Genomic DNA, 288,358 nt, shown 5'->3' on the forward strand with positions numbered 1-288,358 from the left:
ACTCAGACTCTTTGGTTTTACATCTTTTTCTGGACATTTAACAAGGACACAATTCAACCTCTGCAACATCATTTTTTCCCTGGCCAGGCACACCATCTACACTTCAAGAAATCATCAACTGTACGAAAATAAGAAGGTGGATCGTTGGAAGCTTTTCTCAGGACTATTACACAATCATTTCAAAACAATCAATAGCATCAATAAGGGACTTTGTGAAGACATGTTAGGACCTCTTCTAAAATGTGCGCTTTTTCAAGAATGGACTTTTTGAACTTTTGTTACTTAGCATATTGTGATTTGGAATTACCGATTGTATTCTTTTATTTTATTTGCGCATAAATTTGAGTATATTTTGTTTGTAAAGGAACTTTTTTTTATTTTGCATTTTAATTAAGCTTATTGTGTTAATTTGAATGAATTAAGTTCTCTTTAATGTGTGTGATTTATCTTTTTTCACATTATTATTTATAATCTGTTTTGATTTTAGTAATTTAGTCATCATTGGATGCTCCTCAGTAAGCATCCCAGGCTGCTCCTGACCTATGTTCTCTGTCTGTTCAAAGATCAGGTTCTCAGCTCTTTACTTCTCTTCATCTGGCTTGCAACAGCAATAAATAACATAGACAGGAGGAAAGAAATTTGCCTCTACTGATGCAAGTTCGTTTTTAATTAAAGTAAATGACCTAGCTGCAATCAGTGTATTCAGACAGGGTTCATAAACAAAACTTTAAAGATCATCACAGTCTATGGGCACTGATGTTTTTAGGAACCCTCCAATTGTACAAAGTGGCAACAACAAGCATGACTATAAATACTATTATGTGACTTTATCACGGCTAATTAAACATATTAAGCACAGGTACAATTAGCCTCCAAGAGGCTAATTTAGCTAGCTTCCACCGTATATTCTCCGGCAAAGAAAATGTTACAAACGTGTCTTCAACCATTCGCATCACAGTCCTACTGCCATTAAGTCCTAAAACTACAATCAGTAACTTTATAACGTGACACTTTGGAGTTATTTTTGGTTTTAGAGTACAAAAACATTTTGACAGGTGCAGGTTTCTACTCACCGGAGTGTAAGGCTGTGTCCGAATTCAGGGTCTGAATCCTTCGAAGGACTGGTCTACGTTGGACGGAAGAAAAATATCTGTGGATTCGGACAGGTCTAGCCTTCACCAACTGTCCCCGCCCCCACCTCAGCGTAACTCATGTTGCCAAGCAACCGTGACAGCGTGAAGCAGATAGCGGAGAAGAAAAAAAAACAACTGAGCCGAAGTTTGTTTTTCAGTCATGTATTACTGATTTCTATATTATTCTTCACCTTTTATAGTAAAGGATGTTCCATAGTAAAAGGGAAATCTCTTAGTTTGATTCTAAAATGTTCAAATGTGTATTGCACTTTTCTACAAGGAATACAAATTATTCATTTACAAATATAATACTCTCCACATCACAGATAGGACATTACGGTTAAATAAACCTATTATGTTTGAAGGCTTAACTTTAATTAATCAATCAAACCGATGTGCTCTGCTTTGAAATACTTTATAAGCCAAACATTTTTCAACCAGACCTGTCTGAATAATATCGGTGTTTAACTCCCACTCATTTGGGAAAGCAAGCGGGAGTTTTTATAACAGTGTGCCAGGAGTTAGGCATTTTCTCTCGGTGTACGGAACCTGGAGCGCCCGGCCAGCTGACAGCTGGAGGGGAGCTGGCTGTTAACGCAGCGGTAGCAGACGGGTCCGAAAATGTCAGAGCAATATTGCAATTAGATGATGTATTGATGAACCGAGCAGATATTTGAGATTTACACACTTACATTCTCGCCTAAAAACGTTGTACCAAATCACGTTGTGTCATTTAAAGTGTTATAAAGCTAAATAATTTGTTGCTATTCACCGCCATTGACGCTCTGCCTGAACGCCCAGTTGGAACCCGCAATGAATTATGGGATATCGTGGGCCGTGAAGGATACACCGGACCCATCCTTCAAATCTGGGGAAAAGAAGGACGCATTTGAAGGAGTCTTTGAATTCGGACAGGCCTTGTCATAGATATAAGGATAGACGCCTCATGGACCGCTCTCGCCTATTGTCGCTGACGAGATTTAGGGCGGCCATCTTGGAGCGGTACACCCCTCCACTCAGCGTTATGTGTTTAGCAGGCACAATGACGTATCAGCGCATTTAATCGATCATAACACACTTTTTGTTACTGGAAACCATATTCAAACATCTATCAAAGCAACATTTATAAACAATTGTATTTTTTAAGTATGTTTTTACTTAAAAAACATACTTAAAAAAGTGTACTTTATTATACTTAAAAAAAGTATAGCCACTAACTATTCTATTGTTAGTGGCTATAACAATAGAATAGGAATGGAATATTCTGATATCATGTATGAAGAGCATATTACAAAACACAGCCGTTCATCATTTATTTAATAAATTATTTAGTAATATCAATATATATTTATATAACTATACAAACACTAATAAATAAAGATTAATAATGGCACAAATAAATAATGATTAATAGTGAATTATATATATATATATATATATATATATATATTTTTTTTTTTTTTTTTTTTTTTTTCAAGAGGCGTGAAAACGTTTGGAAGGTATTGTTGATTTTATTGAAGATACAGGATGAAGTGGTTTTGTGTCGCTTTAAACTCGTTTCCAGCCTGTAAAGAAGCATGGTATTTGTGCAGATTTCGTGCTGCCTTGCCAGAGGTCGAATGTTGAGCTGCTGCCGCTGTCCAGCAGGGGTGGTGCTGCAAAGCCGAGGCCTGATCACACATCCCCTCTGACGGCCTCCAGCATCCCTCCTCGGTAAAACTTAACACTGAATCAAACCAACGCCGAGTTCTTTGTTTTAGAAGCAGACAAGCGAGGGGACAAAGATTCAAAGGAAACTCGCCACTGTTAGGAAAATAAAATTAAAATATGCTAGTTTTTAAACTTAACCATATGTAAAATATTATATAAAATCATCAGTGTTTTAAAATTAGAACATTGGGTTCCAAATTGCCTATGTTACTTTAGGTTTAATGCAGGAATCTGTTTTTCAATAAATCGCTCAGAAAAGGAAACAGATGCTTGGCAGCCCAGATAAAAAACAGGATGGAAAAGACAAGTTCTGTTTGTTCGCAGTCAAATTCTTTGGTGATTTTCGACACTTAAAACCTGGAGAAAAACAAAACGAGGTCTAGGTAAAAAATAAATCTCTTTCTGACAACTAGGGTCTTTGTTCAAATGTTTAGAAAGGGAGAAACAGGAGAGATTCCAGATGTAACCAACATGAGAAAATCCTGTTTGAGAATGACCTTTGCTCTCTCTGACTTTTACTCACTCTGGACCTTTGCTCTTTCTCTCTCTTCATCTTTGGTTTTGAATAGATCTCAAAGAAGTTGACAAAATCATTTAGACCATCCCATCTAGGTAATTTGAAACTGCTTAGAGGTTTAGAAGGAGAGGACATACCTTCAATGCATACATTAAAATTAGGACTACACCTCTTAATAAAAACCTCCACTTCACAGAAACAAGTTGAATTGCTTTGTTCCCAAAGGCCCCTTTGCTTTTTCTCTTATTTTTGTATTTTGTTCATTTTTCTACTTTTCTCAGGTAATTAATCTCTGTTTTATGGTTTGGACTTCTTGATGGTTTGAGTGTGATGCTGATCTGTTTTTCTATGCATTTAATTGTCTGAATAAAACTCTATGTCTGAAGTTGAATGGCGACTGGTTGTTCTCTGTGTGATTTCCACTTTGTACATGAGGAACCCTGAATTCGGGACACAAGAGGAAAACAAATATTTTATTCCTCTAATTTTACACCACCAAAACCGTCCGAACGGCTCAAATCACCGTCACATTCAGCGGCAGGAGCCGCAGAAGCCGCTCGCTCCTACACGGGCCTCTGGGTTACAAAACTTCCGCCTGCTATTTCTTTTTCCCTCCTTTTTTTTTACTTTAAAGCTCATGTTCTCAAACTACACATGTACTTTCTGTCTGTGCACCCCCCGTGGCTTAAGCTGAAAGCCCGACAGCCGCTCCGGTAACCCGCCTCAAGCCGAGGAGGTCCGAGGAGAAGATCCCACCACTCGCCGGATCGTGGCCATATTCGTTGGAGGAGCCCCCCTTCTCTTCGTTGAACGCCGAGCTGGATGACATCTCCGTGGCTTTTCTGCTGATAATGTCCCGGTCAGCCTCACGGAGCGGCGATGGAGAATCAGAGCGCAGAGGGGAAGCAGGATATGCGGCTCTTAAAGGCGCACAGACACCGCTGCTGTCTCCATGCTGTAGAAGAGGATGATGGGAGGCGGAGGAGGGAGCGGAGGGGAGGGGGTGATGAGACAATGGTCACGTGGTTTTCACAGATCGTTCCTCTGGATGTAAACATCGTGTGCCCTCTGCCGTCATGGCCACTCGGTGGAGCAAATAGGCGCCATGATGATGCGCGGTCCTCGATACAGTTCAAGAAATAATATTATAAATTTGTACAAGACAGCGTGTCAGGGCCATTGAAGAAAAGAAGGAAGGATAAATTTCTGCCAAAAACCTCAGAAATTTTTAGATTAATTTTCAGAAAAAGCAAGGTCATTTCTGAGTTTGGACAGTTCGAAATGTTTTAGAAGAAACTCAGCAATTTTGAGATCTCAGAAATGTTCAAGAAAAAAACAAGTTTGAAAAGGGGAAGGTTTTCTGGAAAAACCTTAAAAAATTTTTAGATTAATTTTTGGATATTTTGTCCTAATGTTCTAGAAGAAAACAACTCAGAAATGTTGAGGTTAATCTCAGAAGTTTTCCATTTGAAAAAATGACATTCCTGAGCTTGAACAGTCAACAATTGGCTTGAAAAAGTTCAGACATTTTGAGATTAAGTTGAGGAGTTGGAGGAAAAAACAATTTTTGAAATTTATTTTTTTTAATTTCCAAGTTTTTTCTAGCAAATTTGAGCTGGATGATTTTGTGCCTTGAGATTACGTTTGTTGTGAATTGATGTGACATAAATCCACTGAATTAAGCTGATTTAAAGGTTTGCCTGGTGTTCACAAATAAACCATTTTAGGCTAAAACTAATCCAACAAATTATTAAATTCTCTCGAGTTGCAAGTTTTCCCACTAGTTTGCTGGTTTGCAAATGAAGACATGAAACACTTTGTGAAACTGTTAAATGATCTGTTTATTTTGTGCCTTTTTATCTTCAATTTAACATTTGACAACACAAACCTCTGTAAGTTTTAATAAGAAAAGCCTGTCTTTCAATGACAACAAACTCCACATATTTGAAGTAATAACTAGATTCCGTTTGTACTTGGCGGTTCTTCAGTCAACGTACCCGCCGACAGATGCCATGACCTCATACAGATCGCTCACCTGAAAGAGAGACATCATCTGTTCCCTGTCTTATCTTAAATGTCTTTTTGGGGGGGGGCAGTCTAAACAAAGAGAACGTTTGGCAATGAAAGCACTTTACCTTTTTTGGTTTCCCGACTCTGAAGTTTTTGAGTTTGTACACAGTCACCTCACCCCGACTGTCCCCAACCAAAATGCTGTCTGAGCCTTTGGCAAACAGCAAGGACGACAGCGTCACGCCGGGCTCGGCGTGGTGTACCAAAGTGGGCCGCATGCTAGACGAAAAGGGTTTGCTTTGTCACTGTCTGGCTGCAAATCGGCTTGAAACAGAACCGAACACGCAGCCCAGGGGAACGCCGGAGTGACTCACATGCTTTGGCAGAGGTCCCAGACCTCCACACGGTGCCTGTAGATGGCTGCAAACACCGTGCCGCAGTTTGGGGACCACTTGACGCTGTCCACTATGCTCTGCACCGACGTGAAGCTCATTTTGGGGTTCAGCGTGTCCACCTTCCACAGCTGAATCGTCCCGTCTGAAGAGCTGCTCAGGAACACGTCTGAATAAATAGGCGACCACTCGATATGCGTCACTGGGGACTGCAGGAGAGGAATAAGTAAGTAACACTGTTTTTATATATATATATATATATATATATATATATATATATATATATATATACACACATACACATTTACACATCCACAAGCCTGGAATTTTTTTTTTTTTTGCTGTTTAGCTACACAGACTCAAAATGGAGCTAAATCTTTTTAAAAGAGAAAAAGTCACATATTTATGGAAAAGGATTCGGGCAGCTGAAAAAAAGAAGAAAATGAATTCTTACGCTGAACTAAAAATTTTGGATTTAAAGGCTGAATTTTGAGACCAAAGTCAAAAATTTTGAAATTAAAGTCAGAATTTCTGAGATTAAAAACATAATTTTGAGACTGAAGTTAGAAATTTTGAAACAAAAGTCAACATTTTGAGGTTAAATCTGAATTTTCGAGATTAAAGTCAGAATATTTTACATTAAACTAGTGAAAATTCTAAGATTAAAGTAAGAATTTTTGAGATTAAATCAGAATGTTTTTAGATTAAACTCAGAAACTTTTCGATTAAAGTCAGAATTCTGAGTTTAGTCTCAAAATTCTGATTGTAATCTGAGAATTCTGACTCATTGCTATACAGCAAAACTACTAACACAAGCAGCCACTGTAGCTAGTTTTCTGCTTGTAAATAAATGGAATAAAAAACAAACAAACATAAACCCTCAAGAGGAAATCCTGGACTAACCGCATGTACAAAAGTCACAGAACAGAAAATGAAGATATTACGACGTTTACCTTTGAAATAGAGGTCAGTATAAACTTACAGGGTGTTTACAATATGTGTCCAGAAAATGATCGCTGTTGGACAGAGAGCACTTGTGCATGCTGCCGTCCCACGTTCCGATCACATAGATCCCAGTGTCCTGCAGCGCCATGTGGAAAAGAGTTTAAGATTTTTATTAACATAAAAGTAGGAGACAGATAAATGAACACTGAGTTTAAGCTGTAATATTAGTTCTGATGATTAAAGAGAGATGGAGTTTGATAAAGAAAGGAAAGTCTGTATTGTTTGCACAAAAAAACAGGTGTGGATGAATTGTGACAGTTCAATAAATGAATTTATTTATTATTTGTAAAATGTGTGATAAAAGCTTTAAATAAATATACACTACTTAGTATAATGTGCTAAGCATGTAATCAACATGCATTAAATGAAAAGATTTATTTATTTAAGCAAATTCTGTTGTTTAGTGCAGCAGTGGTCCTGTTTTAATGAAGTAAGTAACGTGTACTGATGCTAATTTCAGACAAATGGATTAGCTTATTTTCTGAATTAAATAAAACTTTCTCTCGCTTATTCATCAGATTGTAGCACTTTGGCCCCTCGATAATACTACAGCAGCACAGTAAATAAATGATTTTTGCTCATTTTCTTGAGTCAACTTACGTCTGGATGGAAGTCAATGCAAAGAACAGTGGTCAGTGGAAGCAGCACATTTTCAGTCTTCGACTGGCCTCCTCCGATGCTCTGTTTACGACCTCCTCCGATGCTCTGTTTACGACCTCCTCCGATGCTCTGTTTACGACCTTGACCTGATGATCTTTTCAAGATCATCAAGTCTGGGAAAACATGCATTTTTTTATTTTTTTAAAGAAAACAAAAATATCGATGTTATGATCATTAAAACAGAGCTGGGCTTTATCAGTAAATCTGCATTCCATGAGGTTTTGGTGTTTTTTTTAATATATTTTCTCAGGTATTCATGTAAAAGTAGATGATTGTGTCTTACACAGTTTGCATTTTTACTGTATTTAGCCTCTTTTAAAAAACATACCCATCAAAAATCTGCAAAGATGAGGCGCTTCTGAGCTCGTTCATAACCAATAGCTGAGTTTCCATCGGAAATGTTCGCAAAACGTTTTCTACATTCCGCTAACGTTGGAAGAAACACAATTTCAAAATTGCTGGGTTTCAATTAAATGGAAAACACAGTTAAAGTCTCATGTGAGTACGTTTGCTCATGTCATTAACAAACATGCCGTGCCATCATCCTCCTACCACTTCCTGTTGTCCTCCTCTTCTTCTTTTCTCCCAGTATTAACATCCGGTTGTTAATCACGTGATGCAAAAAAACTGCTTTCATCGCAGGTTTGTGCTACATGAACATTTCAATACTGCCAACGGAAAAATGTATCAAAAAATTGGAATGTTTCCGTTCTGATGTGCGCGATGCTGTGGTCAATGGAAACGCGGTCAGGCACAGCAGGGGCAGTTCCTCTCCATAACACTTAGGGGCAGCGGTGATATTCTCACACAGCAGAAACAAGACACTTCCTGCTTGATAGACTTGATTTCCATTCAATGCACTGATTTTTCATAGAAATGAAAGTGTAAATTTGGATAATAGAACATTGTCAATGCTGTATTATGTGGCTACTTTACATAACAAAAAGATTGCACTGACAAAACAAAGCTTAGATAGTAAAGATTACACTCCCGTGCTTTGAGCCTGTAGTCTGTGTGGGGTTTATTACCTACGCAGTTGAAATCATTGTGCAGGATGAGCCACTTGGTAATCCTGCCATCTCCGGATACCGACACTAGGACTTCTTCTCGTTCTTCCCCCGATAGCTGCAGCTGTTGTTTGGTCCAGGTGACCTGCCATACCGGTTGTGTGTGCCTCTTAGCACAGTCACTACGAAAGAAAACAAACAGTCAAAAAAAATTAAGTCATAAATAAGCAGTTCTTGACTTTTCACAGCTGATAGTCTGTTAGATTTGGTGCCAAATGATCCAAGCGAATTGAAAAACATCTTCACCTCTTTGCCTGTGGTGGCGCTGCACCAAGAGCCACTGAAGAAAATGACACGAAGAAGACACTGAGCACAACTTCCTTCTATTTCTCCCACTAGCGATAGACTCTTGCGTTTGTTTTGATTGTATTTACCCAGAATGCCCAGTGTCACTCCCTTTGGAGGGGTCTTTAATCCGTTTGGCACCAAAGTTCACATCAACCAAACTGAGACCGAGGTTTTAAGGTGGACCAGAGTTTGATTTTTTTGGTCAGCATGAGAGTTATTAACACCTCACTAGACGAACCGGACTTCCTAGGCAAACAAACTCTTGTATTTGCGCCGCTCACATACAGGGGCTCTCTGCTACGCTACAGCTGCTTCACCACAGCACAGTCTGCTGCGAACGCTAAGGCTAGTTAGCGTTTCCACCAATGTCGGCGGATCAATAGTTTTCCTGTAACGGTAAGTTGTTTCTCTGACATTAACACATTTTCCAGTGCATACATAAGCGTGATTGACAGCAATGAGACACTCCCCCCAGCTCTGATTGGTTGTTTTTGATGGATATCTATGCATTTTTGCAGACCCCAGAAGTAGCACTGTGAGGTTAATCTTTTCTCAGACTATCTGTTTCACGTCACACTGTCACGACATGGTGACAGTTTGAACAAATCTGGAAAAAAGCATATGTTTGTAAAAGCTGCATACCGCAGCTTTAACGTTCTCATGTTTTAACACCTGTTGCAGCGTTGCTCTCACCGGCTGTTGGCGATGCACGCCGTGTCGTCTCCGACCTGAACGTTGTAGATTGCGACGGAGCCATCGTACATCCCTATGGCCAGATGACTGGGGTTGCTGGAAGAGAACTCCAGGCACGTCACACTGCTATGGCAGGAAAACACTCGCTCCGACCACTGTGGGTGAAACACAAATTTAAGTAATGAGAGTTTTTCTTTTTTCCTATTACAGAAAAAAAAATGAATTTATTGCTACACAAACAGAACAACATACCACAAGGTTTTTTAGAGACCAGCAGCAAATGAGGCCTGGTTGTGGGTTGCCTGAAGACCCGCCTACATAGCCTACGGCCAGGATGTCCTTACAGAGAAGTCAGGGCACATAAGAGTTGTCAACAATGTGTGGTTTTATCTCTTTAAACCATTTTCTTCTTCACTTATTTGGGAATTGGTGGAATAAAGACAAGAATCTACACCATGAAATTAAGACAATAACTGTTGGCGATCAGATTTTCTGTTTTCAAAGTGTGGCTGTGTTACTGGGTTCTTCTTGTTCCATGTCATGCAGGTGATGTTGTGTCCTCTGGTCAGGGGGCTGACGAAGGTCCAGAGAGGCTCCAAGGTTGGCGTTAAATAGTGGCCTTTCTCCTCTGTAATCCGTCCCTCTGAGCCAGGCCTGACCTCGCTGTCCGGGTCTTAAACAGCCAACATAATTACTCTGCATACGGCTTCATGCAACACTACACCACACTAATTACATGCTTAGATGTTCTGTGCAACGCGAGTCAAGACAAACCAATTGTCGAACATTTGACAAACAAGCAAAGTTTTAATTTTAACCGTATTCCTAACAGGGAAGTCGCTAACAGGTCACACAACATGCTCTAAGGAAGACCAAGGAGAGCACCAATTGAGTTTCCATTACAAAATGTGCGTAAAACTTTGTTGATGTTCCGCTATCGTCGAAACAACAAAATTTCCCAACTGGGGTGTCTCTACTAAACAAGAAGTACAGTTAAAATCACGTGAATAAGTTTGCTCACGTGATAAGTCATTCAAAAACATGTGGCGCCATCATTCGCCTAACACTTCCTGCCGTCTTCTGTGGTGCAAAAAAAGTATTTCTAATGAAACACACAACTTTCGATACGGCCGAAAAGCCACTTCATCCTAAAACCTTTTGTCGAAAAAGGGGAGTTTTTTTCCCCCCAAAATTGCTGTGTTTCCATTAAATAAATTTATCTTGGAAATTCCAATTTGCGCAGTTTTAAGGTCAATTGAAACACATCTGCATACAGGCTGACTGAGCTTACCTTTCAGGACATGCAGCCCTCTGAAGGCAGCCAGCTTAGGCTGAAAAATGTTCAGCACTATCACTCTCTCCATTATCGACACGCTTTTCATGAAAGCTTCCGACGACAGGATCTTTTCCAAGTTTGACTCAGTTTTTAGCATGAACAGATCAGCGTCCGTCTCTGCTGCCGAGCTGATGCCACTGCCTGTGGAAATGACACATAAAAAGAAAATTAAAAATCATTTTTATACATAAGGCAAAAACGTGACTCAAACCGGAACCCAAAGAAATGTCAAATGAACAAGTGGCATGAATGTTCTTTATTAATATTGTTATAACAGAACAGACTTTCATCTAATTTATTTGGATTTTATGTGGTAGATCAACACGGTTCATTTCTTGTGAAGGTGGAATAAAAGGAAACATTCATGTTTTTGTTTTCAAAAGTACAAGTCTGAAAGATATGGTTTATGTTTGCATAGACACAAAGAAAAAAAAGAGAACAATTTTTGACTTTTGAAACTCTGAAATATCCTTGTTTTTTCTTGAAAATTTCTGAGAATAATCCCAAAACTTCTGCGTTTTTGTCTTACAAATGTTTGACTTTTGGAGCTCAATAATTTCCCTGTTTATTCTAGAATAATTTGAAGTTTAATCTGAAATGTTTTGGAAGTTTGTTGTTGTACAACTACACATTTTTTTCTTTCTTTCTGTAATGACAAAAATCTGCTTCATATGAGACCTATAAACTGTGGAATGGCCACCAGGGGGTGCTAGAAGGACTTCAGAAAGTTAGAAGAATGATGAGGAAAAACATGCAAAAAAAATGTATAAATATATTTTTAATTATGAGTTTTTAATTATACAACTTTATCATAATGTTGAATCTGTTTTCAATCCAATCAGAATAAGTTAAAATTGTAAAATAATAATAAAAAACCTAACATGCAACACAGTACTATCTTTCTATATCTGATAACTGCACAGTATTTTCATGCTATAATCTTGTACAGGGTATTATTATCAGTATGATTAATCTTGTTTTTTATAGAGAAGAGATGATTTTGTTCCTTTTGCTGAAATACATAATCGTCGAAATGAAGAGAAATATTAGCTCGAGCTACATCCCTGTTTTGGTGCTGAGTGTATTCTCAAGTTTGACCTTTTGCATTGAAACAAGTGAATTTCTTCATTACATTTGGCATATTTCAGAAAAGCAAATGCCTAGGATTGGGAGCAGAGCAAGAAGTAAGCCTGATTTTCACTGAAACTGTTACCTGTTTCCCTGCTCATAGTTACTTCTGAAATGTCTTGCTTATTCCTGGTGCTCGTGAGGTAATCCACCCGCTCAGATTCCCGGGTTTCCCTATTTTCATTCGACATAGAGAACGAATCATATATGTCCCAGGTAGTAGCGATTGTGCCTGTAAGCATGAACACAACGCATCTTTTTTTTTTTTGTTGACCTTCCAAGTCAAACAAATCCGAAATCAGACATAAACAACACAAAACACTTTTGCGGTGTTTTGTGTCAACTCTCACCCTTGTTGACACTCTTGTTCGTGTCGGTCTGGGTGTATTTGCATTTATGCTCCCCGACAAGTGTCTGAGATGATCGCTCGAAAAAATTATCACTGCCCATTTTACTACTGCAAAACTCGGTGTAGTCGCGGTTTCTCTGTCTGCAACAGAAGAGCAAAAAGGAAAAAAAAAGGAAATTTTAGCCTCATAAGTTCCACTTCAAGTTCAAGATCTCGCTTCAGATGCACTCACTTCACCGCGTCTGCGTCCTCAACATCTTCTGAGACGAGGGTGGGGGGCAGGTCCAGCAGCGAGATGGTGTCCGTCTCGCTGAGGATGATGTCGAATCCCTTATCCACAGGCTTCCGTGGGAATTCTGAAAGCAACAGGAGCACAAAACGGATTATTTCCAGAAAACTGCACGACTGCAGAAACACCAAGTTCCGTCAAATCGAGGCTAAAAACCCCACCTGTTTAGAGCTGCCTTTAATTAGTAACTAAGTGAAACACTGATTTGCATATTTCATGTTCATTTGTTTGATTATTTTGATGTTGGCGTTTGACAAAATGGCATGTCTGTCTGTTTGTTTGGACGAGCGACAGTAATACATTGTTACTGATGCATCGCTATAGACACACGATCAATATCAATAGATGATACGTCTGATACAATTTTCAGTAATTCCACTGATATCCAAATTTAAAACAGAAACACCAAATCCGACCTCATCTACTTGTCTTGAGGGGAACAACTCAAGTCAAAGAATTTACACTGGGCATTCGTTCAATATGTACAGCAAAAAAATAAAAATAAAATAAAAATTATAGCCACCACCATAAGCAGCATCAGTGCAGGGTAGAGAAAAACTATCGTCGGTTATGCTGCTTCTTGAGAGAGCACCAGATTCCGTGGGCTTGCTGGTAAATGAGCTGCCAAACCTGCAATTCACACAAACAGAAAGAGTTTAAGTATTGGAATATTTACTCTGTTAAAAAAATTAAGACCCACACTACTGGAAAGCATGGCGTACTGAACTCAATATGCCATACATCATTTTACATAGAAACATTAGGGCATATTCAAAACCTGGGACCAAATTTGCAAAGTTAAAGTTGATCGGTCAAAAAGTCAAAAATCAATCTTTTTCAAAAGCCTCTCAGCGACCACAGCTTGATTCGAAAGAAAACCTGTGGGGTGGGATGAATAGGACACAAGACTTTCAGTTTTTGGAGAAATGCAGAGAAAGTATCCAAAAAAATGAATGTCCATAAATTTCTCTCCATGCACTCTTTGGCCGTGTGGAATGCTCTAGTAGACTTACTGGCAAAAGATGGTTGTGAAAAGTGTCAAATTATTTCATTTCACTATGGTGGACTGTTTCCCTACTGAATATTTGTATATTCCAATAAAAGACAGTGACATTGATACGATTAAACATTTTTTTTGAAGGCTTTTAAAACATTTTTATCAGGTGTCCCAATAAACATGGAGGGACACAACACGTACGGCTTGTGTGTTTGAATGTCGCCGTACCTGGACGAAACCACATCAGTGGGTGTAGAGGACTTGAAAATCGATGATCCTTTTTTGAAGAGGACTTCCTCCAGAGATGATTTTTCATGTGTTTTGGAGTCCGGGTCGTCAGCGACGGCAACCAGGGGCAGAGGAGTGACATCTCTCCCTTGAGAATCAAACACCTGGAGCGACAGAATGCAAAGCCACACACATTTGTAAATATGTAGTTGAGTTTTGGAGCAAGATTTTTGGGTTAATTTCAGGGGGGCTTTTTTGTAATAATTTGAGATTTTTTTTAAAGGTCATGAAAACTTTTATTCAAATAATTTGTTTTTTGTTTTCAAGGTTTTTTGGTCTCCAATAGCCTTTATAACTACTTCTGTTTTTCAACAAGGTGCAAAAACAACCCTTAAAAAAATCTGGACCAGATTGAAATGATAGTTTCACAAAAGCGGCAATTCCTTTAGCATATAACTGCGCAATTTTCTAAGTTGAAATCATCACTCATTGGAATATGCGCCAGTTTTTCTGGCTGTTATTATTATCATCCAATTTTGGTGGCGTTTTGGGAAAAGTAGTATGCTGTTCTCCTGTAACTGGAGCCCATCTGTTTATTTTAACATCCAACATGTCAACCAATTTAGCAGTGACGTGCGGTGAGGTTCATTGCTGGTGAGGCACTGACTTACCACTTTTATAGACACCATGCATGTTATTGGACGTACGGAAATTTCGCGCAGGTATACAACGCAAAAAGACTAATCATTTACATGTCATCCATAGCCGCGTTAACTCGGTGAAACATTGAAATGTAGGCAATTTCGTCCTATGATCCACAGCAAAGGGAAAGAAGTATTCTCCACGCTGAGTCGTTGCCATAGCAACTGACAACAATCCCACTTCATGTTTTAGGATTTAACACCAAAAAAAACATTCAAGAATTTTGCACACAGAACAGAACATTTAGTATGTTGTTGTAGTATGTTTTAGGCTTAATGTTTAATTAATAAATAATTGCTGTGGTAGATTAGCTACCGCTTCTACTTTACTGAATTATTTAGACATACAAACTGTAGCTCAAAAAAACGCACATTTCATTAAAAAACGAAACAAAAACATCTTATTGCTGTCTTACCTTTACTTATCAATGAAATCCATGCACCGCTAATTCTGCACAAAAATATCCGTTCATCCAAAGCCAAGTCTATCCTCGGCATGTCTTTTCTACTCCGTTTAAGAATCATCAAACTGTCTCGAAGCAAAACTTTCAGCTCCGGTGTTGGTCTTCCTTTAGTTATTATCTCCTGCTTCAATTGAAAATCCACTTTAGAAAACTGTTTGACTGCAGAAATGTAGTCTTTCATGTTGACGTTGGAAGAGAGGAGAAAACAAATCGCTGTACTTTACTTATTTACTGTATGGCTAGCTCCATGGCTAGCTCACTGTGGAGTCACAATATCTGGGATCATGAGCGCCCCCTGCCATGAGGCAAGAGAACTGCCTGCCTCTCCTCGAGTCTGCTCTCTGTCGTTTCTGATCGCTCCTCCGCACACAAAACACGATACACACACAGTTGTTGACAAAAAAAACTGTACATTATATACATAAGCTAAATTATGGAAAATCAGTCCATATATTAAATGTTTTTTAGCCATTTCATTGCCGGCGTACAAACAGGACGAACTTGCTCCCATAGAATCAAGGGCGTAGGTTCGGTCTAAGTTTTGGTGGGGACCTTGACACCCCCCCCCCCCCCGGCAGCACAGTGAAATGCCCAAGAGCACCGAACATTTTTGAGAAGGAGGGGGAAACCACATTGGCTTAATATCCCCCTCCCCCCAACCATAACCATATCATACATCTTGTGTATACAACCAGATACAGTCATACTCAGCAGATCAGTTCAAGAACACTTTACTTTTTCCTTTACAAAATTCAGCAAACGTTACAAGTAAGATCAAAAGAAATATCCTCTGGATACAGCAAACACAATTGCAGATAAGAAGAAATCAATAATAAAATAAAAAAGAAAAAATATTACATAATTAACAGACCTATTCTACCTCACATTCAGTGCTGACCTTACTAAACACCGGACTTTACAACAAATGCGTTGCGTGATAGATATCTAACTTATGGGTCCACTCACTGTACTTATAGCCGACGTAGCGAAATAACTTCTAATGTCTGTCCTTTTCTTTTTTGGTGGCGACATGGTCTCGGAGACTCAGAAGGAGACGCGTGTGCCCAGCTAGCCGCCGCCTTTTGCAGCTAATCAAAGAACGTCCGACGATTCAACTGACTCCCCCTCCCCCCACCCCCCCGACAGCACCGTTCCGACACGGTCTCGGAGGCTCATAATAAATGTCAAACTAAGAAGCTTCCGTTCCGCGCACCGCCTGTTGCTGCTAATCAAAGATCGTAGATCCACGTTCTTTGAGCCAATATGGCAAAAATTGGTCGGGACTTTTTCATATCCCGTGAATATTGGTCGGGACATGTCCCTACCGTCCCTACCCAAACCTACGCCCATGCATAGAATGGCAGCCAGAGGTTGCTCAATCCCAGGTGAGGCTCAGCTCGCTGCTGCTTCACCGGCTTCGCTTCTGAGCATTTGAATGGGAAATCCAGCGATTTTGAAGAAAAAATAATTATAATTGGTTAAGCTAAGTAAAAAAATATGTACTTTATAGTACAAATCACAGGGTGAAAATATTATTACTATTCTCTGCCTCACCTGCCTACCCTGACCGCACGTCACTGCAATTTAGAAATGCTATTTATCATCATTCATCATCTCAAACCAGTTACTATTCTCCTTCAACCTCTGACACCGACAACACATTTTGCACACAACTCTTTGGATATTCTCTTTCTTGAATCAGTCTCTGATGTAGCATGACTGAACAGCCACGAGAGAAAACATTTGTATTGGCATAACTGTCTTGACAGAAAACAGTGACATTTACTAGATTGAATAATAAAAATGTAAAGAGAAAAGTTAGGTTTGTGTACCCGAATTCCTTTGGTGCTAGTTTGAGGACTGGGATATTTCTGCTGGAATAGAAAACCTGAAGATCTCCTTCGTCGCCTTAGCTGCTCTTTGGATCTATTTATTCCAGATGAGCTAAAGAAAGCCAAAGGAACACAATTTACTTTAAGACAGGACTTGGTTAGCCAATCTAATTAGCTCATGGCTCTTTCATTAGCTAACCTAATTAGCAACCCTTAGTTTTGGGTATCTTCAGCGAGAACAATACTACTTACAGTTATGCAAAAAAAGCAGTATAGTAATGTGTTTTTCAAACTTACGAACTAGGCAGTAGAGATTGCCTTCTCTCTCCTTCCTTCATTGTTGGTTTATTACTGCCAGCAACATCTTTCCCAAACGTTGAAGCCCTCCTCATATTCCAGCTTTTTCTCTGGACTACGTTTGGCCGACTTTCGTTCAAAGTTTTAAACACTTCTAAAAATGTTTAAATGTGGGGTGAATCAGTTTGAACTGAATCAAATCTTGTATAATCTTCAGACTCCATAGCAACTGCAGAATTCTCGTTAATGACAGTTAATGTCAGTTAATGACAATTAGCTGTCATTAACTGAAAATTAATTGTCTTTTACTTGTTAATTAAAAGGAAAAGGAAAAGAAAAAAACTATGAATACTAGACCAACCACAAATAACAACAATAACGTGCTCTAACATTCATTTGTATTTCTAAAAGCCCACTTTCCAGACGCAGTCTGGTCCCATCACACAGCCTGTATTCATGTTTACGGTGTCCATGACTGACTAAATCTTCTCTCTTCTCACCCTTTACTGGGCAAGACGATAGAGCTGCTGTTTACAGTCTTCATGGTATTTCTTTTGATGGTAAATTCCCGCACGTTTTGGACTGGTTTTGACTCAAACATAATATGTGGTGTAGCTGTCCTGTTTTGGGTGCTCAAATTTCCCACAGAAGCAAATGCACCTCTTTGAAGAGGTCTACAACTGCGTTAGGGTGATGAGTTTCACCTGAGGACGTGATGTTCAAAAGAAGGACACCGTGGAAACTGGAGAGCACTTGGGCAAATGATAAAGGACATAAGGAAAATTATTCTCTAAATGTTATGTTACAACCTTGTCAAGAAAAAGTTAAAAAAAAGAAAATTGATAGTTTTGGATGGATTATTAATATTGAGATAAGTGAAATAGGAATAAATCATTATTTAATTAGTCCTGTGGTGAGTATTCCTGATACTCCACCTTGGTTAAGTGGAAAAGCTGATGTTGATTTAAGCTTATTGGAAAAAGGCAGACAAATAGAAAAAAAGAGGTGGAAAGGTATATAAAGAAAGAATATGCTGAGTATTTACAAGTATATACAGAAGCTTCTGAATTGTTAAATGATAAAATTGGAATAGCATTTATAATTCTGGACTTAAATATTATGAAAAATAAAAGAGTAACAGATAAATTGACAGTTTACATGGGTGAGCTAATGGCTATATTAATGGCTCTAGAATGGCGTGAGGAAATGAGAAAGAAGGAAATATTGATTTGTTCAGATTCAAAACAGAATTCAGAAACAAGACAAGATATCATATTGGATATTAATCAATCAATTTTTAGAATCAAAAAATATGGATCCCGGGTTAAGTTAATGTGGATTTCTGCTCATATTGGAATACTAGGAAATGAGTTAGCAGATAAATTTGCTAAGAGTGCAGCAAATTTGAGGTTAATATCAAAATAAGCAAAAATGAGGTCAAAAGTAGTAAAATATATATTAAAAAGAAATGGAAGGAACTATGGGACAGAGAAGAAAAGGCACGATTTTATTATAGCACTCAAAAAAAGTAGGGGAATGTAGGGAAAGTAATAGGAATAAAAAAGAAGAGGTTGTTATATCCAGATTAAGGTTTGGGCATACAGGGCTAAATAGTACTTTGAAAATAATTAATAAACATAGTACAGGTTTGTGTAGTTATTGTCGAGAGTCAGAAACAGTACAGCATATTTTTCTAGAGTGTAATAAGTATAGTCGGGAAATAGAGGTGTTAATCAGAGAGTTAAATAGAAATAAAAATAAATTAGATATTAAAAATTCTTTCTGCACAACTCACACACACTCTTCTTAAGACTCTGAAGCTGTGTGTGCCGAGTCAGGTTTGATTGCAGAGAAACTGCTATTCTTCTTTTCTAACTTCAAATCGATACTAAACTCTAGAGGAGGTGCAAAACATCTACACCGAATAATACTTTGAAAATTATTTTGGTGGACGCATCAAGACTGCGAAAAATTGACGTATTTTAAGGTCGATGCAAAAATCGCAAAAGAAACGGCTCAACGGCGCCACCTAGCGACATTCAAAAGACCCTTTCCTATTACCTTACTTCATCATAGAGACATGAAATTTGGTACACTTGTAGAGCTCCCCAAGACGCTCAGATTTTACAATTAATGTCAGTGCAAATATGACAGGAAGTTGGCCATTTTGGATTGAAAGTCCGATTTTTGCCTTTTTTTTTTTTTGCCATTTACAGCCTCCTAGGGATTTACATTGATTGGCTTCAAACTTGGTCAGTTGGTTCATAAGGCATGCCCGATTAAAAGTTATCAAAACGGTGAGTTTTCGTGTATGCTGAAGGGGTGAGATCAGGGCTCAAAGTTCACATAGTTGCCATGAAATTCAAAACTGTTTGACTTTTGGTGCCTCTCTGACACAAAAAGACAGAGAGGCACCAAACTTTCAGTGATTGATCATCTTTGGGTCCTCTACAAGACTTAATGGTCAGATTTTGACATCACTTAAGCCACGCCCCCTCAGAACAGGAAGTGTCATGTTTTACAGAGAATGGTCGCTATCTGAACCTGTTGACCTAATCAACATGAAACTGTGTCCACAGACAGAAGAAATGTTGGTGTGTAGTGGATTCCAACCCCATTTGGTTTGGTTGCAGCAGGTGGGCGTGGCGGCGTGACAAAGTGACCTGTAATGCCTATGCCATTCGTTTGGCTCTGAATTCCACAATTTTGAGTCCAACTGCACCAAACTCACTAGGATGGATCCTTATCCAACCCCGAACAGGAATCCAGTGCAATAGTTGGTGGGCATGGCCTGGTGTCTCAACAGCACCCCCTAGCATATTTTAAATGATCAGCCCCAAGTCATGTTTTAACCTTTAATTATGAAACTTGGTACACATGTGTATCTTGTCAGGATGTACAAAAAAGTCTATTGGAGCCATGGTTCTAACCCAACAGGAAGTCGGCCATTTTGGATCAAAGCCGCCATTTCCTCCGTTTTATAGACGTCGCATCTGATCGAACTCCTCCTACAGCTTTTGAGATACAGACTTCAAACTCAGTCAGCAGAGAGTTGAGACATTAAAGGTCAAAATTTATCACAGGAATTTTTGTATGTCAAAGCATGTGGGCGTGGCTAAGTGCCAAACTTCGACTATTCGCCATGAAACAAAGATGCGATAACTTCCACATAGAAGGTCAGAGCTGAATAAGACTTCTTATGTCTAACTACTGACCAACCCTCATCACATTGTCATGGTCAGATGATGACATCACATTAGCCCCGCCCACTTCCGACAGGAACTCACCTGTTTTTTCTACTGTATGTCTTTTACTGTGTTATTCATATGGAATTAATACTCTCCCAACTGACATAAAATGACCTGATGATGAACTCTGTCAATGCTGGCTGAGCTGTGGGAGCGTGGCCAAATGGCAGTACCATATGCACATGATTGTCTCTAAATAAAACACGCACCTTCCGATTGGTAAAAAACTGGATACCTTTGTTACAGCATTGAATTGTAATTTGACTCCCCTGTGCCCCCTAGGTCATTCTATCAGCTATATCTCCTCGTGACATTGGCCGATCTGCACCAGATTTTTGGTGAGGCGTCAGGGAGCGATGCCAAACTCATCAGTGCATATGGCCTGGCGGACGCATGCTTCAACTGCGCAAGAGCGTATGCGGTGGCGGGCGGGCGGCGGTGCTGGTTCCTCCGCAGTGGCCATAGGCCGGAGCGGCACTTGGCTGCGAGGGCCACTCGAGGCTGCTTGCAGCTTTAATTCATATTATTATGAGTTGGGCCAGGTGTCAGAAGATGTAAGTAAGTCTCTGTGAGAGGGGGTACTTGAGAAAAAAAGCAAAGACTCACTGATTGAATTGTTGGTTGATAGCGAGCATATATTTGAATTTGTGCAACAAACATTGAAAGAAAAAAACTATATAAAACCTGAATGATCATTCAGTTAGAGTATCATTCAATAAATCGATAGAAATCCAAGTGCTCACATCAAAACATCAAATCTAAATAAATTGTACTAAATATTTTAATACAGACTGATGGTTGACATTGATCATTTATAAGTTTTAGTAATGGAACCTTCAACAACTACAGGTGTACTCTATTTTGTTAGTGAACACACTTCAGCATGTAAGATAATGGATGGAGTAAAATAATCATTAGGGCCAAGAAACATACAGCGTATAAGTCAGAGACAAAAGCTGTAGATAATTTTAAAGGTAACAAAACAATTTGCCACGTTGGAGTGTGGTTGTGCAGTGTAAAAAAAACTTCCAACTTTGGGGAAAACTGAAAGATAAATATGAGCAGTATGCTCACCTAGGCCTGTTTAGTCCCTGTCACATATTCTTAAGAAATAAATGTACAGATGAGGAACTTTTACTGAAATGTATCACATTAGCAAGTGTTACAGAAAAAAAATCTACAAGTTTCAAATGTACTTAAACCAGTACATTTTAAACTGTACTGGTTTCATGCTTTTTGGAGAAAGCATGAAAGCATGAAGCACTGTGTTGATTCAACAACAGGAAAAAGACTGAACCAAAGTTGCATTCACAATGATGCGAGGACAAATTCTAGAAAGGCAGTGATGTTAGAGTTTGTCTCTCACTTTAACTACAGAAAGCTAAAAGTTAAATTAGCTAAACAGACCTAGTAGCCTCACCTAGGTCTGTTTACTACCTGTCACATATTCTTAAGAAATACATGTACAAATGAGGAACATTTACTGAAATGTATCACACCAGCAAGTGTTCCAGAAAAGTATCTATAAGTTTAAAATTTAAGTGACTGTTAGCCAATAGAAACAAAATCATTCACTTACAAGTAAATGATTTTGTTTCTATTGGCTAATTCAAAGAGTGATAGGGGGGTGGGAGGTCATCCGGTCACGAGATGGGGAGAATTTCCGGTTGCCAGATGCAGGGAATTTCCGGTTGCCGGATGTGGGGTGGGGGGGAATTTAATTTCCTTTAATCCATCAAACTCCGATTAAAATTTGACAGAAGGGTATATAAGGGATGAGATATGAATACGAATACGTCAAGGCTTTGTCCTTGACGTATTCATGGATCTTGGATGTTTCATCCTGGACAGTGGCTCTCACACTCACTAGTCCTCTGCCTCCTTCCTTACGGCTCGTGTACAGTCTCAGGGTGCTGGATTTGGGGTGGAACCCTCCATGCATGGTTAGTAGCTTCCGAGTCTTAACATCCGTGGTTTTCATGTCCTCCATTGGCCAGCTAATTATTCCGGCAGGGTATCTGATTACTGGTAAGGCATAGCTGTTTATTGCACGGATCTTGTTCTTGCCATTGAGCTGGCTTCTCAGGACTTGCCTTATTCGTTGGAGGTATTTGGCTGTGGCTCCTTTCCTTGTGACCTCATCGAGGTTGCCATTTGCTTGTGGTATTCCCAGGTACTTCTAACTGTGCTCTATGTCTGCTATTGTTCCTTCTGTGAGTGAGACCCCTTCTGTGTGGACGACCTTCCCTCTCCTTGTAACCATCCGACCACACTTCTCTAGTCCGAATGATATCCCAATGTCAGTGCTGTAGATCCTGGTGGTGTGGATCAGTGAATCGATGTCTCGCTCGCTCTTGGTGTACAGCTTGATGTCATCCATGTAGAGGAGGTCACTGATGGTGGCCCCATTCTTGAGTCGGTATCTGTAGCCAGTCTTGTTGATGATTTGGCTGAGGGGGTTCAGGCCTATGCAGAACAGCAGTGGGGACAGAGCATCTCCTTGGTATATGCCATATTTGATGGACACTTGTGCAAGTGGTTTGCAGTTGGCTTCAAGGGTGGTTTTCCACAGCCCCATCGAGTTTGCAATAAAGGCTCTTAGAGTCCTATTGATGTTGTATATCTCTCAGCATTAAATGATCCAGGTATGTGGCATTGAGTCATAGGCTTTCTTGTAATCAATCCAAACCGTGCACAGGTTGGCGTGTTGGGTTTTGCAGTCTCGGGCGACTGTGTGGTCTACAAGGAGTTGGTGTTTGGCTCCTCTGCTATTTATGCCGATGCCCTTCTGTGGCGTGCTCATGTATTTATCCATGTGCCCACTTATCTTAGCCACTATGATGCCTGACATGAGCTTCCCTATTGTAGAGAGACAGGTTATTGGCCGATAGTTGGATGGGACTGAACCCTTTGATGGATCCTTCTGGATCAGGATTGTGCGCCCTTCAGTTAACCATTCAGGGTGAGTCCCATTCTGTAGCAGCTGGTTCAGTTGAGTTGCCAGTCGCTCATGGAGGGCAGTGAGTTTCTTCAGCCCATATGCCTTTCCAGTATTGTTCAGTCTCCAGCCTTGGTGGGTCTGCTCTGTTGTTAGTAAACTGCCATTGAGAGTACACTTTAGCTGGTTGGGTGGAGAAGAGCCGGTTAATCCCCCTGGCTTCATTCTCTCTTGTGTATCTCTTTAGGTGGCTGGCCAAGGCTTGGAGCCTTTGTTAGGCAGTTTCGAGTGCTTCAGGTATGGTACTGATCTTAAGTACTGATCTTTTCATTGCATCCCTTTGGACCTCTGACAGTTGGCTCACTTCCCTCCTTGTTACCTTGATTTTAGCCTCTAGCCATCTCTTCCATGGTGGGTATTGGGTCTCATGGTTGCTCTTAAAGCCAAGCATCTCAAGGATCACTGATGCTGAGCTGTATATCAGCTCATTGGTTTCTGTTATGGTGTTGGTAGGGATAGATCTTAATGCTGCATTCACATCTTCAATGAGACTTTCTGATGGTACTTCACTCAACCGTTGTAATTGAGTGTAATTGCTTGGTGTTCATTCGGGCCACGATTCTATCTTTCAGGTCAGTTGCTGCCTTGTTCAGCTTTGGTGGTTCATTCATTACTGTGGCTACATACGCAGTTTCTGGGCGGGTAGTTGTAGTTAACTCCCCTCTGAATCCCCTCTCTAAATCGGATCAACCTTGAGCTGAACGTCCCTTACTCCGTGGAGGGCGAATATTCAGTATTCAATTTGCAAAACAACTTTGCTGTGGTCAGTAATACAATGAAAACACTGGTGTTCTGACTAGTTTGTTTTGGTCTGTGGGCTGCAAGCATGGCGCCGAGCGACGTAAACGTCATATGCTGTGACATCAGCTCCAAAGCTCTATTAAGAAGTCCAAAACAGGGATCGAATTGATGAGAGACTTATCCAGATCATGAGGGTGTTGAAATGAAGTGTACAACAATTGCCTAAAATTTTGCCCACTGTTCAGTTTTTATTTCATTTATTTATTTATTTTTAAAGGAATCTTAAGTCACTAGAAGTAACTTTTATGTCTCAGTTTATTTTTTGTAGTTTCCCCACATGTGACTACAGAGATTACCTGGTCGAAGCTGTAGAGCTCAATCTGGATTGTAAAATTTTGACAGAATGAAATGGATATGATTTTATAAACCATTCAGTAAAAGTGCAGGTTTTTCCACTCACTACATTTGTATTGTTTTGTTTTCAACTGTCATGCACATTATTTAACATGGTTGAACATGACAAAATGATCAGATTCGTGGATTAGTGATGTCTTGTTGAGCTTCTTTTGACTTGTTTTTATGTCTCAACCCTTGTGCATGCGAGGACTGAGGCAAACGTAGAGGTCCATGGAAAATGATACAGGTTTTACGTGTGTGGGGTCGGTTGGACCCCATTTCGACATACAAGGGTTAATAGGACAAACAGAGGACAGACATAACATTTTTCCCCTATTTGTGCAGGCTAAGCAGATGTAATTATAATAGCGGCAAGGCCAATGCTAACGTCAAACGTGCTAGCAAGTTTAGCTTCTTAACTTTGAAATAACAAACGGTTTACACACCACCTTGTTGTAATCTTAAATCATTTCTTGTTTTCTTTTACTATTTCAGATATTTGTGATGCTTTAATCATAAACAAATTATTAGTTTAGCTTCTTTTTAACATGGGTTGACGAATTAGGTAAGCTAAATGAGCTCAGCACTTGAAATTTCACAAATTCACTTTAGTGCGTTCATTTGAGCTGTCAAGCTTAATAAGTACATTTTCTGCCGCATGTATACTGATTAAAATCAGTATATCGCATGCAAAGTAACTGTTGAAGATGTGATGTTTTATCCCTGCACGACTAAAACCTGGCGAAAGGTGGCGCCAGAGTAAATCTAATAGATAAGGAGCAGCTGGCGCTCGTGCCGCTGACAGGACGCTCAAACTTCATTTCAGCAGCTCGAGAAGTTAATCTGAGCTTTGTTCCAGCGCTTAAAACGTATTTCTGGTCGATTTTCATGTCACCAACCTATCTTCAATATATGCTTCTTCTTTTTTTGAGACAGACTGAAAAACAACAAGTGTCCAAACATAATCGGGATGATGAGTTTTTATTACTTATGTTATTTTTTGTGGACTAAACTGAATCCCGATTTGGATTTTTAAAACTGTTCTGTTCTTATTGTAAGTGATCACTGATGAGCCAGTTTACGACATCAATTACTCCGTAAATTTCACAGGCGGAATATAATGGCGTATTTTTAAAAAAAATATTTTTTATTCTTGAGAAAATAATAATGATAATAATAATAAAATATATTATTTTGTGAGCTTTAAGGCAAAATGATGGACATACATAGGGCTTGTTACACGGAGCCACACGCTGAATCTCTAAAAGAAGAAGAAATGTAAAGAAATAATAATAGAGCGGTCTAGGCGGGAGAAAACCACCGACTCCCACTGTTGTCTGCAGTTGCAGGTAAATGTCTTGGAAGACCGTGAAACTAACGGGCAGGTCTGGATGAAGTGAGAGAAAGGGTGTGAGAAAGGGAGCGAGAAAGTGGGAGGGAGAGGAGGGGTTATCCTGCCGCTGCCTCTTTGCCCGACAGTGCCCTGCACTCTCACTGAAGCCGCCACATAGTGCCGGACGGGAAATAACCCGATGAATACTCTTCTTTATTTTTTATTATTTTTTAAAATTACTATTATTATTATTATTATTATTATTATTGACACTGTGTAATTTAAAAACCTGGCAGCTCCCGGGGCGGGGCGTCACTCCTGACAGCGACGCAGAAACTCTCCTTGACACCGCACTCTTCTTCTCTTCTCTCCTCCTCGGCGCAGCGCAAACGGAGGGAGTTTACACCAAAAGTCCAGAGATGGTGACTTTACTCCCGGGATCAGAAGGCAGCCCGAACTGAACTCCCCGCTACTTGCTTCTTCTCCTGCCCGCCGGTTCGTCATCATCATCATCATCTTCAACCCAAGCTGACGAGTCCTCCGAAGTTTTGTTTTGTTTCTTCTCTCTCTTTCGCGAGAGTGTCCGCGGCGCATGTGGAAGAAGAAGTGAGTCCAGGTAAGAGAGGCGTCCTGTCCGGTCCTGTCCCTTTGCTCAGAACCGCCGCTGCTCGGTTTTGTTTTCGAAAAGAAAAGAATAATAAGAAAAAATAAATAAATACAGCGATGACAGCTGCAAATTCAGGGCGCATCGCGCTGCTTAAAATCCGCAGAGGTTGTTTTCAACAATTCCCTGCACAAAAATAAGAAAAAAAAATGTGGGGGAGAAAAAAAGCAAAGCGACTCAGAAGTTTCACTTTAGACACGAGACCGCAGTTTTTATCAGCTTACTTCAACTCCTAAAACTTTTCTGCCAGGAATTCGTCGTAAAAGAAAAGGTCTCATGATTAACAGTTTTAAAACGCGTTCTCCTTCTTTAAATAATAACATTAGTATTAAAAACAGAAGGCTGTTCATTTGCGTGACTTTTCATTCCAGTCTGCGAACTGTTAAACAGAAACAATCGTATAATAAAAGCAGGATCCAAACCGCACAGATATGAGCAGAAACCAACCGAACAGCAGCCCGAATTAAAGGTTGGCAGCTGGAGAGTTCATTTTCAACCTTAACTACGACTGCAAACACCAACAAACCCTTTAGTTTTCTTTTATTTTATTGTATGTATTTTAATTTTTTATTTTTGCTTGTTATTTATTAGGAGCAGAAATAAATGCGCTGCAGTGCTGTCTAAATTCCATCACATTTGTTGCAGGGGGGGGAAAAGATTTCATCTGCTGTGACTTATTGTCATTATTATTATTATTATTATTATTATTATTATTACAAAAATAACTAAAGATCAGATTGCATTAATTTAGTTTTTAGGACTTCTTCTGTAGGCACAAGCTCAGACTGATTCTAGTGACTTTGGGCACAAACCTCTCAAGATACATTAAAAATCAGACGTCACACCCTATATAACAGCGGCTTATTTGAATATTTTAGAAACTAATTAAATTTCTAAAAAAATGTTTATAGCTTGTTTGGGGAAAAAGCACACAAAAAGAACGGTTTATGAAGAAATAAAATCTGACATCTGTGAAACTGACAGTGAAATTCAGCTTGTATGAATTTAAGCAAGAGTGTGTGTTTGTACTTATTTATTGCAGTATGTCATGTATACGTATTCTTATCCTTGCTTTATAAAAACTTTCTAAATCATCTGGAATACACAGAGAAACAAAACGAAGGCTTCCATCTTGCGGGAGGTCACGCAGGTTTGACCCTTCGCGGTTTTATCGTCTCGGTTAAATTTTTTTTTCAGTTTTAACTCTTGAGGTGATAAGAAAGAAAAACAAACAAAAACAAAACACACACACACACACACACACACACAAAAAAAAAACCCACAATGGGTGTTCACGGCTGAAATCCGACAGTTTGAACTTGAGCTTCTAATCCCATGATCGTCCGGCTTTCAGCCCGGTTCCCGTGAGGAGGACAAAGAGGAGGAGGAGGAGGAAGAGGCTTTGGCCCCTGGAGTTCACTGTAAGGATGACGGGACAGGACGGTGTGGGGGTGAGGGGGGTGCGGGAGGACAAGGCGCACGGCGTGGTGGTGGAAAATGCTCGATAAAGGCACTTGGAGGGTGTTCCCCGTGTTCGGAGGCGCTACACCTCCGAGATAAGCCTCTGGCCGCCCGCAGATAAGAAGCTTTCAGAGTAACAGAGCGAAAGAGAGAGAAGGAGCAAGAGAGAGGGAGCTCACGCATGAAAGACAACAATGAGTTTTTAAAAAAACAAAAAACCCAAAACGCAGGTCTGGACAGCCGTGTCACTGACTCCTCATCCCGGCGGTTTTAATCACTTGTGGAAGTTGGGTGAGAATGCTCCATTTCCCAGGATTTACCCGCTGAATGCTTCAAGCTCATCCTTTCTTTTCTTTTCATTTCGTGCGCATCAAACCGCCCTCTACCCCCCCCTTTTTTTTCTCTTCTTCTTTTCAGACTTGTAATTGCCCCCCCCACTCCTCACCACCTCCTCCTCCCTACTGCTGCCCTGTTCAGGCCTGCCCCCCTCGCTGTCGCAGTAAATCACCATTCCCAACAAGTTGTTTAATTGTTTGGACTCTGGTAGAACAATTTATAGACACCCACCCTCCTCCACCCTCCCACTGAGTCCACCCTCCTGCCCCCTCCACCCTCCAGCATGCACACCTCTGTTGTAAGTGAGAGTGTCTGTGAAAAACAATCTGGCCCGCTCTCCTATGGCATTTTGTTTGCAGCAGGTGCTGCAGGCTGAACTTCCCTCATAAGGTAAAGTGGCATTAGAGCGTCCAAATGGCAGACTTATATATAGGCTGCCGATTCAGCACATTGTTCCGAGGGGGGAGACCTGCTGTCCCCCCCCCCCCCCCATCTGCCCCTTTACTGCCTCCAGTGCCACCGTCACTCTTCTTCCTCTTCTGTGGGAAGCAACAAGTGATCAGGCCTGTGTGGTCCATTGAAAGGCTGTTGAACATACGTCAGGGGCCTCCAGCTGGGGGGCCTCTGCAGCTCCTCCAGAGCGCCTTTGCAGGAGTTCAACACGAAACGATCCAGAACTGAGTCGTGAGCTGAGCCTGACTTTAGAAAAGGATTATGAGGGGCGGTTGTCCAGGGCAGCCAGTATTTGGGGGGCAACCCAAAATAATTTGTGTGTGTGTTTACAAACATTGAACCTCATGTTAAAGTCATGGGATCTTTTTTTAATTTCTTTCAATAATTTTTTAAAATTAATTTAAAATGCCATTTTATTAATAAGCTATACTCAAATATTTGAAAATTATCTTTTTTTAACTAATATATAGGCATTTTAAACTAACCGTCCACTAATTTGTACCTACAGTTGTCTAAGGCCGACCTAATCATCTGTACTCTGCATGAGTAAAAGATTTTTTTTTTTCTGAGATAGGGCAGAAAAACTGGCTCCTGCCGGAGGCCCTTATTTTCCTGAATCCAGTGCTGTTTGGGACCTTGTACATAACTGCGTATTAAGATATTTTGTGGTATTCTTGTGATGGCGATAATGATAACTATTTTTTTACTTCTTCTTAAGGAGAACAGCAATCATAGACACTCAAATACTAATAATATGTTTCTTTAGGATAGGGGTGTCACCCAAAGAAGTGATTTGTGTCACTATTAAACTGCACACAGTCACTGAATTTAATCATATTTTTTAAATTTAATGATATGTATTGATGCTTTCACTGAGCAAACAGTTGAGAAAATTGTAAAAATAACAATGCAGACAGTTTTGGGGGGATTTGAAGATTATTCATTTGAATTTATTGCGAAAGCAGTCCATGAAAATTATCTTCTAAGAAATTTATCATGATAAATAATGACCGATATGATAAACGTGATGATAAAAGGTGATGACCAGATCCGTCCTCCAAGCAGGATTTCTTTATCTATAAATAGATTTTTAAATATGATTTACACAAAAGTTCACTGATGTACAAATTTATTTATTTATTATGACATAATAATAAGAATCTCGTTCAATTGTGTCAATTGATAAATAACAACTGATTGTATCAATCAAATATTACTCAAAAGTTCATTTATTCCAGAAACGTTTATCACTAATTGAAGCACATTATATAGATTAACTCAAGATAGATGGATGTCTGAAAGATTCTATCATTATTAATTATGACGATTTTCTATTTACAGTCAATGAAAACATGACTTTTAAAATCAGAATATTACATCAACCAATTAAAAGAAACAATTTTTATACACAGAAGTATGATCTTAATAAAAAGTATGTTTAATACCTGCTGAAGGGCCGGTTTTAAAGGGAACGTCTAACTAATTGAATGTGACTGCAGATATATTTCATATTGAAGAACCAAAATCAACTTTATTTCTTTTTTTAAGGTTTCAGGGTTAAAACTTTTGAGTTTATACAACTCAATATGAGTCTAAATAACTTATTTTCTATATTTGCAAATGATATCTCATTTTCAAAGATACGTCACTTTCAGTCTAAACATAAATGAATTATAAAAAAATGTCTTCCTGCGTCACCAGAGGGATGCATCCAGAAAGTTTCCACAAGGGGATTTGAATGGGACTTGTGAAGCTCAATAAGTTATCAAATGCCCAAATGCGGATTAAAAAAACAAAACAAAACATTTTGAAGAGATTTTAAATGACTGATTTGTTATTTTCAAATGTTTCTAAGATCTTAAAGATTTACTTAGTGTCCGTTTGGTATTAAAATCCTTTCAAACTGTGCGTCTCAGTTGAAGATAACATCTCAGTCTGTGGGCCTTCATTTCACCACCAAGTCATTTCAAAAAACAACTGTCTGATTTCACACTGCATTTTCAGATTCATGATCTCCCTTTGTGACAGCCTTGAGCCATCTTTAAATCGGCCAGAAATGTTCAGGAACGGGATTCATTTGCTCTGGCGTGAAAAAACAAAACCTACAAAAAAGTGTTGTTTTTTTTTCTGAACGGATTTCATCTGGCCGGAATGATTCGTTGGAACGCAGAGCGGCTCTCAGGTTGCGGTCAGGGAGAAAGAGCAAGAGACCGCCCTCCATCCCTCCTCCGCCCCCCGTATCAACCCGATGGAGACGGTACCTGACTCGATGAGTCGTTTTTGTCGTTTTATTTCTCCTCCCTCCATCCAGACGCACCGTGTTGCAGGTTTAAGCGTTTCCAGATGTTTTTTTCTTCCTTTTTTTTTTTTTTTTTTTTTTTTTTGCCGAAGATGTCATTCAGCTTCATCGCTTTAAGCCTGTGGCCCCGATCCGGAGAGCCTTAATTATTTGTTGTCGGGGCTCTTTGAGAGAGACACCGGGTTCCTCACTCCCCGTGACAAACACCCCACCCCTCTCTGAAATTGGACATGTGTTGTACAAACACAAATTAAACATTTAGCCCTAAGTATTTCTTCCCCGGGATCCTAAGTGCATATTAGTCAGCCTATACTTATCTCCGGCCCCAACGGCACACCCAAATTGCAGTGCTGCTGCTGAAGAAGAAGAAGAGAAAGAAGAAGAAGAAGGCTTGGGGGGCCCCCGGAGAACGAGCGCTCGGAGCGCGCTGGCGGATACCCCATCAGTTTTTTTTTTTTTTTTTTCCAACCACAAAAGCCGTTGTAGGTGTGTGTGAGGACTTTCACGTCTTTTGTGTTTTCTTCGTTGACGGAGGAACGCGTGACATCCCTCTGCGCGGACACACTGCGCCGTGTCCCGCAGCTGCACTCACAGCTCTGAGAAAGGGTTCCTTATTTTCCTTCCAGGGTGGAGGGAAAAAAAGAGACACATTTAGGCCCCAAAACCCCTCTCTTCCTCCACACTTCTTCTCTTATTTTAGTGTGTTTATTTCTGCAGCACCTGCCTCCTTCCCAAAGAATGAAATGCTTTGGAGTTCCTCGCTCGTCTCACACTTGTTCGTTCGTCTTTCACCTTTGACCTTCCTCACTCTCTTCCTTAGGTAAAGGAGTGTTTGTGTGTGTGCAGTAAATGCATTGTTGACATCGGCTAACAGCAAAATTTGAGAACCGCGAGTAAAATCGGCAGGCTTTCACGCCATCCATGCAAAATTTAAAGCGAACAGGATTTCCTGAAACATTTTGATTAATCTTATAAAAAACAACAAAAAAAACAAACAACCAAAACAGAGATATATTATATATCTGATATTAATATCTATATTGGTCCAGATATTGAAAAAAAAAATTCTATATCAGACATCGTTGATGACGATGTGGTCGATCTAGTCAGTTCTAATTCTATGCTTTGTGCTCTGAGTGACGTCATGCTTTATTATTTATGACTTTTATGTTTAGAATTCCTAATTGCACTTTCTGAACCATTTGAAAGAAGCTTTGTTGCAGTTTATTTTTGACATGTTTGACCAAACTTTTTTTTAAGTTTCAGTTTCTTTTAATATTTATTTTTCATTGGCTGTTCTACTCCTAACTGCACTGACTGAACAAATGAAAGTTGTTTCTACATGTTTGACTGAGCTTGTGAAGCTCTTAGTGTACTTAAGTCTGTTGAACTTAAATACAGCACACAGTGCAGAGTTATCAAATAAATGTGCCGTTCAGTGCATTTATGTCCATGTTTTAAAAAAAAAAAAAAATGTTTTGTCAGTTCAGCTGTTTTTCTGTATCAGATCAATATCGGCCGATACTGAACCTCAAATATCTGTATCAATATAGGAATTTAAAAAAAAATTGATCAGTGCATTCCTACTGTATATAGAATTTACTATTATTTTGCTGTCGCGACATTTGCAGAAATGTAGAATTAACAATTTAGTTGGACTTTTTAAGAGGAGAATATTGAGTAAGACAAAAATAACAGGCAGGGGCGTACACAGACATTTTGGGGGCCAGGTGCTCATGTGGAATGAAAGGGCACCTTGTTTGGCACATGGCTGATGTAGTTGTGTGAAATATAACAATGTAACAGCACAGAATTTAAATAATTGTCTAGACTTCTGCTTGTAGATGATGTAATATGACGGACATTATTCTTTGAGAGTTAAGATTATTGAGATTAACTACAAACCCTTGAGAAATGAGAAAAACAATGTTGAGGAAAATTACAACTTGTAAAAAAAATGTTTCCATTGCAGTTTTGCTAAATAAACCAATTTTGATACAACTAAAACAAACACCTCATCCAATTTCAAAATTGCTTTGTTCCCGTTAATCAAATATATTTTTGAAATGTTAAATTGTGCCATCATTTGGTCAATGGAAACACAGCTACTGTGGAAAAAAAAAATAAAAAAAGATTTCAGAAGGGCACAGCTTTTGTCCACAGGAAAAAGGAGCGGGTGATCTAGTAGCTCCTCGTGTCTGTGTCCATCCCTGCTAACAGGCTAATATTAGCAGCTTGATTAGTCAGGCTATCATGCTGTTCTCTGCTTGCTATCTGCAGTTTCAAAACACAGTTGCCGTCACAGAAACGATAACAGGAGCCCTTTTACTTTTCACACCATGATCGGTCGCGTTTTTCAGAAGCTGGAATGTTTCTAAACTGCCAAATTTGTTTTTCTTCTAACGAAGGGGAAGATGAGTGAAATAGAAGAGGCTGACCACCTGTGGAATCAAAGATAATATAGGTGTCTGCAGTGTTACCATTTGGCTGAAGGTGGAAAAAAGATAACACAACATTCTCTAGTATTCCATGAAATTGGGCTTGATTTTGTTTCCAGATTCAGCTTCAGAAGTAAAATAATCTCCACATAAATAGTCGGTTTGTTTCATATCTGCTAAATTTTCTGCTGAAAATGGCTAAAGGTGTTTAAGAACCAGAGCGCCACAGCATTGGACTGTTCATACGGACTCCATCTGTGCATTTTAAGATAAGAGGAAAATGAAAAGTAGTTCAAATCTGCATTTATCACAAACCCATTCGTTTTATTTTCTAATTTTGAAATAATCTGGAATCATTTGTTTGCAATGCCAGTTTTGTGCTCCATTAGATTTTCACTTGGCACAAAAAAGATCCTGCAGCTCGGAGCGGAAAAACTCCTCTTGCTCTGCACCGACGCAACCAGAGATCCAGGTTGGTTTCTTCTGTTTGGTGCCGGAGAAACTAACCCAATAACTGAAGTAGCAGGACAAAAAAGTTACGTAAGCTTAAGGCAGTTCTGAGAGATAAATTTCTCTAATTTGCTTTAAGCGTCTTTAGACAAAGATACAATTTTTTGCAAAAAACAAAGAAGGGATCTATGTTTGTGCTAAATATTTTAAATAATTTCTTTCTGTAATGGAAGTGAAAATGCAATGGAGAAACAATGGATGACATTTCTAAACGTTGATAAGTTTCTCATATAGCACTTAAAACAGTGGAAATATATTTTAGCTCATTTTCTCTATTATTTTGTTATTTTTGAAGAAAAAAAGCCATTTATGGCAGACATAAATGTATTAAAAATATATTTACTCAACAGATTTTAAAAATGGAATCAGTTTCTCTCAATGATAACGAATAATGAGATTTATATCTGTGTGAATAGTTAATTTTATCATAATTTCACCTCTTTTTTTTTTTCACCAAACGCTCATGAAATGGTTTGGAAAAAAAGAATCAGATTCTTCTTTAATTCCCAAATGTTGTATTCAGAAGCGATTACCTTGATAAGTTCCTACTCATCACTGCTTATACATGCAAATCTGATTTATTACTTCTTTGCTTTATTTAATCTAAAAGAGCAGAATTCTGGCTCTGGTGTGTGTCCTTTACTCCCATGCAGGGCCGGATCTGGAAGAATAAGGGCCCCTGGGCTGAAGCCAGTTTTGGTGCCCTATCACAGAGGACATTTCTTTTTTTATTATTTTTTCCAAATTATCACATTAGCAGGTATGAACTGATGGATGGTTGGTGTAAGGTTTATTCCACTTTAGTAAAATTCCACTTTGATTGCCTAGCAGGTCTGGTTCGTTTGGGGAGGTGTGAACTCGTAATCAAACGCTGGTCCACCTACAAACCTAACTCTTGATTCTGTTGTAGTGAACTCTGGCACGATTCAAATGCATATTTCAGTGCCAAGCAAACCGGAGACCGCTCCAAAAGCAGAAAGCTAACTATAGTGCAGTGAATTCTGGGTAAATACAACCAAAACAAACACGCATGTTTACTGCTAGCGGGAGAAATTGCTTTTGGCCTTTTGCCAAAGAAAAAAAATCAACAATATTTAAAATTGATTCCATGACTTCAATATAAAGTGCAGTGTTTGTAAAACATGCACAAATATTAAAACAGTTTTTTAGGGTCCCCCAAAACTTGGCGCCCTAAGTTACAGCCCATTTTTTGGTTATTTTTGTTACATAAAATCCTAGAACTGATGAAGTGTTTGATTCTATCATTGAAAAAGATTGTATCTAATGTATACAAGAATTATAATCTTCAGCAGAGGCAAATACCAGGACTAAACATGAACAATGGAGTCCTGGAAAAAAAAAAAAAAAAGTCTGTCACTTCCCGAATATTAACGTAATAAATTGCAGGCCTAAAGTGCTGTGGTCAGCCTGTTTGACTCGAGTCAATCACGGGGCTGACTCTTTAATTTATTTCTTTATTTTAATTTCTACCAAGAGTAGAAAGTGACCAGGTGACTGACACAACTGGTCCAGGGAACCTTTCGTTGTCAATCAGCAGTCGTGGACTGCAAACGCAGCAGCGGCGGTGACGAATTCTTAAGCGACTGCGCTCCTCCTGGTGATTTTAAAGAAATACAAGGACATTTTTAAAAAGAAAAATCCACTTTCTTCTTGTACTTGCAGAATCACCTTAAAATCATTCAGACGGTTGTAATTTAAGCTCTAAACTCAATTAGGTATTGCTGTTTCACGACCAATCAGCAGCTAAACAGACATTAGCATGAAAGCTAACAGCATTAGCGTTAAAGATGGACAAAACCACTGCTTGTTTTTGTCTGAAATATCATGTGACTCGTGTGTGTATTGTCTAATTCACTCAGTGAACGTAACTTTGTGCTTACAAGGAACATTGTTTGGGATGGGAAAAAAAACAAGATTATCCCCAATTACCCGGAGAAAAATTATGATTTTTGTTGATATTTTTCAAAATGTATCGGAAATAATTTCAACTGTTAGAAATGACTCCACAGCCACAACAACAGCTCTTAAATTACATAATGTGTCTTGTCAATATTGAAAAGTGGGCGTCGTTAGCAAACATCTCGCGGATAATGTGGCGTTGTTAAAAAAACAAACGGGTGGGGTTCGATAGAGAAGAGAATATGGATACCTGAAAGTTTTCACAATTGACAAAGTGTTGAAGATACACCAGCTCTCTTTTCTTAGTCTGCCAGGCTGCTTTCATCTGTATTGTCACGACATATCAGCCCCACCCTTGTGGCACGCCCTGAAGGTTAAAACAAACAATAGAAATTATTTGCTCTAGCTCTCAATGAGCACTTTATAAGTTGATCTGAAGTGATGATATCTGTGATACTGCAGCAGTTGTTGAGTTTAAAGTCTGAAGGGAAACTTGATGCTTAAGGTCATTTGTCCAAAGATGGAAATCTCAAGATGTAGTGAAACCATTCTTTTGAACAGAAAGAATTTCTGTCCTGCTGAGCTTTTCTGGAATCATTTGGATGGAGCAAACGCTGTGCTTTAGCTGGGTCAATACAGGAAAACATTGTGGATTGGGAAAAAGCCCCACTCCTTGAGGCAATCTTCCACTTATTTAGTTTACTTAAAAATTTTAAGCATAAAGCCTCAGTCAATTTAAACTTTAAGATTTCAACATTTAATGTTTAAGTTTTAGTAACGTTTTTTTTAATCAGTTTTCATTTTTATTTAAAACAAAATTAGGGCTATCAGAGTCAACGGGGCTAAGTAGAAATATATATACCATATTTCAGATTTGCATTTGTAAAAAAAAACAAAAACCTGATAATTTTTACTTAAAATTGCAATAAAATAAATTTTTTGGTTGTAATATGAAAAAATGTAAAAAAATAAATAAATTAATAAAAATCCAAGAACACCTTTTAAAAGCATCCAGAGACATTTGGTATAAAATCACATAGTAGGATGATAGAAAGCAGAAATTACGAAAACTTTAAAGTGTCCTGAGCTAGAACAAAGCCTCAATATAAGTTTTTATTTATTTATTTTTTGCAAAGCCACATTGCTCCAAAACTCAATATGTCATTTCCTGTTGTCTAAAAAACTCTGCATGCTGAAAACCTTCAACCTTCTGCTCACCCTCACTGCATCAGAACAGGGATTTCTTTCTTTCTTTTTTTTTTTTTTTTCCATTGAAGCAGTTCCATAGCGAGATCAGAACTGGCTCCATGATGCTGTTTACTGATTGCTGGAATGAACTTAAAAAAACATACTTATTTAAAGAAGATAAAATTTATTGTAAATAGTTTTTATAAACAATATTTACTTTCTCCTCCCAGAAATCAACAATAATACAGCAAGTATTTAGCTCTGCACAAAAGTCTTAGGTCATCCCTCATTTATTTTTTCTGTTTAGTTTCCCGGAAGCTAATTGTTCTTATATCCTTGTAAACGTCTGATCTGACTAAAAGGATGAGCCGGTGTCATGTCTTTCTATTAAACCACTTAGCAAAAAGCATTTCAAAATGTAATCTATAGATGTTTTGGTACGAGCAGTTTACCACACGTCAACAAACTGCTTCCTCTTCTTCTTTAGGCTGTTTGATTAATTAAATAGTACTCTATCAACAGCAAGGCAATTTGTAATTGTTCTGTAACTTTGCTTGAAACGCATCTTGCAGGTTTAAAGTTTAAATGCAAACCAGCCGTAAATGACCCAGATGGGTCACAGGGGTGTCAGAAGAAGTCTGGCTAAGTAAGTCTTGACAGTGGTTCGGCGTAGTAGGGCGTGGTCGCTCCGAAACGATCCTGTGGTGAAGTGGAGACGGCCAGGGATGATACGGCCCCGGCCTGCCGAGCAGAAGCCCGGATACAATTGGTCGACGGCCAGCTTGTCCTGCGCGGGGCGTCGCCATGGCTTCTTGGCTGTAAAGCGGCATCTAATCGATGTCATCGTCGTGATCGGTGGTGAGGGAGAAGAGACAGATGTGGAGGAAATAAAAGCAAAGTGGGCCCAGAATAGAAACGTAGCATTAGTGTGATGCTAGGAGAGCCGCACATCCGATTTGTGCCGTGTGTCCTGAGATGCTGCTAACAGAACACACACCTCACACCCCCCACCATCCCGGTCTCTGCTTACTTTGCATGTGGCAGAGCGGCCATGTTTGTCAATCCGTGATGAGAGGCGGGCCACTGGCTCAAGTGTCCATCTGACTGGATTCGGACCTTAGGTTTCGGCCTTCTGACATTTACCCTGCAGCGTCTCGCTGACAAGAATACACTTGGGTGGGAGCGTTTCACATAGTCTCACGTGAGTCGTGAACTGTAGTTATTGTGATTTTTGCTGCTTTGGTCTAAAACTTTATTGATCCCAAAGGGAAATTAAATGTAATTCATATTATTCAAGAATCCCCTGCAGTGGTCTCTGTTTCAGCCTCTGACTGAAGACTCTGTTGTATGAAAGTCTCATGAAGACGATGTTCAAAACTTCTTAAAATAAATAGCGCATCATTGTGAAATAAGAGAAAATATTCATCACAGGTAAATACATTTGAATTCAGCTTGCCGTTACTCTGACGCCCCTAAATTAAATCCTGGACAACCTAATTAATAAACAGTGTCCACCTGTGTGCAGTTTAGGCATTGTCCACACATAACTGGATACCTGGGACAAAGGAAACATTTTTGGTTTTATATACATTTTGGCTAAAAACGATTATGAAAACTCCAACCAAAGATGTTTGCGTGTACATGGGAAAAGGGAGATTTATGACCCTATCCATTACAGTCTGTGACAAATAATGAGCCAATGTATCCATCGTCTTACTCGAGATTTTATCAACTTTATTTTCGAACGCTGTATTTTAAAGGATCTCAGTTAAACAGGAAGTTAAACGGTTGTTTTGAAGCAATCAGATTGGCTGGCAGAGGTTTTAGCTTTGCGCAACACTGCCCCCTACGTGTTTGGAATGTTTAAAACAACGCTCAGGGGCGTATTTGTTCTGGTTCATGTGAATGAAAACTTTTCTGAAACTGATCTTGTGTGTATTATATCTATCTATCTATCTATCTATCTATCTATATATATATATATATATATATATATATATATATATATATATATATATATATATATACTTTTTTTTTTCTTCAAAACAGCATTGGGGAACTTAATAGTTTTTGTAAAGTTCTGGCTATGTGAAATCCAGCTGTTTTGAGAAAATCCCAGAGGAAACAAGAACAGTGTGGAAAAAATACTCTATTACTGTCCTCACCTTAAAACATAACGGTGGCAACATATGATGAGGGGATGTTTGTCTTCAGCAGGTCAGAGTTGACGGAAGATGAAAGGAGATAAAAGCAGAACAATCCTGGAGGAAAATCTGCTGCAGCCGTAGGTGTGATGGAACCATTTAGAAGCTTTTACTGTATGTTTTAAAATGACCTAGTCAAAGTCAAGAACCATATATTCAGTTAACTAGGAGCTAGACTGCAGAGTTAATCCTGCTTATCTGAGGATGCTAAATATAAAAGCACGACATACCTTCTCAGCTTTTTATTTGTAAAAATATAATTTTGGAGTTTACAGTCACCTGGTGTTGGTCTGTGACACAGAACCTCGATAAAATCCCTCCGGGTCTGCGGCCATGACGCGACAAAAAGTGTGAGTGCTTTTGCGAGGCTCCGAATTAAGCAGAAAAACAGTTACGTTGTTGAGTCTACAATGGTTTAACGTTGGAAACGAGCAGTCGGGTCGGTCCCTCGACGGTTCTTTAAGAGGTAATTCATCCGTCTCAGCTTACAGCTGGTGCGTAGCCAAATAAAATGGCCCTCTGCCACCGTGTTCGAAGTCGGTTCCTGCCGATGCAGGAAAGGGGGAAGAAAAAAAAACTGCCGCCTCAGCACACCGCTCGGTCTCGATCTCAAGAAGCTCATACCGGGTCTCCCCTGTTCAGTAAGGGGAACATATTTAGACCGGTCTGTGATGTCAATTGTTATTCCTGGAGGCCCGCTATAGGAAAAAAAATCTCACTTACCTTTGTAAAGCACTTTGGTGAAAAGGAGCTTATTCCATAAAGACGCTATTGTGATTGCTGCTAAGTGTGTGTGTGTGTATGCATACATGTGTGTACGTGTACCTGTGTGTTTAGGTGTCGCTGCTCCAACCTCCCTCCCTTGAGGACTTCGCATGTGCTTTCTTTACATCTCAAGTCACAATGGTTTCCGTACTGTTTGTTCTCTCGGCGTTTTGAAGAGGTGGCTTTTTGTGGCTGGAATTCATGAATGACGGCCGCGATTGTAGTCGCAATGAACGATTACACATTTTTGTGGCGTGCCACTCTGTTTTTTTTAAATTTTTTTTTTTTTACATATTTTCTTTGGAGCAGTGAAACTCCACAACTTGCTGGAGGACAAGGCGAGACGTTAACCGGCGAAGAGAGAGGGATTCGTGTTTTCTTAATGTTTTTTTTATTTGTAGCGAGGGAAAGGGAAAAATCATGTCAATTTTAATCATTTGAAAATTCTAGAAACATATTAAAGACTTTTCTCACATGCCTACCTGCAGTTTGTTGTCTTCTAACCAGCATAATTTTAAAGGGAATGTCTTATTTGCTTAGTGAATGAATTCTTCTTTGAATATCTATTAAAATCTCTGGAAACATAGTCACAAAATAATAATAGAAAAAGGTCACTGCCAGCCAAACATGCTGAGGGACTCAATTTTGATTTCAAATCGGTACATTTTTCTCGGATTTTCATTTTATTTAGTTGTGAATTTTCTGGCTTCACTATAAAGGATTGCATCAAACTCAACGTCGCAGCGTACTGAAATATGAACGTCAAAAAATACATCACTGTGGACGCAGAGTGACGAGGAGGAATTAGAAATGGCAGCAGAAATATCTGTTGGATTTAACATAGAAAAAGTCATGTTTAGACATTGGGGCTGAAAGACAAGTAAAAAAAAATCTTAAATAAAACAAGTGATATATATCAGCGGTGTACATGTTTTTTTTTCTTTTCCAGTTGTCCTTTTTAAATCATTCGTGCTGACCACCTTCTTCATCTCAACAAGTCTCCCCTCGTGTTCGGCCTCTCCGTGTTTCACCGAGCAGCAGATTTGTGCCCCGTCCTCTAAATCATTTCCCTCTCTCGCAAATTGCTCCCCGCTGGAATATTGGCCTGACAGCCGTTTTTTTTTTTTCCTCCTTCCCTCGGCTTCCCCCAGTGGACTCATTTACATTTATGCACGCAGCAATTAATTACAGGCTGGTGCTGGCCTTGTAAATTAAAGAATGGGACGTGGAGGGGAGCGAGGTCGCCCCTTATTAATTTCCCCCCCGACAGTTCAAGCCTTGTTGGGGTTGCGACCAGGTTGACTTTAGACCCCGGAAAAGCCAAGCAAGAGAGTTTGTGCTTCTTCCTTGCATCTGATTTCAATTTGCCGTAACTGAGCGAAGACATTCGTTTGTACCTGTTGTCTTATTTTTCTTTGCACTCTTTTTATTTATTTATTTGTTTTATCGCAGACTGGCCCCAACGCCGTTTTGCAACCTTTTACGTTCTTGGCAGCTGTAGGTCATCGTTCCGTCGTTCCTCGTGTTTGTCTGGAACGAAATACCCCGTCCCCCCCCATGTTCCTGGAGGTCTTTCATTTAAATACTTATGGAGGGGTTTTTTTCTTCTTCTTTTTTTCTATAGACCCAAGAGTCAGGCAGGCAACTTCTCACGGTATTGGCCTTTTCATCGCAAAGACGCTCCAACTTTTTTCCAGCGCCTTCCTTCACAAGGCCTTCCTTTCTTCTCTGTCACGCAGTGATGTGTTTGTGCATACCTCACTCGTTCGACAAAAGAAGGGAGAGATCCTATTCACTTTTTTTGCCTTTGACATTCACCTCTTGTTTTTACAATCTTTTCCAAGGCGTGCTGTTTGCACAGTAGAACAGGCTTTGTCTTGAAGGAGTCGGACAATGGCGAGCAGCAGAATGTAATCTCTTGAGGGTAGCGAGCGGAGCCGTGAGGTTTAGATGTATGTGCCGCCACTTGCCCCTTTCGTCCCTCTCACCCCCCACCCCGTTTCTACCCTTCGCTTTAGCAATATTTTATGTTCACAGCAACTTGGGAGAGAATACATATTGTCACTTAAGCTTCCGCAGTGTTTCCCCCCCCCCCCTTGCGCCCTGGTTGTTTGCGAAGGGAACGTAAAAGTGCTTCATTCATTCAAACTCCCTCTTGTCTGATCCGTCTGTTTAAAAGCCCACTATAGCAGTTTGAACAAGCCTCTTTCATACCTTCAACAAGGTCCTTTTTTTATTTTATATAATCAGGAGACATTATTGTCTGAGTCATTTCTTGACCATTAAACAATTGGCAAGCTTAAAGTCAATTTAAATGAAAACTTACGGTGGTAAGCTTTTTTTTTTTACTATTGTATTTTGAAGATCCCTCTGATTGGACGTTAAACACACTTTCTGTTAACGCATATGTCAACTGATGTAGCTTGCTTTATCCTTTATCTGACCAGAAAGGAACTCACTGAAATCAAAAACTTTAAGTTGTCAGTAGTGCCATGGAGCTGGAGTGACGTTCAGATTGTTTGCCAAACCAAGATTTAGATGCGGAGCAATTTCAAAGTTTTCATTTTTAACTTATGCTAAGACAAGTTGGCAGCAGAGCCACTATTTCACCGTCTATGTGATCGGACGTTATGATGAGTTCTTTGTTCTGGTAAAGCTGGAATTATGACGTGGAAAGTTGGAGAGCAGCGAGTTGGGTCACTAATATGGCTGCTGTGCTCATACAACATAGTGACAGTTGTAGGTTTAAATTTGTTTTTTTTTTGTGTTTTATAATTAGCACATCTCGTCATGTAATGTCTTGGACAAAAAAAGTTTTATAAACGCAGAAGCTGACATTTGTTGTAGGCCTGTCTTTCTTGCTGCAATATGTTTAGCATTGAGGTGCTATTTTAGGCTTCTCCTTTTCACAGCAACAGTCTTTTCCAGTCTGCCATGAGATTGTGTTTTGAAGCAAGATCGAAACTCTAGTTCCATCGCTGTTTCTGGACGTTTCTTGTGTGTCAGATTTGAGTGTGCCAGAAATATGCAAACACAAAAATTTCAGCCCAAGACTTTTGTATGCAAAAAAAAGGAAAGGGGACCGGTAATGTTATAATTGGCACTTTAAAATACGTTCAGCAGTGACACCACTAGCTTTTAGCTACACTAGTTAGCATGTCCAGCTAGTTAACAGAACTGACCAAGAGGAAGTAAACAAAACAAAAAAAAACACAGCTTTGTGTGGCTCCTATTTGTACTTGCTCCTGTAATTAATCCATCTCTTTGTCCAATGAGCTAGCATAAGCAAGAAAAGGACAGCAGTGACGTAGCTTCTAACATAGCCAAGCTAGGTACGGCTTTCGTTTTCAGGCTTCATTCTTGTCTAACCTTCGTTGTCACACGACGTTATGAGTGTCCCTTCTCAGTTAGATGACTGCCACATCAGCAGTTGACATATATAATCTTCCAGGTTTGAAAGTGAGTGTGTATTTTATGGTACATAAGCATGTGTCTTTAAAAATATAGTAACCAACTACTAAAGTGGCCAGTGCGAATTTGTGACGTTTATAAAAAAAAAAAGAAACTTACTTTAAAAGCATTTATTTTACCGCTTATTAAATTTCTGAAAAAAATGACGTGGAAAGTTGGAGAGCAGCGAGTTGGGTCACCAGTATGGCTGCTGTGCTCATACAACATAGTGACAGTTGTAGGTTTAAATTAGTTTTTTTTTTTTTTTGGTGTTTTATAATAACACCAAAAAAAAACTTAGTGACTTACTTTTATATGTAAGTCACTAAAACTGCAAAAAACAAGATGCAATATATGAGTCTCAGTTGGCATCTGGATGGCCTCTCTGCAGTTATTGGCATATCAGCAGGTGGGTCATCTTCCCGTTTCCGTGACTCTCACGTGAATGGCTGCACAGCCTCTCGTGTCCTGAGAACTGTATTAACATTTACTCATTCATACTTGTTAAATCTGCATATAACTCCTTGATAGCTTTCCCAGGAAGCAATTTTGCTGTTACATTTCTGCGCTCTTTGGTTTGTGTTCAGATTTTTTTAATCAGCAACAGTAAACAAAGTCTTCAACAGGTGTCAGAATCACATTTTATGCCCTAATGTGTCCTATAATGGTGTGTAGTTATTGTATCTGGGCTTTTAGCCCCCTAGCAGCAGCAAAAGTTGACCAACAGTACCAACACCCAATCAAAAAAAAAAAAAAAGCCTCTGATAGCGTTAAAAATCCTTGCGGTCGCCACTCCCAGTTTGAATTTCTGGTGAATTGACAGAAGTATAAAGTTTATTGGCGGAAAGATTGGGTTTGATTTGTTGGTACAGAACTGCAGTAAATGTTTTTTTTTTTTTCCTCCAGGCTCTCTTAAAACAAGTTTATGAGCTATTTCTTTACCAATATGTCCTTGGCATTTTACTCTTCAAGAACTGAAACAAACAAGAAATCAAATAAGCAACTGATGGATGTCCAGCGCAAATTGTCTCCGAAATGTCTCTGTTGGAAAATAATACATTTTAGAAACTCATTTTTGCGAAACGCTAATGTCTTGAAAGTTGGCGGGGCATGAGGTTTGGTTAAAAAAAAAGAGAAAAAAAAATCAGAAGCCTGTGCAATAAAAGACAGTTTCATGGTGTGAAATGTGTAACCGTTTATTGGAAGTGTGTTGCTTGCTTACGGGCCCCCTCAGAGAGAGAGAGAAAGAAAGAGAAAAAGAAAAAAACTGAGCTAAATAATAATATTCGATGTTCGACGTTACCAGAGGCCATCTGAGAGATGGCACGTGCTATAAGCTCATCATTTATGGGTCAAGTGAAGCTCATTTTGGTTTAATTGGCCATATGATTATTTGGAAACGTTGAACGTGGGAGCACCGAGCCGCATGCTGCGCCGCGCTTATTGAGATAGCCTCTGTCTGATAGAGTTCCATTGTTCTTACCCCAGAGTGTCTCCATCTGCACAAGTGGCACTGACAGCTGCAGCAGGATGACATTTGGGGCCATGCATATTTGGTTGTTTCAGTGTGTGCATTCATTGTTCGGGTGCAGACCCCGCTGTGAACAAAAAACAGTTTATCATCACCTCACCTGTACCATCTGTAATCCCACCACGTCACATCGAGGTCTTTCTAAAAGATGATTCTCTGTTCTGCATTGTTACCAGTTTTTACCCACCCTTAGCAAAAAGCAGTTCGTTCTAGTGTTACTACAAGTGTACTTATTTGATGCTTAAAATGAGGCAGTTTACTTGAAGTTAAATGTTTATAAACTATACTTGATAAGTTTAGGAATAGTATATCTTGATCCAAGTACAGACTGAGGTTAAGTCATCGACTCATGCTACATTTAATATGGCAGAGTAAGTTTTTCACTTCACGCGTTTGTCTTGATAACTGTTATAAACTTTCACGCTCTACAGTTTAAAAGTATACAGTAAATAGCGTGTGCTGAGTTTCATTACCTCTACACACCTTAAAAAACAGAAACAGGTAAACATTTGACTTGACTTTATTAATCGAGTTCTAATCCATTTCATAAGCATACTTTAAATTAGGGCTGTGTAATAATATTGATTTTACAATAGATATCGATATTTTCTTTCCTAGAAAAAAATTGATATTCATCCACAAGTATCGTAACATCCAACTGTCACCTTGCTCACTCACTGCTTGCTTCACCGGGAGAGTGATTAGGTCATCAGGCTTAGAGTGATTCTTTCAGATGTTAAGTGTCAAGGTTAAAAAGGTATCAAACTATTCAGAGCAGGGTACTTGGTGCACTTTATTTACTTTACAAATGCATGTAAGCTACAGTTTTACTGTTTCAATTAAAAGAAACATGTTTTCTCACCACTTCTTTGATTCATTTTGTCCAGCTGTCAACCAGAGCCAAGTATTGTGTAGTTGGTGCTTTTAATCAGTTTTCAGTTAAATTAATTCAATCCAACTCTATAACAGTCACAAAATGTCACCAAAATCACTCTGTCCCTCTAAAATCTTTCAGAAAATCGCAAAAGTGTATTGAATTGTATCATTTGCTGAATATTGCAATATATATCGTATTGTGAGATTAGTGTGTCACTACAGCCCTACTTTAAATATACTTCAATAAACTAAAATGTAAACCACAAGTGTATACCTAGTACACTATTATTGTACATAGATGAATGTACTTGTTGTATCCTTGAATGCATAATTTGGTAAACTTAAAATGACCTCACAATAGGATGCTTAAAGTAAACTTTTTATAGTCTGGTTTGGGGAGGTGTACATGCACAAATAAACTCTGAGGCGGACCAAAAAAGCGAACTCTGGTCCGCCTATAAACCTATGTCTCTGTTAGGTCGAAGTGAACTCTCAAATGCACATGTGAAAGCCAAGCTCCAAAACCAGGAAGTGGACTATAGCACAGGGAATTCTGAGTAAACACAACCAAAACAAACCCGGGAGTGTAGTGTTTAGCTTTTGTGAAGAAGGAAGTTGCGTTCAGTGTTTTCTGCTGAGGTTTTTTGTGTCGTTTCCTTCAGCGGTTCTTGGTGCAGCGCCACCACAGGTGTGGAGAGGAACAGGTTCCTCAAAGGTTTTGGGTTCGATTGAAACAATGCAGTGTGAAAGCGAACCGCACCAATAGAAAATATAACAAATGTTGCAACTTTGGTTTTCATGCTAACCAAATCTACCAGACTATCGGGTGTGAAAACACCATTCGTCCATTTTTCATGCACATCCCAAAAATTGACAAAGAACCATAACTCACAAACCCTCCAACTGGAACCCCCTCTGATTCTTCTCCTTACCTGCAGCTCATATCCAAGTACTGACAGTTTTTATGGATCCAAGTTTATACTGAAAATTCTCATAAAGTTTTGCTCTTACACAAGAATTCCATTGAATTTGCATATTAAACAGGTATGTATGTTTTGAGGCACCTCTTCACAATAAGGCAGCCAGTTGTCTCTCTGATTACCCAGCATTCCCCAGGTGTTGGACCTGCTATCTGCAGACGAGCGGGTGCGAAATGGAGGGGAAAGAGAAGAACTGGTTCAGCAGTCGTGTGAAACGTGTTCAGACGGGTCAGCGGGAGCTGCAGAGTGTGAACTGGGATCTGGCAAATCCGTCCCAAAATCAGCCGACTGCAAGAGACTTTCGAATCCTTGAATTCAGTCGGACATAAACGAAAAGGAGCTCCGTCTTAAACTTGTGTGTTGTAGATTCGTATATATTAAAGTGCGTGGGTTTTTTTTTTGCAGATGATTTATCATTATTATCTGCACTTCTTTGTGCACATTTAATAGTGCCCTGAGAGAAAAAAAATGCAAGAGAAAATCATTTGGTTGACTATGGACATGAATAAAAGATCATACATGCCCAGAGTTTGCTTTTTCCTTCATTGTTCTCAATTAGCCTCAAATTTTGGAATCAAAGGCATGTTTGTATTGCCCTTTTTGCACAACTTAGATGCCGCATTTAGGAGCTGTCATGATGCCAAGTTCTGTTGGAGCAAGTATTGCGTTCTCTTTTCCACTCCATGAAGTTCCTCTTTATCTTGTTCACCTCTGTATTTCTTAAATTACTGACCTCCCACTATCAATTAAGGCCATCTTCCATCCTTCCTCAATTTGGGGCCACTCTGCTCTGCCGCAACCGCCCGTTACGTGTCGCGGTGCTTTCAAAGAACCTTGTTGGCTGTTTTGACCTCTTTGATGTTATTTGTTTTCTGTGACCTCCTGCTTAAGCTTGCGACGTGAGCGCGCGGGGCGTGCGAGACCAAATTGAGGCCGACCCCAGGTCAGCCCTCGTAATCAAAGTGGTTTGTTCAGGCCGGGCCGCTGAAGAACAGAGAGCTGTCCGAACGACCAGAAACCTTTTCTAACTTGCTTTCACTGGAATTGGTTCTTAAAGGTAAACATTAGGCATCGCTTACTACGTTAAGGATTGGGGCCAATTTTTTCCAACTTCAAAGTGGCGTACAAAAATCACGTTGTTTGTTAGACCTTGCGTGGTATGAGAGTATGTGATGCTGTTTGTTCAGTGAAAGCACTGTGAAGGAAACACACTGATCCTCTGTTTGCTCCACTGTGAACTTCACACTGGTCCTCTGTTCGGTCTCGATCATCGGCCGCAAAGGCCTCTCAGGTGGGCTGAAAGTTTTTCCCCTTTGAGTTTGTAGACTTTATCGGAGCTCAGTTCGTAGGTCTCCGGTGTGAAATAATGGCTAGTGTGTAGAATCTCATGGCTTTCCTTCATCATCATTTGGGTGAATGCATACCCTTCGAGGGAACTCTGTGATGACAAAGAACAAGCATTTTGATGTGTGATGCTTGAGTCACTTTGGTAAAATGCAGTTTTCTCTGTTTTTCAGGCAACGTTCATGCGTTTTAAAGTCGACCACAAGTGAGACGAGGGTGTTGGAGCTGAAAGTCTCTTATCTCTGTAAGTTCCCTTTATCCTCCCCGAACTGTTTCCTCTGTCCATCTTCCTTCCCAGCTTTTCCATGCCACTGTTGGGACTTTGGATAAGCTGTTAATTTACAAATGATTATTTGAAGTCAGATTTTTTAGTGCAGCTTTTGTGTCTCTGTGTGCATGTTTATGATATTTTCTGGCATAGTCACTAACTTTCTCACGACTTATGTTCCTTGTGAAGAGCACAGCCTAGTCTTAATGTAATGGAAGATATATTTTATGAATGGAGTAGCGGAAATTAATGATAATCGATACAATGTCTACTGTCTTGACTCTTGACTTCTTTTGGACCTTTTCTCACTTATTGTCTTAAAGGGGATGCATTTGTTTTTGTGCTAGATAAGTGTTTTTTTTGTTATCTTTCAGAAACCACTTACTGTATTTTTGTTTGTTGTTCATGAGGCTCCACTTCTGCTTTTCGAAGATGTACAGATGTACAGTTTTGACGTGCGAGTGTAAACGTCAAGAAGTTGAAGCCCTGAATGAAACCTGAAACTTCATTCGGAAAAGAGCTCAAAGTAGAACTGAGCAGACTAAAACTTCATTATCCAAGAATCATTTTGTGCAAAAAATGTAATGAACATGTTTTGTTTAGCCCTTGGGCCTATCCTAACACAAACAGAGAAACTACACTAAATGGAAGTCAATAAAGTCTCCTGCTACAGTGAACAATTTGTAGTCCATTTAACAAAACTTTATCACACCCTGTGTATCTCCTCTGCAGTTTTTTCCCCTCCCACCACTACCACCACCACTGTCTCATACTAAACGCTTTTGATTTGTCTCACAGCGAATGTAGAGCGCCACTTTGAGCAGTGTTCTCCTCTGAGCGCCCTCAATAGCTGCTTTCACTTTAGCGAAGAAAGGGATCCTTTTTTTTTTTTTTTTTTAAGGCTCTCGCAGGCATCACTCCAGGAACCTTTCAGCACTGGGACCCTACAGTTTGCCTTTTAATGGACTTTCTCTCTGTAAGCAATAAAGATTATATCTGGAGTCAAATAGTGCTGTCGGTAACACTAGCCTAAATGAAGCCAATCCCGATGGTTTCAGCAGGGTCGGGAAACACTGGAAATCTAGTGATGGGGAGAGGTTGGAGAAAAGAGTGATCTGGCCATCTGGCTAATCCCCCTCCGTGTTTAAGAATACTTATTAAGGCACTCTCTGGTGGCCCTGGAGTCGTGTCACAGCTAGGTCAACAAGTGTTCTGTTTGATTCTTCCTGGCATCTCAGAATCTGAGGTCAGGAAAAATCCGGGTGACAATACTTTGAATTCTGCTGCTTTAGTGCGAGGCTCGTCTTCAAAGAGAATTTGCCATCTATCTAGTCTCATAATCTGGAGTTGTGAGATCTGGAGATTGGATCAGACTATTGAGGCGTAAAATCTTTTACACCCTAAAACTACAACTAACTGACTGACTAGATGAACAGTTCATGCCTGTGCAAAAGGACGTGACTTATTTGGTGTGTCACATTTGTTCTTGTTTGTTTCTATGAGCTGAACGTCAAAAATGAGAAGATGTTGTCTATGAAATGCTGGTATAGCTTTCATCTACAGTCATTAGGCAGTGTTCAGTGTCTTCAGTGGAGTATTTGAGCGCTCCTTTAGAGATGGGGTGAGGAGTTGCAGCTCTGAAAAGGAGTCAGTTTGGTTGGGTTGGGTGTTTGAGTAGGATACCTTGCCCTGAAGGTTTCTCTCCCAGGAGGAGACTCAGAAATGTTTTAGGGAAAAGTGTATTTCTTCTGGTTTAGGACATCGTGGGATGAATCAGAGTAACTGGGTAGAGAGATGTCTTAGTTTCCCTTCTAAATCTCACCCCCAACACCCAATCTCTGTTCAAAACATGGGCGTTAATGTAAAAGCTTCAAGAGATTAGAACTTAAAGCTGCAGTATGTAACTTTTATAAAAAAAATTATGTTTTTCCGTATTTGTTCAAACTGTCACCATGTTGTGACAGTATGTTTTGAGATATATTAACCTCCTCTCTGAGCTACTGTTGCCATCTGAAAAAATGCACCACTCCTGGCGGGTCTTAGCGCTGTCAATCACCCTCATGAACTTGCTGCTAAATGTGCTAATGGTGGAGCATCAACTCTGCTAGCTGCAGCAGAGCAGAGAGCAAGGGAGGAGAGGTGGATGAACAGCAACACACAGAGAGGGATTCACAGCGTTAATCCCTCTCCGCCCCCTGACTCTGATTGGTTGTTTCTAGTTAGTGCCAGGCAAAGGCAGAGAAGCTCAATTTTTTTCACAGATTATCTGTCTCATACCATACTGTCACAACATAGTGACAGTTTCAACAAATATGTCAAAAAAAATATTTGCAATGTGTAGTGTCGCTACAGCTACACACTGTGGCTTTAAGAACTTGAACTTGAAGAAAACCTGTGCTTAAAATTCTGGGAAAACCTGAAAAACTGTGGAACAAAGTAACTTAATTCTATCAATTTCACTTAACTGCATCAATTCTTCTAGCAAACTTGAAATTGTACTAACATGCCTTTTTAAAAAAAATGTGATTACTGTTCAAACAGTAATCACATTTTCATACCATGAAAAAAGAGGTTAGAGGAGGGAGTGGATTCTCCTAACAAAATTACAGTCTTGATGTTGACACAATTTATGGTGTCTTTGTTTTGGGGGCATTTGAATTGGAAAAAGCGGTGCCACGCGGTGGAGAATTAGCACAATTAGAGACCGCACTTACTGCGGTTTTCGTCACTTCATAAAATCTGAAGCAAGTTCACAATGTGCTTATCTTCAGACGGTGGAGAGCCAGAACTTAATTTGTGTCTCAAAAGGAGGTCTAATGATGAAACAGAAAAATAAGATCAAATCCTGATCTAAGGCTAAATGCTTCTAAAATGGATCAGTAGCTTTGTATTTACTGACCTGGATTTCAATACGAGAACCATCCTAATTCCGAAAATCTTCAGAAACCAGCTGATGCTTGTAAAATCAAAGCCCTTCTTCTTTAACCAACTGAACTAATGGCACATGTGTGAGGAGTTAAGAACATAAACGCGGTTGTTGATAGCTTGAAAGCTAATTAGTTAATAAGCTAATGAACTCACTGAGGTTGCCTGTTTGACTTCCCCAAAACAATTTCCTTTTTTTTTTCCTTTCTGCTTCATCTTTGTATGTGAACTTCACTTTGCTCCAATTAGTAATGTAACACAATTTAGTGTTGTTTCTCTACAGTTAGCTGTGTTTCCTCTCATTTTCAGGCTAGCTAGGTTTCACATGGCTTGTCAGTTTACATACACTCATCATGAATGATGAATGTTATCATTTTAGTAATTTTGTTAAATAATCTTCCAGTTTATAATAATTAAATTCAAAAATACTTTGTTAATCCCAGAACAAAATTAAATGTTGTAACTCATATCGCATAATTTTCTTCAAAGGAGTTAGTGTTGATTCTAATGGCTGTGTACAGAAATGATCTCCTATAGCAGGCTGTATTACAGGTGTTTTGATGAAGCCTCTGACTGAGGACACTCTGTTGTTGTATGACAGTCTCATGAAGAGGATGCTAGTGGTTATCCGTAATGTTCTTCATTTTTACATAAAATCCTTTGCTTCGTCATCTCCAGAGGTTCCACAGTCGTCCCTGGAACGGAACCAAAACAGAACCAGCCTTCTTTATCAGGTTGTTGAGTTAAGTCTCTGGCTCTGATGCTGCTGCCCAAACAGATGATGGCAAAAGCGATGACACTCACCAACACACTTATAGAAGATATCCTGCATCTTGCTGCAAACACTGAAGGACCTAAGCTTCCTTAAGAAGTACAGCCTGTTCTGTTACTTCTTTTAGATGACGTCACTGTTGAGTCTCCAGTCCAGTCTGTTGTCCCTATGAACACCAAGGTATTTATATTATTCATCCACCTCCTCTTCTTCTCCCATGATGGAAATGGTGTTTGATTTAACTATTTCTTCTGAAATCTACAGTCTTTGTGTTTACATTCACGATGAGGTGATAGTTCCCACACCATGACACAAAGCAGTCCACCAGCTTTCTGTACTCAGCCTCTTGTCCATCTCTGATACAGCCGACAACTGCAGAGTCATCTGAGTATTTCTGTAGATGACAGAGGTCAGACATGTGCTGGAAGTCTGAAGTGTAGAGAGAGAAAATGAATGGTGAGAGTACAGAGCCCTGTGGTGCTCCTTTGTTGCTGACCACCTGGTTAGACACTCAGTCCTTCAGTCTCACAAACTGTGGTCTGTTTGTGAGGCAGTCATAGATCCAGGTGATTGGTGAGGCCTCCACCTGTGTCTCCTGGAGTTTTCTCATAAAGCAGATCAGGCTGAATTGTGTAGAATGCACTGGAGAAATCAAAGAACATGATCCTCGCAGTGCTGCCAGATGACAGTGAGTTTGTTGAAGCAGGAGTATAATGGCATCTTCATCTCTAACTTCAGGACCTTCATAATGTGGGATGTCAGGGCAACAGGTCTGCAGTCATTAATCAGTGATGGGTGAGTTTCCTTTGGTAACGGAACCAGGCAGGAAGTCTTCCATAATAAAAACCTTCTTTTGGGTCAAACTAAGGTTGAAGAGATGTTGCATAGGACTTTGGCGCTGACATGCTGCCTTGTTCCGGTTCAGTCTCTCCAACGACCTCTTCATCTGATCTCTAGATACAGAAAGATGTCAGGCGGAGGCAAAGGGAGCAGCAGCAGTATCTCCTGATTTGGTGGAAGACAAACTTGTAGAAGCAGAAGAGTCCATGACTGAAGTGGAAAATAAAACATCTGAGGTTTGACAGGAAAGTTGTGAGTCAGAGGAGGGCAGGATGTCTGTTTGGCTGGGTACAGGAGAGGAGGATGTTGAGCTTGTTCCTGAACTAAATCTGTTGAAGAATGACAGAGAAGAATTTGCTCTGTCCAGAGTTTCATCTGTCCAAATGTTCTTGTGCTTGAAGCTTGTGATCTTCTTCATCCCTTGTGTAATTCCTCCTTATTTTGATCTTTCTGTAGGCCTCCTTGCTGTCTCAATTTTTGACTTTGAAGTACTTCTTAAAATGTCCTGACTTTAGTCTTCATGGTCCCTGGGTGAATTTCATGGTTCCTGGGTGAACATCCTAATAAATTTATTTTTGTCATAAGTGATAGTTTGGGTCAGATGAGTAAAATCTTTGTAGAAATGGGTGAACCAAACATGAACCAGAACCATGTTTATGTGTCTTTGAAAGTTCAGGCCTGAGTCCATCACTATACCCAGATTCAAGCCTGATAAGTAGTTGTAGCTGTAATAAAGATAATAACTTCAGTGTGTAGTTTTTTTGCAACTTGCTGAGGAACATTTGTCCAAACCTTCTTGAGGTTGGATTTATACATTTGAGCTGCTAAGTGTCATTTTAAACCTGTGTGGATTATACAAAATCCACAATTAACTCAAATTTGTGAATCCAACTCTTGCTTTTAAAAGCCATTAAAGTTGTAAGTTGTGTAATTGTTCCACCCTAAGAAAGTTGAAGAGTTAAAATTATTTAAAACCCCAAACCCACACAGATATTGAGTGTGTATAAATGGTACAAATCTAAAAAAATAAACCATGTTTGAGAGTTATATTTTTAGGTCTACAGCAGATACCATTATGTTTTCTTTTTTTTTTTATTTAGTAAGTTTGGGGATGCGGGGAGCTGGGGGGTGGTTCTGAAGTTCGGTGACGTGCTGTGGCGAAGCAGCAGATTATATGTTTTGTGTTATGGATTTGGTGGTTTGTCAGGCTGTGTCGGTACCAGCTTATTTGTGTGTATCCTTACATGCATGCTGGTGTTTTGCTCACTCATGCCACATCAGTATCTCATCTGAGACCCATCTGGTTCACTTAAGAGGCCAGCGGAGCTGCAGCGGCGGAGGAGGCCGGGTCCAATCGGGGCTGGGCCGGGCCGGGCCGGGCCCGGCGGCAGTTCCTCTTCGCTCACACAGGAGCCCGTGGTGTGAGGCCCTCTGCCAGTAATAGTATAGATCAACCCTCACGGCTTCCAAACCACCCAAGCTCATACCCACTTTCTCTCTCTATTGCCCTTGAAACGAGGTCTGCTCTAAATATTATCTCCCCCTGCGCTCTCTTACCTCCATTTATCCCGGAGTCGGCAGAGACGAGAAAAGAAGCCGTGGGGCTGAGTCACTTTTTCCCCCCTTCTTTGCTTCTCTCCCTCTGCTCTCTTCGCCAAAACCGCAGGCGGCGGCAGCAGCTTCCTGGAGATGAGCGCCTTTTGTCTGTTCTGAGGCTGCTGTGGCTTTAGGCAGATCCTCCTCTGGTGAGGTAATGCGAGGTTCGGGTGAGCGGGACAAGTCAGAAAATAAAAGGTGCAAGGCGAGTGGAGCTTCAGATCGATTTTTTAACCTTTTGAGCGTTTTCTCTCAAAAGGATACTTGCTTTCCATCTTTCCGTCTAATGTTTGCGCACATTCACAGTTCTGTCTAGGTGGTCCGATCTGCTGAGTAGCTCCACTTCAGGCCCTATGTGAGTCAGGTCCTTTCACACAGCAGAATCTAGTTTGTGGTCCAATTTTCCATTATCACGAGGTAATTGGAAGCATTTCTACAAATTGAGGCTGAGAATAAAACAGAGAAGTCACTTTTTCGATGATACCTGCTTCAATTGCAATTAAATCTCAAAGTGAGGATCCTGTTTTGGTCATTAAACAGTCAGTCCAGGCGGGATGTTGCAATGCTTTATTGTGATTGTTGTGGCCTGAGGTTACTGTTTTGTTTTTGTTTTTTTGGCGCTTTTTTCAAAAAGTTGCAGTCAAACTTTAAATGTTTAAAGCTTTATTCCTTTTTGATGAAAAGGGTTTAAACTGCTGTACATAATAAAGATTTCTTTTAAATACGTGGAAAGTAACAGTAGCTGCGTTTCCGTTACAAATGTGCACAAAACGTTGTCAAAATTCTGCTAACATCGGAAACACAATTTTGCAATTGCTGTGTTTCCATTGAATGAGAAATCTAAATAAAATCATATGTGCATAATTTTGTTCATGCAATAAGTCATTAAAAACATGCCACAGAATCATCCGCCTATTACTTCCTGTTGTCGTTGTCTTTGTGGTTTTTGCCAGCAGCAACATCCAGGTGTTGATCATGTGTCTCGTGTGATCTGGAAAAATGTTTCTGTTGCAATTTTGCGAATAAACCGATTTTAACGTGGCCAAGAAAAACCTTTTTTTTAATGAAAAAACGAGTTCTTTTCAAAAAATTTCAGTGTTTTCATTGAACAAATTTATTTCCAAAATGTCAAATTGCGTAATTATATTATCCATGGAAATGCAACTTCTGTATAGAAATTTAAGAGGATTGAGTTTGTTCCTGGCATCAGCTAATGAGCAAGCGATGTAAAATGGGTAACAATAACATTAGTATTCTATATTAACAAGCTTAATATGATATACTGGAGATGGAGTAACTAGTCAGCATTCAGCTGACGTTATCTGGGTTGTTTGGAAGAAAACTCTGCAGTGATTGGTCAAAAAAGAAGAAAATATGGAAAACGTTAAAGTGATCAGTCAGATTTGTGGCAAAGTCGCAGCTTCCTGGAGGGTCTGATTAACTTATTGCTTTTCATCTGCTGTTTCCTCGTAAATGCATAGCAAGTTTTAAAGGTTTTATGTGAATTTTTTTCTTTTTTCATGTCAGCGCGGGCTATAAAAACGAAAAACAGTTCGACCCAGCTTGTGAATATGTGTGTGAACATGATGAATTTATAAGCTCTTGTTTTATTTTCTGCACATCACTGATGACAACTGTTATCTGCTCAGACCTCAGGCCTCCCGTGGAGGAATGCCACCGCACTCGCTGACATTCCGGATAATTGCTTCCTGTCACGGTTCAGGGAGGTCAGAGGGCAGGGTCAGTCTCAGCTGTTCCACCAGGGGCTTCAGAGAATGCCACCTGGCCCTTGGGCCGCAGTGATCCAGCATATAATGGAGTGCAAACAATATGCCTCTTCACCTTTCCTACATTCTTCAACATGCTGTAGCTGGAAGAGGCGTCCTCACCAGCTGCTAGGCTCATCTTAACGCTTCGTTTAAGCCTCTTCTCCCCTCCTCCGCCTCTCTAATTTGTTCATTTATATGTCAGATTTTAACATGTTCATATAAGATGTATCAAGCTGAAACACGATCACCAGCATCGTTTTAATGTGTAGCCCGACCCTGAGAAAAACTGGAGCGTTCTACACGATGGTTCAGGTGGACTGCAGTCTGTTGTTGACGGCTGAAATATGTTAGCTGAAGATGATTTAGTAGATCAAAGACCCACTGAAAAGACACATTTTTAGTTTTTTTCTCCCAATAAATAAAGCTATTTATTAAAGCACTTTTAATGAATGCGATTTTGAACACCTCATATAGGTCCGAATGATGGGATGTTTGACTTGGAAAGATTTTAGTTTATTGATAATAATTTTTGTGTATTTTAAGATATGATTTTTAAAGTACATATAATTATTGTCTTTCTTTTTAGTCTTTAAACCACAGTCAGTGAAATGTTTTGATATCATTAGACGAAGCATCCAGATACTACTATGTTGTTCTTGTCATGTTGAATTTCCAGCCACTCACTTCAAATGAAGCGCGTCCTGCTAATATAAAAAAACACACAAATTCGCCATTATGTTTCCACTAAGAAACAATTAAAATCACACATGACTAAGTAAGTTCTAGTCATTCAAAAACATGCTGCACCATCAGAAGAGGACAGTCTCTTCCTTGTCGTCTTCTTGGTGATTTGACCAGTGGCAACATATGTTTGTTGTCTCATGTGACGCGAAAACAGTGTTTCCATTGCAGTTTTGCAAAATAAATCCATTTCCATACGACCAAAAGTAATAATAAACACCTCTTCCCGGTGCCAAAATGTTTTATCAAAAAAAACAAGTTTTTTCGAAATTGCATTTCCCGTAAGCAAATTTATTTTCTAAATGTCAAATTGCACATTTATATGGTCAATAGAAAGGTAACTAGTGTTTGCAGTAGTATAATGTCAATGATGTCGCTGCAGTTTGTGTTAGCGGATGTATCCACTGTTAGTCTCTGAATCACCCAGACAGCATCTGATGTCAGGAATGGTAAAGTACTGATCCAGATCTTTAAAAATCACATGAAACATCCTATTTTGTGAACAATATTTACCTGATCATGCAAGAAAAAGGTACTTGCTACCTCCTCTTCTCTCATCATTACAGCCTCCTCATTACTGTAAAAATCCTGGATCTCGTTTTAAAGCTGCCATCAGCCAGAATGAACCGGCCTTTAACGGCCGCTGATTACATTCCAACACCAACCAATCCCCCTCCTCCGTTTTTAGTGATCTGATCATTTAAGTACATGCTAGCATAATTGAGGTCTCTTCCTTGATTAGATTTGCGCCAGCTTTTAACAAAGCCTGCTCGAACTTAATCCAATGAGGCCCATTGTGGCGATTGCAGAGGGATGACATCGCTCCTGGTTAGCTTCAGAATCAAACTGAGCAATTAGACGGCGCGCCGATAAAGAAGCCGAACGCCTAAAACCAAGAGCACACTGGTTTTCTTTTCTCTGGAGGGAAAAAAAAATGACCAGCTGAGAGGGGAGTTTTTATATTCTCTTTAAACGCACAAACATCTACAGACACGCTTAGATTGTTCCTGAAAAGTAATCTTGAAACGCTGCCTTTCAAAGTTTCATAAATGCACTTTATGTCTGTGGTTTTCATCAAAGTTTTACTTATTTACTCATACTGGTCAGACTGTTGCTTACTCTCACCGAAGAGCTCTTTTTTTTCTTCTTTTTTTGCATGACCTGCCAATCTCGGCTGCTGATCGAGCTCCGTGTTGAAGTCTTTAGAGTTTTACGTAGAACCACGAACGCCGTGCCGACCTACAGGGCCTGGAATAGGCTGCTCAGCATGGCGTAGAGGAGTCGGCTCTGGTTGTGTCCCTTGGTGACTCCTGCCCGTCCATAATCACAGAGACTAAACCCGCTCCTGACCTGTGGTGGTGTGTCACAGGCTCAGTCTCCTAATCTTCTCCTTTGTTCTCTGTCACCCCCAATTAGTCATTCACCAGGAGCCGCAGGAAAGTGGATGTGGGAAAACACGTGTGCGTGAACAATTACCTGTAATTACAGTGTGCACTTTTGTTGTCTGACAAAACAAGTGCACAAACTTGTTTTTGATCTTATGACTTAGCTCTTTCATAGAAAATAATTTGTGAATCACTTTTGATAATTGTTTCTTTTTATTTTTAATTTTAGTTTCCTTAACAAATGTGCATGAATCTTTGTCTATATTCTACGAATGTTCTATGCATTGTTGGCCCAAGGGGACTGACAAGGGGAGGGCTATGTATGCGCCGTTTTGGGGAAATTGTAGTCTCCCACTTCAAGAGCTATGGATTCAATGACACACAACATTTTCTGAACTGTGTGATGCTGTGAGAACTCTGGAGGAGCCAGCTGGACATTGTCCGGAAAAAAAAACAAAAAAAAACTGTCATCTCCTTCGGCGTTTTTGCCAGTAGTAACATCTAGCTATTGATCAAGTGACTCGAAAATTGTGGAAAAAATGTTTCGATATGGCTGAAAAACCGCCTCATTGTCGTAGCTTCTATTAAGCTAATTCATTTTCATAATTTCAATTTGCGCAGTTTTACGGTTAAAGCAAACCGCGGCTACAGTAAACGGGTGTAAACATGCTAAAGCTCACCTGTTCAAAAGTTGACTAATCCTGAATTCCTCCTGTAGTCCAGTGATCCGGACCATAAGGTGCCATGGGATAAGCAGCAGGCTTTGCCAGTTTGTCAGGCAGATAGAGGCTAAGCAAAGGAGAGGAGGAAAAAGACAAACAAGTGATTTTTGGAGTCAGGCCCAGTGGTTGGGGAGGGTTTGGGGGCCAATTTGGAGTTAAAAAGCTGTTAATTGCTGTTCCAGGGTAGGCTGAACAAGAGAGAGAGAGAGAGAAAAAAAAAGAAAATACGGTGTATGTGTACCACCTTATCTCAGTTGTCTGTTTGCTGGCAGTGTCTGATATGAAGTGCGATAAATAGGCTGTGATTTATGAGGGAAAACCGTGTTATACTCTGCAGACATGGAGGGACTGAAGGAACTCTGATATGAGCGCAGGCCTAATTTATGTGCTTGTGTTGAAGAGGACAAGCACCTCCGGAGTATGTTTGCTCAAATCCCTTGGATGGGACTCCAAAATGACTGGCTCCCTTCCAAACGTTGCATCACGTGCTGATAATAGAGACAGATTTAACACGCTGTTGCCAATTTATCGTTATTAGAAGGTACACATTTAGATACACGCTCAAAATACACAAAGGGAGAAGATTTATCATCTGGATACAATTACTTTAACCTATGGAGCCTTACTCAATAATTAATATCTATTGGCTTATGACCTCTTTATGCCATACAGTAAACAACACGCCTCATAACTATGTATGAGCTCTTGTAGTCGGCTAAAATATGGCCGAAAGGCCCTGAGATAAGCTCTGGGTCTTAATAAATCAGCCATAACTAATGAAACCCTTAATTGTGATTTATAGCCGACAAGCCCGGTGTTGAGACGGAGAGAGAAACGGATAAAAGGAGTGGATGAGAGCTCGCAGATGACAGAGAATCCCCGCGAAGTGATACAAGGCAGCAGGAGAAATGGATAGAAATAGTTTCTCTGCACAGATTTCTCTGCACAGATTTTGGGTGAGGTGTTTGGTTTATTTTTTATTTATTCTGTTAAGTCCAACGTTAAGCTCGTTCTAATTAATTACTGACTCTCCACACATTGGAAAAGCATGGACATATTTTCAAATGGTTTTTTCAGGTCAAACTTTGTTCTGTTTCAGCACAGAGAAATATGTTGAAACTTTTTTTTCTTTCACCCCATTAGTACTGTTCAATTTTAATTTAAACAAAAATGCTGAATGTTAGACTGGTAATAACCATTTGATCAACTCTAACTTGCTGATCTAGTTGTTGTTGGACTTTGAAACAAAACTTTGAGGTCATTGAAAGTTGTTTTCACAAAACCTGACGTGGTAAACCAGCAAGGGAATTTTGTCTCACTTGATTCTGTGTTTTTTATTAGCCTCTCTTGTTGCTACGTGTGTACAATGCATCCAGCTCCTGACATGTTCACGTGAGAAGATGGACTTTCGGCGGTATTTTTAGAATACAAGGAATCCAAATTTTTCCATTTCACAAATAAAGTAAAGTTTTTCTCAAAAGTCACATAAATAATGTAAAATAATGTGCTGCATGTTTAACTGATATTTATATGGGATTATGCCGGTCTCGTGTTTTAAAGAATTGTTGCTCGGCTCACGTTTGCTGTCTTTCAGTATTTAAAATTTGCAATGAGAAAAGATCAAATGCAGATTAGATAAAAAAAAATAAAAATAAATCCACCAGAATAGTTCTTTAGTTTTGTCTTTTTAGCGTTAGCAGCTAATGTCACAGTATTTTCACAGTGCTTACAAATTAATTGTATGTTGTCCGTCAACCTATCATGGATTCTTTTTGCTAAGTTCCTGAAATGTATCTACAGAATTGATTTCAAGTTAGCTAGGGCTTCTTGAAGTCTTTTGTAACTGAGTGCTGTTAGCTAGCCACAAAGCAGTTTTTATTAGCCAACTCTTAACACAACAAGGCAACTGGACAACTACATTCTTGTGTGTCTAATAAAGTGTTACACATAGTTACAGAAGGATTATGCTTAAATCAGTAACTTTTATATATGGGGCACATAACAATATCACTTTGTTTACCAGAAAAACTAACATGCTAACAGCAGCTAGATGGTACAGAAACATTTACCTGTCAGAGTCAGGAAATAAATTCAGGAGCAGCACCTTGTTACAATGAGAAATTTTCTCATTGTAATGAGATATAAAACACGTCATAACGAGAAACATTGCCATTTCAACAACTCATAAAACTTGTGAAGACGAGTTTTATTTCTTGCTAAAACCAAAGTAGGTTCACATTTAAACAAGGAACCCCATGACAATAAAACGCTCATGGGACGTTTGAGTGTCATCTAGTAGAAACGGAGTGAGAATTTTGAGAAGTTGTAACTTGTCAGAAGAACGTATTTTTATGTGTCGTTATAACTATGATCTTTCTTATTATAACAAGGTATGAAACTCATCTTATAAAAACCAGAAAGTTTCTAAACAAGATACTGATCCTGAATTTATTTTCGAGCTCTAGCAGTTAAAGACGAATTTTGATGAAAATGTTGTTGCACAAGGTCTTGTTACACCCCTCCTTACTACGTTTCTTTTTTCTTTTTCCTATTTCCCCGAAATTTACTGAAAACATACACTGAGTCACTTCAAGTTCAGGATCAAGTAAACCCCATCAAGTAAATGACCTAGTAAAAAAAATTTTATTTAAGGCTCAACGTTATTCATTCACTATAGAGACACCCACAAAATTAACACTTGTGCAGCCAGAATAATTCTTTCCTACATTTTATTAACTGAAGGTTTCTTACTTCTCTAAACATTTTCCAATAAATATAATATTTTTCCTGTATGCCAAAGTCACTTTATAGGATACCAGATTAATCTTCTCTAAGCTGGCTGTAGTTTGTTGTTCCTGGCTGCATGAACTTCTGGCCGGTTGGTTGGTTTTTGGGAGGTGTCCTTAATTAACATACCTTAGCATGGTCAGAGGAAGAATTTAAGGTCTGCGTCTTTAATAAATCAAAGGTATGAATCCCAGACTTTCAGGAATTACCAATTTATTTGGGTCCCGGTTAAAATCCGAATGTGGAGAATTCGCTTTGATTTAAGTTTTTTCTGTAATACATTTAGCTATTAGCTTTAGTTATTGGCTAGCTTGTGAAAACAGGTTGAAGTTGGAGCTTGTGCATCATGAACAATACATATCATCCTCAAAAACAATGGATACCTTGTGCTGAGTGGAGAGTCTCAGCACAAGACTGGGAGAGAATTGAACTGATTTACTTACTTTATTCATCTGTTATTTTCTCAGCAAGTATGAACCAATAATAAATCTCTTCAGGATTTTACCCTTCTTCTGTCCTCATGACTTAACTCATGATAAACTATTTAGATTGTACCAAACGCTTTCTAAAGACTGAAACAGAGCCTTTGAGTGTGAGTTCCAATGATATCAGTATTTGCAATATCAATCTGAAAATGGGCTGCTAGGAATGCAATAATTATTTACTGTTGTATTCCAATTGTCACACTTTGCATCTCAATAAGATATTCAGCATGTTGGGTGTGTGTTGTTCGGAAAATTGGAAAAGAGAGGAGTGGGAATTGGGATTGATGGTAGATGACATTGCCATTATTACAGTAATAATATTGCCAGCACTTTATTTATTTTTTGTTACATACATTGAAAGCAGAAATGTATAAAGTTTTAGTTTTTAGCCATGGAAGTGACAACACTGTTGAACTGAACGGAAGTGTCGTCGCTTCTGTTCAGTTGATTGCTTGATTATATGTTGGTCTTAAAAGGAAAAGCAGAAAAGCAACAACCATTCCATCATAATCACTAGACGAATGTTAAACTGCATCAGTCTAAGGTTGCATTCACTTTGATGGGGACCAAAACAGAAAATGCTGGTACACCTAAAGGTCTTGTCCTCATTTTGGTTGGAGTAAACTCTGGTGTGGTTTGAACGCATATGTCAGGGGTCCCCAAACTACGACCCGCGGGCCGGATCCGGCCCGCCACGTCATTTGGTCCGGCCCCCTGAACAATGCCGGATCCGGCCCGCCTCCTCATACCAGAGAGCATTCAGTTTTTTTTTTCATATATTGTATTTTCCGGTTTATATGTGGATTTTTCTTCAACCACCAGGGGGGTTCTTGAGCAGATGTGAAACTAACTTTCCCTCAATGGAATATATACTCGTCAGTCCCAGTCACCGTTTCACTCACGGTTTTTTCCATTTGCATTCTGGGTAAAAATCTATCTAAAAGCGCAAATGTGTCGTCGACCCCCCCCCCCCACCGTCGACAAGAATTTTCTAAGGTTTCTTTCTCCAAAAACTAAGACCGGCCCCCGACCAGAGAAAGGAACAGCTATGTGGCCCTCGCAGGAAAAAGTTTGGGGACCCCTGGCATATGTGAACACCAAGTGGACTGGAGTCCGCTCCAAAAGTACGAAATGGACTATCGCACAGGGCATTCTGGGTAAATACAACCAAAACAAATGTGACAGTTGAGTGCTACATTTACATTTTGTGAAGAAGCAAGTTGTGCTCATGTCTTCTTCGGAGGTTTTTCTTTCCTGCAGTGGTTCTCCACAGGCAAAGGGGAGAAGAGGTTTTTCAAATTCTTTTGTTCATTTCACACACAAATGTTTGAACCTTGGTCCCCAATTGAATCGAGTCTACTGGACGATCAGGTGACGATCCAACCACCAAACAGGAAGCTGAACAGCTCACCTTAAATCTCAGGTTTTCTTTAAGTGAAGACAATGTTCTCAGTTAAATCTCAAAAATACTAGACTTGTACCATGTTGACGCTTTGCTCAGAAATCTTTTGGGTAAAAGTGTCAAAATGCTGAAGTAATCACATTTCCACCGTCTCCATTCCTCCTCCTGGCAGACGGAGATGTCCGCCGCCAACGAGACACAAACGGAAGTCTCGGCTATTCTTCCGTGGGACCGCTCGTTACGACCATCTGTACGCTTTACGCATTCACGAACGTCAATAATTGTGCGAAAACATGTTGTTTCGGTGGCTGGCCCACGAAAGTGGCCGGCCTTTGAATAATGCAGTCACTTCACGCTAACAAAGCCGAGGAAATCCTCTTTCTCAGATAGGGGAACAAAGCTCATTGTCAGAGGATAGAGAGGCAACAGGGATTACAACGAGGCCACGCAGTGAAACGCCTTGTCAGTCTTAATCTGGGATTAAGCGGGCATTCACGCCTCCTGGGTGCTCTAAAAGCCACCTGTTTGGACGCCACGGCAGACGATGATACGATCCAGAGCTTCTTGCTTGATTCTCTTTTGCTTGCATTAAACTTTAAAATGGCTTTCTCCTGCAGTCTGTCGTGGAATTTCCAAAGCCATTATTTTAAAAAATTCAGTTAAAAAGAAATGACACTGCAAATGAAAAGTTAATTATTTTGCTGTTTGAATGTGCGCAGAATCAAACTAATAAATAAAACCGCTAATTTACATGCAGCTTTACCGTCCTCAGCACCGGTCTTAATCAGAGTTTTGGCTCCTCCGTGCCAAAACGTCGTCTCAAGTGAGCATCTAGTACATTATAAATATCAGGGATGGACGAACGCGGCAAATTACCTCGTAAGAATGTCAAACACGATTGTCTGATGATTGTCCTCGGCTTTCGGGGAGACCCCTGGAGTCCTGTAATGACTTACTAAAGCTCACTTTCCCTCTGCTGCCAGCCTCGGGGCAAATGGGATCAGTCATGTGTGAGCGCAGCTGTCGCAGGGCCGCCAGCTTCTTTTGATAACTTTCTAACACTGAAGTCACCTCAAAATAGACGTCACTGTCGGCGATACGCTGGAAACCTGAACCCCCTTTAAAATCCACCTCCTGTTTGATTGTTTAATCTTCTAGATTCATTCCAACCCGAATGCAGCTGGATTTGCTGACAAGTGTACCATTCGGCCTCTTGAAGCTGTTAGTTTTGCCATGGAGATGTAGGGAAATTCATGCTTAAAACAATTAGCATCTTCCTCTCTTGAAAAGTAGGTAATGCATGAATTAAGGTGTTGTCCAAATGTTTTACCATTTGAGCCAAGACTGTCTTAGACTATTTTTATTCATTTTTAATTAGAGATTGTAAAAAAAAAAAAAAAATTATATATATATACGTATATATATATATATATATATATATATATATATATATATATATATATATATATATATATATATATATATATATATATACGTATATATATAACATTATAAAAAGCCTGGTTTCCATATAAAAGGGAGGTGTAAATCATTGTAGATTTGAAAGATAAAATCTATCAGAATTACCTGGTTTAAAAAATAAGCAAGCAAAAATCTACAAACAATATCCTAATCTTTGTCTTGTACTTTCCATATTTAGAAGACTTTATTTGGAAGACAGCAAAAATTTGTTTGTATATTTGTATATATTTTTAACCACATCGACCTCCAACTTTGTGCCATGTTTATATGTCACATAACAGGATTTTTATTTGCTTCTAACAAATATAAAGAACCCTCAGCAGAAACCGACTCCTTTCATAAAGATGTCAGGGGAAAAAACGCTGAAAAGAAATTCAGGTCTGTTTGTAGTAGATTGCTGCTTTTTCTTACATGAATAAAAGGTAAGGTATGAAAAAAGGCAATTTTCTGAAACAACACACTCAGGGTTGTAAATAAGCTAAAATTGTGCCAAAATATATACACATTTTGCATTTAAGAAAAAAAGCCCTTATCTCTAAATATGTACTCCCAAAAACTCCTCAGCTGACAGTTTTAGCTTCAGATTATATAAAAAAAACGACAAAAAACAACTCATATTAAACATCTTTTGCTATCACATTTTTAATTGTTAAATCAAAAATAATAATTGGATTATCATCCCTACACTGTATTGATAGGTCAAGCGGAAAGGGAGGAGCTGTTCACATGCTTTTTCACAGGTGCTTTTTATCTGCAGATGCGTCCTTTGGTACCAATGAGGAATCGTTCACTAAAGGAACTTCATAATCTAACGTTATTTGATTTAATGCAATAAAATGTGTATTTTTTTATTTTAAAATGGAACTGAATTATTTGTTTATTTGCATCTGAGAAATTCTTTAATCTCCCGTAGCAACAATTCAGCTGCGCAAAACACCTGAGTGAACCTAGTTCCGCCTTCAAGATGCAGCTCCTCCTCTGAGCTTCAGTTTCCAAGCTCCTGCTTCACAGAGCTCTCCTTCAGCTCCCCCACTCAGCTCCTTAAGACTAGCCAGCACCAATTAGCACTTGGTGGAACTGCGCATCTGCTGAGCTCATTATAGGAGCTACTTCTCAGGACAGCGCTGGTAAAAACGTTGTTAAAGGGTTAATAGAGGAGCTGTGTTATGATGGCTTTTTGAAGGTGTAGTTTCAGATATAGCAGGAGTTTTTAAAGAGACAGAGGCCCAATTTCAAGGTGTTGGATTATGAAGTCAATAATCTATTCCTTTAAGTCATATTTGATATATGTAGCATCTTTATAACAAATGAACATAATTACTTGATTGCACATAAAGCTGCTCCCTTAAAGCCTTTACTCACCAATAACTTTGGAAGGAGCCTGGTGTGGTTCCAGCACAGCAAGGCTTAAAAGTTGTGTAATTGGCTTATTGGTACTTCACGTCCGTCCCTATAGAGGTCAAGAGGTCCTTCAAGTTGGGTGTAAGACTCCATGAGATCCTTATGGTACACACCTCTACAAGGTGTTCAGTGTGTCTGAGAGAGGAATGGAGGTAGGAATAAAACAGATGGAAATAAAAAGATTGCAGAGAAGTGAACAGGTTACAGTCTAGTTTTCACTTCTGCTTGTTAAAATGGAGAATTTGTTGTTTTTCAGGTCTATTTCTAATGTGATGCTTCGTTCAGATGTTGACGTTCTCTCACAATAAAGCTAGCTGTTTCTGGTACACTGAGGAAGCCTATGATTCAGAAACAAAATGTTCATAATTTCTACCTAATGTGAGGTTTGAGGGGAGGAGGAAACAAACGGTCCCTTTCTGAGCCGCTGCTTGTGTTGACTTTGGTCCTCAATGGCTTCTTCAGTGGCTGGCTCTGTATGGTTGCCACGGAGCAGATAAATGTATATGTGTACTGTATTTGTGTAAGCTACGGGTGTGTTCGCGGGCCAGGAAAAATAACAAGCACAAGAGAGGGTGTCGGTCGCCACAACCACTTCTGGATTTCTGGGGGTCTGCGGGTTTTTTTTTTTTTCTTTGCTTAGCATCACGGTACGGACCCTGAACACAGAGGCCCAAATGCACAGCAGCTACGGGTCTGTGGCCGCTGTACAAACGACACATTCATCACTTTATGAGGGTCCTATCGTTGGCTTTGATTGATATTTCCATTAACAAGCCTAATGGAGACGGATTCTGTGTTTGCAGCAGTTGTCCGCCTGATGAGGGATGATGATCCGGTTTATTTTGGAACGCTAAAATATTCGGTAAACTCTTGCGAGAGAAGGAGTGTTCTTGTGAAGATTTAGATTATTAACACATCATAGGAATACAGCGTTTCGACACAAAAATGCGAAAGATATAATACATTTGTTCTTATTATTCTCGACTCAACTTGGTGCTTTGATATTTTGTTCATACTCGCTTATTTTTTAGCTTTTACTTTTATTCATGACTGCCTTCCAGTAGTACATTGGTAAAATATAAAAACTATGGTAGAAAAGTCATACTTGTTTTGAAATATATCCACTGTCATATTGTCATGACAATGGTAATTTTAACAAATTTGTTAAAAACATTTTGTCACAAAAGTTACATACTACAGCTTTAAAGAATGGGGAAGACTTGCCAAGCATCTTGCTAAAGTCCCTCAGCACTGATGCTGTTGATTAAAAACATATAATACAAAACTAGTAAAAGTCATATCATCATGTCAAGTGTTTTAAAACAACAAAGAAAAAATAACACTGAAATCTTAAAAAAATAAACAAATCAGTTGTTCTCCGCACCTTGCCTTGACCGTTACCCTTTGGTTGTAAGAATCTTCTAACAAGGTAAATCCATGAATTATTTCCAGAGTCTCACAGTGACTTGTGTTTACCTGAGAGCAGCGGAAGGATTTGACTCTGACAGCTGATTGATGTAGCTAGTTATGTGAGCCGACAATTGCGCGCAGCATCTGCCCCTCTGTTTACCTCTCCTCATTGTTTCACCTGAGTCACGGGAAGGTCAAGCGAATACCTGCGGTCATTGGCGATAAGCGGCAGAAGCTTTAAAACGGGGGAGAGGCTATTTGTAGGTACCACAGAACCGCAGATGGCAAAGTCAGAAAACTGCTTTTCTTGCGAAAACGGCAGCGACGAAAATGGGCCGGTTTCGGGGGTGACTGGCGCTGCAATTGGGTTTATCTATTTTTAGCAGAAAAGAGCAGGGACAAGGGAATCTCTTGGAGAAAACAGGGCGGCATGTGTGTGCTCACATTCCACATGTCTGACCTTTGACTGTGGTCTGTGTTTGCAGCACTATGCAACCATCTAATGAGAGTACAGAAAAAAAAAAAAAAAAAACGGGGTTTAAAAGCAGGACCAACGGCTCTTTTTTTTTTTTTAACCCCATATTTAATTAAACTACAAATATACATGTTAGCATCTTATTCACTTTTGCCTATAGTTGCACTGGTGATGACATAAGAAACTCAGTAGTTTTTCTGTTTTCAAAAAATTGGAAAGCTGACTTTAAACTCTCATGAAATTTACCAATAAATTACTGGAGTATATCCTAATTAGGTTTCCTGCTTGTTAGCCAAGTACCTTATTGTGTTAGCCTGTTGTTTTTAGTTATAATTTGAATAAAATGTTGGCAGGGAGTTGGTGATCAAACGTTTATAGAGATCTTTGAAACAACTTTCCCCAGTGTTTGTGCATGGTTTCCCCCTGTGTACTATAAGCTTTTTGGGCCACCAGACTTCACCTGCCCTCCCATCAGACTGAGTGTTGTTTATGTTATTTATGATTTTTTTATGCACCCATAACAGTGACAGTAAAGACAAATTAATCTGGGTCTATAGTTGACACATTGTGATGTGCGCACTGATTGCGCCAACCCTGCAGCTATCCGTTTGCCTCATGCACTATTATTACCAAATTATGTCATATGCATCTCGAAATTTTTATAAGTTCATCACGGTGGAGCTGCTGGTGGACTGCCCTGCCATCTCTACCACTGGGCTTAGTAGGTCTTCTTGGAAATACTTATTGTGGTTCTAAAATCGTACCTTTTAAATTTTTCCTAGAACTTGGGTTTTGCCTGTCCCTTTGTTCTCTTCCACTTTTAATTGAAACGATTTGATCTGATCTTACTTGACTTAACTTGTGGCTCTGTCACTCTGCCTATGTTGTCATGGACAGCTGAGAAAACCTCAGAGTTTCTCAAGACTCTGGAGTCTTGTAAATATGTCTTTTCTTTGAATATGGACAACTGATAAATGTTTTACTTTCTGCATTTCTTAAAGTTTTATAAGCATGCACTCATGATTTTGTCTTTCTCAGGGGGTTGAGATTGCGTTGCCATAGAGTGTCTTTGTTTCCAGTGAAACCGTCAGAATGCTCTCTTTTCCTTTATTTTCTTGCTTGGACTGTCCAAAAGACAAACAATCTCCCAAGTCCTCCTGCTTTTTTTTCCTGCCCTCCTCTTATTCTCTGTCTCTTTTTCCCACTTCCTCCGTTGTATCCAGCTGGGACGGCCGGAGATTTTACACCCAATGGGTCCGGTGGAGGCCTTTGTCGGAGCCCTTCTCTCGCTCCACAAGTGGCAGAAGGACCTGGCCTGTGAATGGTGCTTTGTGCGCTGTTTTTCTTAGAGGAGGCCCTCTCTCTCCCACTCTCATCTGTCACAGGTCCCTCTCCGTCCACACACTCCACAATGCCTGATTGTTCCTGCCCAAGTCGCCAGGTTCCAGGCCAGATCTGAACAAACGCTCTCCTGCCAAATTCCGACCCTGGTTTTCGTTTCTCTTCCACTCACAAAGGGATTCTGAGTTACTGCTAGCTGTCCGCTATCGCCACTTTGTTTAGTCAAGTTTTCCTCCAAGCTAAAGGCTGTAAAATCTTCTAAGGCAGCCGGCAAAGGGGCAGACGTTGAATCATCATACTCTAAAACAACAATGAGTGGGAGCAGTAGAAGAGTAGTCACATCAGCATCACCAAGAACTTGTTTTTTGTGACTAGTTACCCAAAGTCATTCTGCCATTAATGTCTTTGGGAGATTCTTGTTCTGCTTCTTTAACTGCTTGTTTTATTTATTTATTTTTAAAAAACACACCCTGTCCACAAAGATGACATTGATCCGTTCAACCCATTTGAGGTCAGGAAAGATGTTCAACACCTTTTTTTTTCTAAACATAAGGTTTAGTGTTAACCTTTAGTTCTTGGTTGATGATAAGACACAACTTGATGAAGACATACCACGTAGTGTTTGATACTTTTCAATTCAACAGTAGTACATATCATTGCCCTGTGTTCAGTCTGTACTTAACAGGTGCTTATGCTCACAGTGTACCTATAATGTATCTACAGGATATTTACATGGTACCTACAGTATTTATTCAGTGCTGTACCCTTGAGTGCTCTTACAAGCTTACATACAATATATGTAAGGGGGTATTTTTGGGGTACACTCAGTTCACTCTTGGGGAAACCTATGAATGTACCTACATGGTACTTGTACATAGCTCAAAGGTTATCTAAAGGGTACCAAAAGTGTGCTTACCCCTGTATTTACCCCAGTAAAGTGCTTTTAAAAGTTCACCTTCAGGTAACCTTATTGTAACATTGTAGGTAGAAGGTAGAAATCTACTTCAGAGTAAACTCATACTCCATAGGTACTCTGTAAATTCCACGTAGGAAAACTGCTTTGGGTCAAGGCACTTTTTCCTTTACTTTTTCCTGTTGAGCTTCTCAAACTTGCAATATAATTCTGAGTATCTAGGCCTGTCGCCATAACACATTTTGTTGGACTATCAATTGTCCCAGAAGTTATTGCAATAGACGACAACATTGTTGTTTAGATACTATTTTTTTCAAGTAATATAATGGTAATGGCATATTAATACAAGAGCACATTCTCAAAGATAAATAAACTTTGAATTAATTTAACAGTGGAACTGGAAGACGCTTTAAATAACCAGAATAAATAAATAAAGCAACAGAAGCAATGAATAAAATGAATTATGAAGTCTCTATAAATAAAATTGTTATTAAAAAAACATTAAATCACGCAAATTGAAATAAACAAACTTGTTTTGTTTTATTATGCGATTAATTTATTTTTTGCTTATTGGAATAGGTCTACAAATAAAATAAAGGACCTATTACATCTCATTTCATTTAACATCTTGCAAAGCCAAAAATGTCGACATTAAGTACATGTAAAAACATAAAGAGTTTAAGGTTGCTTTATGTTTCTTATTCTGTAAGAAATACTGTTATTATTGTTAGAAATATTATTATTCTGTGTTTTTTTTATCCCTGTAGTTATTTTTTAACATCAAAGCAGAGACACAGGACAAATGGCCACGCATGCCAGAGGATCCTCACGCCAAAAAAATAAATAAATTGTTTCAGATTAAATATTTTTTGAATCTTAAACTGTTTCATAAAAAATTGTTTAAGACATGAACTAGATATAAATAAAAATAGAAACATGCAGTCCAGAGTTCTTAAAAACAATAAGCATTTCAGCTTTGATTAAAAAATTAAAAAGTCATTCTGACTTGGCTTTTTCTTGTGCTGCACCCCGATAAAGGGCACCCCGTGCAGAGAGCCAGTCACACATACAGTATCAAAAACATCCACTGTGAGTTCTCCATATGTAACATTTTGTTGCAATCTATGTGAACATTTAATAAGCCATATTTAATTGAAAAAGTCTAACTAAACAGTACGAAACATCCAGACCACAAAAAAATCCATCACTGATGGTGTTGGGTAAACAAAGAAGTTAGCAGGTAATTTACTTGATGGTCAGTTAAGAAGAAGAACATCTTCCTGCTCCAGGCACTCACAACAGGACTTACGGCGTGCTTACCAACAAACTAATGGTCCCTGCCTGGTGAAACTCTATCAGTGGCAGCGGGTTGAGAGCCTGGGCATTCCTGGCCATATGAGACTCCGGTTCCAAGAAACCAAAACTGAAGCTCCCTCATAAACACAGCAGCAGCAGCAATATTGTCAGCTAAATATAGGCTGTCTTCTGTCTTCTCCTTCCTCGGTTCCCCAGTGCTCTCTCATCGCTGCAGCACCAACTCTGTGAGTTGATCAGGGATTAGTGTTAGTTGTTGCTGGTTTACTGTCTTAATAGCTCAAGTCATATCGGCATGTGGAGACTAAGATTGCTTGTGAACAAGCCTTCAAATGCCCTCTGTGTGCAAGGAAGATGACGCTTGTGGCAAGTTTGAAATAAAACTTTGCAAGTACAAAAAAAAGCAAGTACAGTACAAGTGAATTAAATTTCAATTTCTGTTCTTAAACTAGATTTTTTTTTTAACTAGCTTCATATTTGGTAGTCTGGCCATAAGGACAGCAAATTAAAAAATTCTACATTTATTTACATTTTTAGGCTGCACAATGGTGCAGTAGGTAACACTGTTGCCTTGGAGCAAGAAGGTTCTGGATTTGATTCCCGGCCGGGGGAGTTTGCATTTTCTCCCTGTGCATGGTGGGTTTTCTCCGGGTACTCCAGTTTCCTCCCACAGTCAATAAATATGACCGTCAGGTTAATTGGCCTCTCTAAATTCTCCCTAGGTGTGAGCGTGTGTGTGCATGGTTGTTTGTCCTGTCTGTCTCTGTGTTGCCCTGCGACAGACTGGCGACCTGTCCAGGGTGACCCCGCCTCTTGCCTGAAATGTTTGCTGGAGATGGGCACCAGCACCCCTCCCGACCCTACTAGGGACAAGGGTGTATAGAAAATGGATGGATGGATTTACATTTTCAGCTGGTACACACTTTAACCGTCTTAGCGTGATCCTCAGGAGGAGTTCAGCGAATGTCATGAGCAGGGAAGCAGAGGGTTGTCCCATCAGACAGTCAGTTACCGAAACTACATACACAAAAAAATCTCATAATTGCGCACGCGGGGTCAATTCACAGAGTAAAAAAACTCATGGAGTCTAATGGGACCCACCTCTTAAGACTGTGAGACGGTTAAGCAACATATTCTCCTTCTCGCCTGCGGTAGCACTGCACCAAGAACCCCTGAAGGAAACAACACAAAAAACTATGAAGAAAATATAAGTACTACCTCCTTCTTCATGAAATGTAAACAAAATGGTATGGAATTATATTTTAGTGGTTGTAGGATTTCTCTTTTACCTTTGGCAGTAGGCCAGGAGTCATTTGTCCTGCTAGCACTAGACTTATTTATTTTGGTTGCATTTACCCAGAATGCCCTGCACTATAGACTGCTTCCCACGTTTAGGGTGTTTGGTGTTCACATTTGTGTTTGACCTGCACCAAATTTCACTTCAACCGAAACAAAATCTAGGTCTGTAGGCGAACCAGAGTTGGCTTTTTTTTGGTCCACTTCAGAATGCAGTTGTGTATTCACACCTGACCAAGTGAACCGGACTTTCGCTAAAGATTTCACTAAAAACAAACTAAACCGGGAGAAGAACAATATGCGTCATATTTTCCATATTGTTGGAGCACAAGATTGGAACTTCTCTACATAATCCTTTGACTGTTTTCCTTTATAATCTTTGATACATTTTTACCAAGAGAATTTGTGGAGACAATATAAAACGCTCAGGAGAAGATGTGGCCCTGACTGAAGCATATTTACCCAAAGTCTAACACAGGGGTGTCAAAGTCAAATGGACGGAGGGCCAAATAAAAAATTTAGCTACAAGCCGAGGGCCGGACTGATCGAATGTTCATTGAAATTTTTTTAAATGACGCATATAGTCTAGTGAACCTAATTGAACCTACTGAAAACCTAACAAATATATTCCAATATGATCAGATAAATAAAGCAATATTTTCTTATGGCTCTGTCAGTAACCTTTAATTTTCAACAGACACAACTGAAATATTTTTAAAATATAATTGGATTGAAATACAATAAAATAAAGTGCAAAAATCTATTAATCCACATATGTCAGAGTCAAGGCATTTAGATGTGTCGCCGGCGAATTACGGTACTGCAAATTTAGATGTGTCGCCGGCGACACATCTAAATTTGCAGTACCGTAATTCCGCCACACGTAGCGCTAAGTGGAAAAATTCCAACGGTTTCTGAAAGAGGAGACGTTGCACTTTCCAGCAAGTATCGGGTTAATACGGTAACTTCGCAGCTGCAGCTGCAGAGAGTGTAATTAATCCGGGGGGCACTCGTTTAATAGACGGTATATTTCGGCAATAACTTGGTGGATATTGAAAGTTCCGGTTGTTATGGATACATGGGTAAGTACATCATCTCACAGAACATTTAAAGAACTACTTACAGTTCAAATAAGGAAGATATTTTTTTTTCAGACGGGGTGCCGGCTTGCTGCGGTCTGCGGGCCGGTTCTAATAATAAATCAAGATCATCCCAGGGGCCGTAAAAAACCTTCTCGCGGGCCGGATGTGGCCCGCGGGCCTTGACTCTGACATATGTGGTCTAACAGATGCATTTACAGACCCATGCTTGACTCATAACTTGCTAGACAATGTTTTTACCTGAATGTGGATTCAGGTGTTCACTCTAGAAATGAGACCTTTATAGATGCTGGCAACCAGGAAGTACCCACTGAAGAAAGTCATACGAATTCCTGTTTGCAGTTCGCCTCCACCCATGTAGCCAACTCTGCAACATGTTGGTTGAAACATAAACAAATTTTTTTCTTTTGGTACACGCAAACCTTTAACTTGAACACGATGAATTTGAAGGACAAACGACATAAAGGGTTACTGAAGCAACGGGTTAGAAGCAGTACAGTTTGTTCTTAGGCTACAACACAGATGTACATTATGTCATTGCCTTGGTACTCTGCTAAGGGTTCTCAAACTTCTTCAGGTCAGAGTTGAGCAAGTTTCACTTTCCATGGCATAACACCCATGGCCCTCCTCTAATTTAATCTGTGTTGCAGTCATTGCATGGCGCGCTCTAAAAGAGGCAGTAAAAAGCGACACGGACAGAACATTAAGGTCCAAAAAGTCCCTGAACAACGAGTCGTGCCCAGATACAGCAACCCTGTACAGTTCACCTTCACTCTCCAACCTCTCTTTGATTTGTTGCGGGAACTTTTACTCCCTCAACCATTTGTCCCTTTTCTCTCACAATCAGGTTTATTCTATTATGAAAGTCTTTAGTCACGCTGTAAATTGAATATTGTTCACTATCCCTTACACCCCCACTCACACAGAGTTCAAACCTGCTCATACCTCTTTAACACAAGGTCATACTCACGTTTAAGGGCACCCACGGGGTTCCGTATTTCAGACTCTGATTTACGGAGCACTGATGTTGACAACTAGCCTGTGCGTTTTGCCGTTTTTAGTCGGAAGAGCAAAATTGGACCCAACCAGACTGCTTTAGTGTGTGTGCATGCATTGTCAGTTGTCGTTTTGATTAATTAAAATGAGGCCTGCAACTAACGATTATTTTAGTAATTGATAAATCTATCAATTATTCTGGAAATTAATTGATTAATTGCATAAAAACGTACACATTCGGCAGCCTTTTCATTGAACAACTTATACCTTTCCTATACAATACATAAAAAATGCAAAAAAAAGAAACCTAATAAAACCTAATAACTCAGTTGCTTTTTTAAATTAGAAAAATAAACATTTTATTTCCTAAATTGCAATAACACAGCATTCCTTTAATGAATTGGAATCAGGGGAATATAAAATAGATCCCACTTGAGGAATTTTGGGTAAATATGGACAGAGAAAGGTGTTTTTATCTTAAATTCAAAATGTATATATATTTTGTACAGTTTTGGCTGAATTACTGCTCTGAATATATTGATTTTGTTTCAGTAAATGACATTTTTTTCAGTCTGTGTACTCCAGGTAACGATTTATCGATTACTAAATTAGTTGCCTATTATTTCAGTATTAATCACAATTAATCTTTACAGCCTTATTTACTGATTACTGAGCTGAATTACTGCTATGAATATGTTTTTTTTTATCACAAGGCCTTTTTTGTGTCTGTGTACTGGAGTGAATGATTTATCAATTACTAAATTAGTGGCCGATTAATTATTCGTTTCAATCCTATTTACTGCCTACTCCACTTAATTACTGCTCTGAATATTTTTTTGGGTTTTTTTCAGCAAATGCTGTCCCTGAGCAGGAAGATAAATTGTGTTTTACGTGGAGCTTTTAAGTTCTCACATTCACTGTAGGAATCAACCTCTTTCATTTCCTTCATCTGTGTTTTCAACAGAATGATGTCTTCCATGCGAGCTACGCCTCCTTTCCACCTGCCGCCATCCGAGGAGGCGGACGCCACGGATCAGGACAACAACGCGGCCTGGGCCGGAGATGAGCGGGATGGCCCGACAGAGACGGTCCCCGGCACGACCTCTCCGCGCGACCGGCCCTGCCCGGACGAGCCCCCGCCCGTCGGGAAGAAAATGGCGGCCGACATTGTCGAGTGGGAGACGGTCGCCCCGGCCGTGATGGTGAGCCGTGGATCACGCTCGGCTGCTGAGAACCGGACCATTACCTTACGCCAGAGATGCGTCGCTATAGCTCAGCTCTGTGAAATATTATGCGGTTGCCGTGTGTGTGTGTGTGTGTGTGTGTGTGTACACAGTGAACACACTCGGGGCCACGCAGCTCATAAAACACTCATGGAGTACATGCTGGAGCGCACTGGGTCTGCAAATTCTCATGCATAATGATGATTGTGCACTCTTGCGTGCGCCTTTTTAAATCCATATATATACACTGACCCGGAGTGAACACACACTTTCACACAGCAGCAGTTGTTTCTGGTCTGTTTGCTGCAGGCAGTGCTGCAGGCTGCCCTGTGAGGGTCCTCCTCTGGAGGGTTATACCCCCAGAATTTTCTCATCTCCGCAGTGTGTTCTCAGGTGGAGGATGTGTGTGTGTGTGTGTGTGTGTGTGTGTGTACGTGTTGCTCGGCTTTAGGTTCTCTCGGTTCCCAGCAGATGAAGCAGGATTCGCTTGAGCTTCTTAGTTTAGGAAAGTTCTTGGAAAGAGATTTCTTTCAGTCCGTCCTTATAGTCAAACACACTTCGCTATTCCAATGCAGAACTTTACAGCCGTAATGTAGATTGTCCTCCATTAAAACATCATCTTTAATGATGAGGATATTTAAGATTTAATTTCATATTCGGCCATTTTTAGCAATCTTATCCGAACTTTAAGCATTGCGGATTTATGCTGAAACTTTGATTTTTTTTTTTTTTTTTTTTTTTTTTTTGCTTTAGCATCAAGGTTCAAAGCTGCCTCAAGGCAAACATGTTCCTGAATACTGGGAAGTTTTAAACAAGTCAGTTCAAAAGGGGAATTTTGTCCCATAAATATAACAAAGTTGTAGCAAAAAGGAAATTTTGACTCCATAAAGTCAGTGATTCAGTTACAAAATCCAGCACCACTTTTTGCAACTTTACAGTCGCTAACTTTAAGCGTGTTTGATGATGTGACAGACCAACAAAAAGTAATGCATTGTTGTAATGGGATGAACAATAAAACATTTTGGTTTTTGTGCAAAAATACATTTCAAGAGTAGCATGTAATATTTTTGCATCTAGAGACCAATTATTTTTTCAAAACAGTTCAAACTCAGTCAGACTAGATGTAGTAGAGCAGAAGTGTTTTTTGTCACATGAGCCAAAATAAGATATGATTTTAACTTTTTTTTACTTTTTTAACCTACTCAACAATAAATGAAGCTGAAATACATTGTGTACAGTAGCCGTATTGTTTGTTGGAAAGAGAATTGTTATTTTTTGTAGATCCAAAACATAAAACTGGTTTTGCAGGTTTATTGTGTATAATTTATTTTTTGGAGTTTTTCATCATGTTATAAAAACATACCTGGAGTGTTACTTTGATTCTTCCAATCATGTTTGAGAAATCCTTTAATCCTCATGGCAACCATTCAACTCTCTCCTCCTTGGAGCTGCAGTTTCCTCCAACCTTCCCCACTCAACTCCTTCAGACTAGCTAGGAGTAATTAGCAAACACCAGTGGGAATTGCGCATCAGCTGAGCTCATTATTCGAGCTACTTCTCAGTGAAACACTGGTAAAAACATTGTTAAAGGGTTAATAGAGGAGCCATGTTGTGATGACTTCCTGAAGGTGGAGTTTCAGAAAGAGCAGGAGTTTCTTAAAGAGACAGAGGCCTAATTTCAAGTTATTAAATTATCAAAGTCAAATTTCTTTTAAGTCATATTTGATTTCTACAGCATACCATACCAACTTTATTTATAAAGCACTTTAAAACAACCACAACTGATACAAAGTGCTGTACATTAAAACACAACATAACAATAAAAAAAAAAAAAACTCTTACAGTTTAAAAAACAAACATACAATTTAAAACTGGATCCCGCTGGAGTTGAAAGCCAAGTAAAATAGATGGGTTTTAAGACGAGCTTTAAAAGTGGACAGTGAAGGGGCCTCTCTGACCTGCAAAGGCAAGTCGTTCCATTACTTAGGACCCATGACAGAGAAAGCCCTGTCCCCTCTGAGATTCCTTCTTTTTCCTACATTCCTTCCTGCATTTTTATAACAACTGAAAACTACCTTTCTTTCCCATTTAAACAGAGCACCTGTTACCTGTTATATGTTTACTGATGTGTTTCTTACATGGCCTTCAAAGGGTGACAAAGTCTTCATCCTGTAACCATTTGACTCCAAAGTTGTGGTTACATAAAAAAAAAGAAAAAGCTCAAAGGGTTGAAACCGTTTTGCAAGACCCTGTAAAACCTTCATCTTGTCATTGACTTGCGTCAGATCATTTAGATCTTCCCCACTGTTCCTTTGCACGCAGAAAATAATCGCTCTTGAACAGTCTATAAGTGACACACTACCCCTCACTCCCAAGCCCCGGCTCCCTACATTTGCCCCAATCTTCATTACAGAGGTATCTCCTGCTTAAAGACAAAGTGCACAACAGGGGCCCCTTGTTGGAGCCATTTCAAGGGCGTCTTAAGATCCTGGTGTTCAGCAAAGCCTGTTGTCTTTGAAACATAAGCCTCCAAAAGTTCTCGGAGATCCCCTCACTCTCTAAGGGGGCGGAGAAAGCATCCTGAAATAGCTCCGGTGTTGGGACACCTGTGCTCAAGTGTCTGTTGTGTGGGACAATGTGCTCATGTTGAGGGGATTATCTTCTTGATAATTATAGACGCTTTATACCGACGGAGGAAAACACTAAAAGTGCTTAATAGGCAGCGGAAAGGTAGCTTTTGCACTTTAGACAAGAATTAATCAACTTTCTGAAGAAAAAGAAAAAGTTTCACGCTGAACCGTTGAGGTCTAATAACAACCAAATCTTAAGTATCCACTTGAGGTAACCATAAAATCAGAATCACTTCAGACGTCTTTATATGACTGAACCTGTCATCTCTCTGCATGTAATAAAAGCAATCCGCCCTTTCGTTCTCAAAATAAAGGTCTTGCAAATATATTTCAAACAAGTTAACGACTAGAGAGTTCATCCTTTACAAAAATTTCAGACAGCTGGCATTGTTCTCTGAGAGTCTGACATATTCTCATGTCTTGGTGCTTTCACACTCCTCAGGCTGAAAAGGCATTATCCTTGGCTTTGACATCTTATTTTCAGTCACATTATGACTCACAGCGCGCTAAAAGCAGGTGGTATAAAATATAGAACTGGGTTGGACCACAGTGTTCCTGGTGGCAGGTAGATCAATATCAGGTTCCACCAGAAATAAAATGCAGTCCTAAACATAAATGTACCGATCCAGTAAGGCCATTCCAACGTCACATAAAGCTAAAAAAAATACTTTATGCCCATACTGCATAATGAAGTGGCTGTGGTAAAAATGAACAAGATGTATGCATAGAAAGTTTTCAGATACATAAACGTTACTCATTCATTTGTGGAAATGTAAAATGTAAAACTTTGATCTGCTGAGACCAATTTTAGCTGAAAGAACTGTTAAACAATAAACTAATTTTGTGTTCGACTAACTCTGCTAGCATGATTAGCTAATGCTACCTAACTATACTAGCATTACTAAGTTAGCCATCATTAGTTAATTAGCTAACAATGCTGGCATAATTCTGCTAGTATAGTTAGCTAGAATTAGCTAATTATTCTAGGATAGTTAGCTAGCATTTGCTAACTATGCTAGCATAGCAGTGCAGTCTATGTGTGAATTCCCTGGGAAATGTATAGACCTGCACTGTTCAAACTTTTACCACACAAACCAACATTGTCAAGTTCTGGTGAGCATTAAATTTTCAGATTGCTCTGGAGTTGGACACCCTTTGTGTGGACACTTATGTCTGAGACGGCCAAGCTTGTTTGACAAATCCGGTATGTTTCATGACAGACATGCCCAAGGGATAAAATAGGAACTGTTCTGTGGTTTGTTCAGTCTTCTTGTTTTCTACTGAAGTCTTGCCCTTTTAGTCACCAGTCAAGCTTAATTCTGCAGATCTTTGTAATTCATTTGTGGTGTTGAAATTTAAACGCTCGTTGTCTATCTCTTCTCAGGACAATGAAGGCAGCAAAGGCTGCTCTGGCTACCCTTACCGGACTAACTCTACCTCTCCTACCAAGCCGGAGGAGTGTTCCAGGGATCGAGGGGAGTCGGTGATCGGCCTGGCCTTCGGGACTCCCGAGCGACGTAAAGGAAGTCTGGCAGACGTGGTTGACACACTGAAACAGAAGAAGCTCGTGGAGCTGACCAAGTCGGAACAAGACGGTGAGAGAAAGTCCTCAGCTTGTTGAAAATGTGTGTGCATGGTTTTTCATCTCTGTCTTCAGGGAACACAGGAGACAGCTCCCTCTTTTTAGTGTTGCATTTCTTTCTGCTCAGGCCTGGATGCTACACACTGTAACAAGTCTTTCACTCGAAAACCTCACTTGTTGTCTTGCTTTGAACGATGGGTTTTTGAAGTCTGAGAAAAACACTTCTGCTCGGCTTAGGCTGTGTGTGAAAATGTATTGGCCTAAATGTTTTACAATCTATACCTATCAATAAATAGATCCAGTTAGACTAAAAGGAAGTACAATTTTAATCCCAAGATTTTCTGTACCAAGATGTTGCCAAATTTTTTTCTTTCCCAGATTGTGAAATAATTAAAAGCAGACCTAAAAAAGTGTCAAAAACACAAAGCAGATTTCACTCTTTCTCCACAAGACTTCTGGAATCTTTGGACTAAAGTAGAAATGTTTGTCCACAGTTCACTCAGAAGATCATCCTAAATATCTGCTCACATATCAGTTCTATAGTCTACAGACTCATCATGACTATTGTGAACAAACTGACGGCTATCAAAATGATCAGATTTGTTAAAATGCATAAAAATTCTAAAAGGATTATTAAAGATTTATGTTGATTCACTGATAATTACGCAATCAGCATACATGTAGATATCATTAGTAGTTGTGCTAATAGTAATACTGACAGATTTGACAACTTTTGTTCTTTATTAAAAAATGAAGTCACAGAGGAATGCACAATAAGCATCAAGTCTCACGTGTTTTAACTTGAGAGGGAAGAATATTTGCAGGAAGGTTTGTAGGAAGTTCTTTCTCAGGAAGTTCTGACAAAGTAGAAACTTGCCAAAAAGCTTCAGGCAAAATGCCTTGTGTTATTTTGACAGTCTTGTCAAGTGGAAGGCTCTGGCTCAAAATATTATACAAAAACAACTGAGAAATTAGAAAAAATAAAAAAATAAACAGATAGAGCAGGTCATTTTGAAAATCACAAATGCCTTGACAAAGTTAGCTTACTTAGCGTTAGCCGACAGGAAGCTAGAGGCAGAGTACTACTTCTGTTGTTTCCTTCTGCGTGTAGTAAAACTAAAACTTCATAAATCTATTACTTTTGCCATGGTGTGAATTTTTCAAAGAAATTAGAAAACAAACAAACAACTAGAGCAGGTCTTTTTTTTTTAAATCACAAACGTTTGAGTAAAAGTTAGCTTACTCAGCGTTAGCTTACAGGAAGCTAGAGGCAGAGAAGTACTTCTGCTGTGTCCTTCTGCGTGTAGTAAAAACTAAAACTTCTTCAAAACTCTTTACTTGTGACAACGTCATAAGTAAAACTTTGAATTTCCATGATGTGGCTGACATTCATTTTTTAAATGATTATTATTAAAACCGTTTATTGTTGTATCTGTACACATTTAGTTTTGGCTTATTTTTTATTCACCAAATAATGATTCTGTACAATAATGATTTTATTATAATTATTGCTTGATACATAAAACAGCAGCTGAATATGCGTATTTTCAGTTTATCATGACTGAGACCATCACAAAGTCAAATTGTCTTTATGGATTAAAACTCCTCTCACATAGTTGCATCGTAGTTTGAATTTATATAGGCTAAGTCCTTTTATTCAATTATCTCCATTTATGGGTTTCCTTTACAGTAAATGTCGGGTCAGTGAAAGGTCAGAGTAAGAAAATAGTCTGCACTTATCAGTCATCTTTGTTGATCATTTTTATTTGGACAATCACTAAGCAAATGGAAATACACAAATAAAGTTTAAATGTTTAATTATGACCCTAAGTCTTAAGTATTTTGCCTGCAAAATATTGTCACTTGTATATTACTGGGGGTAATTAGTGATAGTTACAGTAGGATTTTTTCCACAATAACAACAACTAAAACTGTCTGAGCAAACCCTTCGATTAAATTACTTTAATGCCTCATATTTCATAGACAAGATGTTTTCTGTCTTCTCCCCCCTGTTGCTTACAGACTGAGACCAACCATGTCGGCCATGCTTATTTTGTTTTCCCTTTCCTCTTCAGAAGATCTTTGAACATCTTAAATTACAAGTGGCTTATCCCCCGACTGTCAGATCACAGTTTCAGTCAGTGAAAACACAGGTTTCCCTTTCTCTCCGAGGCCTGCCGGCGTGCCTCGGCTCGCCCTTTCCCTCCCCAAAGCGAGCCAGATCTAAACCCGTCAAACACCCCTCTTTACTGTTATGTGCAGATAGTAATCGTGATGATATCACAGGAGCTCTTGATCTCCCTCATTTAGAGGTTTTACTGTGTTATTGATACAGTAAAGTTGGCTAGAATGGGACAGCCAGAGGCGTATTACAGTGAATGGTGTCTTGAGTTGAAAGGCAGGTAGCTGTGTTTCTTATCTACCTCACAGGAACCGGCTTTAAAGGAAATGGTGTGTGTCTGTTGGGGGGTTCAAAAGGTGTTTTGACATTTCCCTCCTCTAATCTAAAGTGAAATAAGTTAAAAGATGAGACTGCTTTGTTTCAATAAGCGCCAAGACAAACATTTCTTCACGTCTTCTCCTTAATAATTTACTTAGTAATTAACTAGCATGAGTCAGCTTTTAGCCCAACAATTAATGTAATTAAAACAGGATAGAGAATGGAAGAACGCAGTGCTGTGCCTTCCTCAGTTGTTGCTTCTCAATGCCTGCCAGCAAGCTTAAAGTAGGCCACTGCTACAGTTTTACCTCATTAGAAATAAAAATTTGAAAAATTGTTTCCAGTCATGAAGGACAAGGGTGGTCATTGTGAGGAAACTAAAAGAGCACTCTTAGAATCGTCACTAAGGTAACACTGTGTTAAAACAACAGCTGGCGAACTGTTAGCAGAAGGACTGCTAGCCAAGTACTGGCTAGCTAGCTGAACAGTTAGCCCGATTTACTGCCCCGCTAATATCAGCTTGTAATAGTTTTGTTGTTTTTATTAAAGGGATAGTTGAGTAGGTAAGTTACCTGCAGCAGATAAATCTCTTGGTGTTTTCATTTAGTAATAATTAAAATTCATTATAACTCGAGGCTGAAGCTAGCAGCTATCCGGAGGCTAAAAACAAACCGGAAAGCTTTATATGACTCCCTTTTTGACACTGGAAGTTCTTTGGTGGCACACCACCTCCACTTCCTGTGTAAATGATCATTCACTTCTTTGTTCATCAGCTATCAAATAAAGGTGATGATAGTTTAAATGTTAATAAGCTAGCACTGCCATAAATCACTCTGACCTTTTTGAGATTGAAGTTGTTTTAAGATGGAGGAAGTCCACTTTGATCTCAGCTCTGCTTTGACTATTAGTTTCAGCCTCCAGGACCAACAAATCTGGATTTACACTACATACAGACCTCAAGAGAGTTATTTACTGCTGTTCCTATCCCTTTAAGAGAAATATAGAATAAAAGCACTTGAAGCTACGACTGAATTTAGAAGATGTGCTACAGCATTTTTATCTGAACTTATGTATTAAAAAGAGTATGTTAATCTTAAGGATATCATTATACAGGCAATAATAAATATATTAGTGTTTGAGCAGTAGTAGTAATAATTTCCTTAGTATGTTTAGATTATGTACATTTTTGTTTTACTGTTTTTAACTCCAGTTTAATATTCCATGAGTTTCCTACTGGTCCATTTCACTGGAATCAGCAAATCAGATCAAGTTTGAATTTCAAGGACTCTGATTGATGATCAGCAGGTTAAATTCCAAAAAATTGTCATTTTCCCCTTCAATCCAGTATTTTCCTTAAACGAATCACAGAACTTCCAAGACTTTTACTTGACGAATAACTTGACCAACTACCAGCTCGCAATTTGATGGACATAAATTGTGTGTAAATGGGGAAAATCTTGTGATGTACAATCTTTGTCAAAGATCAATTAGCAATTTTGTTTTAATTTTTTTATGTCATTAGTCCTACTTGCACGGCAGCATTGTGTTAGTCTTTCCTTTGCTAATCAGCAAATCTGCTGTCGCAGAGTAAAAGATCTTGAACACTTTGGTGGAATCAAACAGGAGAAGCGCGTGCGATGGCGGCGCCACTTGGCCCACCTCACCGTACGGTGTCAGTGTGTGTGAATGGGGCCTCCTAAAAGTGTTCCTATAAATTGCTGAGATCCTTGAAGGCACATTGTTCAGCTGTTCGCCGTGGAAATGCTTTCCACTCTAGGTTCGCTGTGTACGGATTGACGGGCACCTCTGCTTCTTCTTTTTTTTTTTTTTCCTCACCTAATGAGCTTCGCTCAAATGAAACGAGTCGATCCATAGATGTCTGAGGCTGAATGCTTCATTAAGTGAGCTCTCCTTCTGTGGCTTTCACAACTGATGAGGATTAAAGCCTCAAACCTTTTTTTTTTAATTTTCTCAGTTTCTGATTTTTTTTCTCTCTTTTTTTTGAATGTTTGAATAGATTACTGCTTCTTCATTTAATTGCACCTTTCTCTGTCTGTCATGTTTTTTTTTCTTCCCATTTACACCTGATGAGAGACTTCCTTCTCTTGTCTTCAACCCTTCAATCTTCAGCAGCCTTTTTACTTTATGGAATTTCTCTCCCACACGCCGACCTTGCTCCCATCCTAAATCAAAGCGTTTGTTGTGCCGGCAACAAACAGGGGTGTCGCAAATTTGTGATCTGTCGGATTTATTTTTAATTTATTTAAAACGTACAGGACCGCAAGGTCACCCCGGTGAATGGGGACCATCCTGTTAAGGAAGATGATTTTTCTTAAATGATCTTCCTCTGACGCCTCAGAAGTTAGAAATGCGTTTAGCATCAGAACAGTGACGCCTCCACACTCCCAACGAAGCTGTTGTGACTCTTTCCTCGGCCCGGACTCGCTCTGATTCTGTTTACCGTACGATCAGACAGAACGGACTCTATTAGGGAGCATGGCTGATCTCAATGCGCAGCAAAAGCAGCAGAACATGTCGCTTAACCCCATGTCGGCACGTTGTTAGCAGCCCCGCTGCTCAGAGGAACCCTAAATGCCCGTGACAGTTCTAATGAATAGAAATGGCCTCACTGTAAGATATAAAAGATATTTTTTTCCCTCTCTCTCTTTTTCTTAGTACATGTGCAGCCTCAGCCTTTAAAAGCTTTATCAAGAACTCTTTAAGACAGTGTCAGGTAGTTGTGTTACCGCACAGTTGGTTGCTGAAAATGCCTCTCTTTTCACCTGGACTTTCACAACATGTGAGCCAAAAGAGGAGCTTTCTCGACAATTCTGTATTTATGTCGAGTTGCGACTGCGTTGCCCCGAAGGTTTGGACACAAAGGCGCGCCGAGCACAAAAGCCTTTCTCTGTGCTGCTAAAGCACTTAGCACATATTAGACTGTTAGGCTGTTTTTTTCTTCTTTTTTTTTTTCGAATGAAGAATGATCAAGGCCGGGATGAGGGAACGTCAGCAGAGAAAAGGGGGAAAAGTAAAACAGAAAGGCGTACGGATGGAACAGAAACGCAATTTTCCTTTAGGCATGAAATTGTGCAATAATTGAAATTCCGGAAAAAAAAAAATTGCTTCATGGAAACAATCAGATTTTGAACAAACTCACTTTTCTTGGTGAGAAGTTTTTGCACTAGGATGAGGTGTTTTTTTCGGCCGTATTGAGATTGATGTCATTTTGCCAAACTGCAGTGCAAACACGTTTTTTCACAGCACACGAGTCACTAGATCAACAGACAGATGTTGCTACTGGGAAAAATGATGAAGAAAACGACAGGAAGCAGTAGGAGGATGATGGTTTGTTTTGGACAAAGTTCAGCTGGTTCCACCAGAGCTCCCACAGCTTCACACAGGTCATAAAAAGATGTGTGAATCCATAACTCTTCTTAAAATCTCCAGTTTCAGTTACCGTACAATCAGACAGAACAAACATCATATCTGCTCTCAAGTAGGCGGAGCTTGTTGATCCAATGCACGTCTCCTCTGATTGGCTGATAGATGATGAACGGTAGCACAGAACAGACTGTGGTGAAATATCCCTGTCTATCACTGCCATTTATTTTTATGACTTATCGTGTGAACAAGTTTATTCATGTGTGATTTCAATTTAATTTCTTATTTAATGGAAATACCACAATTGTATTTTTTTTTACTTTATTAGAACACTGGCAAACATTTGTAATGGAAACGCAGCTACTAATATAAGAGAGTGGGAAACACAATGAAGAAAAAGAAGCAAAACAATAACCTGTCGTCATAAGTTTTCTGTTAGTTCTGTTTCCTGTAAAAGCAGAACGCCGAGTCGAAGCACTCTGGGATTCCAGCCGACTAACTTCAAACCCGCTGAAGTGTGCAATCAGGCTCCCCTTCTCGCGTTTGATGAGCGGATTCTGATTATCTGCATTGTTGCTCCTCAATAGAGCCGACCTGCTGCTAACGGGGGCCTGGCACGGGTAGCGTGCCCCTATGCCAACTTAGTCAGCCATCTAATGGGCCTAACGCGGCTCCGGCGCCTGGCAGACACTTAAAATCACACTAATCCCTGCTTAAAACCAGAGCGGGACTGAATCACTGCTCAGTTTGTTTCATTTGCAAACGAGACGGGGCTCAACTGCAGCTGCGCTGAGGTAACCAGGAGACTTATTTCTGAGCTCAGCCAAATATCTGCAGAAGTATTCCTGCCCATTGAATTTCTTTTACATTTGATCCTGTTACCACCAGAAACTTCAGCAAATTTTATTGTGATTTTATGTGAGAGACATTTTTATTTAACCAGATTAAGTCCAGGACAACCAATTACATTCAGAAGCCACCTAATCAGTAAGTAGAGTCTGCTTGTATGTGATTTAAACTCTGCCAGGTCTTCAAAGACTTCAGAGGTTTGTTAGAGCAGTGGTCCCCAACCCCCGGTCCGTGGACCGGTACCGGTCCATGGACCAATTGGTACCGGGCCGCGCAAGAAATAATTAAATATTTCCGTTTTATGTATTATTTGAGTCTGGTGGATCTTTTATTTTGAAAATCCTTCAACCGGATTCTCTCAGTTACTTGCGCGCCAACGCTGAGCCCACAAGCAGCAAAATGAGTAAGAAACTGATCAGATGTCTCTAGAAAGTTTCTTTGCAAAGGGGAAAAGGCCCAGAGAAGTGACAGGAGGATGGATTTATCCCGGACCGGTAGGTGAGTCAAACATTACAAGCCACTCTGTGTAACATGTGGCGACCAGCTGCTAATGAGGCAATGAAGCTTCAAACTGCTTCGCCACGTAGAGACCAAGTAAGCTGTGGATATAAGAAACACTTTGGGTGTCATTGTCTCTCATCACTCCCAGATGGGACCGTCTCGAAACAAACTCAGGGCTCCCGTTAGTCATTATCGTGAGTTAAAATTTTCACAAAAGTAAAATGCTCGTTTTGGTGGCGCATCTGTTATTTTGAAGGGATATGTAAACGTTACCATAGCGACCAGAGTCAGAGAGCTTTTGGGCAGTGGTCGAGAGGAGATGAGTAGAGCTTGTGAGTATTAAGTCTGGTTTAGACGGCAAGATTTAAGGATTATTGGCCGATTCTCCAAACCTCTGTGATCACAGAGCTGATAAAAGAACAACAGGTTGTTCAGCCACAAGGCAGGAGCAACAAACCACACGAACCGATTCCAGTCACGAACATCGCGATTCCAGAAGAAAATCCACAAAACCCCCAACATAGCACATGGGAATTTAGAATAACCAAACACGGATGACGATGTAGAAGCAATAGTGATAGTTTGTGGACTCATTTTAAGAGATAAAAGACGTAGCAAAAAGAAAAGGTGGTGGATAAAAGACAGCGGGAGCAGCCGCTCTGTTTGCTGCACTATGATTTAGAGGCGACTATGTTTTTTCATAGTTAACATTTTGAACTGAATAAATAATAATGACCTTTACACATAATAATAAACATTTTCACATATCTCCGATATCCACTGGACTCAAAGTTGCGCAATATGCCAGCTGTTTGGGATTCCCCTCTGTTCTTACGTCACTGCGCTTTCTGATTGGCTGCCTGTCACATTCAGCAGGTTGTATTCTCGTTCCCAGTTAGGGAAAACCCCACAGGCTGCGATAAAAGGGCCAAGACAACCCAAATTGGGTATTTTCAGGATTTAGCGGGAACACCAACATGCAGAAGCCTTATCTGACGGGTCACGTCCCCTCCATCATCATTCCCCACCCCCAAATTTTCCAAGTCTTGACCGGTCCGTGGTAATGAAAAGGTTGGGGACCACTGTGTTAGAGAACATTAGTGAACAAAACTAAGACCAAGGAAACCAGCCGACAGGTCAGGGAGAAAGTTATTAGGCAGTGGTGGGCACCGCTAGCTAAAAAGTTAGCTGCTCTAACCCTAAAGCACAAATCATAAACATTAGTTGATGTTGAAATGCTATACATACATGGTACTTAGTGGAAGCTAATGGTAAAACGCTAATGTTAGACATGTTGACACACAATATCGGCAAAAAGAAAAAAAATGCTGAGACGCTATAGCATCAGGAAGCCTAGTTGAAACTAAAGCTAAAGCGCTAATTTCAGACACATTGAAACGCACCGTATCCTTTAATCATTGTTTGCTGTGTACTTGACATTTCAGAAGTTTCTTGTAAAAATGTCAGGAGAGGAAACAGGAGCATAAGTCTGGATGTCAAGCTACTTGAAGAAATCTTCAAAGCTCCAACACGGACGTCGAACTTTGTTCAACTGAAAGTTTTACAAAGCAGCCAAATAAGTTAGCGCTTTCGAATTAATAATTGTGCTGTCTTCAAAGTTAGCAAAAACAGTAAGATGAAAAATTAGCTCAGCTATTAGCAGATTAGCAGAACTGTGTCCACTGTTATGAAATTATTAAACAACATCCCAAGCTTCCTTTCTGAATATGTAAAGTAGGGCTGTTGTAAACGAATATTTTAGTAATCGAGTAATCTATCGATTATTCTTACGATTAATCGAGTAATCGGATAAAAAAAATTATAAAATGAAATATTGGTAAATCTGGCATAATACTATCAGATATCAATATCAGTCCAATTTTTCATATTTGAGCATCCCTAACAGTTGCTTTTTTGTAGTTTAGAAAACTAACCTGTAACAATAATAGCTCACTTTCTAAGTTAACCAGAAGAAAAGTTATAGAAAAATCTGAAATTATATTGAATTTAATAACAAAGAGGCAGGCTCACAAATGTGCTAATAAAAAATGTCTACAATCCAGCTTTTAGTTTATGTATTCATCTTCAGTGAGTTTAATAGATTAATTAAACTCACCTTGCCACCTAACCTGTCACGCTTTGGGTTTGAAAATACGGGAAATGCCGCCTGGAGTGGGAGGAGAGGGCGAATGAACGAACGTAAGATGGGGTGGAGGGGAGGAAATAGACCAGCGGACTGACGAACCGTTAGACCGGGGGACGAACACGGGGGGAAGCAATACGGGATATTTAAGACACCTTCACTGGTCACACTCAGAAACTCATCTACTAGCCATGTACGATGCGCTCCGCCATCCGTTTCTTCAGACCGGGATATGAAATGTATTGTGCGGTTCGTCGGTAAAGCTACATTTACACAGTAAGCATCAGCTACTCAGCCGCCCGCCCTGTTCAGGCTATCCGCTCACCTCAGCGCTCTTCCCGCCGTTCGCTTTCAACCAGCAGCCCCGGAGGAGAAATGCTGCCGTACTCCAGGCATTCCCCCAGTCATTTTAAGGTCGGGCATTATCATCAATCAATAAAATCCCCACGGGCCAATCTTGAAGATTGGACTTTATGCCGCTGAGACTTAGCTTTTGTCAACAACTCAGAGGCGGAAGTGAGAGCTCCGCGCAACGCAAATGAAGTCCCGGCCGGAACACGGTGCGCTAACTAATAAAACATAAATTAACGAAGCTTCGAGGCAGGTAAATTTTCCTCGAGGAATTTTAGTAATCGAGGTACTCGAATCATTCGAGGAATCGTTTCAGCCCTAATGTAAAGAGTAAAACACAACTGCAAATCAACCAAGACTTATAAACTGTTAGACCTTTGAGGAAGAGTTTGAATGAAACAAAGAAACAGCCAAGAGGCTCAGATACCTGTGAAGGATGTGCAGAGAACAGCTCAGGTGGATAAAAAAAAAAAACAAGATTCGTGTTGTCAGCTGTGCACTCCACTAGTCTGGCTTGTATGGAAATGAAACAAAACAAATACAAAACAAAACAAAAAAATGAAACAAAGGTTGAAACGTGGCTCTGTCTAATGAGACAAACATTGATCTTTTTTGACCCTATGTTTCACAGAAAACACTGGGAAATAGGAGCATGAGTAGACTTGTACTCTAAACGTACTATCTCTATGGTGTGACACGGTGTTGACAGGATCATGCTATGGGGATATTTTTCTTTTATGTCTGATAGGAAAATGGACGGAGTAAATTCTGAAAGAGAAACAGACTGAAAAGGACTTAAAACCACATTATATAACTTTTATTAAAAAAAATCTTTCATAAAACCCAGTTAAAAATGTGGTGACAGTTCCTTTAAAAGATCAGGCTCCTCCTTTAAGTGCTAATTAGAAACAGCCAATGAGAGCTGGGAGGTGGGTCTTAGTGTGTTAGTTATCCTCTGTGTGGCGCTGTTCAGCCTCTTTGCTCTTTATTGCACTGCAGCTAGCATAGTTAGCATAGCCACCAATGACACCGGATAAACAAGATTCCTATAACGGTAAGTTGTTTCTCCACCATTATACACGAGCATGACTGACAGTGCTAAGACTCACCTCCTGGCTCTGATTGGTTGGTTTTGACCAGATGGTGCATTTCTTCAGCAGTTCAGGGACCAGGTGGAGGAGATTGATCTTTTCACAGTTTATCTGTCTAATGTTACATTGTCCCAACATGGTAGCAGTTTTAACAAACATGTAAAAACAACATTTTTATTAAAGTTACATACTGCAACTTTAAGACATGGATCAGATGTAGACTAGTGTTGATCCATCACGTAAACGCCCTACGAATCCCATGAGCCTTTGCGGTTGCGATGCTGATCTTTTGCAAACTATATGTTTCCAGGGCGCTATAAACGGAGCGTTTGTCTCCGTCATACAAGGAGGCTCTTTTTTTCTTCTTTCTGACAGAAATCCAACAACAACACTTCTGTTTATTCCAGATAAAAGCGTTGAACCTTGACTAAGTGTGGTGTCGTTTTGCGCCAGACAAACACTCTCTCTGCTAAATCGGATGCCTAAACAGAAGAATATGCATCATTTCTGAAATCATATTTATTTCACTGCATTCAAGGCTGATAGATACGCCCCTTTATTTGTTGAATATTTAACAGTTTGGAAATTAAAAAAACAAAAACACACACACGCACGCACGCACACACACACACACACACACACACACACACACACACACACCAATTCTTGCTCATTCCATCAAGGCCCCAAAATATTTGCGAGGCGCCCCTCCCACCATATGGAAACAGGCATCCAGTCTGGGATTAGTGGTTATCACGACGGCGCTTTCAGGATCGAACAAACCCAACTCTTCTTCATAAGTCATCGTGACTGTCTCGATGGAATCATTCGTGCGGGAGCTCGAACTTGCGACGCCTTGTAATTAAGCGTTAAGTTTAAAACTCCTGTTATCTGTTCGGCCCAGATGAGTCCGGCGTCGACCTAAAATAAGCCGTGAGATTCTGGCTCGGTTTGTCCGCCGTCCACGTTTGTTCGGGTTTGCGATGACGAAGGCGGCCTGACGGGAAGAGGAGATTAAAATAACACGTTTAAAATGAGGTGATAATCTGAATAAAAGCTGAGTGCTTGTTTGTGTCGCAGCTTTCAGTCAGTTATAATAAAACCACCATTCTGAGTGAAAATAATGCAAACAATGATGGTTTTTTCTTCCTGCTAAGATTTTCAAAACCAACCTTGAAGAGTGTATTTAAAATACAGTTTGTTAGTTTTTTTTTTTATTCTCTCCTATTTTTTAACAGTAAATGCTAATGTGACCTAAGTACACTTCCTTTTAGACTAATTATTGAACTTAATCTTCAAATAATTTATTTTCTATTCCTGTAGAATAACATCTCACTGGAAGTTTTCCAAACAATGTTTGATGCAATGAGGGAAATAATGTTTTTTTTTTGTTTGTTTTTTTTTTTTACAAAATCATCTTTAGCTTAATTATTGCCATCCCTCTAGCAATCTACTTTAAATAAATGTAACTGAAGTATTTGTTTTGCTATTATTTAAACATAACCTTCATTTTCCGATTGGCCATTTATGAGCATTTGTTTCTCCACTGGGTTCTAATAATGAGTTTTTACATTGATCTATTTTTATTTAAAATGTATAGGTAAAGAAACGGGCCCACAGCACCGCAACACCTCCACCGTACTTATTTGTTTGGGTTTCCACACATTTACTATTTGCTTTGTGCCAGATCCAGTATAACTGTTCCGATGGAATAAACAGTGAGGTTTTCTTAAATGGAATGTTCTTTTGTCTTTCCCATTTTGAAGCGTCAGTAGGAGGAATGGGCTCTGTGTCAGGTGATATTTATGTCTCAGGGAAACAAGAGGTCACTACTAATAAAACGACGACTGACACTCAAAATGTAAATGTCAACAGTGTTCCTGTTGCTTTTGTTTTGTAAGCCTTGCTGGGGATGCCTGGTGACTTTTTGTTTTCCTCCTAACTAAGGAAATCAACTTTGGATACATTTAACATTGTAAGTTAAATGTATTATTTTACAGCTTCCAAAGTATTACCTTAATTTTAAAGCTGCAGACAGTAAGTTTTACAAAAATGTGATTTTCAGCATATTTGGTAAAGCTGTCGGTATGATACGTCACAGTTAATGTGTGAAAAAAACTTTTAAAGACAGTTGATTGGTCAGAAAACTGCAATCAGTGCACAAGTCAAGAATGGTAAAAATTTGACCAACAAACTAGAAAACAATTGATTACACAAAATAAAATCGGAAATCGTCTGTTTTTTCTTTTAATACAGCAACAGCCTGAAGCCCTTTTTGTTTTGAATCTTTATTGATGTAAAAATTTTCTAAACACTTTGTTTATTGTTGAGCAAGTAGAACAAAACAAAACAAAAAGAAACACAATTAAAAAAAATCACAATACACAACTTTTGGCCCCCTAGGCATAAATAAAGTTTGTACGCAGGTGGTGTAAGCCTGTGCAGTTCAGAGGAGCCTGCTCTGTGTCTGCAGAGGAGGCCGGTTCCAAAGCGGGGCACCCGTTCACCCATATAACGCCTCCTCCAGCTGGACGGCGGGGTCGGAGCGAGGCCAGGCCTACCTCTGACCGTATTTCTCTGACACAATAAAGACCTTCGGCCAGGTCTTGCTTTGTCCTTCCAGACTGCCCAGAGCTCGTTTCAACATGTCTGCCGCTGACGCCACTCTGGCCGTGGCGCACGGTATTGGACGAGGATATCCAAAGGGAACGCCTGCATTACCAATGCTGGGGGAAAAAAATCGTATGAAATCTAGAAAAGTATTCACTTCCCTAGAACCTGTCAAGATTTATCCTGGTTACAAACCAAACAGGGTGTTTGTGGTGCCTGTCTTGATTTCAGGTGACAGACCAAGAGAAGGCAGCAGGTAATTTTGAAGAGGAAAGAGAAGTGTTACGTGATTTTCAAATTCTTTTTGCAAACAAAATTCTCCATAGTGTGGCCTGTGTGTATATTAAGCCCCCTTTAGCTAGCTGAGCTGCAGAGCAGACACAAAACCTGTTTTTTCTCAGAATTATTATTTTTTTAAACTAGTGTTATTAGCTAGCTAGCTTGCATTTAGCTAAATGTACAAGCTAGCTGATTTAAGTACAAGCATTTAGGTGAGCTGCAAGACAAACACAAAACTTGTTTTTGCTCAGAATAATATTTTTTTAAAGTTATGTTATTAGCTAAATAGATATAAGCAGCTTGCTTGTACCTATCCAACCCGCTCACTGAATTTCCAGATTAAATCATCTGCAGATTTTCTTTGCCTGGCTAAACTGCAGAAGAAACTCCAGTTCGTGACCTAACGTGGAAACTCTGCAAGCATCTTGAGCCTTGCGTTCCCTCTGTATGCCCAATCTGTGTGCATGTGTGTGCGTGCGTGCATGCATGCGTCTGTGTGTGTGTGTGTGTGTGTGTGTGTGTGTGTGTGTGTGTGTGTGTGTGTGTGTGTGACAGGGAGTTGCGATGACAGCTTAACAGCAAGCACGGTCAACCCCAAGAGCTAATCTCATTGGGTAATTGACAAAGCCTTGGCTCTGGCACCATGTTTGCCTTCTTCTACAGGATTGGCAGCGTGAGCTGTGATTGTTTGCAAGTAGAGCTTTTCCCAGTGTGTGTTGTTCATGGACATTTGTATGATAAAGCTTCTGAAATTAGCCCTTACCTGGCAGATATATGAGGGGGAAAAAAGCTGATTTGGAGTTGGAGCAGAGATACCAGATATCCTGGAGTGCGCAGCTCTCATCCTCTCTGCTTACTGCCACTCTCTCGCTCTCTCTCCTCCACGGACTCGTTGGAAGTTGCTTTCAATCTATCACGTTGTAATTGATAGGGCTTTCCTAGCTAATGATCACCCACAGCCTGCGGGTCTTGACTGCGCAGTCGGTGGGGTAGACCTCTGCTGCTCTGCTTGGCTGCAGGCCAGCCAGCATATGGTGCAGCAGTAATGTGGTTTGTTGGAACAGCTTTGTACCGCGTCCAATAGAATCAGATTAAATTGTGATTTTTATCAAGCTCTGTTTTTCTTTTTTTGTTTCCCCCCCGTCCCTCCTGCAAGGATATCAGTGAAGTCTAAATTGCTCCGTAATTTGGTGAACGCCAAATTAATGCAAGAATAATGAAGAGAAATCTGCAAGGCCGCAGCAAAGATCATGTTTAAGTCAAGAAAAGAAGGAGGTTCAAAGATGATTGTTTACTTTTTAGTAGTTTACAAGTGATGGAAATCATATTTATTCAGTAAGATCCACTCTGACTGAACAGCCTCTCCCAGGTTTCTTTTTTTTAAAGAAACTCGGCTAATTTTGCAAAAAAAAGAGAAAAGCTTTGCATGAAACTATTTATTTCAAGTGTTGAAACATCTGTGGATGTATAAAATATAGTCATTTATTTGCATATTAATTTTCTGAAAGCTTATTCAGAATCTCTTTTACGTTATCATTCGAAACGGCAAAGAGACCAAAGAACTGCAAATGAACTTAAATCATCTGCTTTAGCCGCAGGCTAACGCTGAGTTTATGTTGGAGCTGCACTTTCTGCACATAGATTTTTGGTCTGTGTCATATTTATTCATGATTAGTTTTCATATTTTTATTGTAGCAGCATAAACTCTCATCTTTTAGTACCTGTACGTTTATTTAGTGTGGGGAAAAATGTGGAGGAAATAATTGTCGTTAACAACCAGTCACAGTTATCAGTAGCCTTTCAAATTTCCTTTAGGTAAATGCAGCTAAAGAATTATTTTTATGTGTAGCAAATGTTTCTAAAACTTGATCAGAGTTTCTATGAACTTTTTAGTTTTACTTTTTATTTCCCCTGAGGAATAAATATGAGATGAAATTTCTATTTTCCACTGGAAGGACAAAAAAACCCAGAGGGTTCAGTTTGTTGATCTAGCTGTGAAATGGCTACAAAGAAACACACTTTTCTAAATCTGCCATTTTACACAATCAGAGCAGTAAGTTAAAAATTTTGAACAACTGGAACTTTAATTGACAAGCCCGAACGACATCTACTCTCCATAATAACCATCGGATGCTATCTGGACGCCTATTGGTTGGTCAGTGATGACAGTAAAAGCTGTTGCTGACCTACTATCACAAATGTTTTACTCAGATGAGGCTAAAATTGACATTGACATTAGGTGACTAGATCCTCCTGTGAGTTTGGACTTAAACCCAAAAGAAAGTCTGTGTGGTAAACTGGACGGAAAATTCATAAGAGGAGACTCAGGATTCTGAGTTATGTACAGAGACTGTAAAAAAAATCAAAGATTCCTCTTTCTGTCTGCTCCAACTTTGTAAAAATGTTTAAGGATAAGATGAAGAGCTGTCTTTTTGCCAATAGACAGTTGTATAAACTATTGATCGTAGGTATACCAATAATTTAGCTATCTGGGATTTACTGTTTCATGAAACAGTAAATGTTTTCATGAAACATTTCTGTTTATTTACCCATTATATTAATGGAGTTTGAGGTTACAGTATTGCATTAAATTGTACATTTATGTTTTACATTTAAATAAGTAAATGTCTAAATATGGCAAGTAGTTTCCTAAATTTGAAGCATTTTAGCTGTAGTAAAATTGTGTTCATTTGTTGAGTTACAACATTTCATTTCCCTTTGGGATCAATTAAGTGTTTCTGAATTTTCAACTGAATTAATAGCAGCACGATGGTGTAGGTGCAAATAAACATGATCTGAGTTTTGATTTTTATCAGATGCTATCTCACTTTAGCCATAGGCTAAACACCAGTTTACTTTAGCACTGCGCTTTCCTCACACTCTGGCTTCAGTTTTGTGGATCTTTACCAACATGACACACTTTTCAAAACCTTTATTAACTTTATCTAAAGTGATGCGTCACAAGTTAATAACTTTCATATCAGTCGTTACACTGACGACGACCTGATTTATACACACGCCTGTTCTCTGCAGCTTCTGGCTGATCATCCCAGTTATGATGGTAGATGCGTAGCTTTTCATTGTTCAGCTCTTTTGTTATTGACTCAGTCCAGACTCACTGTGAGTCCTCAGAGGTTTGACCCCCAACCCTCTCCACCGCCATTAAAGTCACACGTCCAGCCGGGCCAAAATAATGTTTCTATTGTGTCAAAACCACACGTTTTCCTGTGTCTGCATGTCTGCGCAGATATGTCTCAGTGTGTGTGTGTAGGTGTGTGTGTGTGCGTGTGTGTGTGTGTGCTTAGAGAGGGTTTCATGTATCAAGCCTAAAGTGGAACCAGAAGCTCAGGTCTTGAACTGGTGTTTTCAGAGTGTGTGTTTAAGAAAGAGGCAATATGGTGCCAGGGTTGTAAGTCTTGTCAGCTTTCATGCAGCCAAAAATTGATTGCAGGTTCTATAGTGTGTTTAGGATTAAATTTCTTGTTTTCTTTTGTCATATTGCTTCATTTTATTTTATGTTTTTTTTTTTATTATTCAAAAATTAATTTTTCAATTTAACCATTTAAAGCCTGGTACAAGAAAAATTTGTAAAAAATTTTAAAAAGTATTTTGACTAGTCTTCTTGCTTTTCATATTGTAATTGATTCAATAACATTTTGCTATCTGATATTATTATTAAATTATTTTTTTTATATTATGCATTTATTCTTTTTTAATTATAAACAATAAGTAAAAAAATTAAAACTTTGTCAGAGGTAGAAACCGGCATTGTTACAGAAGGGCCACTGAAAAAATTTCTGACTTAAAAAAAAAAAAAAAAAAATTATGCCAGAATCCTCCTCTGATGTTATGGAGTAAAAAAAACACACAAAAAGCATTTTTAAAAAGTAAATATGTCACTATTCTTTTTTTTATCGAATATGAAATGAGTCTGAAGAAAAAGAGAGATGAACTTCGGTGAACATTTTCATTCCAGTCTGAAACACGCTCAAACAGCATTTCTTCATCTACTCACAGGGGGCAAAGTGGGGTTAATTGTATTTTGTTGTTCCACAATAGGATTTTAAGGCTCTGTTGATTACCATTAAAAAGATGTTTAACTTTTAACACTTTTATTTACCTCAACTCAAGTAGAACAGATTCTTCGGTCGGCTGCGGCTCACCAGCCGACTCAGCCAAGTCTTTATTGTTCGCCACCTCTGGGCTTGATGAGATTAACCGGAGATGCTGTGTCATTTCTTTCCAAGGAAACAAAAAATAATAATAATTTGGCATATAATGAGATTTATTACTTAGTCCAGGCTTCTTGTTTTATCTCAACAGAGAGAATGAGGTTTTCATCTTTGGAATCTGTGGATCCGTTGCTTTGAGCTGCTCTGTCTTGAAGTATCTTAATTTAATCTTAGTCTATAACATATACCGTTATTAAAATACATTTGTTTACTTTTACCTATAAATTGACAAATAATGTCCAGGTCTATATATTTGTCATACCTTAGCCTGTTTTTTTATTTACAAAGTACAGCTAATAAAACCTACAACACTCTAACTTCATAATATCCAGACAGCCATAATTTTTTTCAGTTCAATTAAAAATACTTTATTAATCCTAAAGGGCAATGAAATGTCATCCAAGTTATCTTCAAAGTCGGTCCAGTAGCAGTCAGTCTTGCAGTGAACCTTAAGAGGCCTCTGACTGAAGACTGTTCTTGTGTTATATTCTCATGACTGCCATGATTTGCTAATAGCTCAATATCCAGGAAGCAGAGGTGATACTCCATCTAGTGTTTTGGATGATACCATCTGTTGTTAACAAACACTGCTAATCTACCTTATTTGCTCTTTGGATCCCAGCTAGCCTGGCCGTTGCTTTCCTCATTTCTCTTCAGTTCTTCGCCTGGACTTTCTCCCACTGAGTTGGATTCCCTTCGGTAGATTTTCTCCTGGGCTAATCAGCGAATAGTAGAAGGAGTTGTGAACAACTTCTGCGCTGTTTTAGAATTGTAGTCTGCCTGTAGTTTTAGCAATGACAGTGAACAAAGGAAGCGAACAAAGACAAGTGAATGTAGCCACACGTTAGCTACACTTCCAAATATTGAATTAACATCAACAGCCGCCTCTCTCTTCACTGTGGAAGACAGTTGTTTACACCACAGGCAATTTCCGGTTAGCTTCATAGTGTTGAAATAGCGTATTACATACATTATGGCTAAACATTAGTAATTGGGTGACATTTAAAACTTCAGCAGAGTCCACACCTTCAATAAGTAATCATTTCTCAATATCTGAAGGTCCAGACTCTCTGTATGATGCAAAACGTAGATTAAGCAGCTGGTTTGTAACTGTCATGACAACGCTGGTGTCCTCTGGGACCCATTGACTTGCATGTCAGAATTTTCAGGGTTATAGTTAACAGGTCAAAGTTCGCCTTTAAAGATGCTTCAGTTACAGTCATTATAAACGGATTCCTTCGAGTCTCAGTAATCATGTCGTTGGTGGAGTTGGAAAAGCTATTTTCTTTATAGATTTTTTTGTCCTCATAAACGAATGTTACCTCAAATTTTAAAAGAATTCAAGGTAAGATGACACCCCACAATAAAAAGATGAATTTTATTTTGTTTTGTTTTATTGTAAGGCTTCTTAGTCATCTTCACCACAAATGCCAACCGATTTGGTGTCATTATTAATGTTGGTCCTGCACAACGAAGGGAAGCAAACTGTTTGGTGAGAGTGTGTAAATGAATAAAGGAGGTCTGCATGCCACGCAAAATTCCCCTGCCCCTGCAACACACACACACACACACACACACACACACACACACACGCACGCATACATATGTTTGCGTGGCTATTTTTGTGGGGACTTTCAATTGACTTCCATTCATTTCTGCAGCCTAAACCTTACCCTTATCCTAGCCCTAACCAAAACTCAATTCACACATTAGTCCTAAATCTGACCCCTGACCTAAAAATAACGTTTCCCCTTGTGGGGACCACAAGGAGCAGTGGGTCCCCACAATGTTGTGTCGGGAAAATTGTCCCCACAAGGTATAAAACAAACACAAACAACCCCAAACCTCCAACACACCTTAACTCTGACCGTGTTCTGTGACAAGAGCGTCTGGGTATCATCTGACAGATGAAAATAGTGTGTGTGAAACAGACACCGTGCTAACATGCGGCGCAGCAAACCACTCTACATCGTAATGGTTTTAGAACACGGCTGATTTCGTGTGTGTGTGGGCGTGCGTGTGTGTGTGTGTGTGTGTGAGGGTGTTATGTGCCCCCTCTGTTCAATTAAATGTCTCAGCAGTGTGGTGGTATTCTTTAATCAGTGTGTGCTGTGTGTATGTGTGTGTGTCTCCTGTCCTCCTGGCTGGCTCGCCACCTCATGTTTGGACATATGTTGAGTTTTATTTCACGGAGACATCAATCCTGCTGGCCAGCTGTTAGGACAGCTGCTCTCTCTGTTCTTCTCTCACTCTACTCTGTCCCTCCATCTCTCTACTCAGTGTATTCCTGCTTCTCACCCTTATTATTATTATTATTATTATTATTATTATTATTATTATCATTTCTAACACAGTCCATTGCAAAAAAATCTTCACACCACTTTCTCTTTTTCACGTTTTGGTCATGTTACAAATTCAAACTCAAATGTTTTCCACTCGGGATTTTATTCTGTAGACCAAAGCAGAGGCGGTGTTTTAAAGTGGAAGGAAAACTCCGCCCTTCTGTCTAGTTTTTCCTGTCCCTGCTGAATGAAAGCATCCCCGCACCATGATGCTGCCACCTTCATGTGGCAGCATCATGGGGGTGGCAAGAAACATGGGGGTGGCCAACACAGATGACTTTTTACACGCAGGCCAAAAAATACATACCATACTTTTTTTTCTTTAACCTTTTTATTGAAAGTTATGGATGTTAGCTGGTGTAGCGCATGAAATAATGTTAAAACCTTTTGAGGTTTGTTGTTTTTCTATTTTAAATTCTTTTTTCTGTTTTTCTTTTACTTTCTTCCTTCTTTTCATCTTTCCTTCTGTATTTCTTTTCCCTCCATTACTTCCTTACTTGCATTAATTTCTTCCAATTATTTATTTCCGCTGTCATTTCCATCCATCCATCACTTCAGTGAGAACTCTGGAAATATGCATCGAGACAATTATGGGATTTTGACGCAAAATGTGTAGGAATCGTGATGAACAGGATGTTTAGCTGGATGATTGTGTAGCTGGAATCCTTATTGCTCTCTATTGCTGGAAAAAAGAAAAAAAAATGGTTAACATAAAAATAGAGAAAGTTGTTCAAAAGAAGGAATTTTGAACACCTGTCATCATGTATCTTTAATCACAAATCTTTTCTTTTTTTCTCTTTATTTCCCTCTTTCTTTCTCCATTCTGTGTTTCTTTCTTTCTTCATTTCCTTTTTCACTCTTTCTCTCTGCGTCGCGATGCTGTGGGGTCTGCAGCTGAAGTCACAGGCCCTGACATAAATTTGGAAGTGCAAAGTGTAGCTGTCAGCTTCCATTTACCGGCACTCAGCGATGAAGTGAAGACACAGAGACCTTTTTTTTTTCTTTTTTCTTTTTGGCGTACCTGGGTGTGTTCTATGAACGTTCGCTAAAACACGGGGTCTCTGTTGACTTTAGCATTAACTCATTCTTCAGATGAATGTTTTTTTTCTCTTTACTTTGGTATTTTATGGCAGACTCCTGAGCTCTGAGTTCCTGAGTTGCACTGCAGTTTACTACAGTGTGTGACCCAATCGTATGGTAAAGAAGAGCAATGGAGAATGGAAGAATGTGAACATTTTTTATTTTTTTAAGGAAAATTTAAAAACAATCCAGGGCCTTGGAAAGTCTTAACTCACTCAGAGATAACAGTTTTCTCTGATTAATCAAATTTTAAAATCAAATTAAAAGCTTGAGTAAAGCAGTTCATTCATGCGATTATTTTATTTATTAGAGAAGTAATAGGTTCTCCAAGCCAAGCATACGAGATAAAGTCAAAACTCCATTTGTTAAATTATGAATTAACTGTGATTACCTGCATTTTCTAGAATCAAGAAATCATTTAAACAGAACCTGTCTGACAACCTGAAGTAGGCTAAAGAATGTGTAAGCTTAAAACCACACTGTTCCGGTTCGAACAGATTAGAAACACAGTAGTCACAAAGATATGGGAGTAAATCTTACAGTTTGTTTCATTAAAATAAATAAATAAACCACTGAAGTGAAAGTGGGAAATTAAAACCAGAGAAGGCGACTCTTTCAGAAGAAGCCTGAGGCAGGCTGTGTGTTGATTGGCAGCGGTTGTTCGGCACTGTTGATTCTTGCCTGGCATGCGGCAAACACACAAACAGGGAAACACACAGGGAGTTGCCCAACATCCAAAGCGCTGCACGATGGCAGGTTGGCGCTGAGACAGGTGATAAAATGATGTGTACCCAAAACACTTGGCAGAGGCCCGGCTGCCTCGCTCCTGATTTACTGCGTCTCTGCTGCTTCACGTGCCTTCATCAGCCTTTGTCTTCCCTTGCTCCACGGTAGCTGCTGATGGATTAAAAAAGCAGGACAGGGTCACATGCTAGAAATGGGAATTTTTAGTTACAAGAAGTAACATCATGGCTGAAAATGGTAGAAAGTTCTTACAGCTAAATAACTTTAAGTAGTTATGCAAAACTTTCTGGTGAAGATTTAAAGTCCTTTGAAGCTTAAAAGGAGTGGTAGTGCAACAGGTCGAGTTTCCCTATTGGCAGAGCAAGACAGATTACGAAGCACAGGGGAAAATACAAAAAAAAAATACAGTCACTGAAATATTAAAGGGAAATTTTCACTGCTGATTATCCGGTAGGGACTCGGTTCAATTGGAGACCGAAGTTGCAACATTTGTTATATTTTCAGTTGCTGCAGTTCGCTTTCAAACTGCACTGAGTCAAACTAAACAAACTCTTTGAAAAACCTGTAACCCCCTCGACTGTGGGGGCGCTGCACCAAGAACTACATAAAAGAAACAACATAAAAACCTCTGAACAAGACAATGAGGGCAACTTCCTTCTTCACAAAATGTAAACAAAGATGGAGTAGCATTATATTTGATAATTTGTGGGATTTTTCTTTTGTCATTGGTAAATCCACGAGTCATTTCTCATGCTAGCAAGAAACTCCCACATTTCTTTTGGTTGTGTTTACCCACAATCCCCTGCTTTACAGTTCGCTCCCTGCTTTTGGTATTCACGTAGACATTCAAACATGTCAGAGTTAACTTCAGCCAAATGGAGACCAAGGTTTTCAGGTGAACCAGAATTTGGTTGCCCATTCACACCGCCCCAAACGAAACAGACTTTCTTGGCAACTGAACTACATTTCAATTAAAGCGGCCCAAATAGGGTGGGTGTAAATCCATCCTAAGTAACAATAATTACACAGCAGTAAGAATAATTGTTGCTTTCTATTCTAATTTTGTTTTTCGTCACACTGATCTATTTTTATTCAAGGCTATCAGAACGTTTCGATCTCTACTTCTCTCCTCATCGTTTTCCATCCTTACCTCCTCAACCCCTTCGCCCCAGCTCTCTTTCCTTCTTTTCCCTGAGCCGTCCATCTTCTGCATTTCTCCTGCGTTCAGACGTTGTGGAATCTTTATCCCCCCGCTGCCCTTCCCCTACCTCCCAATCTAAACAACTCTTGAACCTTGACTTGTTCACGGCGACAGATAAAAGAGCCATCTAGGGTAAAACGTCTCCTTTTCATTTATCTCTTCCTCTTCTTCCTCCGTCCCCTGATGTGGGGCTGTTTATCGGTGCGATGGGTGTAAATTGTGTGTTGGAGTACACATGGTTGACTTATGCAGATGCGTCTCTGAGTTACAGGTTGCAGTTTCCCATTTAAAAGCTTTCATAAATTGCGCTGAGATTTTTTTGTGATGGGGAGGCCTGTTACAAAAATGCACACTGGCGTCTTTTGGTCGCCTGATGAGAAAATACATCTGTCCCACTGAAGCACCAGACACTGACTCTAAGAATCAGCATTTGAAGTAAATAAATGCAGCTTAGCAGACTAACCTGTCTGGTAGTTATGCATGAGAATCATTCTTGTTATATTAATTGCTCCACTTAACAGCAAGGTGGCCTCTTTTTCCTGGAAATACCTCATATTTTTGTCCTGACAGTAGTGGACACACTTCCACTAATCCACTAACAGTGGGGCTAATTTTCCGCTCTGTTGCTAACTCTTCAGCTAGAAAAGTAGGTACTGGCTGTGTTACAAGTTGCTGGATGATGTCATCGCCTAATCTTTTATATTTTTCATGGTCAAAAGTTGCTAGAGGGGTCTGAAAAGTCGCTAAATACACCAGCAAAGTTGCTAAGTTGGCCAAAGTGACTTTTGTTTAGTGCTTTAGCTCTTTTGGTAACTTTGAAAATGTTTAGCGCACTTAGCTTCTTGCTATATCAATTTTATGAATTCCAAGGTTTTAGTTTACTTGGCTGTTTTGTTCAGTTATAATAAAGCTGGACATCTGTGCCGAAGTTTTGAATTCTTCAAGTAGTTAGGCGTTTATGTTCATGCTCTTATTTTGAATTTGACGGAGACTGCTTACGCAACAATTCCATTTCCTCTCCTCATGGTCCCTGTTTTTTTTTTTTTTTCAATAACTTCATCTCAAACAAGAAACATTCAGGAACAAAATAAAACACAGACAGAAGAAAACAAGATATAATTATAAATGCAATATCTAAGGGCATTATAGATCATGTAAATTATTATACCTAAATCAAATCAGTGCTAGAGGGTTGCAGTCCTTCAAAGGCAGATATAATTTAAATCAAATTTAGTGTTGGCTTCTGCTAAATTCTGTGTTGGTGTAGCGTGTTAGCATTAGCTTTAGTTTCTGTAGTGCTCTAGCATTAGTGGAACTAATGTTTATTAGTTCTTTACGGTTAGTGCAGTTAGCTTTCTAGTTAGCAGTGCCCACCGCTGTATATTGATATGCTGAATCACCAGCAGGAATACCTGTAGCTCACACTCGGTTTCTCTGCTACATTGTGCAGCCGTCTCCCCTCTTTGTTTACGTTTTGCCCCCTTATGATCCAGACCCCTTCATCAGCTTATTTATATTGATCATAATCCCTCTGCAAACATGTTAGGCTTTATTGAGCTCAGTGAGGAAGTTGTGCTCTGCTGGAGGACGGCATCCCATGACCGCGCATTGGGCCCGTACGTACAAACTCAACATTAAGCCATTCACAATGGAGCATGTGCAGTAATGAGTGCCTATAGCGCCTTTTGTCAGGATAAGGGCACCACAAATGAGCTATTGTCTGAGTTAACCATTCTAAATCAGGCAAGCCCTCAGGGGCATGTTTTCCGCACAGAGCCCAAGAATGTCTCTTTTCTTTTTTTTTTCTTTATGTGTGTGTGTGTATGCGTGTGTGTGCGTGTGTGTGTGTGTGTCTGACATCCACGGGCTGCTGAGGCTTTGGCACAGAGCCCTGCGTGGCTCTGACACCATCTGTAGCGCGTACGCTGGCATGAAAACCACTGTTTGCACACAAACTCACAAACTGAAAAGTGCGTCAAGCAGCTCTACATGCAGGAGACTCTTATCATGCGGAGCCTTGCAATAGTATTCACACCCGGTGAATTCTGCCCTCATTTTTTTTCTAACTACACCAACTGACATCTGAGTACTTTATTTTAATTGTGTGTGACAGACCAACACAAACAAGTACATGATGGTAAAATAGTAGGAAAATAATTGTTCTCTTCATATTTTGCCCTGTATTTGTGCGCTGATCATCTTCCCCATCTCTGCTAATGAAGTGCAACTCTGCAGTATAGTGCTGCCACTGCCATGTTTCACAGTGGTAATGGTGTCTCCGTGCTAGTTCTCCATGTCACCGTTTGTCACCTCCTGTCTGGATGCGGTTTGGTATTTGTCAGTTTATCTATTTGCAGATTTTTTTGTGGAACGTGAAATTATTCATGGAAAATCCACCTTTTCACAGGTTTTAAAAAGAGAATATCCAAAATATATTTTAAAAAAATTACTGAGGAAGCTGAAACAAATATGGCAGCATTGAAATAACAGAATTCCCATATGTTGTGCGCATGTGCAAAGTTTCCAGACGTAAACGGTAACATGCAGTGTGTCTCTATGGATATGATGTCATCAGTCAAACTGGTTTACACGGCACTAACTATGACCCTGATTTTTAGAAAGCCACATCCTTCATTGATTGAAGTCACATCCTTCAATCAATGTGCGTTTCCTTTTTCATGACATTATCCGCGCCGTGATGCTCCTGCTCTCTCAAGTCCCGACCAGCACCTCCCTCTGCCTCCACTGGCCTCTCTGGGGGTAAATCAAAAAAAGTTCCCATTGTTGGAGTGAAGTTCACAGCAGGACTCCCGTCGAACAAATGGGACCTTATGAATCCCATGACCACGTACGACCACGTGTCCCGCGCCGTCTGTTATCCCCAGGCTACGAGACACAATGTGAGAGAAGAAGACAGCCGCAAATAAGAGCCCGTCTTTGTATAATGCGCACATTGTCATATCGGTCAGCTGGATGGCTGCTGCTTTTTTTCTTTTTTTTAATGTTTTTGGAGAAGAAGCTGGAGGACATTCTGGAATCTAACAAGTCCTCACAGATACGACAAACAACGTCTTCTCTCTGCCAGGTTGTCCTCCAGTCTGACTTTCTTTTCTTTCCCACTGGCTGTTGTGTTCTTATTTTTTTTTTTTTTTTTATTGAATCCACGAACCAGGTGCATGAAAGGCACAAGATTTTACTATGAAATACTAATGCCGAAACCCAAACGTCTGTTGTAAATAACATTTCAAATTGCTAAGCTAAGCTAAAGACGCATTGATTTAGAATTGCTTTTAGTACGTTGTAGTATTTTGTCATTTTTATGTTTCCACTAATGTTGTTACTTCATTTTGTTTTAGTTTCTTTCTTCATTTTTATCCTTGAGCTAAACTGGAGAGCACTTCGGTGCCATCACTGTCGTAAAGTGCTATATAAATAAAATATGATTGATTTTTCTTCTAAATATTTGACTTTCAGAGTCATTGAAGACTCATTGACGTAACGTTTCACTTATATTTTTTTACAGAACCGTCCTGCATGGTGAGGCTACTTTCCAAGGACTGGAAGGATCACGTCGAAGGCCTCAACGCCAGTGAGCTGCTGGGGGAGGTAAAAGGTGAGAACACAAAACATTCGAGATCCGAACTGTTCCTGAATGCAGCTGCTTCCATTTGCACAAAACTCAGAGGGATGTTTTTTTAAAAAAAAACAAACTAATAGGTCAGGACGAATATTAAAAACAATCGTTCTTCAGTTAGAGGGATTTGGGTGTGGAATAATTGCTGTGTGGACTTAAAATTTGAAAGTTTTCTAAAAGAATGAAAGATTTGCTAAGAAATGCAATAAGGTTTCATTATGGTTTCTTCTTCGCGTTTGTCTAGAAACGTGGAATTGGTTGGAGATACGTTTTAGAAAATGTACAGGAAAGATTCTGCTGCTTTGATTTTGATATAAAAAAAAATGAGGCTTCGGTCTACACGTCGTGTCCTTTATGTTCTTGCCATTTTAAATATTGTTTATTTCTGCACTAGTTTTTTGACTTTAGCATGGAAATTATTGTTTATTTATAAAAGCCTGACAGGAAAACTACAAAACTTTTCAAACCAGCCACATCTAAAGCTCTACTTTTCTCCTTGGGCTCATTCAAACACAAGTAGTGTCATAATATGATCAATCGGCATGAGCAAAAAAAACAAGCAAACAAACAAAAAAAAAACCCAACCTGTAAATAATAAAAAAAGAGCTATTTTCCCTAGGAATTGACTAAAAATGCTATGCTTATCTCCTGAATGCGTGCACTTAGTTTTAGCACATGAAAGCAGGAGCGTAAACGCCCGCCTGGTCTACCTACGGGTTATAATTGTATCTCTGGTTAAGGGTTGGGTTGGAGGGGAGAGGCGACACGAGCCCCCGGCTTTCTGTCCGCATCAGCAAATAGCCTTTATGAGGCTATAAATCGCAGCGACAAAAGTATTCTCGAGCTGGCTCTGGTATTCAGATGTAAAAATAGCAATGCTACGGCAGGATTCTTCTGCTGCAGTTTGATTTGGCAGCTGCAGCTTGAGAAAATCAAATGCTTGTCAGCATTTCATCACACAACAACATGCATCGCTGTGTCACCGTCTCACTTTGCCTGGTAAATATAAACAGACAATTTCTCTCTCTCTGTGTTTCTCTCTTTGTCTTAAAAGTGGGGATTGAAGTTTTGAATTGAGTTCATTTCAGGTTCTGTAATTAATCAGTGGAAATGAATTGCTTTTTAATCGAAAACTATACATCGACAAAATAAATGTTTTCAATTCAAAACCCTTTTTTGCTTTTAAATGATTGGATGAATAGACATATATGGTCAAATAAAACAATATTTATCATTTTTTTATATGTTATTTTTTTGTTTCAGGAATCACTGAACACTCATGTAACTTCTTTGAAAAATAACTTTTTTAGAAATGTCCCATCAGATCGATTTTTGAACCAAGAGAACCCTGCTGTTGATCGTGCATCAGAATTACGGCCGTACCAGAAACATGCAAATACAAAGGTTCCAGCTAGGGAGATTTATTGTTAAAAATGTAATAAATAAAAGCGATTTATCACATTACAATTTTTTAGCTTAATATAAATATAAAATGAATGTGTTACAGTAGCATAGGAATAATGGTTGAAGTGAAACATCTGCATATGTATTTATGTACCAATAAAATGGATTCGTAACATTTTATGTTACATGTGGAGGAAAAGTCGGGCCTAAAAAAATTCATCCTAACTGTGAAGTATGGGAGTGGCGGCATCAAGCTGTGTTCATGTTTTGCTGCTGGAGGGACTGGTGCACCAAAACAAAGATGACATAATGAGGACGAAACTTTCCAAAAATATGTTATGTCAGTGTATCACACCTAGATACACTGAGGCCTTCCAGATTGACAATGACCTCTAGTAACTCTTCACTAAGCCTGTATGGGGAAATCTTGACATAGCTGTAAAGGTGTGACTAAGTTACTGCAGTTCTATCAGGATTAGTGTTGGAGTATTGCTTTGAGTCATTCATTCATGTTTGAGAAATTATTTAATCTCCATGGCAACCATTCAGCTGTGTAAAACGCCTGGATGGACCTAGCCCCGCCTTTGAGGACTAAGCTCCTCCTCTGAGCATCGGTTTCCAAACTTGCGTCTCACAGAGCAGCTGTCCTCCAATCATCTCCTTCAGACTAGCCAGCAGCAATTAGCAAAAGCCTGCTGAGCTCATCATACGAGCTCCTCCTCAGTGAAACGCTGGTAAAAACTTTCAAGGGTTAATAGTGGAGCCATGTTATGATAACTTCCTGAAGGCGGAGTTTCAGAAAGAGCAGGAGCTTTTAAAGAGACAGAGGCCCAATTTCAAGGCATTAAATTAATTAATCAAATTTCTTCAAAGTAATGTTTAATAAAAACATAATTTTTATAACAACTGAATGTAACATGTCTTGTCACACATAACCTTCTTTAAGCATTAAGCAAACACATACTGTACTTTTATGAAATTCGCAAGTCACATAACAGTATCTGCACTCCTAACGTTGTTGGAAAACCTGATGAGGAGTCAGACAGAGTGAGGTTTTCTGTCTCAGATGATTCGTCGGTTCCTGCTCGCGCGCTCTAACGTTCATCATTAACGGCCATGCTCTCAGTGAGAGAGAGAGAGACTGTGATCGTCTCCTGTTGAAATGGCAAGAATTTCCTCTGTGGAAAAATCAACTACAGAGAGTCTTCTGCAGCAGAACAGCCCAGACATTGAGTTTCATTTCAACCCAGAAATCTGCTCAGCCCCTCCAAACCTCCCCCTCTTTCTCTTAATTGTGGCCAACTCCATCTCCAATTACCCTAGCAGAAAAAAAGAGAGACTGCTTTTACATCAGTAAGCACCTTTTGCAAAGTAATAATTGGACATCTGTTACAAGGCTGCTAACTCGAAAAGAAGCCTTCCTGTCGAGCCGTGCTTCTGGAAATTACAGAAGCTAAAATAACAAGCGCCAACACACCCAGTCTGCTGTCTCGTCTCTAAACCTGCATTTAAGGATGCTTAATACAATTATGCAACAAACAGTGTTAGTCAGTGGCCACTGCTGAGACCCTCGGTGTGGAAATACTGATGGACACTGGAAGGAAAAGTCCAACCTATTTGTCTCTTAATGTCATTCAAAGTACCTAACTTCAGTTTAGTAAAGGCTCGCCTCCTGCTCCACACGGAGATGGATGCCTGAGCGCAGGAACGGTCTCCATCATGGAGCACACAGATATCTCCGTTCCCCCCGCCTGACTGAAAAGGAACGCCCTGATTAGAGTGGAACAGTTTATTTCTCCGTGCCGGTCTGGCTGACCTAAATACACAAACACAACTGTTGCTTAGTGCCTCCTGACACAACAACTTGAACTTGTTTGTAAAGTCACAGATATTTTGAGGGTGAGGAAAACCGATGGCCCCGTTTAATTCATTAGGGCTTGCAGAGTGCGCGTCATTAAATGTATCTTTATTTGAAACCTCTGGTGGGAAATCTGCTGTTTTGTGATGTTTTGCCTCAAAGCTCTCAGGATGTTTTCACACCTGATAGTCCGATAGACTCGGCTGGATTGGGGACTAAAGTTGGGACGTTTGTTACGTTTTCAGCTGCTGCAGTTCACTTTCACGCCGCACTGTGTCAAACCAAACAAACTCTTTGAAAAGGCTGTTCCCCTCCTCACCTGTGGCAGCGCTGCACTTTGAGCTACTGAAGGAAACGACACTAAAACCTCTGAAGAAGACACTGAGCGCAACTTCCTTCTTCACGAAAATGGAGTGGCATCAGATTTTAGAGGTTGTAGGATTTCTCTGTTGTCTTTGGCAAAAGACCACAAGCCATTTCTCGTGTGTTTATTTTGGACTCATTTACCCAGAATGCCCTGCACTGTAGTCTGCTTCTTGCTTTTGGAGCGGTTTCAGGTCCATTTGGCGTTCACAAGGCCTAAGATTTAAAGAGTTGGCTAAAAGTTTGGTTGTTTGGTCGGCATTAGAACTCGATTGATCGTTCACACCAGACAACCGAAATGGAGTTGGATTAAAGCGGACTAAACAGGTCCGGTGTGAATGAAACCGGAGTCCAAAGTGTGATTTGTTCTGGAGTTATTCCTCCTGTCACCAAGAAATATCTTAGCTGACAAGCTGCAGTCTTGAAACTCGTCTGCAGAGTTTACCTGAAGTTCCAAAGAGTTCCTGCGTCCCTCATGAAGCTCCGTAATCTTGTCCAATCATGTTCTTTAGCTGCAATATTTTACAGATTTTATGTATTTTTCCTGGCTAGTACCAATTTCTGTTTTTTTAGGTCTGACCTGCAGAATATGAAGCTTTGTTAGCTGTTTTCCTAGGATTATGCCAGAAAAGGAAAGAACTTGAGGCTGTTAGAGGCCAAAGTTTTCAAAAATCGTCAGACTCCGCTCTCCGGCAATCTGTGCTAAACATACATTTTAATTATTTTGATGCAAGAAAAAGGAATAAGGAACAAAATCGTGTAAAATCTTTCCTAATAATCCACACTGTTTTCTTTCCATCTTTTAAGCCTCTTGATATTTTCTTTTCTTTTCTTAAATTATTTTCCAACATTTACATTTAAATCTTTCACCAAAGCTCAGTTAGTAAAGCAAAAGAACAGATGGATCGAAAGTGTCTCATTATAATGTTAGATGCATGAGCTGGCACATCTGGCTGCAATAATCATATTCACATTCAAGCGTCTAATCCACTATCTTACTTTTTTTGCCTTTATTTCTTATTTTTCCCATGAAAACATATGTTACTGTCTGTCTGTCTGTCTGTCTGTCTGTCTGTCTGTCTGTCTGTCTGTCTGTCTGTCTGTCTGTCTGCTGGGGCAAACTGACGTCAACGGCAACCAGAATATTTTCAGATTAGATGTTACATCCTTGCAGCCTACAGATCGGGGTTAAACATTTCGACTAATACAATTTTAACGCACAAGTGAGATGAAAATAAAAATTAAATCTATTTGGTTGTCTCCTTGGAAATACCTCAGCTTCTGCTGGAGGAGAAAAGAAGGGAGCTCCTTTCAGGATATCCTTTGGTGTTATATAAAGAAAATGATCAGTTCTGATTGTTACACAATAATATTACCGCATGATGTCTGACCAAGCTGACATTGTTAATACAGCTGGTTTTGTGTTAGTCTTGATACTTTTTTTTTTTTTTTTTTTTTTTTAGAAAAAAAACCAAACTCCCAGGCTTAGAGTTCTTTATTTTTTGGGTGGGTTTTTTTTTTTTTTTTTTTTTTTTTTTTTCCAAAGATCTGTCTATCTATCTGAGCAGTGGCACATGAAGTTCTGTATTAAAAAGTAAACGGGGTCAGAAACTTCAAGACAGTTCTGGTACCAAAAGGAACTTCTGTATTCAACATCAAGAAAACTCATGCGTATTTATTTTCTATTTTTTTGTATTTCTTAAGTTATTTTATGTGGTTATGTGTTTGTTTTTCTCTGTTCCTTTCACCTTTTTAATTATCCACTAGGAATGAATAAAATTGAATTGGATTGAATTGCAGCTTTTGTGGAAACTAATAAACTGTAGGAGGGTCTTTCTTTATTGGTTCCTTACAACAGGTTGTCTGTGCTAGTCACTTTAAAAAGAACAAGATTATATATTTATAATATGTTTACAAATACACTAATTGCATAATGATTTATGTTTTCGCATCCACCTGAATAAGATGTAGTTGCGCCCCTGATTAAGACAAAGTGTCTATAATTACCTCAAACTTGTTGAAAAATTTGGTAGTATTAACGCAGCTGCAAATTACTTCATAACTTCACCAAATCCCATGCTGTGCTGATTTACTCCCCTCAGCATGCTGAATGCTGCAGCTGGATGTAGCCCAGCAATTATCAGTTTGACCACTTAGGGACACTCAGACACTGCCCTTATATTTGAAAAGGAGAGCCCAAAAGCTCTTTAGCATGTTAATTTTGATGAATTAATTATCATTCACTTTTAACATGTAAAAAAGAATGATAAAAGTCCTGACACCCAACCTTTGTACTCACATGTTTCTGGTACACCCGTAAGTCTGACGTCCAAGCAACATCTGTAAACAATGATGGACGACATGCTGCTTCTTTTGGCCCGCTGCGGCTTCAGTTTTACTCCAAATAAAAAAATCTGATGGGACGCTGAAAAAGACCATTGTTGTGTTCAAGTTGTGCTAAAAGGAGTTAGCCTATTAGTGAAGCTATTGAAAGCTAGAATAGCATCTCAATGCTACACATGTAGCGGCAGGAGCAGAGATGCTAACATCAGCGTCCATAATCCACATTTATAAAGAAAGATGAACCATCAGGGCTTCCTGAAAAAAATATAAGATAAAAAAATTATAAATATTGTTGTATTTTGTTCATTTGTTTTATTTACTCAATTGTTTAGAAGCAAAATGTTTTTTTGAATTGAAAATCTGTATTTCATCGACACATGGTATTTGATTAAAATGTGATCAATTTCAATTAATTAAATACAGACCCCAGCAAATGACTTTTTTTAAAAATATGACCATAAAAAATGCCTTATAAAAATATACCTGGCGGTGTTGCTTCATTATGATCAATAATGTGGACTTATTGTGAGGATATTTGTAATTATACATAAACATGTTTTGCGTATGTGAGGTTTAAAACGAGTCAGGGTTCGAATTAAACCGAAACTAAACGTAACAGTAAAAAAACAAAAACCGACAGAGGACAGAGGAGTTCTGGTTACGACGCGGAACCTCCACATCGCCCAAACTGAGTGAGAAAACAGCTAATGGCTTTTCTGTTTTGGCCCGTGACCTCAGCAGGCATCAGGAATAATCCTGACGAATAGGAAACGGAAATATCTCCCAAGGTCGCTGGTGCCAGAAAGCGTCAGAGGAACGCACAGCAGTACGTCTGGAATGCGCAGCCCATAATCCGCAAAGATGAATCATGGAGCCGTAATCGCAGTTGTTGAGATTACACAATAGGGTTTCACTTTTTGCAAAAAAATAAAATAAAATAAAAAACACGTGGGGAAACACAGAAGAAGTCTGTTTTTTTTTGTGTGTGTGTGGTTATATGGTTATAGATCATCCATCAGTGAAAATCCAGCCAGAGAGGAGCGGTAAGAAGAGTAGAAGGGATGGATGGGTGATGAAGAGTTACAAAGGGAAGAGCAGGAGAAAGACGTTTAGAGTTGAGAAGAGAGGAAGGCGTTGATGACAGAAGATAGAGACGCAAGGAAGGAGCAGGAGAAAAGCAGAAGGCTTGAAATGTATAAATGATATAAAGGAGTGAAGTAAGACTAAAGTCTAAAAGAAACTAGAGAATGAAATGAGACACAAACGTGGAAAAGGTGGAAATGAGAAAACTCGAGGAGAGTTGGGTAAATCACAACAGGAGGAAAGACGAGGCATTAGGGAGAATCTGAACTTGGAGGTAACTGCAATATGCAGGACTTTAAGAATCAAGAAGAAAATGAAAACTTAAAAAGAGACGACAAAAGAAGAATGTTGTCTTTGAGTCAGGGCTGCTGAGGGGTAATTTCTCTGCTTGCATGTGTGTGTGTGTGTGTGTGTGTGTGTGTATGAGAGTGTGTGTTGGAGGACAGTCTGGGGTACAATAGTGGCCTGACAAGACCACAATGGAGACTTTGTTAGTATGCAGGTAGTGTTGGGGGGCCACCCTACAGTCTCCCTACATGGCCCCAAGGCAAGACCTTACACACACACACACACACGCACACACACACACGCACACACACGCACACACACATACACAAGTACAGCAACTTCTGAACATGATAAACTTCAGTCCATGTGCAAGATTTACATACCAACAGGGACACACACACACACACACAAACACACACACACAGTCAATCAAAATGAAGGAAGCTGCATCTGAGCTCTACAACTTGTTGCAGACAAAGTTAGAAAAATGTACATCTTTAATGACACGAACACAAAAACATTGAAGCTGCTTTTCTTACTATGTAGACTACAGATGCATCACCTGTTGCCCTGTTTGGTTTATTTAGGTAAAAATGAATCATTTTTTCCTTATTCTCAGGATGATTAATGAACAGTCCAGTTCAACTTCCTTTTGTTTCGTTGCATTAGGTAGACATGATGCTGCTTCCACATCACCTTCTTGTGGTAACAACACAGCTTCCACATTTGTAATGCCTGACCATAGCAGTAAATGAAGTCATCAATGTGTGTCAAACATACAGGATACCATTTAACCTTATCACAGCAGTTGGAGAACACGTTATTGTATGAGTATGGATATTTTCTTCCTCTTCTTCAGTGGTTTGCTTTCCCTTGGTAATTTCCAAGGACCTGTTGGGTTTAGAGCTGGACTTGCTGTGTCTGAACTCAGGGCTGCAGTGTATTGTCGACTCCTCTGCTGCTGACGGATAAGGATGTTTGTGGTTGTACAGCGGTTTGATTGTTTGCTGAGAAATGATTGAGCCTGGAGATATGGTTTGGTTCAACTTTCCAGCTTCTTTCAACCAAGCTAACGAGCTGTTGTCCCTCCTCAAAGAGAGTGGTTGTCAGTTAATCCTTACAAATAAAGTAAGTCGGTTTTTGCAGTTTTTTTAATTACACTTTTTACCCCACTTTCCCTGGCATCCCACCAGCAGGTTTTGATTTGTCTCACTTAACTTTTACACCACAAAATGGTCCCACTTACTATTGACCAGAATTGGTGTTAATAAGTCAGGTATAGCATTACGAAAGACACAAAGGCATAGAGAGAAGAATTCCTTCAAGCTCTATTGAAATCTTCTGCTCCTTTGTCAATTAAAAGGCAAATGTTAGCCGCACCATCTCGTCTTTTGTCTTTGCTATCGTGTGAAATATTATGACTGCGGAGTTGGAGCTGGAATGTTTCTGGTGTCGGCCCACAAACCTCTCAAGAATGTCTAAATCATAAACCCGACAAAAGTCTTTAACATCAACCCATTTTCAAAAGGTGAACTCAATCTAATTTTATTGTTCTTGTGAGCAGACACTGGTTGATAGCGTGTAGAGACAAGACTGAAGATAATAAGTAGTGAGATGTAACAACAAGTCAGAAGATTTATGGGAATTGAGGTATGAGCATTTTTCGAGGGGCCAAACAAGTTGTTTGGAATTTTTTTTCTGGTATCTGTGAAAGGAGTGCTTCCATTGTGAAATTTTGGAGAAAAAGAAACACCCTAATGAACTTCAGACTCTGGAGAATTTCCTAATAATGTTATCATCTGGCTTTCAACTTTTCGTTTTTGATTTGTCAGAATAAATTTCTACGCGTTTTTCATTCTCCGATAATTTCGATGTGATCTTAGCAACCGTCATTGTTATTGTGTTTCGTTTAATGGCCTCAGAGTAAAAGTAAACTGACTTACAAATATGTCTGCAGGTACGCCCGAGTCGCTGGAGGAAAAGGAGCGCCAGCTTTCCACCATGATCGGTCAGCTGATTAGTCTGCGGGAGCAGCTGCTGGCCGCCCACGACGAGCAAAAGAAGATGGCCGCCTCACAGCTCGAGAAGCAGAGACAGCAGATGGAGTTGGCCAGGCAGCAGCAGGAGCAGGTAGGAACGATCCGGACAGGTGCTGGTGGGCAACGCCACCGAACGATTTGACTAGCTCCACTCAGAAGATGTCAAATACATCTGGTCATGTCAAAGTACCTCGTATTTTAAATAGACTAGACCAGTTTGAAAGTATGGATACTTTCAAACGAGAAGTATTTATAGATGTACCAAGGTAGATAATAAAAATCAGTTTTGCTGTAGACCAGCAGAGCCAAACAAAACCAAACCCAAATCCAGCCAACATGTGTATGTGAACGCCATTTGGATTTTGTTAGGTCTGATGGCTCTCAAGGTTCACAATTGTTTGTTCTCTGTTAAAAACAGTCCTCAAACTATCGACGTTGCTTCCCAGTCGGCCATGTTTGTTTACTCTGAACTCACATTTGGTCTTTTAAAAACTTTCCATGTGAACTGTAGTTTAGATTGAACTGAAATTTGGGAAAGGTCAGTCCGAAATTATTTGCTTGATGCTCAGATAGGTGGTGCATTTAATAATCCTACAATTAATGCAGCACAGAAAAGCGAAATTTGATATTTTGACGATCAGAAGACTACAGTAATTTACTTATCGTAGTTTAAAGGTAGGAGTAGGCAGCTAACTCTGTTGAGGAAAGACAGAAATTAAGGTGCAGATGTTCACTAGACTCTAACAGGCACAACGCACTGCACAATAAAAACACATGCAACTCTGCCCTGCTCTGCTCCTATCAGTCGCACATCCCAAATGATTTGCTTTTGACTCATCTTGTCGTTAAAACGAGTGACGAAACGGAGCTGAAAGATGGTTAAAGTGAAAAACGGGAGAAATTACACGTCTCATTCAAACAATGGTCTACTAACAAAAGTAGTAAAGCTTAATCAAAATAATATGTTGGATCTGTAATTGAAGCTAATTAGTTGGGTCAGATCGGGTTGGGCTGGGTTGGACTTTTCAGGCCCAGTCTAAGCTGTAATGTGAAGTAGACGTAAGTCTAAGTCGAATCTGAATTAATTGTTTTTCCTGGTCAGAAGTTCGAATCACCATCTCTGATACAGCAAGGATTCATTCATTCATTTAGAAATGAATGTTGACAGAGGAAACCAAGCAGGTAATGCATAAATAAATCAACAAAACTCCCAACAAATGTATCGAAAGACCAACTGATGTGTACTAGTTGCATTATTGGAGGCAAAAACTCTTCTAGGTTTAGGAAATATCATGCTTTCCTAAAATGAATTTACCTCTGATGAGGATTTCCCAAAAAGAAAACCTGCTTTCTTCTTCTTACATTTTATTGTCATTATATTTGATCTCTGCTACTTTTTTTCTGGTACTGCTATGTGTAATTAGCAAAATTAGTCTTACTTAAGTTTAATGCGCTCCTATTAAAAAGTTGTTTTTGTGGTCAGGCTTAAGGAATTGCTTGGTTTCTTCACGTTATTAAGTAAGTCTATAAAACTCCCAATCATGCCTTGGTAATCTTCATGTCGTCTGCCGATACCCTTAAGTGTACTCTCTTGTTGTTTTTTTGTTTTTTTTTCCGTGTATGTACACATTCTTTATTAACTTTTTTTGCTGACTTTAGAAGTTTCAGCTGCAGTGTGTTAATCCAGATGTGAGTCTTCAGGTCAACGACTAAACGTTTGAAAGAGCAAACACAAGCAGAGAGGTGTTTTAGGTGCGCTGCTCCTCTTTGTTTTGGCTGTTTGTCGACATGTCACCGTGGGCTGGCATACGACAGGCTCTGTTTGGACACGTCCACACCTCCCATCAAAACACATACCACCTTTCAGAGCATTACAAAGGAGCAGGCGAAATGGGGAGAGTGAAAAGAAAGACAGATTCCAATATCAGCCAGTCATTTGGCTGTTGAGACTTGATAGGATAATGCCCTACAGACAAACCCCAGAAAAATCTGCTTTTAATGAAATATGACATGTGTGCAAATGGGGCGCCGCCTCCCATTCAGAAGCCTGTAATTATGTTTCGGAATAAATATACTAAACGATTCCTCAAGAAAAAAAGAAAAAGGAGAGAGAAGCAGCTGTTTTCCTCCCTCCCCCCCTTTTTTATTTTGCTAAAAATGGGTGGAAGTAGTCAAACAACAAGTTCTCTCTTTTAAGGAGTCTGAGCTTTTACAACTGGCAGGTCCGTGCCAGCCATCACTGGACAACACTCAAGCCTTTAACCAGAGGAAAAGCATTTGACATTCAACAATCTCACGTTAGTGAGGATGATGGCTGCTTGTGTTTGAGTGTATATAAGAGGTTTTCAAGGTGTTGTAAACATGTCAGTCTCAAAGCTTTATTGTAACTTGAGATGTCTTCATGAACCAACCACTTTACCACATAGATGTTGCACATATCGTTGACCTCACATGGTCAAGTAGCTGTTTTTCTATCTCTTTTTTTTTCTTTTCAGGTGAGCCACAGCTTTATATAACTTTTTTTTTGTTTTGCATCTTTTACAGTTAGCTCTCAAGATGATATGAGATTCTTCTACTTTATTTTCTTTTGATTTCACAAAATATAATCAATCTGTGATAAGCATAGAATAATTCAATCCAAGTTTAATCAGTATGGCAACTTTGGATTTATGAAGTAGAAATCATCAAGTTCTCAACATTTACCTAAGATATAGTAAAGCAGCCCTTAAGGTTACCACTGTGTAGCATCAGCTAACAGTTGCTAGCAGTTAGATACATTTAGCAACTGGCTAAAAGCCAGTTAGCAATAGATAATTATTTTCATTTGCCATTTTCCACTGATGACCCAAATGTTCCAAAATAGTCCGTATTCCATACTTTATCATTCAAAATTTGTTCTTGTATCAAAGCAGCATAAAAATCCTTTCTTTGTGTAAAATTACGTTAAAAATTTCAATATTTTTAAAACTACTTTCAATAATCTGTGATCAGTGCAGAATTATCCAATTCACTTTTTACCACTTTAAGAATTTACAACTTTGATCCAGTTAGCTCTTCAGTTTAGCGCTCAGGAATCAATGAAGCAGAAGCTAACTTCAGCAGGCTAATGGTTAGCCAGTAGTGGAATTCTGACATTGTTTACAAAGTGTTTTTATCTTTTTATTGCTGCTATTATTTATTCTTACCACAGAGGAACCAAATGTTAAAACACAAATGGTTCATTGGGTTGACTTTTCAATGCTAATGTAGTTGTTTCCTAGCCCAGCTTACCGATGGCTTCAAAATACACATACAACAGGTTATCGAGCTGAAATTGCTCATTTTCATATTTTTGCTCATAATATTTAGTTAAACTTACTTCAACAGACAATTTAAAATGCTGATATCAGCTGGATATGCCGATATAGATAGCACATGAGAAACATTGAGAAAATTCTGAAATAAAAATTTCAGAATTTTATATGGCTTGAGAAATAACAATCTCAAGTTATTATTTGTGACAACTTGAGATTTTATGCTCAACTTGTCACAAATGACATCATTTCTGTTGTTATTGTGTGTGTGCAGATTGCCAGACAACAGCAGCAGCTTTTGCAGCAGCAGCACAAGATCAACATTCTCCAGCAACAGATTCAGGTTAGTTGGCAGATACGTTTGTTCATTTTTAAAAAAATGTTTCTGCTCACATCTTTCACTCTTGCTTTATTGATGTTATTTTGTCCTTCCCTGGTCCAAACAGATATTTTGCAAAACTGAGATTTTATAATCAATTTGCACGTCACCAAAAATAAATATTTTTAAAAAGCTCCATCTGTGATCGCAGAGGTTACTCAAAAACAGTGGCAGAATTAGATTAGATTAGGATTTATGACTGGAGTGAAGCTGTTTTAGTTGGGTTATTCTGCGTCTGTCTTGCTTTACCTTGACTCTGTTTTAATTCAAATTTAAATGGAAGCAGAAGAAAGAAATGATAGAGAGGAGATGGATGAAAAAAAAGGTCACTGTTGGAGATTCTTCAACCTAGCACTGCTTTAGCCATGCTCAGGAGCTTCTTCTGAAAATTGGATATAGTTAATGTTAATGACAGGAATCTATCAAGCAAGGAGATTGTTATTTTTTCAAAACCAGACCAAACCATTTTAGCTCAGTGGTGACCCAGTAATCGCCCTGCTTGCCACTCCATCGGTACTTTTTGCATCGATTGCTCCAAGATCAATACTCCAGAATTCCCAAGCCTCCTGCCTGCGTTTTGTTTTCCCCTCCCCTGACTCGTCTACTCAACAGCATGTGTTTCTCCTTATATGCCTGTAAAACACTTTTTTTTTTATATAACATTTTTTCCCCACCATATTTTCTGATCAAATCGCAGCTTTCCTCGTAACTTTTATCAGTCGTGTTCCTCGTGTCGCCTTCTCTCTGGTTTCGAAGTCGTGTCTTTTTCGTTTCAGCCACCTGACGCTCTTCCGTTCCAAACCGCTGCATGCACATCCAGACTTAGCACCAAAATGACCCCTGACTGCGAGCCAAATGCTGTCAAATTTGCACACTGTGGCTAATAGCCACGTGGGAATTTTGCTCCACGTTTGATCAGCTTATTTATTTTTTACTCTTTTTAACGCTCGGACTAAATTAAATCGGCTCTCGAGCCAAACCGAACACAGCGCTGCGATGTGCGATGTTTTACCCCCCGTCACGTCTCCCTGCCGCTCTGGAGGTGTGATAGAGTTAATGGGGGGTTGTTTTCCCCCCCATCCACACACTCTTAAGTTTTCTTTTCTTTTTTTTTTTTTTACTGCAAGACCCCACCTTTAGATCTTAATAAAGCTGCGATCGGACTTCATTAGGATTCTTAGCCCCCGGGGGGAGAGAGAGCGAGACCATAAAACAGCCCGTCTGCCACTCGGATCCTCTTCCACGCTGAGAGGCAGCGGATACTGTGTCATGTTTGGTTTTGAGGATGAAGGGACGTGCGGAAAATAGCTCTCCGGAGCGCCTCGTTATTGTGTGGGGCTTTCAGGAGCATCAGCTGTGTAGTTGTCGCTTTGCGCTCGTTTCTTCTTTTTTTTTCAGCTCGCTTCCACAACTCTCTCTCTCTCCGTAGAGAATTCCAGAACGCCGGGAGAAATCATTTGTTTTCATTTTAAAAGCCACTTAGCAATAAATCCCTCCACCCGTCCTACACCCCCCCACTGTGGGGTTACAGCAACTTTTTGTCGTTTATTTAAAGAACAATAGCCCCGTCTTGGCACAGAGAGCCCGACTTAGCGAGAAGCATATGGTGGGTCTACTGTACGGAGGTGTAGAGTTATTATGGCTAAGCTCCAGGGTTTAGTCGCTGGGGTACGGGCTGTTTACGCTGTGTCGGATGTGTGTTGGGCCTTAAACACACAGGCAGCGCGGCGGCGGTCTGTTTCCACTTATCAGTTCCAGACCTGAGCTTCACTCAGGCCAATGCTCAGAGGAGCTGACCGAATGCTACTGTTTCAGCGGGGAGAGAGTCGGCCTCGGCACCCGCCGCCCCTTCACATCTCAATTCAGAAAAAAGCCAAATCTTGTCCAGATGCTGCGAATAATAGATCAACGCAAAGTAGAAGATTTCAGAGCGTTCGCTCAGTCTCCTGCGTGATGAAACCAACCCAGCTACAGCGCTTACAGGGGATTTTTTTAAAATCTTTTTTGTCATTGTGAACTTTAACATGTTACAGATCAAGAGAAGTTTGAAAAAAGCCAGAAAGCTTTTTTTTTTTTTTTTGTTTTCTATTGTATATAGTATACTGTTTTCTTGCTTCCGTTCCCTGGATGGTGTGAATGTGTTTGTCGGCTAATGTGGTGGTTTGGGGAGCAGGGAGGTTGTGAGGGGGGGAGCGGAGTTCAAAGTGTCCTAGGTTTCCTGTCATGTGGTTTTAAATGGTTCAGAAAGCCAGCAGGAGACAAGCAGGGGTTAAAGAAATGCTTCCGAAGGCCACATTCTGCTAGATATACTTACAAAACGTGAACACAGTGGAGCGACCAAATGCAAGACTCAGGAAAAATCACTTACCTCCTCATAGAGTCTGCTGGGGGTTTTTAGTACATCTAAATGTTTCAGATCATCAAATAACATCTAATATAAGACAAAAAATGACATTAGTAAACATAAATCAGGGCTCAAATTATTAATTGTGATTAATCAATTACTGAAATAATCGTCAACTAATTTAGCAATCGATTAATTATTAACATTTGCTGAAAAGAAAACATATTCAAAGCAGTACTTATTCCAAAACTGAACAAAATAACACACACACACACACACACACACACACATATATATATATATATATATATATATATATATATATATATATATTTATCTCCACATTCACTAAGAGAATGTTACATCATTGCATTTTAAGCAATAAAATGTAAATTTTGTTTTTTAGAACAGAAATGTATTTATTTATTTATTTCCAACTTATATTATATTTCTAATATTGTATAGAAAAGGCTTAGACAGTTTAATGAAAAATCTGCAGAATGTGTCTGTTTTATGGTTAACCGATTAATTGATTAATCATGAGGATAATCGATAGATTAATCAATTACTAGAATAATGGTTAGTTACAGTTTTCAAATGATTTCATCTGATAATGGTAAAAAGCAATCCAATACCAACATTACTATTTTATAACCGGTTTTAAAATAGTAATGACCTTCTTTGGCAAAATATAAATTAACTTTAGTTGGTCTAAGTCTTTTGGTTTAGTCCAATCAGCCACATCTAGGCTGGAAGTAAAAAATAATTACCCAGGACTCGTCCGACAACACGAAGTAGGCTAAACATACAACATATCGGAGCCCGAGCCAAAGAGATCTAAGAAAGACGACTAATCGCGTCATTAGCTATGTTTATATCGAATTGTGATGCAAATTTTGAGCAAACTTTTAAAATGTCATAAACAAAAAGAAAAAGGAGAGAAAATATTTCCACCTCCTGGTTTGGGGCGAATCAGCCATGCTATGAAAAGCACCGCAGTTGTGAAATTGTGTGTGTGTGTTGGGGGGCAGGGGGGGGTTGACATTAGAGGAATAAATACCAAAGTTTTGCGCCAATTTGTAAAATAAATGCAGCTACCACTGTCGACTCGACACAAAGAAAGAGATGGAGCGAAACGGCGTTCCAAGGCGTGAAGGTCTGATGACCAAAATCACAAAGGCTCCTCTCACATGTTGATGACCACTCAAGACTTTTGTCTAAATATCCTGCTGACTCATGATTCTTGTCAATCAAGAAAATATCGGTCAGAACAGTGAAACATGGCGGTGGTAGTTTGCTGGTGACCTTGACGTTTTGCCGTTATCGATGAAACTACGAATTCTTCTCTGCAGCCTGCAGAGTGTTCAGCTGGCAGTTTCTAACACTTAGGTCAGGTGCACCTTCGCGTTTACTCACGTTATCTTCTGTCTGGAGTTAAAATTAGCTTGATGAGCTGAAAGATGCAAGTAAGTCAGAACAGCCAAACCAAAGGAAATCATGTGCGTATTTGTTTTCAGCGCTACGCCAAGAAGAGACAATTGGCGTTAACGCGTAATCACGCACATGTGGACAGTTCATGCCTTGCTCTGGCACAAACAACGTACGCACACACACACACACACACACACACGCACACACACACACACACGCACACACACACACACACGCTGGTAGCGGTGGCGGGGCCCTTTGTGTGTGCCGTATGAGCTGAGTGGCCCAGCCCAGCCTGGTGGCTGACAGGCATGTGTCTTTGTTAAGTCAGTTCCTATAATGGCTCTCATATGTGGCCCATTTCCTTCAGGCCCACAAAGACGCAGGCCCTAACCGCACCGCCCGGGCCCTAGCTAACGGGCTAATTAATGACTGCAAAGCCGCACTCCTCCTCCTCCTCTCTGTTCTTCATTTATAACTCCTCTGTCTCCTCCTTCACCCGCCCTCCTCCGTCTTTTCCGACTTTGGGTTTCTCGTCTCCTGTTTTTATTTTTCGTCTCGTGTCTTTTTTTTTTTTTTTTTTAATATTCCAACCCCTTCTGTTTGGCTGTTGATGTTGCGATTGATCAAAATGAGCGATATTCTGTGTGCTAAACTCTAAACAGCAGTCTACGACGACTAAATGATTGGCTATTTTATTAGTCCTGATAGCGTATCGCCCTCTGTAATTCAGCCGTTTTTACTGTCTGAATCGGAGCCAATAGCTCTTCTGCCGTCAGGGCAGCAGACAAGCACAAGCACAGCAATCCACTCGCTCACAAACACACACAAGAACTCTTGAGGAGCTGAGAGGCTGTTAGATGAGGAGGCAGTTTCTAAGTCAGCACAAGCTTCCAGCCTGAGCAACTGTAAGGCTCACATTGGCAACCCGCCGTAATCACGGAATAAAACTTTTATATGCAGATGCTTATTAAACTTAGAGCAAGATGAAAAAAAAAATTCTTACAACAGTGTAAAACACAGAGAACAAGCTTTCCTTTTTTGGTAGGACTAATAAGTGGCAGTTGTATGATGGGTTATCAGGGGCATTGCAGGTAGAAAAAGGAGTACATTTTTTGCCCCCCAAAAATAATTTTCTAGAATAAAGCGGGAACATTTCTGAGTTTTAAAAGTGTAAAACATTGCTGGAAAAAAGTCAGGAAGTTTTAATCTCAGAATTTAGTATGATAATTTCTGAGTTTAAAAAGTCAAAAATTTGCATGAAAAAAAATCTGGAATTTTGAGATTAATCTCATAAATTTTCTAGAAAAGAACATGGACATTTCTGAGTTTCGAGTCAGAAAACTTTGACACCTAAAACTCAAAAAAGTTTCCAAAAGTTAACATTTTACACTTTTAAATTTCTGAAAATTCAAAGTGTTTTCAAGAAAATTTCTGAGATTAATCTCAAACTTTCTGAGTTTTTTTTGGCAAAAATGTACTCTTCTGTCTACAAGGCCCTAATACCCCGTCGTACATTTGCTCGGGGGGATTCCCCACTGACCTGTGAAGCTGTGCCTGTCTTGGGGACACTTTGACAATTAATGATTTAAAGTCATTTTCTGTAGGAAAGTTTGGTTATGGAACTTCAGTGAATACCAGGAAGTTCACCCAAAGGTATCAGAGGTCAGATTGTCTTTTGTTTCCTAAGAGTTTGTCTCTTTAATCAGTGGAAATAAGATGTTTTTACTAAAAAATGTAGTACATAACATCCAAATATAATAAATATTATATCAGATTCGAGCATATTTTTGACCACTATCTCCTTAATTCACGTAGCCCGAATCAATCCATAATGCAACTGAAACCAATGTGGAGCTTTAGCTTTTGTATTTATTCAGTTCTTCAGCAGTAGACTTTCAGTTGTTTTCCTTTTCTTCCATGTCACCAAATAACTTTGACACAAACTATAATTTTACCTTGCAGAACACCTTCCTGGCCTCTCTTAGTGTTGTAACATGTTAGTTTGGATCTGGGAAAACAAGTCAAAACACCAAAGAAGCTCAAAGTCATTTGCAGACAGACAGTGAAGCAGAACTCAGTCTAATCAGTGTTTGTCTCAGGGAATGAACTAAATCTGAAACCCTTAGCTTACTTTGTCTTTAAGCTGCTGTAGAATGTACTTTTTCTTTGTGATATGTAAAGTTTATTTATAGTTTTTTTTAATCTAAATTTGCATACTTGAGCAAAATTACTACGGAAAAAACGTTAAATTTATCACTAGTTTTCTAGAATGTAATTTTGTTCTCTTTACAGAAGTAACAGAAGTTTTAAGAAATAGTTGGAATTGTTTTGGAGTGAGTCTCTGTAACGTTATTCGCAGTTACAGTTCACTAGCCTCTTGTAAAAAAATGTCTCATCGGCACAAGTTTGTAGAAAACCCAGTACATTCTTAGTTAGCCTTCCAAATGCTAGCTAGCTTTGCCATATTTTAAAAACTTAAAACAACTAACACTGAAAATCCTCCAGGCTCATCTGTAGATGTATATCCACTGTCTATCCTTGCACGAGATGTGAATGTTCATTACTGTTTTCTTAGCAAAACGCCGTCTATGTTGCTAAGCTAAAGTTAGCTTGGTTGATGCTGTAGACTGATCTGTGCCAGTCTACTGGAGCTGCTGCCTCTTGACTCTGTTAAAAGTTCATCAATACTGGAGTAAGCTGCTGTTTGTCGTCGTTTACAGGTCTTGAAGTGCTTTGGCAAATATCCTGGTGGACGGGGAGGGACCAGCATAGCCGATAGCCAAAACAAACCTAACTTTACCTTAATAAAATGGATATTTGGCTAGGAAAAGAGCTCAAACTTAACAATGGTCTCTTATGAAGGAGCAGATGGTGAATGCCTGCTAATATAAAGTTAGAGACATTTTCAGTTTGAACTGGCTAAAAAGGTTCAGGACCTGGGTTTGTATGACTAGCTGTTAGCCTCCTAAACCTCTGAGATTTCACCCACTTTTCACTAACTTCACTAGATATTGAAGCTCTTCTTTTAAGAAAGTGCTGCTTCTACAGTAGTTTTTTTGTAGAGTTGAACAACAAAATTAAACATCAGAGTATTGTGCAGTAAATTAAAAATGCGTACTGATAACATAAAACTGGTGTTTTTAAAAATCCACAAATCTGAAGTGTCTGAAATACTTTGAAGCAGTGAAATTCATCTTCCTTGTTGATGCACGAGCCTTCTTTCGGGCAGCTGACTGGCAGTGCGCAGCAGCAGGTGAAGGGGAGCTTCATACAGCTGAAGAAAAATATTTTTTTATTTAATGTACCTTGACCAAACCAAGCCTAGAGTAAACAGGGCAGAGCTCTGTTAGTCCAAAGCTCACTGGGATCAGAAATACATCCTATAAAAAGCAAAACTTCTGTAGAAAGTAGAACTTTAACAGCTTTTAACTATCAGTGGGCGTCTATTGTATCGTTTACCACTATAAACTACTTATCATGATAAGAATTTTGATTTGTCATCCCAATAAATACCCATTAATAAAGTTTAAATCACCCCAAGACTGTCTTTATTGTCAGGATTGATAGTTTTGCTATTTTTTCCAGATTTTGTTCAATAAATGCATGAAAAAATGCCAATAAACTAGAAAATACAGTTACCGCCTGCATCTTGGTGAAACAAATCACACTTCTTTACATGACTAGTGTCCTAAAGAAACATATTACAAATGGGAATGCTATCAAGAGCAGTAAGCGTTTGGAGGGACCCATAATTGCTGCGACATGAATACAGTTACCTAAAAAAAGATGTAGCAAACAGTTGTCATTGTTACTTTTGTCGTTGTCACAAACGTACCACAAAATATCCTGATCAAACCTTTGAGTTTATATCGCCCACCCGCATACGTTTAACCTGTAAAATCCCATGCTGTCATCTCCCTCCTGCCCCCACAGGGTCGCCTGTCAGTCACGTCTTTTGTTTGCGTTGGCGATGATTTCTTTGCAGGTTTACGTAGCCTGGCCTCCGTCTGAGCGATGGACCAGGTCAGATGTCACAGTCGGTACCTGCCAGACAACACCGTATTTTTCTTCACGTCGACATAAAGACTTAGCCCATACACACTGGTCGCCCTCTCCACCCCCCCGGCCCCGGTGCCTTCCAACAACAGCCCCATTAATTCTGAGTGTGGACACATGCTCCACGCTGCCTAGGTGTGTATGTCGGTGTGCGTCTGGTGGGCAGTTAGAGGAAGGGGACTCTGTGTTTTCTTAGGGGCTAAGCAGAGGGGGGCCCACCGCTGCCCCCATCCTCCCCCCCAACCATTCATCCAGTAGCACCCCCCACCCTGCCCCTCCCCTCAGTAAAAGGAGATCTTTGTGTGTTTGCGTTGGAGAAGCTGCCCCAGTCAGTCCCAGTGTTCCCAGAGGAGCACAATGAATGGGAGCATTTTGTCCTACTCCAAAAAAACCCACTCACCACACAATACACACACACACACACACACGCACACACACACACACACACACACTTCCTTTCCTCTTCTTCTTCTTCTTCTTTTTTTTGTGGGGGGTTGTTTTTAGCCATTTGAACTCGTTTTTCCTTCTCGCCTCGGCATGTCACAAGACATCAGGCTTCTTATCTTTATGGGAGCGTTTGTACATATGTGTGTGTAGAAATGCCCCATCAGCCACCAGTGTGTTTGCTTGGTGCCTCAATCGATATCGATCTTCTTCAGGGTGATGTAAACGACTCGGTCCGAAGAGCCAGTCAGACGATAAACACGTGAAGTCACGTTAAAAATCTGTAACTGCAGCTTATTAGGACAAGCAGCAGCAAACGTGGAACAGACAGACTTTGCTTAAGTATACGATTTTCCATTTGTAATTAAAATAGAGGAAAAACAGATAATGTTTGGGTGTAATAAGGATGACAGGGTCTGCTCTGTGGAGTGAAATGAGCTTGAATCCATGATCAAAACTGGTCTCCTGTAGCGCAGAAAAGATTACCTGGATTAATCGTGAATAATCCAATTAATCAATTAACCTGATAATTTACGACTAATTGGATTATTTGTGATTAATCCAATTAACTGTGATTAATCAGGTTAATTGTGGGAAATCAGTTATTGAAATAATTATCAACTAATTTACTAATCGATTAATCATTTATGTTACCTGTAGTTACAGCAGATGGTTTGCTAGGATCGTTTGAACTGCCTTTTGTCTGTGTGGGAAAACAATACAGGAGAAGTTCCAGCTTTTCACACTCATCTGTGAAAGGCCGTAAACACGGCAGGGGTTTCTGGCTTCAGATAAAGGGTCAGAGATAGCTCCTGGTTGGATGAGCAAAGATACGCCTTATTTGAATAAATTAAAGATAAGAATACGCCTTAACTATAAAACTTTCCACATAGAGTAACAAATCAGATTTGCTCTTGCAATTCTCCAAAGTCTTTTTCCAAGTCTGTCAGGTAAATGAATGTATGTCTCCGTTGTTCTGCAGTTTCTGTTGTAATTTTATGCATTGTCTTATATTGGATTAAACTCTGTAATTCTGTGATGTCAACACGCATTGCTGTTTTCTTCTGAGTGGCCACACGTGGCCCGCGGAGAGGAGGATCCAAGAGGAAGAGAGAGCCAAACCTTTTCCAAAATTAACTAATTTAGAATCTCTTCCTTAACAACATTTAAACACCTTTGTCTGTCAGTATGTTTTATGTTAGCATTTTTTTATATTCCCCGGTTCAAATTCACTAAAGGAATGACGTGTTGCTGCATCTTGGGCAATAAAATGTTTATTTTTTTATTTACAAAAGGAATCAAATGGATTGTTTCCATCTTTTAATGTCTTTCTTGTATATTGTACAAAAAAGGCACTGAGTACATTAAAGTAAAATTTGCAAAAAGGTGATTTAAATATGATCAGTTGTTTTTAGGACATTATTAAATGCTCACTGTCTGCTGCACACAGTGAGTTGGAAGTTAAAGAACATTAAAAATAAACCTTCAAAACTCACATTTATTGAATCACAATGGTCAAGGCAACATTGAAGTGCAATTGCATCATTTGGTCAGATACGTCTGGTATTATTCAGGCTGATTATTATATTAGTGAGAAACATTTGACCAATAATTGAACGAACAGCCAGATATTTATCTTCATTGGTGGGGCAAAAAGAGAAGAATTTATAATTCATAGTCAACATTAGATTTTTTTTTTTTCAATATTCATCAATACTATTGCAGAGAAACATTCTGCTTATATTTCACTTCCATTCTAACTGAAATGTGGATTTTGATCAGATGATGTGTCTCAACCTCACTCTGCAGCAAGGCAGGGGATGTGTGATGCTGTGGGTGTGTTTTGGAACACCAAGACATTGACTGAGTCTATCTGTAAACTTCCCATTGGGTCAATATAATGAGCCACAGAGGAACCTGACGAGAACAGAGCAGTTTTCATTATGAGAGAAAAAATTCCCTCATAGGAATAAATATACTTTCAGGCTGTATTTATTTCAACATTTTTATTCTGCCAAGAGAAAAGATTCATATTTTTGCAGTAGTGTCAACAAACTGATCGTCTATAAACATGGAGTATTCGGTTAGCTCGCAGATCAAAAGGACATGTATGTATACATTTATAGATATATAAGTGTTTGCATTATTAATTTAAAGTCCAATTACTTTTCTGTTGATCTAATTATTAATCAGATGATAATTCTGGCTCTTCAGAGGCGTCTCTGTTTAGTCATGCTGTTTAAATCTCCCTGCTGCACACTGAGCGCCCCAGAGGGGAAGTCGTCCTGTTTAACCAACGCAGCGGATCGGTTGAGCTCCGACAGCTCATTATGAGGGGCACCGGTGGGTCAGCGGGGCCTCGGGGGAGGGGCTTTGAGTCATCAATGAATTCTAGTAAAAGGGACGAATAGAGGGGGAAATACTTTTTTAAAGGTATTAAACCATGTTGTGGTTTTAACAGCAAAAACACAAAATGTTTAGTTTGAAAATAAAATGTGACGACAACAAAAAACAAAACAAAACAAAAAAAACCCCTGTATGGCCGGAACAAGATTTTTTGGGGCCTGAGGCAGATTTTCATTTGGACCCCCCATACCAAGATGTCAACACCAGATGTTTTACCATTCCTAAGCTACACTATGTAACTATGTAAATGATAGAATAATACCATTTACTACTCTAAATATGTAAATGATACAAAGTGATGCCACAAATTTGTAATTGACAGCATCAATTACAAATGATGCTACTAGTAGCATCATTTGTAATTAGCTTGCCTCATACCAGTGTTATCATGGCTGTAGATTTTAACCATACAGGAGTAACAAACTGAATTTTGTTGTATTTAAGTGTGTCGGTATTTAAGTGTGTCATATTATTTTAACTATTTGAAAGTAACACCTGCTGATAAACATGAAATTTACAGTAAACAAGTTAACAAGTTTCCCCAACAGCAGCCAAAAGCAGGAAAGTATTAGCTTATCATTAGTGTGACGACTGTAAAAGTAGTATAAAAACCGATTTTCCATATGTAATAGCATTTAGTTTGCATTTTTAAATGTTATTTTAAACCTATATATATATATTGTAAAACTCCTCCTCAGCTCATATCTAAGGCATTCTTAGTTAACATTTTATTACTTTAGGCCTTTAGGTTGTTGTTGAACATCCTCGTCTTTCAGGTGAAAAACTCACAAATGAGATGAAGTGAAAAGAACAAGTGTGAAGAGGCACGAAAGGCGGACGTTTTTTTCTTCTTCTTTTTTTATTTTTACAAGTCAGACAAAAATTAATGAAAAGAGAAAGAGATGAGATAAAGGGCAAGAGATGGAGGGGAAAGTACAGCCTGTTGGTTTAATGCAGGCAGCCTAATAGACTCCCGCAGGGTCATCTTTGATACGCTGCCTTCAGTCGGAGCCGTCAGCGCCGTAACTCAGGCAAACAAGCAGTTTTTAAGAGTCTTTCAAGCCGACATGAAAGGCAGCTTCTTCACGCTCTCCGTCGTTGTTCAGGCATTTTGTTCCACACTTTTACACTCGTCCCTCAAGAACGTACGTCTTCATTTATTTCTTGGTTTCCTGAAGTCTTCATTCAGCCTTTTAAGTCTCGAGCATTTTTACACAACGTACCTTTGATTGATATTCTTTATTTTTTGTAAGGCTCTTTTTATATATATATATTCATTTCCCATCTTGATGCCTTTAATTGTTTGTTTTGTATTTTAACTTTTCTTCCCCTGCAGTGTAGCTTTTCCTTTCTTTCTATTTTTTTGTTTTCATGCATAAGACTTTCTCCAAAACTAAAAGCACCAAAACAGACATGTAAAGCTAATTAATTCCAGGTACAAAGCCTGCATTGAAAATATTTATTAGGTACAAAATGTAGTGAAGTCTTTATTTAGTCTGATATATGTAGGACTCTTAAAAGCTTTCACTAATAAAATTAAGTAATTAATCATTAAGTGGTTCACAAAGATAGAGCTAAAGACTAAATGAAATGACAATTAGTAGAATGAAAAAAAGTTCTTCAGAAAAATCCTGTTTTATTAAAAATGTCTTCAGGCATCTGAGGTGGAGTACATAAAGACAGAGGAGGGTTAGTCCACAGACGTTTATGTCTTGATCTGTGTGAGTAACGTTCTGTGGCTGGAGTTTGAGGTTTTGATCCTGACAATTCAGTGACAGAACAAAAAGTTTGACCAAGGCGGTGAGACCTTCTGCTGGTTCCAGTTTGATGTTTTACTCCAGAGTTTTGAACCAACTGAAGTTTATCGAGGATGTTTTTTGTTGATGCATATGAAAACTGCATTACAATTGCTTCTTTGACGATCACAACCTCCTGTTCAACACCAGCCTTCTTAGTTCAGAAATATTTCCATAATACTGTTAAACAACCTACATTTCTTAAAGTCAGAATTTGAGACCCTGGTTATCAGGCATTTAATCGTCTTAAAGTTCAGTTGGATGGAGCAATTTTTTTAACCAGTTTGTAATTTCACTTTTACTCTTAAATAAATCTGACAGTGTGAAGAACGGGACGTTTTATTGTATTTATCTGTCGTCTGTCCAAGGCGTATGTGTTTAGCAACAAAAGACAGGGGCCCAAACAGAGCCCTGGGGGAACGCCACATTTAAAAAGCTACTGGGTATCAAACTGTTTGTGATAAATGGCCTCTATCACGTACTCTCGGCGTCGTCGGATGCGCTTGTAAACGTGTCTTCAGTTCCTTTTTTCCCGGCTTGGCCTCAGCCTCTCCCTCTTGGTCCGACTCCCCCTCAGGTCCAGGGTCACATGCCTCCTCTGATGATCCCCCTGTTCCCACACGACCAGCGCTCTCTGGCTGCCGCCGCCGCCGCCGCACAACAAGGCTTCCTCTTCCCGCCCGGCATGTCCTACAAGCCAGGTATATTTATGTGCGCCTCCTCTCCTTTACCCCCTCACCCTCCAACACACACACACACACACACACACACACACACACACACACACGCACACACACACAGATTCCAGTTGACAGAAATGAGGTGTGTCAGGTAAGGAATGTTCTGGAAATGAGCGGAGAGATTTACAAGCTCCGCTTGTTCACTTCAGGATCAATGCGTTTGGACACAGAGCGGACTGGAACATCTCTTTCCGTGGCAACTGCAAAGCATGTCAGTCGCCCTGCACATCTGCAACATGGGATTTCACACACACGCACGCACGCACGCAAGCACGCACGCACGCACGCACGCACGTACGCACACACACACATACACTGCATCCACCTATTGCACATTTGTAACTGGCCACGAAAAAATGAGGAACAAGTTTCATCTGTGGGTGTCTTGAGTTATTTACGGATTCTGAAAATGTGGATTCTGAACTTTTTAATGATGTCAAACACAGAAATATTTTTTAAAAATGAGGGAGATGTGGCCGTTTCAATGTTGGCACTCTGCAACAACGATTAGTGAGAAAACAGGCTGAAGTTTCAGAAGATTTGCCCTCAAACAGGCCTTTAGCGGCGTGGGTTATGGTGATGAGCCGGTGATAAGTAGCCATGTGTTTCTGTCTAACGTCAGTCTTATTAGATAGATGGATGGATAGATTTATGGATATATAGATGGGTAGCTAGCCCAGTAGCTAACCATCTAGACAGATAGGCGGACGGACAGACGGAGGGATAGACAGAAGATGTATGCCTTGCCATTACCAGACGTGAATCTGGATTTGGTAATTTTGAGCTAATCTGTGAAGAAAACCAGGCAGAAATTTCAGTCGCTAGATGTGCAACGCCAACACAGACATACGCTTATAGATGGACGCAGACGGTTCCACACAAAATTAGTTCAGGAAAGTCGCATGTAGATAATACCACACTTTTCAGACACTTATTTTTGAAAAAGGTTGACAACTACATATCAGTTTCCTTCCGCTTCAACAATTACTTATTTGCTTTGCTTTTGTGTATGAGAGAAAACCCGACCAAATCACGTCTAAGTTTGCGGTGAATTGTGACAAAATGTGAAGATGTTCAGAGAACACTTTTGCAGCTGTTCCAGTTTTTGTCCGTGTTGCACGCTGACCACCTGAACGTGAGAACGACTCTGTGAAGGAACGCACACAGCGTAGCGTGTCGCAGCACATCTTTCTCCCCGGCTCTGCCTCCACAGCACGTCTTTGGCCACACCCTCGCGCAAAGTCACGCGTAATTTGCAGTCTTGTTTTTGCAGGATCCCACGCGCCACCTGCTTTCTTTGCGTCTTCCTGGTCCTTCGCATTCCTCTCTCCCATACATTCCTCCAGGTGCTCGCCCGACACAGGTTAGCGGCGAGCCTCCGCGGTTCATGTCGGTACAGTCTGCGTATAGTCGGACGCAAGGCTGCAAATAGAAAGAAAAAGTAAAACAACTCAAAGAAAGGCGTTAAAAAGCCATCATTGTGCACTCTGGGGTTTTTTTTTTCCTTTATTTTTTGCTTCGATCTGTTTTCAACAAAGACCTGGACATGAAAAGCCTTTTAAAGTCAAACAGTAGGGGTTTATACATGGCACTCGCTTATGAGCTGGTGAGTGCATCCCATTGAGCGAGCGCCGCTCAGCCCGGTCTCGAGCACTTATGTGTGCAGACAGTGAGTCTTATTAACCTCTGAATAAAGCGTTCTGACCCTTTGTGTTTATGTATAAAAACATGAGCGGGGGGAAGGAGACAAAGCAGCGAGACGGAGAGAACGAGACGGGTCTGAAGGTAAAGAGCAGGTTTGTTCTTGTGCTGAACTCTGCCCCCACCTCTCTCTGTTAACACGAGTTGTCTCTGGTTGTTCACCAGGTGAGAATTACCCAATGCAGTTCATTCCATCAACAATGGCAGCCGCGGCGGCCTCTGGACTCAGCCCGCTACAGCTGCAGGTAAGAGGGCGACGCCTTGACACTCCATTGAACCAAAACCTCATCAAACTGTTTTAAAATATAAATTGATTCCTTTAATATTTTTTTTTAATCTGCATAAAGCAAGGCTTCATGTAAAGTTCCACAAAGAAAGGGACTTAGTAATAGAGTGGTGACAGATAAGAGCATAGACTCTGGTGATTGAGTGAGATACAGTTGAATTAACTTGAAGCATTTTTTCAGCTGATAATAAAAAGCATCTGTCAAAGTCGAATGCATCTAAAAACAAACGAAAACTTTTTTTTGTTACTATATCTGCTGAGCAATCGAAAAGAAAATGACTGTCAAAGGACAAAGCAACCAAACTAGATGAGTGAGTGGATATGTTTGACATTTATAAAATTGAAAAACATAACAGCCTTTTTCAATCACAAAACCAAACAATTAAGGTTATTTTGGCAAAACGGGGTCTGCTATGTGAAACTCAGAAGGTTTGACTTAAGTTTTAGATACCATATTTACATGCACTCTATGGACTGAGGCAGAAGTAAGTGTCCTTGAACCAAATTGTTTTTAATTGTAAGCGTGTAGCTAGCACTTAGAGGAAGTTCAGTATGAGGTGTCAGTAATGCTGAAATTTGTTGCTGTATTGTTTGGTAAAATGCCGCAGAATGGACTCTTCTCAGTCATCTTCATCATGTCAACAGACGTGTCTCCCAGAGAAATAGCATTATTTGAGTTGATTTGTTTTATTGATGTATTAACATTTCTTCAACCAATGCTTCCAGAAATGTTATTATTGGCAGAAGTATTTGCGTTCACACGTAGTAACTGGCGTGATAACCTGTTTTCAGTCTATTAAATGTTGATCTAAACTTTGCAAATACAGCAGCTTCAGCTCTTCTGAGAAAGCTTTCACAAGGATTAGGAGAACATTTAAGGGAAATCTTGGCCATTCTGATTCGTTCTTTTAGAAATGTTTGCATTTTTGAACAAGCAAAAATGATTTTTTTCTTTCTGTGGTACATGTCTGTTTAAAATATTTTGTGTAAATGACATAAAATTGGTGTTATACACACATTTGCCATATTGTGAGAATGTCATGGTCCAATACCTCCAATACTGAAACGTTATTCATCGTCTATATGAAGTACAGTTTTGGAAAACTAAGTTTAAAGGTTGTGTGTGTTTTTTTTATGTTGCTACCTTCAGCAATGACCTCAAACCAGTTGTTGAACAATATTTTTAATAGGAAGGACTGGAAGAGAATAAACTAAATAAAACTCAGGTTCATGTTAACCATGTCCTGAGGTGAAAAGGGCACAGCACCAAAAACCTTGTGTTTTGTGGTTTACAGAAAGACTTTGTGTTGCCTTCAGGGACGTCGTTGGAAAGGATGTGTAGAAAGGCATAAGATAAATTCAATTTAACTATATCTTATACAACAGCAGGTAGAATAATTTCACACCGCAAAATGTAAAAAAGTTGATGCAAGATGAAAGGATACAGTATGGTGCAAATAAATGCAGGTTCTCTGTGGATGAGCCAGAGCCCTGGGCTTTCAGCTCACTCCTCTGGACACTGAGGTGGAGAAGAAGGAATTTCAGTTTGTTTCTGGTGAAACCATTTCTGTGTTGATTTGGAACGTTGCTCTGTTAAAAGACCCGATAGTGACTGAGTGTCTGTACGCTGTTTTAAAGTTTTAAAGAACCTATCACACACACACATGCATACACGCACTTCAGCTCATCATCCTCCACCATATGTGACAGTGGGACTTAGGTGCTTTCCTCATATTCATCATTGTTGCCAAAAAACAGCAAATTCCACATATATACAGTTGAAACCAGAAGTTTACATACACTGAATACACTTGTTTCTCTCAAGGTCTGAAGTTAAATCAGAGCAGACGTCTCTTGTTTGAGCTCAGTTAGAATTACCAAGAGTATTTCCATTTGCTAAATTCGACCGTATGGAGCGAAAGAATATGTCAAAGAATATGTCAGAGATTTGTTTATGAATGTCTTCAACATAAAAAGTTTACTTAAAGATTGGCTACTGTCTCTTTAAACCAGAGGTTCCCAAACTGTGGGGCACGCCCCCATTATGCCCCATAATTCAGGTGGATGCGATTTATGTTTTCGCATCCACCTGAATAATGTGTAGTTGCGCCACTGGCTACGTAGGTTTGTGTTAGAATCACGGCAGCAAACCAGCAAAAGAAGAAAATGTTTGGAAACCACTGCTTTAAACAATGAGGGAAAGCCCAGATGATGATGTCACAGCTTTGGAAGCCTCTGATAGGTTAACTGACACTTTTGAGTTTGACATGATTGGAAAGTCAAAAAAACATCAGCCAAGTTATCAGGAAGAGAACTTTGAATAACAAAGTCAATGTTTTAGTGTGGCCATCACAAAGCCATGACCTCAGATCTGTAAAGGTGTGAGTCAACGAAGCGGCGCATCAACCTGATTTATTAAATCAAACCTGATTTATTAAACCTCATTTACTCCAGTTCTGTTAGGAGGAATGGGCCACAACTCCAGCAAACTATTGTGAGAATAGTTTGCTGGTACAGTTCAAAGGCAAAGCGATTAAATACTAAGGAAACGTCTGATTTTGAAGGCATTATTAAATAAATCTCCAACACTCCTTCTTTAAAATATAAATAATTGTGGTAAGTTTAATTGACATAAAACAAGAGAAATGTTGCCTACGTTAACAATATTAGACAGTGAGAAATAAAGGTTCATGTCTTTTACGTGGTGTGTGTAAGCGTCTGACTTCACCTGTATACCGTATTTTCTGGACTATAGAGCGCACCTCACTATAAGATGCACCTACAAAGTTTTCTTAAAAAAACTGGAAAAATACATATATAAGCCTCACCAGACTATAAGCTGCTGATATCTCCGCCGCTCTCGGTTTCCACAAGGACGCAGCAGAGGACTGTGTCCTTAATAAATCTGCTATTAAGGACGCAGTCATGCGTCTCCAACACCGAACCATGGATTCGTTCATGCTGAATACAGCGGCGGCTATCGATCTGTACTGCAAGCCTCAACTTAAAGCAGCGCCATATGAACTTCTTTGTGTGGTTCCCATGATGAGGGGGTATGAGTTTGAAAACATTTCTCCGTCGTGCCTGCTGCTAGCATGTGCTTGTTCTAAATGAAAATCAGCACTTTCTTCTTTGATTTCCAATTTTGACTTCCAATGATTCACTTCGTGCTAAAGAGCCCCCTGGGGGTTGAAGAAAAATCCATAGAAAAGCCGCACCGGATTACAAGCCGCATGGTTCAAAGCGTGGGGGAAAAGTAGCGGCTTATAGTCTGAGAAATACGGTATATGAAGCAATATACTCAAATTAACCCTCTCGTGCATGAATTATGATCCTTTGTGTCAGGATTTTTTTCCCCTTTTTTATTTTCTTAAGGCATAAAAAAAGGTAGGAAAAAAAATGTTGTTAAAATATATATATATATATATATATATATATATATATATATATATATATACATATATATTTATATATATATATATATATATATATATATATATATATATATATATATATATTTTTTTTTTTTTATATATATATATTATATATATATATTTTTTTTAGGTGATCAATTGTAATTTTCTGCAAATACAAAGTTGTTATTTGAAAAATACATCAGTAGTATTGTTCTTCAGGAGTTATTTGATGTCACAATATTTTTTTGAACCGGAAAGAGTCGTCTGCAGTAGAAGGAGGGACCGGGTCGGTTGGCATGCTTTTTTGTCTGTCAGCCATATTGGATTTAACAAAACTAATTTCTTGCATTTGCAGCTGATGGCCAGTAGCTAATAGTGTATTTTATGATGCATTATAAAATGCATCATAAAATACACTGTGTGTTGGTGGTCTGTCTGTTGTATTTCTAACATAAAAATCCACAAGAAGCACAGTGGACAGCTTTTAGATAGCTGTCCACTGTAGTGACCACTATGAAAGGGTTAAAGGAAGGATTTTACATTCAAGCTATAGGAGGAATACATCTGAATACATTTTGCATATCTTTATTAACGGGGGCTAATGAAACTGTGTCTGTATTCCAAACTCAGCGAGAATACAATCCCATCATCTTCATAGCATGACACTTAAAGGCCAAAGCTATTGTTAAACTCAAGAGCCAAGAGCTTACAGTGATGGATATAATTAGGAAAGAGGACCTTGGGATTTATTTGAAGACTAACATTCATAACGATAGAATGGTTAACAGGTTATCAGGTTAACAAAAGGAAGCTTAAGAATGCAACACCACTCCGTTCTCTGTACAATATGCTAGCTTGATTTCCTGTGCTTTGCTCGATATGTTCCTGAAGAACTTAGAAACATTTTTTTTTCTTTTAAGTGGAAAGTACAATCGGGAGCTGGAGGGCACCCAGCATGCATTAATTGGCGCACGTTCCAGCTTCCCTCGTGTTTTCTTTTGAGCTTAATGGCGTTCCAGTAGCTCTTTAAAATAACATGACACAGCGTTTGAAGACAGAGCTGGGTGGACTGACGCTAACAGGTTAGCCTCCTTACTCGCTGCCTGTCAACTGTATCAGACAAAACCTGTTATGATGAATGACGGAGGAATTCCACCCCACCAGCACAACACCTGGCCCCAGCAATTCATCACATTTATTTAACGGCTCCCTGACACCTGCGGTTTGAAAATAGCACTTATCCCTAATAGTTATCATACAACATGTTTGCAAAGCTAAAAGATTATGCAAAATGGAAAATAGGGGATAGAAGAAAAAAGAACAGATTTGCTCTCTGAAGGCGGTTGAGATCTTGACAAAACAAGCCCACCACCCTTCCTGCTCTACCTACCCAGGAAGGACAAAAACTCTTAAGAAAAAGGCTTTTTTTTATTTCACTCACCAACAATACAGCTTCATCATGTCACTCATTACCATAGCATGGCTTTTTAGATGTCACAAGAATCCTTATCTCACTTTATTCAATTTGCATTGTGGTTCTCGTTTATCGGAGAACTCATTAGCCGCTATTGACTTAGCAAAGCGCTGCGCTTCGCCACGCTTCGCCGCGGGGGTGTCGGAGCCCTCCTGTCTCCCACTCCTGGCTTTGAAATGATCAAAAGGAGCCGCACGGTGCGCGAGAGGTAAAGAGGGCGCGTGATGTCAGAGGCGCAAATGTCGCTCACATTCAAGACGCTGGCGGAGAACGAGAGGCGGCGAGGAACCTGAATGAGAGAGGAAGCTTCTCATCAGGCCGTCGGCAGAAACCGAAAAAGAGGAAGAAAGGCGGGGAGACAGGGAGCGCGGGGAAGTGTTCAGGATGGAATAAACGGTGATTGTTGGGGGATTTTGCGTGCGTGTGTGTAAGAGGTTGTAGCAGAGAGGGAGAGAAGCAGGCAGTGGCTGCCAGCATGTTTGGACATTGTTTATACAGTAACGCTTTTGCTAAGAGTGATCATGATAAGACTTCGACAATAAGTCTGTACTTGTTCATCATGACAGAAACTTTTTTTTACTTTACAGCAAATAAAAAAAAATTATAGAGAATAACATTTGCACATCATGCTGTGCTTGTGGTTATAATATTTCTGACTTTATTTCTGACAGAATTATGACTTTAATCTCAGTATTCTCCCTTTTTTCTCAAAATCAGAATTGATTTCTCTCTAAAGCTCATATTTAAGGTGCTACTTTATTTTTATTCTTACTTCTTTAATTATCAGTTCTAGTGTTTAAGTATCAGAACCTAATAAAACTGATTGTGGCGAAGCGTGGCGTAGTGGTAACGCGCCCGTCCTGTTTATAAAGACTTTCATTCCACATCTGGGGTTCGATTTCTGACTTTTCTGTATCTTCTGTCCATTTCCCTGTGATTGTCTCAGTGTTGAGCAGACTTTAGCTCACATTTGACATCATAAGACTTTATTATACTGAGGCGTTTGGGATCACCTCGTTGGCTGCAAAGTGCCCTGAAGAGCCCAGATCATTGGCCGTCCATCACTGTGCCTGACTGTTGAAAGGCCTCCAGAGATTTGAGTTCTTTTCTCAGAGTTTATACAAGGTTTGAATTTTCTGAAACACCATCTTCTTGTAGGATTTGCAGCTGTGTTATTATTATTACATTATTGAAACATTTTCCATTTCTGAAAAAAAAAAATCTTACAGTGGGCGTTGTTAGGTTATTGTTGAATTATGTTCTATTACCCTCATAAATTCGATGAAAGCAGAGAGGTTGCAGATAGTCTTTCCACACACAGCTTTCCTATATTTGCTTTATCTTTGTTTAATAATTAAAATATGAAATCCATTGCATCCCTCCTTGGGATGTCAACGATTGAACCAGGTACAGAAAGAACCATTTTAATTACGTCCTAAAATGTAAAAAAACCTTCGAATTTTACGACGGGGTTTACTTTCTTTTCACCATGACTATCATTCCAGCGCTGGAAGCTTTAGTTACAGAGGTGTGCCAGTGTCGGAAAATGTTGTAACACTGATTCTCTGCTGCTCACTCCTGTGAAAACGTGGTGCGAGGCCAAATGCAATGGTGCAATCATTAAAAATGCATCAAAAAAAAGAGAATGTTTCTAAAACTGTGAATCCGCGTTGTAGGAGAAGGGAGACATATGGCGCACTGTGTGCATTTGCATACATTAATGAACTCCTTTTTTTTATTTGCTATCAAAAGGACGGTTTTCATGCAGCCCTTAAGTCGGGCTGTCGGTTGGGATTTGCACAAGCTGCTGTTTGTTAACATGACAGTCACTTTGAGAAAACTGAGATCTTGCTCAAGTCATTAAGCTGTGTTGACTAGGAAGCCCCTCATTTCCACTTGGGGAACCTCTTCATTAGCCTTTTAAAGCAGCGTGCCACTTCCTACTTCATAAGGGTCGGTTCACGGCTTCGTTAACGAGTTTGGTTCTGTAGGTCAGCATGTTTCCAGTTCCCAGCCTCAACACGAGCCGGTTGGGCGTGATTCTCGTTTCTTTGTGTCCCTTCACGTACTGCAGTTTTTGTGCTCTGCTCAGTTCGTCTCGGAAGTCAGAGAACGGATTTGGGAGCGACCCAAATAGAGCGTGTTCCCGTTGCGAGTCGGAACACCAGTAGGATTTGCTAAATGTTGTAGCGATAACTACTGTCAGCAAAATGAGCCGATAAAAAACATATTTCGTTCCTTTTTACGCCTTTGTACTCTTAAAGGAACATGTTCACAATTAAGAATCGTACAGTACAAAGTGTGCCTCTTATTTAATGAGATACACACTGTCAGAATTGCTAATAAATAGTTTATGAAGGCAGCTTTTACTATTTTTAATGTTATAGCCACAAACTTGTGATCAGCTCAAGCTATTTACTCTGTTAAGCTGCCCTATAACCACTTTAAAGGGGAGTCCAATGTGCGACCTTCATAAATTTAAGCACAGCCTGACAGTCGTGTCCCAATGAAACATTAAACATGCCGGCAGCAGCGCCAAGTTTCTGGAAAAAAAAAAACAATATCTGAAAATGTTGAACTGTGGTAGTATTTATTTATGCATCTGTACATAAACGATGTGACATTTATTTTAATATTGATTAATAAAACTCGCTCCAAAAGTTCCTGGTAAACAATTCCTACCTTCGAGTGGCCGGGTGGTGGAGCGAGACCGAGCCTGGTGTCTGGAAGCCGTTCTAGATGCTTGTTTAATGTTCATTAGTAAATTCAGCTGAATGTGTGAAATCACTGAAGAGATTAGACAGTTATTAAATGAAATTTAGATAGAAAGCAGAATAATATTAGGTCAAAGTCCAAAAAGTTTTGTCAGTACATCAACCCATTACTTTATTCATGCCGGAACTGCCTATGAAAAAAGTGTGACTTATAGTCCGGAAACTGACTTATTGTCCAATGCTATTTCAAGGCATTAATCGTGAATCGGTTACATTGCTCATTTCTTTACTATGACAAGAAGAGTTTAAAAGCTCTAGTTTTGTGTATAAAAATTTTCTCTCCTTTTTTTTTTTTTTTTTGTTTTTTACTTTATCGACTAAAAAAAAATTAAATTTCAACATCTGTTTTTTTGAGATATGCGACAAAAGCTGCGCATGCAGAGCTTGACCGGGCGCGACCTGAAGCAACAGTTTTGAACGCGTGAATCTTGTGCTGCTGCCGCCGTGGGAACTTGTTCTGGCCAATTGTTTCTGAAGCCTCAAAGCAGACCCCTTCACAAACAGTGGATTTCTGCTGAAGAAAGGCCCCCTTTGTGTGCGGCTAATGTGAGGGAAATACAGTTGCTTAGCAGACATACTTGTTGAAATCATATGACATCTCCCTCTGTGTCTGTGCTCGGTCATTTTCTCGTCCGGTGTCTGGGGCCAGGGTAGAAAAGGTGAGAAAGACCATTTGTCCCACGAGGTCCTTCCTGCTTTAGGATCACACACTGGTCTGGTCTGAACGGCTTCGTCCTTCGCTGATGACGTTTTACGTTGTGGCGGAGTTGTTAGCAGAACCAGAGGACTTTAGCTGGGTCTGCTCACTTTGGGGGGGCAAGGGCACACTACAGGGGCTTTTAATTTAATATAGATATATAAACAAACATTTATATAGTGTTTAAAATAAAATAACCAAGGTTATTAATAGATAAAAAACAATAATGTTGAAGAAAAATGTTGAGAAAATTAGCATTAATATTAACTCATACATTTCAGGAACCTATCATTTCCAATCTCTTGAGTCTACTTCTTTAAATGGAAAATCAATCTACTCAATTAAGAATAGCAATGGTTCATAATATTACTCAAGTAACAGTAACCAGTGCTACCCACCTCTGAACATATATAAAACAAAAGCAGTAGCCTATTGTTAACAAGCCTGGCATGTTATATTCACTAATCGTCACTCAGCTAACATTATCTAACTTCAGCAGCATTCCTCAACTCACTCAGCTTGTTTGGAGGACTGTTTGCAGCGTGTCTGCATGGCCACTGACCCACAGGTGTAAAACCAGCACAAATATCTTTGTGTTTAAAAGTGGCTCGGAAAAACGTGCATTTTAACAACGGGTTACACAGCTGTACCTGCTGAGGAAAGTGCGGAGGACGGAAACACAGATACGGCAAGTTTGGGAGCCCCAACTCAAACCGAGATAGGACTAATAGAATATTGACCGCTCCAAGGTAAAAAACAAAAACCAAAACCCAAATAAATTCAGTAGCTTCTCTTAGAGTGAATCTCTTCTGTTCTCGTCCTTAGAGTGGACATGATCAATTCTAAGATTCTGGCCAATGCCACCAGTGACTCCCAGCCAGACCCCGCACCGCCGGGTCTGGCTGTCAATCCAGCTGTATCATTTGTTCACAGCTTAAAATCTATCCACTCTTTTCTGAGTGAGTTGACAGTCAGTCAGTTTCTTTCTTATAAACCTAAAAAAGATAAAACCTCATTTGTTTTGTGTCCTCCAGAGCAGCTTGAAGAGGCCAGCTACCGGGATCCTCCGCTCTGTTCTGACAAGAAAGAGAAAACGGTTTCTGTCAGACTTCACCTTTTTCTCTTTGTACTTGCACTAAAGTAAGCTAAACATGAACAGATAATGGAGGAGGGTCAACAATGAGACATTTTAGTGAAATAAGCACTTTGTTCCAAAGGCTAGTCAGGTAGTTTGGACAGACGGAGCGCAGTTTAAGACCCTCTTCGTCAATTTGTAATTTGGGAAATGGCTTCATTGTATTCCCTTGGGGGTTGATTGTGCAGCAAGAGCTTCAGTTTGGGTTGTTTACGCTGCACATTAGCAACTCAACAATCAATTGCTGAACGTCTTGGAAGGAAAAAAAAAGCAAGAAAAGCTTTTATCGTGAGCCTTGTTCTTTCAAGACGTCTGTCCTTTTGTTGTTGACAGAACCGCTGCTGCAAGCACAATAGCGTAGGGTGCAGAAAGTACGCAGAAGGCGTGCGTTTGTGTAGACAAAGGGGTTTGTGTTGGGGGGATTCCCAAATGTGTGTTCTACCCCCAAAAGATTCAGGTGTCTGCTCCGAGCCCCTCCACTCCCTTTATGGCTGTAAGGGTATCAGGCACCGGCGTAAGTAACTCTGCGGTCGGCTTGATTGACGCGCGAGGCCTCAATGCCAACCATTGGAAAGGGGGATCTCGTATCGCCGAGGCGCTGGCCCGCGTGCTTCTGGTAGCTTCCAAGAAAAATAAGCTGCGTGACATCAGGGCTTTGTTTCAGCAGTGAGGCCCTCTCTGTTTGTGTTTAATATCGCTCAGAGAAAAGTGGAAAGGCAGCCAGCCAGCTTCTCCTGTCCCGACCGCTGAGCTCGGTGCTTTGGGGGGGGGGGAAGTGACGGTGGTCCTATGTGTCTGCCGCGCGAGACCCTCCATCCCTCGCTCCTCCATCCCTCGCTCCTCCTCTTTGTTCGAAGGTTTTTTTGGGGGTTTTTTTGCTCTCAGATCTCGGTTCCTGTGAGGCCACGCAGTTTTGACTGCAGGGAAATCAGATCTCACAACACCGGGGACCAGTCGAGGTTATAGAGGGCCAGACAGTAAAAAAAAACAAAAGCTAAACGACGATGGAGATCTGGGGAAGACAATATGAAAAATGATTTCTTGGCGAAAACCGAGAGTCAGTAGACAAGTGGAGAGAGGCAGAGGGGGGCATCAAAAGGGAACTTGGTGGATTTAAGACCGATATTTAGAGGGAAAGGAGGGGAGAGTATAGATGAGGTGAGAGTAACGCAGAGGGGAGAGGAGAGCAGAAAAAGAAAGAAGTGAGGGGAATCTAGTGAAGGCCAGCCACGTCTGGGTGGTTTTCCTGAGGAGAGGCTCTTTGATACTCCGGCACTCACACTCCAATGCGTTCAGACAGGAGTTGACAGTGGTTTCGGGCAGCGGTTTGTCTGGCCAGCAAGCTTTGATTTAGAAGACCCTGGACGGTGGGCCGAGTATTTGGCTCTTTGATTTTTGCTAAGTACTTTGGATGGAAAGTCAGCTCTATTTTTCTTTCTTCTTCTTCTTCTTCTCCTTCTTCTTTTCTTCTCCTTTTTCTTTTAGATTGTCCAAACCAAAGGCTAACGTGTTCCAAGGCTTTTACTTTTTTATTGTTCACTTTTCTGTTTTTTGTGGGAAAATTTGCAAAAGATGTAACTGGGGTTTGGCAAAAACTAACTGTGACTGCTCTTATCTAAATACATAAAGTGAAGAAATGAATCTATATATTCTGCTGATTGGAAAGATGGAACTATTTCACTTTACAAGCATGCTAGCCTGCACAAACCAGCCCCTTGTTATACACTTCACTTTGTACAGAGGGTTTGGACCCTTGGCTACTGAGAAACTGTTCTAAATAGAGCTAACAGTTAGCTAGACTTAATGAGTTAATTAGCTAATGAGCCCGCTAATGGTTGTTAGCTCTAGCTAATGGATGCCTTCAACAGAGGCATGGAGTCTTACGTTTTTACCATTAGCCAATTGCTAATGTTTGATTGTGACGTATGTAACGTATGTAATAAACCCGTTGGACGATATGAAGCTTACTGGAAATTACCTACACTGTAAACAACCATCCTCCACTCCAAACTGCTGAGCTGAACCAGATGGCTGTTGATGTTAATTCAATATTTTGGAAGCCTGGCCGACATTAAAACTACAGGCAGACTATAATTCTAAAACAGCTCAGAAAATCATTGTTCGCAACTTCTCCTTTTATTTGTTGATTGGACCCGTTGAAATTTCACCGGAAAAATCCAAGTCAATGGGAGAAATCCCAGACAGAGCACTGGAGGGCAATGAGAATCAAGCGGAATTGTGTATGAAGGCAAACAGCCAGGCTACAAGTATACAAAACTTTGTGTTGCATAAATCATATAAAAACCCCAATAAGATGGAATGAAGCTGGTGGTTACAAGAAATGAAAAAATTTGGAATGCGTAAATGCTTTTGCATGGCATTGTGTCGGTAAGCATGCATAAGTGGATCTACTGTGGTGCAAAAAAAAAAAAAACCTCCAGAGAGGACCAAAGATATGCTACAAAAAATAGGACCAAGGGTGTGTGTGTGTGTATATGGAAGTAGAAGAAAGGATGGAAGAGGAAAGCCACTGACGAGCTGCTGGCGAACAATGTTAATAAGCTGTTGGTTTTTCTGGTTTTTCCTCTTTTTGCAGCAGCTGTACGCCGCACAGCTGGCAAGCATGCAGATCTCGCCGGGAGCCAAGATGGCGCCCCTCCCGCAGGCTCCCAACTCCTCCGGTCCGCTTTCACCCTCCAACCTCAAGAGTGAGAAGCGAGCGTCCAGCCCCGTCACTCAGATTAAGGTGCGTGAAAATCCAATTGCGTTAACGATCGGGGGAGGCGTGCGAGCCGGAGTCGCGTACGATCATTAGAAGACGGGCCTACCGAGCCAGCCGTTCATACTTGTTCCCCTGTAATTAATAAACGCAGAGTTAAAATCGGCGCCTTAATGTGCGCAACAGGCAACATAATAACACAAAAGGAAAGAGTGAGTTCAGAATGTGCGCTATGGGAAAACACTTAAGACTTGACGATTAGCGCAAAGTAAAAAAAAAAAAAAAAAAAAAAGTGAGAGGCTGGAAATTTGGAAGATGTTGAAACGATGATCTGTGCACGGCCCAGTGCTCTTCACCCTCAATTAGTGGGAGCTTATTTAAAAGTTGCGCTCTGACACATACACACACACGCAGACACACACACACGCACACACACATACAGGACACTGGCGCTGGCTGCTGTTTGGCAGAAGCCCAGACCTCTTCACTGGAGAGAGCGTGCGCCTCATCTTTACTCAACAACCAGGCGGTAATGGAAACCATGTGTGTTTGTGGGGCACAGCTGCAGCCGGCGTCACAATAGGCCAGCGTCAGAGCTGGCCGCACTCAAACAGTGGAGCAGAGCCCCACCCTCTGCTAACCTTTACTGTGCATGTACCACCCCCATCCACATTAAACCCCCATCCACATTAAACCCCCTCACTGTTTTTCCACGACAAGGCTCATCCTAAACTCCTCTCCTCGACACGTCGTCAGCTGCAAAGACTCAGACACCAATGGTGGGCTTATGTGTTTTTGTTTTTTGCTAATGTGTAGTTACAAGAAGTGATTTGTTCTGTATTGAGATAGTTCTGTACAGATTAATTCTTTTTTTGTTTGTTGTTGTTTTTTTGCTTGTTTTGTATTTAAATGTCTCAGATCATCCAACATATCTTTCTATCATGGATAACTTGAGTAAATACTAAAGTTAGTTTCAAGATTTAGTTTATTCAGAGGAAAAGAGCTACCTTAGAATGGAGTATTACAGTCATGCTAAGAAGAAACCTAAATTCACAACACAAAAATTATGAAAATAAAGTTATAAAATTACGAGAATAAAGTTGTAAAAATATGAAAATAAAGTCATATTATAACATTAAAAAAGTCAGTATTACAAGAACAAAGTTGTACAAGAGTGAAGTCAGAGTAATATGAGAATAAAGTTGTAATAATATGTCAGTGATTTTGTAATATTACCAAAATAAAGTCATAATGTTTTGACTTTATTGTATTATTTTTACTTGAATTTTGTAGTATTTTGACTTTATTTTAGTTATTTTGGTCAATTTTAAATGTCAGATATCGGTATCGGAAGTGAAAAAAGTGGATCGGTGCGATCCCTAGTCAGAAAGTGCAAACGAGGCAGAAAATACAACAATATCTGGCTTTTATGCCTTTAGTTTTCTGTGGAGCATTTCTAAAATCTCATCTTGTCGTGTGAGTTGTATATCAAGCCCCAGCGGGTCTCTTGAGCAGAACGCATGTTTACACCCCGAACATCTCCTCTCTTTTCTGGACAGGAAGAAGGATCCACACAGCCACTGAACCTCTCCGCCAGACCGAAGACGGCCGAGCCGTATCGCTCTCCGACGTCACCCACGCAGAGCCTGCTGCCCGGAAACAAGACCAGCCCAGGTGGCCTGGGCAAGGGTCGCATCCCGAGCCCCATCCCCATCCCCAGCATGGGCCGAAATGCCTCCCTGGGTAGGTGGCAGAAACATCCTGCTGGACCAAACCCCGTTGAATCTGCTGCTCTCGGCCCAAAGTCACGTCGTGTGTAAACACGCTTCCTCACGTCTATGCCGTACATCCACCCTGCCTCTAACAAACAAGTCCTTGCTTCCGTGTAAAAAAAAAAAAAAAATCCCTTTAAATGGAAAAACAAAAACATCACGCAGCCAGACGCTTCGCTCCTCCCTGCCACCCACAGACACACTGTGCTGCGCCGCGTGCGCCCGAACGACTGCAGACACCTCAACCCCACCAGGAGACCTCTGTGTGTGTGTGTAGAATCTGAGTGAGTGTTTGTGTTTTACAGGAGTCCAAAGCCCTGTATTTAGCCCCAATGAAAACCTGGCAGCGGAAGCAGTGAAACCCAGCACACGTTATTTGGTTTTTAAGAGCTTCCTCGCATTATTGTCTGCCCGCGTTAGACCTTTTATGCCCCTACCTCTGCTATCTGTTATTAAGGCCAATCTAAAGCCTCTCATTATACCACTCCCCCCGCTCCCCACCTCTCACCCCCCACCCTCCACCTCAGAAAACAATTTCACCGGCTTCTCTATTGTGGCTTTGAGGACGAGACGCTTGTGTTCTCTGCAAAAGTTATTTTTCACCCGTTTTTAGCGGCCACCCAAGCGTACAGTGCCTCCTTTACTCGTCTGCTAATTAAACAAGGAGGGCAGCGGAAACTTTACATCCTTTTTTTATTTATTTTTTACTTCTTTTAATTCCTCAAGTGCGCGTGTGGGGCTTCAAAAGTGAGGAGTGTGGCGCACAAACAAGCAAAGCGGGAGGGAGGGAGGTTCTCCTCATTTCCGAAAACCGGAAAACAACACGTGCGGACCGTGATGTGAGCCCAAAAATCTGATCTTGTGTATTTAAAATGTTAAAATATCCTCTACTTTACCTAAACTAATTTATCACAAAAAAAAGAGGTTTGCCACAGAAACAATTCTGAAATCAACACTAAAAAAAAATTAAAAAAATGTATTTTTGGTCTAGTTTCAAGAGCAAACATCTTTGTACATTTCAAAGAAGTCAAAAATAACTTACAGGCAACTTTTCAGCAAGATATACAATTTCTTAATATTATTGAATAAGTAATAATCTGGTAACTCCACAAGCAGATTATTTCTCTTTAAGCAACACATTTCCCCATCTTATAAGTGGAAAATATCTGCCAGTGGAACTAGAACGTTTTCATCAATATTAAGGAATTACTCACTTCAAACAATCTCATACGGTGCTGAAAAGTTCTTAATAAGCTAGTTTTGTCTTATTTCAGCTGTAGAGAGATATTTGCACTAGAAACTAGACCAAAAATACTTGGTGAAATTGTGTTTCTGCAGTGAAGGTCAAACCAGGCTCTGTGACAAAACAGGAAGGACTTTTTCTACCAGTTATCTAACATCCCAATTCCACTTTTCTACTTTTCTTTTGTAGACTAAATGCAGTGATTTAGACTCTTAAGATGCAATTTTATCTAACATTCTTGTATGTAAATCAAGTGTGTCACTGTTCATGCTTTCAGCCGTTCTCCTTCTTCTGCTGTGTCCGTGTGCAGACATCTTGTCCAGCCTTAACTCCACAGCGTTGTTTGGGGACCAAGACGCGGTTATGAAAGCCATCCAGGAGGCGCGGAGCATGAGGGAGCAGATCCAGAGGGAGCAGCTCCACCATCAGCAGCAGCAGCCGGGCCACCAGAGTCTGGAGGCCAAGCTGTCCGCACTCAGCAGCATGAACCTCAACAACAGCAACAAGGTTAGAGAGATGTGTGTGTGTACAAGTTAGGACATGCCCACTCTTTTCACCAATGACTTTTACAGGAGTCAGTAAGGTGTAATCTCTTCAATAATACCAAACCTTAAAGGAGCAGTATTGTGTAAAATCTAAATTTTTTTGTTTTACATCAGGTTATTTTATTCCCTCATCAAAAACACACCTGGAGTGTTGCTTTGACTCTTTCATGCATGATTGAGAAATACTCTAATCTCCCGTGGCAACCATTCAGCTGTACAAAACGTCTGGGTGAACCTAGCCCCGCCTTCAAGGCGCAGCTCCTTCTCTGAGCTCCAATTTCCAAACTTCTGAGCTTCTGAAATACAGAGCAGCTCTCCCACTCAGCTCCTTCAGACTAGCTGGTAGAAATTAGCAATCACCTGGTGGAACTGTGCATCTGCTGAGCTCATTAAAGTTCAATGCTGGTAAAAATGTTAAAGGGTTAACAGAGGAGCCATGTTGTGATGACTTCCTGAAATTTCAGAAAGTTTTTAAAGAGACGGAAGCCCAATTTTAAGGCGTTAAATTACAAAGTAAAATGTCTTTTAAGTCATTTTAGATACTTACAGCATTTTTATAACAACTGAAATTAATATAGTTACTTAATTGTGCTATAAAATGATACTATGTGACTGAAAAACATATAATACTGCCCCTTTAAACGTTTCTACATTGACTGAAACCTTTCTTACATCGTGCAGTTGACTTCATAACATCCATACCTCTCTCTTTACCACAAAGCTAGTTTGACATAAAATGTATTATAATCATTCGGCCCTACCTCCCCACATGGACTTCATTGGGTACACCTTCCCAGTTCTTAGAAGTTAGTTCCTCATGACATTGATTCAACAAGATGTTGGAAACATTCCTCTGAGACATAGGCTCACATTGACATAATGGCATCATGTATTTGATGTTAAATTGACTCAAATCAATTGATTTCACCTCATCCCAAAGATGAGGTGAAATCTCCCATTTCACCTCATCCCAAAGATACTCTCTTGGAAAGAAGTCATTGTCATGTTCAAGAAACCAGTTTGAGATAATGTGAGTGTTGTGAGCCATCAGATTATGGGTATAGTAGGGTCATACAGGGGTGGACATGGTCAGCAATAGCGCTTTTCCATTCACACTGACTAGTAAAAGTGCTTTACACTAAACCAACTTCCACCCATTTACACTCACAAACTCGCACACACATATAAACCAAAAATCAGGTCATTAGGCAACTTGGGGTTAAGTGGCTTGCCAAGGGGCGTGTGGACAGGTGGCAGGAGAATACTGGAATCGACCCAATAAACTTCCCATTACAATATGACTGCTCTGTCGCTAAGCCTTAGTCACTCTCAGTCGCCTTTAGTTGTTGCCAATTGTCCAAAAGTGTAAGAAAAAGCTATCTCCCACTGGATGATGCTAACACCACCAGCCCGAACCATTTATTCAAGGCAGGATGCCTTCCCTTAGTAACATAAAATTATGGCTTTGACCTATAAAAGTCACAACTGAAATTAGATGTTGAGACATGGCAACGTTTTCCCAATTTGCTGTTGTTCAGTTTTGCTGAGCCTGTGTGAATTGTAGCCTGAGCTTCCTGTTCTTAGCAGAGTAATACCCAAGGTTCAAGGTATGATATGTCTCTCATTCATTGATGGTATTCTACATAGCATGGTGGTAATGAGTAGCTACTAAATTTGAGCCGCTGTTGCCCTTCTGTAATCAGTCTGATCTTTGAAATTAAGTAATTTTTGCTCACAAAACCACTGCTGACTGGACAGTTTCTTGTTTCAGAAAATGTTCTGTAGACCTGTGAGCATCTTATGGAAAATCCCACTAAATCCACAGTTTTCTGAAATGTTTTGGCCAATCCATTTGGTATCAACAACAATGCGATGTTTGCAGTCATTGAACATGACATTGTCCTCTACGTAACTGGGATCTAGTCCTGGATATGAAGTCCAGTTGTTAGCACATTTTAGACGTATCTATGCTACAGCTATCTTCTGCTCTCTATACTGTACCATCAAGTAATGAAGGAACCTGATGAACCCAGTCTTTTTAATCCAGTGTACGGCTGAAGGTAAAACGCCAAACGCCTCTGGAACAGTCGCCCAAAAATCAAGTTGTATCCAGCCTTTCCTAGCACAAACCAGTGTACAGAGAGCCATATGTTACCAAGTGTTAGCAAGGATTTTTGGCCAGTTTAAAAGACGTTACACATAATACTAATGTACCAGCTTCGACCTGCTGAAAGGATTCTCCATTTCTCCCCCTGAAGCATTGGTTTCTGTCTCTGTTGCCCTAAAACATACACTTTCTTGGAGAAACGGCGACGCACACCTCCGTGGTTCTGAAGCCCCTTCATTCCTGTGGTGCATTTTTCTTTTGTATTACCTTGGCTGAGTGTCCGGGGTTTCTCCTCAGACAGAGGAATATTCATGGATGATATTTGGTGTCATTTGGCTCGGGCTGCTGCTGCTCTTAAGAGCTTCTCTTTTTCTCCTCTCGTCTCTCCGGCCACCCAGAAGCCAAGAGCTTTGAAGAGAGAGCAGCTGGGCCAATGACAAGTGATGGTTTTGGCGTGTTAGTGTGTGTATGTTTGTGAGCTTGCCCTGACTATGTGAGTGGGGCTTTTTTTTCCTCGGTTTTTGATAGATCATGTTAACATTAGCCTATGTTCATGTGTGTGTCTGTCTGTGTGTGTTCGGCCTGGTTGGGGCGTTTTAGCCCAATTACAGGGTTTGTTTCAGAGACAACTTCTCCTCCTCTAGAGATGTTCAAATCAGAATTTTGTAGGAATATACCGATCTCCAGGTTTTACAAAGCTTTGACCAGCTAACGAATTTGGCCTCCCAGTTTTGAGTCAATTTAGTGTTTATCAATTGGCACAGAGGCTCTCTCTGCGTTTCCATTTCAAATGTGAACAAGTTGGTTTCCTGCCAATGTTGAAAGAACACAAGTTCGCAATTGTGATGTTTCCATTGACTAAGAAATCTTGTGTTTTTATGCTTGTTCACACGTTAAGTCAGTTAAAATCGTGGCAGTGACAGATGTAAACGGTTACATGAGATATGTTCATATTTCAAAGTGTTGTTATTTGCAGGACCTGCTCATGCTTACGTATGATACGTTTGCTGATCAGGAAACATACAGTTGTTGAGTTTCTTACAGGCCGGCAAATAGTCAAGAGCAAAATGACAACAATCATCCAATTCGGTCACCAGACATTTCTCTCTTCAGTCTCTGTCCATCGGGGTGACCAAGCTAGAGTCTTTGCACTGAGATCTCATATCCACAGGAGAAATTCACATTCCAAAACATCTTCAATCAGTCTGATCAGCCAATCATGGATTCTTAGGATCAGACATTCTGGGGGAAAAAAAAAACAAGGGGGGAGAACACGATTACGCTGACTCTCCTGTGCAATTGATCCCATGTTGCTCAAAACCAAGCAGATAAAAGGGGAGGAGAGGAAGTCATAAATATTTTAGGGGTGGAGACTTTGAACCCTCCTCAACCCCCAAGTAGGTCATGATTGGTGCGCTCTAAGGATGGGGTGTTTTTGAATCTTCTGGACTTGTTTGGCTTGCATCTTTAGGAAGAAAAACATCCGAAATCTGGCGAAGAAGAAGAAAATCCAGCGCCGTACACAACTTTCACTCCCGAGTGGGTTTTTCTTTATGAGTCATTATACCAGTAAACACTGAAAAACTCATAAGCATAAATTATATAACAGCTGCAGATAAATTCCTTATGAAAGTTTAATGTGACTTGTCTGCTGCAGGTCCAGCTGAAAGTACCAAGGAGATGAGTTTGTGCATCAAAGCGATTTCTTTCTTCTTTTTTTTTTTTGCTTACAGTTAAAGTCAGAAACAGTCACACGTTAAGGTGGGCGAGGACCGCTGCAAGTCGTTGAAACTCGACATTTTCCAACTTTATAGGAAACAAAAACCCAAGCAATGCAGTTATTTAGTTTACAGCCGCCCGCCTACAAATAAAAAGCTCACTGGGAAAGTTTTAGTGATTGTTTCCGCCGGCGCTTGTTGTCATGTTGTTGTTCGCCACCTAACAACAGGCACTCGGGCCATTTCTCTTCTCAAACGTAAATGCATCCAAAAAAAAACCTGGACAAACAAATCTGTTGGTGTCAATGTTTTTCTTCTTCTCCTTTTTCCCCCCAAACTCACCAAAGACTTCGCTCTGTCTTAAACAATTCATGGATGGAACTTGCCGGAGAGACTCAAGAGTGTGACTCAATGCTTCCACCTTCGGGAGGCAAGAAGAGAGAAGAGCGCCACTCTCTCTTTACCTTGGACCGCCCTTTGTTTTCTGTTCGCCGAATAAGTTTCCGACTCCCCTTGAATATTTTAAGGCTCAGTCCTTTTGTTTTATGAGGCCACACTGACAGTGGATTTGGGTTTTATTGAGGAAAAGGGGCAAACGCTGAAACCGATACCTTCGGCGTTGAACGTTGAGCTATTTGTTGCTCCAGCTGACTCGGCTCAAACCGAGTCGCCGGACGGCGTTTGTGTTTGTTTCGTTGTGTGTGTATTTTAGTCCCATAGGCATTTCTCTGAGACGTAAAAAGTGATCCGAGCCTTCTATCTGTGTGTGTGTGTGTGTGTGTGTGTGTGTGTGTGTGTGTGTGTGTCCTGGCTCTGCGCTGGCCTTGGCCATGTTAATGTCATTATAGCTGGTGTGCAGACTACAGGCCCGGCCAGTTAGTGGCATTGTTGAGTATCACCTTACGCTTACGTTGCTTCCAGCTGGCCTGCGGCTGCCAGAGCTCACAGAAATAGTCGCTGTGTTTGACTGTGTGGGTGCGCACAAGCATGTGCAAAAAAGAAAGAAAAAGATCGTGCACGCTCATTTTTATCTCAACAGTCACAAAGCACTCAATAAGCCCTGTTAAGCATCTGAAAGACTGGAGCGTTTAAACTGCTCGCTTATTACGTGATGACAAACTGGACGCGGTCGTTTGTCACGTTACAACGTAAAAACAAAGAGGCTTTTGGGTGAATCAGAGCAAAGTCGGTCCTGCATAATGAATTGGTGTTCTTGGTATGATATGTATCTGGCTGAACACCAGCAGACTGGATCCAAAAGCAAAAGTGGTTTAAATTTATACATCAGTTAAGAAAGGACATAAATACGTCTGTTTTCTCACTCACAGATAGACTGATAATCTCATAAATATGGTTCATTTGAATTTTGCTTCATTGCTTTTAGCAACAAGGCAGTTCAAAGTAAAGACATAATGCAGTAGCTAATTATGAAAGAAGCCATAAACATTACGTTTTGTCAAATGCCATCACGAAAAACCTTCAAGCAAATATACGTCAAATATTTTGATAAATGTTCCAGTTCTTATTATCAAAGGCGACTCTAAACTGGCGGGTTTTCAGCCTTAACTTAAAGGAAGTCAGTGTTTCGGCAATTTTGCTGTTTTCTGGAAGTTTGTTCCAGATTAGTGGAGCATAGAAGCTGAATGCTGATATGCTCCTGGTTCTGGTTCTGGGAATGCAGAGTAAGCTAAAACCAGAAGACCTGAGTGGTCTGGAAAGTTGTTACCATGGCAACAGGTCTCACCTGAATCGATTATCGGGGCCTCTGTATGACTGATGAGATGAGTTGGAGCAGAGACGTACAAATCTAGTAGGACGCCGACTCTTGAGGAGTGGAGCTGGACATCCTTGTTGAGGTACTTTGGTGTGTAGAGCAGTTCATGGTTTAATTAATCAAAGTTAGGTCCACCGGTCCAAAAGCATCAAAAACCCACATCATCATCCATCCACTACTGTGTTTCACTACAGATGGTTTGACGTCTTTGAGCTAAAATTCTTTGTTTGGTGTTTTTCCAAACACCTGTCAACACTGATTGATTTTTTTATATACATATATATTCTACATTTTACTGCATTCATTCTCAGATCTTGCTTAAATTTTTTTTTTTCTCCTCGCAACTCTTTTTAACAAACCACACTTGTGAATCTACTGTACTTTGACATTTATCTTGCCTGAAGAGTCTAAAATTCATCTCCTAGGTCACAGGTGTCAAACTCCAGTCCTCGAGGGCCGGTGTCCTGCAACTTTTAGATGTGCCTCTGCTGCACCACACCTGAATAGAATAATTAGGTCATTAGCAGGACTCTGGTGAACTTACCTACACAAGGAGGAGGTAATTAAGCCATTTCATTCCAGTGTTTTGTAGCTGTGGTACATCTAAAAACTGCAGGACACCGGCCCTCGAGGACTGGAGTATGACACCCCTGTGGACCTAGGTTGTTTGCAGTTTTTCTGAGCATTTCTAACCAAGGGGTAAATGTATTGTAGTATTAGCTTCAGGGAAGATTGACAGCTGTCTGAAATATTTTCCTCCTGTGAGTGATCTTTTTCACGATTGAATGGTGGACTTTGAATTGTTTCTAAATGGCATTTTAACCCTTTCAGGTTTGGGGCTGCAGATAATTGCTTCTATGAGATTTTTGCTGATTCTTCCACATAACTTAATGCCCCAGATTAGAAAAACTGCCAAAACTCCTTCTCATTATTCATTAAATGAGTTCACTTGATTATCACTCGTTTAAATAATGTTCCTACATTTTCTCCTGCGTCTGCACTGGGTAGATTTTTCCATTTAGGTTTGTTTTTTTAATTGAAATTTGATTTTATGACCTGGTAAAGACCAGGGGTGTCAAGATACATAAAAATCATACGGTTAAAAGAGGGTGTTCTTTTTTTTTTTTTACTATAACTGTTTGCCATATTAAGAGAAATTTCACTGCCAACAGAGCGTAGATGTTGTTCCACCTCCAATGTTTCATTTATGACCATTAAAGTTACTTTCAAATTCCCTTTACGTCGGCTTTTCAAGGACCAGTCACAATATATGTACAAATTTTGCAGTTTACAGGAAGCATAAATTTTGGGCTCTTTAATTTAATATGGCCCATTCCACAGAAAGTCTTTTGTCTGTCCAATGTTGGCATTGGTCAGCACACTTGCACCGTTAAGCAGGAAAGGTCTAGACCGAGGAGAACAAGTGACTTGGTTCTTCTTTTTTTAGGAAGCGTGCCCAATGAAACCAGGAGTTCTGATTAAAAAGGGTAACAACCATAATTTTTCTTCAAATGATGTCTGAATGATATATGCTGAAGCAATATATTCAACAAAACTGAAAGTGGAACCTTCAAATAGCCTTTTGAGTGTTTTCTTATTAGGAAAATTGGCCTCGAGGGGCGGGTAGGTGGGAACAAAGGGCCTTGAATTGGAGAAGTTTTGGGGGAAAAAAACAGAGAAGAAAGGGGGGTGAAAAAGACGGAGTAGGATTGACTGACAACTCTATCAGCTGAAGAAAATCTGAAGAAGGAAAACGGAGAAAGAAAAGAAAGGGGGGCCTTAGGAGGCTGCCAAAACTTGATTGGTCCTGGAGGAGACAGTAAACGATTGTGGGTCAGCTGGAGGGAGGCTGCGCTGGCAGAAAGCAAGTTGTAACTGTGGTAATGAGCTCAATACAGTATGAATTAAAAGAAGAAGAAGGGAAAAAAAACACACTGCAAAGTTTGGAGCATTGCCTTGGCAACGGTGGCGGGATGCGAAACGACAAAAAGAGAAGAAACCGAGCAGAACAAAAAGAGTCGATCCACTCTTAAATTTAGAACTGCACAGCTACTCAGTGAAGAGTTGAGATGGCCGCATCAGCTGCTGGTATTTGTCTTTTTTTTTTTTTTTAACAGATTAACATTTTCAAAGCGAGTCTTGCACTTCTTTTCAACCGCTTTCCTCTTTCGTTTCTGTGTATACACGCACTATAATGAGAGACATCTATTACCGTACTCCAAAAAAAGGCAACAATCCAGTCAGAAACCAGCAAACGCGACGGCCAAACCTATTTCAATCTCAGCTAAACAAAGGAAAGACAGCTCCTTATTGCATTTGCCACAAAGGGACTTTAAAGAAGACCGAAAAAGGAGAGCGACCGCAAAGGGAATATGTTGAGAATCGTCGACCCGGGGGCCTGTCGTTAATCTGCCCGTTGGATCTTCCCAAACTCTGCTGATGATGTCTTGGTCCATTTAGCAAAACCCCAACTTCTTTTTTCTCGACTTTTCCGTTGGTTTCCTCCCGTTTGCCGCAGAGTCATCTTTCCAAACTGTTTAACCTGTTTAAACATTGCGAACTATAGAACATCTGACATCCAGCCTTTATGGACAGATTGCCAAGATTTCTCTCGCCACATCTTCAGAAAGAGGCATCATCTGATGCGGCCTTCCACAAGCCGTCCTTTGGCAATGCATGAGCCTGAACGGGAGGTTCTCGGTGGACTTGAGTGGCTATTATTCTTCTTTAAGCTGGTTTTCCATTTCTTACTTTATCTCACTCCGTCGCTCCCTCCCTCTCTTTTTCTCTTTTCTTTAGTCCTTTGTTAGGAGGTTGCTTCCTGCGGTGAGCGTGGCACTGCCCAGGCACATGTTCTGTGGTAGGCCTGATTACAGCCCTGCTGTAGTGCTGACATTGGCCTGCACCAACTCCTCATCTATAAACACACACACACACGCGCACACACACGCACACACACATTCGGTGGGCCCTAAGTTCCACCAACTCTGCCAGCAGCTACCGCGGCATGACTTCACCCGGCAACCATTCTTTGCGTCAAACAAAATGCCTCTGTCACCAGAAAAAGAACGGGAGTTAGGAGGGAGGGAGGAGAGAGGCGAGGGGGGGAAAAAGAAGAAAGAAGAAGAAAGGGAAAAGAAGGGAAGAATGTAGGATGTGTGGTAGCTGTGTCAAGGAGTTTGATGTGTTCGGACGCACTTTGGGATAATTTTAGACAAGAGGCAACCGAAGACGAGCCGCTCAGAGATTATCTATGAAGGTGGAGTGGCAGGAAGATTTGCCAAATTAGAGCAAGCGTGTAATAATGGGAAGATGAAGAACAGAAAGAATTAGTCCAGCCTCAAGCTAATGCATCAACTAGACCATGATTTAGGTCGATGTTTGATGATTTTTGAATATCAGCTATTTTGTCTACAGTCTACACTTGGCTGTAGACAAGGTGCAGAGCTGGAAGGTGCTAACAAGATCTTTTGCCACGAGATCTTCTGAGCAATATTCTCAATACTGAACACAAAAGAAATTTGCATTTGCTCGATGTTTTTCTTTTCCTATAGCAATCCTTCTTGACAATATATCCTATACTGTTGCTCACTTTTTTCCATAGACATATCTCAGTGTGATTTGCCACCGTATCATGCATGACTCTTGAGTATTTTCAAACCTGATAGTTTGGTAGACTCTATTCAAATTGTTGACTAAAGTTGTAACATTAGTTTCATTTTCAGCTGGTGAAGTTCACTTCCACCCTGCACTCTGTCAAATGAACCAAACGCTTTGAAAAACCTGTTCAGCCCCTGTGGTGGCGCTGCAGCTTGAACAGCTGAACAAAACAAACCAAAAACCTTTGAAAGAGACACTTAACGCAACTCCCTTCTTCACAGGATGTGAACAAAAATGGAGTGCCGTCAGATTTGAGCCTTTTCAGGATTTGTCTTTTGTCTTTGGCAAAAGATCACAAGCCGTTTCTCCCTCTCGTTCTCGTCTTACACGTTTGTTTAGGTTGTATTGAATGCCCTGCGCTATAGTCCGCTTGCTGCTTTTGGAACGGTCGCCGGTCCGCCAAGCGTTTACATATACATTTGAACCGCACCAGAGTTCACTTCAACCAAACGGAGACGTAAATCTGTAGGCGGACCAGGGTTCGCTTTTGCGGTCTGCATCAGAGTTTGATTGCCCATTCACACATCCCCAAACTAAAAGGACTAAACATGGCTGGTCTGAATGCAGCCAAAGGCGTGATAAAGGCTAGTCAAAGAATGTGATGCCATCCCACAGCAGTGTGTGACCAAGCAGATCGACTTGGTAATTCGACTTGATAAGTTTTCATGGGTAAAACCTTTATATACTCCGCTGCTCCATCCACAGATGCATTTTCTATATAAATTTATACCTACAAAGAAAATATGTATAAGATATATTGACCTTTCTGAAATGCAAAATACATTTTGTAAGTATTTTGTGGTTGGGTACTGGGTAGTTGGGATTTACTTCCAAGCTATTGGGGCAAACCTAATTTTATTCCATTTTTCATTAACCTTGACTGCATTTGATCATATTTTCTTCAAATTCTGTGTTTTCACGAAATGTTAGTTTTACAAAATATATATCCTCCCAACCCCATGCATCAATTGCTTGGCATTATCTGGATGTATCATCACATCTTTACATTCTACAAGTAAACCCTAGAAGAACGTTCAGTCAACTGCAGCTTAGTAAGCAATGCAGTCGCACAAGCTCTGAGAGCAGGTGGCTCCTCTGTCGTCATCTGCACTGGGGGATCTCTCTCCTCTGAAGGATGTGTGTGGAGCTGAGCAGATCAGATACTTAAAGGCTCAAGTACATACAGAAAAAAGCTATCTCTTAATCCATCTCGTCTCAAAATATACATTTATTTGTCACATTACAGATTCCAGGCGAAAACGATATGAGCCATATAGATCAAAATGATTTGAATGCAACGTTAACGAAATGAAACCTGGAGATGTAGGTATTATTAATTTAGTACAGTGCAGGAAAATCATTGATGAGCAATTCAAAACCACTGCTATTCTTTTTTTCTCACTACGCTACACACAAACCCATTGCCACGGAAACTGACTGACAACAGCCTCACTAATTTATCAGGATTTAGCACGAAAAAAAAAATATATATTTTCCTCACAAAGAACAGAACATTCAGTCCATTGCAGTGTTATATGTTCAGGCTTGATGTTTATTTTGCGATTATTAACAAGTGATAGTCTGAACACAGCGGTGGTTAGTTAGCTAATTCAAACACCTGCTCTACTGATGATCTGTTAGAGAGTTGATGTGTGGATCACCTTTAACTGAACCGAAACACACCGAATTCTGCAGCACATCAACAAGTTAAGGTTGTCAAAGTCAAGCTACCATAACTAAGCTACTTCTCTCTCCCTCTCTATTTTTATTCAGTTACATTTTTTTCCTGACCTGTGACATGTGATACTATTGAACCTTGTTATCTAGCTGTGTTGACAATTAGTTGACACTTAATAGCAAAGCATAGCGTTCCTTACATATTATGAGTACATTTAAGCTAAAACCAATGATAGTCATCGTCTGTGAGCAGCTTTTTGCCCTCCAACAGAACGCTGGAGGTCAGAATCTTGCTCGTGTGATGTGTCTATAAAAAAAACCTATTTAAAGTAAACAAACAAGGCTTAACCTGGTGGGGTGGCAAGTAAAGCCTGGCAGCCCGCCAGGCTCACAATACACTGGGGGAAGCACTGAAGTTTATACAGGTTTTTCTTTGTTGCAGGAGCGGCTTCACTATGAGACTCTCAGCCAGCATCTGGGGAAGCTTGGGGAGGACGCAGGGAAGATGGTCCATCGAGTCATCGACCTGACGAGACCAGAGGATCTGGATGGTGGGTGCCTCTGTTGGACATCCACTCCACTTTTTAGCCAAACTTTTCCTTTTTTGCTGCATGTTACATGCTTTTTTTTTTTTTCTGATGAGATTTGTAATAATCCAGGCAACTCAAAATCATTGACAGACATATCAAACGTAGATCAACAAGTGTTGGTATAGATATAGGTGGCCTGCTCCAGTAGTTTAGTTGGCTCCAGGACCTCACTGAAGTACGCCGGTGTCTGATGTCTTTGAAACATTTAGATGACATTAGCTGTTAAAGTGTCTCCAGTGTGCAAAACCAAAGCCGGACTGAGCTTAAGGCAGTCCGGCTTTGTGCTGCCTTCATGATGCCTAGAAATGATGAGGAATGACATCTGAGTACCTAATGTTCCATACGGCTTGTAGTAAGCATTCCGCTCAGCATAAAATATTCTCCCTGGATATTGCCTTGGATCACTCTGACCTCAACCCACCTGTTTCTCATAAAGCACCAGTGTTTACACAAGATGAGAAGCTGAGGAGTACTCATCATGATTTAGTTTAGAGGCAGAGGATAAACACGGGAGCCTGGGGACTCAGATAGTATCAGTCAGGAGCAAACTGACTACAGCGTGCAGCGTTCATGTCAAGAAGTGGAGGGCATCCCAGAAAGACCTCTCTAGACTTTTGTTGTGCTCCTCAACCCAACAGGGTTAAATTATTTGTCAGACTTTGTTTTTTCTGATGGAAAGATGGGAAATGAATCTGACAAATATAAAGCGAATGTCTTTGTTTGTCATCTCTTAGGGAATAATATCACAGAGGCACGGGTGTTCAGAGAGGCACGAGGCAGGAACAGCAGCGAGCCCCACATCAAGAGGCCCATGAACGCCTTCATGGTTTGGGCTAAAGACGAGAGGAGGAAGATCCTGCAGACCTTCCCCGACATGCACAACTCCAACATTAGCAAGATCCTGGGTGAGAATCTTGACTAGTCCACTTTGGTCAAAGAATGTTTATTTCACTCAAGTTTGCTGGCGAACTAAAGTATGAACTCCTTCACAGCAACAGCTAAAACCAGTATCAACGTTTCAAACGCCGTTCCTTAACCAAAGGGTTAAGGAAAGGCCCTCCAACAGAACGGTGGAGATCAGAAAAGGCAATGGTCTACCAATTAGACCTTAATGTCAAACAAAATGAAAATGGTTTATTAGTTTAGTAGTTATTTCCTGCCATAAACAGATACATCACTAGCATTAGCAATTAGCATGTATTTGCTCAATTTGACAATTTTGAAAATAAATTTATTTAATGGGAACATGTCAGTTTCGGTTTGTCCTGTCTGTCTCTGTGTTGCCTTGCAACAGACTGGCGACCTGTCCACGGTGACCCCGCCTTTTGCCCGAAACGTTTTCTGGATATACCTCCTGACCCCACTAGGGACAAGGGTGTACAGAAAATGGATGGATAGAATTTTTTCATCAACAGACTATTGTTTGTTGATGAAAAGTTTTGACACTACGATGAGGAAGAATAAAACGACAGAAAGTTGTGGCGCGCCGGGTTTTTTAATGACTTATTGCGTGAACAAACTAATTGAATTGTGATATTAATTGTTTCTTATTTGATGGAAACACCGCAATTGCGACATTGTATTTTTTCAGCAGTAATGGACGTAAACGACGGATGACATAATTGTCGGTGTTCTACTCAGCTAACGCACATTATCAATATACATTGTCTGGGCTGTCTAAGCACTATTTTTGTAATGCTAGCTGTACTAATTATGCTAATTGCTAATGTAGAATGCTAAACACATGTGAGATCTGTCATTGATTTGTTTGCTTTAAAGACTGTCTAAAGCTGCTACATTCTGGCAGGTCAAAGCTTTGCAAAACTGGATAAAAAACACAACAACAAAAAACGGTTTAATTTGCAGGAACAACTTTTATGCTAACTCAACCCAAGATATCCTCCCTCCCATCCCAAGATAAAGTAACATTTTTTTTATTTTTTTATTTGGCGCTCTCATTAGCTTACCCTCCCTCTGTATTTCACAGTTCACAGGGTTCCTTACCAACAAGCTGCAGATTATGAGAGGCACTAATGTGTTTTTCAGGCCAGGAACGCGGCACACACAGAGCTCCACTGTGCCACCTTGACTTGTGTGATGGATGCATTCAGTTGAAATCCTTGTGGATTCTGACCTCCTCCACACAGATATCCATTCACGCCGCGCTGAGCATAACGGCTGTTTCTCGAAGCATTCCTCAGACCTCCGATGTCCAATGCAGAGTCGGAGCCAGCAGAACCTAAATGCTGCTCCTGAGTGAACGGGCCGCTTTTTTTTTTTTCCTTCAGAGGTTCTATGGTGTTGACTTGGTTTTGATTAACAGGCATCATTATTTCAGTGAAGAAAACTGGGAATAAGTCCTGTCGGCCGTTATTGTGCTTGTGTAACGAGACTCCGAGAGAGAGAGAGAAAAAAAGAAATTGTGTACGTGTATACGACCGTACGTATACAGTCCATGTCCTTCCAACACAAAAACACAGCTGGACTTTTTGGGGGAGAAGGTGGGTGGCAGGCTCGAAACAAACTCCCCTGTGTTTCCTGTGTCACAAAAGTACAAGGAAAGTTTGTGATGAACCTCGATAAACAGACAAGCGAGGCTGAGTGTGTATAATCAAAGTACTTCACAGATGTGCTGCCTTTCCGCCGTAAAGACCTCGTCCACTTGTTCGGAAGGTCCTCTTTACCAGGAAACAGTAGAAGTACACAATGTGACATTCTTCCTGGGCTGAGAGGGAGCAGACAGGAATCCACTCCTGGCTTTAAACAGCCTCTAATACCTGATGGTGGCTGTCAGGTTAATACGGCGGCGTAATAGGACTGTTCTAGGTAGGGAATAAAAGAGGAGTACGTTTCTGCCTTTTTGAGAGTTTTTTGAGGAGTACTCTCAAAAAACTCAGTAATTTTGAGAGTAATCTCATACGTTTTTTAGAAAAACAAGGAAATTTATGATCTTCAAAAGTGGAGAACTTGTGGGGAAAAAAGTTTTTCAAGTTTTTTCTGACATTAATCTCAAAACTTCTAAGTTTTTTTCTCGCATGTTTTCCTCTTCAAACTCAGAAATTTCCAGGTTTTTTTCTAGAAATTTCTGACATTAATCTCAACATTTCTATGCTTCTTTCTAACAAATGTTCAACTTTTAGAAAAATGTGTGGAAAAATTGATGTTTCAAAAGTCAAAAATGTTCAAGCTTTGTTTTGTTCTTGCCATAGATTGACATTCAAGTAAAAAAAAAAATTAAAAATACAGTAGGAAAGCCAAAGTATAGATTACAAATGTATATGTTTTTAAATATGTTATTCTTTCACTCTTATATAAAGTTAATTTCTACATAAATTGTACATTTCAAGTTATTGTTGTATGAAAGAAAAGACAAAAATTCCAACGCTGCGTTTCAGGTTCGCGCTGGAAAGCCATGACCAACCAGGAGAAGCAGCCGTACTACGAGGAGCAGGCCCGCCTCAGCAAGATCCACCTGGAGAAATATCCCAACTACAAGTACAAGCCGCGGCCCAAGAGGACCTGCATCATCGACGGCAAGAAGCTGCGCATCGGGGAGTACAAGCAGCTGATGCGCTCGCGGCGTCAGGAGATGAGGCAGTTCTTTGTGGGGTGAGTGTGGCTGGGGCTTCACTTTGTGCTTTCCGAGCCTGTTCTAACGTTTCGGATGACACGTCATTCCTCTCTTGTACTCGTAATTGCAAAAAATGACAAGAAAATCACATGTTAGGGATCTGTTGAATCAATTGATTTTATTTATAAAGCACCTGTCACACTAAAAGCAGCTCAAAATGCTGATCTATTAAGATCTTAGAGTAACAAAATGCTGCACACATTTATTGTAAATAAAAAGTGTGGTCTGAGATTGTCCCAGTGCAATTTTAGCTAAAATTACAAATGTTGTAACATCATTTCATTTGACCTGAATTGACTTGTTCTGCTTCTAAAATAATAATTATTATTGAATAATCTTAATATTTTAAATGTCATCAAATGTTTTAACTTTTTAAATGATAGTTTGGAGACTTTGGAGTGAGAGTTTCTTTTAGAAATTCCATTCAGTAGCTAACTCTCATGGCCTTCGTTTAGTAGCATAGGCTAGTTGTTCAGTCCAGGAAGCTGAAGCTAAAGGCTAGCCTTTAGCTAGCTCTTCCTAAAAGAGATTAGAAGTATTTCAATTCAAACGTGACAAAGGTTATTAATAGCATTCACACAACCTACGACATTTTTGATTAGAATTACTTTAAGATGGCAGAAGTATTGTTTGATGGCCTCTAGCTTCAGCCAGTGGACCAACTAATCTGTGTTTTATATTAAATGAAGACATCAAGATGAGATATAAACTATTATGTTTCAACTGAAATTTACTTTCAAAATGCTTAACTTTTCTTTTTTTGTTTGTCATGCTGCCTGCTTTCTGCTCCTTTGTATTAAACGTTGTTGCTAGCATGCTAACTGCTGTTAACGTTCTAATGAGAGTGATGTGTGATTTTCCATTAGTTTTCACATCGTTACATTTCCCCTCTAATAGACTATTTTGTCTGTCATGACAGGAAAGTGAAAAATCAGGAGTGTGCAGAAACAAGCAGGGGAGGGGCAGCATCATGTTACTCTGTACTCCATACAGTCTGTGAAGACTTCAACCCACATTTTTATTTAAAAAAAGGATTTTATTTTTAAAACATTAGTATTCTAACTTTGAGCATTTATTTTAGGCAAAATTCTTTATGATAAGCACTTTGGTTATTTTGCATTTTATTGTTTTGATTGTTTTTTATGTACTAAAGTACAAAATGTTGTCATTTGAAGTTTTTTTTTAATTGTAATACAAGAAGGCAAAAATGAACTATCAACATATAAAATGTTTTCTCTTTCCTCAGAGCAGTATTTGTGCTATTTTACTAAATGTTTCGATGACATCTGATTACTTTATTTGAGGCTTTATTCTCTCATGTGTGCTGCACTTGGAACCCTCATGGAAGGTCTGGAGCCCAATGCGGCTCCATCTGCAAAATCCTTCAAGCATTTGCTTAAGAACATTATATTTTTAAGAGAATAGTCAGACCAGAAAGGTAGGGGGCTGGGAGGGGAACAGTGGCATTGTCTTTAATGGGAACCAGTCGCGGACGTGTTTAAAGCCATCTCAGTGGTCTGAGTTTGAGATGGATCTACCAGAGGCCGCGGCTTGAATCGGGAGCGATTTTTAATAGCTTGTCATTTATTAAATCAGGACAATGGCGGGTGCTTGCGGGCAGCGAAACCAGAGACAGACAGACAGAGTGGAATATGAAATGTAAGCAGATGTTTGAGAGGGGAAAGAGAGCGGGGCAGACGTCACAGGCGGAGTGCCACATTTTCTGTGTGTGTGGTCAAGTAAATATGAAAAAACGCTCAGGCTCTACCAAGGCCTGGACTTTCAGTTAGAGCCGCGCCGCTAATTCATGGCACAGTCCACACAGCTAAACCAGCGGCGTCTTAATGTGGCAACAAGGACAGGCGAAGACATGTTGGGTGAGAAATGATTTTCCCGCTTCATGTGGCGCGTTTGTTTAAACACTGTTTACCCTCATCCCATTTATATGTCTGCAGGCTAATTAGCTCATCCTGCTGCTAGCAGGTAGCGCTCCCTGTTAGCAGCACGCTGGTCCAGAAGACAAACTTTACACTCAAGTTTGTTTTTCTTTTCTTTTAATCCCAACTGCAGGTTCACATTCAAGAATTTTTAGAAAAACATCCCAATTTACTTTGAAGCTACCATTGACTTCTTCATGTTAAAGTTTTATATCCATCTGGGTTTTGAATTACTCTTCCCAAAGAAAAGTAAACTCACCTTCTCCTCTCATAATTGACTGTGATTTGTATTCAGTTTACGAGAATACATGAACCCCAGAGAGGTTAGCAAGACCTCTGCCAAAATGTTAGGAAATCTGTCAACGTTCTCTTTGGCTAGCCTGTTAGCATGCTGGTTTCAGCTTTTATGTACCAACACATGGAACAAAAGAGAACATTAAATAAAATAGCTCTAGTTATTCAGTTCTTCAGTGCAGATAAATTTTCTCTATGTTTTAACTCCCCAAATTGTTCCAGTCCATTTTTAGCCTGCTGAGGTCGCCAAAATCTATGAGTGACCATGCTGTGCTTACAGTTACAGTAAAACAAGCAAAACACAAAACAAATGAAAGCAAAACACTATACTCTTTCACTTTTAGGGTGTAATTTTGTAAGATATACACATTTCATGTAACATTCGAAAACAATTTGTATCTCAAATGGTGACTTATGTTTATAAAGGCCGACAGTTGGAGTTCGGGTTGTACTGTAGGAAAGGCTGTTTGTTAGCTAAAAGCTAAGCAGGAAAGACAACTGGCCTTAGAGGAGTAAATGTCGCTGTCTGACTATCTGTGAAAGGTCGCCATGGCAATTCCAAACAAGTTTAGTTCATTATTTTACAGTGGAGAATCTTCCAGGAGTGAAGCCATTGAGTGAATCTGATTCTGTTTAATGGAAACGATTTCAGAACTCGGCAAAGATGTTAGTTTTGAACTGAAATAGGATGTCTGTGTTTTTGACCTGGACTGCATTTGCATACAGATTTTTATTGTAGCTTTAATTAAAGTCTCACGTAGAATCCACCATGGCGAAGATATGTGTTTGAAGTTGTGTGTTGTAGTTCACCAAAATTTAACATGGGTTTTTTTCTCTCCCTTTATTTATTTATTTTTTTCAAATCTCAGGCCTCAACCCCAGATTTCTCTGGGCAACAGCTCAGGAGGCGTTGGAGTTTACCCGGGCGCGATAACCATGGCGACAACGGCGACGCCCTCCCCGCATCTGACCTCGGACTGCTCGAGCACGTCAGCCAGCCCCGAGCCGAACATCCCCGTCATCCAGAGCACGTACGGGGTGAAGTCGGAGCCCGGCGGCGGGGGCAGCAACGGTACAGGCGTCGGCGCCATGGATCTCCCCGGTGACCCCGCAAACGGAGACGACGACATGGACATGTACGAGGACTTTGAGGACGAGCCCAAATCGGACTATAGCAGCGAGCACGAGACGCGGGAAGTGGTCAGCGCCAACTGATCGGGGGGGATGAGTAAAAGTAAAAACGTGACAAAAACAACGACTCCCTTTACGTCCAGAGAGACGAACTCTGAGAACAAAGTTCATCACGGAGATCTCCAGGCAGACTTCTTACTGAGCATGCCCTGGCAAGATCTGAAAGACTTGTGGAACAGTGTCTTGACAGGCGCCCCGTTGAAGAAAAAGGGGCCGGCGAGGGAGAAGGTGTCCCACGAACACGACCTCAACAATCATTCAGACTTTGAGCTGACAAGGAGCTGCAGTTTCCTACACTCTGACAATCGTTAAAGGAGCAAGAAGAGCGAGAGAGAAAGAGAACGAGACAACGAACAAATGAGCAACAAACGCATCACAACGTGGTGTGGTTTGTAGAGAGCATGCATGGTTTTTTTTTTCACGCATCACAAAATGCTCTTTGACAGCTATTTGGTCTTAAATGTGTAAAAGAGTGTGTTAGTTTTACTATTATGGCGTATTTGACTTTTCGTGACCCCGTTTGGTTTTCTGTTCCATCGATCTCTGACAGGTCTCACTGCCTGTACAAACTCTGGACTGTCGGAACTTGAAATTTCAAATTTTTTTAATATAAATTCTGATTTGTGTTACCTTCTTAGTCTTACCTTACTTTCAACATAGTGCTAAGCCTTTTCCCCCACCTTACAAACTGCTTATATTATGTTACTGTTAGTTTTTTTTTGTTTTTTTGTTTTTTTAAGAAATATCCCAGCTCAGGTATGATGTGCCAGCTTGTGAATGTTGGTTTTTTTTTTTTCTTTGTTTCCATAAAAGTAGGACTTTTAGATGTTCCATAGGTAGGATTTTTCAGACTGTCATTGAAATATAGGGAGTTAAATCCTTTATAATAATAATAATAATAATAATTATTATTATTATTATTAAGGAAGGAAAAACCCATACATTGTACAGTTTTCTTCAGATGTGCCAAACATTCACGTTGTCCCGGGATGTTGTAGTCTTAATTTCCAATGCTGCAAAAAAAAAAAACGAAGAAAAAAAAAAGTCTTATACAATCAATTTTTCTATCTGGTGTGATAGATTGTTTTTTGTTTGTTTTTTCTTGTTTTTTGTTTTTGTTTTTAAGTAAAATGCTGGTTCCCCTCCTGATCCAGTCACAGTCAGAGCTCAGGGAGGACACGTCTTTGTCACGCTTTCCCCCAGTCACACGAACGCATCATCGCATTGTGTCGCTCCAGGAATCTGTTTCACTTCGAGACACATCGTAGCAGAGTAGCTCATTTTATTTCCAACTGCACTGGTGCTTTCATGAACCATGTTGCTCTTAGTTCCTTCACGCCAAACCAGTTTGCTCGAAGCTTAGCGTAGTGCTATATCAGCACTTATGACCGTCCCTTTAAATCAGGCTAACGACAGAGGTACTTTTTAGCTTTTTTTTTTTTTCATGTATTTATTTTTTTTACATCTTAAATTAATAATTTCTGAAGTGATGTTTTGTTAAATTGTTAGAAGCACTTGATATTTTACCTGAATTACGTGACTCTTATTTACTATAAATCCAGATTAGTTGGAGTTTGAGGCGGCGCGCGCTAGCTTGTCCGAGAGGAGCCGAACATAAAATGAGCTCTTACGGTTTTAAGACGGGTCTCGTCTCAAATGTCTTACAATGTAGCCAAATGTTTTTTTTGTTTTTTTTTACAAACTCTATAAATGCATCCATAAGGATTTTAGTAGCTGATTTATAATTATCTTGAGACCATACATTACAATATAATATCTAATACAATACAATAATGTCATTTTTAAAAAATCTAATTATATGTCTAAATGTTTATAAATAAAAAATAAAATCTCCATCCAGGTGCATCTCTACCATAAACTGCACTGTTTAGTTTTTTTTGTTGTTTTTTTTAAGTAGATGATGGATATTTAAATGAGAAAAAAAGAGGTCGGAGGTCGTCCGCTGCTGATTATCTTCCTGTGTGAAACATACAGAAAGAGTGGAACATGTGAAATGGTTCTGCTCAAACTTGCTGTCTGATGTGATATTCATAGTCAGTAAAATTAAAGGTATTTTAGCACCAACATAGTTTTCAGTTTTGAGTTAGTTTCTGTGACCACACGCGAGCGCTACATGTTCCTTTTAGGAAACGAATATTTCTGTCCCTCCGCCTCCTACCTTCAAGTAAATCACTGTAAATATGCATCCCGTGGAAACGTAATTACAGTTTAGGCATTTGTAAATTGATATTCCCATGGACTGTTTTTAAGATTGTTTTTCTTTTAAGATGGTAAAAGTTCATATTTGTCATTGCTCCTCTTGGACTAGACGTTAGCTTCAGCTTTCTGGTTTGACTGATCTGGATTTATCCCATTTCAATTTTTTGGTCACCTTTCAACAGAACCTCACTTCAAAAATCATGACCTGCCCCTTTAAGAATCGCTGAGTCCTAAAAGGACGTTTGAAGCTGTTCGTACTCAGATGGGAGAGCTGTCTCAAAGAGGTTCTGCTAAAAAGATGTGATAATTGTGGGTTTTGTGTTTTCAATTCGTCCTAAAATGTCTCCTAGCTTGTTTGCTATAATCGTCCTCAGAATAATGTGGGAAATATCTGAAAACTCATATATTTAAAGGCAAAATTAAACAGGTCTGTTATTCTAAAAAGAAGACCTGTTGTATTTTCATATAGTTCAAAATTAGCTGGACAGAGCTTTCCTCACCATAATGATGCTGAGGGGAAAATATTTGTGCTCACTCGTATATCAAATCTTTTTTTTTTTTTTTTCAAAAAACTGTTTTCCTGAGTTCTTTTTAAACATTTCTTTAATTTTCTGCTTCATGACAAAAGTTCTCCTCACAACTATTTCCATCTGTATTTATTAGGTCTGAACATTAGCTTTTGCTCCTGTTACATTTCTGTCAGCATCATACACATATTAAGCACTGGATATTAATTCTGATGTACTTTTCCTGTTTTTTTGACTAATGTGAAGTTATTGTTTGATTTAAAACATTACAAATTAGTCAAATAAAATCAGATTTTTTATTTCTTTTTGAGGGGGGCCTCAGTGTTGCCAGGCTCCATTAAAATTGCCATTTCTTTCAAAGCATTTTTTTTTATTATTATTATTATTTCATTTATTTAAGCGAACTTTGTTTCTCGCAGCTCTGATCGGGCCACGCCGCCTCTGGTCTCTTTTGAAAAACAAAAAAGAAAAAAAGGTAACCTCATGCTCTTGTTAGTCGTGACCTGCGGAGGCAGAGCACACGTTTTCACGGTCACACACATTTTTATTTTTATTTTATTTTTGTTTTTTTCTTCTTTTTTTTGTGATGAGTATTGTATTTGAAATTTCAATTGTGCGTTTTAACATTTCATTGTATTTATTAGCCTGCTTTGGCTCTAAAAAGTGTCAGTACAACTTGGTGAGAGAGACAATCTGAAAAAAAAAATATATATGAATAAAAAAAGAAAAGACTTCAGATTAATGTTGAAGTGTTATTTGCTGTGTGTGTGTGTGTGTGTGTGTGTGTGTGTGTGTAAGCAGTGGGACAGGTAGTTCTTCATAAATATCTATTTCCATTGCTCTAAATGGAGCTCACTTTTTTTTTTCTTCCAAGAATCTAATCATTTCAAACACAAGGCTTTCTGTTTCCAAAGCCTGACTATTCCCCTCAGTCTTTATATTTTTGGTGGCCCATTACAGTAAATGTGGCCTATTGTTCCGCTGTGTGTGCGAGTGAGGTAACGCTACACACTCTGACTGTGCTGCGGTGTAAACGCCACGGCGCCGGCGCTCGCTGCAGCCAATCCAGCGACACAAACGGAGAACTCAGCCACATGCGACCACATAATAAATCTAATTGTAATTCCCAAATCAACTGTAGCGTCACCCTTCGAGGGGCGCCGACAAGTTTGTCGCACTCCTTTGTAAGGTTGTGTGTGTGTGTGTGTGTGTGTGCGTGTGTGTGCGTGTGTGTGTGTGTGTGCGTTCTGTGCCATAACTCTGAGTTGGGAGGAGTGTTTGAAATCATTCTTGTACCGTTGCCATGTTCATCTCATTAACGAAGTCATCATAACTTACATTTCCTTTTCATTTTCTTAAACATTTTGCAAGTTTTTGCAAGTTGACAGATTGTGTGAGTGTGTGTGTGTGTGTGTGTGTGTGTTGATGGAAAGGTTTAAACACCTCAATACTCGACAGTAGTTTATAACATGATAAACTTTGGTATGCAGCAAAGGCATCGTCACAGAAACCTACGCCTGTTCTTGTTCCAACTTTATTAACTTTGTGGGCAAAAATAGTTTTTATTTTACTTAAAAGAAATTCACTTTAAATCAACCCAGTTATTAAAAGATTTTCAAGGAAGAAACAAAAAGAATGTATTGTTTTATTATCTTTGCATCATCGAATCAGATAAACAGAAGAAACTATAAAATGTTTTCAAAATAAAATGAAAAAAGTTGGAAAATGTTTTCATATTCAATAAAATAAAATGTTTCCATAGGATGATCAATAGTATAAAAAACACAAATCAAAATTTTTAAATGCTTAACAGTGTCAAGCTGTGTCTAATTTTTGTTACATCACACTTTAATGTTTATGCTCCTTTTCTTTGTTTTATTAAAAATAATAAAAGAAGTTAAAAATAATAAAAGCTTCAATAGTTCTGAAAACTGCAGAGTTGATGACTGTTCACAGCAATATGATTTAGAAAAAAGAGATCTTGTAAGAAATGGTTGACTCTCCAGTGACCGCCAACATGTTCCCAGCATTTTCAACAACAAAAAAAAGTTTTATGTATTTTTTACCTAAACTGTTTCTTAAAAAATAAAAACACAGACGTGCACGAAATGTTCATATTTTGTCTGATGTTGCCACATGCAGGATTTTCTGTGGCTGATTATTAAAATTCAGGGCAGGAGTTGCTGATATTTTAGGTTGATATATTTTATTTTGTTTTTTTGTTTTTTGACCAGAGATCATAAATTTTCCATTTTCTTCCATGTGGAACCTTTGCAGTAGTACTAATTGCTAGCTTATAATCTTATTGATGGGGTATTTTAAATGAACCCAAACAAAATGCTCTTCTTTTTTTAAAAGTATATTTATATATAATCTTGCCATTTTCAACACTTTTCTGAACAATTTATAGCAAAACATGTCTTGCACTACACAAGCCATAATTGAAAGAACTTGTTTTTAAAGCTGAGATAACTTTTTTGTGAATTAGTCCTAAATAAAACTAACAGGGAGAGCTTTTATTTTGAAACAGGTAATTAAACCATGATGTGTTTTGAGCAAGTTTTTTTTCCTGTTATTGTTCCTCTAATTAGTTATATGCAGTTTAAGTTAAAACCTTTAGTTTTATTTGTCAAACGGTCACCTTGGTGATCTGTCTCCATGCTGCCAGCAGTGAGTTGGACTCTGCCAAAGGTCGTCCCTTCTGTTCATGATCTTTACGGACAGAATTTCGAGGCGCAGCCAAAGTGTTGAGGGGATCCGTTTTAGTGGCCTCCGGTTCAGGCCACTGCCTTTTTCTTTTCTTTTTTTTTTGCAGATGATGTGGTTCTGTTGGCTCCATCAGACCATGATCTCCAGCTTTCCACTGGAGCCAAGTGTGAAGTGGCTGGGATGGAAATCAGCACCATACTGAACAGTCTGGTCACTAGAGCACTTTGTTTGGCATCTTGTTAAAAGAAGTTTAACCCATAGGAATGGCTTAAGGGTAAATTTAACTGGTTTTGAACTTTTTAAAGCCTCTGTATATCCGTCGTCTGCGACTGATTATGTTAATAAATGTGGGGAGAGAGTCCCAATAAGCCAACAAAAGAAGTAAAAATAATTAAAAAAAAAAAAGAAAAAAGGAAAACATGGTTTATAATATTCAACACTGGGATTTGTCTATGTTCTGCCTGGGTGTAAAAACCGACAACACAGAAACAAAAAAAAGTTTCATGCAGTTTATTTTTACCCAGTTCTTGGGTTGGTTTGGGACATAGAACACTCATCGTACGTATAAAAATTTAACGAACTTGCTAAAAGAAAAAAGTTGCGTGTTTCTGGTCAGTGAAAGAGGAACATTAGACTAAAGGAAAGAGAGTTATTCTAGGCTTACCTTAGAAAACAGACACTGGGATGCTACTTCTAGCTTCATTGGAACATATGGAAACCTGCTTGACACCTGCCTGTGTTCCCATGTTGCCTTGGCACCCTGGTTTCTTCAAACCACACCTGAATAGTGAACGTCTGTGCTATATTTAACCTGCTTTAAGGAAAAGAAAGAGTTCAGCTGTTTTATAACACTTCAGGCTGCATTCAAACCAGCCCTGTTCAGTCCGCTTTAATCGAACTCCGGTCCGTTTGTCTTGAACGTCCGGTTCGTTTGGGGACGCGTGAATCGCCTCTGGTCCGCCTCCAAACTTGGGTCTCAGTTTGGGTGAAGTAAACTCTGGCACGGTTCGAACGCATATGTGGATCCAAGCGGACCGGAAAAGTTTCCAAAGGTAGGAAGTGGATTACAGCGCAGGGCATTCTGGGTAAATGCAAATAAAAGTCTAAGAAACAACTCATCTTTTACCAGAGACATAAAAGAAATCCTGCAGACGCTAAAGTCTGACACCACTTTTGTGGAAAAGGAAGTTAAACTTATGTCATCTGAAGCTTTCGTGTCTTTCCTTCAGTGGTTCTGGGTGCAGCGCCCCCACAGGCGAGGGTGGGAACAGGTTTTTCTAGTAGTTTTATGTGTTTGACAGAGAGCAGCATTTTCACCGTTGCAGGTGAAAATGTAACAAATGTTGAAGTAATTGTTTCTAGTTTCCAACATGTAGAGGTTTCTCCTCCATAGAGTCCCGCGGGTGAAACAATCCCTGGTAAACGAAGATTCAGACCAAGACTCTGTCTCTCAACAGTAACAACTCAGAGGACTAAAGTTTGCTGATCTGTCAGACTCTGAAGAGGAACTCTGGGAACCACATCAGGTGGGTAATCCTTCACTTCCTGTTTCTCCTTCCAGTTACTCACTCAACCATCTGTTTCTGACAGCCGAGCCCAAGAAAAAACTACCGATTATCTTCACATTCTTATTTTTGCAAGTAAACCTCGTTTAACTTTTCCTAGAGTGTAGAGTAAGTCAGTGTTTTTCAAAATGAGAGGCTGCCAGGGGGCGCTGTGGGGGCCTCAGAAAGTTGGAGTCAAGATGAAAAAAAAAGTTAATTTAATCCCATATCTGTTATTCAATCATGATTTTTTTTTAAATAAAATGTAAAATAAAGTAATTTATTTAAAATTTTTTAAGCTCATATTCTGATTGGCTGCCAGTCAAATTCATCATGCTGCTATGCTCCAAAAGCTAACATAGCTAGCAAGAAATGGAAATATTTCTGACAACAAAAAGACCAAAGGATCCACTGCAAAAACCAACAAGAACATCAAATTTGATGCGAGTAACATGAAACATTACAGATTTTCATATGATGAAAAAAGTATATTATCTGATAACATTTTCTGCTACAGAACTTCTGGTCACCTAAAATCAGAAGGTTTGAGATGAATGTAGATGAATGTAATAATTATTGAATAGTGGATAAAAACACATTCTAAAACACATTTTTTTTTTACATATTTTGTAGCATCGTCTGTGTTTGCAGACAGAAGTTAATGCTCTTTGGTGGGGGCAACTTTTTAATATACAGAAGTGTGTTATGAAGTTGGATGAACAACTAAGTCTTTTTTGAAAACTTGGATGTTTCTGAGAGTGTTAGGAAAGTAAAATAAAAACATTTGACCTTCACAAAAGCCTAGTTTAGGTCTAATTGAACCCTGAAGTTTCATTATTGTGAATCAGTTGAGTTTTCAGAAATCTTCCTGATAATCTTTGAGGAGCAGTGACATTAAAAAAAAGGGGGCAAATATTAGTAATCATAATAATTACCAGCCATGCTGTGATGGTAAATGTTTCTCTCAGCTCAGTGATTATACACTTTGAATTTACCTTCCTTTCTCGTGGCTCTGCTGTGTGTGGGGATGATGAGGTATAATGACACCTCTTTCTTCATGAAAGTCGGCTGGATGAGGGCCTTGAGGCAAAAACCCACGTTTTGATTCTTCAGATCCATACTGAAGAGCGAGGGGAACCACGTCCTTTCTTTTCTCTCTTCGTTTACCTCTCCTTAGCAATCGGCCATGTAGATCAAGAGAATTCTAAATTGTAAACACAAAAGACGGCCCCCTTCATGACCTCTCTTCTTCAGATGTGCTGAAGAGGCTTCTTCAGGGAGGCATCAAAGCGGAGCGACCATGATGCTGACTACTTTGGGTTTGTGGCGCTTAAGACATTCAAATGCCCGTCAGTCCAGATGAGTTTAATTGACCTCACACTTTGTTTCTGTTTGGCTGACAGTGAAGGTAAAAAGTTGGCTAGAATCCTCCATCGATACGCCTCATCTGACGTCTCACCTGTACTTCAGCCACACAGCAGCATGGTGCCACCAATGTCAGTGTTGTCACCGTTACATTACTCGTGTTTTATTTTATGCATAAAGCCAAGCAAGTGAGAACTCACGTTGCCCGTGAATTAAAGGGGCGGTATTATGTAAAACCAACTTTTTTTTAGCCGTACACCATGTTATAATTTTATCCCCTCATTAAACCATGTTGCTTTGATTCTTTTATGCATGTTTGAGAAATCTTCAAGGACGAAGCTCCTCCTAGAAGCTACAACATCCGCCCCACAACTCCCCCACTCAGCTCCTTCAGACTAGCCAGTAGCTATTAGCAGTCCCACAACAATGTGGGACTGCACATTATTGTAAGGCCTGCTTCCCAGTTAAGCTCTTTAATAATGTTAAAAAACTGTTTTAGAGGAGTGACGTTGTGATGACTTCCTGAAGGCAGAGTTTCAGAAAGAGCAGGACTTTCTTAAAGAGACAGAAGCCCAATTTCAAGGTACCATATTACCAAATCAAATCTCTTTTAAGTTATATCTTATTATGTGTATATATATATATATATATATATATATATATATATATATATATATATAGCTTACTGGACGTTTGTTTTTTTAAAATGATCCTATGTAGCTGGAAAAGACATTATACTGGAACTCAAAGAGGATATAGAAAAGATGTTGTAATTCATATTATAGCAGTTTCTTCAAACAGTCGTAAGTTCTGATGAAGGATCTGCTGTAGAGGTCTGCATCACAGCAATTCTGAATAAACCTCTGGCTGAAGACGCTGTTGTTGTAGAGCATGCTCAGGCTTGTCTGCAAGTTTGTTGATTTTGGGAAGAATTTTTCTCTGCACATCAATCTACACATTGATCTACAAATAAAAGTAGAACAATCTGCAGATTAATGCGCACAGAACACATTAAATCGGGTCCAGCCGCACTACTGGGTTTGTCAAACATGAAATGAGTAAGAAAATAATTTTAGCTTGTTTCACAAAAAACTTTCTGGTAATAATTGTAATTTTTTTTTGTTACAGGCATAAAAATCTAAATTTGTCTTTACATAAAGCAAACACATATGTTGGTGTTTTCATTTTTACCGAGCTAACAATGGCAAACCTGCAACAGGTTTTATTCACATACCAAAGGGTCAGCATCCTTGAGGTGCTATTCAACAATTTTCAAACAGCTAATCAGAATTACCTGAATAAAAAAAAAGATTGTGTTGGGGAAAAAAATGAAGGAAATTGCTTTGACATTTTCTGGGTTTCCTTGTCTTTGAAGCCCTGCATAAAGGCATATACTTATTTTATAATGCAATTAGAAATGAAAAAAAAATCTACAGCACTTTCTCAACAAAATAGGCGACGGACAAAGGACAATTTTTTCCTTTTTTGAGGCAAAGTCCTTGGGTCTTTGTGAGCACATTAGTCCTGCTAATTAAATATTATATGTTAAACGAAAAATGCCAGCATGAAAAGCAGCTGGATTGTTTGACTCAAAGACACGGCTGCAGCCTTGATGAGAGGAAACTGTGCGTGACCATGAGAGGGTAAAGAACGTCATTGTTGCCGGTCGTCGCTTCATTTGACCCATCATAATTCTTTCTGATAATTCAACAATTCACATTCCCCCTTTGTGCTTCGTTCAGAGGCGAAGGCGGGAAGAAACAGTCATGCCTTGAAGAAGGACTAGCCGACGTGTCTGAGTGTGTCATATTCACTTTGTAAAGTGGCGTGTGCTTCGTTTTGCTTTACATGGAAATTCATTGTTTTTCTGTTAAAACATAAAGCAGCTATTGAATCAGAAAAGCCGACGGATCAGAAAGAGAAATTGTTCCATCTAGATCAGCGTTACTCAAACTTTTTCCACTGAACCCGTTTAACGGTCACGGACCACCAAACCTGAGACTGCCCCGCGTCGCGATAACATGTCTTAATATATGATACAACCTGAAATGAAAATATTGGTCTCTTAACTCACGTATTGTTTTCTTTGTTCATCCTAAAAAACGAGAAAGCCATGAACACGTCTATTTTGGCATTTTGAGTTATTCACAGATTCAGAGCTTTCCTATGATATCAAACTCATAGAAATAATAAATTAAGTTGATGTCAAGTGTTTTGTGTATTGACATTTAAGGGAATTTGTGATTTAGAAGCACAATTAAAGAAAAATAGACTTTAGTTGCTTTTAATAGAAACAAAAAAAAATAATTTTCTTCGTCTTTAAAAATAAAAGTGATTAGTCTATTTCTAGAATTGTATTTATTTATTTAATATTTTTTAATTAAATAAAAATAACAATAGCTGTTGACCTGAAAGCAGAGCATCATCCATTACCAAGCAAAGTCATAAAAAAAAAAAACAGTTGTGACTAACTGGGGTGATTCCCACCGCTCACCGTTCGAAGAAATCCAGTCGCTATTAGTGAACGACACGTCTATGACTCAGCTTCCTCTGATCATATTGTAGTCCTGGAGTTTTTGAAAGTTTCAGGCATAACTGGGCCAAAGGGTGCTAAGAAAATCCCCCATACCATCACACCACTACCACCACCCTAAACTATTGATACAAAGCAGGACGGATCCATGCTTCGGTGTATTTTCTATCAAATTCTCACCCTGTCATCAGAATGGTGCAGCTGGAACCCTGACTCAGACAGATTACATTTTTCCAAATTTGCTTCCGACTACTAATGGCAACCAGTGAGGTATTCTGCTGCTGTAGCCCATCTAGTTCAGGGTTTGGCCTGTCGCCCATCCAGAGACTATATTCTTGGTAGTAATGACCCTGTTTGTCTTCTTCTTGATGCAGCTAATTGGGTATTTTCACTTCTTTGGACCCTTCTCTGTAAACTGGAGATGATTGTGGTGAAAATCCTAGTAGATCACCAGTTTTTTACTCAGACCTATCCCTTCTGGCACCAACTGCAATGCCACAGACGGTCCCTGAAACCCCCTTACTCCCCATTCCAATGCTTGTTTTAAACCTCAGAAAATCATCCTCACTTTGCTCAGTGGTGTTAATTGAGGTGAGTGTAGGTCTGTTGGGGGACAGCTCATGAACACAAGTATGCAGAAGTCACCATCTGTCTGCGGAGTCACTGGCTGCAATGACTCAAGATTTCAAGAATGATACGTAGAGGTCTTTGTGAAACAGAATGGGGGGTTGGTGCTTCCTTCATGTGAAACGTTTGGTAGTTTGGAGCATTATGGTGTTGGTATTACTGTTGTGTTTCATTAGGTTTCTTATTTAATGGAAACACTCCAATTGCAAAATGGTGGGTTTTTTTTTCGACCCTTAGCAGAATCTTGATGTTTTGTGCACGTTTGTAATGGAAACGCTGTTACTTTTACCACATGGATACTCGATATTAGCAACTTAATCCAATTGGCTGAGGTTTCCCCATTTTGACAAGTTTGTATAATAAACTGGTCTTCACTGCACTGTGTTATAAACAGCTGGAGTTGTTTGAATTTGATCTGTCTGGGACTGAACTAGTTGAACCTATGTCAGTTCGATCAGCTTGTCTTGTATTTTGACCTGTTTTGTGATTTGGCGCTACATAAATAAACTGAATGGAGTTTTACAGAGTTTATTATGTACTCTGATTACTGCCACGTCTAACAAATAATTAATATTAAGTACAGCTCTGTATTTAAATGGTTTAAAGATAAAGATAAGATAAATCTAACTGAATATGTTTTAACCACTCCTGTTTACATATTTTTTGATTATGTTACTCATGTTTCCTCTTTCAATTAAGACCAAGCTTAATAGAACAAACCTGAGTGCTTCACAGGTTTGTTTTTAGTATAATTTTCCAAGGTTTTTGACCCTCTGGCATGCGCATTACCTCTTTCTCCATAAATGTCAGATCAAGCTCTGTAAATTAAATCATTACTTAAATGTAAATATTTCCTTGAAAAATAAAGTGTCTAAACGTTAATAGCAGACAAGGTTATGCTTCACCTGAGAACATGCCCCCGTCATTTCTGCCTCAGGGAGGATTTGCGTTGATTCAAGGCTGCGGTGACCACACCAACCGCATGAGACACGACTGCAGCACCTTTGATCACTGGAAGCCTCTTTTAAACACAGCTTTTCATTTCTAAAGCTCTTGGGGCCATAAATGAACATAGGAAGAATCTCTAAGTGGGCTGTGTTGAGCCTATTAATCACGTTGCTCATTTATGTTTACTTATGTTATTATGTTTAACTAGTAGTTATCTAACCACGATATCAGTAAGTTTGAGAGGATGACCCCGGACTGAAGACTACTAGAGGTTTCGTCATGTTTTCCTTTTCTTCTGATGTAGCTGAGGCGTTTGTGGATGAACATATGAGCAACTGTAAATGCAAACAATCAAGTTCGTGTGGAAGAGACAAAGATGAAGTTGGATCTGTCCACAATCACAAACGTGATCTTTGTCGATATTCCACCAATGTCACATAAAATCCAACGTGCATCCATTAAGTAAGAAACACAATTAAAATTACTTGTTAGTAGATTGGTCCACGCGATTGGCCGCGCTGTCATCCTTCAACCACTTCCTGTCAGCTTCCTCTCCGTGGTTTGGGCCAGTGGAAACGTCTAGTTGTTGATCGTGTGACTTGGGTGAAACAAAAGTGTTTCTGTTGCAGTTTTGCTAATATTAGCCAATATGGATATGGCCATATGGATATGAGCTGTTCCGTTAAGCAAATTTATGTTCAAAACGACAAATTAAGAAATGCAACTAGCGAACCCAATCCACAGATCCAAATTGACAAATTGCTGATTTCATGAAAGTGAAATGAAATTTGCTGAGTCATCAGATAAGAGTTACAGAAAAGAGACGACCTCACAACCTGAAAGATGTAGAGGACGTTTGGAAGGTACATTATCCAAATATAACCGAGTCCAGATGGCAAGCTGATAGGAACCTTCAGAGACGACCGGAACCAAATGACCCTTTAGAAAAAATATCAACTCGAGGCTCATTTTTAAAATTACATTGTTCTAAATGAAGATCACACTACAGGTGTTTTGAAGCAAAATAATAAAACCAAGACATTTAAACAGGGATGGTGTATTGCTACCAAAAACTTAAACCAGAGAAACAAAACAATGCAAAAAATAAATAAAAAATAAAAAGATTTCAAATGATTTGCAAGCAGTTCACACAGATTTTTGCAACTTTAGCTAACTTTTTCTTTAATTACCTTTCCTGGCATACATATACTTGAATCCTCCCTAAGTTGCACTCTGACCCATTCTTTCTAAATGACACAGCGAGTGTCATAACAGCATAACAATAAAAACAATGTTTTATGGCTAATTTTCTGGCACTAGATATAATGATAAGCATTTTTTGACATAGAAATAAAAAAGACTATAATTGTGGCATCAATCTAGTTTTTGAAAGCTATAGTTTTTGTGGTGTGAATACCAGCTTGTCAGCAAACAGATGTCAGCTCAACCACCACCATCAGCCTTTCTCTCCTTCAAGTGGCTTTAAAAAAAGCAAACACAAACGACAAAGTATGAAAAAGATGCAACTACCTCAAATGACTTGTGTTGACAAGTCGTTCGGTGTTTCACAAGAATTTCAAGCGCTCAGTTCGTGTCAGATTTGTTTACCTTCTGGTAAATTAGCAGCTTGTTGTGCTGCAGCAGGTTAAGCTAGGAGTTAAGACAATTTGAACGCTTTAACAATGCTCCAGTCATTTCAAAGGAAACGTTACGCTACCTAATGTTGGGAAACTCTGGGAAAAGGTGCCGACAGCTGCTTTACAGCGTGCTCTGAGGAAACGGAAAGATTTCCCAATAACTTCCAACTTTGACTAAGCTGACATGAAAACTTGTTTTCCATCAGGACTGTGGTACACGCTCAATAAGCCCACAAATAACCCTCTTATGGCTTTTATGATCAGGCTCAGTTTTTGTGGCTTCATGCAACTTGGCTGTGGGAACAATTAATGCTTTTCTGGCATGAGCTTTGTTTCAATTTGCCAAACAGGCTTATCGGCATAGTGACTGTGGTAAAATAAATATTCAATAAATCACTGCGATAGCAAAACACATTAAATCTCCCTATGGACTGAAATAACAAACAAAAGGAAACACTTTTACAGGCTGGCTCCTTACGTTGACGCTTCAGCAATGGGTTTTTCGAGTGTTGTGGCCTGTAAAAACTAAAATAAAAAATAAAAATGACAGCGGATGAGGTTGCTTCAAGGTTTAATTCAATAGTCTAGTTGGTTAACTGGCTCGGTGTCAATTCGAAGTATTCCTCTTTCTTCTCGAAGTAGTAGCTGAGTCGAGCTTTGGCGTACCTGGAAACAAAACAGAGAGCAGGAAGTAGAAAGAAATTGTGATGGCATTGGGTTTGAATGACACTTGAAATACATCTTTAACCAGTTTCAAAATTTTTTTGCATCTGTGTTGTTTTTATTGAGCACATCACCCCAGTTCTACCTCGCTCAGTTTCTACACTCCGTTAATCTGGAACAAACTTCCAGAAAACCACAAAACTGCTGAAACACTGACTTCCTTTAAATTTAGGCTGAAAATCCACCTGTTCGGTGTTTAGAGTTGCCTTTATATTATATATTGATACAAAACGTTGAATCAATATATAACTCGCCAGATAATTTTAATTGTGACATTTGACAAAATGCTTGTTAAAGTGTTTTTTTTATTTTATTTTATTTTTTTATTCAAAGTACTTTGAACAGCCTTGTTGCTGAAATGTGCTAAACTGAAAAATGTGACTCGTGTTTGTTTTGGTTATTTTTTACATTGTCTCTGTCATTTCATCACAACGCAGAAATCCAAGCTTCAGAAGGACGTAAAAGGAAGAAAAAACATACAATAAAAGTAGAGTACAAAGGGAAAAAACATATTTATATTATTTAACCAGTTGCAGCATATTTTAATAGATTGTATAACAATTCTCAGTTTGACACACAAACGTTATTAAAAAGTTTATTGTGGTAAAGAACTCAGGTTTTCTGGATTACATATACACATCATTTACTTGTCCCTAAAGACAAGGATGAAAAAAATTCATTAACCAGCTTAATAGCAATATTTATTTGAGAACAATCTTTTAAAAATAGAGTCGTATCATCTGCCAGTTGACTCAAACATATTTCTCTCTTTGCACTTTGAAAACCCTTTAAGCTGCTGTTCTTTATGAAATGCGCTAAAATTTGCATAGGTAAAAGAAACAAAAACAGTGAAATTGGACAACCTTGACGAATTCCACGCTCAATATTAAATCTACAGGTGGTTCAATGAGATAGTTTAACTGAACTGTTACCTAATGCATATAAAGTGCGTATTGACTTTTTAAACTGCTCACCGAAGCCAAAAAGGTCGAGCACTTTAAACAGAAATTCTTGTTCCAGTGAATAAAAGGCTTTATGGAAGTCAAGAAAGAGAATCAAACCGTTTTCTGATATTTATCAGATAAAAGATTTATCTGATATTTAGATTTATCAGAGTAATCTAATAAATCTAAAACAAGTCTTATGTTATCAATTATATATCGTCCAGCCATAAAGCCATTTTGAGTTTCTCCAATGACTTCATTAAGTACAGATTTTAATTTATTAGCCAAACATAGAGCATATATTTTATAATCATTATTTAATTAAGTGATAGGGCGCCAAATGTCTAAACTTAATGCATCTTTTTGCAGTTTAGGAATTAGTGTAATTAGGCCTCAACGTAGCGATGGTGGTAGTTGTTCTTTATATACTTTCTGTAAAAACATTCAATAAAAAGGGAGCAAGTTGGGTAGAGAATCATTTATAAAATTCAGATGTTAGCACATCGGTGCCTGGGAATTTGTTTAATTTAAGCTTTTTAACAGCATCCAAAATTTCTGTAAGAGTTATATGTGAATCACAAACAGATCTTTGAATTCTCCGATGGTTTTAACATCACCAAGATTCTTAAAGAGATCATTCATTTCAGTACCTGAGATTTCATTACTTAAATTTCATTATTTATTATTTCCCTTAGAGTTTCATTTTGCAAGAGAGAATTATTAAGTTTCCAATAGGCTGGATATCTTTGAATTGGTTTGTTTGGTGATAAATTTAAAGTTAATACAATTGCTTTTTTCTCCTCCTTTGCCTTTTGGATGATGGGCCACAACCGTTTTCTTTTGTCGCGATCTTCCAGGGTCAGGTCTTCCATGAAGCACAGTTTCCTCTGAGTCAGGTAGTCCACCTTTTTAGACATCTTCCACACAGCATCCCGGTAAATCTCATAGCGACCTGGATCATGATATCCCTCGGTTGGGGTTGAGCCCTGGCCGTATTTGATCTTCCGAGCCTGTGCAATGAGTCAATTACATCCAAGAATTTTTCTTTGTGGCTTGGAACTATATTTTGACAGATGTCAATCTCTTTCATCCTGAGCGCTTCCCCTTCAACCTCCAGCAAACCCCACAAACGTAAGTTCCAGCGGCGTTTATAACGCGCCAGCTCGACAACTTGATTCTATAGAATTTTGATTTTTTTCTTCAGCCTTATCAACTCTCTTTACTGTGGTCTTCAATGTTTCTTTGAAGCCTTGCAAATCAGAGAAGATAAATTCAACTGACCTCTTCAGATCATCCATAGATTTTTCAAGGGAAGATCCTTGTTTGCTAATAGCCAGCGTTAGCTCCTTCACGATATTTGTCTACCATTTCTTGCTCCATTTTACCTTTTTTGATGTTAGTGGATTTTGTAGGGGTAAGAGTTGGGGGGTTATCACTCTTTATCTTGATCGAGGGATTAGTTGACATTTCTATAAAAGCCGATTTTCTAAAAATGTCTGGGAGAAAGCTCTGGTAGGCGTCCATCTTCTCAGAACAGATAAGAGTAAGGCCTAAAGCTCTCATCCTAATATCAAGAACAACTCCGGTGTTTCCATTAAAAAGAAAATGGAATTGAAATCATACATGAATAAGTCGTTGAAAAAAACACACTGCACCATGATCCCCAACTACTTCCTGTCATCTTCTTCTTCTTCTTCTTCGATTGCCGATCACGTTACTCAAGTGACACGAAAAAAGTGCTTCATTTGCAGTTTTATGAAATAAACCAATATTGATACATCCAAAAATTCACCTAACACCAGTACCAAAACATTTTGACAAACAAGTTTTTTGTTTTTTTTTTCTTTTTATAAACTGGCGTGTTTCCATTTAGCAAATGTCAAATCGTGGAATCATCTGTGAATGGAAACACAGTTACTGTGTTAACCAGAAACTCAAAGGTTATTGTGATGTCAGAAATTCAGGCTGACGCCTCCAGACGGATTTATCTAAAGGGAAAATGAGCTGCTTTGTCTATACAGAAAAATGAAATACTTTTCTTAAGAATAAATATTGAGGTCTCTGTTCTATTTGTGATGTTCAGACTGTATTTATTTCTATTTATCTGCCGCTGTTTGTTCCTACAGCCTAGATGTTGTTTATCCGTCACCACGGATAGGCACAGGCGAGGATGAACCCTAAAAGTAAAGTGTTATCTACCAAGTGAGTTGCAAGGTAATGTACAATAATGTCGTCCTTTATTGTGTGTTTTACAAAAAGTTTACACGGGAGTTTTCTAGCCCGTGGTGGGCACGGTGCCTTTGTTCGCAGACGTTGCGAATAATAAAACCACATCGGGTCTTTGTTGGATAAAGTACTGAGTCTGAAAGCTTCAGAGGACAGCTTAACGGTGATGATGAAAGTGGTTTTGTGCTCGCTCCTACCTCACTGTGTTTGAGCGTCTCGATAAATCTGATGTCTGAGTACGTTGTTGCCCTTGGCCATTATACTATACCCCTTTGAAATGAAGCGAAGTTTGAAAAGCGAAAGAAAATGGAGGCACGGAGAGGAGTTGGTCCTTTAATTAGTGCTTTCACTGAACTCCTCAATGCCGAATCGGTTTTCTCGCTCTTACCGCTTTAGTGAGACAAAAAAGATAATTCAGACACATGCTTTTCAGATACTTATGTGCCATCACTCTGCTACCCTTCGTGAATTTTCCATGTAAAAACCCCGAGCTCTAATTATTGTTTCAGAGTGAGCCCTCTGTTGTCTTCTGCCAGTGGAATTATTTCCTCCTTGTTGTTCCTGCCACTCCAATCGGAGACCCTTCAACACCAAGATTATGACAAAGACACATGCTTTTGGTGTAGCCGAATATGTGCCTACAATCCTGGGAGGAAGAACAATTTTTTTTGGGTGTTATCCTGGCAAAACTCAGCAAATGATTTTCACTTCGCTCATTGTGGCTTGGCGAGGTTTCAGAGGCATTTCTTTCTGGACAGGCTTAATCTGTTGAGAGCGGCGGGCTCCTGTTAGATGACTGACAGTTTTCTCTCGCTCAGACACAAACGCAGCGAGATCTCATGATATTAAAACACCACAACAAATTTAGTCAAAGTAAGCCTCGTCTCGCAAAGCGCTATCCGATTACTGTCAGCGTGTTGACTTTGTCTGGTGTGGCAGGTCTGAGGTGTCATTATTGGTATGTGCTTTAAAGAGAAGGTATTAAGTATTTTCCAGGCACATGGTGCCATTTTATAGAACAATCAAGTAACTATGTTAACTTCAGCTGTTATAAAAATGCTGTATGACTTAAAAGAAATTTGACTTCGTAATTTAACGCCTAGAAATTGGGCTTCTGTCTCTTTAAAAACTCCTGCTCTTTCTGAAACTCTGCCTTCAGGAAGTCATCACAACATTGTTCTTCTATTAACCCTTTAACAACGTTTTTACCAGAGTTTCAGAGAAGTATATCCTATAACGAACTCAGAAGTTGCACAGTTTCACCAGGTATTTGCTAATTGCTGCTGGCTAGTCAGAAGGAGCTGAGTGGGGTTGTCGCAAAAGAGGGCTCAGAGGAGGAGCTTCGTCCTCAAAGGCAGAGCTAGATCCGCCCATTAGTTTCACACAGTTTAATGGTGGCTATGGAGATTAAAGGATTCCTCAAGCATGCATGAAAGAATCAATTCAACACTCCAGGTATGTTTTGATGAGGGAATAACATTATAACATGATGTAAAGCTCAAAAAAGTTGATTTTATGAAATGCTGCCCCTAGTCTGAAGGAGCTGAATGTGACGACTTTCTGAAGGTGGAGTTTCAGAGAGAGTAGGAGTTTCTTAAAGAGACAAAAGTAAAATTTCAAGGCGCTAAATTATGAGGTCAAATTTCTTTCAAACCATATTTGACATATTATATATATATATATATATGTACACATACATACATACATACATACATACATACATACATATATATATATATATATTTAACAGTTACTTGATTGTGCTATAAAATGCCAGTATGTCCCTAGAAATACGAAGTACTGCCCCATTAATCATTTTCATCATGAACACTGATTTCTAAGTGTATGATACACTGGAACCTAGTTCTTTAAGACCTGCTGTTTTCACATACTATTTCAGTCATCCTTAAATATATTAAGGTCGACAGGTGAAACTCGGGTGCTCAGTGTTTATCACCATCAAAGATGAAACAGACATTTTTCTATTTAGCAGAAAGGAGGGGGGGAGAGGGAAAGAGTCAGCTCTCGCATGAAGCGCAGGTATTCCCTTTCACAATGTGCTTTTGTGCACAATTCCTTCAATTTTGCAGCCCGTCTACTCCAAACAGTGGGCCTCCTCCTTGTTCATTTCCTCATAATAATGTCTTTGTCAAATAACAGCTGGGCCTGCCAGGATGTCCACAAATCGAAACCGCTGACTCGCAGACACACTTTCAAACACATGAATAAAAATCATGAGAGGAAAGTAAATAAGGACGGTAGGAGGAGGGCGGGTTCGCATTCCCCTTGTGGCTCTCCATTGTCACATCCACATCTGGACCTGGTTAGAGCACAAGGCCTGTGTGACGCCTGTCACTCGTTGGGAAGTCGGCAAAGATTTGACTCATGGGGATAGAGGGCTGGGAGGAAAGTTTCTTACACACACGAACGCTCGCATGCACGCGCACACATACACACATTCAATGAATTAGAATTTGCGTTCCGATGAGGCTCCTTTGTCAGATCAAAAGTGCCTTTTTAAAAGTCAAAACCCTTAAGCAGGTATTAACCATACCTTTCATCAAGCCCACGTTTCTGTATCGAAATGTTTTTATTGGTTTGCTGTAATCTAATCTTAAATTTCTAGTTTTCATCGGCTGAAAGCAGAAAATCGTCGTAATTAATAGAAATAAAAGCTTGAAAGCGTCAGTCTTTGTGGGATTAATCTATATAACTCAGTGAAGTGAACTGTTGAAATAAATTAACTTTTCAAAACTAATAATCTAATTCATCAAAAAGAACTTCTACTCGCTCTGAGCTCCAGTCTATTTTTAGGTCTTTCCTTAAAGGAAGTTGTTTACTACACGCTAGCTGTGAAATGAAACTGATTAAATCTGAACAAGTTTCATTTGAAAATAACCCTAAATGCATTTATCACCTCATTTCTTTGGCTGCTTTTAGTCCAGTTTTTGGGGGGATTTATGGAAACTTTATTTAGTTTAGTTTTTAAACCCATAACTTTTTTTTCCAGCAGTGAGGAGCTCATAGCTGTCCTTTAGATGCTATGAACCTGTACCTACTTAAGGCTGTCTAATGGTACCTGTTTTTTTTCTATTTCTGTCTATTTAACCTTCAGTAAAAGACTTCTGGTTCATTATGTCAGAGTCAGTGCTGTCAACTCCTCCATACAGAGAGCAGTTCCCAGCTGAAAGGAGCTAGAAGTCAATAAACTATGTCGGAATCTAATTTGCATAAATGACCATGAGTGTGTAACTTTAACAAACAGTCCAACAGTAAAAAAATAAAAAAATAAAAATTAAATCTGTTTGGGAATACGACAGAGCTTTCATTTGTCCAAAACAAATAATGCTTTTTATTTGTTTTGGTTTAATGTCCATCCTGTACGATCCAGACAACCAAATGTAACACAAAAAACCTACTCTGTTGCTTTTTGTTTTTTTATTTTATTTAGTTTTGTTACTTCTGCCTTCACTTTTAAACTTAAAGTCTACTTAGCTGCCTGCAACAAGTCAGAGTACCAAAGGATATTTTTTCACCATATTTTTTTCTTTCCTTTTTTGGCAGACTCTACATCAATGACATTAATGAAAAAAGGAACAATAGCAATAACTTTCAGTGCAGCTGGTTGGGATGTTAGTGTGAAAACTAGCAGCTTTGAAAATTTTACTTTGCCCTGATGTAGCTTATCTTTTTGTAACTCATGTCGTAGCTTCAATTTGATTAGTCACAGACATAGTAGCAGTGAAGCTAACGTTGTCTGAAGCTAACGTTCAGACAACGTCCCCTAAAAGTTGCCATGAATGTTCGGTGAATACTGTTCACCAAACGTCAAAGTGACACAACATTAAACGGTTACCATAAATGTCTGTGCATGTTCAGTGAACATCTAGCAGATGTCCATCCAATATTCAGTGAACGTTTGTAGACAACGTTCGCCAAACGTCCAGGTGAAACACCATTAAACGGCTAACAAACGTCAGCGGAGATTAATCGACCACCTAGCAGACATGCAGCTAGGATTCAATGAACGAATGTTCAGAGTCAACATTTGCCAAATGTCAAATTTAAACATTAACCAAACAATGTCTAGAAAACGTCCATCCAACATTCAGTGAATGTTCATTGTTAATACTTGCTGAATGTTTAACATTGTTTCATTCAGACTTTTGGAAAATGTTCAGACAGCGCTCGCTAAACGTCAACATGACTGGTAACATTAAAGATTCACATGACTAAAGAAAGTATATATGAAATTTAATGTACTGCATAAGAGACGTGATGAGTAAAAATGTTACTAGAAAAATATAAATGGTACAGAGTGTTACATTATGTCAATGTACAAAATATTGAGAAATACATTACCAAGTTGCATTGCTATAGTTACCCAGGTCAAAAAGTGCAAGAGCTAGAAAATCCCACAAGTTTTCCTAGTGTGGAGTGTGAGGTTATACTAAGATCTAACTTTTGGTATTAACTACATTAGCTTGAAAGCTAATTGCTAGCATGTTGCTGCGAGTCAGCTCACATTTATTTATTTATTTTTTGGCAACATGCTCATCATCTCTGAGCAGTCACCCATAAGTTCAAGTTTAAATGAAGAGTTTAACTTCAAAATAGAAATAGAAATGCAGGGCAAGTGTTGCATTTAGCTAACAATCTGTTAGCTACAAGTACAACAGTTGCTCTTTGTCCCAGAGTTTTTCATTTTATTGTTTCTTTCATTCAAACAGAGGCTAATGAAAAACAAAAAGCAGAGAGGCAGCAGAACCCTGGCTGTCAATGTTTCTTTTTGTTGAGCCTGTTAAAATAAAGAATTATGACTTTTAGCAGACACAAAGAATTTGAATGGTTGTGAGCGTGTATTAAGGGATGGGAAAGCGGAGTAGCGCCGCTTTCAAAGATCAGACTTGGTTCCCTGTCGTTACTGTTGCTCTCAGAGCTCATTTTAGTTTAACCCCTCCAGTTAAAGAAAGGTAACCCAACCCTCCACATGCACTTTAGGACAACCTCAGCCAGCGGCTTAAAGTAGCAGACGGCTATGCAAGACGTATAGCGAGGCTGGGTCGACAGGACTGAAACAATAGCGCCTCTGTGCCCCAGCACCCCTCTGGATCACATTTCCTCCAAGGCCCATATCGAAATGTGGCGGGGGCCCCCGTTGCTGATCTAGCAAGCGGCCAGAGAAAGCCACACAGAGGGGAGGGTGCCGTATGTCAATAGTGATTAGGATCATGATCACAACTGTTGCCGGTGCGGGGCACAAAGGAAAAGCGAGACATGAGGGTGAAAGGTGGGGGTGTGGAGGGAAGCACCGTGCCCTCCTGAACTTTACTGTCTGGTTGCCGGTGATGAGGAATGTCTCCTGGACTCGTTTAAGATAAATAATCCTAGTGCACGCTGTTGTAAATTTAGAAATAAAAGAAATTAAGCTCTGGCATCCTTTGAAAGTCTTAATGAAAGCTTTGGCTTTCATCCTATCGTGATGTGTGGCGCAACAGTGACGAGAAGCAGAGAATTCCCCCAAGTAAATATTTACAAGGAGAAGTGACAAGAAGAGGAGATGTGGATATCATTCTGCTTTTATGCAAGAGTGAGAAAAAGAAATATGCTTTCATTTAATGAAGGATATCATCACTGTGTTGAGTCTTAACCCTGTTTCTGTTACAGCTCTCTAGGCGACCTCGGCGATGAGAGACCCGTCACCATGTGTACAAACCTTTGGAAGTCAAAGTCGATAGAGGAGAATCGGGACTGCAGGATGGCCCAGAGACCCCAGAAGAAGTTGGATGCCTGGTGGGAAAAAAAGGGAGATAATTTGTGGAAAACACAAATCACCTCAATAAAAACTATGAACCGAACAAAGGTTGGTCAGGCTTAGGCCTCGCTAACGTTTTTGTGGCTCTATCTCAATTTTTTACTAAATAATTACAAGAACTGTCAATGGAAATTGTCCTGTAACTGGTGGGTTGCTGGTTTGAATCTCCGCTCTGTTCATCTCAGTGGTTGTTGTTTCCTTGGGCAAGATTCCACAGCAGCTGTGGCTACAATGCAGCTTACCACGGTCAGAGTGGGAATGACTGAGAGAAATCCACTGGATTAGATGAAGACCTATACAAATAAAGGGCATTTACCATTTACAGCAGAGCTAAGCAGGTCTTTATGTATTTTGCTTATTAAAAACAAGTCACATTGTGCTGCAGAATTTGGTGTGTTTCAGTTGCGTCCCAGACACAGACCCTCCGACAGATCATGAGTAGAGCAGGTGTTTAAATTAGCAAATCAATCGCTGCTGTGTTCAGATGATCAATTACTAATAATTGCAAAATAAACGTCAGGCCTGAAAACATAATACTGTAACTGATTGAATGTTCTGTTCTTTGTGTGGGAAATGTTTGCATTTACTTTGGAGTTGCATCCTGATACGCTAGCGGAGCAGTGGTCAGGCAGTTGCTATGGCAATGGGTCTCTGTATAGCATAGCCAGCATACAGAGTGAAAACACAGAACAATATGAATATTTCTGAGCTGCTGATTAACTGTTTTTCTGCATTGTTTTTCCTTTCCTGTGGCGCACTGCGATAAATTAATAACACCTACATCTCCAGGTTTCATTTTGTTAATGAAATTGTTCTATGGAAAGAAAAATCTTGCTGCCTTCCAGCGTTGTTTACATTGTCTACATTTCCGGATGTAAACGATAACATGCGACGGGGTCTATAGTCTCTGCAGAGATTCAAATCGTCTTCAAGGAAAAGGTGATAAAAAAACAAAAATAATAAAAAAATTAATCCCATTAGGTTGCAAGATCTCCCTTCCTCGGGATCCCGCCGCCCCCGATAGGTGGGAGCCAACGTGGGGGTCAGGCATGTGTATCTTTTTTTAAAAAACCTCGAGGGAGGAAAAACCGTACGTAGAGACTGTGAACTGACTTTAAGGAAGTAGAGAGTGTGAACCTGAAGCTTATTTTTGCAGCGCTGTAGTTTAATGTTTGGTTACAGCTCCTCGTGCCATGCTGCAAGGGCTGTAAAAACACACTGTGTGACCTCCAGTTGTCGGATTGTAACCGCTTCCAAAACTGCTGCCGCTGCATGCCAGTTGTGTGCCGCTCAGTCAGAATGACAAACCCTCTGTATTGAATGGTTCCCTCCTTAATGGCCTTGCTCACTTAGGCTTGCGGACTTCCCTGCCTCCATAAATTTCTGTTGTTCTCCACCCTTATTGTAAATCTTCATGGTAAGGCCACTAATGGCACGTCCTAATAAGATCCAGACGGGGGCCTCTGTTCTGCGGCCCAATGATATAATCACATTTTTATTTGATAATCAAATAAAGGGTGGAATGAAATGCTTGTGGAGCATTGTGTGGTTTCCCTTGGCTTCCCCCGCGCCCCCGCCAAACCTGGCAGATTTTCATCTCTAATCTCCGTCCTTAGTTGGGGGGAAAAAAAGATTGAGCGCGCTTCCACTATGATTAGTAACTGCTCTTCATTAGGAGGAGCGTTAATCTAGCGCCGAGCAGAGGGGAGTCGGAGGAGAGAGAGAGGGAGAGGGAAAAAAAAAAAAAGGACGACGGAGACGTGAGGAAAGAGCGACACCACGGAGCGACGGGCCTGAGCTGCGACGACACAGGAGCGGCAGACGAGGGGCGGGGGGAAGGATCCCTGTGGAGGAAGAGGACGAGCTGCGAGGGCCCCACTGCGTCTTCGCTGGAGGTGAACACGGGAAGCTTCGCTCTTTTTACATCTTTGGCAATCGGCCACACAGCTTCTTCCACTGGAGGATATTATCAGCTGAGGCTTTGCTGTTGAATCAGTTCAGTTCAGCTTGGTTTTTTTTCCCAGCCCGTGTTGCAGCTTTGAGCCGTTTGCCATTTTAGTCAATTTGACAAATGAGGTAAAACTAACAGCGCTAAATGGGTTGAAAAAAAAAAGAATAGAATTCTAAAAAGTTTGCTACATTTCATGTTTTTGTTTCTCTGTTTGTGACTCGTTGATAGGAGCTATATGAATACATTTTACTGACTTTACTTACTCACATGAAGTGACTTGCAAAACTATTCACAGCCCTTAAATTTTCACATGTTGTAATTTTCATTTAATTTAAATAAATAAATGTGTTTTTATCCAGATTTCCAGGGACGAACACAAAATAGAGCATAATTGTGGAGTGTGGTTTACTTTTACTTTTCTTCTAACAAATAATCTAAAAAAAACACAGTTGTCTTGGTTTTATTTATGGGTGTCAGAACAAAAGGGGCTGACTACAGATTGATGCAATTTCTTTTTACACTCGATTTGCATGTTTATTTTAAAAAATAGTCAAATATTACTTGTCATTCCATTATTGCATAATCTTTCTGAGTTTTTACAACATTTCAGACCTTTAAGAACAAAATGTTGACAGCAAGCCAGCTCTGAAACACATCAGGTTCAAAAGACACAAAATGCAAAGATGTGAAAATTAGGTTCCAATTTCTAAAGCGTGGTATCGGGTCATGTTGCTGTTTTTGTTTTCATCAAACTCTGTCACACCAGCAGATAAATGCAGTCTTTAAGGTGCAGTTTCTTAATTTTTCTACTTTTATAAAATTTTCAAAAATATTTTTTTTACCTAGGTCCAGCTCAACCTAACTAAAAAAATTGAGAGTTGATTGAACAGGCTATGAAATGATTCTTTGTTTTATTTTAGTATACCAGGAAGTGCGCAGTCACTCAGTACATCAAAAATCTAAATACTGAAGTATCAGATAAAATAAAAAATCAGGGTGTGATGTAGCAAATCAAAGGTAAAGTTTAGTTTACATCAAAAGGTTAAAATGTAAAAGGCGATCACATTTATTTTTTAGCAGATGGAGGAAAGACAAGAAGTTAAACATTTTTTTAATGCTCAATTTTTTTTCATACTTAATCAGACCTGGAAAACTATGAAAGCAATTTCCAGCCTTTTCAAGAATATGAATGATTCTGGTTTGCATGACAATGTCATATAGTTAGTTATATTACAAGATATTAGTTGCAGAGTTTGCTGTATACATTTGCTAAAAATCATAATCCTCCAAAGTGCAGCCTCCGAATAAAGAAAGAGCACATTAAGGAACTATATTGTGAAGCTGTTTACAATTTAGTTGTAATAATAGGATGTTTGAACAAAAAAAAAAAAATCAGTAACAGTTGAATAAAAACAAATAAAAATACTGAAATTGTAATTACTTCCCTAAATTTCATAATTGAGAAGCCAATGAATATTTCTTTTGAAATTTACGATTCAAATACTCATGACTGGAGAGAAATGAGAATGACAGCGTCAATGCTAAATATTAATCAAACCCAACACTTACAACAGAAAACAGGGCTATCGCCGCCGAGGCTCCCCGTTTTAATGCAGCATCAGACATCCCGACACACGGAGCGTCGAAACGAGTGCAGTTGGAAACTTGGCTTGTTATGTGTCAGTGAACAATTTCTCTCTCATCTCCCCAGTCAGAAAAAAAAAAAAAAAAAACCTCCTCGGTCTGTCACCGAAAATCTGAATTCAATCAACAAGACGTTATCATATCTCCCACTTCATTCCAGGCCGTATTTCACCCCATCCCACTCCCCTCAATCCCCCACTCCCTGCTTTTTTTTTTTTTCTAATTTCCCCCTCTCTGTTTTTTTTTTTTTTTTGGCCAAAGCACGGGTTATTTTAAAAAGTGATATGCTTCCTCATCACTTCTGGGCTATTTCAAGAGAAATTCACACCAACACCCCCTGCCTCTAAATTGCTTGGACAATTCTACATATTGTGTTGGAGCTGTGGAAGCACTTTCAGACAGATAGCTCAGCACCATTTGAGCCACCAAAGAATGAAAATTGTGGTCATAAGAAAAATAATTTTGGCTGCCACCTTTCATTTTCCCCTGCGGTAGCTTCTAATCAACGCGGACGGAGTCCATCATACTTTGAGCGGCGGTGGCTTAAACAGGATGGTTTGGTTTTGCTTTTAGGGGGTTTTGGGGGGAGGGAAACAGGGGGGACAAAAACGGGAGGGTTGTTGCTGGAAAAGTAAATTATCAGAACGCGGCGGTGAGGTGATGCCCACTCTCTCATCTCGGAGGTCTGCGCACATCTGGATGCTGCTGAAACGAGAGCACTAATCTCATAATGTGAGTGTTTTTTCCCCTCCTCCTCTTCTTTGTGTGAATTTGCCCAGAACTATAAACTAAACAGAAGGAAAGGAAAACTTAAAAAAAAAAAGAAAAAAGATGACTTTTAAAATTTCTCCAAAGTGCCTCACAATGTGCTCAGGTTGGGCTATAATTCTGACTTACAAGAGAGAATTTGCAGACTTGAACGTAGAGCTTTGTGACTTCTTCGTCAGAAACCGTGACGTTGTGGCCAGTGCTGCGTTTGTAGCTCTCCAGGTAGGCGGTCAGCCAGTCCCTCTGGAGCTCCCGGCTCGGGTACAGGCTGTAGTCGACGTCAGTCACACCTTTGGCCACAACACACACACACGCACGCACACACACACACACACACACACACACACACACAACGAGTTACTGTCAGCTTAATTAGAAGGTTTTCAGACTTCCAACGGAGCCCATTTACTTTGAAATAGGAAACCTTATATTTAGAGGTTAAAAATGACATTTCCTTCATATATTATCTGTGAAAGACAACTGGATATGTTATTTAAATAATTTATCATACATAAAGTCACCATATAGGCAATGATTATCTATTTGTACTTAGCAAACGGTTTTAAAGAAGTTGCCTAATTCAGAGAGAAATATGTGAACAGATGTTGCAAAAAATTATTTCGTCTTTTCCTCACATTTCTTTAGATGCAGCGTATCTGGATTCAGTGGCGACCCCAAGGGGGAGACAAGGGAGTCATTGTCCCCTCTTGAAAAAGTTATATATATATATATATATATATATATATATATATATATATATATATATACACACACATATATATATATATATATATATATATATATATATATATATATATATATATATATATATATATATATATATACATATACATACTGCTCAAAAAAATAAAGGGAACACTCAAATAACACATCCTAGATCTGAATGAATGAAATATTCTCATTGAATGCTTTGTTCTGTACAAAGTTGAATGTGCCGACAACAAAATCACACAAAAATCATCAATGGAAATCAAATTTATTAACCAATGGAGGCCTGGATTTGGAGCCACACACAAAATTAAAGTGAAATCTTCCCTTTATTTTTTTGAGCAGTGTATATATATATATATATATATATATATATATATATATATATATATATATATATATATATATATATATATATATATATATATATATATATATATATATATAAATAATTATAATTGTTTGTGTGTGTGTGTGTGAAAATTTTTTAACCATCGTCACCCATTGGCCAGCGTTAATAAACCTAATGTAATGGCTATATTAGGTACTTTTCCATTAAACATAACATTGTGCAAATTAAAATTACGAAATAAATCCACTTAATGGAAATGCGGCATTTCTGTGCAATGATGATGTGGTTTGTTACATCGCACGAGTCACGTGATCAACAGCCAGATGTTGCTACTGGCAAAAACGACAAAGAAGACGGCAGGAAGTGGTGGGAGGATGATGGACTGTTTTTGTTTTTTTTCTGACAATGTTCAGGTGGTTCTACCAAAGCTCCCACAGCATCAAAAAGTTCATAAAAAAATTTTGTGTTATTTTAACGTGTCGAATTGATAGCTCTTCTGTAAAATCGCCGACTACAATTTCCCCAAAAACGTAGAACGTTACTCCCCTGGTCTGGGCACGCCAGTGAAAATATTCTGGGCGTGCCACTGTCTGGATTAAAAGAAGAGGATGACTTAAATGAGAAAAGAGTTTTCATATACATTATTCTGTGACTGAAAATAGGTATGTGTTGACATTCACAGGATAATAACTTTGAGGTTTTATGGTATAAACACACAACAAAATGTAAACAGAAGTGTACAGCCTGACATAACAAACAGGCTAAAAATTATTTCTGTTGATACCAAAATATGACTTTTTCATCATCATAATGTCATCTATAACCTTCATTTCAGTATTTGTTTTATTTTAATTCACACACTTAAGCAAAAGTGAATGTCCTCACCGTTTAGTGTTTGCTTAGCAGTGCTCATAGTGCAGATATTATTTTGCTTTCAGTTCTTTGTCTAGTAACTCAAATTAATAGGTGACACTAATCTGTTGTTGCAGTAGAGCCTGAAGGTTTGGGATGATTGGATGATGCTCCTTTAGTTTCCACAACGTGACTCTTTGTGTTTTTCAGAGCGTTTCTGTGCTTTGAAAGGAAAATTTAGTTGCCAGCAATGGATGAGACAGGAGAGGAGCTCCATTTCTCTACGCGCCTTACAACCAGAGAAATGCTTGGAATAAAGAATATTAAATATTTAAATATATAAAAAGAAATACCTGCCTTATTCTTCTTCGATTTTTCTTTTTAACGTTCTATCTCAGCATTCGCCACAGAACGAAGCCCACATTTAAACACTTTTGGAGAGTTTTGCTTCCACCTGGTAATAATTTTCAACCCATAATAATTTTATAATGGTTGGACTACACTTTATTATATGAACATGTATGCATTCTGACTACCACAAAAAATCTGAAAGCTGAACATTTCAGAATTATATAGAGAAACTGAAAGTCGCACTGAATCCACCTGTTCGCCAAAAAAACGACAGAAAGCGACAGAAAATGTTTTTACACGTTACATACTGTACATATGAGTTGTGTTACTGTGTGAATAACAGTGGAGTTATTGTGTTAATGTGTGAAAAACCCACTCAGACCTACCAGCAAACTCATTGAAGTGGTTCCCGATGTCGAAAGCCTGGTAGTTGTAGTCAGCGTACTCGTAGTCGATGAATTTCACCGAACCTTGATGGGGGGGAGGAAAGGGTTACCGTGACAACCTGACAAACAGCTCGACCGTGTGGACTGACAACCAACAACCTTTGTGGTATTTTACTTAAAGCAAAGGGGTCAAAGTAGCAGCTCGTCTCTTCGGAGCCACTTTGATTAGCTTTGCAGATATTGTGTGATGAATGAAAACCGAAAAAGAATGCTACAAAAATTTGTTTCTAGAGAATAAATTTCATTTGATTTGATTTTTTTTGTGTGTGTGTGATTTTTGACGCTGGAAGAATTAGTCACATACAATCATCAAACGTATCACTTCTCATGCCATCTCATCTGAGGGTCTCCTCACCTTCTTGACAGTTGTAGATGATGTTTTTTGTGAGAAGGTCGTTGTGGCAAAGGACGGTGGGCGAGTCCGTCTGGGAGAGGTGTCTCTTCAGCGACTCCATCTCCTCCAACAGAACCTCATAGCTCGGCACCTCTCGAAGAGGCAAAGAGCTACAGCCAGATACATCACATGCTCTATGAAAATATGAGAAACATACACAATTAGCTTAAAAATAAAATCATAGTTTATTGAAGTAACCAAATCATTCAATTAAGATAATTGTTAAATATAGTAAAAACATCAAATGCTTATAGCAATAAATAAATAAATAAATATTTAAAAAATTCCCCTCTCACCCTCCGTGGGTGGTCTCTTTCATCCTCTGAGCTCGGGTCCTCTACCAGAGGCCTGGGAGCTTGAGGGTTCTGCGCAGTATCTTGGGTGTGCCTAGAACTGCACATTTCTGGACTGAGATGTCTGATGTTGTTCCTGGGATCTGTTTTAGCCACTGCTCCAGTTTGGGGGTGACTGCCCCGAGGGCCCCGATGACCACAGGCACCACTGTGGTCTTCACCTTCCAGGCCTTCTCCAGTTCCTCTCTTAGGCCCTGGTATTTCTCCAGTTTCTCATGCTCCTTTTTCCTGATGTTGTAGTCACTTGGTATTGCTACATCCACCACAACGGCTTTCCTCTGTTCTTTATCCACCACCACAATGTCCGGTTGGTTCGCCATTACCATCTTGTCTGTCTGGATCTGGAAGTCCCACAGGATCTTAGCTCGGTCATTCTCCACCACCTTTGGGGGTGTTCCCCACTTTGACCTCGGGGCTTCCAGTCCATATTCTGCACAGATGTTTCTGTACACTATGCCCACCACTTGATTATGTTGTTCCATGTATGCTTTCCCTGCCAGCATCTTGCACCCTGCTGTTATGTGCTGGACATAACAGCCGGGGCCTCCTTGCACAACCTACACCTTGGGTCTTGTCTGGTGTGGTAGATCTGAGCCTCTATTGCTCTGGTGTTTAGGGCCTGTTCCTGGGCGGCCAGGATGAGGGCCTCTGTGCTGTCCTTGAGTCCAGCTTTTTCCAGCCATTGGTAGGATTTCCTGATATCAGTCACTTCAGTTATTTGTCGGTGGTACATCCCATGTAGGGGCTTGTCCTCCCATGATGGTTCCTCCAGCACCTCGTCCTCTGTTCCCCAATTTCTGAGACATTCGCTGAGGACATCGTCTGTTGACACTTTGTCCTTGATGTATTTATGGATCTTGGATGTTTCATCCTGGACAGTGGCTCTCACACTCACTAGTCCTCTGCCTCCTTCCTTACGGCTCGTGTACAGTCTCAGGGTGCTGGATTTGGGGTGGAACCCTCCATGAATGGTGAGTAGCTTCCGAGTCTTAACATCTGTGGCCTTTATCTCTTCCATTGGCCAGCTAATTATTCTGCCAGGGTATCTGATTACTGGTAAGGCATAGCTGTTTATCACACGGATCTTGTTCTTGCCATTGAGCTGGCTTCTCAGGACTTGCCTTATTCGTTGGATGTATTTGGCTGTGGCTCCTTTCCTTGTGACCTCATCAAGGTTGCCATTTGCTTGCTGTATTCCCAGGTACTTGTAACTGTGCTCTATGTCTGCTATTGTTCCTTCTGGGAGTGAGACCACTTCAGTGCGGATGACCTTCCCTCTCTTTGTAACCATCCGACCACACTTCTCTAGTCCGAATGACATCCCAATGTCAGTGCTGTAGATCCTGGTGGTGTGGATCAGTGAGTCGATGTCTCGCTCGCTCTTGGCGTACAGCTTGATGATGTAAATGCAGCATATATATATATATATATATATATATATATATATATATATATATATATATATATATATATATATATATATGTTTTTAACAAAGAGAAAAAAGATTCTAAAGTTCATATTTGTGAAGTCTTCTTTAAAAGAATGTTGAGGTAATTTATTATTTTTGGTAAAAAGTTTAATTTTGTTCCCCTGAGATTTGAATAGGATGTCGCACAAAAGCCACTTCTCAAAATGGGAAAGACAGGAAAACATTCAAGTAAGCTGGACACAGAGGGCTGCGTCCTTAATAAATCTGCTATTATGGATGCAACCCTCCGTCTCCAACCCCAAACCATGGATTCGTTCATGCTGAATTTACGTGCAACGGCTCCATTTCCCTCCTGCACTACCAGATCTTTAGCTCTCAACTTAAAAGCTGCATCAAATGAACTTATTTGTGTTGTTTCCATGATGAGGAGGTATGAGTTTGAAAACATTTCTCCGTCGTGCCTGCTGCTAGCATGTGCTTGTTCTAAATGAAAATCAGCACTTTCTTCTTTGATTTCCAATTTTGACTTCCAATGATTCACTTCTTGCTGGTGGTTGAAGAAAAATCCACAGAAAAGCCGCACCGGGCTATAAGCCGCATGGTTCAAAGAGTGGGGAAAAAAGTAGCGGCTTATAGTCCGTAAAATAAAGATTTAAGGCGGAAGAAATAAATAGGTAAAGTATAAAAGTTCTTACATCTTCTTCTATACAAATCAAAATGCTTTACACCTTAAAAATGTCACCAATTACGAAAGAAGCAATAAATTTTACGGTTTGTCAAATATGATCGTCAAAATCATCAAGCAAATAGGCCCATATGCATAATAATCCCACCCAACTAATTAATTCCAATGATAGGCCGGAGTCCAAAGTAAACTCGACAGAATATTTTAATTAAGATTTTACTGCTTGACCTGAATCCGGTCTAAATTTCGGGTCGGATTCAGGCCATAAATCTAAAATCATCAAGCAAATGTAGGTCAAAAACATTGATCGGTGTTCCAGTTATTATAAATCACAGGCGGATCTAAACAGGTGGGTTTTTCAGCCTTGATTTAATTGAAGTCAATGTTTCAGTAGTTTTGTAGTTTTCTGGAAGTTTGTTCCAAATTGCTGTAGCATAAAAAAATGAATGCAGCTTCTCCATGTTTGGTTCTGGTTCCAGGCATTCAAAACCAGAAGACCTGAGAGGTCTGGAACGTTGATACCATGACGACAGGCCTTTAGTGTACTTTGGTCCTAACCCAAAACACATTCATACGTTCTTTGTTCCAAAAGACAAATCTAAACTGGCTAAAATCTGTAATAAAAACTGGATATATGAAGATTGTGAACAGTATACCTCTGATGATAATTCTAGGAAGAATTCGTGGAACGGCGTTAAACCCAGAGGTGAGAAACCGGTGGAAAATCGGACCACAGCCCTGACGTCTCTGACCCTTCACTTGAACAACGTGTTTGTAAACCAGCTCGACTTGGCGAGAGGTCAAACATCCCGTCTTCTTCCCCCCTCTGTTGATCACTGCAGCGTCTTTAAGCGCCACAAGCCGATCCGTTTTTATTTTTTGCATGCCGTCAGTCTGTCTGCCTGGACAAGATGGAGCTCCTAGCAGTGTTATTTAAACACTACCTATTTATCCGACGGGGGACAAACAGTCTCTTGCGGTATTATACACACTTACAGACGTGATTTAGTGCGGCCTGCGAGGAACGCAATAAAAGCGAAAAGAGCCTCACTTTGTTTATGATGCTGACACTGAGGTTCTGCTTTTTTTTTTATTTATACAAATCCACCTACACATACTGAATAAGTCCTGTTAGACAGAGATGAAGGAAATGTCAGAACGATACTGTGTTCAGATCAGGGTTATAAAAGTTCTGGGTTTTTCATTAATTTCAGTTTTATTTGGTTTTGACTTTATGTTCAACTTATCCAGTTAGATTTTAGGGTGTATTTGCTAGTTTTTGTTAGTTAATATTAGCTAAGTATTGTTTAGTTTCAGTTTAGTTTTTATGAGTTGTAGTTTGTGTTTACATACTGCATTTTTAGGTGCAGAATTCAAAAAGATCAAAGCATTGTATTGTGATTATATGCATGAATTCATAGGGGTAATGAATACCCACCAGAAGACACCATTTTTAGAAAATGTTTTCAATTATTCTTTAACAACCAACTGACTCTGGTGTTTTCTCACAACTTTGTTGCCGTTGCTGTTTTTGCTCATGAGCTCAAGTGCCACCTGGTTTATGTTGGAGTCGTAATTTGTGGGAAAGAAAAAAAAAACAAACAATTTTACATCAGTCCTCATGTAGGCTAGTAGGTTTTACAAACGCACAATATCGTTTCAGTTACAGTTTTTCCGTTAATTAACATTTTTATTAAGTTCGGTTTTTGTTATTTTGTTTTAGTTAAAGCAGCAGTATGTAACTTTTATAAAAAATATTTTAATTTTACCTATTTGTTGAAACTGTCATCATGTCGTGACAGTATGGATTGAGACAATCTGTGAAAAGAAAAGTAGTCAGCCTCCTCGGATTCTCCCAGCGCTAACTAGAAACAACTAATCAGAGCCAGGAGGCGGGTCTTAGCGCTGTCAATCACCCTGTGCTATGCTGCAGCTAGCATAGCCTCTTGTGAATCCTAAGGTGAGTTAGCATAGCCACCAATGACGGTGGATAAGTTGCTTTTGTGCCATTAGCACATTGAGAAGCGAGTATGTGAGGATGAGTGACAGCACTAAGATCCACCTCCTGGCCCTGATTGGTTGTTTTTGGTCAGGAACGGTTAATTTTTTCAGAAAGCAACAGTATCTCAGGAAGTAGGTTCAAAAGATCGATCTATTGACAGATTATCTGTCTCATATCAAACTGTCATGATAAATTACAGTTTTAACAAATATGTAAAAAAGGAGATTTTATATATATATATATATATATATATATATATATATATATATATAAAATAAGTTACTGCAGCTTTAACTAGAACAACCTTGGTTCAGATATCAGTCTTAATTCCTCCAACGGCTGGAAAAAGAAGTTAAACAGATACTTTTATTCAAAGCCGACTCTGTATTAATCAAAATTTTCTTCCTTTTTATTAGCTCCAAGTTCAGAATTGAGTGCTTAATCACATTTACTTGCCTATAAAATTTGACTTTGTGAGAACCGTCCCCCCCCCAACGACACGCACAATTCATCCGTATCCTCTCTAATATGAATTGAATAGTGAATCACCACTGATTCCTTTTCAACTCATCCCCCCGAAACCAACGCAACTTTTTTTTGTCGCGGGAGCGCCCACAAACGGTCGGATTGAAAAAAAAAAAAAAAAAAAAAAACAAAATGAAAAGACCCGCGTCGACTTTTGAAATGGGCGAGACCTGACGCCTTGCCATCAGATCTTTTTCCTCTCCTTTACTCTGCTCATGAAACGCCGAGCGCGTCGAGTGCGTTCGCCTCCTGCTCCCTGTCAAGCCTCTGTAAAGTAATTAGTGGAATTTCCTCCTCTGGCGCTTCATTATGGCTGCGCCTTATTTACATACGATTTCAAACAGGAGCCGTGAACTGCGGATTTTTTGTTAATTTTTTCTCTCTTTTTTTGCGGTTTCCATGAGGAGTACAGGAGCACAAATGGGCGACCCAGCAGGGGGGCCCTTTTGGGAGAGAAAGAGGTTGCACTCATGCTTTCCATCGCTTTTCTTTCTTTGCTCTCTCTTTCTTTCTCTCTCTCGGAACCATGCAGCTGCTGCAGCCTCCTTCTCTCTCTTCCTCCTCCTCTTCCTCCCCCTCTTCACACAGCGGGTGGCTTGAGAGCTGAAGACCTCCTCTGCAGGTGCAGCCTCTTCCTGCAGCTCCCTCTGCCTTTTCTTTTACCGACTCATCTGAAGACCACATTCATATCTGCACTTGGATACACTCTCAAGTACCAAAAGTTTCTCTGATGCAAATTTTAAGAACCTTTTTTTTCCCCCATTCCCCCTCGCTGTGTTTCGGCCTCTGTCTCGTATCTTCGTCTCTGAAGAGGCCAGTGATTATCCAAACAGACGCGCTCTGGTTTTAAATGCAAACGATCCTATATAAATAATATCTCATTTTCTTAAATGTTCTTTTTTTTTTCTTGCTGTAATTCCCACCCCCACCTCCACGCCCCCCCAACAGTCCTTGGTTTACGTCCTCATCATTCATCGTTTTCAGATCGTTTGAATGTCTCTGCTGGCGAGCGGCGCTGCAACTGTGTGAAGTCATGGAAATGTGTCACAACACAGCACCATCTATTGGGCCTCTACGTGCGGTGCAGCTTATACTCTAGGATGTTCAAGCTACAGAGTATGTTTTGAAAATATGCAACAGACAGAAAAAAACCTGGAGAAAAACATAACAGCGGTTAATTGGAGGAGACTAAATAAGTATTAGATATACTCAAGTTGACCAAATTGGCAAAAACTCTCTACTTAGTTTGGAATCCAAAAGAATCCAAACTTCAAACTTTTTCATATTTTGCCACATGACAACCTCAAATATGAATGCATTTTAGGCCTGTCACGATAAGTTTGCTGGACGATAAATCGTCCCAGAAGATAATGCGATAAATGATAATATCGTTGGCATGATGAAGCAAGAACACATTCTCAAAGATCAATAAACTTTAAAATCTAATGTTGAGGGAAGTGCTGGCAGAAATTTCAAATATTCAAAATAAATAAAATAGAAAAAAACCAAAATAATCAATTATGAATGAAGAAAATTGTCCTTCAAAAATAAAAGGGCCAGTTCAGACTGAAGCACCAGACTGAAGATATTTGTCATTCTGTTTTTGGTAGAGAGAGAAAAGAGAAAAATGATAAATCATGCAAATGGAAATTATTGAGTTTGTTTTAATTTATTATGCGATTAACTGACTTATTGTGACAAGTCTATGAACTATATTGTGATTGTATGCAATAGAGTCATGCAAAGGTAGTGTTTAATTAAGAGTAAAAATATTAAAAATATAGGGTCACAATTTGCAGTGATTACAGCAGTGGTGCGCCAAAGAGAAACTTCGGCCACCACAAAATTGGCCACAATTTTGGGCTAATTTTGGTTATAGAAAGGCATAGAGTCAATTTCTTTTCAATCAATACATAAATGTAAAGCCTGATGTATAAATCAATAATCCCATCATTTTTAGCTGTGCTCTCCTAAAGGTTTTACTGGCACCCCCACGTGCCACTGGATTAGTAAATCTTGGGGGTTTGTCTCTGTCAGCTTTGCACATCCAGAGCCTGTTTTACCTCAGCCTGGTCATTGCCTTCCTACGCAATTCTCATCTCCCTTCAGTGCTCTATCTGGGATTTCTCCCATTGACATGTATTTCTCTGGTTGAATTTCAACCGGGACAAATCAGCAAACAGAGGAAGAAGTTGTGAACAATGATGCTGATTTTCTGTGCTATTTTAGAATTGTAGTCTGCCTGTAGTTTTAGCAACAGCAGTGGAGGAAGTGAACAAAGTTGTTCAGTTTGTGTTGGCCAAATATTGAGTCGAAGATGTTTTAACCCTACTCCCCATGAGGTTGTTAACAGCTCACGCAATTTCCGGTAAGCTTCATTGAAATGGCGCATTACAGACATCAGGCCAAACGTTAGCGGTTGTGTAAACTTTTAAACTTCAACAGAGTCCACGCCTCCAGGAAGACCCTTGGCCGTCTCTGAACAGCCAAGGGTCCAGAATCTCTGTACAAGCAAAGTGCTTACATTCTATCATAGATTTTGTGTTTGTAAATCTGAATTCTCAAGTCTCTGATGGCACTTTATTGCATGTGTTTTTTAGGGTTAGTAGATTGGAAAGAGACTGAAAACTACAGCTATTTACTTAATTCGGTTGGTTTTTCCTTAAATTGTCAGCAATAAAATACATTGCACTTTGCAGTGGAACAGCTCAACGGTTGCAGCTCTGTTGTACAGTTGACGTATTACCACTACTGGACTAGGGTAAACTACCTTACCCACTTTCTAAGAAGAGCCAGGCCCTCCCAGTGTTCATTTGCATGGACTTCTGGCCCCCTCAATGGAAACACAAACAAGGTTGAACGTTTGACCGATAAGGCAGAGCTTAGCAGGAAGCTCATGGCAGAGTGTCTGTTTCTTTGTAGTATCTGGAGGGCCTCCCATGACCTCTGTCAGAGATAATGCAAAGCCACTGCCATTACGGGCCACTCCCCGGCTTCAGCTGTTTGACCAATTCTGGCTCAGCAAAATGAAAAACTGGAGGACAGAAAAAAGGAGGAAAAACTCCCCCCACCCGACAACTGTTGACTGGAAACCTGTTAGCAGGTCCGAATATGTGAGAATGTGATGAAGGAACAGAGTACTCCTCAAAGATAAAAGCTGAAACTGGTTTTTATCAAAGAAACGATTGGAAAGAAACGACTAAGGCAGGCTGTTGTTTAAAACACACCAGCCCTGTTTAGTCCGATTGAATCAAACTTTAGTTTGTTAGCCTAGAAAGTCCAGTTTGTTTTGGGAGGTGTGAATGCGCAATCAAACTCTGATTAAGAACAAAAAAAGTGAGCTGTGGTCTGCCTAGAAACCTAAGTCTCAGTTTGGTTGAAGTTAGTCTGGCCATTGCCTTCCTAGACAATTGAGTTTCATTCAAATCTTGCTTCACGGAACAGTCTGAGCTTTCTTCCGTTCAACCGGGCCAATCAACGAACAGAGGGAGACGTTGTGAACGATGAAGTGGATTTTCTGCGTTGCTTTAGAATTGTAGTCTTCCTGTAGTTTTAACAATGGTAGTGGAGGAAGTGAACGAAGCTATTCAGTCAATATTGGTCATGCTTCCAAATATTGATTTAGCAATAACAGCAGTCTTATTCGACTTGGCATTTCTTGTTTTCGCAATGGAGGATAGTTGCTTACAATGCAGGCAACTTCAGGTAAGCTTCATAGCATCAAACTGGAGCATTACGTACATCACAACAATGAACACAATTGGGTAACATGAAGCAAACGTTTCACAACAGCAGAGATTGTAGACCCTGTGGATGAAGCAAGGTGAAGAACTAGGGGCTGGGTTGTACCAGGGTAGGTTGAAAAGCAGGAAATGGACTACAGAGCAGAGCATTCTGGGTAAATACAGAGCTAGCTTGAGAAATGGCTCGTGGTCTTTTCCCAAAGACAAAAAAGAGAAATCCTACCACCGCTAAAGTCTGATGCTATTCCAATTTTGTTTTTGTGAAGATGGAAGTTTTGTCTTCTTCAAAGGTTTTCATGTTTCCTTGGTGCAGCGTTGCCACAGGTGAGGAGGGTAACAGGTTTTTCAAAGGGTTTGATTCATTTGAAACAGCGCAGCGTGAAACAGAACCGCACCAGCTGAAAATGTCATACATATTACAATTTTGGTTCCCAATCGAACCGAGTCTGCCGGACTAACAGGTGTGAAAACAGCCTTAAACCTTTTCACACCTGACTGAACAGTTGTGATTCACAGAGAAACCAAACAAAACCAAACAAAGATGAATCCACACCAGAAATATTTTCTGTCCATCTCTGTATTTCATTTTGAAGGAATTTCAGTTCTGCTCTCAAGGTAAGTCACCTGTCTGGTAAAGACCGAACCATTTTTTAATATGTCTGGAAATGTACAACCTTGGTCTTTGTAGCTCCAAGGGATGACCTCACTTTACATGTTGTACGGTTTGTTTTGATAGATTCAACAGCCACTCTTCTACAGCAACTTGAATATCAATGTTCATGATGTGAGTTTTTTTATGTTCAGGGTCGTTTTTATGCGGCTCGCTCTTTACCTTTTAGTGCACGCCTGCTCAGCTGGATTCCTGGTGATGCTGCTCTTCATCAGAGTCAGAAAATGAGACATCTTCGTCCAGAGCTGAGGCTCTGTCGGCTGGCCACGTTTTGGCTGGATCGAGTGGATTTTTCCCATCTCGGCTGCAATCAATCTGCAGAGAAAAGAAAAAAAGAAAAGAAAAAGAAACATTTTTTCAGATGACCCTGGCCAGTGCTGTTATTGCACAAACAAGCATTATCGGAGCAGAAACACAACTCCCTTTCCATTTAGCGTTCTTATCTTGTTCTTCTTTTTAAAATAATGGGCCTCCTTGCATATGTGACCTTTCATCCACTTGGTTTTTTGTTCTTGAGCCATCTTAGCTGGGAGGATGCAAGGTCTTCTGGGTAAGCCCCAGCGATGGATGTCTATTGTGGCCCTGGCTGTTCTGGCCTACTGCTGTTAATAATGGTGTCAGCCTGTAATGGACATAATGAATAAAACGAGCCAGGAATAAATAATATTGCTCAACATAACAAGTAAGTGAGCTGCAAAACCAGCAGAACGTCCCTCAGGATGACTGAAGAAATGTCAAGTGTCAAGTCATACTGGTAAAGTGTTCCTTTCTGTATCAATATTTTTTTTTTATTGCCACATCACTTTTGTGATTTCATCTTTTTGCAAATGTTTACTTTCTATATTAAAAAAGACTTAAAAGTCTTAAATTTGTGTGCCTAAAATGAAGGCCTTAAATTGTCTTAAAATGATTTTAAAAGTTGGCCTTGAATACGTCAATCACAGGTCTTAAATTTTGTGATGGTAGGACTACTAAATCTTGGATGCATTTGTATTTTGTATTTTTATTTTTTTGCAGGATGTTTCTGTTAGCCAAAAGTTTGAGTTTTCTCTGTATCGATATATAAAGATTTTTTGCCACATTATTTTTATAATTTCATCTTTTTGAAAATGCCCAATTTCTTTATATGAAAAAAACCCACTGTTTCCAGGGTGTCTGTAAATGTCTCTTTTTGTCTTAAATTTCTTTCAAGCTAGCATTAAGCGTCTTAAATTTGACTTGCTGAAACTTGCAGATGCACTGCTTTCTTTTAAATAACTATATGTGTCAAGAATGTGGATGCAGATGCTGTTTAGAGTCAAAACCTTTTACTTGAGGTGGTCGGTAGCTAGCTGCTAGCTTGTTTTGGCGTCCATCATGGGTACATACAAATGCATCACCAGTTGGCTGGATGTTTGTCTTTGTCATTGGCTCACTTTTGTTGCCAACACAGACGAGCCAGCAGGATCCACCAATCATCCCCTATATTTCTGTTTAATATTTATGTTTAAATCTTAAACTTGACTTGCTAAAACTGGCAGATACCCTGTTTTCTTTTAAATAATCTGTGTGTGGAGAGTGAAACTGCAGACTGACTGATTTTGCTGGGTGCCAGCAGAGACCTGTAGATGGACGGCTGTCGCAGCAGCTCGTCCTCCAGCACATTTCCTCGGACAAACTCGTAACAAATGCCGTTCTGGAAGCTGCAGTAGATCTCGGGCCCGCAGCCGTGCGCTTGGAAGACCTGGAACATCTCCACCTCTCGATCGCGATTCACATAGAGCTCCGTCATTCTGCCGTAAAGTCGCACCAGAACACAACCGGGCTCCTGGAGAGAGCCCACGTAGCAGCCAATCAGCTGGTTGGTAATGCCTTCTGTAAATGTCTGCGGGGCAACAAGGTTCAGGAAATTGACTGTTTAAATCTGTGCATCTAAAAAAATTTATATTAATGGTCAGTCAACGATTGTTTTCATTCATTCATTAAACGATTTTGGTTACACAATGCTGCTGTAATCTTAAATCTGAACTTTAACCAACAGGGTATGTAGAGTTTATACTGTATCACACTTTAGTATGAATCCTTTAAGAAAACTATTTCCAAACGTTAAACAGAAAGTCACATGAAACATAAGTAATTTAAAATGATATGGCTACTAACCATATTTAGCAACAGATACAAATGGAACATTGTACACAAAACTAGACAAACATTGAGAAAGCAACATCATTTTTTACAAATTTGTTTCCAAGCCTAGAGAGAAATGCAACTTTCTAGCAAAGAGACATCAGTAAGTTTCAACCAAACTTGTAAAAAAGGGAAGCAGAGGAATGCACACAGGTGTCCTCTTCACAGCACAGAGGTGTTCCAGGACAGTCTGTCCGTCCCTCTTTGTGTACACTAAGATACCGCATTGACCACTGTTTGCCTCCTTGTTGTCATTCGACGGTTTCTCATTCTGTATCACGGTCCCTGAAGTATTTCTGAGCCTCCAAAGGGACACGAACACAACACAGTTTCTCATCTAGGTAGAGCGAACAAACATGGCTACCCTGACATCGGATCTATTATTTATGGTGAATGGAGGGAGGGCTGGTTTTGACATTTGTAATTGTGCTTTCTTTGTCCGCCGGACTTGAGTCTACCGTCTTCTGTTTCATCCGATTTACTGAAATTGATACTTGTCAAATAATCATGAGAGGAGGATCAACACCTCACACTGAAGTAGCCGTGCGAAATTTAACTGACTGTTGGAGAGATCTGCCTTGTTGAGTGGTTAAGAGAGTCAGGGGAGTTTGACTGTTGAGTCCACCTGAGGCTTGAAGCAAGAATATGAGGTGTGATGGTCACTTTCAGAGGCCATCCAATCCTGTATGCCCACAATTAAAGATGAGTGTAGGGATTCCACACAAAGTTCGTCCAATGCAGTTCTATTGATGGGTGTCCAAATTCAGGGGTCACATACTTTTAAAGACCCTGCCTACCCAGTCGATGTAGGCCAAGAAGACCAGACAGTCTCGCCATCTGAGTTATTCCTGCCCTTGATATATGCTCTTTCACCTAGCAACCGTGATGACCCTCAACACAAACTGGTAAAACTGTAGCTTAAATTTTAGTGCACCTACATTTAAAACTGTGCTCTTTTCCCACTCCATCTCCTGCCTCCTCATCCCAATCTTGGGAAACAGTAGGCTATGAAGGATGCGTGAAACCTGCCCTTCAAATCTGGGAAAAGAAGGGAGCATTTGAGGGCCACAATTGGACCTTGAACTCAGACAGACTGGATGTCTTCAAGCTGTGATCTTGAGCTTTCTCTGGAACAATTCACAATCAATTGTAAGGCAACTATGATGAGCTCGTCTAAGTCGGGAGAGTCGCCATGCATCACGTCAATAAACATGTTCATTGTTTAGGTGGTGCCTTTAAGAAACAACAGGGATGTTAAAGTACCCTGAGAAAAAACTGATTACCGACGAAAACGACAAAGAGGACAATAGGAAGTAGTAGGAGGATGACGGCTTGTTTTTTTTTTTTTTGGACAATGTATAATGGTTTGCATCAAGCTAATGAAAGTGAAAATTTTCTTATTTACTATTGCTTTTTTCTCCCATATTTCTTGAATCGTTTACAGCATTTTTGTAACTATCCTTTAAGGAGTGTATAAATCATTGAACCTGAAGTTGATTTACAGCATTGTGTTAAAATTCTTCCTTCTCTTTCAGATGGTAAACAAGATTATTGAACAAGAAAATAGCAACTAAAGAGGAAGCCAATTGAAAAAGCACTTGTGACAGATTGTACACTGCCCATGCCAAAGCACAGGTGTGACAGCAGGAACCGTCTGGCCTTACCCTGACGAACACAAAACATCATTAAAGTTACTTGTGTGATCTGAGCTTTGAAGGGAAACATCTACTCCTCTGTGTATTTTCCAGGACCCGGTGTAGATTTAGAGGTCACACAGCTGATGTGCAGTCACCTAACAAACATAAACCCTATTTCTCTGAAAGATTGGACCTTGTGTTTGCACATGGGACCAGAATGAGGTTCTCTTGTCCTCAATGGATACTTTGAAAACGCACACACACACACACACACAAAAAAACTTTCTACATTCTCTCTTTGTTGTCCAGTTACCTTGGATTTTCTCCAGACTTTTTTCTGAATGGTGATGTCTGACGAGGTGTCAGGCAAAGTTAAGGCTTTTGTAAATTTAAAGACAAGATTTTGCCACCATACATTTGATTTTATTTCAAAGCACTTTGAATGCAAACGTTTTTGTACAAATATGCACAAAAATCCCAACCTAGACATTTGTAAATGGCCACGACAAAACAGGAAACAAGTCATACCACGGCATTTTGAGTAATTTCTAGAGTCTGAAAGTGTGAGTTTTCAAACATTGTCAAACACATAGAACAAGATCTGGCCATCTGAATGTTGCAAACAAAATCAAGGAGGAAACAGTCCTCAAAGGTTCAAAAGAGCAGATAATTCCCAAAAGAAAGAATCTATCAACGTAGTTCTATACTAAACCGTTTAAAATCTACTCATGTCCTTCATGTTTTCTGACCAAAACATTTTGTGATTAATTAGGTAAAATCAGCAAAATAGTGAGCAATACTCAACAACTTTAAACCTGAAACCTATAGTCACTTCCTGAAGCGCAACATGTTGAGCTTTTACTAGGTTGTCACACATGGCAGGTATCGACACAGTCAAATTTAGCGCTTTAGCATTAGCTTCCACTAAATACTATGGTGTTATAGCATGTTAGCGGAACTAATATTTATGATTGGCACTTTAGTGTTGGCTCACCCAACTCTTTAGTTAGCTTTGCCTATCAATGACAAACTTATAGGGTGTGCTGTGGTGGCGCAGGGGTTAAGCACAACCCACATATGGAGGCCTTAGTCCTCAACGCAGCTGTCGCAGGTTTGATTCCCGGCCTTGGCGACCTTTGCTGCATGTCTTCCCCCTTCTCTCATAACCCACCTTCCTGTCAATTAACTATCAAATAAAGGCCGGTAGAGCAAAAAAAAAAAAAGACAAACTTATAAGCAAAATATTTAAAGATTTTTGTTTTTTAAAGACATGTATAAGCTTTCAACTGACTTTTATTAGCAAATTAAACAAATAGAGTAGCAAACATTACATTCTCTCTGCTTAATATACTTAAATTACTTTTGAATAGTGTTCATTGTGTGTCGTTTTTTTTTTTTTTTCAAATAGGAGCATCACCTTCTGTTTTCATTACATCACTTCCTGTCAGCTGTGCCTGAGCTTGGAGTTAAAAAGTAAAAGATTGACCTCAACAATCACACATGAAGCCAGTGGAAACAGACTAAAATCAGTCCGTACGGTCGGTGGCATACCTTCATCTGAATGTGCGGCGTCTTCCACTCAGGACGGAGTTTGCTCAGAAGGTCCAAGATTCCTCTCCGGGGTTCACGCTCGTCAACGGCAACGTCCAGATGGAGGAGCTGATCCCCAGAACCTCCATGTTCCGGGTCCATTTCAGACAGAGAAAACAAACCTCTCAGTTACTTCTTTTGCCCTCTCACCAGCTGGAACGTGTCCAGATACGACGCCTGCTTAAAAGTTCGCCTGAGCCACTTTTTTTCCCATACAGCTTTAGAATTTCTTCCAGTTTGCATTAAATGAACTCAGCATTTAACGCCTCTGCTCGGTTCAGAGGAGCCATCTGTGGCACTTGGAAGTCGGTGAAACTGTTAATTTGTGTGACCCAGCAGCAGAGGCCAACGTTCCTGTGGGCATCTTCAGCCACTCTGCGGGAGTTTACTTATTAACTACCAATGGGGTCAAGTTCAGCAGCAGGAACCAGCAGGTTGCAGCCGGAATTTAATAGGGAAAAAGTAACTTTAGCCCATAAATGATAGTAATAGATGGAAGAAAGAAAGAAATATTGAAAGTGCTTTGCAAAAGTAGCCATACCCTTTAATTTATTTAGCATATTCTCTGATCACAAGACAAATTTACTTTATGTTTGATTTTGTATTTTGTTATAATTTTTTTTGTTAGACCAACATAAAATAGAACATAAACCTAAAGAGGAAACAAAGAGATACATAGTTTAAAGAAAAAATGCAAAGAAAAATCTGAAAAACGTGTCATGCCTTAGTGCTCATCTTCGGTGAGCCAAGAATTTGTAGAACTACATTTTCAGGGCATTGCTGTAAATCGTGGAACATGCAGGTTTTTTGCAGAAACTGCTGTGTGAAACAGCGTAAGCTCAGACGGATTGAATGAACACGGGGCGTGAACAAAGATCCTGATTTGGTTTGAGCTCTGCTGTGAAAAAAAATCACATTACACTACCACAAAGCACCTTTTTAATTTTTTCTTAGTACAAAAACTGATGTAGATACCCATACATGCACATGCTATTCTGCTGTAAACACTTGTAACCAAAATTAAATTCCTTGTTTTTCTAAAAAATTGTGGCCAATAAAGTTGATTCTGATACCATGCTGTGACATGTAAGCTAGCCTCGTAAAAAAACAGCCTCTTGTTCTACGCTTTCCTTCGTCCAGAGGGTTTGGACTAAACGCTATTAAGAAACGATTCCTTCCTGGAGCGTGGACTCTGTTGAAGTTTTAAATCATTGGATCTGATTTTACCCAAATCTAACGTTTCCAGAAATTGCATGTGCTGTAAGCAATAAACCCCCACTGCGAAGAGAGATACATTAAGCCGAACAAGGCGCTTGTTCTTGTTTCGACTTTACCTGCTCAATATTTGGAAGTGTAGCCAGCATGAATGGAGCAGTTTTGTTCACTTTCTCCACTGCGATTGCTAAAACTACATCCCAGTGACAATTCTAAAACAGCGCAGAAGCCTTCTCCTTCTGTTTGCTGATTGGCCCAGTTGAAATTTTACTCAAGAAATCCAGCTCAATGGGAGAAATCTCACAAGGAACAGTGATGGGAAATGAGAATCAAGTGGAAGGCAATGGCCAGGCTGTGTTCACTGATTTTCTCTTACAAACTTTTGAGGCCATAACAAGACAAACTGAAAATTACGTACACACAAATGGACTCTATTTAACTAGATGACCTCCGAAGGCTGACAGTTGAATTGGATTTTATGTAAGATTGTCAGAATAAAAGGGATTCAATATAAAAGTACATTAAGCCTTCAATGAAAAATAAAAATAAAAAAATACCCCACATATTATTATTGAACTTACAGACTACTTTGTGACGGAATGTGGAAAAGTTTAAGGGCCATGAATCATTTTCCTTTACTCTATGGAGTTAATGACATTTAACTTTAATTTAAAAAGACATTTAATGTAAAACTAAAAATTCCTGTAAAAAAAAAAAAAAAAAAAGAAAAAGAAAACATCATTAAAATCAGTCTACGGATGTTCTTCCTCTGTGCCTTAACTTAGAGACAATCCTAAAGTAAGTTTGTAAAACTGAATGTTTCAAGTTTTTTTTTTTCTCATGAAGGCACATGAAATTTTCCTGCAACGTTGATGGACACTTTGTAACGCCACTTGATTCCAAAATTTTACCAACAATGAGAAACTCGGGTTACAGTTTATTTTACCGAGCTCCATTTAAAACGACTCTATAAACACACGAAAAGTCTGGCCAATTAAAAGACTTTCGCTCTCTAAACATTTTTCAGATGCATTACGTTTGGCTCTCCTGGCCTGAGCGAAGAGTTCAAAGAAAAGCTGGAGCTATTGTCCGTCACATTTAAATATCATACAATCAAGCAGTTCAAGCATGACCTCTCCTTTTAGCTCAATGCCATGAAAGGTTCCCACGTGATCAGTCTGTAAGCACTGAAAAGGATTTTGGTAAACACTGGAGCAGCATGTTTTCAGCCTGTTAAATTATTTACGTGCTGGCCCAGTGTTTACCACTTTGCATCATTACAGTAATTGCCTAGAAGTCACGAACGCGCTGATCGTCTCGAGCCGTATGCTTTGCAGGCTTCCAGACCCAAATAAAATTCACTTGCCATCAAAGGTCGTCTCATCATCAAAGATGTTGAGTATTAAAAAGAGGGATGAGTGTGCTGATTAAAAATGTAAGGGTCAGAATGGAGGGCTGGATTCGGTGTGTGTGTGTGTTATTTGCTGTGAATGCGTCTCCTCAAACACAGCTGAATGGGGGAATTATGGAGAACAGATAATGGGTACAGTAAGCCACATGTGACCACGTCACTTTGTGTGGACCCCCCACAGTTTGATAGGCCCATGACTGACTTAAAATAGGTTTAAAACACGAATTGACTATAAACTACATCTCCCAGTGTATTCCGATTGCTACCAGACGTTACGGCTTCTCGCCACCAGAGTGCAACAGCTTCACCTCAATCCGATTTTTGATTTTGCCAGTGAATAAAACTGAGACATCGTCAAGCTAACCTGAAAATATCCAAGAAAAGAAAACTCAATGCGCAACGCAGACTGTTGTTTCAATAATTTGAACAATGGGGAAACGAATATCTGTACTTCAAGGTGAAAAACCAGTATGTGTTTTGTGTTCTGGGACAGTTAAAGAATACTATATATGTCAGCACTTTGGAACCAAAATGCTGACATATGGAGCTAAGTACGCAAGATCTAGCCTCCAAGAAAAACAAAAAATTTGCAGCAGAATTAAAAGGCAGACCATTAACATCGCGGACCAAGTTAAGCAAATAGCCGGAAATTTAGCGACACAGCTGGATGAAGAGATGTGCTGCTATCGAACTTTTTCATTAGCTGTGGATAGGAAACCCTAGATGTAGCTGCAGGTTGTTTTTGTCCATTTTAACTGCTTCATGATCCTGATCTCATTCAGATGGACACCTTCATCGCTGTCTACGTGTGTATTAGCAGTTTGACAACCTAAAAAAAACTGTTATAAGAAAATAGACAAAAGGTACTGCGCTACAAAAATTAGAGGGTGATTGTAGTGAGTGGGATTCTTACCACAGCGAGTCTATACTTACCAGTGATTACCGCAGATGTTCCAGTCAACGCCATAAAAATGAACGAGAACACAAAGTGCATATTTCACAAGATCTCTGGCAGAGAGACTTGATAAATTAAAAGGTATGGAATTTTAATTGCATCATTTATACTTGGAATTCCAATCAAAGAAACTCACAAAACACAATAATGGATGATTAATGAGGTTTTTGTGTAAGGAACAAACGGCGCTTTAGCATTGAAAACTAACATGAAAGAAAAAAAGTATTTAATTATTTCCATACCATCAATGTTAAAGAATTATGAAATGAAAACATTCTTTTTAATCTATTGCAAAGGAGATGAGTTTTAATAGGATGTGATGTTTGTTTTTTTTCTCTTCTTTGCCTCTGTAGGTTCAATAGAGAACTACTATGAGCAAATACAGAACCTGAACTCTGAAAATGACCTTGGCATTTAAGTAGCTGTTAAACCAAATAAGATCAGAATAATTTGATTGAAAGTGTAACAATCCAAGGAAAACTACTTCCAAATACTTCCTTCGAAAAATTTCCTTAAAAGAAGTAACTTTTTGAAAAACATTAACAAAGACTCTTTGAGGAACAATATGTGATAGAAATACTGATGAAGCATGTCTACATTCAGTCATCAGGACCACGAATGCCATATTCCTTTTTTTTAATTATTTTTCTTAAACCTTGAAACCAATTTTTCAGATGAATTGACTAAACAGCATACCTCGTCAAAGAGTTTTGGAAACAAGAATTAGATGTGCAGGATTGAAATTTTAGCTGGCTTTTCCTCTCAACCCCTCAAGGTCAAACTTCTTAAAGCTTTTTGACAGCGCTGGTAGTTTATTAGAATCGGTCGCCTTCATGGCACAAACCACGAATTGTTAGTAGAGTTCAGATCAGGGCCTTCAGAAAGCCTTAAGACTTTTAAGTAGGTTTTTTTCTTGTTATTTTGTTAATAATGATTGATTTGTGAAAGCAGCAAAAAGTCCCAGGGATTGAGTACTTTCTGTAGACACTGCACACTTTGGTGTTGTTGGTTTTATTCGCTGAAGATATTAGTTACGTAATCTTTCTGTGAAGAAAAGCTTATGGTCCAAATAAATCATTAACAGACGAAAACCAATGTTCATATGGTTTACACAGAGAGAAATTCAATGAAATTTTACTCTATATTATGACGCAGCATTAAGAGAAAATAAAAAATAGATTACTACAAGAATAAACTTGTACGAGAATAAAATCAAAATAACTCATGAGGATGCAGTTGAAATAACACAACAATAAAGTTGTTATAATGTAAGAATAAAATAAATATTTTGAGAATAAAGTTGTAATGCTACAAGAATTTTATGACTATGGTAGCATTATGACTTTACTCGCGTAATACTAAGAGAATGTTCTTTTTTCTTGTACAGTTTAAATCTTGTAATATTGCGGCTTTATTGTCGTAATTTCACTTTTGTTATTTTCATAGCGCAGCCCTAATACTCCGTCGTACTCAGTACTTTGTCAGCTGCCTTTGAAATTTAAATGACTGTCCTTCATTTTGAAATGCTTCATAAACCACAATGTCTCCATTTCTTCCTTCTCATCCTTTTCATGTCCTTTAGGAGTTCTTCAAATTAATAATAATAACAATAATAATAAAAAACAAACAACAGCTAAACCTCTCATTGTATGGCAAACAGTTGTGTCCTTTATCAAAGAGCTTTTCGTGGAGAAGAGAGACAGCAGCGCTTTGTAGACATTTAACCTTTTTATATAGTCTTACAATTGAGGCTCTCAAGGCCTTTCATTTGTGAAGTTCCTGTGGAAAAAAAAAATCAGGGAGCTTGGACTCATTTTACTACCAGTACAGTATATTTATATTTCAGCTCCAATCAAAATCTAGCCAATATGCCTTCCCTATGTATTTTTCCCTCGAGCCATGCCTCCCCACTATAATTTCCACAGACATTTTGTGTGCAAATGCAGTAATAGACACATTTATCACATCAAAAGAGATTCAATTTTCTTTTCAATCATCCGCCGGTATGAATAGCGCCACATCCTCACCGGCCAACAATGAGAGGCCATTACCGTGAGCCAACGGATGACTTCGCCTTCTCTCTTTATTCAAGGGGAAAAGTGTGTCAAACAGTTCTCCCGAAGCCAAACGTTTGTTCTAGGCAAATAAGAGACGGCTTTCAGACAGGTTAGTGTCCCATTTTATTGTCAGACAAACGTCATTTTTTGTGTGGGTCGGCAGTAATCACTGGGCTTGAGACACCGGCGGGGCCCCGGTGACAAAGGCAGCAGTTAGTCCATTTAACACTCTAACTCTCACGTCTGCCGCGGACCGCCGAGGACAGACATGACGCCCGCCGTCTCTTCACTACGTAGAGAGGGTGACATGTAGGAATCAGGCGTCGGCTCTCGGGAAAAGGAGGCGAGTGGCTGGGGGGGCTAAGTGCTGCTGATTTACAAGAGCCACGAAAATACTTTGCATCTGCAATTAATCGTCACCAAGAGATCAGCTGTGTGGATAGGACACTGGAATGAGTATTGTACTCATTTTCTTCTGTTGCACTTTGATGTCATTTACAATCTGTAGGTTTTATTCCACTTTGTCAATACTCATTACTCATGAGTATGAGTATGAGTCAATACTCATTTGGATGGACCTTTCTGTTATTATTCTGTTATAGATTAAAATATTTTAATTGTTTCCCAATTTTTCTTGTGTCACCTGTTGATAACTAATAAAAAGCTATAAAGTAGTGGTGTGTAATCTGTCACAATGAACAGCAGTTTCCAGCTCCATATTGTTGAAGACCCAGCATTTTGAAAAACGCTGCAAACATTTGACAGAGTACAAAATAGTTTGCGCTACCTGCCGCTTTTGCCTGTTTTCCCTGTCTAAGCTGAGTGATTATTATTTTTTGAAATGCAATTTTGAGAATTCATAATCCTTTGTAATTATTGTCCCTTTGGTTGTTTTATTTTGAATATTTAAAATGTTTTCCAGTTCCAGTGTTAAACGTTCTTTAGTTGTTTTCAATCTTGTGAGTGGATATGCTTGCATTAATAAGCCCTTGTTATTACAGGAGTTGAAAATGGACTCAAAATAACAATTTAACTGTTTATCACAATCATTTCTGGGACAAGTTATTGTCCAGCAAACTTTTCACTGGCTGTTTAGACAAATTGATGAATTGGCCTCCCCTTGTTCTCCTTTGGTGGCACCACTGTTCATAAAACGAAAAGCTATTGTCCGGATTTGGCTCCATCAGCCCTACAGGATGCACAGTCCTTCTCAGAGTATATTTTATACTGCAAGTAAGTCTAAAGTGATGCCCAACAACTAAAATGAAAGAATGTTTTGGTAAATTTATATTTACTTTTACATATATACATAAAGCTGATGTTCTCTAAACAATGTAACGTCATTGAGTGGCGTAAGCATCTTCAAAACCACCTGCAAGGCATTAAGCATCAGTCTTGACTTGCTGTATTCTGTCTGTAAAATAAAACGGTGTGTGCCACTTCCTTAGCGCCCTGCCAGGCCGCCAAGCCACTCAAGCCGCAGCAGATGAGGTCATCCATGCACCGAAGAACTCACTAAACCTAAATGTATTTCTAAATCTGATCTCAGCCACTTTCTCTTTTAATGTTGTCACCATCGTAAAATTCTGTCATGTTTTTGCCCACATGGAGCCTCGAAGTAGAAGACCATGAGGTACTGTTTCTTTTAAACAACTGTATAATTATTACAGACAAATAAACACTATGACTGAATGTCCAGTTGAGAATTTTGCTAAATGCAAAGTTTAAAAAAAAGTATAAATAAAAAACTAACTTCCCATGAGTCATTTGTCCTGTCAAATGACTCATGGGAGTCATTTGACTCCCATGAGACTTTCTTTCTTCAAAGTCTTCTTTCTTTGAAGAAAGAAGAATTTTCTTTCTTCAAAGAAGAAAGAAAATTCAAAAGATTACATAATTTTTAATATGCATCTTTATTTTACTTTTGTTAATGTGGATACAACAGCTGTGTTCCCAATACAAATGTGTGCAAATCTTTATCAACTTTCTGCTATTGTTGAAAACACAACTTTGCAATTGTAGTAATAAATAATATGAAATGAAGTTAAGATCACACGAGAATAAGCTTGTACTCATGATAAGTCATTAAAATCATGGCAATGGATGTAAATAGTTACATGAGATACATTCATAGTTCAGCCATGGTGTTGGCGCTCATCATCTATCATCCATCAGAGGAGACATCAGCGTCTTATTCAGGCATTATACTTGGGAGTGGCTACGGGAGCGTTTCAGGGACATTGCAGTCGGCGATTTTAGAGAAGAACTATGGATGCAACATGTTGGAATAACACACAACTTTTTTATGAACTGTGAGATGCTGTGACAGCTCTGGTCGAACCAGCTGCACATTGTCCAACCCCCCTCTTCCCCCCCATCAACACCCCCCCATCATCCTACTATTTCCAGTCGTCTTCTTTGTTGTTTCCACCAGTAGTAGCATCCGGATGTTTATCATGTGATGCAAAAAACAAAAAGTGTCCATTGCAGTTTGGCTAAATACACCTATTTTGACATGGCCAAAAAACACCTCATTCTAGCGCAAGAAATGAATCGACCAACGTGAGTTTCTTCCAAATTATGTTTACATTATGCAAAATTATTTTCATAATTTCAATTTGTGCAATTCTATGGTTAATTGAAGCACAGGTAGAGTTGCGCTCCAAAGCCTTCATATCTCTGGAGCACAGCGAGATTCACTGATTATGGTTTTCAAGCCAGAGATGATGCTCTGATGGAATTTTTTTTTTTTTTTGATTGATTGATTTAGTTGCTTTCCAATGTACTCTTTGTATTAAGTTTAAAAAATTCAGGGCGTTTGCTCGAAGTGACAGATGACAGATCACTGTCATCACTGTTTAAAAAAACTGGAAGACAGAAAATATGTTAAGAGGAAATGAAATGTAACTCAGAATTCTTAACGTCTTTGAATAAGAAGACAAGTTAAAAGGTGGTCATTTTATTTCAATGTTTAGTTTTTGTTCTGGCTAGCGTCTATTCTACAGATTTAAAGCAACCTTAAATAGCCACGATGATGAATAGAAAAATGATGAATAATGCATTTTGACCAGCACTTGGCAGTGATTTATTGAACCACTAGCAAGTGTATTATACTATACAGCTTCATGTAAAGACATAGTGTAAGCCACACGGTCACATTTTGTCTTTGTCCATTAAATATGTATAACAGGAGGCTGGGCCCTTGACCTTGGCTTTAGAGCGAGCGCCGCATCACTTTATCTTGGAATAAAAAGCGAGACTGCCAGCAATTATAGCATGTTAATTACATATTCACTTTCATCTAGTGAAAAATCACACAGCTCTGCCCTCAGAGCTGCTGTTGGGTTTCTTTTGATGAAGGGGGGTGGGCGTTGTACTGTATTTGAAAAAACATCGGTCAAGTACCCCGTCTTGTTAACATCCACTTCGCCGTACCTGTTCACGCTCAATGGGCTTCGTTTGATCAGCCGACGAGAAAGTCAAGAAGAAATCTGAAGCAGCGCGCTCCAATAGAAGGAATTAAACAAGTAATGATAGTGGATCTTGTTTTAAAGCTCTGCAACGCAGCAATCTATTAGGATAGAGGACGGCAATTTTACTGTACGGCATGTTTGAGTAATTCCCCAGTTGGGCTGTTAGGCGCAGACATCCCCCCTTTTACCTCAACACCCCACCTCACTAATGTTGCCACACTTACGGGTGAGCAGAGCTGAGCAGCGCTTTCCGCATGGCAGCCGGTGGAGAGGGCAAGCATTTCTTCTTCTGCTCTGGTAAATGAAATCCTTCGGAGGTGTTTCACAGGGCAGGGGAAACGCAAACAGAAAAGGAAGCCACATAAACACATATTTGAAGTTAAATTGACTAGATGAAAGGCGCCGAGTACCGAGTGGAAATGTTATCTGATTTGGGACGTGATAGGAATGTCGGGACGTTACAGAGAAAGGAAATAGAAATGCAGGGGTTGTTTTTCTTGTTTGTTGTTTTTTATTTTATTTTTGGTTAGATGGACATTTTCACCTATAGAAAAAAAAATGCAATAGCTCAGTAAGGATACATTCAACACATGTTCATAAGAATGAGGTGAGATTTTAGCAGTATCTTCAGGTAAAACTGGTAAATATTTGACAAACCACAGATTAAAAAAAAAAATTAATTGTAGGATCATTTTGTTTGTGCATTGCAATTTCAAGATGTTGTATTGTAAGGTAGTCCAAATAGTAAAAAGCAACATTAAAAACGATCCTTTATGTGCTTTCCCAGATGAAACTAAGGATGTTTTAATGCCTAATAGTCTGGTAGTATCAGGTTGATTGGGAAAGTTGCAACATTTGTTGTATTTCCAGCTGGGGTGGTTCGCTTTCACACTGCACTTTGTCAAATGAACCAAACCAATTGAAAATCCTGCTTACCTCCTCACCTCCCTGCCAGCATGCCTAGGTGGGACCCATATGGGGGAAAGCTGGGCATACATATGGGTCCCATATGGGTTTGTCCGTGGGTTCCACGATGGCCCCAAATGGGTTTGCCCATATAGGGCCACAGTTTACATGGGCCCTACATGGGCCCTAAATGGGCAAACCCATGTGGGCCCACCACCATATAGGGCCCATGTATTGCCCATGTGGCCTACAAGGGCTGTGGCAGCACCGTGGCAAGGAAATGACACAAAAACCTCTAAAAGACACAGAGTGCAATTTTTCTCTTAACAAAATGTAAACAACAATGGAGTGGTGTCAGATTTTAGCATTTGTAGTATTTCTTCCAGTGGTCCAGTCTGCTTGGCATTTGAACCGCACCAGAGTTCACTTCACCCAAATCGAGACCTTGGATTTTAGGCAGACCAGAGTTAACCATTTTGGTCCACATCAGAGTTTGATTATCACGTCACCAAAGAAACCGGGCGTGTTGGTAGTAGCTGCTGACTACTTCATGGCAACCAAAGAACTACTTCCTTTCTTTCTTCAAAGTAAGAGCCTCTTTGACAAGAATTAACGTGGCACTTTAAATAACGTCCTCTCTACTAAAGCTTCTTTTTCCAATCACTGCTCATTAAAAATTATGTCTTCTTTGGATAACAAAAAGGGACATGACAACAATTTGTTCTTAAAAATATTCATGGACTTAAGTTTATACTACTACCCACTCTTTTGAACGTTTACCATTTATTTGTAATTTATAATGTTCAGTAAACATTGAAATACAAAATACTGTCATATTATTTAAGAAGTTCCTTGTTTGTACTGGTCTGGCAGTAATCAGGCCTGGCTGTTACTTATGAAAATAAACTCAACTTTCCAAAAATTTGTTGTAAAATTTGATTCTGTTTTAAATATTTACTCATTTCAAAAAATGAGACAAGAAATTAAAAGTTAGTTGTTGACACTGCTGTATATATTTTGTCATGAAGTGATAACTAATCAGTGTTTCGAGTCGAGAATGCCCAGCGGCGACAGGCAATCTTCGCCACTTTGGGAAAGCAACTAAAATCCAAAGGGAGGGAATAAAAAAATAAAAAACTCACTTAGCACACGGTCAACATTTTGGAAATTGTCGCTTTCTTTTCTCCCGCAGTTACAAAAAAGTAAAAAGAAAAAAAAAACCCAAAACAGACTAATATGTCACTAAAAATATAAACACTCTAGAGACTAGACAAAACTGCTACCGGTCCAAACTGGCGTCAAACACACTTAAGTCTTGTCAGACATTTAAAACCCAAAGGCGATGGATGCTGGGCTGTAACACGATATGTTCCGTCATAACTGCGGACACTGACAGTTTGTCCACGCAGCCCGGCGGTTCGCTACTGTCTGCAAGTTATGGGCAGCTAGCAAAAATAATAAATAAAATTCAGTCGCTCGGTCGTCTGGTGGAGAAACAATCTGTCCTCAAATCCTCTGAGATGCTTAGACAGAGAGAGAAAAGTGGAATTTCGCCGTGTGTGTGTGCGTGTGTGACCGTGTGTTTAAATATATTTGGCTGGTAATGGGGCCGGGGTGGAATGGAATACCTTAATGAAGACGACGTGTGAAAAGAAGCCAATGGGACCAGCGAGAGAAATGTGTGCGTGTGTGTTTGTATGTGTGTATTGTATTATTTTACTAGTGTTGTGGGGAAATGATTTAATTCCTTTGGCCATGTTATTGACTTTCCAACACATATAAGCTTTTTTATTCTGGGTCTGCAAGAATTTTAGTTGCTTTCCCGAAGTGGCAGGACATTATTCAAGTGGAAAAAAAAAAACTTTTTTGAGCATCATGTTATAAGGTTTTTCCCTCATCAAAAACATATCTGGAGTGTTGCTTTGATTCTTTCATGCATGTTTGATAAATAATTTAATCTCCATGGCAACCATTCAGCTGTGCAAAACGCCTGAGTGGACCTAGCACCGCCTTCGATATGCAGCTCCTCCATTGAGCTGCGGTTTCTAAGTTTCTGCCTGACAGACCAGCTCCAACTTGCGACTCCCACACTTGGCTCCTTCAAACTAGCCAGCAACAATTAGCAAACACCTAGCGGAACTGTTGAGTGCATTATATGAGCTCCTCCTCAGTGCAAATATATAAAAACAACTTTGTTAAAGGGTTAATGCTGTGATGACTTCCTGAAGGCAGAGTTTCAAAAAAAGCAGGAGTTTCTTAAAAAGATAAACGTCCAATTTCAAGGTGTTAAATTACAAAGTCAAACTTCCTAAGTTGTTTTTGATAGATATGCAGCATTTTTATAACTGAATAGTTACTTGATTGTGCTATAAAATGATACGATGTGGCTATAAAATATGGTTTAAACAAACAGCCAGACCTACAATAAAATATCAACGCATATTTATCTATTAGCATGGCCCAGTTAAAGTCCTGACATAAATCTAATTTGAGGCCAGTTTGAAAATTTATGTTCATGGATGCTTTCTAAAAGTGCAAAGCTTGTGGACACATAATGCAAAAAATGACTAAATGAGCCATTTAGTTGATTTTGATAAATATTCTTTTGTACGGTCTCCCAGAGTGAGTTTGGTTTGATCAGGGATCAGAAGCTGTAATCTGACTAAATGGAGATTAGGACTGAAATCAGTGGAAACGGGATGTTGTATCACTTTTAGCCTGTCAGCCAAAGGAATTCCTCTTCACACAAATCTGAGAGTTTCACACAAAAAAAGCAAAGGCGTCTGATTCTGAAAGGCGTTTCAAAGTTTGAAGGTTTCTATCATTTTTCAGCTCCCTCAATTAAAAACAGCAAGACAGAGACGAGAAAAAGGGCAAAAAAGATGTGACACATAAAATATTCAAACCCTGAGAGATTTAAAGGGAGAAGTGTCTTCCTGCATTCCAACTCTTAAGATGCTTTTCTTTCACAAAATGTCTCTGACATACGCTTCCAGGCTGAGAAGATGACAGAAAGTTTGACTCTGGGGGGCGGGGGAGCATTGCCTATTCATGCACGAGTAATTAATTTTATCGGTTTTAACAAGAGGGATTGTGTTGATATTCACCGAGGTTTTCCTGTAAAATAAAAATAAAACCAGCTAAAGCCTCGTTGGTGTTTCTTTTCTCTTCCCCATTCAGTCGCCACCTTGTAACTTTGGCCCTTTTCACTCGTGGAGGAGGTCTACAACGGAGCGTACAATGTGTACTAAAGACGATGGAAAGGGAGGAAAGTGAAAGTTCAGGAGCGCAAAAACCGAGAGAAACTCAAAAGCTACAATACTTGGTCCTCGTGGTCATGGTCAAGGCAAAACAATATCAAAGGAACCTGTGTTTTTAGGCTGTCTGTTTAGTCCTCCTCTGCGTCAATACATATTTCATTGGTTCTCAACAAAGCGAGGCAGGAGCATATTCTATCACAAAAGCCTCTGAACGCGGTCCCACGTGTACAGCTGGACAACTCACACGCGCGCGCTCCCCTCTCGCTCGCTCGCACACACACGCGCGCGCGCGCGAAGCATTTGAATTGTCTCGATACGTGGTTGGAGTGTAACAAGTCCAGGCTCAGCATATGCCCTTAGGTGAGAAAAAGAAAAGCAAGAGGACCCTCAATTGTCTCTCCGAGGAGAGGAAGCCTTATGGAGAAGAAAAAGAATCAAAGAGATGACAATACAAAGCGCGAGGTTTTCCACATAGCCTCTTTGCTGCTGCTTTCTGCATCACGTCCAAGACCATTCGTGAGTTTAAAGAAGTTTTTTTTTTTTTAATGAATTTGTTGAGAGGAGGCTGGGTGGTTCAGCTTGTTCCTCAGTTCAATATCTTTTCGAGTTGGGCGCAGAACTTTTTATTCACCAGATACCTTTACACAAAGCAACCCGAAAGTTAGCAACATAAGGAGCAGAGAGGGAAATGGAACTGATGCAGCTTCACTTTGTCCTCTACGGCTATTCGTTCACTTAGCAGTTCTTTATGCTCAATTCTGATTTTCGTTTCTGAAATTATTATTACTGTGTGTGTGTGTGTCTTCGTTCATACTTACTGAATTAAACCCAACCGCAATGAGACTTCTGCGTGAATGGTTTACGTCCGAAAGCGACCCGCATGCGCAGAAGTAGAATGTTAACGTCACACAGCAGCGCATTGTTTACGGAAGTAATAGCGTATCGAGCCTTTTATGAGTTGATTTTTGAAGCAATGAGAGCCCACAGCAACATCACAAAATCACAATAACAACACAAAGTAAGCTAATAGAAACAAAAGTGGAAACTAATAGCAACGGCAATTTGTGGAGTATTGGCTGCAATGTTAAATTTCTCATTTGTGGGACTAATAAAGTATTACCCATCAACCCAACCTGAGCTCGGTTTTACCGCTGTATGCACTCACTATACAATGGCTGCTGAAAAAGACAAGTGTTTTGCTGTTGACTTACCATCCAGAAACCACGTGGTGCATTCTTGTTGATTGTGCAAGAGACTCTACCTCTGCTTTTCAAAGATGTACAGTTGTATTATTGCACATCTGTTTGCAGCCAATAAAAGTTAAAGGTTGAGTCAGGAGGTGTGGCCAGCAGCAGCTTATTTGGATTTAAAGCAACAAGGCTCTAAAACAGCCCATTCTGAAAATAGGCAGAAGTCAGCAGACAAAATTTACATAATCTAAAAAATATTTTTGTGCAAAACAAATGTCATGTATTTGATTTGTGTAGCCCAACAGACATATCCCAACCTGTTCAAAGAGGCATAAAATCCCGCTAATCTTCAGTTTTAGTCTGAACTTAAAATGTTGTTTTATGGGCCTTTGCATCACCACGCCCACTATATTCTAAATATTTCAACTTTATTCTGCAAGTAAATAATAATAATAAAAAAAATACAAATTCACTTTTTTTTTTACCCTATTTTACCTTTTGCATGACTGTGACTTACCTGCTGTTTTTTTTTTCTTTTTAATCTACTTAATAGTCAGAAATGCAAAACAGATTTAATTAATTAATGGGCAAAGTATTCCTGAAAAATGTCAAAAAACATAGTCTTGTCTTACGTGGATAAAGGAAGGATAAATTGTTTTATAAAAAGAAAATGTTATTACAACTTTAAGAATATTTTTTTAAAAATCACAATGAAACACAGAGCATTCAGACATACTTGAGCTTGTAGTCAAATCTCTCTCCTCCAACCTCTTACTGAAATGGGACTTTCTTCTTCATTTTACCTTTTGCTGCTCAGATTGCAAACTAATAAAAGTTTCTCTCCTGTATGTGATCGGCTACTATAACGACTCAACCAAAAACATATACCACTCAAACAAACAAACAAAAAAAAACAGAACACATTCAACTCTCTGACAAAGAATGTCTTTATTTAATGCATTGCATACAATAATGGTATATCTATATAAATAAAAAGCATTTTTTTAATTTAAGATTTATTTCGCAGCTGCAACTGTAATATTTGAAATTAATGGCAAATAGGTTTAAGGAAATAACGTAATGTGCCAATGCTTTTTTTATTATTATTATTTTTTTAACCAAGACAATCACCTCATATTTCTGACTCTGTCTTAAACAAACATTCAAATGATGTAACCTTTCAGGTAAAATACACTCATCACACAAACAATGACAATCTTTGAAACACCTTTGGTCAAGAAGAACAAAAAGAAACCGCACAGTGACAGAATAAATCCAGAATTTGCACAATAATTACTGGCATATTCAATTTTCCGCGGAATAAATCGATAAGCTCTTTTTAACCTTAAGCACTGTAAACAATGAATACATTTACAATGTCTGTGGTCCTGTTAAGCCGTACATTCATCTCTAGGCATGCATATAATTATGTGTTCTGCATACTCCTTGCGGCCAAATCCACGGTCGAATTCGGCGAAAACAGACAAAGTTTCATTTGAAAGTTCAAACCGATGTGCGTGGATATGGCTCTGATGACGTCCTCCGTCAGGGCTATAATGTGCGGCTCGTCATACAAAGCTCTCCTCCATGTTGGAGCACAGCAGGAAAGAGTCGACCAGCCGTGGTTTGATGAGCTGGTGGTGGTCGGCCTCCTCGATGCTGTCCGGGCAGCCTGCCGCCAGCCTCCTCAGAGCCGCCTGGAGACACACAAGCATTAGACATGGGCAGAAATAATGCTGCGCATTGAGATCACATTGACATCTTGCTGTTCTGGGTGGTTGCAGCAACACTACGTAATTTTCTGTAACCTTGCGTAAAACAGAGGTATACAACTTGGGCTGTATGGTGCAAAGAGTCAGACCTTTTGTGTTTTTTGGCTTAAATCTATAATTAATTTTGATTAATCAATGATAGATTTTAACACTTAGCTTAAGTGTAAAACTTAAGCAAAGCTAATTGTAAGTAAATTTTCATGCAATTAATCACTTTCTTTTTTTTTTTTTACATAAAAAGGTTCTGGCCAGAACCTTTGCACACATTTCTGGTACGCCCGTAAATCTGACGCACATCCACAAACAACTGCAATGGATGAGAGCGAAAGACAACATGTTGGATTAAATCTATTATTAGCACGTTAATTTTGATCAAGTGCTATGCTTAAGTTAACACATAACAAATTTAAAGTGTTGACACATTAAAAATTTTAACGCAGTTAAACGCGTCTTTTGTTCTTGTTTTTTTAACATACAAAGGATCCACTGGGAGCCTTTTTGCACATTTCTGGTAGATCCATAAATCTAATGCACATCCACAAACAGCGACGTAAAGCCACTTCTCTTGGTCCAGTGGGAGTTCATTTTTTCTTCAAAAAACGATCTGATGGGACTAGGGCTATAATGATTCCTTGAATGATTTGAGTACCTTGATTATTAAAATTCCATGGGGCAAATTATCTGCATGAAAGCTTCCTTAAATTATGTTTTATAATTTTGTTCTGGCTGGGTGATTGATTATGTTGCGCACACCTCTGACTTCTGCCTCTGGGTTGTTGCTAAGTGCTAAAAAAATGTTAAAGGGTTAATAGAGGAGCAATGTTGTGTTAAGTTCCTGAAGGCGGAGTTTCAGAATGAGCAGGAGTTTTTTAAAGAGACAGAGGCCCAATTAAAAAAAAAAAAAAGTTGTAACAACTGAAGGCAACATAGTTACTTGACTGTGCTATAAAATGGAACAATATGCCTGGAAAATGCATAACACTGCCACTTTAAGGTTGGAAATGATCTGTAAGAAGCTGTGTGTCCTTTGAAGGCCGACGTAGACGCTGCGCTGGCACCGCCAAACCCCTGGCTAAAGGGATAAAATGGAATCGCATTAATGTGAAAAGACTGACGAGTAGGGGCATTTCTCAGCCCAATTAATCCTCTAGCCGACATGCACTTGAAATCACCACATCATAATCATTATGATCGATGGATTCAGAAGAGGACAAAGCTCTTTCTTATTCTATATACATTCTGCGACTCAACACGTTTAAGACGATGCGGAGCCTCTTCTGTATCTCGGCTTGAAGTTACCGAGCTCGTGATATATTGCCATGCCTCAAACATTGCCTCATATAAGTAATTAAGTTGGACCTTGGCTCTCTGCACCCATCTTCAGCGCATCTACCAAATAATTCTACCGCTACGCCACAGAGATCCTTTATGGCTACAGAGGAGAATGTCTGACATTAAATGGAATAGGCAATTTGAATCTTTTGAAAGACTTTTTATTTCTCTTGAGGACACAGGGTCATTCGAAAGCCATTCGGAGCTCTGAAAGAACAAGCACAGAAGCAACCGCCAACATGTTCCACCTACCAGGCAGGCCACCAGAACGGAGTCACTGTTATTTCTCTCTGTGGGGGAGCGGCACAGCTCAATGAGACGAGGGACAGCTAAACACAGTGGAGACACACACACACGTTCACTTCTAAGAATATAGCTCTTAAGAATGACATGAAACACTGTGGCTTGTTTTGTCTGTTATCATTTCTAATGGACAGGATTTAAATAAAACCAGACATTCAGAGCAGGTCAGAAGTTTTATGTTCACTAATTGTATTTCCATTAGAGACATACTGGTCCAATATCAAAATCTGTATTGGTCCCAATATTGACAAAAATTATACATCGATATTGGTGACAATGTGGCCAATCCGCAAGGGCAGATCTATTCACTCTAATTCTATGTTTTGTACGCTGAGCGACGTCATAATTTATTATTTATTTTACGTTATGTTTGTAATTCCTAATTGCACTTTCTGAACCATTTGAAAGAAGGTTTGTTGCTGTTTATATTTACATGTTTGAGCAAGATAGTCAGTTTCAGTTTCTCTACTATTTATTTTCGATTTTCTGCGATACTCCTAATTAAACTGAGCAAATTAAAGTTGTGTTGTTTATACATGTTTGTTAGCTTGTGACGCTATTGGTCACAAGTGTGATGTAATGGTACAGAGTTATCAAATACATTTGTGACTTATGTCTGTGTTTTAAAAAATAACTGTCTTTCAATAAAATGTTTTTGTGCTAAGATGAGGTGGTTGTTTGGCGGTATCAAGTTTAGTGTATTCCACAAAACTGCAACAGAAACACTTTTTACTGCATCACGAGTCAGGTGATCAACAACAGGATGTTACTACTGGTGGACACGACAAAGAAGAAGAGAGGAAGTGGGATGACGGCTCTGCATGTTTTTTATTGTCTTATCGTGTGAACAAGCTAATTCACAATTTTACTTGTGTTTCTTATTTAACAGGAACAACGCAATTGCAAAATTGTGATATATTAACAAGTTTTGTGCTCATTTGTAATGGAAATGCAGATAGTGATGAATATCACATTTGACACACTTGAACTATTCTTTTCACAATATTTACTGACTTTCAACAAACATATTTGATGACTTTTTTTAAAACAAGAACTGAGTGCACATGTTTGAATTAATTGTGAATTTTCTTATTCAAACAAGCTCAAACTGATACATGTAGGCTAAAGCACACAGTTTACCAAGATACCGAAACTGATTTATAGCATGAAGGGAAAAAAAATAAAAACTCGACAGGAAGTCATAATTGTGATAAGTCATAGATGAGTCAGCTTTTTTTGTTTTTGTTTTTATAAATGGAGCATAATAACTAGTGTGTGACAAAAGAGGCACATTTAAAAGCATCTTTGCACATTTGCCTTAGTTTACATAGCTCTTTGTTTCTTTCACTGATTGTGCCTTTCTTTTTTAAAACATTGAAGTTTGTCATTAGCCCTGGACTCAGAGAGCAGTTGCCATTTTTAATTCTGCTTTTTTAAATACTTAATTTTCCTGCTGTGTTTTTTCCACCGTTTTTATTTTTTAAAGGAGGAGCAGAACCAATGCGGCGTGACCTTTCACCTTTCAGCTGGATGGCAGTCTGGGCCACATCGGGGTCTCTGCTCAGCCGGGCCAGAGTGACCGCAGCTTTCTGCTGGACGCGCTCGCAGGCAGCCACCTCTGACGGGTTGGAGGACGACGGTTTCTCCCCCAGCAGCAGCAGCAGCCTCTCTATTCCTGATGAAGGAGAAAAAGCACGATGACTCGTTTAGAAAGAACAGAAGCATCACTTTTACTCAGCAGAAAGACTTTGAAAACGGTAATAAAAGGGAGCAGTTTGGAAAATAATCAATCCCCAAAACATAAGGAATGCTTCAGGTCGCTTGAAGTTGGTTATTTATAAATAATTTATGAGCAGAACAAATATAATAATAGATAAGTTACTAACTAATACTCAAACTCTTGTCAGGCAAACTCCCAAATATAACTAGGTGCTGCCCTCTGGTGGAATAAAAAATAACTACACTCCATTCATTCAGCTTATGTGAATGTTTTAGCACATATTTCTTTTATACAAATTTTTGCAGGAGGGTTTAATATTTACTTCCATATTTTAATATCATCACTGTGCTAAAATAGCAGCATAACTCATTTTTTGCCAAAAGTGTTTTTTTTTTTTTTTGCCGGAATGATCTTTTCATAATAAGAAGGTGATGATTATTTTTGTAGAAAAAACTGTAAGTAAAAAAGAAACAACTTGGGCCATTTTTTTAGGAAAACGACAACATGCTGAATGACAGCAGAGATGCATATAAAATGAATCCCAAAGAAATTCTCCATTTGTTACAAAAATTTAATTTCACACAGAAAAATTCACAAAAAATTCTTAAAATTTTGATTTGAGAACGTTTACTAAGAGGGAATTACTTATGCAGTGGGAACATTATCAAAGATGCAACGGTGACCCATTTTTACTTTTTAGTTTTTTACCACAAGATTTTTATTTTAAATTTATTCTGGTAGTATTAAAACTTTATTCCAGTATTATTATTTTGACATTGTTATACAACTGTAATATTATGACTTTATTCTCGTAATTAAAGTAAAAAATATTAGCCTAACATTCTGTTGTAAAATTCACCTGAATTCAAAGTTCAAATAAACAGAAGCTGTGGAACATGCTTGTCAAACAAGATGGCCGCCCTGACATCACAATGAACTATGAAAACCCAAGAAATGAATTGGTTCCAAAATTTAAATCTTCAGAAACCAAAAATTGGATTCATTGATACAAGTGATTTGTGGTCCAGGTCTACAATAACAAAAAAATAAAAACATGGTAAACAGAAATGAGAAACCGCAGCAGTAAATCTGATTACCTTGCTCTTGCAAGACTTCAGAAGCACACGACTCCAAAACAGAAAGATTTGCCAAAATTGTCACCACCTGAAGTTGAAGTGATGCAAAAGGAAAAAAAGATGAGTAAATAGTGTGTGTCTGTGTGCGTGTATATGTGTGTGTGTGTGTGTGTGTGCTGGGGCCCGTTTCGGCTGCTTCCAGTACCTGGTCTTTGGAGTAGGGCGTGTCCACCCTCTGGCGGTCCTTGCAGGCCTGCAGCAGGATGTGGATGGCGTTCAGCTGCAGCAGGATCTCACACGCCATGCTGTCGAAGAATGTGATGTTGGCCAAGGCCGCAGAGGCCAGGAGGAACACTTCGCCACAGGAGGCGCTCTCGCACAGCTCTGGGAGAGGAAACAGCAACCTATTTAAGTCATTTAAATAGGTATCAACATTTGCTGCAACAAATTGTTGAGAAACAAATAGACATTTTTTAGTGTTAACAGAAAGTTTTGTTGATGCAGATTGTTTTTGGCGTCACCACTCACTGATGAGCGCTGTGACGATGTCGTGCATGCTCTCCAGGAAGCTGGCCAGGTGCTGGGTGGAGGTGTGGTGGGGTGAAGTGATCTGGGCCACCACAGCCGCAGCCTCGGCCCGGGCAGCCTCCACACTGCTCTCATCGGTCAAGATGTCTGCCAGGCACAGGATCCCGTCCACCTGCAGGTCGGTCACAAACACACCTGACTAGGTCAGTGGGAAACTGGCCTCTTAAGGGGCAGCGTTATGTGTTTTCCAGCAACATCTGATCATTTTTGAAGCACAATCAAGAAGCTGTTACCTTGACTTCTTAAAAAATCTGACTTAAAAGAAATTAATCTGACTTAATAATTTAACGCCCTTAAATTGGGCCTCTGTCTTTTTAAGAAATTCTTTCTAAAACTCCACCTTCAGGAAGTCATCACAAAATGGCTCCTCTATTAACCCTTTCACAACCAGCGTTGCCCTGAGAGGAAGCTCCTATAATTAGCTCAGCTGGTGTTTGCTAATTGCTGCTAGCTAGTCTGAAGGAGTCGCGGGGGGAGGGCTGATGTGTGAGGTGAAAACTCTGAAGCTTGGAAACAGAGGCTCCTCGAAGGCAGAGCGAGGTCCGCCCAGGCGTTTTGGACAGCCACAGTTGCAATGGTATCAGTGGTTATCATGGAGATTAGCGGATCGCGCAAAACTGCCTCTTTAAAACAAGCATTCCTACAGCAACACCTTCACTGTTGAGGTTTCAGGTTAAAGAAACCAAATCAAAACCCACTGTTCATTTGCGGACGGTCATCCTAAAAACTTTCAACTAATCAACAGGTCTAGACTTTAAAACCAATTACTAGACCAACATGTGAGCAGCAACAAGGTTCTGAGCAACACTTCAGACTAAACTTTATTAAGTCCTATGAAATACACGGAAGATTGTGAAAAAATACTTTTAGCAAAGTTCAACATTTACTTTCATGAGTGATGTCAGAGCAGTATCTTTCAAAGTAGCGACTCTGGCCACCATGGGGCGCTGTGGAGGCCTCAGAATGCTAGAGGAAAGATAAGTTAAAGCAATTTTTTTTAAACTCCAAAAATAAAAAAACAACACAAGAAATATATTAATTCGATTTTTTAAAAAGTTTTTTTCTAAGTTTTATATAAGTTTTATAAGTCATTATTATAAAATATAAGTTAAAATAAGTTAATGAAGTGTTATTTTCTATGCTCATGTTTCTGATTGGCTCCCAGTCAAATTTACTAAGCTGCTTAGCTCTTCAAGCTAGCAGCTTCAAAACGGACAAGTTTCTCACAAAAGAAGTTTCTCACACTGCTGCAAAAACCCCTTAAGAACTCATGACCATCTAAAATCAGAAAGTATGAGGCAGCATTTTTGTTAAACAAATATAATAATTATTCAATAGTGAATAAAACTGAGAAGAAACATTCTAAAAGTTGATGTTTCTTTACATATTTTGTAGCATTGTCTGTGGGTTTGGAAATGGGCTTAGCTTCCAGAAGCTAACCCTTTTTCAGGTGCCATGATAAGGAACAGTTTAGGAATCCCTACAGAGAGCCGATTCCTGAGGCTGTCATGCTTTAGGACCGGTCATCCACCAGGGGGCAGTGTTGTTCAGTTTAAAGCGCACCAGCAAACATCTGTTAACCTGCGCCTGTATTAGACCTCAATGATAAACTGTTTCTGCGTGGATGTAAATGTTGGAATGAATACACACTGCAAAACACAGCAGAATAAACTAAAATGCATTTTTTGGGGGGGTTAACCTACACACGTGTGGGGAAAACTAATTAGCTTTGCATATTAATTAGCTGTTTCTGACACTGCTGTGGTCCCAGCAGCAGTCACATTTCTCATCTGGGAACAGAATGAACCAGAAGCAGCCTCCAACCAGATATGCCTGAAAACTGAAAGTTTACCAACAAACATCTCAAGTGGAGCCGGCTGTCAACTCTCAGCCTTCCACACCTGTCAGTCTTATCTGCAGACGAGCATCAGCCCGCCGAGCTTCACAGGACAACTTCCTATTTTTGTCTCTGCGGACGTCAGCAGCGCCGCGCGACAGCGGCCCACTGACGTGGAACCGTTCGCTCTCCACGCCCACGTTTATCTACGGTTTCATCCTTCCCCCAACCCCACCGCCAACAGGACCGCCCTCCTCCCTTCTCCTTCGTAAAACTGGATGTTCCCCCCAGCTCCTCGCTTACAGGACAGTAAATGTATCTGCATTAATCTGTTCGCTCAGTCGTCTTTACATAACCGTCAGACGCGCCAGATAAGTTAGAAGAAAGTTGGCGCAACGTAAACCTGGGAGCTTGGCATCAGGAAATAACAAAGACAAAACATATTTTTATGTTTTGACGTTATTATCTTAGAAAAAAGTTTGTGTTGTAGCTGCAGGCCTTTGACTTTAACAAAATATGCTCTGCCTGCTTCAGTCTGTGACAATATACACAGGATATGAAAAGTAATGCAGCATTTTCACTTAGTCAACTTAGGTAATGTTTGTTTTCCACAGATACTTGAGAAATAACTGCAGACAAAAGGATATTTTGTATGTTAGTTTAAAAATCACTTATTGCCTTAGTACTAAAATACCTTAAAAACCTGTTTTCATGGTAACAAACTTCCAGACCTCTCAGGTCTTCTGGTTCTGGTCTGCTGTGCATCTCCAGAACCAGACCCAAACATGCAGCTGTCAGCTTCTATGCACCACAGATCTGGAACAAACTTCCAGCAAACTGCAGAACTACCGGAACACTGAGTTCCTCTAAATAAAGGCTAAAGACTCACCTTGCCACTCATAATAACTGGAACTTGATCAGTAATTCTGATGATGGCATTTGACTAAATGTAATGTTTATTGCTTGCTTCATAATTGATGACTATGTGATTTTTTATGATTATGTAAAGCACTTTGAAAGCAAACATGCCTTTATTTTCCACATAATTACTGTCTGTTTTTAAACTATTTTCCAAAACATGCATATTTCTCTTTCTTGTAAGCCCAGCAGCCATCTTCTGCCGGCTAACTGGTAGTCCTCAGCAACAGGTGGGGGTGGGGCTGTGATGTCACTCTGACACTTCCTCTGGCATGCCATTAAAAGGACTACACCATGATGAAAAATGTTTGTGTTGGTACACCTTGAAACCAGAAACAGAGTGTAACCATAGCAACACAGCTGGTGTTTGGTAAAGTCCACATAGCTTCAAACTTCCAAACCAAACACCACCATCTTCCTTTCTTTCTTCCTTTCATCCCTTATCAATGAGGAACTTTCCACAATGTAGCATCGTAATGACGGCAGTAAGTGCTGGAGTTTTCTCTACACCTGGTCTTTCCTAGCTCAACACAGACAGGTGTCTTTCTCAAGCCTGAGCGATCGGCGGGTAGCGCTCCGTAGCTCAGACCCGCCTGACAGCTCCCCCTTTGGGACTGGCTTGCTAATCCAGGGCGGACTTTGCTTCGCGACAAAGCGTCTTCACAGTTGGATAACTCCTGCCATTACCAGCTGCTCTTTCCACCAACAGACACCGCTGCGGCATCATTATTCGCCGGGATCATGTTGCGTTTCGTCTCTCCGGCTCGGCTGCTGTTTATTTTTGGTCGTATTCTCCGCAGAGAATGAAGGAGGACAGACAATAAGGGATGTCTCATTAGCTTTCTCTCTGCCTGCCACGCCCTCTTTGCTTTGCATGCACAAACGCCAACAGGGTTGGACAATTCAGCTCAGTACGGTCTTGGTGTTTGACCTGTCAGCTTAGCATTCAGAAGCTCTAACTAATGACCTCATGAATAAGTCCTACAGGGCCTGACCAGGAGTCATGTAAACAGACATTCACTTCATCTAGTCATCATATAGCAGATGTTGTCTTTCTCATTGTCTGAAAGTTACACAGCAGGGTTTCATAAAACGCATTAGGAAATTCATTCTCAGAAAGTCAAATGACTACAAATATGAAAGTACTGAAGGGAGGCGTGAGACAAAGGTTGGATGGAACAGTGACATCTCAACTTGCTTACACCAAGGCGTGCCCATAACCATTTTCTACAGCATGAGACAAGGTGGATCAGAAGCCCAAAACATCCTTTAGACCCGTATCTTTCTATCTAGCTTTACGTTTTGCAGATGAGGTAGTTCTGTTGATGTCTTCCAGCAATGACCTTTAGCGTACGCTAGGATGGTTTCAATATAAGTGTGGAGAGGCAGTGATACTCACATAACTGAGCTAAAAAAATATAAGCTACCCCTAACTTATGGTCATGAAAGATACAACATGACTGAAAGAATGAAATCCTGGATTGAAGCACTCAAAATATTCTTCCATTCCTTTGTAGGGTGGCCTCATCCATCTGTAGAGTTAAGGGTAGGAGTGTCATCATCCAGCGGGAGATCCAGTGAGATCGAAAGGAGTCAGAGTTAATGCCCTTTGGAAGATTTCTAAACATATTCCACAGATTTAGACTTCCCTCAATCCCACCTGACCTAGGATTACCATGAGATTCATAAGAAACTAAAGAGAGAAATGAGAGAATGTTACTCCCATGACGCTGTCTTGAATAAGTGGAAGATATGTAGTGTAGAGTAGAGTTTGGGCTTGAAGTCACTCAGACTTCATTCTTTTGAACACGCCATAAAACAGATGGAGAAGATGTTCTTCACAAGCGGATAAAGGAAACTGTGTGTTAGAGACAGATGTACCTTATCCAGCTGGTTGATGCCCTCTTCCACGCAGCAGATGGAAGCCACCGTTCTCAGAGCGTGAGCGTAGAGGTCTCTGAAGCGGTCCTGCCTGCAGATCTTGAACAGGGCCACCACAGCTCCTTCCTGTATGCAAATGGAAAACACTATTTCATCTACAGCTGTCAAGAAAGACTGTTGTTAAGACTCAGGGCCAATCGCTTCATGAAACTGAACCTGCATGCGTATTGAAGTAATTGATTATCAGCTGCAGTAATCAATGAGATGGCAACGATAAAATATGTTACTCATAATCATAAGGTTACGTTTCATTCACCGTTTTGTCAGAATTATTTTTCATTGGTGCTTATCTCCTGCGGTCATTGGGAAGTTTATAAAATGTCCTAGAGAGAAGCTTGTTTTAGTCTGTAAACAGACGACCCACTAATGAAAACACTCACTGCTTCATTCAGGTCTATGGACTTTGTAGTTACTGCCCTGCAGTGAATTTCCCATTATATCTTCTGCAAACCTGCCAGCTGATCTGCTGTGAGGGGGCTGTAGAGAACAAGCGTCCTATTGTGCTGCATTCAGGATGCGACTTTGCGTGATGCTTCAGATTCAGAACGAAGGATATTCCCACGTGGCCTGTGTAGCAGCTGTCTGGATGTGTTAACCTGAAGAGACGCCGGCCTCACACCTCCACGGCCTGCGACACCTGTCGTCTCTTTCCAACCTGCAACCTCGAATAAAACTTCAGACGGTTTGGTTTCTGACTGAGTCACTGATAGAAAACCCAGAAATCGGCTTTGTTTGGTTGGCATTTCCTGACGTATGAGAATTAGTGAATATCTGATTTTCTTCATGTTCTTTTGTCGTTCCCATCTTGAAGAGAAACTAAGAAAAGTGGCCTCTGTGTTACAAGTATACTTTAGAGTAGACTGTATCGCGGGAATAAAAACTTTATTTTCGCGATATTATGACTTCATTCTCATATTATTTTGGCTTTATTCTCATATGACTTTATTGTTGTAATATTATGACTTTATTCACATTTAATGACATTATTCTTGTATTGTTATGACTTTGTTCTCATTTTATTTTGACTTTACTTTCATATTTCGACTTTATTCTCGTACGACCTTATTTTTGTAATAATCTGACTTTAATTTTGTAATTATATTTTGTTCTTTTAAATCTTTTCTTAGTACAAAAGTAATACTCAGCGTTATATAACAGGTGCTGCTAGTAGAGGGAAAACTTTCAGCCTCAAACTCAAACTAAATGTCTCCTCCTCTCCAGAGCCGACGTCACACTTTCTCGTAACAAAATGAGACGCCACACGTCACCGTCCGCTTTTGTCCTGTGGACGTGCATAATTGGACAAAATGACACGTCAAATTGCTCCTTGCTACCCGGATTCCAGAGCCAGCAGCGTCGCTCTCAGCTCTGGAGAGTCCAAGGGACCTGAGATGACCAGCGGATTTGGCCGGCTCCTCTCGGCGAGCCCGCCAGCTGCAGAACCTCTCAAATCCCACCTGCAATTTCCGATGTCAGCTGAAACAAGTGAAACTATTCATGTCCCATGAATGGAAACCAGCTAGCTGAGAAAAAAAATAAAATAAAATAGATTTGCAAGTCCGTAATAGCGGGCATTTTCTCTTTTGCTTGGTGTAAACAAACAAAAATAGCTTCTTCACTCGTTCCGTGTTCAGTGCGAAAGCGTCCCTCTGTCGAAACGGATTGGGAGCGACTGAATTGTATTCCCCCGTGCACACGGCTGGAATTACCTGGAGGAAGACGAAGCCTGTAACTACCACCATTATCCTAATAAGGCCATTATGCTGGACTGGCATGTCTCGTGTTGTGCTGGGTTGTGCTGCTGAGGCTTGGAGTGGTTAATCATCCTGCCCTCCAGCCTGACCGCTCTTCCCTGTTCGCTGCCTACGCAGTCCCGCTCTGCGTTACCTGGCAGGACTGTCGCCGCCGTCACACACGCTGTAGAAAAGCTCAGGCTTCTGATTCAGGATGCCCAGGCTTGTCCCTGTTGTTTCGCTATGAAAGCAGAAGATATTAAAAAAAAAAAAAAAAAAAAGTAGTAAAAATACGATCCAGCTGGATCTGAAAAGGACTCGTTTTATTTTTTAGTGTGTATAAAAGGTGGAAAACTTTTCTTTCCAAATAGATTTACTTTTATCTTTTGCTGATTATATTTGAGATGTTCATTTTGGTCCAAGCATAATTAGCAAGTAAATGGATTTTATATGATTTTTTTCCCCCATTGTGGCTGATTACTACCACAGCTCAAAGTGATACTAGAATAAGGTCGTAACAATGAGAACAAAGCCATAATAAAATCATATTAAAATTTTAATACATTACAAGAAAAATCTCATAATTTGACTTTATTCTCGTAACTTTATAACTTTATTTTCATATGACTTCATTCTCATAGATTATGCAGATGGTGATTTGCAAAAAGACAAATAAAGGTGCACAAATTGAATTATATTTTATGTAATTTTATCCACACAATATCCAAGATATAAGGTGCCTGTGAAAAGTATTCACCCCTTGAATGTTGTACCGTTTTAATTGCTTTCACAAATCAATCATGATGAGCTCTGGTTGGGGCTGATTAGTATAGCTGCAAAGACACTTCTTACCGCCATTATCATATTATTGTTTTCATTATTATTATGCCACTCATTCTAAACCGGGCCCAGGCATCACTGACAGTAACACACCAAGCATCACAGTTGCCTCACTTTGAAAAACTCTTTCCGTCCCCGTTGAGGTGAAAGGCCTGGCTCTTGGTCTCCTCGAAATCACATTTTTTTTCTTGCTTAACTTGCAGCTGCATGCAGGAAGCAGCTAAATCTATTCTGAGGAAAAGTTTTGGCTTGTTCCTGTTAGCAGCTGCAAAGTTCAGTCCAGCTTAAAGGATTCGTTTCATTTGAAGGGGGGGAACAGTTTGGGTCCGACGGTTCAAATTTCTTCATCAAAATTAAAGATTCCAACAGAAATAGGACGCGATGGTCTTCCCAAAATGCTGACCTGCAGCCTCTTTAAATTTGTTTGAGCCATGCTTTAAAGCCAATGCCTTGCCAGGAAGCCAATCAAATTGAAAGGAACACATCCCAGCTGGAGTTACACCAGAGTCTTGTGGATTGCTATAAAACCCATGTGTTCGAGGTATGACTTGCTATTTGGGCTTTTACCCATACATTAGTGGTAATGTATGTATATGTAGTGGTATACATGATAAAACCAGATCCACATCACTACCCAAATCGGTTTACTGTTTCTGGTTAAAATCATATTCCAACATTTCAAATAATTTCCTACCAGCTGTGGATGAGTAATGGGGAACTAACAGACTCGGCTGTCTCAAGGTGCATGGAGATGATTCTGTACAGCCGGATTATGTGAAAGAGCAGGTGTCCAAACAGCACGCTGTGTTTTAGGGACGAAGGCAGCAGATGTTCTACATCCTGGTTGTAAGGCATTAATATTGAAACATTGAGGTCTAGTTGGTTGTTTCAGACGACTGCAGTGATGTCAGAGGCTTTAGATTGGTAGCCAAAACCAAAAAGGCGTGGAAGAAAATGAAAAACTACCAGTTTAATGGATCAGAGAAGGGCCAAAATAGTAAAGACTGAGGCAACAATCATCTCCAGGGTGATCAAAGGTCTACAGTTCCTGTGAGTATCGTAACAATCAGCAGACGCCTGTCTGGAGTCAAGCTATCACCAAATCCCCACTGAAAATAACTGCACTAAAGAGAAAAGGCATCAGATGTTATGGGTTGTTTTGGACACAAAATCACTGAAATCAAGTCAGTATAAACTGAAAAGTACGTTGAGTCAGACATCAAGTTACAGAAATGTTTTTTATACAATTGTATCCGACATACAGCTCTGGAAAAAATGAAGAGACCACTTACCATGATCAGTTTCTGTGATGTTTGAGTAAAATGAATATTGTTCTTTTATTCTGTGAACTACTGACAACATGTCTCCAAAATTCCAAGCAAACATTAAGTATTTATTAGCAGAAAATGAGAAATGGTCAAAATAACGAAAAAGATGCAGTGCTTTCAGACCGCAAATACTGCAAAGAAAACAAGTTCATATCCATTTAGAAACAACATCATTAATATTTTAACTCACGAAGAGTTCAGAAATCAATACTTGGTGGAAAAACCATGAAGTTTTCAATGGGCATCATGCTGAAAGAAAACATTGTCTAACATGTTGTACAAAGGCAACGTCTTGAAACGTCTCCATCTTGAAACATAAACTCACAGCCTTGTTGGAAAATGGAACAAAAGCAGAAAACATCTAAAAATATATATTTTTACAACCAGACACACCTTTTCTCTGGATGCCTTCGACTGGCATGACTTCCCAATTTGTACCAGTTGACAGTCAATGTTGGGGGTGGGATTAATATAAAGTAATGTAAATGAAAAGTCTTTGCTAACACCAACAGGTGGTTTGAGGACAATTCTTCTGGAACTTTGAGGCCTGTCCTGTTTGCAAAGTGCCAACATTTAAATGGTCATATTGTCTTAATTTTTATTTGATGTCATCAGAAAGCTAAGAATCCACACTTTCAGAATCTGTAAATAACTCAAAACGAGACTTGTTCATGGTTTTCTCGTCACATATCAGATTGCTTCATGCAGAAGAGGAATTACCCTGGAGATTGATGTTTCTAAAGTCACAACCTCAAACACAATAAACGAGTAACACCTTCGCTAAAGATCTATCAGATTAACAAAGACAACAATCTAATCTCCAGACTTTAGTCCCAGAGAAAACTCCTCAGAAAGGCATCAAATAATTATTCCCAGTGCATTTCTGTGAATGGAAATGCATGCTATCAAAATAACTGAACTTTACTCACTCTTTTAGGACCACTGCCGTTATTAAGGAGCTCAAAATTGTTAGGATATTTATGTCGACGATGAGTGCGTGTAAACTTCTGACCAGAACTGTAAATCCTATCTAGCTTACAGTTTATAGTTTGGTTTCTTGCCAGTTTCGCTCTGACTCTTATTCTTCTTATCCTTACCCCCGCCCCTCCTTTCACTGTCCTTTTTCTAATTAAGGTAAAACAATCTAAGTGGATGTGTTGGAAATATTTCTGAACTCCAGCAGCAAATCTGCAATGTGGCCCCATATATCACCGAAAAAGTGATCATTTCTGCTACTATAAAGCCAGACGATGGCTGGTTTTAGAGGAAATATCTTTTGCTTCTCTCTTTCTCTCCCTCTGAGCATCTCCCACTTTTCACAGATTGCTGAGCTTCTCGTTCGCTACTTCCCCGTCTCTTCCACCCATTTCACCCTCATTCGCTAAATGGATCCCTCGGAGGACTGTTCTGCTCACACTTCATGCGTCTCCATCCGTGTCTCCCCAGCTATACGGGCCCACACTGCGTGAAATTTGTTTCCGTCTCATAGTTTTATGAATCATTCCCTCTCTGCTCCGCTGAGCTCGCTGGCAGGAAAAGAGGTGATTTAGAACAAGATTTACAAGCAGAAACCTTGTCAGTGAGAGTTTAAGTAATTTCCTTAGAGATGACGCGACGCTGAACAAACGGCTTGTTTGAAGGAGGGACCACATGGTGGGCTGGCATGCTCTATGCAGTCAGAAACGTCTGGGCAGCAAAGCCTTGACTTCGTGTCTTCTAATAACTCAATTCAGTAAAATTCAAAAATTCTTTATTTGTCCCAAATGAAAACTGAATATCGTAACTTCAAGTAACTTCAAAGAGTCGCTGTGAAGGGTTGTGCTGTGGGGAGGGAGGATCTCCGGTAGCAGTCAGTCTTGCAACACATCTGAAGAGGCCTCTGACTGAAGACAGTTGCTATATGACAGCCTGTATGACTGTTGCACTGTAAAAACACAAAATGTTACCAAGAATATTTTCTACCTTCCGGTGTAAATATCGTATCACACTTGAATTAAGACAAAAAAACATTTAAAAGTTACTTTTCAGTAAGATGAATAAGCTTGTGTATAGTCAATAATTCAGATACATAAATACTAGTTCCACTTCAGAAAAAACAAATAAAATGTCTTGTTATAGATGGAACTAGTCCTTTGTAATTTGTATTCAAGAATTAGTGATTTAAAACAAGCTCATACATCTTGCAAGAAATTTACTTTCAAATAATTTTTGTCTTAATTTACGTGTACTAACGGGTTTGCACTAGAAACTAGACATAAAAACTTAGATTTTGTGTCTTTGCAGTGTATGACATGCTAACAGCCGAATTGTCCAGCAGAGATGATCCCATAGTAGCATGTTCTGGATGACAACACTCTGCTCATTTGCTTTGGTGCTGTTCTTTAAATTCCTGTCTAGGTGGGATTTTTGAGTCCTATTCTGGCTTTTGAGATGCTAATAAGTTGCTCCGAGTTGTAAAAAACAAATACTTTGTTGCTACAGTTACACATCAAAGCATTGGACTGAAATAAAAAAAGTGAGAGTAAACTTCCTTCCAGCTGCACAGCATCCAAAACCAGAGGAAAGAATCACCCAAATATGCAACGCTGCCCTCAAAATCATAATTAAAATGTAACAGAGCTGCTCCAACATGTAACAAGTGCAATTCTGACAATTAAGGATGATCAGTGTGACATTTTGGCGAATTTCTCTCCATATTTAAAGTTGTTTATTCGTTCGTTGCTCATATTCAGAACACATATTTTAGTGTGTTTCTGCACAGACATATTTAAAAGGCCAGTGTTATATATTTTCTAGCCACATAGTTCCATTTTATAGCACTATCAAGTAACTACATTACCTTCACTTGTTATGGAAATATCTAAAATAAATTAAAGGAATTTAACTTTGCCTCTGTCCTCCTACCCTTTCTGACCCTTCTTCAGTTGTCATGACAACAATGCTTCCCTGTGCTGTCCATTGATGTCATTTACAGCCATTCTTAGGAGTAACCAGACTAAGACGTAATTTGTACGATGAGCTCAGCAGACGCGGAGTTCCACCAGGTGTTTGCCAATCGCTGCTGCCGCTAGTCTGGAGGAGCACAGATGAATAGTTGCCACAGGAGATTAAAGTATTTCTCAAACATGCATGAAAGTATCAAGGCAACACTCCAGATATGTTTTTTGGATGAGAGAATAACATAACATGATGAAAAAGTTGATTATAAAAAAGAAATATCCTGTCGAAGCAGCTATTCAACAAAAAAATCTGTTTTTGAGAAAAACTGATTAAAAGGACCAAAAGAACCAACTTAACTCCTGATCACATATTCCTAGCAAATTTCCCTTGGGAAGTGTCACCTCCGCTTCACGATCCAGCATTCCTCAAAGCAGTAACATTCACCGACCGCCACCCGGCGTGTATCTGCTATAGAGACGGAGATTTACTCTGCCCCCTCCCAGCCAACAAACTCCGAACAAGCAGGTGAGTAAAGTTAAAACGTGACGAAGAGATCCGACACGAGGCAGATGATCCATACTTCAGAGAGCTAGCGTGACAGACAGCAGGAAGCTAATTAGCTCAGATAGCAGGTGGACATGTTTTGTATTGGGTATTCATTAGCGGCCACCAGCGGCCGGACTCCCTCCCCCCCCCCCACCTGACGGTTCGGTCAGCAGCACTGCACAGGGAGTTAAATATGAGTGGATGGGCAAGTAAAGGCATGTGTGCAAACTGCAATTGTGATCTATGTCCACCGCTAATGGGAGCTGACAGTATTGATCTCGCAATCTGGCTGTAAGGGAAGCGTGCAGGTATATATATATATGTGTGTGTGTGTGGCCATCAGGATGAGTCTTATCGAAGGAATCATAGAAGCAGGCAGGGTAACTAATGGTCGTTTGAGACATGCTGTCTGGTCTGTCTTGTCTTATCTGGTACTGAAAGAGCGAGGCGGCGTTGTGTTCTGGTCTGACTGGTGGCTACTCGCTAACGGTGAGTCACCACAGATCCCAGTTCTGAGACTAATCTCAACCTATCAGGGTAAACCCCTCTGAGCAGCTCAGCCTATCGGCTGCGCCGGTTTATCCGGACTACCTTGGCGATGATGCTGCAGAGCTGGGGTCCGTCCTGGGTGAGAGACAGCAGGTTGCTGATGGCGCTGCCGATAGTCTGAACGCAGTCTGACGACTCGATCTGTTTGATCAGAACCTGCAAGGAAGAGGAGACTTCAGGTCACCTCTGGGTGACAGAAGGCAAACAGACTGACGACAAGGGGATGAATTTAAATAAAGGTACGACTTGTTAAAATCACATTCATTAGATATTTCTCTTACTCATATTCTTCGGTGTTACACATAGGAAACCATTTTAACCACTCATTGTAGTTACAGCTGCAAGTCTCTACCAGCTTTTCCTGTAATTAACTTGCAGGCATGAAGCTCCTGCTGCTGTTTCTCTGCTCTGTGGCTTAAAGTTACTCTGTCACTATAAAGTCAGCATGACGGGTAAAGCTTTGGAACGCAGGTAAATAAACAGTCACCGACCCGGATCTCGTTGGCCAGCGCCATGTCGATCATGTTGCTGAAGGAATCACTGACGTCGGTGAGGATCTCGTGGATCGCCTCCCTCATGGATTTAAGGAAGAATTCATCATCTGTGTGAAGGCACCTGCAGGAAAAACGTTCAAATATTTTCACACACAGCCATGGGGAAAATTAAGTAAATACTGTTTGATTCCAAATTATATAAAACACATTTTATTTATTTATTTATTTATTTATTTATTTAATTTTCTGTACTTTGAAGTGACCTCTGGTTAACATGACACATCAGTTTATATTTCTATAAGATGGAGATGACGTTTCTCAATCCCATGTTTTAGTGATCATCAGCAAGTGAAAAAAATCTGTAAAAAGAAGAATTGACAGTTTGCATTAAACCATTACATTATATAGTTTACATTAAAGCGGCACTATGTAACATTTATTAAAAAAATTATATATATATATATATATATATATATATATATATATATATATATATATATATATATTTATTTATGTAACTCCTGCTCTTTCTGAGACTGAAATCAGAAAGTCATCACAACATGTCTCCTGTATTAACCCTTTAACAGGGAAATGAAAGAATTTCTCAAACATGAATGAAATAATCAAAGCAACACTCCAGATATGTTTGTGGTGAGAGAATAACATGAGGTAAACTCAAAAAAGCTAATTTTACACAATACTGCTCCGTCAAATAATGAACTGTCATAATAAAAAAATGAAAGTTTAACAGTTTTTCATATTTTTCAATTCCACTCAATTTCCACAAAATTGACATTAAAAGTACCAATTACATACATTCAATCTTTGGTTGTTGTTGCTGTTTTCCACAAATATAAACACCCTGAAGAAGAAAATCCTCTTTTGCAAAAAAGTTGAATGATTTTCTATGTTTGAAAATCTTAAAAAATAAATCAGAATGTTAAAAGTAACACTTATTTTAGCAGATATTTTTTCAAAGACATATTGGCTGTATTCTGACAAAATAAAGGGATTAATAAAATAGAAGGAAGGTGTTGGGAGAAAAAGACAGACTTCATCCCCAGACCTTCAGACACAACGTTGGACCTCATCGTCGGCCGCGGCTCGTTTTCAGAAGAAGTCCTGAATCATGACAGAGTGGCCTTCATAACTTCAACTCCAATACAGACTCTAAGGTGGGAATTTAAAAAAAAAGACAAGAAGCACACAAACCCAAGAATATTAATGAACCGGAGGCCCTTTGCCCATGATGGGAGGGCTAAGATTTCCCAGGAACGGTGCCAGGAGCCGATGTCAGGCTATGGATCACATTTACAGCAGGTCAGAACAGTTAAAGTGCGCTCCACTGCAGCAGTCATTAAAAGTGGCGCTTCATACTGAATTTGAAGAAACCGCCTGTAATATTAGCCGAGTTAAGCTACTTAAACCGTCCGTCTTCGATTTGTTTATTGTGGAGAGGTTCTAGTTTTTAGAGCCCAAATTGGCCCATGGTAGGTGTAACTGCAGTTTGATAGAAGTGGAAATATTTTGAAGTTTATGACACTTTTGTTGGAAAACACTGAACAAGTCTGGCTTATCTTGGATAATAATGGGCCCCACTTGCGGTTTAGTCGCCACAAAAACTAGGCAGAAGTTTAAACCCTTTAACTGTCACCCCAAATACGGTCACATGCAGGTCAATGGGGACACCGGCGTCCTCATGGCAGCCAAAGGGTTTTCAGGGAGGTCGAGATTTTTCTGTTGAGGCTCCCAAACCTTAAAACGAACTGCCTTTAAACTTTCGTCAGGAATAACCACTTCCTGTTTCTAAGTGTCTATTAAAATATTTTCTTTTTTCAATTGTTTTTGATCCTGTGGATGTGCTACTATATTGTCTCTGCTCTATTTTTGACTCTTTTGAAAATCGATTGTAGTTTTGTGTGTTTTAACATGTTTCTATTTTTATTTAATTTTCTTTAGCATTTACAGCCCTTCAAGCAAACTTTCTGTTTTTAAATGTACTTTTTAAAATGGATTTGAGCTTTACGAAGGATAAAGAAATGTTTTCTCTTTTTTGCATCTTCAATTAGTAAATGGATTTGATTTCTGATGTGTTGTTCATTTAAGATTTGTCTTTTTCATAGAATGTAGATCTTTCTGCTTTTTTCTTATTTTTCTTAGATTTATTTTTGTGTGTCTGTTACCTCTCTGTGATGTTAGTCAGCTCCATGCACTTTTCCAGCAGTGATTTTTCATACTGCAAAAAAAGCAAATAGAAACAACATTTAAAGAAGTGTTTCAAAAAGAAAGAAAGCCATAACAAAAAAAATCCTGTTTGCAATTTTCTACAATCCAAGTAGAGGGCAAATGAAGGATTTAAAAGAAGTTTCTCTGCTTTATAATAAAACATGCAGAATGTGTATTTAAAATCTCATATCATATCCTCATCAATGTTTCTGGTGGAAAACCAAAGTCAACCCTCAGCCACCTTCTGCATCTCCGGCGGCGTGCTCCGGGCGGCACTGTACTCGTGGACCAGCGAGCGCACGTGGCAGTTGGCTCGTACGGCTGTGCTGTGGACCCTCTGCCAGCGGCCTTTCTCCAGCCGCTGAAACATCTTGCCCAGCTCCGTGCTGACCACCAGTGCCCGGCGGAGGAGCGTCTGCAGGTTGTTCCTGGCCACGTGGTCGCCCGCACCGATCCCGGACGTCACTATGAGCTCCCCCTGGTGGGAGTCTTCGTCCACGCCGATGGGCTTGGCCTGAAGGACGCACATGCACTCCACCTCGGTCATGTGGCGGAGGTCCTCCATCCACCGCTGGACTGAGTCCACCTGCAGGGTCTGCATGCGGGTACTGGAGGGAAAAAAATGAAGATATTTGTTGAGACATTTAAAAAAAAAACATTTAATGGGACAGCTTCATGTAGAATTTACTTTTTTGAGCTTTACATCACGTTGAAATGTTATTAAAAAGGACCTGAAGTGTTTTGATTGTTGTACGTTTGAGAAATCCTTTAAAGGGACTGTGGTGTGTATTTTCCAAGCACATGATACCATTTTATAGCATAGTCAAGGACCTTTGTTACCTTCAGTTGTTATAAAAATGCTGGAGACATCAAAAATGACTTAAAAAAATATTTCATAATTTAACACCTTGACATCTCTGTCTCTTTAAGAAACCATTGCTCTTTCTGAAACTCTGCTTTCAGGAAGTCATCACAACATAGCTCCTCCATTAACCCTTTAACAACAATTTTACAAATGTTTTACTGAGAAGTTCCTATAATGAGCTCATCAGATTCTCAGTTTCACCAGGTGTTTGCTAATTGCTGCTGGCTAGTCTGAAGGAGCTGAGTGGAGGGCTGCTCTGTCCAACTTTGAGGATAAAGCTCCTCCTCAGATCTGCAGCTGCTAAGTTTCTTAGTTTCCGCCTCTGGGCCTCTGAGCAGCTCTCCCCTTCAACCCTTCTCCCTCCCTCAGTTCCTTCAGACTAGCCAGAAGCAATTAGCAAACACCTGGTGAAACTATGCAGGTAGCTCATTATAGGAGCTACCTGTCAGTCCAGTGCTCCAACCAACACTTGTAAACATGATGACTTCCTGAAGGTGGAGTGTCGGAAACGTCAGGAGTTTTTAAACAGACAGGGGCACCAATTTCAAGGTGTTAAAGTATTAAGTCAAATTTCTTTTAAGTCATATTTGATATTTATAGCATTTTATAACAACTGAAGTTGACATAGTTACCTGATTGTCCTGTTGTCCTGTGAGGCTGGAAAATACATAATACTGCCCCTTTAAGTTAATTTTAATGCTTAGGTTTTAAGGACGTTTAATGAAACAAAGTTCATCCTCACTTGTTCTGAATGTGGACCTTTTGAACTAAAGGTTTGCCAACCACAAAAAAAGAAAAACAAACTGTTCTTGGTTGCAAACTATAACCAGCCATGAGCAGCTCGTTCCCCTCAACTCCATCAAAAGCAGAAACCATAAACATCCGTCGCAAACTGCAGCAATCAATGCGTGCATCACAGGTCAATTTCGTCAATACTCGCTAGCTTTTGTTTTTGTTAGCTCAACTCCTTGGTGAGACGACAGCTCCAGCAGGTAAACACTCCCCCCCCACTTCAATCTCTCCCAACGCTGACCCTAATGACCAGAGGCTTTAGAGGGGGACGGCGAACCCCAGGCTTCCTGGAAGGAGCTGGATCGATGGCCACAGCGGCCGGCCCTGCTTTGAGTCAACAGAGGAGGTTCTCTAATGAAGATGGATACTCGCTGTCTTTGCTCACTGGCCTCTTCCTGCGCTGTTTGGGTAATGCTACGCCGTCTCTGGAAACATGTCATCACACGGCAAAAATCGGTGGCAGGAGGATGAATCATCGTTGAACAAAATTGAACACGTCTGTGAGCAGCATGATAAAGTACGAAATTTAGAAGAAATGAGGTATCTTATCTTGTCACTTTCATACATGTTTTTAATGCCTTTCTTGGTGTTTAGTCTGTTTTATTTTATTTTATATCTCCTTGTAATTGTTCGTCTTTTCACAAATCATCTTTTCGCCTCCCAGCGCTGTGCGCAAACATTAACATGTCACATGTCTATAACAGTAAGTTATCTGTTTACCATTACCACATTGAGAAGCGTGTACATGAGCTCAATTGACAGCGCTAAGACCCTCCCCCTAACTCTGATTGGTTGTTTCTGACCAGACACGGTCTGCAGATGGCAGTAGGAGAACAGGAAGGAGGAAGATAAACGCCACAGATTTTTTTTCCACAGATTATCTTTTTCATGTTGTTACGTGACAACACGGTGACGATTTTAACAAATATATATACATATATAAAAACATTGTTTCTAAAAGTTACATACTGCAGCTTGAAGTTTCAGAAAGTTCTTTGGTGAACAACATTCTCATTTAATCTGTAATGCTAGAAAGGAGATAAAGATCCAATAAGCTGTGAATGTGGAGTGGAATAAATAAGGACGCAGCGTTACGGGGAGCAAGGGTCATTTAAAAGGAGCTTGTTGTACTAAGTGGGGTAAATGGCCTCACAGTGACAATGGAAGCCCCTGAGAATGGATGAGGTTCAACCTTTAGTTGCTGTCTGAACAGTTATTTCTCCCTGAATGATCCTGGTTGTCAAAGAAAACTGAGCCCCACTTCTGTTTTGTGACTCCTTCTGATGTTTTTGCACTTCATATTGTTAAACACTTGTAAACCATGCCAGTTGACGAGGTTTGCGGTGGAGCGATCACACAGACGTGACTCATGGTTTGAGTCAAACTACCCACAAGGGTTTGATCATTCGACGCCATCATAACTGAAGAGGACGTGGAGAGATGCTGCAGGTTCTCAGCGTTTACTGTCTCTCAGACTCATCTTAACAAGAAGTGGCATTTTATACAAACATACTTTATATAAGTGTCTTCGCTAAGTACTTGGTTTAGGACGTTTTGGCAGCTCCGGCCTCAGGTCTCTTTGGGGAAGGGTTGGCACAGCTTTCCTCTTAAAGCTTTTCTTCTTCTTGGCAGAAGTGATCAAACTCAATTAGGGTGGAGTGCGAGTGGCCCTGTGCGGCCGCTTTTAGGTCTTCTCAAAAGTATTTAATTAAGCACCGTTACAGACTCTGGATGCTGGAGTATTTTCAGAGATTTCCTAAAACCCGTCCTGTATTAGTTCTTGCTGCTGTGCTTCAGACTGTCCTCTTGATCTGCTGCTCGATCCTGAGCTACAGCCTTGCCTTTTTGCAGAACAAGAGTGAAACAATTGTCAGGCTTCAAATATACCAGCACTCATTTTACATATTTAAGCAATTCTGCATGAGGTAAGAATCTTGGTCTGGTATTTAGGATTTACCTCTCACCATGGAGAGGTGAGAAGTGTTCTTTCAGCCTTAGACTGAGCTGGTCTGAGTTCATCATGAGATTTTCTCCAGGTACTCTAGCTTCATTGCCTACAATTCCACAAAAAAAAACCCCACTGTTCTCTCACAATTAGCAGCTCTTTATAGCATTTTTGAGTAATTTTGAGTGACTTATACTCAAACAAATAAAAACTCAAACAAACTGGTAAAATACACAGTCTATCAACACATGAACAGCAGACAATGGAAAGACAGAATCAACAAATTTAGCTGCAGCTCATGGCTTCACTGCTTACTACCCAATTATTTTGTACCATGGGTATCCAGTATGACACAAGAGCTCAACAACATAGAAATGTATTATTTATTATCTGTTAATTTATTATCTATTATGCCAATTCAGTTCTTTAGAACCTTGGACTACAGACGGTGATATTGGCGTTAGAGTCTGAGCCGTTGCATGAAAGTCTTCTGTCCTTCATCTTCATCTTCAGCCTTATTGAAGACGAAGATGTTTGGTTAAAGTTTTGAGGGTGATCAGGAAGGAAATGTTATACTTTATTACAGTCCTCCAAAGGTGTGTGTAAAAAGCAGTGCCTAGGTCAACAGTTTCTTCTGAGAGTGACATGTTCGGTAAGGGGCACATTCCCGTCCAACGCGATAATTTGCCAACATTTCTCTTGTGTTCTACAAAAAGTATGGCTTTTATGGTTTTGGCCTAATGGATAGATTTAAACAGTGAGCGTGTGTGTGTGTGTGTGTGTGTGTGTGTGCGTGTGTGTGTGTGTGTTTTGCATAACAAAATGTAGAGTCTGAAAACCCGCAATGCAATTTACTATTCTGTGTCATCCTTGATTCTACAAAATAATGAAACAAAAACAAATTTAGTCTCGAGGACGGGGATGCAGGCAACAGAATAAAGAGTCTCATTGTTTGGACCAAATCAAATGTGACCGTTTCTCGTCATCCCTCTCAGTTACATAACCCGTCTCACATGAGGATGAACCCGTTCTGATTTACACCCCCCTCCGACTCTCGACGAGCAGCAAAACATCACCCTCACAAAATAATAACCGCTTTGTTTTCCAAAGGAGGGGAAGTGGTGTGCTACGGCTTAGAGGGAATGACAGATACATGCATGGCCAAGCGAGGGTCAGGCGACGGCGGCTCTATTATCTCGTAGAGCGGCGGGATCCTGGGGACACGACGCATCACTGTCACTGCTGCAGGTAGCTGCAGGCCGGGGAAAGTGGTTCAAGCTCGCTAATATGCCTTTGTTTGATGTTTTTCTTTTGTTTTTTGATGATTATGTCTTAACCCTTTGAGCCCTGGGTTTCAGTTCTCCGCCTGTATATTTTTGATTTATTTTAATTGTATGCAGTTCTTTAAATGTCCCGTGAGTAAATATATTTGCCCATTTATCGATAACAACTGGAACTTTCAATATCTTGCAGTTATTTTCGTAATTTACCGTCTGTTAAGAGCGCTCCTCAGATTAATTTCACTGAAATTACCATAATAATCCGATATTGACTGGAAAGCGCAACGTCTCCCCTTTCAGAAACCATTGGAATTTTTCAGATAGCGCAACGTGTGGCGGAATTACGGTACTGCAAATTTGGCTGGCTCGTCGCCGAAACATTCGTTCTGGAAGGGTTAACAGATTCCTCTGATAAATGTCAACAGTAAAATTCAGTCCTCCTGAGCTGTTAATGAATTCAACTTTTGGATGAGTCACTTTTTAATTTGGATGTGCTCAAGTAGAGAGTGCATACAGAAAGTACTTCAGGCACATGGAGTTCTGACGGAGCGGTCCTCACTGTGAAGTCTGAGTTCAGGGAGGACGAGCTGACTCGATGTTTTAAACTATCAGGGGGCTTGTTACTTTACGACTATAGAGAAAGTCTGTGTGTGTGTGCGCGTGTGAGTGTGTGTGTGTTCTATGTTAAAGTTTTAAAACCATTTTCTCACTCCAGAGCAAGGTGTTAGCAAAATGAGCCCCATTGATGCTTCTCCAGTTTACCACAAATCAGAAGCTCCTGTTATCAGCTGCTCTGTTTGTCCAAGTGAAAATAAGCTGAGAAAAATAAGCAGCGCGGCACGAATCAATTCCAGTTAATTAGGTGAGACATGTTGAAGATGGGAACTAGAGTACGTCAATACGGGCTTTTATTTACAAAAACAAAACAAAAAAAAACACTTTGATCAGTTTTATAATTGCATTTTGAAATTACCCAGAAGATTACAAAAAGCTGAACAATAGCCATTTAAAACAAGGAAAGAATGAAGATTGTTTGGCCACAAATCTGGGAATTTGGCAGGCCAACTTTATATGCTTTCTATTTTGTACAGATGTGTGGAGATTAGTAACCTATGAAATGGTTACTACATTTATTTTCTGTTCTATTTCTGCTGGTACTTTGAAAATGTAGTGCTCAAGTATTTGGAGTTTGAAGCATTTTTGAAGCATCATTTTTTTATTTTTCTACCTTCACTTCCCAACATTTCTAATCTTATATTTATTGTTTCACAACACAAATCTGAGTCTCATTGTAGCGTTTCATAAAATAACAATTTTGTATGTGTGTGACTTTGCATGAACTCCTCCCTGAGCAGCTATAAAAATATCTTCCACAATTTTGTCAAATACTTTGTTTGTTCCGCTATGGATTTTTTCATCATGAATCCATATTTTCAGACAATATTTTTTTCGTTGTAATTAATTTTGTCATTGAAAGTAAAATATTTCTGACTTTTAAAATTCAGAGATTTCAGATTTTTTTTTTCATGAAGATTTCTAAGATTAATCTCAAAATGTAAGATTATTTTCTAGCAAATTTTCAACTTTTCAAGCTTTTTTTCTCAAACATTTTTGAGAAGTTTTTTGTAGCAAATTTTTGACCTTTGAAACTCACAAATATCTGTTTTTCTAGAAAATTTCTGAGATTAATCTCAACATTTCTGAGTTTTTTTATTCCAATTTTTATGTCATTTTCTCAAAAAATTACCGAGTTTTTTTCAAAAATTAGAATTTTAATCTTTAAAGCGTTTTTTGGCAAAAATTTCCTCCTCTTGTTTCTTTCCCCCCTATTTCATATCCACAATTTCCCTAATACGCCGTCGTAAACATCTCAGCCACACAGACTCAGGAAATTCCCTCAAAGCGCAGCAAAATGTAGAGACAGGATCCACGCTTGCTTGACAGACTCCCACATTGGGTGTGTGGGTCAAGTTTGGTTATGGCTAAAAAAAAAGAAAAAAAAAGAATAGACAATCCTCCACATGAAAACGCGCTCTCCGCCTGAATCTCTCACTGTGTGCAGTCTGTGGGTCAAGCCAAGTTGCGTAACGAAGACAATAACCATAGATGGCAACATAAATGTGCTTCAAACTACAATGAGTCACAACGGTTTTACTACGCTGCCGTACTTCAAAGGGTCGTATGGCAGCGTTAGCGCTCACATCAGACGGACAGGTGTGAGACCAAACAGCAGAGCGACTTTAAAACGTGGCTGTTTCGGGATTTTCTCTTGAGGGATTAGAGTTACTGGCTGGTCTGGCTCTTGAGGCTTTCTGTGATTCAGTGGCTATAAATTACACCTCACAATGATTAATACAGGCAGCGTTATGTCGGCTTCATCCCACTTCATCCACAGTTGCCCCACACCAGGAAAATAACAGGTTTGAAACGCAGATTAAGAAGGCAAAGCACACGGTGAAATTACAGTGTGCTTCTCACTCATCTGGATTTTCCAAACTGTTAAATTTATAGTTTGGAAGGTTTAATTTGGCCTGATGAGGTCAATTAAAACATTATATCCAGTGGCGGCTGGTGGTGATATTTGAAGGGTGGGCTAATATATGTATCCAATGATTATTTTCATAATCCATTACTCCTTCATGTTGTTTTTTTCAGTACATGAAGTTTTCATATTGTGACAATTCTCTGTTTAAATTGATCCATTAGATGAATAAAATGTTAATTAACCAACAAAAAAAGAGTACATTTCTGCAAAAAAAGTTCAAAATTTGAAGACTAGGCTCAAAAGAACTTCTAGAAAAAAACCCCTGAAAAGTCAAAAATTTGTTACAAAACAGTTGTAACAAATTATTTTAGATTAACGTTTTGAGATTAATCACAGACATTTTTGAGAAAAAGAACTCTGGAAGTGAATTCAAGAAAATTTCTAAGATTTTTCAAGCAAATGTGTAATTTTTGAAACTCCGAAGTTTTCACTTTTTTTTTAAACACTTCTGAGATTAATCTCAAAATTTTTGCAAGTTTTTAATGTGAGACAGATATGTTCCAAAAAAATCTGTAAAATCTGCCATGGAGAAACAATTAGATTAGCACTACAGGTAGCAATTGTAGCTAGCTAGCAATTCAGTGTTGTCTGCTAGCTAAAGTAAGCTAGCTGAAAAGAGGAGCCTGTGGCTATTCCCTTCTACAGCAGAGAAAAGCTGGTTTCCACTGTGACTACTACTGCTTATTATGGTACATTTGGTGTGTGAACTACTGAAATAGGTAAGTATATTCAGAGCGGGTCTCAAATATTAGTGGATTTTAGCTCTTCAGGTTCAGCTGTGGTACTTTACTCCCATGAATATTGTTAGTCCATGTAATTTCTCTTCACCTCTACAATGTTTGAATTCACATTTATTTACTTTATCATAGCCTAAACTGTAAATAAAACTGATTTGTCTTGTAAAAAAAAAATCAGCTTACATACATGTATAAAAGCTATATTCTAAATTGTTACGAGGTTTGAAGTGGCTCCATAAAATCCAGATTTATGTTGCAGTTTCATAACATAAATTTTTATCAAACTTGTGACCCGTAAGAAACACTGTTTTAATTTTATTTTTATTTTTGTGTGTTATTTCATAGTTTCTTGAGACTAATTTGATGTTTGACCCTGTGGTTGATTTAAAACTCTACAACAAAGTCTTAATGAAACATTACCATCTTTATTTTTTTTTACGAGTTGAAATTGTCTTTTTGTGAGTGACCTGCTTAAAGGTTGTTATTCATCAAAAACTACTTTTAATTTGACAAATGAGCGTCTATTGGAACGTGTATTCCAACTCTGAGTTGTACCTGTATACCTCATGTATCAAAGATTAGGCTGTTTGGCTTCTTTATCAAGTCATCAGAATCAATCAAGCCAAAGAGGAATATTTTTTTCTTAGATTTTCTTTTAGTTTGTGGTGTCCTTATGAATCTTTTGGGCTTAAATAGTCTTACTAAATGGCTAAAAGTATCATTCCCTTGCTTCATCTCTTTTATTGGTGACCTAAGAAATGATATTTGAAAAATAAAACATAAGAGAGTTCACGTTACAATGTGTTTCGTATCTTCCTGTATCCAGATCGGAGACAGTCTGCCAATAGAGGATTTAATAAACACATACTGAGAGCAGGAAGGAGCCTAATGTCTGTGGAGCATTATCATCACAGTCCGATGCCTGGGGGTCAGTGAGGAACAAATGGAAAGCATTTCTAAACTCCACCACAGAACCACAGTCCTTCTGGGCAGACAGACTGGAAATGTGGGCAAAATGACGCTCAAGATTTTGTGGACCGATGAGTGTGGCTTTGGCTTTAGCTGGAGGTAGAAATAATGTCTCAGAAAGAATTAAAGACAAAGACATTAAAGGGACCAAAATGGATGGAAATGCAATTTTGCTCAGCTAACGACCGAATAATGCTAAACAAAACGCTCTCTTGGAGAGGAATTAGAGGTTCGGCCCATACAACGTCACTGTGATTGGACATGACGACTGAACTCAGAAAACGGGGAGAAGGAGCAGGCAAACATACTTTTTAAAACACACGTGGCAGGCCTCGATTTTCTAGAGGTCAAGCTTGAAAAAACAGCACGTTGGTAGGACATCGTTTGAGCCTCTGGCTGATAGAAAAAATCCTGGCAGCCACGGCAGACATCTGACTTCCAGATGTTTCTCGCAACTTTTAATGTGCAGCCAAGGCCAAAGTCAGCGAAGACAAAACACGCCGACTCTGGTTCTCCCATTTTTCAGTCTCTTTGTCTCTGACAACGTCTAACCTCAAACTTCACCCCATCACTTATTGGCATGTTAGATTACACGCGCCAGAGGGCGTATAAATACAGTCCCATAGATGTCCAAAGTGTGGCCCCGGGTCTGTTAATGGTCCTTTGAAGTGGTTTTGTGTGCCCCCCTTCCCCGACTGCAGTTCAACAATACAGGTGGATACCATGGAGTGTTAAGGCCATTGTTGATAGAAATTCGCCCCAAAAATTTTGAAACTCGAAAATCAAAGAAAAATTTCAGAGATGAACATCAAAATTTAAGTTTTTTTCAGAGAAAATTTTTGACATTTTAAATTAAAAAAAAAATCTTTTGAAAATTTCTGAGATTAATCTAAAATTTTCAGATTTTTTTTCCCATCAAATGTTTGACTTTTCAACTCAGAATTTTTTTTGATGGAAATTTACTCCAATGTTTTTCTGTCTACAATGGTCCTAATATGATGATTGAAGGTGGTTCATGTAAAAGATGTTTTATTTTTAATCAGAGTAAAATTATTATTAACATCCCTACCACATGATGTTTCTTTTTTTACCCATGCACATTATGCCTCATATCAGAATACAATGAAGCAACAGAAAACTATCAATTGTCAGACTTTTCCTTATTAAATAAGTGCAGATTAGGCAGAGAAGCCGATCTGGGTTGATTCTGCTATTAAAACATTTGACAAAGACGAGCGTGAGACATAGACGCCAAATGAATGCACGTTTTCCATCTGTGTTTGTAATTTATTTTAACACAATTAAGCCGTTGGGAGGTTTTCGTCACTTGATTTATTGACTGTTAGTGAGCCAAGCGCAGTACAAAAGGGATTTATGGTAGAGGGGGGCACAGGAGATAAAGGCAAAGAAGTCATTTACATCACTTCTTTGTTTACGCGCCCAGTTGTCTACGTAGCTGGTGACAACTCTACTGATCTCATATCCAAGTTTATTCAGCGCACTACGTGCAGTGTGATTTGAGAGTTTGTAAAAGCAAAACTGTCACAGATTATATATTCAGATTGATAATGACTTACATTTACCATTGACTGCTAACTGGGTTCTCTTCTGAAGTTTAGGATACAAAAACCTTGCAAATTCAGAAGAAAATAAATACTCTTAATGGAAACGTGACAATTTCGAAAGAACTCCCGTGTTTTTGACTAAAACGTTTTTGTGCTAGTTTTTCAGCCGCATCAAAATAGATGCAAAAAACTGCAAGAGAAACACTTTTTATTGTTTTTTTTTTTTACATCACACGAGTCACGTGACCAACATCTGGATGTTGCTACTGGCGAAAACAAGCTCATTTATATGAGATTTTAATTTAATATCTTACTTAATGGAAACACTGCAATTGTTTTTCTTTACATTTGCTCATGTTTGTAAAGGAAACACAGCTACAGTAGCTGACATAAGAATCTCAGATTGTCAGAAATTTGCAAGGAGAAATAGGGCGATACATAACGTTAGTTACAAGTCATACCTGAGATTAAATCAGATCAGCATCTGATTCTTAGGCCTGTAAAACTCAGTATGTTATAAGAATTTTGACTGGTGTGTTTTTTGGATGAGAATATTTCTAGAAATTCATCAGTTCTTTTGTTAAAGCCTCAATAAACTGAGAAAGTTTTGCTTTAGCTTTTTTCCCAATCTCTGTTACTGAGAAAGGAATGAGCTGAAAAAAAGTTTACTAATTCACTTTTTAAGATCTCCAGCACTGCAGGATCCAGTTGGATCTTCAAATATCTATGATGGTTTAACAAGCATGTTGTTGCTTCAGGTTTTCATTTTTTTAGTACGAGTTCTTGGTGTTTTTCCCTCTCAGCCGCATGAATCTGGCAGAAAGTTTGACATTTCAGCTTTGAATCTGCAATTTACTGACTTTGAATGTGAGACAAAAATTAGGAGTATATTTACTTAGCTTTGCTGTACCGAAATGTTTTATGAAAGACAAATTGCTAGTATGAACGTAACCTAAAGGTCAAAGCCAACTTCTCGTTTGGGTTGGGCAGAATTGTGACAGCGTTTTTATCCAGCTGATCTGAATCTCACTGGAGAAAATGGTTCAAATGCCAAGAGTTGGCTTGATGGCTTGTTCAAGAGAAAAAAGAAAACAGTTCAAAAAGAGGTCTGAAGGTTAGCTGACATTACGCTGGAGCTAACATTTATATCTCAGATCAATAAACACACCTCCAGGCGTCTGGATGTACTCAGTGCCAAAGGTGGGGCAGTTCTTCAACACATTAAGGCCTTATGGCAGTATACAGGTGGGTAAAGAATAATAAAAGATTTCTTTCTGGTCCATTGAAATTTTGTAAAATCTCTTGAGACCAAACATGAGTTCAGAGTAAACAAACATGGCTGAATGGGAAGAAGCAATGGCAGTAGTATAGTTTGTGTGGACTATACTTAACAGAGAAGAAACAATTCATAAAGACATCCCTAGCGTCCACTGGACTTTCTGTTGCCCTATCACAGTTCTCTTGCCTTGCATATTTTGGTTTCTCCTTTGTGTCTCCAACTTGCTTTCTGATTGGCTAGCAGACGGCGTGCTTGTTTGTTGTCAGGGAACAACACGCATGGTGTGATATTGGGCCAACACAGTCGATCATGATGAATGTCCCAGATTTCTGACGTCCTTCTGAATGGACCAGATCACTGTTAGCACACCCCACATGACAGGTATACTCTTAAGATTATTAAGAGAGACGTCCTGAAAATCGGAGTGTCCTCCAAATCATCGGAAGGGGAAAAATATGGTCAAGAATCAGCATAATTATTGTCATAAAATAAGGATGTTACACCACAGGTGGAAAAGCACAGTGGATCATCTGAGTGTCTTTACACACAGATCTCCAAGAATGTTTGCGAGATTCATCAGTGGGGCCACAATCGTATAAAGGAATCACAGGAATCAGTTCAGGATATGTAGAAGCAGCTAACCTTTGATTTAATGTTGAAGAAGTTTTGCATAAAACGCACAGAGAAAAAGTTTTAGATTATCTACAAGAACACTGTTGCAGTCAGGTAAGGTAAACAGTCTTGGGTTACTTTCTCTACCTGTTGGAGGCTTCACCACAAAAAGACACCATGACAACCCGTCTCTGCACAAAGTTATGTAAGAGCAAGTTACTTCTTCTTTTTTTTTTTTTTTTTTAAGAATGTCTTTGGAAACAGAGTTTCTGACAGATAAATTATAAATGACTAAGTTGTGACTCAGGATGTGTGTGCATCAGAGCCAGTTTCTAGGGAACCTCAGGCATAAATGGTTTGGGAGCACAAGAACATCAGATTACCTGATTTCTAAACTTACAGATCACCTCACACCAACTGGAGTTGTTCTAAAACAGTGAAAATCTGCTTTGGTCTTCCCAAACCACCTAAAGACCCTGAACTATCTTTCTGCTACTCCGACTGGCGTTCCTTCAAGAAAGCCTTTTGAGAGCGAACACTTGCCACTTGCCTCATCGGCGACGACGAGAGAGAGCTGCTCTGTCTGGAGCTGCTCTGAGGGGTCGGCGTTCTTTCTGAGGCCATCTTACTTCAGTTCAGCATCTGAAATGCAACACATACATCATAATCACAAAGATTGCACAATATTTATGATTTGTTTTTGGGGTTTTTTGTGTTTTCTTTTCAGCTCAAATTTGCATCAGCGGTCGATGATATTCTGGATCCACTGAAGGGAGGAAAGCGTCTCACACACACACACACACACGCACCCCCCCCCCCCCACACACACACACACTGTCTGATTACATATCCTGCATCCTCTGAGCCGTTTTCCTGCCACTGCAGCGTTGTCCACAACAATATCTCCTTATTGATCTACCTCCAAGCATTCTATTCTTGTCATATAGCTTTTCCCCCCCTCCAAGTAATTTCATTATCAATAATCCCCATCCCTGCCTCCCCTTTTTAAATAGAAGTAACCCACTGGTGTGCCAGTGGAATAATATTTCTTATCTTCTAATTTATTGGCTGGCTGCCAGCCAGTGACTCTCTGGGGTTTTTTGAGGCAGAGCAAGGAGGCTGACGCTTCTAAGTGCCCGCAACTTTATTCCACTGTTTTATTGATGTGTCCCATTTAGATTAGTCCATCTTCAATTGGGAGAAGCCAGTTTGCCTCTCTGCACCCCCTCCAGACTCCTGTCTGTGCTGTGCTCTAACCCTTTTAGTTAATTATGTCTTCCAGAGGTGTGGCTACATACTTTATGTTTATCGTGAGGCGTAATTAGCAGGCAGTTGAACAAATGAGACCTTTTTATTGTCCTACGCAATCAAAAATTTAACTTCAGATATTTTCCTGTTCTTTTCTGATGACACAAAGTTTCCTGTTGCCAATGGATTTAGGCCCAGACAGGTACCTGTGAAAACTAATTAATTTATAATTGTTTTGGCCTTTTATCCACAAAAAAACTCTGTTATTTCACCAGAAACTATTATTTATGAAAAGTTGATACATTTGAGAGAACTGTGTTTGTGCTTATGTGTGTACATTGGAAAACTGAGTGCTGTGATTCTGCACGTTTCTAGCATGGCTATTGCCTTCCTACACAATTTTAACTCCCTTCAGTTCGCCGTCTGGGCTTTCTCAAATTCACTTGGATTCCTTCGGTAGAATTTCAACTGGCCCAATAAGCGGACAGAAGGAGAAGTTGTGAACGATAATGTTGAATTTCTGCGCTGTTTAAGAATTATAGCCTGCCTGTAGTTTTGGCAAAGGCAGTGGAGGAAATATTGAATTAACATAAAAATCCGCCTCGTGTGGTTCAGTACTTCTCCCTTTGCAGTGGAAGATGGTTGTGTACAGCGTAGACAGTTAGCGGTGAGCTTCATAGTATTGAACAGGCGCGCTACATATGTCACGGCCAAACGTTAGTGATGGATAACATTTAAAACTTCAACAGCGTATACGCCTCCAGCTAGTAATTGTTTATCAACAGACCCTCTGGACAAAGCGAAGCGTAGAACAGGGTCTGATTTTACCATCGACATAATTTTTGTGTTTTAATAACTTTATATTCTAATAGGCTCCTTAACAATTGTTCAACCTAAACATCAGACCACACTTACAGATGTTTAATTCCTAACAGGAAGTCCTGGTTGTTTTGAAGCTATCTGATTGGCTCACATAGGTGTTAGCTTTGTGCTACATTGCCCCCTATGTGTTTGGCATGTTAAAATCAGAGCTCAGTGGTGTATTTGTAGAGATTTGTGTGGATAAAAACATTTCTGAAACCAATCCCGTGACTATGATATTTTTTAAAAATGATGTAAGGGAGATATTTGTTTTTATAAATACACGGCTACGCAAGTACGGCTTCAGGAATAGAAAAGCAACAAAAACACTTGAGATGAGAAAGGAATGAAACCTTCAATCCCACATGAGCAGCTTTTTGTTCGGCTCAGTAGCAAAAAGTCACGTGACAGAACAGCTGACTGGTTTCTAAAGGTTTGAAAATTTAAATGATAACATATAAGTCACTTCCTGTGCCGTGTTGTTTGCTTTGAATGTGCTGAAGCTCCCAGAGTTACGTAATTATGAACAACAAGGGAATAAACGAGTCAGTGATTTTGTTGATTCAATACCTGAATGGATGAATGGGTGATTGGATCTATACACAGGGATGTGAGGAGGAAATAGGAAATGGGTGGGAGATCTTTTAACTGCAGTCTTGGCAGAGCTCCTCTGGGGCCATTTTTAGAGAAAGCATCACAGTAATTCAGAAATGATGCCAGAGCTGTGCCAGCACCACAGAGGACTGACACACCGAGGCATTTTCTGTCGAAGGGACGAACAAACACGACATCCATGACTCTTGGTTTCGTGATAACAGAGCAGAATACAATAAAACAAAGAGTGGATGCAGGTTAATTTCCCTGTTACAACTGTTGCAATGAAAGTGTGGATGAATTATACTGGCCCTGTAATTGTGGAAAGGGTCAAAGCCATCAAGTCAGCAGATTCCATTACATGCGCCTTCGGCTCATTATAGCGCTCTTCTGTGGATTAGCCTATAAATGAAGATGAGTTGTTCAATCAAGCAATTTAGTCCTGGACACTTAGAGTGTGTCACTAAGTGTTGCGTTAAGGACCATTACACTGAAAGTGATCACTTTCCCCCATGTCGTGAGCCACCTCACATGGTTCTGTTTTGGTTCTATTTTCTTACAGCCGTTTTAACGTGGTGCGGACAAGCGTCTGTCTGCTCGGATTTCCAAACTTCCGGTAAAACATTTACATATTCTTGCAGTCATGAATGTGATTTTAGACCTTACAAAAAGTGCCTGGTAGAGCTAAGTTTGTTAGGGGATATTTATGTACAGTATATATCTGAGCCTGTAGACATGTTGCTCCCTGATGGAGGGTAAAAAAAAAAAAAAAGAAGCTTGCAGACAATGAATATCTTGTTTTTAGCTGTCATTCTGTCAATATAACACGCTAAATCTTAAATGTAGGCAAGTTAAAAGAAAAAGGGATTCTTTGCTATTAATTATCTAAACTATGACAACTTCATAACAAATTACAAGGGTATCAGATGCTAGCTTGACTTTGACAAGCTTAGCATGGAGATGTGAAGTGGAATTTGGTGTTTTGGATAAGTTAAAATAAATAAGGCGACCGCACACACCAACTCTGACAGTTCATCAGCAGACGTTTAAATTGGCTAATCTGCTGTGTTCAGACAATCACTTATTAATAATCACAAAATAAACACCATGGCTGAAGACACAACACTGCAATGGACTGAACGTCCTGTTCTTTGTGAGGGAAATGTTTGAGGGTTTTTGTGTTAAATGCCGATATATCAGTGGAGCTGTTGTCAGTCAGTTTCTATGGCAACGGGTATTTGTGTACTGTACCTGGCACAGAAAGCGAGAAAAAATGAGAGGTTTTGAGTTGCTCTTAAATAAAGACAACAATCATTTATTTATGCAATAAACACATGTAAACCTCTGGCTCAAATGTTACTCAGAAAACCCTTAAGTTTCACCTTGAATAAAATCAAGATCACATTCCCTTCGACTACAGACGGCCCAGGCTGCACTCTCGTTCACCAGGGATGAAAGTAACACAGAAAGTTTCCTGACCATGTGGTCAGTAACAACAGTAGTATTTTTTTTTTTTTATGTCCCAAACATTTCTTTTTATGTCCTGGCTGAAACCTGAGATTGCCCAGAGGGTTTCCCCCCCTTTGGTTGCCTTGGTGAACATGTGGTTTGTAGGTAAGTCAAACAAAGGACACCTCTGTCTGAGTCACATGCTGAGTGTAATAACAACCACCCATAGACTTATATGTAGGAGCAATCACTAAGTGTGTTCTGAGATGTACTGAAGCTTATGTGCTCAAAGAACTGAAATGTCTTTACATCACTGTTTCCATGTTTCTGTCACTTACAGTTAAAGATGAGCATCTATTGCATTGTTTGTCATTTATTGTGAAAAACTTCTTACCATGATAATAAATGCTCATTTATAATTGTTTCTATTCATTACAATTAATTATGTTAAGAAAAAAAACAAAGATGATAGTTGACAGTCTTATCTGAAATGTTCATTTTACCATTTTCTTCTTTATTTGTTCCACGAGAGTCAATAAATATCAGTGTATTAGGAAATATAATTAAATGCAATTAGGTTATATAAATAAAGAAGAAGTAGAGATGGTTTTTGAAAATCATAATTATTATCATTATCACAGCAGCACCACAAAATATCACAATAACACTAATACCGCCCGGCTTGTCCCTACTGACAGTGCAGCATTGATGTTTCAAATTATTTTTGTTACTTTTTAGAACTACAGGATTCTCTGGCGAAAGATACATTATTCAACTATTTGTAGCAAAACTATGCCAATACAACATATCAATGGATTCTTCATTTACCTTATTCTTCACCTCTTCTTAGATGTTTGAATTCATTCGACAGACAGATTTTTCACCAATTATTTGAAGTTACGATCTACTAAAAAATCCATGAATACCAGGAAGAAACAGTCCAAACATGTTTAGTTAAGACCTGGTAAAAACCAGTCGCTCAGGTCTACGCTTCACTTGTCCAGAGGTCTGGACGCTCGGCTATTGAGAAGCGATGGCGTGGACTCTATTGAGGTTTTAAATTTTACCCAATGTACGGTCTTAACGCCAGAAAGCTTATGGGATATTGACTGCAATGTAAACAAGCATCCTGCACTGCAAAGAGAGACATGCTGAGCCAAGGAAGACTGCTGTCGATGTAAATTCAATATTTTGTCACCTTCCTAATGACCTAAGTAATTTTTTTCCAACAGTGAATCACTTTTGTCAGTTTTTTAAATAAGAAATAGTGGCAAACTATAATTCAGAAACAGTTCAGAAAATCAACATTATCGTTAACATCGTCTCTTTTTCTTCGCTGATTGGCCCGGTCAAAAATTTCACTGGAGGAATCAAAGTAAGCGGGTGTAAGACCAGACTATCTATAAAGACCAGAGACTGTCTATGAATATCAGAGACTGTCTATAAAGACCAGACTGTCTATGAATATCAGAGACTGTCTATAAAGACCAGAGGCTGTCTATGAATATCAGAGACTGTCTATAAAGACCAGACTGTCTATGAATATCAGAGACTGTCTATGAAGACCAGACTGTCTATGAATATCAGAGACTGTCTATAAAGACCAGAGGCTGTCTATGAATATCAGAGACTGTCTATGAATATCAGACTGTCTATGAATATCAGAGACTGTCTATGAAGACCAGACTGTCTATGAAGACCAGACTGTCTATGAAGCGAGATTTTACTCGAGAGGAATTCGAAGGCAATGGAAAGGCTCAGGCCTGCTTTTCTCTGATTTCGCTAATTCTCTTCCACAAAACCCACCATATCACTTTAATTTAAAGAAGAAAAAAAGGTCTAGTCTTCCTTATATAAGCTGTGGTAAAATAGAATACCTCTGGTTAAAACCACCGAATGAATCCAAAAACTGATTTGCAGAAAACAAAATACCACAGTAGTCCGGTTCTGTTTCACTGTCATGCCAAAAGCTTTGGGTTTGTGTTCAAGTCGAACAAAGAAATCAAACATTGTGGAGCAGGAGAAACAAGTAAAACCACTCACCATTTTTTAGAGGTCAGCGCTAGCAAGAATTAGCGTGATGGAGTGCAAGATGAAGTGAGAGCTGTGATATTCCTGAGTCTTCAGCGGCCCTTATTATGTTTCACGTAGTTTGGATTTGTTTCGATAGAGCTCTTGTTCAAAATGCTACGTGTCCCATCGTTCACCTGACACTCCGGCTAATGGGAAGCCTCTGCTACGCGAGTTGCTTTTGGGTACCGAGTTTTATAGAAGGCAGACACCCTGTGGACTGGCGTCTCAGTAACGCTGTCCTCGTCTCATTCGGCTGGAGACTGGATTCACAGGGGAAGACAGCGGTTGCAGTCTCACCACAGAGCTGTCATGTGGGGACAAAGGGAGAGCGAGAACGGCACTGTATGATTGCCTGGGTGGGAACAAGCTGGAAGATGGTTGTGCTGAGCCATAGAGTCAGCATTCCCATCCCACACATGAAGTGGGTTAGCTCAAAGTGGGGCCTTGTGCTTGGACAGAGAAAGCCACACAGCATATAACGCCCGATAGCTTTAATACTCGGTGAGTCAACTCAAGTTTCCCCTCGTTTATCACAAAACTGACAAACGGCGGGTTGAATGTCTACATCGCAACTGAATTGCTGCTATTTCAGAATGTGATGGAAAAAGATTTGAAGTGAAAGCAAAATTACTAAACAACCTGGATTAATCGAATGACTCAAGCTAAAAATAAACAGAAAGTAAGGTTTTGTCAGCTAATACACACTTAGCCTAATCAAAAATGTAATGCTGTTTCACAAAGTGATGTACTGTACAAAGGCTACTACTATTTTATTACAATCATTTTGTAGAAACCTTCAGAGTACATTATTTTTTGTGTCCAGACACAACAACTCTCCCACTATCTTAATACAGCTAAATGCAGAGCATTCCTCAGATAACACTGGCATGGAAAACCTATTTTAGGTGACAGCTGGTGTTTTGAGGCAGTGCTGGATGTTTGTCTCAGCGTTTGCCCTGTGATGAACTGTTGATCCCGGTGGGACATTCCTCTGGTCTTGACTGTGTACTAACCAAACCTTGTGGAAATCAAGACATGGGCAAGTTTCTGGTATCAAACTATGTCAAGGTTTAAAACATTATGGTTCAAAAACTAAAACATATTTTGTGATTTCCTTCTGGCCTAATTTCGATTTTGCAAGACAGAAACCGTATAAAAGCCCTTGATTTACTGGGAAAACAATGATACCTTCCTGTGCTAACTAATGTTTCAAACGCACCAGAGTTTACTTCAACCGAAGCGATATCTAGATTTTTAGGCAGACCAAAGTTTGATTACTTGATCTGCATCGGAGTTCGATGACGTATTCACTCCTCCCCAAATCAACCAGACTTTCTAACCCAACAAATTAGAGGTCAATTAAAGTGGACTAAACAGGACTGGTGTGACACACAGGGAGCAGAATACTAGATACCAAATACAAAGGAATGAACCTGAATGGTCAGATCTTTCCAACACTAATGAACACAGAAAAATGAACTGTATATGACAAGATTCTACAAACAATAAAGAACTTTGAAGTGATCAAAGACACAAGCATTGATCAAGCCCAAACACAAGGATTTTAATTTGCAACATATTGGTACCTTGAAACTTATACCAACAGAAAGTCAGCCAGCTCACATACATGAACTTTAAGGTAAAACAAAATTCTTTAAGTTACAAGGAATGCGCCTCTTTACATCCAACAAAGGATTGCGGAGCGAGAGGCGGGGAACACCCTGAGGAAGTCGCTCATCACAGAGACAACCAGCCATTAACACTTACACCTAGGGCTGATTTATGACTCTCCTTTTAACCGAGCATCCATGTTTTCAGACATTGCTGAAGACATGGATGCAGGAGTACCTGGAAAATACCCACGGATAACCCGAGAGGACTCAGCCTCGACTTGATCCTCCGTGCTACGAGTCAACTGTCCTGCTGCCACCCAGTATTTTATGTGTCCTTGGTTTCCCAAAATTCGTGCGGTTTGTAAATACTTTGCTGAGCTATGAATCTAATCAACATTTAGAGATTGAAAACAACAGATTTTCTGCTTTGGAAAAGTAGGATTATTCAAACTGTTTAAGTCAAGGGTGTCCAAACTTTTTGTCACTTGAGGCTAAATCAGATATATATGTGTATGTAAACTAAAACCAAGCAAATTAAAGTTATTTATTGCACAACTAAAACCTTTAAAAGTGTTCTGTATGAGAAGAAATACAGCGATCGATTGAGGACATTTACTATCGATTATAAAAACAAGATTTTAGTCACCATTGTTCAAAAGACACTTGGTAATATTTAGCTACATTCATTAAATTAAATAAAAGCTGATTTGGATACAGACAGAAAACGTTTCAGTAAAAGCTTCTGGAATGTGGTTGTACATATTTTAAAAAAGACAAATATTAAAAAAAAAGATAAATACTTTGTGTCGTATTGAACATTTTCCATTGTAATGAGATTATGTTGGAAATAGTTTTTCTCTGATTACAAATTTTAGCCACATCATTATTACCTCACTATCCTTTTTAACATTATAAATGGCAAAATCCGTCCAAGTTTAAGCCAAACAGGACCATAAAGTGTTTAAAGAGTTAAATTCTTTTCACATCTGACTAAAGGGACCAAAAGAGTAAAATGCCTATTTGCTGTTTCTGATAACAGCTGTAAAAAAAAAACAAAAAAAAAAAAACTTGACATCTTCCCACGTTCTGTTAATGACCGGGTCCAGAACCCGGTGTAAACCCGTGTCCACAGCATCCCGGATGGAAACATAAATTTGCCGTTCTGAAGACACACAACAGCACATTCTGCTAAAGCTGCACTGTAGCTCAGGTTGGCTAATGATAGAAAAATATTGTCAACATCCTGACACGTCTCAGGGAGGATGATGGGCCTCGGTGGCGTCACAGGTTTCAACGTGCCACGCTATGATGTCAGGAATAAAATGTGTGGGAGGACGGAGACGTCGCATTCTTCCTTTTTCCCCCCATGTATTTTTAAAACAATAAGAGGCCAAGTTTGGAAAGGGAAGTGGTGAGGGGGAAATAATAAAAATAAAAAGTTGAAGGAAGTGGAAATGTCGAGAAGATGACAGCCAGAGATGGACTGTGGATTCATACAGGTAAGAAAAAAGCAACACAAACCCTCTTGTCACTTACAGTTCTTCAGAATGTGGAGTTTTTGACTGGAAAAGTTTCACAGTAGAAAAATTTCTTATTTGACTATAGAAGTGTAGAGATTTTAGAGTTTTGTTTTAATCAGCTAAAGTCTCTTTGGGTTTGCAGTGATAAAGTAGTACAGCATAACATTATAAATACAATGCGATGTTTATTCATATGCATTTCTAACTTCACATTTGTTAACTCCTGTGATTGGAAATACAATAGTTCATCTGTTGGACCAGAGATGAAATGGTTCGTGGAGACCAACCTGTTTCACCAATAATTCAACGTAGCTCAGAAAGAAACTGCCAGAATGAGGAAATAAATTCAGAAGCAACATCTCGTCATACCGAGACACAACACATGGTAGATTCAGAAAGTTTCTCATTTTAGCAAAATATAGAGCCAGTTATGAGATTTATGTCATAAATATGTTGTGTAAACAAGAATGTCGTAAATCAGCAAGACCTTGTGAGACTTTTGTCTCATAGAAGAAACAGAATGAGAAGATAGAAAGTCAAACAGAGTCCATTAATGCCTTTTAAAAAAGCTGTGATCTGTTTGAGACATGCGACATTTTTACATCTCAATGGAACAAAAAACTCGTTATGACAAGTCAGACTTATAACAAGTTTAAAAAACTTCAAACGAATCATAATGAGATTTCCTATTGCTTCTGTGAGTAAACACCACAACTCTCTTGTTCAAAAGCAGATTTCAAATCGTTAATGCCAGAAATAAAGACAAAGAAGTGAATATGTAGGAGTTTCACTCTCTAGTAAAGACACTGTTTTCATTACTCAACAAAGCATTCTTCCCGGTTTCCTTTAGCCTGTTTCGATGAAAAATGAAGCGGTCAGGGGTTATCAAAAGTTTGCAGAGGGATACACTAGCAGAAACATTCTTCTAGCTGTAGTTTTGTGTTGATGTATTGAGAAAAATGTAAAATATAATAGGTGATACAGGTCGGTCTGACTGGCTCTAAATCTCGTTTTGAAGTACGAAGAAGCTGAATCTCTTTCACCTTCTTTCTCCGGCCTCCACAGACACAGTGAGAGTTTATTGGCATTTAAAATGTTCTCTCAGCAGACTACCTGACAGCACAGCCTCACTTTCGCTCCCTTCCACTCCTGCCCCACATGCCTTCCCTATCTGATAATAGCTATGGTCTTAAGTTGATCCTAGAGAAAACCAAAGTGTTCTCAAGTTTTGCAAGAAGCAATACGCCGAGCAAAAGGCTTTAAGTATATTTAGAAAAGACCTGGAAAAGTAATTTAGTGTAATTTGCGGGGGGAAAGCATGCATCCTTTATCCAAGCTGACATCAGATATTTGAGAAGTTATAATAAAAGCATTCTAAAAGACTTTACCAGACATTAGAGGATTTTTTTTAGCATGTCACAATTACTTTCTAAAGTTTCTGCATGCATGAATATTGAAATTTATGTAAACCTCAAGTTGTTCCTTTTTAGAAAAATTCCTGGCTGCACTAATGTCCATGTAAGGCCAGAGCCGGTGCTGTCTGTTCGGGTCGGCTAGCATTCTTTCCCTTTGCATAATGTGGAAGTTAAATACTATGCCTTCATAGCGTTTCTAGGCAACCCGTGGACGCAGATGAGATCACAGGGGTTAAGTTGCACCCACACACACACAGGGACACGCACACACAGGGACACACACACACACAGGGACACGCACACACAGGGACACACACACACACAGGGACACACACACACAGGGACACATTCATGTATAAACTTACAGCTTCATTCATGGTTTAGCATTAAGTCACCCTGCAAAATGTTGAACTAATGCATGTGGGCTGGAACTGCTCTTGTATCACTTTAAAGGGCCAGTATTATATATTTTCCAGGCACATAGTACCATTTTATAAACATGATGACTGTTATCGTTTACATCCGGAAATTTTGCGCATGTGTACAACGCTGGAGGGCAAAAAGACGATTCTTTTACTCGCCATCCATAGCCGACCTGCCATAGTAGAACAATTCGGTTAACAAAAAGAAACCTGGAGATGTAGGTGTAATTAGTTCAGTGCACTGCACCACAGCAAGAGGAAAATAACTCAAAAAAAAGATTGAAGAATAACCCAAAGCCACCTGCATTCTTTTTTCTCACTCTCTGTGTCTGACACCAGCTCCACTAGCGTATCGGGATGCAACGCCAATAAACACGCAAACATTTCCCACACCAAGAACAAGAACATTTAGTCTGTTACAGTATCATGCTTCCAGGGATTGTCTGAACACAGCGTTGGTTGATTAGTTAATTTAAACACCTGCTCTACTGATGGGATTGAACCAAAATGTGCTGAATTCTGCAGCACATCTACATGATAAGGTTGTCAAAGTCAGGCTAGCGTAACCAACCTACTTCTCACTCTCTTGCTATTTTTAAAACTTCTTCCTGACCTATGAAATGTGATACTGTTGGACCTTGTTATGTAGTTGTAGCAATATTAGTAACAAAGCAGTGTGTCCCTTTTCTTTTATATATCACACGTACATTTAAGATTTAGTGCATGATGTTGACACCTTGACAGCTAAAACCAAAGTAAACATCGTTAGATCCCGCCCTCAAGCTTCGTCCTGGAGGGCGGGATCTTACGCATGTGTGTAGACACACCCCTGCAATGTGTCTACAGCACAATCAAGTAACTGTTGCTTTCAGTTGCTATAAAAATGCTGTCTATATAAAATATAGCTTGAGAAAATTTACTTTGCGATATAACGCCTTGAAATTAGGCCTCTGTCTCTTTAAGAAACTCCTGCTCTTTCAGGAAGTGATCGCAATATGGCTCCTCTATTAGCAACCTTTTCTCCAGCACTGCACTGAGAAGATGCACCGTTGATTTTACATAATACTGCCCCTTTAAGGCAAGAATAATGACAGCAGTTCCCCGAGGCACCCAGTGAACCCCCGGGCCAGTAAAAATTACATTCAGCTGCGCAAATAACTTTACCGCCTTACCACAAGTCTGCTAATGTGAACACAACATCTTTTTGCTTCTTTATAGCATGCTATAAAGATTACTCATAACTTGGATTTTCCAAAAGACAAATAGGAAAAAATAAGACAGCAGATGCATTACCTCACGAGAGGTCCAACGTCTCCGGTTTTACACCACGACAATTATCCAAACGCTTTTGAAGTTTCCTAATTTCATCTACATTTAGCTGAATAAGTAAATTAATTCATTAAAAAAAAAAACCCAACAACACACACAACTAACTGGAGAGTTTCAGAGTGAATGTGTCGCTCTGGGGCGGGGGACTCAAACAGAGCAGAACGAGACCCAGTCTGGAGGAGTGAAGAGGACCTAGCAGGCACCTGACACCCGAGCAAGCAAAACATCAGGAGCTGCTAAATAATGAATAAGCCAAGCTCGTAAAGAAGCCAACACACACACACACACACACACACCACATGGTGAACAGCGAGTCAGGCAGTCGTAATTGAAGGTAGGCTTACATTGTGGTAAGGTAAAAACAGGGTATGTAACTATAATCAGTCAAAGCCTCGTGACACATGTTGCTAACTTCATAGTCTGTCATCTCTGTGAAGCCCTCCTCTCACATTCAACTAAATTTTATAAAGCTTTCATTTCACTAAAGTTTTGGTCCAACACTAAATAAAAAAAAAAAATCATATCAGATGGGGTTGGTTATTTGGAAGAAAAATTGCAATCCTGTGTGGTGTGCAAAATGGCAAGATTGATGGGTGTGACTGCAACCACACCCAAACCATACGCATAGTTTCACTGACAGAGCATTCCTCGAGGCAAGAAACCGAGGAAAATCCAATCAGTGAAAAGAGCAGTCAGTTTTAAGAGACTCAAGTATAGGAAAGAGGAGATTACTCCTCTGAAGCAGCAGTGGAGTCCCCACAGCACTACTATAACCATGTTTTGTTGTTACAGCCACAAACGGCAATGGATGTTACATGACAGATCAACACTAACTACAGGATTAAAATCAAAATCTGTCCATTTGCTCTCAGAATAGAGAGAAACTTCAAATAGGGTTACATTATAGAACAACATCCCAATCTCTGTTATAGAGCTCTGTTCAATCCATCGATCACAATGGGATAATGTTACAAATACACATGTACAAATGCCTGGCTGTTCACCCGAATTGACAGGAGATTGGAAAACATGCTGACAGGACTTTTAGTCATGGACTCCATAAATTTAAGGGTGTTCTCACACCTGATAATCACCCAGAATGCCCTACACTACAGTTTACTTCCTGTTTTTAAAGCGATCTCTCGTCAGCTATGCATTCGAACCGCACCGGACTTCACTTTAACTGAGCCGAGACCTACGTTTGTAGGTGGACTTTTTTGGTTCGCATCAGAGTTCAATTGTGCGTTCACACCTCGCCAAATGAGCAGGACTTTCTAGGCAAATGAACTAGAGTCTGATTAAAGCGGACTAAACAGGGCTGGTGTGAATTCAGAAAAAGTAGCTAAAAGAAAGCCTTAAGAACTACCAGCAGCAGTTTGCCAGAATCAACGTTGGGGACTTGGCTCCAGGAAATAAAGACACTCTGGTAATATGAGACCAAAACAGAACTTTTTCCACTCCATGTAAAATACTGTAGCACCATCATGGTTTGAGAATGTTTCTGTATGTACGTATGTAACCTTTATTTAACCAGGTATGTCTCAATGAGGTTAAAAATCTCTTTTTTTCCAAGAGAGACCTGGCCAAGACTGACAATTACAAAATCCTTCAGCAGGGAAGCTGCTTAGCAATGGAAGAAAACTCGTTGATGTTGAAACATCAGACTATTGTTGAGGTTCACCTTTCTGCTAAAAGTGAGTGAGCCTGAACACATCATCTCCATGTGGGTCTGTTAGTGGTTGTAATGGAAAAAGTATATGATTATTTTTGTCTACTTATTATGAGACAACAACTTAAATTTAAGGTTCAAAATAAACTAGCAAGGGTGTGTAAACCATGGAACATTCCATATCTAAAAAGATCATAATTACATCACCAAAACCACAGTGGAGCAAAACCCTTATGCCTGGGCTTGCTTTGTTTTATTTATTTTTTTTATACACTCTAGCGATCATAATGCCAAGCACCACACATCCATTGCAACAAACACATAGCACTTTTAATGAACCCAATATGGGGTTTAGCTTTCTCCAACTTCCACAACAAAGCAGGACAACCGGGCTCTGCGGATGGGTTTGAGAGATGACAGCAACAGCAGTGCATACACAGAACCATGAAAGAGTGCTGAACTCTCCAAGCTGCTTGACTGGAGCTACTCAAACTCAGCGTAATATCGCAATAAAACCACATGACACAGGGGAAAACTCCATAAAGCTGCAACTGAACAACTATGTTGCACCAGTTTTCAGAGTCAGTAAAAACACTCCGGCTCTTCCAGACCGAAGGGAGCGCACACATAAAATGACACATTGCTCTATTGATAAAATGTTTTATCAATATAGCTGGCAAAAGGAGTTACAGACTGACGGCACCGGATCCCACTTCGACTGTTGGCAGGCTCAGCAGAAACGTGTTGTTTTCTGGAAATGTCGTGAGTTACTTGGGCGAGCTTTTGAAGTTTGACCCAACATTTGACCCCGGATTTCAGGCGGACCACAAACCTGCATGTGGTCTCAGATCAGATGGTCTCTAGGTGGTTGCTACACAGCTAGCTTTTTTTTTCTATCTCATGTAGTGTCATTGCTGCATCTCTGGTAGAGACGGGACTCACGGCTCAGTGAAGGGAACCAATTCTTTAAGAACCTTTCATCTCAAAGACCCGTTCAAATTTAGAAATTGTACATTTTTCTAAGAACAAGCCATTATATCAGTGATATTTGCTTTAGTTGTTTTTGAGAGAGAAGTTAACAAAAAGTCAAATCATCTGTATTAAATAATCGCAGTATGTTCCTACAGCAAAAAATTATTTCATAAAATTTCAAAATATAAATGTCAAATACTCATGAAGTTTTTTTTTAACATTGTGTGTATTAATTACATTTTAGCAGAAACAGAAAGAAGTTGTCATTGGCATAAACCACGAAGAAGAAAACAACAGGAAGTAGTTGAAAGATGATGGTGTGGCAAGTTTTTTAAAGACTTGTCACATGAAGAAACTTATTCATGTGTGATTTTCTATTTCTCCTTTAACAGAATCACCTCAACTGTGAAATTGTGGGGTTTTTTTTAACTTTGGTGAAATATTGACAACATTTTACAGGTAACTGTGACATGTCACATGCCCTGTGTATGAGTTGCTGCTCACGCGTTGCTAAGACTTAAAGGAATAATCCTGCATTGATCCCAGAGATTATTGGTTTGAGTGGATGGCTCAAGTTTTCAGAAATGGGCTTTAGAGTGAAATGATCTTGGGTTCTACAACCAGGGCAGCTCCTCCCAAGTCGACCCTGCAGCTGTTTTACATTAAGAGGTGGGAGTGTGTCAGGTTGGCTGCGTCTGTGTGGGTTTAAAGTCGCAGAGAAAGGAACACACTAAGAATCATGGGTGGAGGGTATGCGTCCTGCCCAGATCTTTCCTCCAGGGTGGGACTTTTCCTTTGACTAACCACTGATTTAAAGGCGCAGGAGTAATGGGAGTCACATGCACTCAACATGATAAGTAAATATCAGCACGGTATGCAAGAAATGTTCCGTACGTGCGGGCCGAGCGCACACGTGGCGCTTTAAAAAACACATTTTCTGTGCTTTTCTTTGCTCTTTGGGTATAAAAAGCAAACACTGGAGAAAGTTTTCTGCGTAATTAGACCTGGCAAACAGTCTGTCAAGTCTCATTTAAGATAGCATATCCAGAGAAATGGCTTGGTGTATGCAGCTGTGTAATGAGTTTAATATTCAGGAGGACTTACGTTAACAAAGGATCTTTTTATGAAGCAGTTCAAGTGTTTTTGCTCATGTTTTGCCGGACATCAACTGTAGAGGGACAATGAAGATTGCTGGGCTTTTCTTTACTGTTAATCCAAAGGAAGCACACACACTATAACATCTGAGGTTTTTTTTCCCCCAGAGGAGTGAATGGGACAAAACTCAAACTTTGGGTTAAAATTTGTGGCTCAGTTTTTTTTAAGGTTAAAGAACATACAAGGAACCTCATGATTCTTTTAAAACCAACTGGATTGAAGTTCCTTATCATAAAACAAAAAGTGGAAAAATGTTGCAATTATGCTGAATAATAACGGTAATGTGAGTTGATTGTGTTGGATGGGTTGGTTTGGAAATTAGGTTATGTGAAGTTATTAAAAATATTTCCTTTGCCTTTGTTGGAACGATGTCATGTTGGAAACCAAAATAAATCTATGAAGTCGTCGACTCTAACAATAGTCAGATTCTTAGTTTCAGCTGACTAGCAATTTATAACAACTTCAGTGAAAAACATGACGGAACGCAGATGCGTTGCACTTCGTCAGTCTGCTCCAGCTCTGCCAACAACTGAGTCAACTTTAAGGTTTAGCATCAGAATGAACATTGTTGCCATGTATATTTTTTCTAGCAGAAGATGTCTGCTGAACAGTGTCTAAGGTTAAAGAGTTAAACCTGCTTTTCCTACTTCATAGTTACCGCAAATTATGCTTTCTTTCTTTTTTGCATGTTAGATAAAAACACTTCATATTTTTTACATGTCGAGTGACACTTTTTTTTTTCATTCTTTTCTTACAGTGGATGAAGTTATGAGGAAGAGAGGCTTCCAGTCAAATAAAACAATGAAAGGTTAAGCCAACAGAAAACAACACTATATGAGAAAAGCACGGAGGAAGCAGAAGCAGTCGCCCCTTAAAACTCCATTAGGTGCTCTCAATGGACATTTTCAAAAGGATGGGGGGAGCGGAGGGGAGAGACGACCTTTCAGTCTTTGGAGGAAATCTCACAACAAACAAAAGCTGAGAAGAACTGAAGCTCCAATTTCCTCTCGTGATCTTCCCAGTGAACCACAACAAGGCCTACGGAGCAAATACAGTAGATAGCGATCACATCAAAGACCGATAAGAAGACTGGAGCTCAATACGCCACGACCTGCCGGCAATTAGTTGATGCAGATAGGAAGAAAAGAAGTGAGTAAAGAAAGAGGTCAGCACAAGAAAGGCTGGTGAGATTCCACCAGTTTGATTTGGATCAATCTCCCAGTTCCTTGGTGGCTCCCATACCGGTACACACCCACACAAAAATTTATACCTGCACTCCTGTAATTGGGTTTCTTTCTTTGAAGAGTCATCACTGAGTCATGGATGCTGTCACGGGGTTGTCATTACCACCAAATACACACTACACTGATGAATGAAACATCATTATAGAGTTTTCATTGTATGGCGTCACGGTATGATGTGATGATAAAGAACAATCTGACCTTCATCTGATGAGCCCATAAGATAAAAACCATTTCCCAAATGTTCTATCTAAAAATAATGCATTTCTGGGGATAGACACTCACATCCATCGTTTAATACATTTTTGAAGTTCTTTTGGCAGGAATCATAACTCAGGCCTTCTCGGGGAAGTCTCAACAAGCATTGCAGATCCTCTCAAGCTGTTGGTAGATGGACATTTTTAAGTCTTTCCAGAGATAGTCCATTTAAATTAACCCGTGGCTGTGCCATTCAAGGACATTCATTGAGAAGTTTATGTTTCTAGTCTAGTTTCAAATATCTTTGAAACTAGACTAGAACCAGAAGACTTGAGTGGTCTAGAAAGACCACTCAACAACAACAGGTCTTTAATTGAATTTGTTTCTAAGCCATTCAGTAATTCATAAAGTAGCAAAAGTATTTTAAAATCTATTCTCTGAGCTACAAGGATCCAGTGGAAGGTCCTTAGAAATCCAGTGATGTGCTCTATCTTCATGGTTCTAGTGAGAATGCGAGCAGCTGCGTTTTGAATCAGCTGCAGCTAAAGGTTTTATTTAGGTTTTTTTTATTTTAGGGAGACCTGTGAAGACGTTTTTGCAGTAATCAATGTGACTAAAGATAAACACTTGGATGAGTTTCTCTAGATCTTGTTGGAACATTATTCCTTTCCTCCAAGAAATGTTCATCAGGTGTTAGAAGGCTGACTTTGTAACTGTCTTCATGTGTCTCTGATTGTTCAGGTCTGACTCCATCACCACACCCAGATTATGGGCCTGATCACTGGTTTCTATTTGTCATAACCAAAGCTGTGTACTGACTACAGATTGTTCTATTTTTAGGTCCTAATATAACAACTTCAGTTGTGTTTTTGTTCAGCTGGAGAAAGTTATGGCACCTGCATGAATTGATTTGTCCTTAGTGTCTGTTCAGGGCTTGGATGGGTTCAGAGTCACCTGTTGACATTGTAAGGTAGAGCTGAACATCATCTGCATAGCTATGGCAGGTATTATCAGCTTAGCTTAATTGATGTATGGTGCAAAGTGCTTTGGAGCAGATTTTCTTGAAGAATCTTTATATTTGGATGCTGTCATCTCACCATCTATGCAAACTAGTCACCTAGTGCCCTGTCCCAAAAATAGCACCAGCAATCTGATGGTCCTTCCACCATGCTTCACTGTAGGGATAGTGTTAACCAGGTGATGACCACGGCCATGACATGATGTTTGGTGTTCAGGTCATAAACCCGTATTTGGAATCAATCACACCTGATTAATTTGAATAAAATACAAACTCACAGGGTTGTTTTTGTTTCCTGTCAGGACAGCCAACCTTTCACACCACATGTCACCCAATGATAGCTGGAAACTCAAACCGCTAACCCCACAGGTGTAAACAATCGATGAAGGAATAAAATACCTATCCTGAGCCTCAATGGTGAATTAGGTTGTCGTTAAGGACACCAACTAAACCATTAACGCGGCAGTAAATGTGTTTGCCAGTGACTTCTCCAAACCAGACTTGCGGCACCAAGATCTGCTTCCTGTTTCCAGCTTTAGCTGTGGTCAGACACTTCTCGTTCCACCCTCAGTGACAGCCATTGCTCATCATTGAATGCTCTCCTTACTCTCTTAATGTCACAGGACAATGAGAGCGGGGGCGAGACTGCGGAGAGGCAGGGTTTTATAGCGGAAACCCCAGTGTTCCCCACCCCGTGAATGGAGGACCTAATTAAACATAACGTCAAGCACAGCCAGGGCCCCACCTGCCTGTGGCGGTTCATGTTAAACCGTGGCACGCCCTCCCCGGCTCGGCACCAGGAGGCGCAGAGGAGAACGCAGCGAAGAAAGTCAGATTTAAACCCAAGTCAGCCATACGTCATTAGGCAAAATAAACTCTTGGGCTTTGATCACAGCAGACTGTAATTTGCTTGTGTGAACTGAACTGAACTGAACTGAACTGAACTGAACTGCTGCAACAAGTTGAGACTTGAGCAATACATAATGCTGAAGTTGCACTTTGGGTTGAGGAAAATGTTTTTTGATTTGAAAATGCAACGCCTCTTTGGAAGGCCTGTGAGAGGAAAAATTGCATCACTTTCACTTACATTGTCACTGCACACTTTGCATTATTTACATGCTTATATTTATTACTCATACTTATTTACATACTTCTGCAGTGTTTTTTTTAATTATTCAGACCTCTTGAGCTTTTCAGCATTTATTGTGATCAAACCACAAGCATTTAATTTGTTGAGTAGAAGGAAAGTGATATACAGTTTTCGCTTTATTTTCACAAAGTAACATCAGAACAGTGTGGTGTGCATTAGTATTCAACCCCAATGAGTCAATAATACATTGTTGAACTACCTTTCACTTACAGCCCAAAGACTTTTAGGATATATCTCTACAAACTGTTGAATACTTTGTCACAGGGCAGCACAATAAATCGTGAATGTATGTATCATCATGGTCATTGTCAGTGTTTGAGATCTTCAAATGACAAATGACTGTTTGGAGTGTAATACTTGTTGTCTAGTATAGTTTACGAGTTCTGATGTTGCACCTTTCATGATAATCCAATTGTTAGCCAGTACAACAGAATCTCATAACAGAAAAACCTCAAACTGGACACAAATGACAAAGGTTAAGAACAGCAGAAAGATGCAAAATACACCTTGTATTATCATGTAATTTCCAATGACGTTATAGCTGTTATTAATATGTATATGTTGCCTGTTGTTGTGGTTTCTTGGTTTTGTTTTCTCTCTTTCTGCAGGTTTAGAGGCTTCGATCGTGTTAACCTGTGTTCTCTCTGTGCTTATTTCTCACTCCTATGTCCTTTCCTTTTAAACCTTTTCCCCGCCTTTCTCCTTTTCTCTTCTTCCTTTTTTGTCTCTCTGTCCATCACATTTGAAATAAATACAAAAAAAATTCTAAAAACCTTTATAGAATTATAGCATGTAACTGGAATACATTCTTCACCTTCTTCAGAGACAATAATTGTCCAGTCAGAAGTCCTCGTAGGTGAACGGTCAGGTGGGTCGGTTCGCCATCGCACCAAACTCCTTCCATTGTTGCATGATGGATTGAGAATTGAATTAGACTGTTGTTTTATAAACTAACCCTGCGTGAAACCTCACCACTTCTGAACTTCATGATTCTGTTTGTTTACTAAAGCTCTCTAACATCCGTTAGTTTATCCCATAAAATCCCAATAGAAAAACAACATCAAGTTCAAGGCCAGTACGACTGCGTCTAGAGGAATACTTGCCTCCGGACTCTAGGAGGAAAACCACCAAACATCTACACAAGTAAAAGCAAATGAAAGGACTAAGCTGTTTTTTTTTCAGTCAGGACCTCCTTCCTCTGAGGCTTCAGAGCCATCCGTCACACCACTGATCTGAGGAACAACAGAAACAAACAACAACGGCGACAAATGATTCACATGTTATGTCTTTTCTTTTTTTGGCCTACTTGTACGTCTTCGGTTTGGTCCTTTGTGTTGCTGTGTGACATGTAATGACATAGTGACAACATGACTTGTAGCACCCCAGAGATGGCTGCGATCGCAGTTCGCCGTGGGGCTGACTGCCTTCTTATGCAGCGAACCAAAAGCCAAAGAGAAATTAAAAGACTATAAAAATATATTACAAAAACATCACGCATTTGGAAACTTTTCCTAACAAGTCCGTCTTGATCTTTTTATTTGTCTCTCGCTGCCAAATGCAGACTTTTCCGCACACCACAGCGGCACACAGACAGGCCGCCATAAAGATGCATGCCGACTGTGTTGCCGTTATGACTTTCAGACTCCCAGAGATCTTTGTTGTTTTTATGCCACCTCAACTTTCATCACTCCTACACAAACCAGATCAGCCGCTTTCCAAACTTTTTTTTTTTTTGCTACCGCGGCGCTCAGCCTCGACATGACTCAGAACAAAAACATAAAATATTTTCCACTTGAGAGCGATGTGCGAAATCTTGAGGGGGCCGTTTATCTGCTATTTGATGCCCTCAAATCACTACAGAGGGCACGCTCAAGGGATGACAGCACTACTTCTTCATACCAGGTATTTATAATGTGAGCACGTCAACCTGAAGTAATGAATTCATTCAAATACATCTATCTGTTCCCCATATGAGTGTAATCTCTAAGGAGCTGCTGCTTAAAAATAGGGCTTCATTAGTTGCATCAGTTTAGGTTGAGATAGAAAACCTCAAATAACTGGACTTTTGATGGAAATATTTTGCTGCATCTTAGAAGCATGGCTAAGTCAACAGAATTTTCCAGAAAGGTCGTAGGAAAGACAATCACCTACTACAAACAAGGACCGGGATATAAAGAGAGAACCAAGGTCCTAATTATTTAAGGAATTTCAAAGAACAGTTCACGAGTGTAAAGTTAAAGGAACACCTGGACACGGGTGGAAGAGGAAGCCATCATCAGAACACTGTCACCAAAGAGCTTTTGAAGGACATGCCCTACTTGTCATGTTTGGACTTGAGATTACGGAAAACGTCACCGTGTGGTGCTACCGTAAGAGCAGGGAGGAAGAGAAACTACCGTGAGAGCAGGAGGCACAATATAGGATATTTATGGGAAAAATAATGATATGGGGTAAAAAAAAACGATAGTTTCCCAACCAAAACAGGAGACTTGACTGGTATGGGATATGCTGAAAAAAAAACCCCCAATGCCTTCAGTATTGTGTTCTT

The 288,358-nt window shown here is 39.6% G+C and overlaps 4 protein-coding genes across 5 annotated transcripts in view; 1 reads left to right on the forward strand and 3 right to left on the reverse strand.

Annotated features, from left to right (window-relative positions):
- Window positions 1-5,176: 5,176 nt before the first annotated feature.
- On the reverse strand, window positions 5,177-18,223 carry LOC106911107 (dynein axonemal intermediate chain 4-like). The gene is made up of 17 exons (XM_088006556.1): window positions 17,097-18,223; window positions 16,800-16,911; window positions 13,803-13,966; window positions 13,104-13,207; window positions 12,521-12,644; window positions 12,290-12,429; window positions 12,025-12,171; window positions 10,767-10,952; window positions 9,994-10,148; window positions 9,728-9,814; window positions 9,476-9,630; window positions 8,456-8,616; window positions 7,368-7,540; window positions 6,745-6,843; window positions 5,745-5,971; window positions 5,496-5,649; window positions 5,177-5,395 (listed from the first exon to the last, which is right to left on the reverse strand). The coding sequence occupies exons 1-17, from the start codon at window positions 17,189-17,191 to the stop codon at window positions 5,345-5,347; spliced, it is 2,334 nt and encodes a 777-aa protein (XP_087862682.1). The 5' UTR covers window positions 17,192-18,223; the 3' UTR covers window positions 5,177-5,344.
- A 7,589-nt stretch (window positions 18,224-25,812) lies between these two features.
- On the forward strand, window positions 25,813-174,061 carry LOC106929700 (transcription factor SOX-6-like). The gene is made up of 16 exons (XM_015006799.2): window positions 25,813-26,428; window positions 48,405-48,475; window positions 76,616-76,853; window positions 80,889-81,099; window positions 107,857-107,946; window positions 117,264-117,436; window positions 120,913-120,981; window positions 134,075-134,198; window positions 136,104-136,183; window positions 148,317-148,466; window positions 149,999-150,182; window positions 151,765-151,961; window positions 163,378-163,486; window positions 164,260-164,430; window positions 166,921-167,134; window positions 170,257-174,061. The coding sequence occupies exons 3-16, from the start codon at window positions 76,617-76,619 to the stop codon at window positions 170,600-170,602; spliced, it is 2,355 nt and encodes a 784-aa protein (XP_014862285.2). The 5' UTR covers window positions 25,813-26,428; window positions 48,405-48,475; window position 76,616; the 3' UTR covers window positions 170,603-174,061.
- An 11,181-nt stretch (window positions 174,062-185,242) lies between these two features.
- On the reverse strand, window positions 185,243-217,046 carry LOC106929699 (ethanolamine kinase 1). Its single transcript, XM_088006557.1, has 8 exons — window positions 216,646-217,046; window positions 212,893-213,155; window positions 211,454-211,606; window positions 201,845-202,017; window positions 201,430-201,513; window positions 198,889-199,049; window positions 194,298-194,371; window positions 185,243-185,354 (listed from the first exon to the last, which is right to left on the reverse strand). Exons 1-8 carry the CDS (start codon window positions 216,784-216,786, stop codon window positions 185,273-185,275), a joined length of 1,131 nt encoding a protein of 376 aa, XP_087862683.1. The 5' UTR covers window positions 216,787-217,046; the 3' UTR covers window positions 185,243-185,272.
- A 15,034-nt stretch (window positions 217,047-232,080) lies between these two features.
- Window positions 232,081-288,358, reverse strand: part of insc (INSC spindle orientation adaptor protein) — a 60,440-nt gene continuing 4,162 nt past the window's right edge. The window contains exons 2-13 of one of the 2 annotated variants that reach the window (XM_088006558.1): window positions 266,434-266,525; window positions 253,536-253,902; window positions 253,252-253,304; window positions 251,066-251,189; window positions 250,617-250,730; window positions 242,579-242,704; window positions 237,883-238,054; window positions 237,560-237,738; window positions 237,376-237,442; window positions 236,078-236,233; window positions 234,508-234,584; window positions 232,081-232,848 (exon numbers count right to left, since the gene is read on the reverse strand). In XM_088006558.1, coding sequence (XP_087862684.1) covers window positions 232,720-232,848; window positions 234,508-234,584; window positions 236,078-236,233; window positions 237,376-237,442; window positions 237,560-237,738; window positions 237,883-238,054; window positions 242,579-242,704; window positions 250,617-250,730; window positions 251,066-251,189; window positions 253,252-253,304; window positions 253,536-253,902; window positions 266,434-266,507 — 1,638 coding nt within the window. In that variant the 5' untranslated portion in view covers window positions 266,508-266,525 and the 3' untranslated portion in view covers window positions 232,081-232,719. The remainder of the gene's footprint in view (window positions 232,849-234,507; window positions 234,585-236,077; window positions 236,234-237,375; window positions 237,443-237,559; window positions 237,739-237,882; window positions 238,055-242,578; window positions 242,705-250,616; window positions 250,731-251,065; window positions 251,190-253,251; window positions 253,305-253,535; window positions 253,903-266,433; window positions 266,526-288,358) is intronic. The other variant, XM_088006559.1, reaches the window with a different exon arrangement.

The sequence above is a fragment of the Poecilia mexicana genome, unplaced genomic scaffold, assembly GCF_051168715.1.
Source record: "Poecilia mexicana isolate PSO_F unplaced genomic scaffold, ASM5116871v1 scaffold_6, whole genome shotgun sequence".
NCBI lineage: Eukaryota > Metazoa > Chordata > Actinopteri > Cyprinodontiformes > Poeciliidae > Poecilia > Poecilia mexicana.

Coding starts and splice junctions, on each gene's coding strand:
- LOC106929699 (XM_088006557.1), bottom strand. CDS start 216,786: ATGGACCCGGAACATGGAGGTTCTGGGGATCAGCTCCTCCATCTGGAC. Junction 213,156..216,645: donor CGCCGCACATTCAGATGAAG/GTATGCCACCGA, acceptor GTTGCCCCGCAG/ACATTTACAGAAGGCATTAC. Junction 201,514..201,844: donor CATCTACAACTGTCAAGAAG/GTGAGGAGACCC, acceptor CCCCCCATCAAG/GTTCGGTGAAATTCATCGAC.
- LOC106911107 (XM_088006556.1), bottom strand. CDS start 17,191: ATGAGGAGGGCTTCAACGTTTGGGAAAGATGTTGCTGGCAGTAATAAA. Junction 7,541..8,455: donor CAATGATTTCAACTGCGTAG/GTAATAAACCCC, acceptor ATGTTTTCCCAG/ACTTGATGATCTTGAAAAGA. Junction 5,650..5,744: donor TGGGACCTCTGCCAAAGCAT/GTGAGTCACTCC, acceptor CTTTTCGTCTAG/CATGCGGCCCACTTTGGTAC.
- LOC106929700 (XM_015006799.2), top strand. CDS start 76,617: ATGATGTCTTCCATGCGAGCTACGCCTCCTTTCCACCTGCCGCCATCC. Junction 76,854..80,888: donor CGGTCGCCCCGGCCGTGATG/GTGAGCCGTGGA, acceptor ATCTCTTCTCAG/GACAATGAAGGCAGCAAAGG. Junction 81,100..107,856: donor GACCAAGTCGGAACAAGACG/GTGAGAGAAAGT, acceptor ATTTTTTTACAG/AACCGTCCTGCATGGTGAGG.